This window comes from Oncorhynchus keta, chromosome 21, assembly GCF_023373465.1.
Source record: "Oncorhynchus keta strain PuntledgeMale-10-30-2019 chromosome 21, Oket_V2, whole genome shotgun sequence".
NCBI classification, from domain to species: Eukaryota; Metazoa; Chordata; class Actinopteri; order Salmoniformes; family Salmonidae; genus Oncorhynchus; species Oncorhynchus keta.
The window spans coordinates 16226375-16469955 of NC_068441.1; the positions used below are offsets into that span (position 1 = coordinate 16226375).

At 42.1% G+C, this 243581-nt stretch overlaps 6 protein-coding genes and 5 non-coding genes across 20 annotated transcripts; 3 read left to right on the forward strand and 8 right to left on the reverse strand.

The window, feature by feature from the left end:
* Nucleotides 1-24867: 24867 nt before the first annotated feature.
* camk1b (calcium/calmodulin-dependent protein kinase Ib) lies at nt 24868-112276 on the reverse strand. Its single transcript, XM_035796748.1, has 12 exons — nt 112139-112276; nt 83493-83606; nt 32726-32857; nt 29792-29866; nt 28954-29092; nt 28325-28451; nt 27907-27982; nt 27645-27757; nt 27096-27174; nt 26857-26944; nt 26517-26664; nt 24868-26137 (listed from the first exon to the last, which is right to left on the reverse strand). The coding sequence occupies exons 2-12, from the start codon at nt 83576-83578 to the stop codon at nt 26034-26036; spliced, it is 1167 nt and encodes a 388-aa protein (XP_035652641.1). The 5' UTR covers nt 83579-83606; nt 112139-112276; the 3' UTR covers nt 24868-26033.
* Nucleotides 112277-112747: 471 nt separating this feature from the next.
* On the forward strand, nt 112748-121735 carry nek4 (NIMA-related kinase 4). 3 transcript variants are annotated; one of them, XM_035796744.2, is made up of 16 exons: nt 112748-113358; nt 113701-113967; nt 114132-114329; nt 114474-114581; nt 115998-116152; nt 116288-116426; nt 117687-118253; nt 118379-118435; nt 118554-118694; nt 118783-118947; nt 119653-119719; nt 119874-119980; nt 120077-120168; nt 120312-120529; nt 120697-120830; nt 120917-121735. In XM_035796744.2, the coding sequence occupies exons 1-16, from the start codon at nt 113272-113274 to the stop codon at nt 121010-121012; spliced, it is 2598 nt and encodes an 865-aa protein (XP_035652637.1). In that variant the 5' UTR covers nt 112748-113271; the 3' UTR covers nt 121013-121735. The 3 variants fall into 3 exon arrangements, with proteins under 3 accessions (XP_035652637.1, XP_035652636.1, XP_035652640.1); XM_035796743.2 differs by having other exon boundaries at nt 112755-113358; nt 120914-121735; XM_035796747.2 differs by having other exon boundaries at nt 112761-113358; nt 117687-118091; nt 120914-121735.
* Nucleotides 121449-124532, reverse strand: spcs1 (signal peptidase complex subunit 1). The gene is made up of 4 exons (XM_035796749.2): nt 124385-124532; nt 123773-123832; nt 121981-122067; nt 121449-121734 (listed from the first exon to the last, which is right to left on the reverse strand). Exons 1-4 carry the CDS (start codon nt 124418-124420, stop codon nt 121609-121611), a joined length of 309 nt encoding a protein of 102 aa, XP_035652642.1. The 5' UTR covers nt 124421-124532; the 3' UTR covers nt 121449-121608.
* A 565-nt stretch (nt 124533-125097) lies between these two features.
* On the forward strand, nt 125098-151441 carry glt8d1 (glycosyltransferase 8 domain containing 1). Of its 5 annotated transcripts, none has more exons than XM_035796755.2 (10): nt 125098-126081; nt 133943-133989; nt 148082-148180; nt 148362-148578; nt 148687-148804; nt 149226-149310; nt 149405-149517; nt 149665-149831; nt 149972-150084; nt 150423-151441. In XM_035796755.2, the coding sequence occupies exons 2-10, from the start codon at nt 133974-133976 to the stop codon at nt 150605-150607; spliced, it is 1113 nt and encodes a 370-aa protein (XP_035652648.1). In that variant the 5' UTR covers nt 125098-126081; nt 133943-133973; the 3' UTR covers nt 150608-151441. The 5 variants fall into 5 exon arrangements, with proteins under 5 accessions (XP_035652648.1, XP_035652644.1, XP_035652646.1 ...); XM_035796751.1 differs by lacking the exon at nt 125098-126081 and adding an exon at nt 129332-129375; XM_035796753.2 differs by lacking the exon at nt 125098-126081 and adding an exon at nt 133633-133745.
* A 75-nt stretch (nt 151442-151516) lies between these two features.
* On the reverse strand, nt 151517-157138 carry gnl3 (guanine nucleotide binding protein-like 3 (nucleolar)). The gene is made up of 15 exons (XM_035796750.2): nt 156692-157138; nt 156420-156478; nt 155947-156087; nt 155708-155824; nt 155536-155628; nt 155232-155367; nt 155022-155125; nt 154685-154835; nt 154207-154294; nt 153749-153926; nt 153282-153424; nt 152950-153086; nt 152721-152860; nt 152405-152480; nt 151517-152124 (listed from the first exon to the last, which is right to left on the reverse strand). The coding sequence occupies exons 1-15, from the start codon at nt 156702-156704 to the stop codon at nt 152021-152023; spliced, it is 1680 nt and encodes a 559-aa protein (XP_035652643.1). The 5' UTR covers nt 156705-157138; the 3' UTR covers nt 151517-152020.
* Nucleotides 152261-152336, reverse strand: LOC118400650 (small nucleolar RNA SNORD19). Its single transcript, XR_004829065.1, has one exon. It is a non-coding gene; the product is annotated as a small nucleolar RNA SNORD19 (small nucleolar RNA).
* LOC118400651 (small nucleolar RNA SNORD19) lies at nt 152594-152667 on the reverse strand. The gene has a single exon (XR_004829066.1). It is a non-coding gene; the product is annotated as a small nucleolar RNA SNORD19 (small nucleolar RNA).
* Nucleotides 153155-153229, reverse strand: LOC118400649 (small nucleolar RNA SNORD19). Its single transcript, XR_004829064.1, has one exon. It is a non-coding gene; the product is annotated as a small nucleolar RNA SNORD19 (small nucleolar RNA).
* On the reverse strand, nt 154058-154133 carry LOC118400653 (small nucleolar RNA SNORD69). Its single transcript, XR_004829067.1, has one exon. It is a non-coding gene; the product is annotated as a small nucleolar RNA SNORD69 (small nucleolar RNA).
* Nucleotides 154512-154586, reverse strand: LOC118400648 (small nucleolar RNA SNORD19). Its single transcript, XR_004829063.1, has one exon. It is a non-coding gene; the product is annotated as a small nucleolar RNA SNORD19 (small nucleolar RNA).
* Nucleotides 157139-190314: 33176 nt separating the features above from the next.
* On the forward strand, nt 190315-235701 carry LOC118400181 (ankyrin repeat and SAM domain-containing protein 1A-like). 4 transcript variants are annotated; one of them, XM_035796756.2, is made up of 15 exons: nt 190315-190486; nt 193031-193496; nt 200026-200095; nt 214111-214226; nt 222727-222825; nt 223136-223282; nt 223590-223706; nt 225406-225579; nt 226259-226396; nt 226657-226728; nt 226827-226913; nt 227109-227246; nt 227720-227902; nt 231346-231444; nt 232363-235701. In XM_035796756.2, the coding sequence occupies exons 2-15, from the start codon at nt 193206-193208 to the stop codon at nt 232480-232482; spliced, it is 1851 nt and encodes a 616-aa protein (XP_035652649.1). In that variant the 5' UTR covers nt 190315-190486; nt 193031-193205; the 3' UTR covers nt 232483-235701. The 4 variants fall into 4 exon arrangements, with proteins under 4 accessions (XP_035652649.1, XP_052329334.1, XP_035652651.1 ...); XM_052473374.1 differs by lacking the exon at nt 190315-190486 and having other exon boundaries at nt 192629-193496; XM_035796758.2 differs by lacking the exons at nt 190315-190486; nt 231346-231444 and having other exon boundaries at nt 192644-193496; nt 235105-235701.
* Nucleotides 235702-243581: the final 7880 nt, after the last annotated feature.

Consider the following 243581-nt stretch of genomic DNA (forward strand, 5'->3'; position numbering starts at 1 on the left):
CACAAGAACTGTTCGTCGGGAGCTTCATGAAATGGGTTTCCATGCCCGAGCAGCCACACAAAACCCTAAGATCACCATGCGCAATGCCAAGTGTCGGCTGGACTGGTGTAATGCCTGCCCCAATGCATATTGCCAACTGTAAAGTTAGCCGTCTTTCATGGTTTGGGTTAGCATTTCGCTACACCCGCAATAACGTCTGCTAAAGATATGTATGTGACCCATAAAATGTTATTTGATTTTATGAGGGATGAAGCTTTTTTTTCTTCAAAGTAGCTACCCTTTGCATTAATGACAGCTTTGTACACTCTTGGCATTCTCTCAACCAGCTTCATGAGGAATGCTTTTCCAACAGTCTTGAAGGAGTTCCCACCTATGCTGAGCACTTGTTGGCTGCTTTCCTTCACTCTGCTGTCCAATTCATCCCAATGTCACACCCTGACCATAGAGAGCCTTTTTATTCTCTATTTTGGTTAGGTCGGGGTGTGACTAGAGGGGGTGTTCCTATCTAGGTTGTTTTGTTTCTATGTTGTCCTGGTATGGTTCCCAATCAGAGGCACCTCCTCTGCGCTGAGGCCCAGTCCGGGAATGGCGTTCTATCCAGCTCCATGGCCAGACCAGTGGTCTGGGTGGGGGCAAAGACCCGTACCGGAGCCGCCACTGACACTAGTCACCCCCCTAGTTGGTTTCTCCCTCCCCAGTTGGTTTCAGGTTTTGCGGCCGGAGTCCGCACCTTTGGGGGGGGTACTGCCACGCCCTGACCATAGAGAGCCTTTTTATTCTCTATTTTGGTTAGGTCTGGGTGTGACTAGAGGGGGTGTTCCTATCTAGGTTGTTTTGTTTCTATGTTGGCCTGGTATGGTTCCAATCAGATGCAGCTGTTTATCGTTGTCTCTGATTGGGGATCATATTTAGGCAGCCATTTCCCCACTGTGTTTTGTGGGATCTTGTTTATGTGTAGTTGCCTGTGAGCACTCCATAGCTTCACATATACTTTTCTTTATTGTTTTTTTTGTGCGGTTCACTTCTAATAAAATATGTCGAACGGATTTCACGCTGACCTTTGGTCCGAATGTTCTTACTACAAAACCATCTCAAATGGGTTGAGGTCGGGTGATTATGGAGGCCAGGTAATCTGACGCAGCACTCCATCACTCTCCTTCTTGGTCAAGTAGCCCATACACAGGCTGGAGGTATGTTTGGGGTCATTGTCCCGTGAATTTCTTTAATGATATTCCCACGAAGTGCAAACCAGATGGCTGCAGAATGCTGTGGTAGCCATGTTGCTTAATTGTGCCTTGAATTGTAAATAAATCACTGACAGTGTCACCGGCAAAGCACCACCATACCATCACACCTCCCCCTCCATCCTTCATGGTGAGAATCGCAGGTGCGGAGATCATCCATTCACCTAATCTGCGTCTCAAAAAGACACGGCGGTTGGAACCAAAAATCTCAAATTTGGACTCATCAGACTGAAGGACAGATTTCCACTGGTCTAAAGTCCATTGCTTGTGTTTCTTAGCCCAAACAAGTATTTCCTCCTTATTGTAGTGGTTTCTTTGCAGCAATTCGACCATGAGGGCCTGATTTACGCAGTCTCTTCTGAACAGTTGACGTTGAGAAGTGTCTGCAACTTAAACTCTGTGAAGCATTTAGTTGGGCTGCAATTTCTGAGGCTGGTAACTCTAATAAACTTATCCTCTGCAGCAGAGGTAACTCTAGGTCTTCCTTTCCTGTGGTGGTCCTCGTGAGAGACAGTTTCATCGTAGTACTTGATGGTTTTTGCGACTGCACTTGAAGAAACTTTCAAAGTTCTCTACATGTTCTAGATTGACTGACCTTGGTGTCTTGAAGTAATGATGGACTGTCGTTTCTCGTTGGTTATTTGAGATGTTTTTGCCATAATATGGACTTTGTCTTTTACCAAATAGGGCAATCTTCTGTATGAACCTCTATGGGATCGGTGTCCCTAACCTGGGACGCTTGTTGCTAAAGTGCGCTAATGTGACTAGAATGATGTTATAAGTAACAGCCAACTTTCCAGGACATGTAATTGTCTTATATGGGCAAAAAGCTTAAATCTAACGGCACTGTCCAATGTACAGTAGCTAGTACAGTAAAAAAATGCCATGCTATTGTTTGAGGAGAGTGCACAGCAACAAACGCTTTTATCACGCCAACGGGTTTGATACATTCACCTCTGAAGGTGTCATGTCCTGGCTATAGAGAGGATTTTTACTCTCTATTTTGGTTAGGTCAGAGTGTGACTAGGGTGGGCATTCTGGTTTCTTTATTTCTATGTTTTCTGTTTCTATGTTTTGGCCGGGTATGGCCAAAACATAGAAGACATTTGTTTTTTTCAATAATATGCTATTTATATCCATAAATCTCTGTTTACAATGACGCAATGTTCAAAAAATGCTACTCAAATGTCCGGAGAAATGATGATAGCTCTGGCAGATAACGTCAGATAACAAGCAATACACATCATAAACTTTGACTAAATATACATGTTCTACATATAGATAGAAAGATACACCTCTTCTTAATGCAACCGCTGTGTTACATTTATTTTTAACGTTACAGAATTCGTTCACTAGGCTATAATATGAGATGGCACTCACACATTAGCATTATGTCTCCTCTATGTTGGACTCCACAGAAACACAAAAAATAACCACATGAATATTCCCTTACCTTTGATGTTCTTCGATCATAAGCCGTGGAAGTAGTCATACTTACCAAAAACTGCGTTTGGTTTGGGCTATCAAACACAAAATTCTTGTGGATGCGAATCAAAACTTCAAAATTACATATTATATGTCGACGAAACTGGTCAAACTAAGTGCAGAATCAAACTTTAGCATGTTCTGAACACGCAAACCAATCCTTAGCTCGAACAGACAAACAGACATTGTTTGGTCAACCCTGGAAGAAAGAGAGCTCTGGACCCGACGTGCGCATCAAAGTGCATGTATTTTCGTGTGACCTGAAGGTTTCAGCCCGCCAAAAGGGGAGGGAGCGTGCGATTCTCACAATGACAGGCCCCACTGAAAGCAGACATCGCGCTGAATAGATAGAAACTGTTCCCAGATATGAAGCTGGTTGGGAAGGGTGGGACGATGACGTCAGGGCTGCCCTGAGAGTTCTGCTTTACATACAGACATAATTTGAACGGTTTTAGAAGCTTTAGAGTGTTTTCTATTCAATTATAATTATTATATGCATATACAGTACCTTGCGGAAGTATTCGGCCCCCTTGAACTTTGCGACCTTTTGCCACATTTCAGGCTTCAAACATAAGCATTTATACAGAGACTTGATTACACACAGGTGGATTGTATTTATCATCATTAGTCATTTAGGTCAACATTGGATCATTCAGAGATCCTCACTGAACTTCTGGAGAGAGTTTGCTGCACTGAAAGTAAAGGGGCTGAATAATTTTGCACGCCCAATTTTTCAGTTTTTGATTTGTTAAAAAAGTTTGAAATATCCAATAAATGTCGTTCCACTTCATGATTGTGTCCCACGTGTTGTTGATTCTTCACAAAAAAATACAGTTTTATATCTTTATGTTTGAAGCCTGAAATGTGGCAAAAGGTCGCAAAGTTCAAGGGGGCCGAATACTTTCGCAAGGAATCAGAACACAGACAGCGAGCCAGGCCTAATTATTATTATTTATTTTTTAACTAGGCAAGTCAGTTAACTTTTTAGGGATATGACTGCGTGCTCCTCGTTGTTTTTCTCCTGTATTATTCCGTCTTAAATTTGATCTATTATTTACATATTAGGGTACCTGAGGTTGGATTAGAAACGTTGTTTGGACAAAGTTTACAGGTTACTTTTGTCAGAGTCGTGTATATAGGTGGCAGGGAAGTCAGGTGCAGGAGAGTCAAACGGAGTGTAAAATGGAGTCTTTTAACTTCTTGGATATAGGGGGCGCTCTTTTAATTTATGGATAAAAAAAACGTTCCCGTTTTAAACAAGATATTTTGTCACGAAAAGATGCTCGACTATGCATATAATAGACAGCTTTGGAAAGAAAACACTCTGACGTTTCCAAATCTGCAAAGATAGTATCTGTGAGTGCCACAGAACTGATGCTACAGGCGAAACCAAGATGAAATTTCAAACAGGAAATTCCCCAGATTTTGAATGCTCTTTGTTCCAATGTCTCCTTATATGGCTGTGAATGCGCAAGGAATGAGCCTACACTTTCTGTCGTTTCCCCAAGGTGTCTGCAGCATTGTGACGTATTGTATTTGTAGGCATATCATTGGAAGATTGACCATAAAGAGACTACATTTACCAGGTGCTCCGGTTGGTGTCCTCCGTTGCAATTATTGCGTAATCTCCAGCTGCGTGTATTTTACCATTTGCTTCAGAGGAGAAACCAAACTGCTACGAATGACTTATCATCGAATAGATATGTGAAAAACACTTTGAGGATTGATTCTAAACAACGTTTGCCATGTTTCTGTCGATATTATGGAGTTAATTTGGAAAAAAGTTTGGCGTTGTAATGACTGAATTTTCGGGGGGTTTTCTTAGCCAACCGTGATGAACAAAACGGAACGATTTCTCCTACACAAATAATATTTTTGGAAAAACTGAACATTTGCTATCTAACTGAGAGTCTCCTCATTGAAAACATCCGAAGTTCTTCAAAGGTAAATTATTTTATTTGAATGCTTTTCTTGTTTTTGTGAAAATGTTGCCTGCTGAATGCTAGGCTTAATGTTATGCTAGCTATCAATACTCTTACACAAATGATTGTGTAGCTATGGTTGAAAAGCATATTTTGAAAATCTGAGATGACAGTGTTGTTAACAAAAGGCTGAGCTTGTGAGCCAATATATTTATTTAATTTCATTTGTGATTTTCATGAATAGTTAACGTTGCGTTATGGTAATGAGCTTGAGGCTATAATTACGCTCCCGGATACGGGATTGCTCGACGCAACAGGTTAATGAATGTCCACGTAACATGCTCCATAACACTAATAAGAACAGAATATAAACAAACATGGGTACGAGGACCCGTCACACACCTATACAATAAACACAACACTGACTATAAACAATCTCTGACAAAGACATGAGGGGAAACAGAGGGTTAAATACACAACAGGTAATGAATGGGATTGAAAACAGGTGTATGGGAAGACAAAACCAATGGAAAATGAAAAATGGATCAATGATGGCTAGAAGACCGGTGACGTTGACCGCCGAGCACCGCCCGAACAAGGAGAGGCAACGACTTCGGTAGAAGTCGTGACAACTTTTTACATTCCTTTGTAGGCATGTTGGGCGAGTTGGAACAGGTGTATTTCTGAATCAAACACACCAAATAAATATAAAGAAGGATTTTATCGAACAAAACTACCAATGCTTACTTACAGGCTCTAACCAATGATGTGGGGGGAAAAAGAAGGAAAAAAAGGTGTGTGTAAGTAAAGAAATAAAACAACAGTAAACAATACATTTAAAAGGGAGTAGCAAGGCTACATACAGACAGACACCTGTTAGTCAGACTTGTTGAGGTAGTATGTACATGTACAGTAGGTATCGTTAAAGTGACTATGCATATATGATGAACAGAGAGTAGCAGAAGCGTAAAAAGAGGGGTTGGGGGGTGGTGGGACACGGTTAGCCAATGTGCGGGACCGCTGGTTGGTCGGGCTAATTTAGGTAGTATGTACATGAATGTATAGTTAAAGTGACTATGCATATAAGATAAACAGAGAGTAGCAGCAGCGTAAAAGAGGGGTTGGGTTGGGGCACACGATGCAAATAGTCCGGGTAACCATTTGATTACCTGTTGAGGAGTCTTATGCCTTGGGGGTAAAAAAACTGTTGAGAAGCGTTTTTGTCCAAAACTTGGCACTCCGGTACCGCTTGCCATGCGGTAGTAGAGAGAACAGTCTATGACTGGGGTGGCTGGGGTCTTTGACAATTTTTAGGGCCTTCCTCTGACACCGCCTGGTGTAGAGGTTCTGGATGGCAGGCAGCTTTGCCCCAGTGATGTACTGGGCCGTACGCACTACCCTCTATAGTGCCTTGCGGTCGGAGGCCAAGCAATTGCCATACCAGGCAGTGATGCAACCGGTCAGGATGCTGTAGAACCTTTTTAGGATCTCAGGACCCACTTCCCGTCTGTCTTGGTGTGTTTGGACCAATCTAGTTTGTTGTTGATGTGGACACCAAGGAATTTGAAGCTCTCAACCTGCTCCACTACAGCCCCGTCGATGAGAATGGGGATGTGCTCCTTTTCCTGTAGTCCACAATCATCTCCTTAGTCTTGGTTACGTTGAGGGATAGGTTGTTAATCTGGCACCACCCGGCCAGGTCTCTGACCTCCTCCCTAAAGGCTGTCTCGGCGTTGTCGGTGATCAGGCCTACCACTGTTGTGTAGTCAGCAAACTTAATGATGGTGTTGGAGTCGTGCCTGGCCATGCAGTCGTGGGTGAACAGGGAGTACAGGAGGGGACTGAGCACGCATCCCTGGGGAGCTCCAGTGTTGAGGATCAGCATGGCAGATGTGTTGCTACCTACCCTCACCACCTGGGGGCACCCTGTCAGGAAGTAACAGGGACCCTTGTGATTGCAACCAGATGAAGATCTTCAAAGATAAGGGATTTATTTTAGCGCAATTTCTGACTTCCACGATGCATCTGCTTGGTTGGAAAATGTTTTTAATGCTTTTGTATGAGGGGGGCTGCTCTCAGATAATCGCATGGTGTGCTTTCGCCCTAAAGCCTTTTTGAAATCTGACAACGCGGCTGGATTAACAAGAAGTTAATATTTTAAATTATGTATGACACCTGTATTTTCATGAAAGTTTAATATTACGATTTCTGTCATTTGAATTTGGCACTCTGCAATTTCACCAGATGTTGTCAAGGTGGGTCGCTTGATGCACGCCTAGCCCAAATTAAGATAAAATTCTTATTTTCAATGGCAGCCTAGGAACAGTGTGTTAACTGCCTTGTTCAGGGGCAGAACGATATATTTTTACCTTGTCAGCTCAGGGATTCAATCTTGAAACCTTTCCGTTCCTTGTCCAACGCTCTAACCACTAGGCTACCTGCCGCCCCACAATTGCCCAACACCAGTGCCTGACCTCGCTAATGCTGTTGTGGCTGAATGGAAACATGTCCTCTCAGCAAAGTTTCAGCATCTAGTGGAAAGCCTTCCCAGAAGATTGGAGGCTGTTGTGGCAGCAAAGGGGGGCGGGACCAACTCAATATTATTTCCCATGATTTTGGAATGAGATGTTCGATAAGCAGGTGTCCACATACTTTTGGTCATGTAGTGTATGTGGTTGGAAGGAGAGACAAAACAAATATTGCTGAAAGATATAAACGCAACATGTCAAGTTTTGGTCTCATGTTTCATGGACTGAAATAAAAGATCCCAGAAATGTTCCATACACACAAAAAGCTTTTTCTCTCAAAATGTTTGCACAAAGTTGTTTACATCCATGTTAGTTAGCATTTCTCTTTTGTCAATATATTCCATCCACCTGACAGGTGTGGCATATCAAGAAGTTTATTAAAAAGCATGATCATTACACAGGTGCACCTTGTGCTGGGGACAATAAAAGATCACTCTAAATGTGCAGTTTTGTCACATATCACAATGCCACGGATGTGTCAAGTTTTTAGGGAGTATGCACTTGGCATGCTGACTGCAGAAAGTCCACCAGAGCTGTTGCTAGAGACTTGAATGTTAATTTCTCTACCATGGGATTTAGAATTCCAAGGGGTACCATATTGACACCAAAGGTTACTAAACGATTACATACATATTGTCATGGAATGTTTGGTGCCAACAAGGATAGTTTGCCAAACTCTTTTTATCTATGGATCTGGTATTTCAACATCGATGTATACAGCCAAATGTTAGAGCTACCACCTGGAGAACTTAGTTGCAAAGAGCGCATACAGAACTTTCCAGACAAGACTCAAATCAAAAACAGACAAGATTTTTCCTCTGTTCTGCTGTGTGACAGCTTGCGATAGATTCCTTCTGGCATTTATGGGGTCTTCAATGTGATACAAAGTGAATAAATCATGATATATTTTGCATGAATACAAATCAGGATTCTAAATAGTCAGCCCAGATAAGGACCTTTTCCTCTAAAGATCCTTTTGTACGGAGTTAGGTATAGCCACGGAGGAAGGATCATTTCCGATCTGGAATAATCTTGGCAGACCATTTTCTATAAAAACGTTCAACACAATTTCCAGGAGAGAACTGAACCCAATCTCTTCCATATGGGGCCGTTTCATAAAAGAGAGGGAACAGGGAAGTAAAACTCAGAAATGACAACATTGAAAACACATTTTGCAGTGTGTTAACCTCTTCCAGTGGTGAAAAGGGAGACATATCACAGATAATAAGATTGTGGGCGACTTTTACGAGCCCTTTCTCTCTGTTTGGGGCCTCTGGCGGGCCTCGGTTGACCTCTGAAGGGGAGACAGTTACAGAATATAACTCTCTCCATTTCTCCCCTCCACTCTCTCAAAGCACTACATCAGACAGTTTTGCCTGCAGGAATATGTCATAGCCCTGTGGAAGTGGGCCAAAGATGATACATGTACATACGCTGCCTTTTCAACATAAAACCCTTGCACCCCAGCAAGCTGCTGCAAAACAGATGTCAGACAATATGGCCACATTTGTGGAGGTCCTCCCTGGCGCATTCAGCCTAATTATAGACCTGGTTAATTTATCTTTTATTTATGTGGTTTGGGATTTTGTTGTTTTTACAGTGGGGCAATAAGTATTTAGTCAGCCACCAATTGTACAAGTTCTCCCACTTAAAAAGAAGAGAGAGGCCTGTAATTTTCATCATAGGTACACTTCAACTATGACAGACAAAATGAGAAGAAAAAAATCCAGAAAATCACATTGTAGGATTTTTTTAATGAATTTATTTGCAAATTATGGTGGACAATAAGTATTTGGTCACCTACAAACAAGCAAGATTTCTGGCTCTCACAGACCTGTAACTTCTTCTTTAAGAGGCTCCTCTGTCCTCCATTCGTTACCTGTATTAATGGCACCTGTTTGAACTTGTTATTAGTATAAAAGACACCTACCTGTCCACAACCTCAAACCGTCACACTCCAAACTCCACTATAGCCAAGACCAAAGAGCTGTCAAAGAACACCAGAAACAAAATTGTAGACCTGCATCATGCTGGGAAGACTGACTCTGCAATAGGTAAGCAGCTTGGTTTGAAGAAATCAACTGTGGGAGCAATTATTAGGAAATGGAAGACATACAAGACCACTGATAATCTCCCTCGATCTGGGGCTCCACGCAAGATCTCACCCCGTGGGGTCAAAATGATCACAAGAACGGTGAGAAAAAATCCCAGAACCACACGGAGGGACCTAGGAATGACCTTCAGAGAGCTGGGACCAAAGTAACAAAGCCTACCATCAGTAACACACTACGCCGCCAGGGACTCAAATCCTGCAGTTCCAGACGTGTCCCCCTGCTTAAGCCAGTACATGTCCAGGCCTGTCTGAAGTTTGCAAGAGAGCATTTGGATGATCCAGATGAAGATTGGGAGAATGTCATATGGTCAGAGGAAACCAAAATATAACTATTTGGTAACTCAACTCGTCGTGTTTGGAGGACAAAGAATACTGAGTTGCATCCAAAGAACACCATACCTACTGTGAAGCATGGGGATGTTTTTCTGCAAAGGGACCAGGACGACTGATCCATGTAAAGGAAAGAATGAATGGGGCCATGTATCGTGAGATTTTGAGTGAAAAACTCCTTCCATCAGCAAGGGCATTGAAGATGAAACGTGGCTGGGTCTTTCAGCATGACAATGATCCCAAACACACCGCCCAGGCAACGAAGGAGTGGCTTCATAAGAAGCATTTCAAGGTCCTGGAGTGGCCTAGGGCCAGTCTCCAGATCTCAACCCCATAGAAAATCTTTGGAGGGAGTTGAAAGTCCGTTTTGCCCAGCAACAGCCCCAAAACATCACTGCTCTAGAGGAGATCTGCATGGAGGAATGGGCCAAAATACCAGCAACAGTGTGTGAAAACCTTGTGAAGACTTACAGAAAACGTTTGACCTCTGTCATTGCCAACAAAGGGTATATAACAAAGTACTGAGCAACTTTTGTGATTGACCAAATACTTATTTTCTACCATAATTTGCAAATAAATTCATAAAAAATCCTACAATGTGATTGTCTGGATTTTTTTTCTTCTCATTTTGTCTGTCATAGTTGAAGTGATGAATTACAGGCCTCTCATCTTTTTATGTGGGAGAACTTGCACAATTGGTGGCTGACTAAATACTTTTTTGTCACACTGTATGTCTCTTCGTGAACTTTTTCATACAATTTAAATGTTGGAGTATTCTGATTACTGGTATAATACACGGTAAGGGGATTTCTGTCAGTCTTCTCTTGGAAATGTAGCATTAATTATCTATGTCAAATAGCTAGGTTGGGTTTCAATCCAATCTCAGGTTATTGGCATGAAGGTTTTTAAAGAAATGTTCCCATTCATGGTAAACGCGGTATATGTTGGCTCAATCGGAAATGATCTGCAATGCCTATGGCCCATGATCGGATGATCATGATCGGATTGAATCCTGGCATAATTTCATGCAATATACAATTCCATACACAGTTCGTGAGAATCTCATTAGGTTCTCAAACCATCTTTGTATCACTTCCATGTATATTTTTGTATTTCTCTCTCTCCTGTTTCCTCCTGTCATCTGTCTCAGGTCTCTTGTGTTATTAGACAGTTGAGAAAAACAAATGATTGAAGAAAATGAGATGGCACCCTGTTCCCTATAAAGTGCACCACTTTCGACCAAAGCACTACGGGTCCCCGTATGATACATGTTTCATTGTGTAATGGTTGAACTTGTGATATATCACCTCCTGAAGATATTATATGAATCGCTTTGGCAACAGTGCAGTTTGGCAGTGTCAGTTGTCACAGTATATACAGACATGCTAATGAAGCATCATTGGTTTGAATCTACTCAAATGTATATTATGGTAACCCTAACCCTGACAAGCTCAGCTCAGATTTGAAGTGCATTCATGCCTTTGTCTGTATCTTAGTGCTTTTCCAGCTGAGTGCCCCCCTCCCACCACAAGAGAAAATGCAGACAGTTACAGTTTAGAATCCTTTTCAAGTGGTTTAAAAGATGGTTGGTGTCATTGATAAAATTGACTGTCTAGTTAATAGGAGAAATTGTGACACTGAAGCACTGAAGGAAACACCAGGGTTGCATCCCAAATGGCACCCGTTTCTCTATGTAGTGCACTCATTTTGAAAAGGGACCATAAAGCTCTGGTCAAAAGTAGTGCACAACGTAGGTAATTGGGTGCCCTTTGGGACATAAACCAGCTCTTCACCTACACCATGAAGTTCAAAGTGCTTTACCCCATATTCAATTATCTTTGCTCCAACAGGCATCCATCCGTATCTTCAAAGATAAATCTTACTTACTGGTTATGTCATACAGAATGAAGTATATAACTCAATATAATAAATATTTTATTAATCCAACCTAAGAGACATCTACCATGTGAACATGAACAGTCTCTGGTCTAGATCACATCTGCTTCTTTTGGTAATAACTCAAATATGTACCATAGGAGCCAACACTTCCTTTTATGCACAGGAATTCCAGTTCCTTTAGGTTTTTAATCACTCACCCTACAATAAAACCCCAGTCTCTGGCACACCAGTGTGATTTTCCTACATTCCTTCAGGCGCACTGGCAAGCAGCTTGTACAGCTCCAAAGTCGTATGATACATGTTTCATTGTGTAATGGTTGAACCTGTGATACATCACCTCTTGAAGATATTTATCATTGCTTTGGCAACAGTGCAGTTTGACAGTGTCAGTTGTTACATACAGTCATGCTCCTGAAGAATCATTGGTTTGAATCTAAGCAAATGTATATTATGGTAACACTAACCCTGACAAGCTCAGCTCAAATTTGAAGTGCATGCATGCCTTTGTCTGTATCTTAATGCTTTTCCAGCTGAGTGAGGACTACTGTAGGTGATTTCCATCATTGCTTGTCTATGTCTGTTTCAATAAGGAGCAGGGAAGTATGTATTTTTCCTCTGAGGCTGCTGTCATTCCTATAGTTCTCTGTCAGACGATGATTACAATACCAGGCCTCCTAAAAGGAGAAGAAAAGAGCAATACCCATCAGGCTGAGACAAAAGCTGCTCTGACCTGAGCTGTATCTCTCTTTACAGAGTAGGATACTGGTGCTCTCTCCTGACTAAACGAATCAGACAGTGGAGACAGTTTCAGTGCCTTCGCATGAGGATATCACGCACACATAGAGAAACACACGCTCACATCTGGGACAGTCATTGAGAGCTCTAACAAAGTACACACCCTCAAAGTTTGCCGATGACACACACCAGTCTCACACACAGTCTCAGAACACATTGGTTTTGGTATGCCCAGCACACAGCAGTAAAATACACTGTGATGGTTATTGGCATGGAGGGAGGGAGGAGCAGAGGTCAGCTCAGTTCAGTCCTGCAGAGGAAAATGACACATGCCGGTTGTTTTCTCAGTGCTCATCCCTTCTCATTTTAAATAACACCTGCCAGATTACCACCGAAAAGGCCTACAGTATATACAGTCAGCATGGGGAATGTATACACTACAGATGTAGGATCTTAATTTTTGCAAGTTTGCTATAGCAGGAAAATCATTCTGCCACAGGAGGAAAATATTTATTATTATGCGGATTATAATTAAATGACATTTTTCGTAAGGGAAAATCAAGTCTGAATTCAATGTGGAAATTACAAACTTCAGAACCCTTGTTAAACCTCAAATACACAACAAATGTAAAATGTCCTGCATTGCAGGAAAGTTATCCTGCAACAGGATGATCAAATTAAAATCCTACATCTTTATTGATCAGATTCCACTTGGGATTGTATATTTGTCTTGTGTATGTTGTTTTGTGAAGGTTTACTGTATGTACAGCACATGTGAAATTCCCTTGCTTTCCTTTGATTTCCCTGCTTCCCTTGCTTTCAAAGGCTCTACATTTAGCCTTACTGTTAAGAGTAAATGTATGCTAAACTACAGAGGAGCGCCACAATGAAATTATTGCAAAGAAATGCAGGGGAAAATGAGCTGGAACCAGGTGGAGGAAGTTAATATAACCATTGAGGGAAATTTGCAATATTTTCGCTGGCTATGACATCAAGCTGTACAAACAGAAGGATCCTAGGCACTTTTACCAGACAAAGAGACATGTAGGTCAATAAGAAGTAGACTTCAGCATTTCCTTCAGTGGATGCTCTCCTGAGTAATGTAGCTAGTTGATCACAAACAGGATATAAGAATGTGTGAGGCTTTGCCCACCATATGTGCATGCATGTCTGTCTGTCTGTGTGTCAGTGTGTCTGTCTGTGTGTGTCAGTGTGTCTATGTGTTATTTGACTTTGACATAACTGTACACCTTCAGGCTGCCATCCTCTCTCCTGTAGATAATTAAAGCAGTGCACTGCCAAGAAAAGCTAAGCTGGCTGCATGTTAAATGGTGAGCTGCAGGCAGAGCTAAGCACAACACTCTCCTAATGAAGGGATGGTCCAGAGCCAGGTCACAACAGCCCTCTGTCAGGAAGAGGAGACCGAGAGAGTTATGCTTTTTATACAGATGACTGGTCTGTAATGTGAATGTGGTTGTTTTACATCTCAGTATATTATGGGATGTTGAAGATATTGAGCAGTATTGGCCTTGTACATTTATTTGTTTTTATTTGTTTGTAAATGTACTTGAAATTGAGTTTGTTTGGGGTATTGTTTGTTTGTTTCTTTAGTTAGCAGTGGTCACTTGCACAAAAGGATCCCTGACATTAACTTGAGCCAAAGAGATTTCTGTTGTGTTTCCATCTGAACTGAAGATGACACAGAAGATTTCCCAAGAGTTTCTCTGATCTGCAGCCACCATCTGTCACGGTTGTCCTCCTCTTCATCTGAAGAGGAGAGGCGAGAAGGATCGGAGGACCAAAATGCGGCGTGGTATGTGTTCATGACGAATATTTAATTAAAGAAAGTACTGAACACTGAATACAAAACAATAAACAAATAACGAAGCTATAAATGAGACCTGTGCTGACACAAGCAACTAACATAGACAATCACCCACAAACAAACAGTGCAACCCAGACTACCTAAGTATGATTCTCAATCAGAGACAACTAATGACACCTGCCTCTGATTGAGAACCATACTAGGCCGAAACATAGAAATCCCCAAATCATTAAAAAACAAACACAGACTGCCCACCCCAACTCACGCCCTGACCATACTAAATAATGACAAAAACAACAGAGATAAAGGTCAGAACGTGACACCATCTCTCACATTAAGGAGTGTTGTCTGTGGGGAGATCTAACAAAGCCACTGGCTGCTGTGGAGGAGTTTATGTACAATGATGGAAAGAACTTGATGGTGATGAGTTAAGGCTTTGATCGAGATAGTACTTACTTCTAGTTTATTGTCTGTATTGTAGCAATTACTTCAACGACATATAGTTTGGTTTCCACATGTACCCGTTAATGTGTGTCAGAGTTAGTTTACTGCAAGAGTGCAAGTTACCTCTTTTACGTCTCTGATTGCTACCATTTGGAAAATTATTAAACAGTCCCATCATGACATGATTAACTCAGCCTTCTCCTAACACTTCACTGACCGCCTTCCATCCACTCTCTTCTCTCCCTCTCTCTTCCCTCGCTTTTACTGCTCTCTGTTTTCTTTTCTTGTCTGGGCCACAGCATAAGCAGCACGTGACTTCATGTGTTTGCTGTTAGCAGTGCATAATTGTGTTTTAAATCTATTCGCTGACTAGGGACAAATTAGGTTAACGTTCCCATATTTTCCACCCCAGTTGTTTAAAGAGCTTGTGAGAGATTGTGTGGCTCGTGTTTTCATGGCATGGACCAGAAAGCCTTTCTTGATTGATGTTGGACAGTGTCGTTCCTGATTATTAATGTTCAGCTCGATGCCAGATCCTTCTTTTCCTCTGGGCCTTCCTCGACACCTCATCAACCACTAAAGCTGTGTATCTCAGGCCTGGTGTATTCAACTCATTGTTGCTGTTACAATATCTTATCAATCATTACACACTGTGTCCTCCTATGCATGATCAAGAACGCAATCAAACAAAACACAAGTTCAGGTCATACACCCTCTTATCCCTGAATAATGTTTAGGATTGCCTATGATTCTTCATGGCGAAAGAATAACAAACTGGAGAATTCCTAATGTTACCATGATTGTAGTTGGGGGTGTCCGTATGTTTTGAGTTGACTTAAGCCAATGTGTTACGTTGTCTTGCCAGGGCAATAGAGTAGTTGAATGCAGAAACGTCAGGTATCTATCTAGCAAGGTTACGATTGCTCATGGTCTACAATATAGGCTTCAGTCACAACCTTAGTTATTCCATCATGGCCATGAAATGAAAGATTAGAAGTAAGGATTAGTAATGAGTATCATTGCTCTGATGTCTCTACGCTACAAAATGACCGTCAATGAGGCAACCTTTAAAAAAACGGAGAAAACACTTGCTTTTCATACACCTGTGAACAAATCACATTTGGTTTTTAGACGTTTGTTTTTTTGCACCACTTCCAGCTACATCTGGTCTCCCATCCAAGGACCAATCAGGACCAATCCTGCTTAGCTTCAGAGACAAATCCACAGTGGGATGCAGGGTGATATGTTGCTGGAATGAATGTGCCAAAACTTGTAACTGTAAAAAAAGGTAGCAAAAGCAAAAATAGGGAACATTGCAGGAAAGAGGGAGGCATTTTATTTAATAACCTTATAATAAAATCACTAAGAACCCTTTTTGCATCCATGTACAATTAACTTGTTCTCGCATTTCAAAATTATTTCCTAGCAATATTTTGTCTTCCGCATCTGCGGTGGGAGGTGGTAGAACATTGAGGTCGGTACCACTGATGAGCCATCTTCTGTCTGTAGCGTCTGAACCATTTGGGCTACACACTAATATGACCCTTCTATGGAAAGACGAGACCACAGTTTCTAAACCCAACATCTCGAGAATTCCGGAAACATTTGCGAAACAGACCAAGCCGACCTGGCTGGGTTTAAAAAAAAGTTTTGGGGTTGTTAATTTTCTTGAAATCTAAAGGCACAACCTAGATTCGAGCCAATGTCTTAAGTAGTTGAACATGTCATTACTCCAACCCCGTGAAAGTGACAAACTGACACATTTTCATTTTCGTCAAAAACAACTTTATGTCGAAGTAGTGCCTTTGATCTGATGGCCCTACACATGTGCAGTTTGGCATGAGACGACCGTTAGACACGATGACGTGTTTCTGCGCATGCACTCAGCTAGCCAACGTCGCCATGACAAGTGTGATCTGGGATTTCTATTGGAGAACAGTTTCTGCCTATCTTCATACTGTACTGTTATTGATGAGACTCTCATGAACTCAATGGTGTTCTCTGTTTTGAGCTACAACCCCCAAGTGTCACGGGACTCGTCTGGAGGTAACCCGGGACCTAAAATGTATGGAAGTGAATGGGGCATTTCCACATCAAAGGTATATGGATAATTCCACGTTTTTTTCTATCCACTGCTTCGCAAATGTCCTGCAAAATGATTCCCTTGTCCACATTTGGGCTTTTAAGATGTGGTCACCCTAATTCCACCAGTGGAAACATTGGTACTGCAACATCTTAACACCATATTTCCACGTGCGGAAAATAACATTATTTCAACCCCACATGTGAACTTGCAATTACACATGTGAAAGCCATATTTTCACATGTGGAGTTTTCTTGCATGTGATCCCGCAAATTAGATTTTAACATGTGAAACTGCAATTCTCCTTACATGTGAAATGGTGGTGTTAACATGTTTCACTTGTGAAATGTAAGTTCAGCATGTAAAACAGCAAATTTAACATGTGTTTTTTGTAAGGGCACACTTCCTTGGAATCTAAGGGTGACGTTCAGAATGTGGCTATATATAGTTTATTTTCCCCAACTGCTGTTGGGACATGGCTGCTTAGGGGGAACCTGATCAGCCTATTTCAGGATGATATAATTCATACAGGGCTTCAAACACATCTGTGGGGAGGTGGGAGGAAGAAGGGTTCACATGCTGATCTCTGTTTCTCAGCCCAGTGTCAGCCAACTGTCATTCATCCTGGCCAGGCTGGTGAGGTAATGGCAATCAGATCTCCCTGTCTGCTGGACTGTGGACTGTGGACCCGGAGGCCAGAGCAGCTTCATCCAAAGAGTCAGAGAGGAGACATGGGACTCTGACCGGACACATTGAACTCCTGACCATGTGCTCATTCCCAACCCTCCCTCGGCCCCTTCCTCCTACTCTCTCCCTTCCTCCCTCCCTCTCTCCCTCCCAAACCAGGTCAGCAGGTTCAGATACATAGAGAGGAAGAGAAAGAGACAGAAAGAGACAGAAAAGAGAAAGCAAGAGAGAGCAACACAGCAAGCAAGGGAAAGAAGAGAAAGGGAGAGAAACATTGACAGAAAGAGAGTGTATGATGGATGGCAGGAATAGATGGCCAGCACATTTGACACACTACTCTCTGACCAGACCTTTGGGAGGAACAGACATTACCAGAACTTTGAATCCTTGTAACTGTCTCCTTGTAACAGACATGGAGAGAAAGCAATCCTTAAAAAGGTGTTGTTGTCTGCCATGAAGCATCAATGTGTACACACCAAACGTGTTATCCCGCTGTTGCTACTAGGATAAGCATGAGTCATTCTGGATGGGACCCTGGAAAAGGATTCAGGATTCTGGGCGGAGCACGCACGAGCTTGTATGTTGACATCAGCATCAGCACCTGATCTTGTAAAATGTGGTCAAGTCCAGTGTGAACTATAGTTACCTCTTCCGTCCTGTTCAGGGACATTATGCCATATTAATTATTTCCCTTTTGTATTGGTCCATCAATTAAATCTATTCATCTACAATGCCTATTCAACTTTATCTTCAGACTGTTACAGATTTGTAATTTGTGATAAATACCCGGCCAACTGGCACATTGAAACACAGGAAGCATATGGTAGAATGATTAAAACAACCACTTCAACACGGATCCATTTAGATCACAGAATTTAGAAAAGTCCTAGAGAAACACTGAGAAACCTTCTGCGTATTCTAAACACACACATACACTATTTGCTTGTTCATGCACCTCCTCCTCTGTAGCTCTCCCAAAATGTCTGTGTATTTATGAGACCTGAACGCCACATAAATTCTCCTTCACAGGACAGTTGGCAGCAGCAGCACTTTTCCCATCCCAGGCCAGAGCACCTCACAGACACACACTCTCGCTCACTCACTCACTCGCTCACTCACTCATGCACGTGCTCTCACACACACAAATGCACGCTCTCACAAACAGTGGGTCGTCTGTCTGGCCTGCCTTTGTGAACGCTGATCGGTTCGGTTCTGGGAAACTCTCCCTTTCCTCTCTCTACATCACCAGTAAAAGCTCCCCATGAAAAAAGGTCTGAATGGCCTGTAGACACAGAACAATGTGAAGACAAGGTAATGGAAGGATTCTGTGTGGGCCAGGGTTATTTAAACACAGATATCGTAAATTAAGATGGATGTGACTGTAAACGACAGAGAATGTTTGTTACTGTCTAACGTGTTTGTCACAGAGGAAACATCATGTCAAGATTAATGTATTATAACTAATTACATTTGGCATTTGCTGTTGATTTACACTATACTAAATGTGCACATTTTAAAAGGTATTTGCATGACAGCTAAATGTGTTTGTGTGTACATATTGTATGTATATGTGTGTATAACCCAGCTTGTCCAATCAATGAGAAGGTCTGAAATGCCATTCTCTCTCTGGTCCTTTCATCCATTGTTCCAATGGAAGCATTCTGAGAAGAATCGCATTCTAAAGACTACGGGTACGGAAAAAAACACTCATTCATAATTCTCTTTCTAACCCTCTCTTTCCATGCTCTCTTCATAACCTCAATTTTTCCCCTCTATTTCTGACACTCACTTGGGAACTCTGGGCTGTCTGTTTGCCTGTGTATGTGAGAGTTTTGTAATAATTCCAGTTTTCATAGAGTCGGGTTTCAAACCTGTCAGTAATACAAATAGCATGTGTCAAGTGTCTGGCAGGGTTTGATCTACTCTGATGGGACATGGACCCCTGAAAGTGGAAAAATAACCCATTCTCCTGCGCTCACTCTCTCTCTCATCCATCTGTTTTGACTGCAACAAGTAGTTTGATAGATGGTTTCTGTTAGATTTACCAGCAAACATCCGCCTGCAGACAGATAGACTAGAATGTAAGCAGGTTGAAAGATAAATGTGTAGACTGACAGACATACTCATCATAACAGACAGGCAGGCAGATAGACCGATAGAGAGACAGTTCACACATTTTTCCAACTCCCTATTCTCCTTTCAGAAACCTACTTGTAAAGGTTCTGGATTTGTTTTGGATCCAACATCGGACTACTGACAGTATCAAGGCCAATTTAATATTTTTGGTCTATAGAAAAATGAAGAGGCGCATTTATTAATGAGAAAGGTTTTTCGTTCACAAGCCAGCCTTTTTCGCTGTTGCTGTGGCACCTTGCGGAGCATAACGTTCCAGGTTTCGGACCAGGAACCCATCTCATCTGTATATACTGTTTTCTATACTATTCTACTGTATCTTAGTCCGTTCCGCCCTGACATCGCTCGTCCATATGTATATAGTCTTAATTCATTCCTACTTAGATTTGTGTGTATTGGGCATACAGTATGTTGTGATATTTGTTAGATATTACTTGTTAGATATTAATGCACTGTAGGAGCTAGAAGCACAAGCATTTCACTAGACACAATAACATCTGCTAAGCACGCGTATGTGACCAATACAATTTGATTTGACTTGATTTGAAAACATGACCTTGTCCTGTTCGACGGCCCTGTGAACACACACTGGACACACCCCGTGGTGACTTCATAGTACCCTCTGGGGAACTGAGGAGGCGTGACTGCGCTCTAACCAACCTCTATAAAATAAGCATAAGATATTTGATTGATGGGTCAGTGAAGTAACTACACATTTGCATATTTAGGATTACAGTTATGGTGGTAGAGATAGAAATATAGAACCAGTGCCCAGGCACTTTCAGTCCCCAAGTGTAGATGGACACAGGGGGCACATGTAACTCCCGGCACCGCTGGCAGACACGGACCCAATGTGGTGCTGACGACAGGCGTATGGGCAGTTAGAATGACATGGTGTGTGTGTGTGTGTGAGTGTGTGCACACCATGAAACATATCATATATTCCAATACACTCCAGGCTCAGGCCTTTGACATACTCTGAGCAAGATTGTCACGTTCTGACCATAGTTCTGTTATTTTATTCTTTGTTTTAGAATGGTCAGGGCGTGAGTTGGGGTGGCCAATCTATGTTTGTTTTTCTATGTTTGGTTTCTGTGTTCGGTATGGTTCTCAATCAGGGGCAGGTGTCGTTAGTTGTCTCTGATTGAGAATCATACTTAGGTAGCCTGGGTTTCACATTTGGTTTGTGGGTGTTTGTTTTCCGAGTCAGTGTTGGGTGCCACACGGAACTGTTTCGTTGATGCACGTTAGTTTGTTTTGTTCTAGTGTTCTGTTATTTTTCGTATTAAACATAATGGACACATACCACTCTGCGTTTTGGTCCGATCCTTACTCCTCCTCAGACGAAGAGGACGATACCCGTTGCAAAGACAACCTTGGATATTGAATAGTAACAGTTAAATATAGAAGCAATAAAGGCCTAGTGAGCTAATTTTGTGAGAGAAAAATAACATTATTTATCAGCAACACTACTTCCCATGGCTATGAATGAGTGGTGATTGGTCAGAGTTTATATGAGGTCCAAGGTCAAATTCTCAGGTCAAATCTTCAGTCCATCAGGTCAGCAGGTGAAACCAAACACATTTCCCATGGGCTTACACTATGGTGATAGAGTATTCCCTGTTAGAAAAGGTTTTAGGACTCTACTAACGAAAGAACAAGGGTGGGAGCTGAGGGCTTTCAAATAGATTGTGTCACTCCAAAACCCCAACCGTGAGATCCTGTCTGAACAGTAGAAGATTCAAGAGGAAGTCTTAACTGGATATATCCAAATGTTAAATGGGGAACTGGGAGGTGGGGCAGCCCTATTGTGGGGGTTAGGGTTAGGATGTGGACATGAAGCTAGGGTAAGAGTTAGGTTTATGGCTAGGGTTAATGCTGAGGGTACAATGTATTAAAGACCAATGCAGGGATCGGAGAGAGTCCTAGCAAGGGCTTAGGAGCTTTACTTTTATTGTCCCTATTGGTCAGGTTGGAACTAGGGCAGGTGAGGTGGCCTCTGTTTCTCTCTTCCTCTCAGTCTCTCTTGCTGTCGATCTCTCTCTCTCTCTCTCTCTCTCCCAGACAGGAGGAATGCTGGGTAAATGAGGCTGTGGTGAGATGAGGCAGGGGAAGACTACTGCAGATAGACAGAAGGAGTCTGGCAGTCTCAGAAGATAACTCACAGGGAAGGAATTATGGTGGTATTGCCAGGAAAATTTTACTGATTGAAAATATTTAACGAGGCAAGTGAGTTACGAACAAATTCTTATTTTCAATGACTGCCTAGGAACAGTGGGTTAACTGCCTTATTCAGGGGCAGAACGATGATGAAGGTGAGAGAGTGAAAAGATGCAGAGAGGTAATGATTGTTACGCAGAGATGTAGGGTTAGGGTGAGACCAAGGTTCTACCCAAGGTTCTCTCTTCCCTAGGGGGCCATTGAGCAGTTTGCATTATCTGAAATTAAATAGATTTGTTGAATTATCACTTGATTTTGCTGAGTCACCCCCCTAACTCTCCTTTCTTCTTCTCTCCTTACTCTCATCATCCCACTGTACTTCAGATTCAGCTTCCCAGCTGACATTAATCTAGGGTTTTAATCCACCAAGTCTCCCCATCCCTTTAAAGGGGGAGAGATATGTGTTTCAGAAGGCTGAGGTTAGTGTGGTATAAACCACTAACATCTGAGGGAAAGTTACATGGCTGGTAGTTATGCAGGAAACCTGAACATCCAAACAGCAAAGAAAGAATATATAATAACGGAGTGCGTACTGGCAGAGAAGTCAGGCGCAGGAGAGCGAAAACTGATTTATAACGGTGTCGTTCCATAAACATAAAAAACACCGTAAACAGAATAATCAATGAATGGGTCAAACAAAACCCAGTATCCACCAGCATAACGTACACAAGCACCACAAGAAACAATTCTGGACAAGGACCTGGGGGAAACAGAGGGTTAAATACACAACATGTAACTTGATGGAATTGAAACCAGGTGTGAGGGAAGACGAGACGAAACCAATGGAAAATTAAAGGTATATCGGCGATGGCTAGAAGGCCGGTGACGTCGACTGCCGAACGCCGCCCGAACCAGGAGAGGGACCGATTTCGGCGGAAGTCGTGACAGTGAGTGAAACTTGAATGAATTCACTATCCTGGTGCACTTTGTCTGCAACGACAGGATCATATCAGACTTTTAGGACACAGCCTGAGTATCAAGTTGGACTTCAAAGACCAATAAGCTGTAAAGCAGGACACAGTTAGACAGACAATGCATAGACAGAGTAGTTTTAATATACCATCAGTTTACAAATCAGTTCAAAGTACAGTACAAATAATTAGCTTTGATACTTAACAATACTCTGCAGTTAATATTCAATAGCTCACGATGCATTGCATCCATGCATTAGTATAGTAGCTTTTACAAAAAAATACTATATTATATACTTCACTATGCATACACATTTTAATTTATATAATTTACTTCCAATAAAAAACATAAAGAACAGAAAATATAACTAAATACACTTTTCTTATCAAAGGACTTGTTCAGATTGTTAATTTGGAGTAAGCAAATGTCAATGTGTAAACTCATCAAATAAACATCAGCTATCAAATAACCATCACCTATTTAGATACAGTGAAGCCCTTCATATACATTTTGAATACAGAACGTTCACCACTTGAGGTAAGGCTAGAATGCCTTCTTGTGATGTGCAAATGTGACAATATCATCCTCTCTAAAATACCTCTCTCTAGTCTTCATCTACTATTTGGCTACAAGAAACTACTAAACTATGCCTAACTCTATCCTCTAGAACTGTCTGTTTCTATTCCTTCACCTCTCTCTATCCCTCCTTCTCATCTCTCAGTCTCCCTCTCTCTGTATTTCTCTCTAATCAGAATTAATGGGTTAAAGCCCTGGGCAGTGGACATAGAGGGTTACCTGCCTCCTCCAATCTGCTCACCCTTGTTCGGACACTACCCTCACACACTCTAGGGACATTTTCACTCTACCACAAACAACTTCACTATCCAAACAAAGTAGTGGAGATCAAATAGAAGATAAAACCAATAATACATTTTAAAGAATTACTCACAATTGTTACTGTTAGTCACACTTGAAGATATGACAACTTGCACTGCCCTTGTCTGTGTCCACACAAATGGCACTCACTATTACCGTAGTTTAACAAAGGAAACAATCATGGAATCAAACGATACATTCAGGGGGAAAGCTAGGGTTGGAGAAGTTAGCCTCTCTTTTCATTTTCAGAACATCACTGAGCAGAAAGAGATCAGTCCCTGTCCTCCACTATATCTGGAAGACCTCAACATGTAGTCAGTCTCATTGGTTTCCAACATGTCAATCTCAGCTCATGAAAGCAAATGTGGGCACCTTTTTAGTGATTAGCCATTAACACTGTACTAATTTGACTTGAAAGTCATTCCTTAATGAAAATGGAACTACTCTTAGTTTAATGAATGTCTCTTAAAAAAAATAACTGGGCAGAGTAGACCATTGGGTACACAACATTGAGAGCAAGACTCAATCAAAAGGTCTATGTTGTGACAGCTCAATATCAACAAGCGGAACAGCACAGCCATTGATCAGAATTTAGAACCAACACACTACACAAAAGCCACTGAAACAGTAAACGTCAAGGCAAATTTGTGTCAATCATTTAGCTTTGAATGCAATGCAGGCTATGGCAAGTAGGTCTGTAGAGTCAATGCCTGTGTGTTGGACTAACTAGAGTGAGGACAAAGAGGATGTCCCTCTACCCTCTAGTCTCATGTCGCCACACATCCAAGTCCTGTCCACTTGGCTATTGAAATGAACGTGAAAAAGTCCTAAATCTTACTTACAGTAGGAGCTTACAACCCACTGGACTGGACATTTAAACACATTGTACCCTTCTCATCAGAGAATTCAATCAAGTCAGTATGTGTTTATTAAAAGTGCAAGCATTATATGGCAGCTAATTTGAGTACAGTAAATGTATGAAGAGGATGGATTGAATGTAAACTGAACTGTTGAAAAAAACAAAGGAACAATAACAAATGAGTAAAGTGAAATTCTTTGATATAAAATCCTGCATTCTCTTTTAGGTAACCAAAAGTATGTTCTAAATGACCTTATAAACTGGGTGGTTCAAGCCCTGAATGCTGATTGGCTGACAGCTATGGTATATCAGATCGTATATCATGTGTATGACAAAAAGTTTATTTTTACTACTCTAATTACCTTGGTAAGCAATAAGGCACCTCGGGGGTTTGTGGTATACTGTATGGCCAATATACCACTGCTAAGGGCTGTATCCAGGCACTCCACGTTGCATCGTGCTTAAGAACAGCCCATAGCCGTGGTATATTGGCCGTATACCACACCCACTTGTGCCTTCTTGCTTAATTATGATGAGTGAGAGAGAAGAAATTATGAGGTGAGACAATGAGATGTATATTTACATTCTTTAATTCAAGTTCTCTCTGTACAGATACAAAGGCTTGAAAAAATGAAGTATTAACTAGTACTAAGAGGAATGGCTGTGTATGTAAGTCTATCTCCAGGGTATTACACTTCTCAACTGGAAAAGCGATCTGGACAGATCTGGACCGAGGTGAAAGTCTGTATTTAACGATAGAATTGCCACATTGAAATATATACAAACATACAACGATAGAAATGAAATAGCCGCTAATGCTCCTTCAACTGTGCAGAGATATAGAGATGTATCTTCAGATTTCTAAAAGCCACCAGAAAATAAACATTTGATACTGTTCTAAAGGCAGCATTCTGTTACAAGCCTGTGGTGGGAGCACAACCACAAACTTACAGTTGTGAAACACAACCATGCTGAGAAAAAATAGAAGAAAGAACAGATCTAGCTAAATGCTGGGTCTACTGTATACTAGCCCAATGGATGGAGTATTCTCACATTGATTATCCAGATGTGGTATTAGGTGAATGCTTCTAGGGCTACATTTATATATAAAAATAATATTAAGATACAACAAAGCCATACAAATGTAATGCTGAAGGACTAAATTCATTAAGGTCATAAAGATGTGTATCTGCAGTACAGGAACTATAACATAATGATTACCACCATACACGATTTTGCAATAGACTCGTCACGCTATAAAACACCTGCCGCCAACATGCAAGGGGACCTGTCACCTCATCATGCAGAAATCATCCATGGATTCTGTCAAAGTGGAAAGACAATGAAGATAGAAAACACCATGCACATAAATGCAGAGATATAAAAAGCAGACGCACATTTTAAAAGGATGAGTAAAACCCTGTCCAAGCTCTGTCCCGCTTCCAAAATATATGAGCCAGGATTATTCTGGGCACCATACCTCTTTCTCAATGTTCTCTTCCTTTCCTTTCCTCTACCCTCTCATCTCATCCCCCGCTCTCACCCAATCCGTTCAAATGACCTCCTCTGTTGACATCGAGTCCCTCCTCCCCACCCTGGATTCATAACCTGCCTGCCCCTCCTGGTGGCGGGTTGCTGGAACAACTCTGTATTTCTGGCCAGACAAGGGAGTTCTCTGGTCTCCAGAGGTAAATGGGAAAGTCATTGGTTGGCCTCGCGTGGCTTGGGTGTGCAGGGATCAGACCCTGCTGGTTGGATGGCAGCGGTAGGTGCAGTTGGAGAGGTGGTCGCGCTCCGCCCCCCCATCAGCACTCTGGGAGCAGCCCCCCTCACACGGAGACTCTGGAACACAGAGAGAGAGAGCGAGGGAGAGGATCACCACACATAGATCTGAAAACTCTTCTCCACTATAAATCTGCCTCTTATTAGCCTTTTTCAGCCTGGACACTAGGCAAGGATTACATATCAAAGTGTTACTGACTGAGACAGTGTTTTGAGACGTGCGTAATCCTGAGCCTAATACACTGTGAAAGGGACTGGTTATTTTCTGGAAACATACTGTACCTAGCAACAAGACCCACTGGGGATGAATGAACAAAACAGAACAGCAAAATTAAGTATTTTTCACAATATCAAGTCGTGTCTCCACAGATTTGAATAAGTTTTGCTACACTTGAATAGTCCTAACTTGTGTGGTGTGGCGGTGCTTTGACCCACTGACCAGTGGTGTCCTCTGTTTCTGTGGCCTCAGACAGCAGCAGGTGGGCTCTGAGAGGGCTGGGCAGGGTGGTCTGACTGGCGGCCTCCTGACTGGTGCCCAGCTGCAGACGCCTCATATGACGCACCACCGCCGTGGCATTAAACGCTTGCTGCGGGCAGAACATTTAAATTAAGATCAGAATTTTGAAAAGTGATACATGATAAACGCCATAACAACTTTACTGACTTAATAATAGTCCGCTGAATACTGCAGGATCTTTAGTATTCTACTAATATACTAAACACAGCACACCAGCAAAAATGTATTTGCATTTTGACGAGGACCAAAAAAAGTAACTCACCCTCCACTTGCTCTTGGCAAAGTTCTTCCTGATCTGAGCACTGACAGACTCATGGATGTTCTTATCTAGAGCGGTGTCACCAGCGATCCTGAGGGACAGAGAAAGACATGAGGGGACAACTTCTGCTGGTTGTCACAAGAACAGGTGAACGCTTGGCAAAAGTAGACATTTAGTCGATTATTCTCGACATGATAAAGTCGCGTTGTGTGTATTGTGACGGAGAAGATGGTGTTCACTACCAGGGGTGCTGCAGAGCCTGGTCACATGTGTAGCGTATCCTGGGGTCCTTCTCCATCAAGTGGACTATGAAGTCTTTGGCTGAAAACACAGAATGAAAAGTCATATATTTAACTCAAATGCAATGTTTAAAAAAAAACATAGATTAGATCTAATGATGCTACTTACACAGAATAAAAAGGTAGCTGATGCAGAAAAGGACTCCTAGGCTACTACAGTAAAAGGAGCTTCACTGCAGCAGAAACTGTCCAGACTGACTTGACAGTAAAATACATAAACTGGCCATGTGCCTTTGGCCTGACTTCAGAAACTCCCCACAGGACTATGTACTGTACCATGACCCCCAGAGCTCTATGTAATGGTGATCTCACAGGGCCTCAGTGATTGTTCTATGGCCAGTGAGTGTATTATGGTTAATCCCATCACACACACACTGACAGCTTGGCAGGAACACTCAAACCATAACAAACCCCAGACCAAGGTAAGTCATTTACAATAATATGAAACTGCTGACAAACAGAACTAATAATGACAACATAGGTCTACTGGACCTGAGTCAGAGATATCATCCCAGTAAGGAGAGTCAAACTCATATTCAGCCTTCAGAATCTGCTCAAAAAGCTTGGCGTCGTTCTCGTCATAGAACGGAGGGTATCCACACAAACTGCGTCAGAATAAAGAGCACAAAGGCATCATGTGAGAGTTAGGGAATGAGTTGATTGTTGAAAATAATGAAGTGGATACTAGGGTAACACAGTAAGACTGGTAGGAGAAAGACTAAAGTGAAAGAGCCAGTCCAACCCCATGACTCACAGGATGTAGGCGATGACACCGATTGACCAACAGTCCACCGCCTTGCTGTAGGGTTTCTGGGCCAATACTTCAGGGGCTGCCAACGATAAGAGAGCAGTGTTTTCATCAGCATCATTACACATCTTGCCTGACATGATCACTGGGTGTGCGCTTGCTCTCAAAACAGAGGGCTCTTTTCAATCTGTATTGCTGAAGCGATTGTAGCGCTATAAATGTAAAGGTCATTTCCTATTGAACCATTTACAGTGAGTGCAGTCTCCGCTAAACGCGGGAACAATGCCTTTTAATTTAAACCATGCTAAAATGCTGGATTTTCGCAATACGGATAGAAAAGAGCCCTAAATCATAGAAATCATGCTCTTGAAACATAGACAGACACACGCAAAGGCATGTACTGATCAGTACCAGTCCTCCTTACCCACGTATCCTGGTGTTCCGCAGGCTGTGGACATGACACTTCCAGATCCCTCGATCTTCGACAGGCCAAAGTCACTGATCATGATCTTAGAGTCCTCTTCCATACTGTAGTACAGAAGGTTCTCCGGCTGGAAAAGAAGACAGAGCATTCAATCAACTTTATTGTTCACTAACATTTTATAAACAGACACACACAAACTGGGGAAATAATTTGTTATTCAAACTAATGATCAATCAGTTTACACGCTGCTGAACTGCCTGTAAACAAATGATCTCATTAGAGGAGTAAAGATAATTCATCTAGTTTAAAAGGCACTAAAAAATGATTGGGACAAAGGCATCATGTGCCTAGGCAACAAACATGTTCCATACTATAAGGTCACCCTTAAACCTCTAGTAATTAGTAATACACTAATCGCAAAATAGTCAAATGGTTGAAATTCAAAGTTGCAATTTTCATAGCACACCTGGTGTCTTCATCTTATAGAGTGGCTATCATACATCCAGTATTGTGACTATTCAGTCATTGGACAGAAAGAAGAAGGTAAATGACTCCAGTGTTAAACACTGAAATCTCCTCTTTCACTGTCATACACACCACCTGACCCTTGACCCCTAACCCAGGCTTACCTTCAGGTCGCGGTGTACGATGCCCATGTCATGGAGGTATTTGACAGCGTCCAGGATCTGCTGGATGAGCTTGCTGGCATCTTTTTCTGTGTAAAAGCCCTTCTCCACTATCCTGTCAAACAGCTCCCCACCAGACACCCTGGACAGAGAGGAGGAAAGCGTCTGATGTACACCTGCTATGTCCATTTAACTTCCTGCTATATGCCTACATCACCACTAGGTGGAGGCATTGCTTCTTCCTAGATGAACCCACCACTGCTCTCTGTGTATCAGCTCTAACAACAAGCTAAAGCCATGTCATGCTGCCTCCCAGAGAGAGAGAGAGAGAGAGAGGGGGACAGAGAAAAAGAGTGAGAGAGAGAGAGAGAGAGGGACAGAGAAAAAGAGTGAGAGAAAGAGGAGGGAAGGAAGGGGGGGAAGAAAGAGAGGGATAAAGGGGATTTTTGTTTGTGCGAACCCCCAACTGTTCTTTGGTTAAATCTGAATGCCCTTACGGCAGTGTTGCTAAAGTGAACACCCCCCTCACCATCCACTGTTTTCAACAGTAAAAGCAATCTCTATCTCTCTCACATACCATTCCTTCTCTTCTCTGTGTGTGTGTGTGAGTGTGTGTGTGGGGGGGGGGGCAGTCTGTGACTTGACTTCCGTTGGGATCAGGGAGTCTAATACACACACGCAAACACACATACATTGCAGAGGAATAATCTTGAAAGTTTTCAAACTGAAGGCTGCCTCTTCACAAGTCAGAGAGTGACTTGGTTGAGGGACAGAAAGGGGTAACATGGGTAGAAGGAGAACAGAGAGAGAGAAAAAGATAAGAGGCAGGATGATCACTCACAGCTGCATAACCAGGTAGAGGTGAGATTTACTCTCAAAGATGTCCTCCAGGGAGACAATGTTGGCATGTTTTAACCTAGAGATAGAGAGAGAGAAAGAGAGAAAAAGAGTCAAAGTCACAAACATTGTACATTACCATTAGAAATACAGAACTGTCTGACAACGTATGATGGTTAAACATAGCATTCTATGATTTTCTCTGAGATCATTCTCATTAATTCTGTATCTAAATAAACATCATAGAGAGCACTTCATATGAACAAGTATTATTTTATATTAAAAAGGTACTTTATATATAATCTCGGTTATATATAATCTTGGTTAACCCAGAGCTAAAGTCTCATGTAATTGGTCAGATGGTTGATTAAGTTCTGGGTCCATGTTAAGAGAAGGAAATAAGAGCTCCACCCTCTCTCTTTGCAAGTTATGACAAATCTGTAGGCCAAATGTCCCCTCACCTTCGGAAATTCGAAAGATGCTAACACCTGCGAAATCATTTGTCCAAAGCACCGGAACTAATGCTGCCCATTATCTCACATCTTCCATTATATCATGACAGCTCTACGGTACCATTTCTGGTTACACAGTCCGTCGACGAGAGATTACAATATGTATGATACTAATTATCACTAATATTAGTTTAAGCTGGAGCTAGAGTTGTGTTGCCAGTGTTGACTGTGTGGTGGCAGGCGTCTCTCTAATTGGTTGAGCAGTGTATTCTGACGCCCCCCTGAGAGTCATTGGCGTGGAGACAGAACAGAACACTGAGCAGGTGAGTCACGGCTCTGGAGGTGGCTTTCTTCCATCATCCCCATGCTGCCCACCTACAACACTTCACCTTACACTCAAAGACTGAGAAAGACTGTTTACATACACGCACACCCCAGACACGCACACACACATACACACTCACTACTCACTCACTCACTCACTCACTCACTCACTCACTCACTCACTCAGACACTCCTCACAATCTTCTTTACTGTCATTTTTCAACCTTTGGTTTGAGCTCAGCTTGAGTGTAGGAGCCATGAATTGGGGTAGAAAGCTAACAATGCTCCAACACAAGGCCAAATCCTCCTATGACTACAACAGAGTAGCTCCTCTATCAATAGGTGTCTCTCTCTTTACACCAAAGTATCATGGCACAGCGCAGGTAGAATACATTACTTTCCCCTTAAGCTACTGATAGTCCATCCCTCTGTGTCACTACATTTTGAGATGGCAGGCACCCCAGTGATGACAGACACTTGTCACACTGGCACGGCTCGGAGAGAGGCCAAAACAAAAATGGACTGCACCGCAGTATCAATTTTGTATCACGTGTGTTCCTATGCCCTGTCTGAAACATTGCTGCCTGGGGAACATCACAACAGATTATCATTGGCAGGGATCCAACTGAGACAAGAGGGAGATTATAAAAGCCTTTCAATTTCATTATGGTCTCTGTAAAGTGTTTCATTGAGTTGAGAGAGTGAGCAGAGGTAATGAATTGCTACATGCAGGGGCTGACTAATGGTTTTGTGCAGGACTCTGGGGGGATACATGCAGTACAGTACAGTAGGCTAAACTATAGTAGAGTAAGGGAAGCCCCTTCAACAGCTATAAAGGGTTATCCTTATTTCTCTCTCTCTCAGTAAGAAGTAAGAAACTGTCCCTCTTATTTGTATAAACTTGATTAACACTTTGCCATGTGATGTTACAGATCTATGCGGGACCATGAAGAGGTTTGTAGGGGCTTGGGGTTGATTACAGACTGTTAACAGATAACTATCCACAACCCTTCCCACTGATACCAACTACCCACTATATTCTACACTGTTTTTTACTTTGTGCTGTCTGATGCAACTCTGGGTGACTCAGCAGCTTTGTCTTGTTTCATTGCCTTACTAGCCAAAATCCTTGCTCCAGCCAAACGCTATGCCACGCCCACAGACTTTAGTGTCTTCTCCGCTATGAGTCTGGATCTGAGTACCTCCCCAACGATTTCTAGAACACGAACACATTCTAACCATTCTGATTGGTCCCAGAAACTGATGGATGGGCCAGAGCCAGAATACAAAGCGGCGTTTTGAAAATTCGTCAATGGCTTTGATACTCTGATTGGTTAGAGATGATCCGATCGCTGATGACTTTGTTTTGTATAACACCCTTAATTTTGACGTCACCACAAACGACTTCAACGATGGCAGCCTCGGACTGAAGTATGTAGCGAACATAGTGCAGAGGAAGAATTCATTTTGAGTTGTCAGACAAGTTGTTTCATGGGTGCTGTAGTGATGTCCTCTAACAGATGTTTTACACCGTCATTAAGAGGCAGCCATCTTGCCTTGAGTAATTGGGTAAACAGACAGACAGAGTTCAGAAACTCACTTCAGGTTTCTCTGACAGTTCATGACCTCATGGGAATACACTAATGGGAAGAGTAGGAGGCTGTGTCACTACGAGAAGAATGAGGTGATCTGCAATGAAAATGTTACAATTCTGGCTTAATTTGGCTTTTAGGAGTTTACATTTACATTTAAGTCATTTAGCAGACGCTCTTATCCAGAGCGACTTACAAGTCGAGTTTAAGAGTCTCTCTCTGTATCTCTCTCTCTCTCTTTCTGTCTATCTCTTTCCTTCTTTCTCTTTCTCTCTCCCTCACAATCTCTCTCTCATCCCCACATTCTCAGCTCTAGAAATATCCCTGTATATTCACTAGGCCTCTGTGTCTCATGTAACCCAGGTAACAAGAGCACTATAAATAGCTTAAGCCCCTCTAGTTTCATAGTTTCCGGCTTAGTCCGTAATTCCGCAGTTTTAAAGGGAGGTATTTTAACCAGACTGTCATTACTGCAACTGTAGTCACTATCTGTCTCAGAGTTAAATCACTTGCTCCCCTAACATCAATAAGCAACAAGGGCGTGTAAATGTGTGTGTGTTCATCACTCACTTGTGGAGGACAGCGATCTCATTTTCTATGCTGTTCTCTTTGCCTTCCAGGGCTTTCTTAGGGATGCATTTGATGGCCACCAGTTTCTGTGTCCTCTTCTCTTCCGCTAGGACCACCTCAGAGAAAGCCCCCCTGAAACACAAAGACAGGTCAGCCAAAGACATCACAGACCGCCAATCACATCTTATTCACATCATTTTTTCTCAGCAACCATTTTAATTAGTAATCCAGGCCATCCCTCCAATAGACAACAGAGGAAAAAAATCATTGTAAAAGGTTATGAACCAGAAAGAATCCAGCTCTACAGTTGGAGTCCATTGTCCATTCAAACCATTCTAAATGTTACTAAGAGGCCTAGATACAAGAAAAGATGTTCTTAATTTCTCCTCTAAATGAATACTGAGGAAACTAGACATTTGCCTGGGAGGATATTGGTTGGCATTACTATGTACAGGTATATTATCAGTGCTCCAGTACCCATTCTGAAGTCAGTGGAGCAAGATCTGGAAAACCTCGCAATCTTGTCTCAACAAGCAGGGGTTACAAAATCGTTTTTTGCAATTTTACCCAAATTAAACAATTTTCTAGTCTCACTAGATAAAATAGACTTTATTTCTGGCCAGATTCTAAAGCCACAGTTGGCCGTGACCCAGGAGGCTTTTGCCATGATGCTGATGCATCATCTGGGAAACACCATAGGTCAACTCATGAGAGAGATAGACATAATGAAGAATGACGGAGAGAGTGGGAGAGTGAAAGAGTGAAAGAGAAAGAGAGAAAGTGAGAGAGAGAGAGAGAGAGAAAGTGAGAGAGAGAGAAAGTGAGAGAGAGAGAAAATGAGAAAGAGAGAAAGTGAGAGAGAGAAAGTGAGAGAGAGAGAAAGTGAGTGAGAGAGTGAGGATGTTCCCCAATGATGGAAAAAGTTTGGGAACCACTGATCTAACTACTGTGGAAACGGAACCCAGCTGCAACCCAAGGGGACTGGCCACAGCCCACCACTTAGGAAGCACTGTTCTAAACAGATCATTATGATTCTGGGCCCAAATCTAGCCTTGCATCAGGGGGTGGGAGGATACCAGTTCAAATTCCTCTCTAGAATCTGGGGCAGTTGCCATTCTGAACTATGAAGCCACCAGGAGGGACCAGACTAGAAATGGCAGAGAGGGCAAAAAAAAGACCAGTGATAATGACGATGATGGATGATGATAATGATAATGATGATCTCATAAGCTTGCCAGACTGTTTCAGGATTAGCCAGCTCTATTGACAGTACCACACCCTCTCATGTGTCAATGTGTTCTGTTTACTCAGAAGATACGTAATTACAGACAGTAAACATGATCTAGTCTAAAAAGTACATTTAGATGTATGACTGATAACAATGCCTTAGAAAAAAAGATCTAGAAAGATTTAATCATCTATAAGTATTTCATAACCAAACAACATTGATCGCTCTGATTAAAGCAGAAAATCCTGAGGGATGTTAAGAAAACAAGTCTATGCAGTATGATGACTAATTCATAAGAACAGAGCAAGTGGTTTTGGTTCAGTGATGTGCTGTGGGCCTTGGCTGAGATGGAGCAGAGCAGAGTTGTGGGTGTGTTTACTGAGCTGATCCTAACAGGATGTTCTTATCATCACCAAGAGACACAAGTCCGGGAAGACGCCTGACCCTGATGCTATTCAACACTAAACTGTCTCAGCATACTACTAATACCAGCAGACAGAGCCTCCTCTGAGATACACTCACATAGACACTATCCAAACACACACCTATCACAACAGTTGACAGCTGTGCTCTTCTATACAGACTACGGTACTAGTCAAACAGTCAACTAAACTAACATTTAGTCAACAGTATTTCAGTCAGTCAACAGTTAAAACAGCCAAATGCTCACATAGTCAAGCATCCTAGAAGAAATGTATTTTAACAGCCAACTGTCCCTTCACAGTCAGTCTCTAAAATCAACATTTTGCTTCTGAGCTTCTAAAGACAGTCTGTCACTATGCTGACAGTCTAGTGTCCCAACGGAGCCTTAAGATCATCACTGTTTGAAACAAACACTTTTACATAAGAATAGCCAGGCAGGGTCCCTAGGGGAGGGAGTAAAAAGTACACTCAAAGCCAATTTTATTGAAGCTTTAGTCCCAGTGAAAAAGTATTGTCCTCTAACACTGTCACGCCCTGATCTGTTTCACATGTTCCTGTGATTGTCTCCACCCCCTCCAGGTGTCGCTTATTTTCCCCAGTGTATTTATCCCTGTGTTTCCTGTCTCTCTGTGCCAGTTAGTCTTGTATGTTAGTCAAGTCAACCAGCATGTTTTTCCCGTACTCCTTTTGCTATTCTCTTTTTGTTAGTCTTCCAAGTCTTGACTCCAGCCTGACTCTGGACTACTTTCCCGCCTGCCTGCACTGACCTTGATTCTGCCTGCCCTTTGGTACCTTCCGGACTCTTAATTGGTTTTTGTCCCTTTTGCTTGTCAACAATCATTCTCTTGCCTTTCCATATTGGATTAATAAATATTAATATATTGTAAGACTCCAACCATCTGCCTCCTGTGTCTGCATCTGGGTCTCGCCTTGTGTCGTGATAGTTAGTACGAACTGGCCATGACAGACCCAGCAGACTTGGACCAGCTCCCTGCAGGGAGCCACCATTGGGAGACATCAGGAGTTTCTACAGGGCCTTTTGGAAGGGCTCAGTTCCTTGACGGAATGCCACGACCATGGGTTAAAGGCTATTATGGAGAAAATCAGTGAGTTAGCTTAGAGACTGTCAACCACCTCTAGAAAAACCCAGTAATTTTTTCCCTATTTGTGGTGAGTTGGTACAGCCTATCCCGTCTCCCCGTGAACCCCGCTTACCTCCTCCAGAGCGATATTCAGGGAATCCTGGTACCTGCCAGGGTTTTATTTCTAAGTGCTCGCTTATTTTTGAGCCACATCCATCTTAGTTTTCTTCAGACCGATCAAAGATGAAGGGCGCTCTCCTGGGCTACGGCAGTTTGGGAACACCAATCTGCCATTTGCCATCATTTGGAGGAATTTATGGCAGAGGTGAGAAAGGTTTTTGAGTCTCCGGTATCTGGGAGAAAGGAGGCCAGCAAACTGCTTGTATTAGGTCAATGATGTGCTTCGATGATGTGCTTCGAGACATGCTAAACCGGTTTGTGTTCGTCTACCTGGACGGCATCCTGTTTTATTCCCCGATCTGCCCAAGAACATGTACTCCATGCCAGACAGGTCCTTCAGGGCCTCCAGGAGAACCAATTGTTTGTGAAAGCCGAGAAGTGAGTTCCACTGCTCTTCTACCACCTTTCTGGGATATGTCATTGCTGAGGGCAATATTCAGATGGAACCTGGAAAGGTGAAAGCAGTGGTGGATTGGCCTCAACGAATGTCCAGGGTGCAGCTGCAACAGTTTCTTGGTTTTGCAAACATCTACCGCCATTTAATTTGGGATTACAGCACCCTGGCGGCCCCCCAGAAGTTAGCCGGTGGTAACTTGTGGAATAGACACCGGCTGGAATGCGGTTTTAACCAATAAGCATTCGGGACTAGACCCACCCATTGTATAATGAGTCATAATTCACTTAAATGTTAAATTTTTTTCTTGTTTTGTCTTACCATGTTAAATGATCTAACATCATTGGCAGATAATTAGATAATTTTGCATATTGTAAACTAAAAAAGCCTTTATACATGCAATTTATCTTATTTCAAGATAGTTTTCAGGATATTGTATATTAATAAGATGATTAAGGTAAAATATGTTAAAATAATAAATTACTTAAGCCTATGCTAGGTTAAAATAAGCACACATACCTGCCAATGACATTAGAAAATGTAGCTTTGTAAGAAACACTGGAAAACACACACATTTTAAGGAAATTATCACTTAATATAAGATATTCAGGCATGCTTAGATTTCACTTTTTGCAGTGTAGAGCTAGCACCCCTTCCCTACTGTTGGTATGCAGAACATACACACCAGCTCTAATGCACACAGTATACTATATACAGCCATGGAACAGTGCGTGTATAAGTAAACACTTCACAGCCATTATGCAAACAACTGTATCTGTATTCATGTCCATGCCTATACGCTACATGCAAACTATAGCCTACTATTTGTAAAGGCTATAATCTATATGCAAACTACAGGTTCAGAACTAAGAGAGTTGCATAGTATCTTTCCAAGTCATCACACAGTCATCATGTCATACAATACCTTATTACCCACCAATAGAAAGATTATTATGTACCAATAAAACAGTCACTGAATAAAGCAAACCATACAAAGAAGCAAAATACACTAAAACAGGACGTACTGGACAGAATGTGCACAGAGCATTGTCTTTATCAAAACGGGGGAAGTTGAAACACTTCTCCTATCTGTTCTTATGACACATTAACACTGACAAGCAAAGGGTATTTGATTTACATGAAACAAAACTAACATTATAATAATTAAGCCATTTAATCTCTACGTGGTTGGCAGCAGAGTAGTGTTAGAGAACATTTTCTCTGTCTGCCAATAGAGCTTAAAATAAAGACTTGGTGTTGCTTAGCTTCCGTCGCTAACAGCAACCCCCCTGTGAGTGTGGTTTGGTCTCTCTCCCTTCTCTCCCTCTCTCTCTATGATTTTAATGACTTTGCTGTGCATCAAAGGAATTCAAAGCTTAACACACTCTCTTACACACACGCACATAGAAAAAGTGTACACAGATACAAACACACACACACAGGCAAACACCCATCCACACACACACTAACGAGTGTGGTCTTGAGGCAGAAATAAAGGTCAAATGAAGTAGTACCAGGCTAAGATAAGAGCAGTCTCTGCTCGTGTTTAAGATTCTGGGAAGCAGACACAGAGCTCCCCATTAGTAAGGGGAACTGCGATAGGAATTCACCATCTTGGGCATTTGCTCTTATTTCCTTCCTGCTGAACATGGTCCTGGTGTTGTCTGCACCATTCACCAACTGAGCCATCTGTACAACTAAGACTCTTGGCCAAGCAGGTTGGAAACAAGAATATATGAGCCAAATGAAGTAAGGCAAAGGAAAGGTCAGCCAGGCCCACAGAGAGCCATCTGGTTCAGAGGTACCACGCAGACTACTCAGGACCTCCATGTCCAAGACAACACCACCTGACCACACCCTCTCCACCATGCCATTCGTAGCAATCGTTTCTTACAACAACAAAAAATCACCACGTTATGTTTCATAATTCAGCAGCCGGGAGCTTGCGTCCTCAGCTCTACTTTGAGAAAATGAGATATGAAGAAATGACAGCCGTGACTACAAAAGATAGGATAAGAGAGCCTTGATAGAGCTGTGTTTATCAGTATGAGTGACAGCCTGTTACATATAGTGAGGATGACAGTTCTCTGTGTGCTACTAATCCCCCTCAGGGTTAGCTCTCAGCTAGCCTGGGGCGCCAGTCTGTTCCTGCATAAGCCAGTGACGACAGACCAGAAACCCACCGTCTGGCACCAATGCTATAGCCCTACTGAGGTGGACATGCCAAACCTCCCTCAGCACCTCTGATAACATGTACACCTTCCTGACAGAAACAATGGTCCTGGTTATCTAATTAAAGAGACCGCACTCATTCCCCTGCTTTCTCTCCTTCCTCCGCTCTTCTCCTCATCCCTCGATCCTATCCTCCACCCCTCCGCCAGACTGATCAAAGTGGCTTCTTCTTTTCCCCTGCTTCTGTCTCTGAAAGTAAACCTAGGCTGACCGAAATGCTTACATTTGTGCCAGCCCCAGAAAACTGGACTAAAACTAAAGATGTGTTATTAGAGAAAAGGTTGATCAAGTTAAGGCATGTGCCTTCTTCAGAAGAGGGATACTGACCGGGAGGTCCGTGGGGAGACGCACAATTGGCCTAGCGTCATCCGGGTTAGGGAGGGCTTGGCCGGTAAGGATGTCCTTGTCTCTCCTGTGGCGGGCCGGGCGCAGTGCGCGCTAACCAAGGTTGCCAGGTGCACGATGTTTCCTCCGACACATTGGTGCGGCTGGCTTCCGGGTTGGATGCGCGCTGTGATATTAAGAAGCAGTGCGGCTTAGTTGGGTTATGTATCGGAGGACGCATAACTTTCAACCTTCGTCTCTCCCGAGCCCGTACGGGAGTTGTAGCGATGAGACAAGATAGTAGCTACTAAAAACAAAACAATTGGATACCACGAAATTGGGGAGAAAAAAGGGGTAAAATTCTAAAAAGAAAAAAAAGAAAAAAAGAAGAAAAAAAAGAAGAGGGATACTGTCATACATTTAGTTATTACTGGAAATATCTTCTAATCCACACATGAAGGAGATAGGCACAGCTAGGAAGACTTGCTAGCTTAAGAATAGACCTCTCATAGATATAAGATACTCAAGAGACATGGACCACGCATGACAACAGGTAAGATTTCCGAACTCACAGTTCAATCTCTGTACTTATTGATTACAGTTGTAGGCGCACTCTAGCTCAGACAGAGCGGGAATATCTTGACCAGCCTGACAAGCCAACTTGAGTGTACACCATACAAAACTATACAAAGCGGATATTAAGCAATACATCCTTAAATAGTTTTGGCTAACAGGAAACAGTTACCAGTAATTACAGTTACGCAAACTGTATTAACCCTCGTTAGAATATGTTTTAGTTTCCGTTATGTATTACTTCTTACATTGTTACCCCAGGAAATCTTACGTTTTATTACATACAGCCAGGAGGAACTATTGGATATAGGAGCAATGTCAACTCACCAACATTACGACCAGGAATACGACTTTCCCGAAGCGGTTCCTCTGTTTGGTCCACCACCCAGGACAATGGATCAGATCCAAGCCGGCGACCCAAAACAACGGCACCGCAGAAGGGGCAGATGGAGCGGTCTTCTGGTCAGGCTCCGTAGACGGGCACATCGCGCACCGCTCCAGAGTACACTACTTGCCAATGTCCAGTCTCTTGACAACAAGGTAGACAAATCCGAGCAAGGATTTCCTTCCAGAGAGACATCAGAGATTGTAACGTTCTTTGTTTCACGGAAACATGGCTCACTTGGGATACGTTATCAGAGTCGGTAGAGCCACCTGGTTTCTTCACGAATTGCGCCGACAGAAACAAACATCTCTCTGGTAAGAAGAAGGGCAGGGGTGTATGCCTTATGACGTGGTGTGATCATAACAACATACAGGAACTCAAATCCTTTTGTTCCTTTACAATCCTTACAATCAAATGCTGACTGCATTATCTACCAAGAAAATTCTCTTCGATTATAATCACAGTCATGTATATCCCCCCAAGGAGACACATCGATGGCCCTGAAAGAACTTCATTGGACTCTATGTGAACTAGAAACCACATATCCTGAGGATGCATTTATTGTAACTGGGGATTTTAACAAGGCTCCCTAAATTTGATCAGTATATTGAATGCGCGACCCGGGCTGGATAACTGTTATTCTAACTTCCGCGACTCATACAAAGCCCTCCCCCGCCCTCCTTTCGAAAAATCTGACCACGACTCCATTTTGTTGCCCCCAGCCTATAGACAGGAACTAAAACAGGAAATGCCCGTGCTCAGGTCTGTTCAATGCTGGTCCGACCAATCGGATTCCACGCTGCAAGATTGCTTCGATCACGTGGACTGGGATATGTTCCGCATAGCGTCGGACAATAACATTGATGAATACGCTGATTCGGTGAGAGAGTTTATTAGCAAGTGCATCGGTGATGTTGCACCCACAGCGACTATAAAAACCTTCCCCAACCAGAAAAGGATTGATGACTGGATTCGCGCAAACTTCAAAAGCGTGAACCACAGCTTTTAATCAGGGTAAGGCGACCAGAAACATGACCGAATTCAAACAGTGTAGCTATTCCCTCCGCAAGGCAATCGAACAAGCTTAGCGTCAGTATAGAGACAAAGTAGAGCCGCAATTCAATGGCTCAGACACGAAGAGGTATGTGGCAGGGTCTACAGTCAATCACGGACTAGCCCCGTCGTGGACCACGATGACTTGCTCCCAGACAAACTAAACAACACGGCCCGTTACCAAAACCTGTGGGCTCTCCTTCACTCCAGCCAATGTGAGTAAAACATTTAAACGTGTTAACTCTCACAAGGCTGCCGGCCCAGACGGCATCCCCAGCCGCATCCTCCGAGCATGCGCAGACCAGCTGGCTGGTGTGTTTACAGACATATTCAATCAATACTTATCCCAGTCTGCTGTTCCCACATGCTTCAAGAAGGACACCATTGCTCCTGTTCCCAAGAAAGCTAAGGTAACTGAGCTAAACGACTCACTTCCGTCATCATGAATTGCTTTGAGAGACTAGTCAAGGACCATATCACCTCCACCCTACCTGACACTAGACCCACTCCAATTTGCTTACCGGCCCAATCACACTGCCCTTACCCATCTGGACAAGAGGAATGCCGATGTAAGAATGCTGTCATCGACCACAGCTCAGCATTTAACCCCATAGTACCCTCCAAACTCGTCATTAAGCTCGAGACCCTTGGTCTCAACCCCGCCCTGTGCAACTGGGTCCTGGACTTCCTGACGGGCAGCCCTCAGGTGGTGAGGGTAGGAAACAACATCTCCACCCCGCTGATCCTCAACATTGGGGACCCACAAGGGTGCGTTCTCACTGGTGCCCTCTCCTGTATTCCCTGTTCACCCATGACTGCCTATGCCATGCACGCCTCCAACTCAATCACCAAGTTTGCAGATGACACTACAGTGGTAGGCTTGATTTCCAACAACAACGAGGTGGCTTACAGGGAGGAGGTGAGGGCCCTCGGAGTGTGGTGTCAGGAAAATAACCTCATACTCAATGTCAACAAAACAAAGGAGATTATTGTGGACTTCAGGAAACAGCAGCCCCCTACCCACATGGATAGGGAGCAGCCCCCTATCCACATCGACGGGACAGTAGTGGAGAAGGTGGAACGTTTTAAGTTCCTCGGTGTACACATCATGGACAAACTGAAATGGTCCACCCACACAGACAGTGTGGTGAAGAAGGCGCAGCAAACTTTTACAGATGCACAATCAAGAGCATCCTGTCGGGTTGTATCACCGCCTGGTACGGCAACTGCTCCACCCACAACCGTAAGGCTCTCCAGAAGGTAGTGAGGTCTGCACAACGCATCACCGGGGGCACACTACCTGCCCTCCAGGACACCTACACAACCCGATGTCACAGCAAGGCCAAAAAGATCATCAAGGACAATAACTACCCGAACCACTGCTTGTTCACCCCTCTATCATCCAGAAGGTGAGGTCAGTACAGGTGAATCAAAGCTGGGACAGAGAGACTGAAAAACAGCTTCTATCTCAAGGTCATCAGAATGTTAAACAGCCATCACTAATATTGAGTACAGGACATACTGACTCATCTCTAGACACTTTATAACTAAAGATTGGATGTAATAAATGTATCACTAGTCACTTTAAACAATGCCACTTTATATAATGTTTACATACCCTGCTTACTCATCTCATATGTATATACTGTACTCTATACCATCTACTGCATCTTGCCTATGCCGTTCGGCCATCGCTCATCCATATATTTTTATGTACATATTCTTATTCATTCCTTTACACTTGTGTGTATAAGGTAGTTGTTGTGAAATTGTTAGATTACTTGTTAGATATTACTGCATGGTCGAAACTAGAAGCACAAGCATTTCACTACTCTCGTAGTACGCTAGGGGGCACTATTTTTATTTTTAGAAAAATAACATTCCCAAAGTTAACGGCCTATTTCTCAGGACCAGATGCTAGAATATGCATATAATTGACAGCTTAGGATAGAAAACACTCTAAAGTTTCCAAAACTGTAAAAATGTTGTCTGTGAGTATAACAGAACTGATATTGCAGGCGAAAGCCTGAGAAAAATCAAATCAGGAAGTGACTCTTATTTTGAAAGCTCTGTGTTCCTATGCATCCCTATTGACCATTGAAAGAGATATCAACCAGATTCCTTTTTCTATGGCTTCCGTAAGGTGTCTACAGCCTTTAGACATAGTTTTAGGCCTTTATTTTGATGAATGAGCGTGAACGACCACATTACGTAAGTGGTCAGGTGGGGGCTCTCAGAGTGATTTTTGCGCAAAAGAGAGAGTCGGCCATTGTTCCTCCCGGTCCTAGTGAAAAGCCTACTGTCCCGGTTGATATATTATCGAATAGATATTTGAAAATCACCTTGAGGATTGATTATAAAAAACGTTTGGCATGTTTCTGTCAACATTATAGATATCATTTGGAATTTTTGTCTGCGTTGTCGTGACCGCTATTTCCGGTGGATTCCTGGGCATAACGCACCAAACTAACGGAGGTTTTAGAAATAAAAATATATTTATGGAACAAAAGGAACATTTGCTATCTAACTGGGAGTCTCGTGAGTTAAACCATCCGAAGATCATCAAAGGTAAACGGTTAATTTGATTGCTTTTCTGATTTTCGTGACCAAGCTTCTTGATGCGTGTACATAATGCTATGCTAGGCTATCGATAAACTTACACAAACGCTTGTATTGCTTTCACTGTAAAGCATAATTTCCAAATCTGAGACGACAGGGTAATTAACAAAAGTCTAAGCTGTGTTTCACTATATTTCACTTGTGATTTCATGAAAATGAATATTTTCTAGTAATATTTTTTTGACTGTTGCGCTATGCTATTCAGCGTTGATGATGACAAATATACCGGATCCGGGATGGGTAGTTCTAAGAGGTTCATATGCTAACCATGTGTATGTGACAAATACAATTTGATTTGATTTGAAAAATGGATGAAAAATTTATAATTCTGTACACCAAAACTTTGTTAATGAATTTTGTACACATGAAATTATAGTTTTAAATCCTGAGTTAATGTGAGCTAATGTGAAGCGGCTAATTGTATAGCTAACAGGCTATTTGTTTGTAGATTGACTGAGGTGAATTAAGCTACAGCAACCAATGTGATAATAGCTGGGGTTATACATCACTGGGGCCAAGCTTCCTGCCATCCAGGACCTCTATATCAGGTGGTGTCAGAGAAAGGGCAACAACAACAAAAAGACTCCAGCCACCCTAGTCTTAGACTGTACTCTCTGCTACCGCATGGCAAGCGGTACTGGAGTGCCAAGTCTAGGTCCAAGAGGCACTTAACAGCTTCTACCCCCAAGCCATAAGAATACAGAACATCTCATTAAATGGCTACCCAGACTATTTCTATTGCCCAGCCCCGACACTCTCTTTTACGCTGCTGTTATTCTCTGTTATTATCTATGCATAAGTCACTTAAATAACTCTACCCACATGTACAGTTGAAGTCAGAAGTTTACATACACTTAGGTTGGAGATATTAAAACTAATTTTTCAACAAACAAACTAGAGTTTATGCAAGTCGGTTAGGACATCTACTTTGTGCATGACACAAGTCATTTTTCTAAAAATATTTTACAGACAGATTATTTCACTTATAATTCACTGTATCACAATTCCAGTGGGTCAGAAGTTTACATACACTCAGTGATCTGTGCCTTTAAACAGGTTGGAAAATTCCAGAAAATGATGGCATGGCTATAGAAGCTGAATTTGAGTCAATTGGAGGTGTAACTGTACCTGTGGATGTATTTCAAGGCCTACCTTCAAACTCAAAGTGCATCTTTGCTTGACATCATGGGAAAATCAAAAGAAATCAACCAAGACAACAGAAAAATTATTGTAGACCTCCACAAGTCTGGTTCATCCGTGGAAGCCATTTCCAAACACCTGAAGGTACCACAATCATCTGTACAACCAATAGTACGCAAGTATAAACACCATGGGACCATGCAGCCGCCATACCTCTCAGGAATGAGACACGTTCTGTCTCCTAGAGATTAACATACTTTGGTGCGAAAAGTGCTAATCAATCCCAGAACAACAGCAAAGGACCTTGTGAAGATGCTGGAGGAAACAGGTACAAAAGCATCTATATCCACAGTAAAACAAGTCCTATATCCACGTAACCTGAAAGGCAGCTCAGCCAGGAAGAAGCCACTGCCCCAAAACCGCCATAAAAAAGCCAGACTACGGTTTGCAACTGAACTTTGGGACAAAGATGGTACTTTTTGGAGAAATGTTCTCTGGTCTGATGAAACAAAAATAGAACTGTTTGGCCATAATGACCATCGTTATGTTTGGAGGGAAAAGGGGGAGGCTTGCAAGCTGAAGAACACCATCCCAACCGTGAAGCACGGGGGTGGCAGCATCATGTAGTGGGGGTCTGCAGGAGGGACTGGTGCACTTCACAAAATTGATGCAATCATGAGGCAGGAAAATTTGGTGGATATATTGAAGAAATATCTTAAGACATCAGTCAGGAAGTTAAAGCTTGGTCGCAAATGGGTCTTCTATATGGACAACATAGAAGCATACTTCCAAAGTTGTGGCAAAATGGCTTAAGGACAACAAAGTCAAGGTATTGGAGTGGCCATCACAAAGTCTTGACCTCAATCCTATAGAAAATTTGTAGGCAGAACTGAAAAAGCCTGCGCGAGCAAGGAGGCCTACAAAAATGACTCAGTTACACCAGTTCTGTCAGGACGAATGGGCCCAAATTCACCCAAATTATTGTGAGAAGCTTGTGGAAGGCTACCCTAAATGCTTGACCCAAGTTAAACCATTTAAAGGCAATGCTATCAAATACTAATTAAGTGTATGTAAACTTCTGACCCACTGGAATGTGATGAAAGAAAGAAAAACATAAATAAATCATTCTCTCTACTATTAATCTGACATTTCACATTCTTAAAATGAAGTGGTGATCCTAACTGGCCTAAAACAGGGAATTTTTACTAGGATTAAATGTCAGGAATTTTGAAACATTTCAAAAACTTCAACTGTATGTATTCTTTGCTATGAAACCCTAAATTGTGTCTGGTGTGAACAATTACCTTCAGAAGTCACATAATTTGTTAAATAAAGTCCACCTGTGTGCAATCTAAGTGTCACATGATCTGTCACATGATCTCAGTATATATACACCTGTTCTGAAAGGCCCCAGAATCCACAACACCACTAAGCAAGGGGCACCACCAAGCAAGCGGCACCATGAAGACCAAGGAGCTCTCCAAACAGGTCACGGACAAAGTTGTGGAGAAGTACAGATCAGGGTTGGGTTATAAAAAATATCCGAAACTTTGAACATCCCACAGAGCACCATTAAATCCATTATTAAAAAAACTGAAAGAATATGGCACCACAACAAACCTGCCAAGAGAGTGCCGCCCACCAAAACTCACAGACCAGGCAAGGAGGGCATTAATCAGAGAGGCAACAAAGAGATCAAAGACAACCCTGAAGGAGCTGCAAAGCTCCACAGCAGAGATTGGAGTATCTGTCCATACAACCCCTTTAAGCCGTCCATTCCACAGAGCTGGGCTTTACGGAAGAGTGGCCAGAAAAAAAGTAATTGCTTATTTTGTTCTTTAAACAAACACATTCGGTGTTTGCCAAAAGGGATGTGGGAGACTCCCCAAAATTATGAAAGAAGGTACTCTGGTCAGATGAGACTAAAATTGAGCTTTTCGACCACCAAGGAAAATGCTATGTCTGACGCAAACCCAACACCTCCCATCGCCCCGAGAGCACCATCCCCACAGTGAAGCATGGTGTTGGCAGCATCATGCTGTGGGGATGTTTTTCATCGGCAGGGACTGGGAAACTGGTAAGAATTGAAGGAATGGATGGCGCTAAATACAGGGAAATTCTTGAGGGAAACCTGTTTCAGTCTTCCAGAGATTTTAGACTGGGACGGAGGTCCACCTTCCAGCAGGACAATGACCCTAAGCATACTGCTAAAGCAACCCATGAGTGGTTTAAGGGGAAACATTTAGATGTCTTGGAAGGGCCAAGTCAAAGCCCAGACCTCAATCCAATTGAGAATCTGTGGCATGACTTAAAGATTGCTGTACACCAGTGGAACCCATCTAATTGAAGGAGCTGGAGCATTTTTGCCCTGAAGAATGGGCTAGATGTGCCAAACTTATAGAGACACACCCCAAGAGACTTGCAGCTGTAATTGCTGCAAAAGGTGTCTCTAAAAGGTATTGACTTTGGGGGGTGAACAGTTATGCACACTCAAGTTTTCAGTATTTTGGTCTTATTTCTGGTTTGTTTCACAATATAAAATCTTTTGCATCTTCAAAGTGGTCGGCATGTTGTGTAAATCAAATGATACAAACCCCCCAACCCTATTTTAATTCCAAGTTGTAAGGCAACAAAATAGGAAAAATTACAAGTGTGGTGAATACTTTCGAAAGCCACTCTACATCCTGGTACAGACTCTGGGGGAATTGTTAGCATGGAGTTTTGGGACCAGTCTCAGAGAAACAAGCTAAAAAGCTCAAAATAATTGAATTCCCCAGCTGTAGTATTTAAACAATACGTTAAAATGACATTAAAGCCTAATACTTAAAAATAAATGTGACAGAAGGACATTGAGCTAGCTGAGACAAAAATGTATATTTACATTCCTCCTTTCATATGGTGAGGCTCTGGTGAGGCTAAATTGGTACTGGTTGCCTCTCACAGGACAGATGACCTGACCTCTTGATTTAACCTAAACATGACCCGATGCTTGCATGCAATGCTGTCATTAGTGATTCTCTGAAGCCACAAGCCACAACAACAGGGCCCATACAGTCACTGCAGTGTGCATGTGCAGGTCTCTCCCAGTGTTAATTTCATCAACAAAAATACTGGCTAAAGCATTCGTCAAACACCTATTTTTCAGTGGAAAGACGAGACTTTAATTGATGAGACAATAGCTGACTAAATAGACTGTAACTAAACGAAAATTATTTTAATTTCAGTTGAATAAAACGAGACTACATTTTCTCTGTGGCTAAAATTAAGTGCTAGACAAGAGTTTTCAGAGAGATTGAGAGCTTTCAGCGATAAGTAAAATTTATATAAGCAGCAGAACAGTTCTGTTTCAGCAGTGGGATGGACGTGCCACACCCGCCACACAGCCTGCATCAGCTGGTGAGCTGTGGGGTAGCAAGAGATGAGTGTAGGCAGACATGCTCCGCTCTGGCTCCGCCTCAGATTATACACATCGCCAGAGAGCTTTCTTGCTTCCCCGTAGCTAACCAGTCACCATCAGCCTTCTAGCTAGCTACACTTTGCTTGGTTAAGAAACACAAGCTGCTTTACTAAATGTAAAACAATAGCAGCATTGAGTTTAATAGTAAAACAACAGTCTAGCTACGTTTTCTCTCAACAATGATTAGTCCCTATTCTACTTCTGGACATCAATGTGACTGCGCTGTCTGTGAAAACAATGGCGCGACTGAGTGACGGAGGTGCAACCCATACTTCTTTTCCAATAATTTGTGGCACCATCTGGTGATTGAGTGACTGTCTCTCGCTCTCTCTTGCTCTCTCTCTCTCTCTCTGCACACACAAGCACAGATCCCTTCCCCTTTCCCACATTTTGTTACAGGAAATTATTTGGAAAGGCACACACCTGTCTTCATAAGGTCCCACAATTTTTTTTTTTACCTTTATTTTACTAGGCAAGTCAGTTAAGAACAAATTCTTATTTTCAATGACGGCCTAGGAAAAGTGGGTTAACTGCCTGTTCAGGGGCAGAACGACAGATTTGTACCTTGTCAGCTCAGGGGTTTGAACTTGCAACCTTCCGGTTACTAGTCCAACGCTCTAACCACTAGGCTACATCGCCCCATGAGGTCGAGGGAATTGTCCGTAGAGCTCCAAGATGGGACTGTGACGAGGCACAGATACCAAAACATTTCTGCAGCATTGAAAGCCCACAGGAACACCGTGGCCTCTATCATTCTTAAATGGAAGATGTTTGGAACCACCAAGAGCTGGCCGCATAGCCAAACTGAGCAATCGAGGGAGAAGGGCAGTTCTTGGTCAGGGAGGTGACCAAGAACCTATGGTCACTCAGACAGACCTCCAGAGTTCCTCTGTGGAGATGGGAACATCTCTGCAGCACTCCACCAATCAGGTATTTATGGTAGAGTGGCCCAATGGAAAACACTCCTCACTAAAAGGCACATGACAGCCCGCTTGGAGTTTGCCAAAACACACCTAAAGGACTCTCAGACCATGAGAAACAAAATTCTCTGGTCTGATGAAATCACCCCACCCACCCCACCCCACACAAACACACACACCACCCCCTCTACAACCTTCCATCTCCAGGATCCAGTTACCACAGTGATAATGGACAGAAAGTGAGGCCGCCGAAACAGAGGTGGGCGGTCTGGTCATATGTTGCTGACCGCAACCAGCTGGAGACCTAGAATGGGACTGTTATCCCTGTGACTCAATCTGGGGAACAGCCAATTACACACAGAAAAAAAACAGCAGAGCCACCATACGGGACCCAGGTTATTTATTAAAGAAAAGCATAAAGAGTCACTTAGGGGGCAGTTAGTCAGAACACAAACAATTCCTCAAGACACTGTGTTCTCTTGACTGATCCTTCCCATGCTATTGCTGCTGGACATCAAAGTAAAGAGAGATCTATGGTGGTGGCGGTAGGCCCATTAGCAACTGATGAGCTCACAGAATGATTACATCCTGGTACAAACTCTGGAGGAGTTGCAGAATCAAGTTAATAGGCTCAAATGCACTGTGACTTGAATTCCTCAGCTGTAGTATTTAAACAGGCATGTTAAAATTACATTAAAGCCTAATACTTAAAAATAAATGAGACAGAATGGCATTGAGCAAGCTGAGACAAACGTTGATATTTCTATTCCTCCTTTTATATGGTGAGGCTAAATTGGTGCTAGTTTCCTCTCACTGGACAGATGACCGATTGACATTACCTTTTTATTTAACGTAAACTTAACCCGCTGCTTGCATGCAATGGTGTCATTACTGATTCTCTGAAGCCACAACAACAGGGCACATGCAGTCACTACAGTGTGCATGTGCAGGTCTATCCCTCAGAATTCTCCTGTTACCAAAACATGTTGCTAACAGGAGGAGCTGCCTAGGGCCAGAGTAAACAACCCAGGTATCTACACTCCTCCTTTCTCCTCTCTCTGATTCTGTGTGTTTATCTCATTGTCTCTCCCTCATCCAACTCTCTCCTACCTTTCAGCACATCCCTCTCTCACCTTCACAAGTGACTATTTTTATCACCCTTCTTAGTTTCCTTTCTTCCCTTCTGTCAAACTCCCTTTCTCTCTATATACAGTATATTGCATATTAGCCACAGTATATAACTTTAAGCGTCAGCTGGCAGAGCAACCAATTGCTGCAGCTGTACACAGCCCATCTGTAAATAGCCCATCCTACCAACTACCTACCTCATCCCCATATTTGTTTTTGTTTTTCTGCTCTTTTGCACACCAGTATTTCTACTTGAACATCCTCATCTGCACATACATCACTCCAGTGTAAATTTCTAAATTGTAATTACTTCACCACTATTGGCCACTATTGGCCTATTTATTGTCTTACTTCATCTGCACACACTGTATACAGATTTTTCTATTGTGTTATTGACTGTACGTTTGTTTATCCCATGTGTAACTCTGTGTGGTTTTTGTCGCAATGCTTTGCTTTATCTTGGCCAGGTCGCAGTTGTAAATGAGAACTTGTTCTAAACTGGCCTACCTGGTTAAATAAAGGTGAAATAAAAAAATGTAATTTAAAAAAATCTAATGTTAATCATCTGTAAATCAAATGTGACGCAGTCAACAACAATGAGAAAAAGTCAAAGCCGATATGTTTGTTGTTGTTTTGCATTTGTGCATTGTTTTCTTTAAAGGGATAGTTAGGGATTTTAGCAATAAACTCATGGACAATCTTCCCTGTAAACTGTGCCCGTGCTGCTGGGCAGAAGCAGGAGATTGAATTTAACAGGGAAAACTCCACAAAGTTGAGTGAACACTATCAACGTTTCCCTTTACTGTGGCAATTGTGATGGAATCAATGCAATAATAGCCACTTTTAATGAAACATACCGAAACAAAACCAACTATGCAAGAGATGTTGTAGGCAGAACGCAATGCATTCTATTGCATTGACACACACAACTCAGCCCATACTCTACACAAGCCAGTGCAGCATAACCAATCAGAGCTGCAGTAGGCCTATATGCAAATAGAACATCGCCATATATGGATCTGTGCCATTTACTTTGATCTGGACTGTGATTACAGCTGTGGTCATGAGTAGATGTGCTTGTTTTGAGATCAAAGCGAGAGCTGCATGTGGCCACATGTAAACATTTTGTTCATATACTTTGCTAGTTTGTGAGTTATTAGCCCAGTTATACTGTAGATAATTTGTAGTCAGCAATATGGGAGCGACTGCATCCTACAAGAGCACAAAATGTGTACATTTCTAGACATCTTTAAAAAGCCAGTCAGGTAAAAGTCTTAAAGGGGTAGTGTTGTATTTTGAGACAGGCTTGACTAAGCTACGCAGCCAATAGGCACAGGGTAGCATCATTTCTCTGATTCTCTATAACAATGGTATGGGAATAATGGTGCTTGTTATTTCATAAAGTGGTTTCTTGCATCAAACAAAACGATTTTCACTCACCTCCCTGTGGGTAGACAGGTGAGTGACTTTCCAAATCATATCCAATCAACTGAATTTACCACAGGAGGACTCCAATCAAGTTCTAGAAACATCTCAAGGATGATCAATGGAAACAGGATGCACCTGATCTCAATCGTGTGTCTCATAGCAAAGGGTCTGAATACTTATGTAAATAGTTTTTTATTTTTAATATATTTGCAGATGTTTCTAAAAACCTGTTTTCGCTTTGTCATTTTGGGGTATTGTGTGTAGCTTGATGAGGGAAAACATTGATTTAATCCACTTTAGAATAAGCCTGTAACTTAACAAAATGTGGAAAAAGTGAAGGGGTCTGAGCATTTTCTGAATTATACTGTATATAGAGGGAGGCTAACAGAGTATGGACTAGTCTATGTTGAGTTGCAAGAAAACGCTTAACATCCATTTTTCAGGTATACAGTAGCTTCCCCTGAAAAACGGAAGTGAAAACTCCGCTCAGGTGTATTTCTACACCTGCTACATTAGGTTAGTATGGAGGGGTTTGAGGGGAGCGAGGGGGAGGCTGAATAATTGATTGAGTGGGACATCTCCCTGTGTTTTCCATGCTGGTAGTGACATCTTCTCCCTTGCCTCTCCAGACTCGCCTAGACTACCTCCATGGAGATAGAGTACGACTACATATGAAACATCTATAGTAAATAGGATAGTTTTACGGTAAAAAATAATCTACACAGTACAATACAATAACTCTTTTCATTTCTCTCTTCTCTCTCTCTCTCTCTCTCTCTCTCTCTCTCTCTCTCTCTCTCTCTCTCTCTCTCTCTCTCTCTCTCTCTCTCTCTCTCTCTCTCTCTCTCTCTCTCTCTCTCTCTCTCTCTCTCTCTCTCTCTCTCTCTCTCTCTCTCTCTCTCTCTCTCTCTCTCTCTCTCTCTCTCTCTCTCTCTCTCTCTCTCTCTCTCTCTCTCTCTCTCTCTCTCTCTCTCTCTCTCTCTCTCTCTCTCTCTCTCTCTCTCTCTCTCTCTCTCTCTCTCTCTCTCTCTCTCTCTCTCTCTCTCTCTCTCTCTCTCTCTCTCTCTCTCAAAGCAGTCCACTCCAGTGAGCAGGCCTCTCATTATGGAGTACTGTAGAAGCAGGTAAAGCGCAAGATGCTTAACTATACTGCATATCATAGGACAACACCAGGTGGGCTCTTCACTCCCCCAAACTGGAGCCCCATTGAATAAGATTAACGTCTTTTGAAGAGTAAACATCATTGTTATCCTCCGGAGAAAATGAGACAGACATATCGGATCATGCGCTCTACATGGAAGAGTCTGACGTTCTATACAGAACCTGAGGGACACTATGCATTGAAACGTCCTCCAAACATCAAAGTTTACGAGAACCTTCAGTACAGCCATCACAAATCAACTGGAGTTGAGGCTAGGATACTTTACAAAGCTTCAACACACCTCATGTTCCAAAGATGAAGAGATAAGAACAATGTAGGACATCTCAGAAAGACAGGTGGTGGGGAACACAGAGTTTCCCTATTTCAAAGAGGTGGGCGATCCATCATTCTGAAGCCTCCCACCTCTGAAGCGGCCTGCTGAAGTGGTCCAGAGGGCCAGCTGCCCTGTGTCCAAGAGAACAGACATATCACTGGCTCTGACTAAGACCAAATGGATTCTGTCGAGGCAGCATTTTTCTCATTTTGAAATCAAAAATAGGTATGGACATAAACCTCAACCAACTGCAACAATGCAAAAAAAACATTTGTATTTTTTAAGATGCAGACTGCATTGTAAAGGTATTGCGGAGACAATGTCCCCATGTCTCTTCGTATCCATAACAGGCCCACTGCATGTGCTGACCTGGTGTTTTCAGGCTTTTCTCAGAGCCTATCTCACTCTCACACACACAGCTCACTCTCAAACAATCCCAGCTTTATTGATTTTAAACTATTCCAGTGCTTTCCCTACCTCCCCGTCTCCTCTTTGCTTCCCCCTCTCCTCCTCCCACGCTCCGTTTCCTGCTCCCCTTCTCTCCATTTTGCCAGGCATTCTGGTATTGTACAGAATAGCTGCATTGAAGTGCTGTGAAATATTTTCCCTTCATAAGCCCGGGTTTAGTGCCAGGGCCCAGACTGTCCTTTCTATGTTTTACTAGGCCATTTAGAAGTAAAAATGGCACTGGCAAAGGCAGTTGTACAGTATACAGTTTGTTGAGAAACCCCAGAGTCTACCCAGAGAGGTCACTGAGAGTGTGGGAACAGACACCCAGGATCCGCCTGTTCCCTGAACACAGCTGGGAACGTTTAAAAGAGAACCGCTACTACACAATACATTATGGGCGGAGAATGAGGCTGGTTATGGAGTGCTATGTAATTTGTGGGCCATGTCCAGTGTGAACAATATACTGATAAACAGTAAAGCAGCTGACAGGCTATAGGTCACTGTGTCATCAGAAAGTAACAACAATGAAAGATACACAGCTATTAAAATACCATATAATCAACCAAGACATTCTGCCAAAAAAAATAAATGGCAATCAATTAATCATATTTGCTCATGGATCATTCAAATATTCCTCTTTAGAAATTGCCTGAGGGGTCTAAACATTTTCAGTTATTTTTAGTGTGCATGTCTATTTCAGGATAACACTCACCCAACATAAAGTCAGTCTGTCAGCTATGGAAATGATCCATATGTGTTTTTATGTTTCACTGCTCCCATCAGCCTGTACAGTAGCCTACAGCACTGGAGCTCCTATTTCAGCTTCACAACACACTATAGGGCCCAGTGGCATATAAACCCCAGTGTGAAAACCGCTACTGATTATGAGGCAACTTGGGAGAAGAGAGACAAAATAAAGAGGAAGAGATGAACATAGTGCAGGGGAGAGGATTTTAGTTGATTGGAGTTAGGTAAGGGCTGGGCAACATAGCGAATTAATTAGAATTTTTGTTTTTGCACGATATTCCAAATGCCTGTATCACAAGAATCAAGGTTTGGTTATTTTTCATTTTTATGAGCGTTTATTTCCGCTTGTTCTCCTTTGCTATTTCTGTGCTATGTGCAACTTCCCATTTACACCAGATATTTGTATATAATGAAGAGATGCACGTCTCAGCCCTAACAATAGGAGGCGTTGTCCCAAAGGCAGGTAGGCAAGCGACAAGGTCCAAAATAAGCCCATAGAAACGCATAGTGCTTATTTTAGACAGATTTTAACGCTTTGCCTCTTCCTCTATGGTTTAAACACACTAAGCCTCTCTCCCTGCCTCTCACGCCAACATAGTTGAGGGATCGCATCTTGCTCTCTGACAAGCGGTTTCAACTGGCTATTTGCGTTTGTGGTTATGTCCAACACAATCGGTCGTATGGAACACCAAAACACATTGGGACCTTATTTTACTGTCATAGAGGAGAAGTTACTTTTTCAAACGATAAACTTTTTATGTCTCAGCTACTCAAATTGCGTGCAGAGCAGACACTACCAAAATGAGACTATCAATGAACATTGGTTCTGGAAAATTAATGCTCAGTTTGCCGCTCGTGTCATTGGGGTACCACTAGCAGCATTTTAGCCAAAGATTCTTATGCTAGCAGTCCAGGCTGTGTTTTATAAATGTGCAATAAGCATAAAACACCATTTATATAAGGAATTGGCAACTAAAAGTCTCATTCTGAGAAATAAGGTAAGCCACTTGATTTCAACATCTGAACACAGTGGACAGGCTAACAAGCTTTTCAAACAATTGGAGACAGACAGAAGGATGTGTTCATTACAATTCAACTGTTCAACCTAGTTAGTTAGCAAAAAGATACAAGTTGGCTAAACTTCAGATATAAAGATTAGCTGGCTAATTACTAGGACGTGGGCTTGAGAGATTGTTGATAAGACCTGTGTTCATTTTCTATAGCCTAATGCCTGCTACAAGAAGTTAGTCATTAGATGTCCAACCATGCAGAATTTAAAGTAAGAAAATTTTGGCAAAACAAATGTATCTAAAATAAAATAAACTACATTAAGAAATAAAGTAACGCTATAAAATAACAATAATGTGTCTATATTAGAGGTCGACCGATTAGGATTTTTCAACGCCGATACCGGTGCCGATACCGATTAATCGGCTGGTTTATTTTTTATTTTTTTATTTGTAAAAATGACAATTACAACAATACTGAATTAACACTTATTTTAACTTAATATAAAACATCAATAAAATCAATTTAGCCTCAAATAAATAAGTTTTGAAAGAAAGTAATATGTGCCATGTCAAAATGTGTGCCATGTAAAAAAGCTAACGTTTAAGTTCCTTGCTCAGGACATGAGAACATATGAAAGTTGGTGGCTCCTTTTAACATGAGACTTCAATATTTCAAGGTAAGAGGTTTTAGGTTGTAGTTAATATAGTATTTATAGGACTATTTCTCTCTATACCATTTGTATTTCATATACCTTTGACTATTGGATGTTCTTAAAGGCACTATAGTATTGCCAGTGTAACAGTATAGCTTCCGTCCCCCTCCTCGCCCCTACATGGGCTCGAACCAGGAACACATCGACAACAGCCACACTTGAAGCATCGTTGCCCATCGCTCCACAAAAGCCGCAGCCCTTGCAGCGCAGGGGGAATAATTACTTCAAATCTAAAAGCGAGTGACGTTTGAAACAGTATTAGCGCACACCCAGCTAACTAGCTAGCCATTTCACATTGGTTACACCAGCAATTAGGCTGATAGGCTTGAAGTCATAAACAGAGCTGTGCTTGCGAAGAGCTACTGGCAAAATGCACTAAAGTGCTGTTTGAATGAATGATTACGAGCCTGCTGCTGCTCATTCAGACTGCTCTATCAAATCAGACTTAATTATAACACAATAACACACAGAAATACGAGCCTTTGGTCATTAATATGATCGAATCCGGAAACTATATTTTCGAAAACAAAATGTTTATTATTTCAGTCAAATACGGAACCGTTCTGTATTTTATCTAACATGTGGCATCCCTCAGTCTAAATATTCTTGTTACATTGCACAACCTTCAATGTATGTCATAATTACATCAAATACTGGCAAATTAGTTCGCAATGAGCCAGGCAGCCCAAACTGTTGCATAAACCCTGACTCTGCGTGCAATGAACGCAGGAGAAATGACACAATTTCACCGAGTTAATATTGCCTGCTAAACTGGATTAGTAGTTATAACTAGTGATTATGATTGATTGTTTTTTATAAGATAAGTTTAATGCTAGCTAGCAATTTACCTTGGCTTCTACTACATTTGCGTAACAGGCAGGCTACTCGTGGAGTGCAATGGTTAGAGCATTGGACTAGTTAACTGTGCGGTTGCAAGATTGAAACCCCTGAGCTGACAAGGTGAAAACCCACAGTTCCTAGGCAGTAATTGAAAATAAGGATGTGTTCTTAACTGACTTGCCTAGTTAAATAAAAGGTATTAAAAATAATAATAATATGTATATATATTTTTTTAATAATTGGAAATCGGCGCCCAAAAATTGTTATGAAATTGGCCCTAATTAATCGGCCATTCCGATTAATCGGTCGACCTCTAGTCTATATACAGGGGGTACCAGTAACGAGTCAATGTGCGGGGGTACAGGTCAGTCGAGGTGAGGTAATATGTACATGTACAGTCGTTCCTCCTTTAAAAGTTGTGTCTGCAGCAGCATTATGTGGCACATCATTTAATAGTCTGCCATTTTTCTGTTACTGCTAGTTTGACAACAAGAGGGCATCTTTGAGAAGCATTTGATAGTATTCCAAATGGGCATTACCAGATAATTTAAAACATTTTTTGTAATAACATAGTATATGGGATTGAAACCCCACCTCTTTAAGGAATACCTAGGATAGGATAAAGTAATCCTTCTCACCCCCCCCCCCCCTTAAAAGATTTAGATGCACTATTGTAAAGTGGCTGTTCCACTGGATGTCATAAGGTGAATGCACCAATTTGTAAGTCGCTAAAGGCAGACATTTAGCGTCTGCTAAATGACTTAAATGTAAATGTATGTAAATGATTGATTTTAAGAAATGTGGCTTAATTAATTTGGATAATATTATGGTGTTTGTATTCAGAGGAAAACAAAACCCTCAGGGATGGAATGGAAAATATGGTGCTGTACAACGTGACGGTCGAGAGTAGGCTACATTATTGGAGGATTCTAAATTGTTTGCCTTCATTAGACATCTTTGTTCCAATATTTCTGTAAATCAGTGATATTTATTCCCATAGTAATTCATTATGGATCCATAACTAACTCAACATCTGCATTTTGAAAGAGTATTTTTTAATTATTTATTTTATTAACCTCTTGAGTGTAGGGGGCAGTATTTTGATGTTTGGATGAAAAGCATACCCAAATGAAACTGCCTGTTTCTCAGGCCCAGAATCTAGAATATGCATATAAGATTATGATAGAAAACACTCTAAAGTTTCCAAAACTGTCAAAATATTGTCTGTGAGTATAACAGAACTGATAGTGCAGATGAAAACCCGAGGAAAATCCAATCCGGAAGTGTTGTTTTTCCTGAAAGCTCTCTGTTCCATAGCCTGCCTTCACTCCATTTAAAGGGATATCAACCAGATTCATTTTCCTATGGCTTCCCCATGGTGTGAACAGTCTTTCGACATAGTTTCTGGCTTTTATTTTGAAAAATGAGCGAGAAAGATCACGTCGCGTCATTGTATGGCAGGGTGCCAGCAGCGTTTTGAATGAGATACAGTTTGGAGCGGACATTTCTCTCTCTCTCCTATTGAAGAAGGTATAGTATATTGTAAAAACAACCTGAGGATTGATTATAAAAATGTTTGACATGTTTCTACGAACATTACGGATACTATTTGGAATTTTCGTCTGCGATGTCGTGACCGCTCAAGCCTGTGGATTTCTGAACATAATGCGCCAACCAAATGGAGGAATTTTGAATATAAAAATAATCTTTATGGAACAAAAGGAACTTTATTGTGTAACTGGGAGTCTCGTGAGTGCAAACATCTGAAGATCATCAAAGGTAAGCGATTAATTACATTGCCTTTCTGACTTACGTGACCAATCTACTTGGCTGCTAGCTGTTTGTAATATTTTGTCAACTGAGAGAGATGTCCTTACATAAACGTTTGGTATGCTTTCCCCGAAAAGCTTTATTGAAATCTGACATACCAGGTGGATTAACAACAAGCTAAGCTGTGTTCTGCTATATTGCACTTGTAATTTCATGAAAATTAAATATTTTTAGTAATTTCATTTGATTTTGGCGCCCTGCAATTCAGGGCATTCAATTCGGATGCTGAGGAAAATGATCCCGCTAACGGGATGGGCGCATCAAGAAGTTAACGAAATGTGTATTTGTTTATTGGGCTATTGTGCAGTCTACAATACATACTGTAGAAAACATTGAGAGCAGGCCATGTCTGTACTACAGAAACACGGGAGACCGGTGTTATTTCATAGTTATGATGTCTTCACTGTTATTCTACAATGTAGAAAATAGTAAAAATAAAGAAAAATCCTGGAATGAGTAGGTGTGTCCAAACTTTTGTCTGGTACTTGCGTAAGTGGAACAGAAAATATGGAGCTGTACAATCAGTCGTATATTGCACAAATCTGGCCTTTATGGAAGAGTGGCAAGAAGAAAGCCATTTCTTAAAGATATCCATAAAAAGTGTTGTTTAAAGTTTGCCACAAGCCACCTGGGAGACACATCAAACATGTGGAAGAAGGTGCTCTGGTCAGATGAAACCAAAATTGAACTTTTTGGCAACAATGCAAAACGTTATGTTTGGCGTAAACGCAACACAGCGCATCACCCTGAACACACCATCCCCACTGTCAAACATGGTGGTGGCAGCATCATGGTTTGGGCCTGCTTTTCTTCAGCAGAGACAGGGAAGATGGTTAAAATTGATGGGAAGATGGATGGAGCCAAATACAGGACCATTCTGGAAGAAAATCTGATGGAGTCTGCAAAAGACCTGAGACTGGGACGGAGATTTGTCTTCCAACAAGACAATGATCCAAAACATAAAGCAAAATCTACAATGGAATGGTTCAAAAATAAACATATCCAGGTGTTAGAATGGCCAAGTCAAAGTCCAGACCTGAATCCAATCGAGAATCTGTGGAAAGAACTGAAAACTGCTGTTCACAAATGCTCTCCATCCAACCTCACTGAGCTCGAGCTGTTTTGCAAGGAGGAATGGGGGAAAAATTCAGTCTCTCGATGTGCAGAACTGATAGAGACATACCCCAAGTGACTTACAGCTGTAATCGCAGCAAAAGGTGGTGCTACAAAGTTTTACTTAAGGGGGCTGAATAATTTTGCACGCCCAATTTTTCAGTTTTTGATTTGTTAAAAAAGTTTGAACTATCCAATAAATGTCGTTCCACTTCATGATTGTGTCCCACTTGTTGTTGATTCTTCACAAAAAAATACAGTTTTATATCTTTATGTTTGAAGCCTGAAATGTGGCAAAAGGTCGCAAAGTTCATGGGGGCCGAATACTTTCGCAAGGCACTGTATACTATGTAGGTACATTTGTCTAATTGTCGAGAGCAAAACTTTTTAAAAAATAAATAAAAAATAATTGTTCTGAAAGCAACTTTTCTCCGACACAAAGGAAGTCATAGCGGACACCTACGAAGAAGTAGTGTGTGATGATGACATCTCAGGTAAGCAGCACTGGGCGTTCTTCCGTCCAACTTTTACATTGCTAGTAGTTAGCTCCTACGATTCAGTGTTGGTTCATAACATTCTACTACATTACATACATACATACTGTGGAATGATAAATCATGCAATTATTATTCTCAAGCTAACCAAAAGCATTCAGCTACGAACGCCTGTTCTCACCATTTTAAGTTAAATTAATCTAACTATCTTGCAGGCCGCGTCATATGGGGTCGAAAATGTATGTTCACAGATGTTCACTGTCCGAGGAACAGGCCATGGACACTCTATTGCTGGCAAAAGTGTCCATAACCAGAGGTAATTAAACTGTTCTGTGTTTTTCTCTCTTCCTCTCTGCCTGTTTTGTTGTACATGGAACCTGTCTCACATGTATTAATTAAAAAAACTTAAGATGTCAGCTGCTAATTTTCAGATTTACACCACATAAACACAGCCATTTTCACTGGGCTATCTGTTGCTGCCAAGTCATGATTTCCCTGGGGGTTAGCCTTGCAAAAACCAAGTGGTGAGACACATAGCCCTCTATATTTAAATGTTTCACGTACACTCTGATAGGTGTCTGCGTCACATACAGTATCTTCCATTGACATTATCTTCTATTGTTTGTCCTTGTGTCTGTTTTTCAGCATAAAGTACTCTGTAGCCACTTAGTGTGGACACCAGGTGAGACCACTCACGCACACAATAACCGTTTCTATCCTTCACTTCATCCCTCTCCCCCTTCTCCCTAAATCCTCTAGGTTATATCAGCTGTGTTGGTGAAGCCCTCCCGCATCTAAACTGGCAGAAACAGAGGGCACAGCATGATCTTAGGTGAAAGGTCACTTGGTCGGGTCAACAGGAAGTATTATTTAAGAGATGCTTTACATTGAAATACAGATAGAGATGTAGTAGTCACAGAGTTAAGGATCCAAGGTCAGTTTTGCATTTCACCTCCTGATGATTATGATGACTGACCGTATTAGAATAAAAAAAACAAGGCTGAACCTGTTGTGACTAGGGGGCAGTATTTTCATTTTTGGGAGAAAAAAAAACGTTCCCGTAGTAAACGGGGTATTTTGTCAGGACAAGATGCTAGAATATGCATATAATTGACAGCTTAGGATGGAAAACACTTTAAAGTTTCCAAAACTGTAAAAATATTGTCTGTGAGTATAACAGAACTGATGTTGCAGGTGACAGACTGAGATAAATCCAATCCGGAAGTGCCTCATGTTTTGAAAGCGCTGTGTTCCTATGCGTCCCTATTGAGCAGTGAATGGGATCAACCAGATTACTCTTTCTCCGTATTCCCGAAGGTGAATACAGCATTGTGATGTAGTTTTACACATTTATGTTGAAGAATACCCTTAAGCGGCTACATTGCGCAAGTGGTCACCTGATGCTCCCAGACAGATTCTCGCGTAAAATACAGAGGTAGCCATTACTCCAATCGGTCCTACTGAAAAACTAATTGGCCTGATGGATATATTATCGTATAGATATTTGAAAAACACCTTGAGGATTGATTATAAACAGCGTTTGCCATGTTTCTGTCGATATTATGGAGCTAATTTGGAATCTTTTTTGGCGTTTTAGTGACTGCAATTTCCGGGCGATTTCTCAGCCAAACGTGAAGAACAAACGGAGCTATTTCGCCTACAAAAATAATATTTTGAAAAAAGGAACATTGGCTATCTAACTGGGAGTCTCGTGAGTGAAAACATCCGAAGCTCATCAAAGGTAAACGATTTAATTTGATTGCTTTTCTGATTTCCGTGACCAAGTTACCTGCTGCTAGCTGGACAAAATGCTATGCTAGGCTATCGATAAACTTACACAAATGCTTGTCTAGCTTTGGCTGTAAAGCATATTTTGAAAATCTGAGATGACAGGGTGATTAACAAAATGCTAAGCTGCGTCTCAATATATTTCATTTGTGATTTTCATGAATAGGAATATTTTCTAGGAATATTTATGTCCGTTGCGTTATGCTAATTAGTGTCAGGCGATGATTACGCTCGCTCATGCGGGATGGGGAGTCATTAGAGGTTAATCATGCTCTCTCTCTATCCATCTGTCTCTCATCTGCAGGTATGTTTTAATGTGAGAGAGGAAGCCAGTCTCGTCATCACCACCTCACCCGCTTTTAAGAGTGTATGGGGCAGGATTTTCGTTTTTGGCAAAAAAAAACATCTCAGGCCCAGAAACTAGAATATGCATATAATTGTCAGATTAGGATAGAAAACACTCTAAAGTTTCCAAAACTGTCAAAATATTGTCTGTGAGTATAACAGAACTGATATTGCAGGCGAAAACCTGAGGAAAATCAAACCAGGAAGTGCTGTTTTTCCTGAAAGCTCTCTGTTCCATTGGATGCCTTGCCTCCATTTAAAGGGATATCAACCAGATTACTTTTCCTATGGCTTCCTCAAGGTGTCAACAGTCTTTAGACATAGTTTCAGGCTTTTATTTTGAAAAATGAGCGAGAAAGATAACATCGCGTCAGTGGATAGCTGGGTGTTCGCAGAGTTTTGCTTGTGCAACAGAGTGGGGCAGCCATTGTCTCTCCCTCTCCTACTGAAAAAGCGACAGTCCCGGTTGATATATTATCGATTTTATCTTTTTAAAACAACCTGAGGATTGATTATAAAAAACATTTGACATGTTTCTGTGGACATTACGGATACTATTTGGAATTTTCATCTGCGCTGTCGTGACCACTCGAGCCTGTGGATTTCTGAACATAACGCGCCAAACAAATGGAGGTATTTTGGATATAAAAATAATCTTTATGGAACAAAAGGCACATTTATTGTGTAACTGGGAGTCTCGTGGGTGCAAACAGCCGAAGATCATCAAAGGTAAACGATTGAATCTATTGCTCTTCTGACTTTCGTGACCAATCTACCATGGCTGCTAGTGTTTGTAATATATTGTCGACTGAGAGAGATGTTTTTACAACGCTTGTTATGCTTTCGCCGAAAAGCTGAATTGAAATCTGACACGCCAGTTGGATTAACAACAAGCTAAACTGTGTATTGCTTTATTGCACTTGTGATTTCATGAAAATGTAATATTTTTTGTCATTTAATTTGAATTTGGCGCAATGCAATTCAGCGGGTGTTGATGAAAATGATCCCGCGTAAGGGATGGGTGCATCAAGAAGTTAAGATAATCTTCGGGCCAACTGGGGGCCCAAGGCTGGTTAGGAGACACTGTAATTGTGATGAACTGAGAGAATATTAGGGTACCACTGTAATTCATTAATCATATGCTGTCTGCCTCTGTTCTTACCTCTTTCCATTTCTGTCTTCTACACCTTTCACCCCACCTCGTCTTTCTTCCTCGTTTTGTAATGAACACCATATGTGCATTGACGTACAGATTGAACTTGTATTCATAATATTACAATTATCATAATTATAATGCATGTATTTATAACACCTGGATAATGAACTTCTTTCAATAAAGCGTTTCACATTCTCCACTGGTTGAAATTAAGTATCTCATTGAAATACTATCCTGTGTCCTCAGATTAATGCAGATGAAGGGAGTTAGATATTTCTGTATATATGAATTACAAATCAGCCTTTACTTAAATCATGTTTCTAGTCTATTGCATAGTTACAATGTGTAATCATTGATGTCCCAGGAGCAGGAGTGGTAAATACTGTTGAAGTGTATAATTGTAATACATACATGCAGACACAGCATCCTTCAAAGAATGTTTGAGTTTGATACTCCTGGTTTTGGATATGACTGAAAAATAACGTCTCAGAGATTCATACCTGAACCCCACCTTTATTTGCCAAGGAAGAGTACATGATCAGTGAATATATTCAATGTACAGGCTACAATGTGGGGATCTCATGCGTGGTAATAACTACAGTACATGTATATAGGACTTGCATACATGGCAAAATAAAGTTATTATATTCTACTCTATCCATAGCGTTAATTAATTCCATTCAGACTTGAAGCTGATACAACAACTATGATAGCTGAGGTTCATAGATAGGTTCTGAACTAATATTCATACCAAACGTTTTTTTAATTTAATTAAATTTTTTATTTCACCTTTATTTAACCAGGTAGGCTAGTTGAGAACAAGTTCTCATTTGCAACTGCGACCTGGCCAAGATAAAGCATAGCAGTGTGAACAGACAACACAGAGTTACACATGGAGTAAACAATTAACAAGTCAATAACACAGCAGAAAAAAGGGGAGTCTATATACAATGTGTGAAAAAGGCATGAGGAGGTAGGCGAATAATTACAATATTGCAGATTAACACTGGAGTGATAAATGATCAGATGATCATGTACAGGTAGAGATATTGGTGTGCAAAAGAGCAGAAAAGTAAATAAATAAAAACTGCGGGGATGAGGTAGGTGAAAATGGGTGGGCTATTTACCAATAGATTATGTACAGCTGCAGCGATCGGTTAGCTGCTCAGATAGCTGATGTTTGAAGTTGGTGAGGGAGATAAAAGTCTCCAACTTCAGCGATTTTTGCAATTCCTTCCAGTCACAGGCAGCAGAGTACTGGAACGAAAGGCGGCCGAATGAGGTGTTGGCTTTAGGGATGATCAGTGAGATACACCTGCTGGAGCGCGTGCTACGGATGGGTGTTGCCATCGTGACCAGTGAACTGAGATAAGGCGGAGCTTTACCTAGCATGGCCTTGTAGATGACCTGGAGCCAGTGGGTCTGGCGACGAATATGTAGCGAGGGCCAGCCGACTAGAGCATACAAGTCGCAGTGGTGGGTAGTATAAGGCGCTTTAGTGACAAAACAGATGGCACTGTGATAAACTGCATCCAGTTTGCTGAGTAGAGTGTTGGAAGCGATTTTGTAGATGGCATCGCCGAAGTCGAGGATCGGTAGGATAGTCAGTTTTACTAGGGTAAGCTTGGCAGCGTGAGTGAAGGAGGCTTTGTTGCGGAATAGAAAGCCGACTCTTGATTTGATTTTCGATTGGAGATGTTTGATATGGGTCTGGAAGGAGAGTTTGCAGTCTAACCAGACACCTAGGTATTTATAGGTGTCCACATATTCAAGGAATCCTCAACTGACGGGATGAGGTCAATGTCCTTCCAGGATACCCGGGCCAGGTCGATTAGAAAGGCCTGCTCACAGAAGTGTTTTAGGGAGCGTTTGACAGTGATGAGGGGTGGTCGTTTGACTGCGGCACCGTAGCGGATACAGGCAATGAGGCAGTGGTCGCTGAGATCCTGGTTGAAGACAGCGGAGGTGTATTTGGAGGGCCAGTTGGTCAGGATGACGTCTATGAGGGTGCCCTTGCTTACAGGGTTAGGGTTGTACCTGGTGGGTTCCTTGATGATTTGTGTGAGATTGAGGGCATCTAGCTTACATTGTAGGACTGCCGGGGTGTTAAGCATATCCCAGTTTAGGTCACCTAACAGAACAAACTCTGAAGCTAGATGGGGGGCAATCAATTCACAAATGGTGTCCAGGGCAGAGCTGGGAGCTGAGGGGGGTCGGTAGCAGGCGGCAACAGTGAGAGACTTATTTCTGGAGAGAGTAATTTTCAGAATTAGTAGTTCGAACTGTTTGGGTATGGACCTGGAAAGTATGACATTACTTTGCAGGCTATCTCTGCAGTAGACTGCAACTCCTCCCCTTTGGCAGTTCTATCTTGACGGAAGATGTTATAGTTGGGTATGGAAATCTCTGAATTTTGGTGGCCTTCCTGAGCCAGGATTCAGACACGGCAAGGACATCAGGGTTAGCAGAGTGTGCTAAAGCAGTGAGTAAAACAAACTTAGGGAGGAGGCTTCTGATGTTGACATGCATGAAACCAAGGCTTTTTCGATCACAGAAGTCAACAAATGAGGGTGCCTGGGGACATGCAGGGCCTGGGTTTACCTCCACATCACCCGCGGAACAGAGAAGGAGTAGTATGAGGGTGCGGCTAAAGGCTATCAAAACTGGTCGCCTAGAGCATTGGGGACAGAGAATAAGAGGAGCAGGTTTCTGGGCATGGTAGAATATATTCAGGGCATAATGCGCAGACAGGGGTATGGTGGGGTGCGGGTACGGCGGAGGTAAGCCCAGGCACTGGGTGATGATGAGAGAGGTTTTATCTCAGGACATGCTGGTTGTAATGGGCGAGGTCACCGCATATGTGGGAGGTGGGACAAAGGAGGTATCAGGGGTATGAGGAGTGGGACTAGGGGCTCCATTGTGAACTAAAACAATGATAACTAACCTGAGCAACAGTATACAAGGCATATTGATATTTGAGAGAGACATACAGCGAGGCATACAGTAATCGCAGGTGTTGAATTGGGAAAGCTAGCTAAAACAGTGGGTGAGACAACAGCTAATCAGCTAGCATAACAACAGCAGGTAAAATGGCATTGACTAGGCAACGGGGCCGACAGATAAAACAAACAAGCAGAATGGAGTACCGTGATTAATGGACAGTCCAGCGTGCATCAGCTATGTAGCCAAGTGATCAGAGTCCAGGGGCAGCGGTGGATGGGGCAGGGGGGTGTTCTAAAAATTTAAAATAATAGCGATTCCGTATCACATTGGGTGAGGCAGGTTTCCGGAAGGTATAAACAAATTTTAAAAATCGGGAAGAGATAGAAAGTACATATGGGCCACTGCGATGCAGACGGTTAGCAGGCCTGTGCTAACAAGCTAACAGATTAGCAGGCCGGGGTAAACAAGGTAGTAGTTAGCGGACCTGGGCTAAACAAGCTAGCAGTTAGCATGCCGAATTAGCAAGCAAGGAGATAGGGAGGTCTAGAGAGTTAGCCTTTGGAGGACGTAGCGATGGGGTGAGTCTGTTTATTGCTCTTCATGCAGTAACATCAATAGACCGGTCGTGGGTCCGGGTATAGAAGCCCAGGAGTATGCTAGGAACACAGGAGCTCTGGCTGGGCTAGCTTCAAGCTACGTGGGTGGAAACGCTAGCCAGGAGTAATCAACCAGTGTTGCGGTTTAGCTCGATAGCTAGTTGTGAAGATCCAGGTGAAAAAAAAAAATGTTTCGTTTGCGGAGGGAATCCGGGGATAAAAAATAAATAGGTCCGTTATGCTCTGGTTAGCATTGCGTTGTTCGAACTGGCGAGAGCTTTCCGAGCTAAAGGTTAGCTGATGACCGGTTAACTGAAGACCACTAGCATAGCTGGTGGTTAGCTGGCTAGCTTCAGTTGAGGGGTTCCGGTTCCGAAGTAAATATAAATACTTTAGGAAAAGTAGCTACATTGGGTGAGGCGGATTGCAGGAGAGTATTTGGAAGCTTAGGTTTAGCAAAATGTTTTTAAAGATATGCGAAGAAAAATATCTAAAACAAAAAAGAGACGATATTTACAGATATTTACAGAGAGACGATGCGACAGGACGACTTACTGCTACGCCATCTTGGATGTGTTTAAGGGTCCATACACAGATCGGCTACATACTGTAGCCACACATCCATAGGCATACAGTTATTTTTATCATCCACTCCACTAAGCAAGTAAATAGTTAGCTAGTTATGTTACTTCAGCTGCATTGCAAGGCAAGCTCACATAATTGTACATTCAATTTGCAGTAAATGCTTTAGCTAGCTAGATTCTTCACATTCACTGTTTCACAAGACGACAGCTTGGTATGCTGGTTTCCTCAGGAGTCCCTAAAACATTAAACAACACGAATTACAAATTCATTCTCATGTCATAATACTAGCTAGCGAGCTGGCTTATGTTAGCTTGTCAGATAACTTGCGAAATAGATAAATAAATAGCGATTTTCGTAAATTAACTTTATGACCAAAATATGCACAAGCGTTTGTCTCTACATTAACTAACATATTCCTCTCAATTGTAAATGTTTTGCTTAACTCAGTGTAACTACTTACATTTAGTTTCGCCGTAATGTTTTGCCACCCAGGGATCATTGACTCGCGTCAAATTCGTCATTGGAACCACTCGATATGATTGGTCATATAAAAACCTTGGGACCCAAATGCATAATTAGTGCTCTAACTCCCCCTTGTGGTGGTCTGGAGCAATGAAGCCATGACGCTGGGTACCTCTAAGTCCCGCAATGTAAGCACGCAACCACTGTAGTTAGGGATAATGTGATTTGGGTAGCCATTTGATTAACTATTTAGCAGTCTTATGGCTTGGGGGTAGAAGCTGGTAAGGAGCCTTTTGGGCCTAGACTTGGTGTTCTGGTACCGCTTGCCGTGCTGTAGCAGAGAGAACAGTCTATGACTAGAGTGGCTGTCTTTGACATTTTTAGGGCCGTCCTATGACACCGCCTGGTATAGAGGTCCTGGATGGCAGGAAGCTTGGCCCCAGTGATGTACTGGGCCGTACGCACTACAGATCAGTGATTATTGCAACAAAAACAGTAGGTTAAACTATTTCGATATAAAAATGACATTATTAGTGGGTCTTATACTTTTATTTAGTCTAGGTATAACTTCACAAATCCTGAATTCATTAGATTTTATATATATATATATATATATATTGTTTAATCAGTATATATATATTGTGAATCGGCCATACATTTAAAAACAAATGGAGATATGATTTTTAGGCCATATCGTCCAGTCCTAGTTGTAGTGATGTTAACTGTGTGTGCATCATTTAGCCAGATCTGTTTTAATTACAGAAACACATGTGGCAGCAGCAGGACACTCACACATACACAGATTAACACACACACACACACACACACACACACACACACACACACACACACACACACACACACACACACACACACACACACACACACACACACACACACACACACACACACACACACACACACACACACACACAGTTTATCATTGAAAAGGCATTGTTCAAAGTCACCTTTACGAACTCTCCACATTAAGTCACATTCATTACCAGTACTGACAAATATTCACTTAATGGGACTCAATACATCCTTAGAGAGGCACATCAGTACCTGTTTCAATGTGGACCAAGACAGTGAGTAGCAAGGAAGCTGTTCTCCCCAGTAAGCCTCATCAGCCTCCCTCTGTGTGACAGAATACATCAGTGGGTAGGTGGTAGACAATGGCCTGAATTAGAATTTAAATTATTTAAATGTTTTGTCATTAGAGTGCTTCATTACTATGAATGAAAAAAATAACAGATACATCCATTCATTGAACTTGTTAAGGGCAGATTGATCAGTCAGCTATTGTGTTGTGGAGTGGGGCTGAATAAGATCAAAACACAGCCGAGGACACAAACTGAGGCCATGATCAGAGAATTTCTGCTACAAAGGGATGGCATGAGGGGGTGGAGGGTGGGAGGGGAGTCACACACACGCACGCACACACACACATCCCTTATAAGGCCTATTTGTGAAAGAACGTCAGAGGGAGTCTCCAGGAATTCAGCTTTGCTCCTAGCAGAGACATTCAACAGTGTATACAATGAGGAGACTTCACCGCCCCTCACAATGCTCACACAATCACACACCAGGATTATTAATAGCAAATACAAACTTTGTTTCCATAGTGATTGTTAGAGTCCATATGGAAAGTGTCTCCTCCTGTTGCTAAGACAACCAGCCAACAGGGAACACTTAGCTGACATCCTGGTGAGCTGGTGATCTTTCCATAAACAGGCGGACAACCCCATCGGCAGACCAGGGGATATGGAGGAAAGGAAACCTGAACATACTCATCACATAAAGGGGGTTTACCCAAAATGTTTGACCAACATCACGATGATAGGAATGAGACAAGCACTGTGGTAGAAATATCCCAATCAAATACTTATACCGGCACCAACATAGGAGCATCGGGAACACAAGGTATCATTGGGCTACATTAGGTAAACTGTGTTATGGATGATGTTTAAATCCTCACTAACAGGGATCCAAGTGTGTACTTAATGGAAACTTCAAATAATGTATATCTAATGTCAGTGCACCTTATGTAAACATCCTGTTTCATTGGAACAGTTCATCGCTCAGTGCTAATGTATCAATAAGGCTTTACCATTCCACTATGTTTGCACAGTCACCAGACATTTTTTTTTCTTGGGCCTCTATAACTATATCTTTTTTTTATATATATATAAATAAATAAATATATATATATATATATATTTATTTATTTATTTTGCGAATTGGATTGATCCCCACTACCACACGGAACCCCACTAATCCTACCGACGGAAACGCACGAGGTGGCTAAAAACAGACCTCCATTCTATGCTAGATTGCTACCAATGGTAGCTAGCTGTCTGAATCGCCGTGACCCCAACCAACCTCACTACTCACTGGACCCTTTTGATCACTCGACTAAGCATGCCTCTCCTTAATGTCAATATGCCTTGTCCATTGCTGTTCTGGTTAGTGTTTATTGGCTTATTTCACTGTAGAGCCTCTAGTCCTGCTCACTATACCTTATCCAACCTATTAGTTCCACCACCCACACATGCGATGACATCTCCTGGTTTCAATTATTTTTCTAGAGACAATATCTCTCTCATCATCACTCAATACCTAGGTTTAGCTCCACTGTATTCACATCCTACCATACCTTTGTCTGTACCTTGAAGCTATTTTATCACCCCCAGAAACCTCCTTTTACTCGCTGTTCCAGACGTTCTAGACGACCAATTCTCATTGCTTTTAGCCGTACCCTTATCCTACTCCTCCTATTTTCCTCTGGTGATGTAGAGTTGAATCTAGGCCCTGCAGTGCCTAGCTCCACTCCTATTCCCCAGGCGCTCTCTTTTGATGAATTCTGTAACCGTAATAATCTTGGTTTCATGCATGTTAACATTAGGCCTCCTGCCTAAGTTTGTTTAATTCACTGCTTTAGCACACTCTGCCAACCCGGATGTTCTAGCTGTGTCTTAATCCTGGCTTAGGAAGACCACCAAAAATTCTGAAATTTTCAACCCAAACTACAACATTTTCAGACAAGATAGAACTGCAAAGGGGGCAGTGTTGCAATCTACTGGAAAGATAGCCTGCAGAGTTCTGTCCTACTATCCAGGTCTGTACCCAAACAATTTGAATTTCTACTTTTAAAAATCCACCTCTCTAAAAACAAGTCTCTCACCGTTGCTGCCTGCTATAGACCACCCTCTGCCCCCAGCTGTGCTCTGGAAACAATATGTGAAATGATTGCCCCCCATCTATCTTCAGAGCTCGTGCTGCTAGGCGACCTAAACTGGAACATGCTTAACACCTCAGCCATCCTACAATCTAAGCTCGATGCCCTCAATCTCACACAAATTATCAATGAACCTACCAGGTACCTCCCCAAAGCCGTAAACACGGGCACCCTCATAGATATCATCCTATCCAACTTGCCCTCTAAATACACCTCTGCTGTCTTCAACCAAGACCTCAGCGATCACTGCCTCAATGCCTGCATCGGTAATGGGTCAGCGGTCAAACAACCTCCACTCATCACTGTCAAACGCTCCCTGAAACACTTCAGCGAGCAGGCCTTTCTAATCGACCTGGCCGGGGTAACCTGGAAGGATTTTGATCTCATCCCATCAGTAAAGGATGCCTGGTTATTTTTAAAAATGCCTTCCTAACCATCTTAAATTAGCATGCCCCATTCAAGAAATGTAAAACCAGGAACAGATATAGCCCTTGGTTCTCCCCAGACCTGACTGCCCTTAACCAACACAAAAACATCCTATGGCGTTCTGCATTAGCAATGAACAGCCCCCGTGATATGCAGCTTTTCAGGGAAGTTAGAAACCATTATACACAGGCAGTTAGAAAAGCCAAGGCTAGCTTTTTCAAGCAGAAATTTGCTTCCTGCAACACTAACTCAAAAAAGTTCTGGGACAGTGTAAAGTCCATATGGAGAATAGGAACACCTCCTCCCAGCTGCCCACTGCACCGAAGAGGGGAAAAACTGTCACCACTGATAAATCCACTATAATTGACCATTTCAAAAAAGCATTTTTCTACGGCTGGCCATGCTTTCCACCTGGCTAACCCTACCCCGGTCAACAGCACTGCACCCCCCACAGCAACTCGCCCAAGCCTTCCCCATTTCTACTTCTCCCAAATCCAGTCAGCTGATGTTCTGAAAGAGCTGCACAATCTGGACCCCTACAAATCAGCCGGGCTAGACAACCTGGACCCTTTCTTTCTAAAATTATCTGCAGAAATTGTTGCCAACCCTATTACTAGCCTGTTCAACCTCTCTTTCGTGTCGTCTGAGATTCCCAAAGATTGGAAAGCAGCTGCGGTCATCCCCCTCTTCAAAGGCGGGGGGACACTCTTGACCCAAACTGCTACAGACCTATAACTATCCTGCCCTGCCTTTCTAAGGTCTTCAAAAGCCAAGTCAACAAACAGATTACTGACCATTTCGAATCTCACCATACCTTCTCTGCTATGCAATCTGGTTTCAGAGCTGGTCATGGGTGCACCTCAGCCACGCTCAAGGTCCTAAACGATATCTTAACCGCCATCGATAACAAACATTACTGTGCAGCCGTATTCATTGATCTGGCCAAGCCTTTCGACTCTGTCAATCACCACATCCTCATCGGCAGACTCGACAGCCTTGGTTTCTCAAATGATTGCCTCGCCTGGTTCACCAACTACTTCTCTGATAGAGTTCAGTGTGTCAAATCGGAGGGTCTGCTGTCCGGACCTCTGGCAGTCTCTATGGGGGTGCCACAGGGTTCAATTCTTGGACCGACTCTCTTCTCTGTATACATCAATGACGCAGACGACACCATTCTGTATACTTCTGGCCCTTCTTTGGACACTGTGTCAACAACCCTCCAGGCAAGCTTCAATGCCATACAACTCTCCTTTTGTGGCCTCCAATTGCTCTTAAATACAAGTAAAACTAAATGCATGCTCTTCAACCGATTGCTGCCTGCACCTGCCCGCCTGTCCAACATCACTACTCTGGACGGCTCTGACTTAGAATACGTGGACAACTACAAATACTTAGGTGTCTGGTTAGACTGTAAACTCTCCTTCCAGACCCACATCAAACATCTCCAATCCAAAGTTAAATCTATAATTGGCTTCCTATTTCGCAACAAAGCATCCTTCAGTCATGCTGCCAAACATACCCTTATAAAACTGACCATCCTACTAATCCTCGACTTCGGCGATGTCATTTACAAAATAGCCTCCAATACCCTACTCAACAAATTGGATGCAGTCTATCACAGTGCCATCTGTTTCGTCACCAAAGCCCCATATACTACCCACCATTGCGACCTGTACGCTCTCGTTGGCTGGCCCTCGCTTCATACTCGTCGCCAAACCCACTGGCTCCATGTCATCTTCAAGACCCTGCTAGGTAAAGTCCCCCCTTATCTCAGCTCGCTGGTCACCATAGCATCACCCACCTGTAGCACGCGCTCCAGCAGGTATATCTCTCTGGTCAACCCCAAAACCAATTCTTTATTTGGCCGCCTCTCCTTCCAGTTCTCTGCTGCCAATGACTGGAACGAACTACAAAAATCTCTGTAACTGGAAACACTTATCTCCCTCACTAGCTCTAAGCACCAGCTGTCAGAGCAGCTCACAGATTACTGCACCTGTACATAGCCCACCTATAATTTAGCCCAAACAACTACCTCTTTCCCTACTGTATTTATTTTATTTTATTTATTTATTTTTCTCCTTTGCACCCCATTATTTTTATTTCTACTTTGCACATTCTTCCACTGCAAATCTACCATTCCAGTGTTTTACTTGCTATATTGTATTTACTTTGCCACCATGGCCTTTTTTTGCCTTTACCTCCCTTATCTCACCTCATTTGCTCAAATCGTTTATAGACTTGTTTCTACTGTATTATTGACTGTATGTTTGTTTTACTCCATGTGTCGTTGTATGTGTCGAACTGCTTTGCTTTATCTTGGCCAGGTCGCAATTGTAAATGAGAACTTGTTCTGAACTTGTTCTCAACTACTTGGTTAAATAAAGGTGAAATAAAACATTTTAAAAAACATACGAGGAAATACTCATATTGTTATCCTTTATTTGGCAAATATTTACCTGATATTTAGAATAGAAACTGCATGGCAAAGGACATTATTTAATAATAAAATATAGATAATAACCTCCTGGTTTCTTTGTGATTCACAAAAACATGACACTTCACACAAAATAGAGTAGGCTCAAGCTAGAACTGACAGAAGCTATGAATGTAAAGGATGCAAATAGAGTCAAATAAGAGACAAGCAGTGTAGAGATAACACCAGGAATGGTTCTGCCATTGTAAACAGATTAGAGAAAAAAAAATACAGTACCAGTCAAAAGTTTGGACACACCTACTCATTCAAGGGTTTTTATTTTTTTTACTATTTTCTACATTGTATAATAATAGTGAAGATATCAGAACTATGAAATAACACACATGGAATCATGTAGTAACCAAAAAAGTAATAAACAAATAAAATAATATTTCAGATTTTCAATTCTTCAAAGTAGCCACCCTTTACCTTGATGACAGCTTTACACACTCTTGGCATTCTCTCAACCAGCTTCACCTGGAATGGAGGAGTTCCCACATACTCTGAGCACTTGTCGGCTGCTTTTCCTTCACTCTGCGGTCCAACTCATCCCAAACCATCTCAATTGGGTTGAGGTCAGGTGATTGTGGAGGCCAGGTTATCTGATGCAGCACTCCATCACTCTCCTTCTTGGTCAAATAGCCCTTACACAGCCTGGAGGTGTGTTGGGTCATTGTCCTGTTGAAATACAAATTATAGTCCCACTAAGCGCAAAACAGATGGGGTGGTGTATCACTGCAGAATGCTGTGGTAGCCATGTTGGTTAAGTCTGCCTTGAATTGTAAATAAATCCCAGACAGTGTCACCAGCAAAGTGTTCCAACACCATCACACCTCCTCCTCCATGCTTCATGGTGGGAACCACACATGTGGAGATCATCAGACCAAAGGACAGATTCCCACAGGTCTAATGTCCTTTGCTCGTGATTCTTGGCCCAACCAAGTCTCTTCTTATTATTGGCGTCCTTTAGTAGTGGTTTCTTTGCAGCAATTTGACCATGAGGGCCTGATTCACACAGTCTCCTCTGAACAGTTAATGATGAGATGTGTCTGTTACTTGAACTCAGTGAAGCATTTATTTGGGATACAATTTCTGAGGCTGGTAACTCTAATGAACTTATCCTCTGCAGCAGAGGTAACTCTGGGTCTTCCTTTCCTGTGTTGGTCATCGTGAGAGCCAATTTCGTCATAAAGCTTGACTGTTTTTGCGAATGCACGTGAAGAAACTTTCAAAGTTCTTGACATTTTCAGGATTGACTGACTGTAATTTCTCTTTGCTTACTGGAGCTTTTCTTGCCATAATATGGACTTGGTCTTTTACCAAATAGGGCTATCTTCTGTATACCACCCCTACCTTGTCACAGTACAACTGCTTGGCTCAAAAACATTAAGAAGGAAATCAATTCCACAAATTAACTTTTAACAAGGCACACCTGTTAATTGAAATGCATTCCAGGTGACTTCCTCATGAAGCTGGTTTAGAGAATGCCAAGAGTGTGCAAAGCTGTTACAAGGCAAAGGGTGGCTACTTTGAATTTCCAATATCAAAAGTATTTTGATTTGGTTAACCATGTTTTGGCTACTACATGATTCCATATGTGCTATTTCATAGTTTTGATTATTCTACAATGTATAAAATAGTAAAAATGAAGAAAAACCCTTGAATGAGTAGGTGTGTCCAAACTTTTGATTGGTACTCTAAAGATTATATATATACACACTACCATGAAAACATTTTTGGGTCACTTAGAAAGGTCCTCGTTTTTTAAAGAAAAGCAACAAAAAAATCCCATTAAAATAACATCACTGTTTAGACATGGTTAATATTGTAAATGACTATTGTAGCTGGAAACGGCAGATTTTTAAGGAATATCTACATTGTGTTCCAATGGCACGTTGTGTTAGCTAATCCAAGTTTATCATTTTAAAAGGCTAATTGATCATCAGAAAACCCTTTTTGCAATTATGTTAGCACAGCTGAAAACTGTTGTTCTGATTAAAGAAGCAATAAAACTGGCCTTCTTTAGACTATTTCAGTATCTAGAGCATCAGCAATTGTGGGTTCGATTACAGGCTCAAAATGGCCAGAAAAAAATAATTTCTTCTGAAACTCATCAGTCTATTCTTGTTCTGAGAAATGAAGGCTATTCCATGCAAGAAATTGCCAAGAAACTGAAAATCTCAAACAACACTGTGTACTACTCCGTTCACAGAACAACGCAAACTGCCTCTAACCAGAATAGAAAGAGGAGTGAGAAGCCCCGGTGCGCAACTGAGCAAGAGGACAAGTACATTAAAGTGTCTAGTTTGAGAAACAGACACCTCACAAGTCCTCAACTGGCAGCTTCATTAAATAGTACCCGCAAAACACCAGTCTCAAAATCAACAGTGAAGAGGCAACTCCGGGATGCTGGCCTTTTGAAAATTCCCAAAACAATGAATATAGCAGTATTCATTTAGTTATTATATTTGAGAAAAAGAACACAGCATTATCCATAGCAAAATGTATAGAATTGCCGGAAACTAGCTTTAAATCTGAAACATTTTCTTTCAGGTCCATGGCAGAATATGTATTGTAGATTTGGGGGAATTTTGCTTTAAAATTGCAACATTTTCTCTTAGCTAATCCCCTTTTTGATCCAGATTTTTTTTTTAACACATTCCCAAGTGACATTGCTTCAAATGCCATGTTGAAACGTGCAGGACTGTACACCAAAGCCTTTTAAACAGCTCAACTGGATAATAGCTTTAGACTGATTCCATTATCCAGGCACCAAGAAGAGATCAGAACACAGATTATTCAGCAGTCTGAAGACAGGCTTTATTGGTCACATGCACGTGTTTAGCAGATATTATTGCGGGTGTAGCAAAATGCTTGTGTTTCTAGCTCCGACAGTGCAGTGATATCTAACAAGTAATATCTAACAGTTTCACAACAAACACCCAAAATAAACATATATCTAAGTAAGGAATCTTCCACACCTGTATTGCTTGCTGTTTGGGGTTTTAGGCTGGGTTTCTGTACAGCACTTTGAGATATCAGCTGATGTACGAAGGGCTATATAAATACAATTTGATTGATTGATTGATAAAGAATATATATACATATATGCCAGAGCAGTATTGGACTAAGATACAGTGGCATAGTGTAGAATACAGTATACACATATGAGATTGGCGATGCAAAATGTACACACAATTAAAGTGACTAAGATACCGTAGAATAGTATAGAGTACAGTTTATACATATGAGATGAGTAATGCAAGATACGGAGACATTATTAAAGTGGCTAGTGATTCCTAATCTATGTCTATAGGCAGCAGCCTCTGATGTGCTGGAGATGGCTGTTTAACAAGTCAGTGGTGTAGTATAGAATACAATACAGTATATACATATAAAATGGGGGATGCAATATGTAAACACAATTTAAAAGCGACTAAAATATCATAGAATAGTGTGGAGTACAGTTTATACATATGAGATGAGTAATGCTAGATACTTAAAGATTATTAAAGTGGCTAGTGATCCATTTCTAAAAGTGGCCAGTGATTTCTAATCTATGTCTATAGGCAGCTGCCTCTGATGTGCTAGTGATGGCTGTTTAGCGGTCTGATGGCCTTGATGCACCTTCTGGATGATAGCGGGGTGAACAGGCAGTGGCTCGGGTGGTTGATGTCGTTGATGATCTGTTTGGCCTTCCTATGGCATCGGGTGCTGTAGGCGTCCAGGAGGGCTTGAAGTTTGCCCCCTGTGATGCGTTGGGCAGACCGCACCACCCTCTGGAGAGTTTTGCGGCGCAGTTGCCATACCAGGCGGTGATACCCGACAGGATGCTCTCAAATGTGCATCTGTAAAAGTTTCTGAGGGTTTTAGGTTTTAAGCCAAATTTCTTTATCCTCCTGAGGTTGAAGAGGCGCTGTTGCGCCTTTTTCACCACACCATCCATGTGGGTGGAGCATTTCAGTTTGTCAGTGATGTGTACGCAGAGGAACTTGAAGCGTTCTCCTTTTCCACTGCAGTCCCATCAATGTGGATAGGGAGGTGCTTCCTCTGCTGTTTCCTGAAGTCCACGATCATCTCCTTAGTTTTGTTGACGTTGAGTGAGAGGTTATTTTCCTGGCACCACACTCCCAGAGCCCTCACCTCCTCCCTGTAGGCTGTCTCATCGTTGTAGGTAATCAAGCCAACTATTGTCGTGTCATCAGATCCCTAATTCAGACTACCACAGATACAGTTGAAGTCGGAGGTTTACATACACTTAGGTTGGAGTCATTAAAACTCGTTTTTCAACCACTCCACGAATTCCTTGTTAACATACTATAGTTGTGGCAAGTCGGTTTGGACATCTACTATGTGCATGACACAAGCAATTTTTCCAACGCTTGTTTACAGACAAATGATTTAACTTCTTGCGTCGAGCCATCCCGGATCCGGGATCGTGACTACAGCCTCAAGCCCATTACCATAACGCAACGTTAACTATTCATGAAAATCGCAAATGAAATGAAATCAATATGCTAGCTCTCAGATTTTCAAAATATGCTTCTCAACCATAGCAAAACAAGCATTTGTGTAACAGTATTGATAGCTAGCGTAGCATTTAGCATAGCATTTAGCGTTAGCATTCAGCAGGTAACATTTTCACAAAAAACAGAAAAGCATTCAAATAAAATAATTTACCTTTGAAGAACTTCAGATGTTTTCAATGAGGAGACTCTCAGTTAGATAGCAAATGTTCAGTTTTTCCTGAAAGATTATTTCTTTAGGACAAATCGCTCCATTTTCTGCGTCACGTTTAGCTACGAAAAAAACCTGTATCCAGGATTGTGTAAATCTATCCGCAAGCTCATTAGCATAACACAACGTTAACTATTCATGAAAATCGCAAATGAAATTAAATAAATCTATTTGCTCTCAAGCTTAGCCTTTTGTTAACAACACTGTCATCTCAGATTTTCAAAATATGCTTCTCAACCAAAGCAAAACAAGCATTTGTGTAACAGTATTGATAGCCTAGCATAGGATTATGCCTGGCATTCAGCATGCAACATTTTCACAAAAACCAGAAAAGCATTCAAATAAAATCATTTATCTTCGAAGAACTTCAGATGTTTTCAATGAGGAGACTCATCAGTTCAGTTTTTACAAAAAGATTATTTGTGCTGATAAATCGCTCCGTTTTCTTCATCACGTTTGGGTAAGAAAAAAAACGAAAATTAAGTCATTAAAAGGCAAACTTTTTTCCAAATTAACTTCATAATATCGACAGAAACATGGCAAACGATGTTTAAAAATCAATCCTCAAGGTGTTTTTCACATATCTATCGATGATAAATCCTTCGTGGCAGTTGACTTTCTCTTCTGAAGAAATGGAATGCGCATGGACCTTGAGATTACGCAATAATTTCGACACAGGACACCGGGTGGACACCTGGTAAATGTAGTCTCTTATGGTCAATCTTCCAATGATATGCCTACAAATACGTCACAATGCTGCAGACACCTTGGAGAAACGACAGAAAGGGCAGGCTCATTCCTGGCGCATTCACAGCCATATAAGGAGACATTGGAACACAGCGCCTTCAGAATCTGGGGCATTTCCTGTATGAAACTTCATCTTGGTTTCGCCTGTAGCATTAGTTCTGGGGCACTCACAGATAATATCTTTGCAGTTTTGGAAACATCAGTTTTTTCTTTCCAAAGATGTCAATTACATGCATAGTCGAGCATCTTTTCATGACAAAATATCTTGTTTAAAACAGGAACGTTTTTTATCCAAAAATTAAAAGAGCGCCCCCTATCTTGAAAAAGTTCACTTAGAATTCACTGTATCACATTTCCAGTGGGTTAAAAGTTTACATTAATTGGAGGTGTACCTGTGGATGTATTTCAAATTCTACCTTCAAACTCAGTGCCTCTTTGCTTGATCATGGGAAAATCAAAAGAAATCAGCCAATACTTCAGAAAAAGAAATTGCAGACCTCCACAAGACTGGTTCATCCTTGGGAGCAATTTCCAAACGCCTGAAAGTACCACATTCATCTGTACAAACAATAGTATGCAAGTATAAACACCATGGGACCACACAGCCGTCATACCGCTCAGGAAGGATACGCGCTCTGTCTCCTCGAGATGAACGTACTTTGGTGTGAAAAGTGCAAATCAATCCCAGAACAACAGCAAAGGACCTTGTGAAGATGCTGGAGGAAACAGGTACAAAATAATCTAGATCCACAGTAAAAATGAGTCCTATATCAACATAACCTGAAAGGCAGCTCAGCAGGGAAGAAGCCACGGCTCCAAAACCGCCATAAAAGAGACAGACTATGGTTTGCAACTGCACATGGGGACAAAGATCATACTTTTTGGAGAAGTGTCCTCTGGTCTGATGAGACAAAAATATAACTGTTTGGCCATAATGACCATCGTTATGTTTGGAGGTGTCACCACTTCTGCCGAAGTCATTGCATCTCCTCGTACGGGCGGTGCTCGGCGGTCGACGTCACCGGCCTTCTAGCCATCATTGATCCATTTTTAATTTTCCATTTGTTTTGTCTTGTCTTCCCACACACCTGTTTTCAATCCCATGCATTACCTGTTGTGTATTTAACCCTCTGTTTCCCCTCATGTCTTTGTCAGAGATTGTTTTATGTCAAGTGTTGTTTTATGTTGTATAGGTGCGCGACGGGTCCTTGTACCCATGTTCGTTTATGTATGTAGGTATTTAGTGTTTGGAGCATGTTAAGTGGACTTATATTAAAAGACTCCATTTACACTCCGTTTGACTCTCCTGCGCCTGACTTCCCTGCCACCTATACACACGACTCTGACAGAGGGAGGCTTGCAAGCCGAAGAACACCATCCCAACTGTGAAGCACGGGGGTGGCAGCATCATGTTGTGGGGGTGCTTTGCTGCAGGAAGGACTGGTGCACTTCACAAAATAGATGGCATCATGAGGCAGGACAATTTGGTGGATATATTGAAGCAACATCTCAAGACATCAGTCAGGAAGTTAAAGCTTGGTCGCAAATGGGTCTTCCAAATGCACAATGACCCCAAGCATACTTCCAAAGTTGTGGCAAAATGGCTTAACGACCACAAAGTCAAGGTATTGGAGTGGCCATCACAAAGCCCTGACCTCAATCCTACAGAAAATGTGTGGGCAGAACTGAAAAAGTGTGTGCGAGCAATGGGGCCTACAAACATGACTCAGTTACACCAGCTCTGTCAGGACGAATGGGCCAAAATTCACCCAACTTATTGTGGGAAGCTTGTGGAAGGCTGCCCGAAATATTTGACCCAAGTTAAACAATTTAAAAGCAATGCTACCAAATACTAATTGAGTGTATGTAAACTCCTGACCCACTGGGCATGCGATGAAAGAAATAAAATATTAAATCAATCATTCTCTCTACTATTATTCTGACATTTCAAATTTTTTAAATAAATTGGTGATCTTACCTGACCTAAAACGGGGAATTTATACTAGGATTAAACGTCAGGAATTGTGATAAACTGAGTTTAAATGTATTTGGCTAAGGTGTATGTAAACTTTCGACTTCAATTGTATACAGTACAAAATCCATGTGTTCGTGTGTGTATAGTGCATATATTATCGTGTGTGTGTATGCATATGTCTGTGCCTATGTTGCTTCACAATCCCGCTGTTCCATAAGGTGTTTTTTGTATCGGTTTTTTAAATCAAATTTTACTGCTTGCACGAGTTACTTGATGTGGAATAGAGTTCCATGTAGTACTGTGCGCCTTACATAGTCTGTTTTGGACTTGATGAAGTCAATCTCTCCTCCACTTTGAGCCAGGAGAGATTGACATGCATATTATTAATATTAGCTCTCTGTGTACATCCCAAAGGCTTGTTAACCAGTCTTTTACATCAATTAGATTTAGAATCAGAAAAAAACATTGCAGGTATTAAACCCTCTTTAGATCAGATACACGCAGACAGACCCACAAACACTCAGGGAACAATATTCTCATCATCACTGTTGATGGGAGAAACAGAGCCACCCATCCACCATTCGGGGCTAAATGAAAGGCCCTGTCCACTGGATTAGTCAACACTTTAGTGTAGAAGACCGACCCCCTCGAACCTAAACACAGAGCTGTTGAAAGGACAGACTTCACACTACAACTGGCACTGACCAAGCACGGGATGTCTCTCTGAACACCGGATTGTATGGAGCTACAGCTGGCCCCCTGACTGCATGTTTCCTGTCTTTTCTCTGTCTGCTCCTCGTATATGTTAGGCATTCAGTCTTGCTCAACCTCTCATTCCTCTTTAGCAAAGGCCTGAGCTAAGCAAGATATTGATAAAATCTTTATTTCCCTTGTAAGGCCTTTTTATGTATGAATGTATGGTTCCTCACTATAAGTGGTCCCAGCATGAATATAGTTTGTCTCTCCTGTAGTTTTTGGTTCCTCTCTCTCTCCAAGTCAGGGAAAGGGCACCAACGTCCCTCTGCTAACTGCTTCCTGGGTCAAGGGTCAGCTTACACGTCACACACACACACACACACACACACACACACACACACACACACACACACACACACACACACACACACACACACACACACACACACACACACACACACACACACACACACACACACACTGAGCAGGGAAACAACATCACTGAAGAATGTTCTCACCCATCAGGGAACATGTCAAAATAGCACAGCTGATGTCAGCTCTATAAAAATGTAACATCTCTGACAATGTACAGTATTTTAGCTTGCACTTTCATACTTGATGTGGCCCAGAATACCTAGAACGCCAGTGATGTCCTTTCCACTCAAATCACATACAGACATGAAACACAACACACTCTGGAAAATACAACAACAACAAAAAGCTAAATATGAAAAGCAAAAGTGCAAAATCCCCCCGGGCCATTTATAATTCAGTAAAAATACATGTAACACATCAAAGTACTGCTCAGAGCAAAAGGCAGGTTCTGATGTTAGAATACATTATCAACTGGACCAGACCGACTCGTACTAAGGACACGAGAGCCTAGACACACACAACAGTGTAATCTAAAACCATGGGGGAATTTTCTTCAATAGGCTAGTAGACCTCAGCATTAATAGTAACCAATCATGAGCATGTCGTCAAGGTAGAGTCCTGATCTGAGCTCACTGAAGAGAATATCCCCCAATCACTCAAACTTTAATAGACTCTATTAGCAACTTTCTACCCACACGCCTGCATTAAACATGACCAATATACCTAAAGAGGTCAGTCAGTGTTAAACATGCAAAAAGGTAGAGGTACAGAAAACGCATGCAAATGTCCCTCTGTATTAATAATGTTGTAGCCTGAATCTGAATAACACTGCTAAACGTTCCGTGTGAACTCTTTATGGTGTTTTAATGAGCAGAGAGATAGCAAAAGGCCCAGACCCATGCATGCTAGTTATACTGTATATTAACTATTAAACTATATCCTCAACAACAGAATGGTCCTTTAATGAGATATGATTTCAACACTTACGTCCCCAGGATCTCCTTGAAGTCGAAATTCTCCTTAACATCTGAGGTTTTCTTCTTCCAAGAATGTCCATCGTCACCCAAAGGCATCTTTCTTTTCTGGTGGTTGGACACAATACTGGAGAAGAGGAGGGAAACTTAAATCACTCACTGTTCAACATGGGGGACAAACACTCTTTCGGGATAGTTGTGTACCCAAAATTTTGTCTCGGTATTAATTGTAATTGAAAGAATAAGGGTTCTTGTTTTTGATGATAACAGAATAGCTTTGTCATTCCACACTATTGGCACCTTTTGATTGACACACAAATGGTTTAGACTTACCTGGAAACTAAGTCTGATAAAGTGAGCTGTCAGACACTTAAAACCATTAGAATGTCACCAAGAATGTAAAAACTTCTACAAATTGCTTCAGGTGACGAGGGTTTGCGGTCAGTCCTACTCTTCCTTTACCTCATAATCCTGAATGAACATAATTTAAGCTTCCCTTCAACATCTCTTATTGCTATTCTTACCAGTCTGTGCACCAAAAATTAGTAACTTTTGTAACTATAGTTGACATACTCACTCGCACTCTCAGTTGCAAGTAGCTTTTGTTAACTAGGAGTGTTAAAGTGTTATGGTGTAACGCTTATTATCCGACAGAATAGTTTTGCAGGTCCATAACAATGCAGACTTTTAAACGGCAATAGATGTGGTTATGAATCAATCAATAAAACAACCAGGTCAAACATTATACAATGTGTTTTACTTACAATTAGATCTCACAGACAGAATCCCTCCCCTAGCTGCCAGTGGGCTATTGTTATCACATTCCAAATCCCACCAGACCATTTTGACAAAAATGTTATATCAGAGCTTACTCCACTATTCTCAGATTAACTTCTCTGCTATCACCAAAACACAGACTGCCTGAAGCCTGTTCTGTTGGCACTGTCTAAGAACATTTTCACAATGTATTTTCGAGAGGTATCGATTCTCGAGACAGTACTGTTGGGTAAACTTGCAAAACGATCACGTACCGAGCGCTACCTCTGGGGATCGCGCACAATACTCGCCCGACAGTTGCCCCCCTCCGAGCAGGGCAGTGTAAACAGAATTGTGTCATTGAGCTCAACACTCATACAGTATTAACAGTAAATGCACAGCAAAGTTTTTGAAACAGCTGAAATGTATAGAGATTTTCCTTATACAGTGCCTTCAGAAAGTATTCACAACCCTTGACTAAAATGTTGTATCACTGGCCTACACACAATACCCCATAATGTGAACAAATAAATTACAAATGAAAATCTGAAATGTTTTGAGTCAATAATTATTCAACCCCTTTGTAATGGCATGCCTAAATAAGTTCAGGAGTAAAAATGTGCTTAAGTCACATAACAAGTTGCATGGAGTAACTCTGTGTTTAACATTATTTGTTTAAGACTACATCATCTCTGTACCCCACACATACAACTTTCTGTAAGGTCCCTCAGTCGAGCATTGAATTTCAAACACAGATTCAACCAAAAAGACCAGGGAGGTTTTCCAAAGCCTCGCGAAAAAGTGCACCTGGTAGATGGGTTAAATAAAATGCAGACATTGAAAATCCCTTTGAGCATGGTGAAGTTATTTATTACACTTTGGATGGTGTATTAATACACCCAGTTACTATAAAGATACAGGCATCCTTCCTACCTCAGTTGCAGGAGAGGAAGGAAGGAAACCGCTCAAGGATTTCACCATTAGGCCAATGGTGACTTTCAAAAAACAGTTAGAGTTTAATGGTTGTGAAAGGAGAAACTGATGATTGATCAACAACATTGTAGTTACTCCACAATACTAACCTTAACAACAGAGTGACAACAAGGAAGCCTGTACAGAATACAAATGCATCCTGTTTGCAATAACGCACTAAAGTAAAACTGCAAAAAAATGTGGCAAAGAAATTCAGTTTACGTCCTGAATACAAAGTTATGTTTGGGACAAATCCAACACAACACATCACTGAGTACCACTCTTCATATTTTCAAGCATGGTGATGGCTGCATGATGTTATGGGTATGCTTGTCACCGACAAGGTCTAGGGAGTTTTTTAAGATAAAAAGAAACTGAGCACAGGCAAAATCCTAGAGGAAAACCTAGTTCAGTCTGCTTTCCAACAGACACTGGGAGAAAAATTCACCCTTCAGCGGGACAATAACCTAAAACACAAGGCCAAATATACACTGGAGTTGCTTACCAAGACAACATTGGATGTGCCTGAGTGCCTAGTTACAATTTTAACTTGAAAACCTATGGCAAGACTTGAAAATATCTGTCTGGCAATGATCAACAACCAATTTTAAAGAGCTTGAAGAATTTAAAAAAGAATAATGTGTTAATGTTTTACAATCCAGGTGTGCAAAGCTCTTAGAAACGTACCCCAAAAGACTCACAGCTGTAATCACTGCCAGAGGTGATTCTAACATGGATTGACTGAGAGGTGTGAATACTTGTGTAAAACAGATATCTGTATTTAATTTGCAATACATTTGAAAAATTAAATAAAAACAGGTTTTCACTTTGTCATTATGTGGTATTGTGTGTAGATGGGTGAGAAAAAAATATATTGAATACATTTTGAATTAAGGCTGGAACAATAAAATGTGGAATAAGTCAAGGGGTATGAATACTTTCTGAAGGCACTGTATTTGATACTTGTTTTATTGAGTTTTTATCTGAAATTGCAGTAACAGCTTCTTACATCATGAAATTGTCGCAGTAGCTGCCGGCTTCACTGAGCCACGTAAAACAATGGAAGGCCATTTCCGATACTATCTCAAAATGTAGAGATATGTAATTCAACATTTTAGATACGCAAGTCAGACTAGATAATACATAGAATGTTTTTTAAATTTGTAACATTGTGTGATTTCAGACATAGCACCAATGACTATATATGAATGAACAAATCCATTGATCATGCAACACCATTCATTCCAATGTGAAGACTCAATAGTGCATTGGCCAAATGAAGTCGGTTAAGACAGCATCTCATGGAAACATAACATGCACAGTTTTTGCTACTCCAGGAAGTGAAGTTGCAGGCTAGCCCAGTGCTGCCCCGTCTCATTGAGTAACTCAAATTTAAGGTTGACCGGGGTACTGCAGGCTGCCATTTGTATTTATTATGGATCCCCATACTCTTCCTGGGGTCCAGCAAAATTAAGGTAGTTATACAATTTTAAAAACATTACAATATATTCACAACAGATTGCACAACACAGATTTCACAACACATTAAGTGTGTGCCTTCAGGGCCCTACTCTACTACCACATATCTACAACACAAAATCCATGTGTATGTGTGTGTGTATAGTGCGTATTGTGTGTTTGTATGCATGTGTCTGTTGCTGGCATGTCATGCCTACAATTGCTAGTCTTGCCAATGAAAAAATCATTAAAGCAGTTGGCAATATTTTTCGTGAGTAAGGAGCCATCTGATTCAATGAATGATGGAGCGGAGTGTGCCTTCTTGCACAAAATGTCATTTAAGGTGCTCCAAAGTTTTTACTATCATTCTTTATTTCATTTATCTTTGTTTCATAGTGTAGTTTCTTCTTCTTTTTATTCAGTTTAGTCACATGATTTTTCAATTTGCGGTACATTTGCCAATCGTTTGTGCAGTCAGACTTATTTGCCATTTATTTTGCCTCATCCCTCTCAACCATACCATTTTTCAATTCCTCATCAATCCAGGGGATTAAACCATTTTTACAGTCAATTTCTTAATGGGTACATGGTTATCAGTAACTGGGATGAGAAATTTCATAAATATGTCAAGTGCAGCATCTGGTTTCTTCTCATTACACACCACAGACCAACAAATATTACTTACATCAATAACATAGGAATCACTACAAAACGTATTGTATGACCTCTTATATAGTATATTAGGCCCAGCCTTTGGAACTTCGGTTTTCCTAGATATGGCAACTATATTGTGACCACTACATCCGATGGATTTGGATACTGCTTTCAAGCTAATTTCTGCAGCATTAGTAAAGATGTGATCAATACATATTGATGATTTCATTCATGTGCCTCACCTAAAGCCAGAATAGGTTTTAGGTGATGCAGATGAACCTGTAGCCATATTGATTCAAGAATATTTAACATGAGATTCTTGTCACGTTCGATATAAGGATCGGACCAAGGCGCAGCATGGTATGCGTACATTCTTATTTATTTAAAGAATGAAACACTGAACAAAATAACAAAACATGACACTATACAAACGATTGCTGACATGCAACTACACATAGACAAGATCCCACAAACACCAAAGGGAAATGGCTACCTAAATATGATCCCCAATCAGAGACAACGATAAACAGCTGCCTCTGATTGGGAACCATATCAGGCCACCATAAAGATACAAATCACCTAGATCTATAAAACCCTAGACATACAAAAACCCTAGACAATACAAAACCCCTAGTCTATACAAAAACTAGCGTACCCACCCTAGTCACACCCTGACCTAACCAAAATATAAAGAAAACAGAGATATCTTCCGTCAGGGCGTGACAATAGTCTCTAAGCTTTACAGAAATGTGGTTCTGAATATAGAAGGCCACACCTCCACCGTTGGCATTTCTGTATTTTCTGTAGATCTTATAACCATGTATTGCTACCACTGTATTCTCTGGGCTCCTGAGTGGCGCAGCGGTCTAAGCCACTGCATCTCAGTAATAAAGGCGTCACTACAGACACCCTGGTTTGAATCCAGGCTGTATCACAACCGGCCGTGATTGAGAGTCCCATAGGACAGTGCACAATTGGCCCAGCGTCGTCTGGCTATTTTAGCACTTTTCTGGGATGCTTGATTGTTTTTATTGCTTTACTGGGAAACTTAGCAGAGGTAGACATGCTCAGGTTATTTACAGTGAATATATATTTACAGTCTACACACAATACCCAATAATGACAAAGCAACATTTTATTTTTTTATTTCAGCAAATGTATTTAAAAGAAAATAGAAATATTGCATTTACATAAATATTCAGACAGTTTACTCAGTACTTAGTAGAAGCACCTTTGTCACCGATTACAGCCTGGAGTCTTCTTGGGTATGATGCTACAAGCTTGGCACACCTGTATTTGGGGAGTTTCTCCCATTCTTCTCTGCAGATCCTCTCAAGCTCCGTCAGGTTGGATGGGGAGCGTCGCTGCACAGCTATTTTCAGGTCTCTCCAGAGATGTTCGATAGGGTTAAAGTCCAGGATCTGGCTGGGCCACTCAAGGACATTCAGAGACTTGTCCCGAAGCCACTCCTGCATTGTCTTGGCTGTGTGCTTTGGTCGTTGTCCTGTTGAAAGGTGAACCTTCGCCCCAGTCTGAGGTCCTGAGAGCTCTGGAGCAGGTTTTCATCAAGAATATCTCTGTACTTTGTTCCGTTCATCTTTCCCTCGATTCTGATTAGTCTCCCAATCCCTGCCGCTGAAAAACATCCCAACAGCATGATGCTGCCACCACCATGCTTCACCGTAGGGATGGTGCCAGGTTTCCTCCAGACGTGATGCGTTGTCATTCAAGCAAAAGAGTTCAATCTTGGTATCATCAGACCAGAGAATCTTGTTCCTCATGGTCTGAGACTCTTTAGGTGCCTTTTGGCAAACTCTAAGCGGGCATTCATGTGCCCTTTACTAAGGAGTGTGGAAAAAGTCAAGGGCTCTCAACACTGTCCGAATGCACTGTATGTTAGTGCAGGGTGAGCTGCAAACAGTGGACTTCCTGCTAGGGCACACCTCCTCAGTTCTAACAGTGGTTCATAGGCACATGAGTACTGCATACAATAGCTGTAAGATCAGCAGAGGAATTCAGGGCAGTAAAAGGGATATCAATTAGGTTACTTGCACTGTCTTTTCCAGCGCCCCTGGGATAATGTACATTTGCTGAAGCATTATGACATCTCAGCAACACAATGGTTGGGATGAAATATATTGGGCTTGAGTCATTGATAGGTCATTGTCTCAATGCAGCCTTATAAAGCATGCTGTGAAAGAATCCAGGAACCCAAATGACTTGGGTGGATCCCATCCTCCTTATAATAGCTTTGTTTCCAGAAGGTATCAAAACTGTCAATAAATGTTACACCCACAGAGCTGCAATAGTGTCATAGCCAGTTATGGAGGGCTAAAAGTCTGCTGAACTTCTCAATGCCACGATTTTGGGAGGGCAGAGGGCCAGATATTATTATTGTTGGTGTCAAGTAGAGACCCAACCAGTTCTTTAAAATCTGTCTTCAGCTGTTCTGAGCTGTCCTTCTTAATGTCATTGAATCAAATCAAATGTTATTTGTCACATGCGCCGAATACAACAGTAAAAATGCATTCTTACAAGCCGTTAACCAACAATGCAGTTTTAAGAAAAAAAAGGTGTTAAGAAAGTATTTACTAAAATAAACGGAAGTAAAAAAATAAATAAAATACAAATAATAATTAAGGTGCAACAATAAAATAACAATAGCGAGGCTATGTACCGTGGGTACCGGAACAGAGTCAATGAGCGGGGGCACAGGTTAATCAGGGTAAGTGAGGTAATATGTACATGTACAGTAGGTAGAGATAAAGTGACTATGCCTGGATAATTAAACAGAGTAGCAGTAGCGTAAAAATGAGGGTAGGGGGAATATTCAAATAGTCCGGGCAGCCATTTGATTAGCTGATTAGGAGTCTTATGGCTTGGGGGTAGAAGCTGTTAAGAAGCCTTTTGGATTGAGACTTGGCGTTCCGGTACAGCTTGTCGTGTGGCTGGAGTCTTTGACAACTTTTAGGGCATTCCTCTGACCACGCCTGGTATAGAGTTCCTGGATGGCAGGCAGCTTGGCCCCAGTGATGTACTGGGCATACGCACTACCCTCTGTAGGCCAAGCAATTTTTTGAGGACCTGAGGACCCAAGGCAAATATTTTCATGAACTATGATTTTATTTTATTGTTTTATATATTTTATATTTTATATATATAACAAGGCAAGTCAGATACACTCAATTTCCTGATGTTGGTTTAAAATGTTTGGGAGCAGCTTATTGATGTCATGTACTCGTGCTCCTGGATAGCAGTGTTTTTGCTCCAGGTACTGAGACATTTCTCACCATTAAACTGACCAATACAACGTCTGGAGAAGCAAATTGAGAAATCTGCCAATTCCCACCCCTTACACAATTTGTTGAGCGTTTCACGGGCCCACAAGCAGGATAGCGTACGCCCGCTGCTCCCGGCGATAGGTCCAGACCTTCCACCACAGGCAGTGCCCCGTCAGATCGAGAGAAAGCGAAAGTAGCCAAAGACCACGCTGCTGCTGGATAACTTAATTATCCTTAGAACTTCTTGTGTGTATTTTCTTTTAAATAGTCAGGTAAAGGAAATATATCTGGTGTATTAGAAACAATGACATTTCTTCAACAATTTTTTTTTTTATTTACACGAAGATTGGCCAGGAAGATCGCCATTTTTCCATTCACTATAATGGGGATCCTGTTTTCTGCTAACAATGCCTGCAGTACCACGGTCTGCCTGGATTCTCCCCAGGGTGGCATTACAGGACCCAGAGTGGTGGGTTTCCTGGGGCCAATTTTTTCCTGGTCTGGTAGGCTAACCTAACCAGGTTAAACTCGGGGTATGACATAGTAAAGAATCTGCTGTAATTCTTTTTTGATATGGGCTATCATGGGACCATAAAAAAATATTCTGAAGAAACTCCTGGGCCTAGGTAGGATGAAAACAACAATAAAGTCCTGTCATGAAAATTATGAAACAAATCATTCTAAACAACAGTACTTATCCCTCTTGAACATTTTTCTGTCAATATTTTTTAGAAGCGCTGGTACAAATGTCAGCTCGCCACATGTTTGCTGGCGGCCCTGCTGTGCTGATCGCTGCAATGTGGATAGACGGAAATCGCCACACAATGCTATAAATTACGAAACATAACCTATATGTATGATCTACTGTCTATGTATTTTATTTTTGGAATTGGCTTCCATATAGAACAGCTCAACATATCAATTCCTCGTGAATTTAATCAATTTTGAACTCAGGCTGTAGCAACAAAAAGTGGAATAAATCAAGGGGTATGAATACTCTGAAGGCACTATTTAACCGATTATGTAAAATGTCATCCTAATAACTCTATTCAGTGAGAATAAGCCCTGTCAGTCTGAGCATGCCATGCAGGATGATATAATACATTGTTTTGGATTTTATCTGCCAATTCAGTAGCCTGGTATGATTACATATCAGGCTCCTGACTATGGTGGTTAACTATTTGTCTAGTGACTTTTTCCCCTCATCATAGTGGTCTCTGACTTGTGGTCAGACTCGCTGACGTGGAAAAAAACAAACTTAAACTTGTGCCTTTTTTCAATGCTGAATTCAATGTCATTGAGAAAATGTATTTTTTCTGCTAAATTCATTTCTGAATTTAACAGTAATTCAAGTACTAACTGTCATCATCTAGTTTTTCAAAAATATCTATAATCTGATTACAATATATTTGCTAGTAACGTAACCGATTGCAGTCAGTTTCTTGTAATCCGATTACATGTAACTGATTATATGTAATCAGTTACTCCCCAACCCTGTTGCTCGTATTAACAGGGAGTCTCACGACATATGCTAAACCCACGTAGATGTAATGGGGTACAGAAGGTGACTGCTGCATGGCGTTATCAGTGCCACCTCATGAAACCCTTAGGAAACGTAATGTCTGCCTCTTTCTTATCATGACCAGCCCCCACCAGCAGCTGATGACACTGCTGCTAGGTGCACATACGCACGCACACGCACACACACACAGACAGACAGACAGACAGACAGACAGACAGAGAGAGAGAGGTTCGTTCGGAGGTGCCTTTCCTTCCTCGTCTGAAGTTGGCTTCTTGCATGTCTCCATGGAAACCCCAGAGAGGTATGCTGGTATCTGCAGAACCAAATTGCACCAGGTCTAATGGCTAATGTCAGCTGAAGTAGTGTTTATTTTAGTCACATTGGTGTCTGTGCATGGTGAACGCACACACAGAGGTGGGCACATCAACAGACACCTCAGGGCCATGCCTTGGCCTTTAGTCACAACTCTGGCCAATGTCACAGCCAGGAAAGTCCCAGTAAAAAAATAGGAGTTATCTAAACCAGAGTTATCTGTTCTAAATTCCAACTCATGTTGGTAATGTAATTGGTCCCAACTCTATTGGTAAGACCATGAGCAGTGATGGAATTACAGAGGATCTGTGTGTAATTCTGCAAGTGAGGATGTGAGAGTGAGGAAGAAATCACATCCTCACTGAAAATACTTGAATATTCCCTTTAACATGACAGGATGCAATTTATAAAAGAGGAACATTGAAGAGGTTTGAATAAGGTTTATCACCCTTTTTAAATGGTTAATCAACAGATATTTCTGTATACAGTACCAGTAAAACGGTTGGACACACCTACTCATCCAGGGTTTTCCCCAATTTTTACTATTTCCTAAATTGTACATTAATAGTGAAGACATACAAACTATGAAATGACACATATGGAATCATGTAGTCACCAAAAAAGTGGGAAACAAATCAAAAAATATTTTATATTTGAGATTCTTCAAAGTAGCCACCCTTTGCCTTGGTGACAGCTTTGCACACTCTTGGCATTCTCTCAACCAGCTTCATGAGGTAGTCACCTGGAATCCATTTCAATGAACAGATGTGACTTCCAATCAATTGTGTTGTAACAAGGTAGGGGTGGTATACAGAAGATAGCCCTATTTGGTAAAATACCAAGTCCATTTTATGGCAAGAACAACTCAAACAAACAAAGAGAAATGACAGTCCAACCGCTGTGTCTTTGTGAGATGCAGAGTCGTTGAACGGATTATCTCCGCATGTGTGGTTCTCATCGTGAAGCATAGAGGAGGTGTGATTGTATGGGGGTGCTTTGCTGGTGACACTGTCAGTGATTTGTTTATAATTCAAGGCACACTTAACCAGCATGGCTACCACAGAATTCTGCAGCGATAAGTCATCCCATCTGGTTTGCACTTAGTGGGACTATCATTTGTTTTTCAACAGGACAATGACCCAACACAATTCCAGGCTGTGTAAGGGCTATTTGACCAAGAAGGAGAGTGATGGAGTGCTGCATCGGATGACTTGCCTCAACAATCACTCGACCTCAACCCAATTGAGAAGGTTTAGGATGAGTTGGACAAGCAGTGAAGGAAAAGCAGCTAACAAGTGCTCAGCATAGGTGGGAACTCCTTCAAGAATGTTGGAAAAATATTCCAGGTGAAGCTGGTTGATAGAATGCCAAGAGTGTGCAAAGCTGTCATCAAGGCAAAGGGTGGTTATTTTGAAGAATCTAAAATATAACACATATTTTGATTTGTTTAATAACATTTGTGTTATTTCATAGTTTGTCTTCACTATAATTCTACAATGTAAAAAACCTTTAAATGTGTAGGTGTGTCCAAACTTTTGACTGGCACTGTATTTGCTTTCAATAATTTTGCCCGCCAGTGAAGGCTATATAAATGAAAGGAACAGAAATAAGAAGTAGGCATCATAGACCAGCATGCAAAGCAATCTGCTTGGGGAAGCAGTAAGAGGAAGTCTAGTCAAATGTGTGACAGAGAGAGAGCCCTGTCAGTTATTCATGTTAGTAACACAGGATGTCTTCTGGGCCTTTCTGGTCTGGTAGCATGTCCTGCATCTTAATAGTCTTGTGCAGGGATGGGCAACTAATTTCCCCCCCAAAACATTTTTAGACACATTTTAGGAACTCAGTCAGGGTCTCAACTTACTGTTGCGAGTTAGAATAGCAGAATACACGCGGTGCAATTTCAAAATGTTGTTGTGCATCAGCAGTCTTTATGTCAGTCCAAATGTGTAGAATTGCAGGAAATGAGCTGTAAGAGAACTCATTTTTCCGCTCCGTCCCATGGCAAAATGAGTAGAATTGCATGAAATTAGTTATAAAATTGCAAAATCTTCTCTCTGCCCCCTGGCAAAATGTGTAGAATTGTACAAAATGAACTATAAAACTGACATTTCTATCCGCTGTCAATAGGGACAACTAAAATGTTTTGCTGGGGGGGGGCCCTCATGATGACTTACAATTTTTTGTGGCCCCTATCCCATTCAAAGTTGCCCATCCTAGGTCTAGTGGCTTCTACGCTCTCCACTTCTCCTGTTCAGTTATTATAGATCAGAGCAGATGAAGGAAAGTAGCCATATACAGTATGATCTCTGAGTGCCAGTGTTATGTGCCCTTAATTGACACAGGTGCAGAGGTAGGGCTAGACAATGTGGCCTAAAAATCATACCTACATTTTTTAAAAATGTTTTCTCTAAATAAGCTTTTCTGTAGAATTCAAGGTAAAATAGACTGCATTTCAAACAGTCAGCAATAATCAAATTAATTCAGGGCTCGTGTGTCACGGCCGTCGAACGAAGTAGACCAAAGCGCAGCGTGGTGAGTGTACATATTCCTTTTATTAGGATGACGCCGACAAAAACAATAAACAATAAAAACACAACCGCAAAGTTTAAGGGCTATGTGTCACAGACAAAGTTAACTACCCACAAAGACAGGTGGGAAAAAGGGCTGCCTAAGTATTTGTTTCCAATCAGAGACAACGATAGACAGCTGTCCCTGATTAAGAACCATACCCGGCCAAAAAAAGAAATACAAAACATAGAAAATAGAACATAGAATGCCCACCCCACATCACACCCTGACCTAACCAAATAGAGAAATAAAATGGCTCTCTTAGGTCAGGGCGTGACATCGTGAACATCAGAAAAATATAAGTAGGTTTGCACATTTTGGGGAATATTTAGTTGGAAACTTTCTGTGGGAATTAACGGAAATATATGGGAATTAACAGGAATATATTGGAAATAACGGAAATATATTCAAATTAATACCATTTAAATGTAGATTTAAATGTAGATGTTTTTTGCATTGGAAATATTTACCATATCATATGGAGACGGAAACAAACATTTTACCTCGTCATAAGTAGACATAATTGCAAATGATTAAATTCTTCCAATAGAATTTTTTTTCAACTATTTAGTTACGAATTGGACTTTAATTAAATGAGTTGACAAGGGAATGATTTCACTGAACAACAAAAGAAAGGGAATATTGAATGACCCCCAAGCTTTGGATGTCTTCCCCTCGGGCTTCCATGTCTTCTGGACTTCCTCAATGTCCACATCTTCAACATCAGACTCTGAGGCCTCATCTTCACTGTAACTTTCCAACCTTGTTAAGGATGGCTCGTTGTCAGGCTCAAAAAGCCACAAATTTGCCCGGATGGCCACCAATTTTTCAACACTTTTATTGGCCAGCCTGTTGCGTGCTTTGGTGTGTGTGTTCCCAAACAAGGACCAGTTGCGCTCTGAGGTGGCTGATGTTGGTGGGATTTGGAGGATGATGGAGGCAACAGGGGAAAGAGACTCAAATCCAAAAAGTCCCTTCCACCAGGTGGCTGATGAGATATGTTGGCACAACTGCCATACTTGCTTGAAAGTGTACTTCGCTAGACTGCCAAAAACCTTGCCCTCATCCAGGCCAAGGTGGCGAGACACGATAGTAGTGACACCACATGCCATGTTGATCTTTGCACCAAACAGGATGCTCTTGCCAGCATACTTAGGGTCCAACAACATGTACGCTGTGGCGTGTATGGGCTTCAGGCAGAAGTCTTCACGCCTTTTGATGTATTTCAGAACTACAATTTCCTCTGCTTGGAGCAACAGTGAAGTGGGCAGGACAGTACGGATTTCTTCTCTAACATCTGCAAGCAGAGTCTGAACATAAGACAGGATGGCATTGTCTCCCTCAATCCGTATAATGGCTACTGCTATAGGGTTCAGGAGTTTCAGTCTGCTTACCACTCTCTCCCAAAATACATCATCTAGGAGGATCCTCTTGATGGGGCTGTCCATATCGGCAGACTGTGATATGGCCATTTCTTGGAGAGACTCCTTCTCCAGCAGGAGACTGTCAAACATGATGATAACAACACCCCAACGGGTGTTGCTGGGCAGCTTCAATGTGGTGCTCTTATTCTTCTCACATTGCTTGGTGCGGTAGATTGCTGATATAACTTGATGACACTTCACATACCTAACCATTTCCTTGGCTATCTTGTAGAGTGTATCCATTGTTTTCAGTGCCATGATGTCCTTGAGGATCAGATTCAATGCATGAGCAGCATAGCCAATGGGTGTGATTTGAGGGTAAGACTCCTCCACTTTAGACCAAGCAGCCTTCATGTTCGCAGCATGGTCTGTCACCAGTGCAAATACCTTCTGTGGTCCAAGGTCATTGATGACTGCCTTCAGCTCATCTGCAATGTAGAAACCAGTGTGTCTTTTGTCCCTTGTGTCTGTGCTCTTGTAGAATACTGGTTATGGGGTGGAGATGATATAATTCATTATTCCTTGCCCATGACCACCCATCAGAGATGATTGCAATACAGTCTGCTTTCTCTATGATTTGCTTGACCTTCACTTGAACTCTGATGAAATCTGCATCCAGCAAATTAGTAGATAAAGCATGTCTGGTTGGAAGAGCGTATGCTGGGCGAAGAACATTGAAAAATCTCTTCCAATACACATTGCCTGTCTGCATCAGAGGTGAACCAGTTGCATCCACACCTCAAGCAAGACATTCATCAGCATTTTTCTGACTACGTTCTTCCATTGAGTCAAAAAAACTTCTGATTGCAGGAGGACCACGAGCTGTTGCTATCGATAAGGTGTCTGATTCATAATTTTCACCCCGAATAGAAGTTGCGGGACTTTGGTCAGAGGTTGCTTGTTGTGAGCTCTGAGGGAACATTATGCACATGGCCAGATGATTCTGCATCTTTGTTGCATTCTTCACATATGATTTGGCACAGTATTTGCACATATACACAGCTTTTCCTTCCACATTAGCTGCAGTGAAATATCTCCACACATCAGATAGTGACCGTGGCATTTTCCTGTCAAAAAAATCATTAAGCAAGTCAGCCAAATCAGGTATGTTTTTTTTTATGCAGTAAATGAGGATGAACTAACTGTTTCGCTGCCAGACAAGGCTCCGCTGATAGCCAGGATGAGAGGAGGTAAGGATCCACTCCATGCTGCTGAAAAGAAAGCTCTGCTGTTGGGACAGTTTTCTGTACTGCAACCTCGGCCAGAATGTTCGAAAAAGTAGAGGGTCGACTTAACAGGTTAAACAAATGTGTTTTTTACCGACAATTAATTAGACAAGCGGCCATGAATGACGGATCGCCACTGCATTGGACCCACTAATAATTTAATTATTTTATCAAAATAGTTTAAGCTGCTTCTTTGCAATAATCACCGATCAGGTCAGTCTATGAAAAGGCCCTTTTTGTTACATAATTTAACCAGAACCATGCATAATGCACATTCACTAATAATGACTAACTTCTTGTTGCATGCGTTATAGAAAATGAACACCGGTCTCATGAAACAATTTCTCAAGCGCAAGCCTACGTGCTAGTGAGTAACCAGCTAATCTTTATACTTCAAGTTTAGCCAACTTGGATCTATTTGCTAGCTAACAAGGCAGAACAGTTGAATTTGTCATGAACGCACCCTTCTGTCCATCTCCAACTGTTTGAACAGCATGCTAGCCTGTCCTCTTTGTCCAGATGTTGAAATCAAGTGGCCTACCTTATTTTTCAGAATGAGAACAAGTTGCCAACTCCTTCTACAAATGCATATTTCTATGCTTATTGCACATTTATAAAACACAGGCTAGACAGCTAGTATAACAGTCTTTGGCTAAAACACTGCTAGCAGTACATGGTACTGCAATGACGCACACCACAAACTGAGTATTCATTTTCCAGAACCAATGATCATTGACACTCCAGTTTTAGTAGTTATGGGTTAACTTCTCCTGTTACAGTAATGTCTCAATGTGTTTCGGTGTCCATATGACCAGTTATGTTGAAACAAACCTCAAATGCAAATAGTGAGTTGAAACCACTTGTCAGAGAGGAAGAAGTGATCAGAAGGAGGGGATTGGTGTGTGTGGAAGGAAAGGGGAAGAGGCGAAGCAAGAGGTTTCACTCTCACCAAAATCAGTCAGAATTTATCCAAATGCATTTCTATGGGCATATTTTGGAACTAAGCTTGTCGCCTGTCTTCCCGCCTTTGGGACAATGACTCCCATTGTTAGGGCAGAGACATGAGCATCTCGTCATTATATGCAGATCTCTGGTGTGGAATATGATAGTTGCACACAGCACAGAAGGAGTGAAAGAGACAATATCCAAAATACAACATGAGAAAAACAAAAAATAACAAAACCTTGAATCTTGTGATAAGACATTTGGAATATCGTGCAAAAACATGAATTTGAATTAATCAAATTAATTCAATATATCACCCAGCCCAAGAGAGAGGTATGAGCCATGAGCAATGTGGTTCAGAAAGATCAAAGATACTATAGCTGGCAATGACAGCTAGCTGGTTTAGAAAGTACGGTAGGGGATTATACTTTCATGACTTCAATTACGGTATACTTGCCTGACCGAAATTGAGGTTGATGCATTTTGCATGTTTCTATGTCAATATCATGTAATAAGCCCATGATAAAAATGCTCTGTGTAGAAGGATGTCCCTTGGGGGTATCCGTACTAGAGGTCGACCGATTAATCGGAATGGGCGATTAATTAGGGCCGATTTCAAGTTTTCATAACAATCGGAAATCAGTATTTTTGGGCGCCGATTTGCAGATTAAAAATACAAAATTATCATTTATATATATAGATTTTTATACCTTTATTTAACTAGGCAAGTCAGTTAAGAACACATTCTTATTTTCAATGACGGCCTAGGAACGGTGGGTTAACTGCCTTGTTCAGGGGCAGAACGACAGAGTTTCACCTTGTCAGCTCGGGGAACCAATCTTGCAACCTTACAGTCCAACGAAATAACGACCTGCCTCTTTCTCGTCGCACTCCACAAGGAGACTGCCTGTTACGCGAATGCAGTAAGCCAAGGTAAGTTGCTAGATAGCAGTAAACTTATCTTATAAAAAACAATCAATCATAATCACTAGTTAACTACACATTGTTGATGATATTACTAGACATTATCTAGTGTGTCCTGCGTTGCAAATAATCTGACTGAGCATACAAGTATCTAAGTATCTGACTGAGCGGTGGTAGGCAGAAGCAGGCGCGTAAACATTCATTCAAACAGCACTTTCGTGCGTTTTGCCAGCAGCTCTTCGTTGTGCGTCAAGCACTGCGCTGTTTATGACTTCAAGCCTATCAACTCCCGAGATGAGGCTGATGTAACCGAAGTGAAAAGGCTCATTCAAATCAAATCAAATCAAATGTATTTGTCACATACACATGGTTAGCAGATGTTAATGCGAGTGTAGTGAAATGCTTGTGCTTCTAGTTCCGACAATGCAGTAATAACCAACGAGTAATCTAACCTAACAATTCCAAAACTACTACCTTATACACACAAGGGTAAAGGGACAAAGAATATGTACATACAGATATATGAATGAGTGATGGTACAGAATGACATAGGCAAGATGCATTAGATGGTATCGAGTACAGTATATACATATGAGATGAGTAATGTAGGGTATGTATACAAAGTGGCATAGTTTAAAGTGGCTAGTGATACATGTATTACATAAAGATGCAGTAGATGATATAGAGTATAGTATATACATATGAGATGAGTAATGGTAGGGTATGTAAACATTATATTAAGTAGCATTGTTTAAAGTGGCTAGTGATATATTTTACATCAATTTCCATCAATTCCCATTATTAAGGTGGCTGGAGTTGAGTCAGTGTGTTGGCAGCAGCCACTCAATGTTAGTGGTAGCTGTTTAACAGTCTGATGGCCTTGAGATAGAAGCTGTTTTTCAGTCTCTCGGTCCCTGCTTTGATGCACCTCTACTGACCTCGCCTTCTGGATGATAGCGGGGTGAACAGGCAGTGGCTCGGGTGGTTATTGTCCTTGATGATCTTTATGGCCTTCCTGTGACATCGGGTGGTGTAGGTGTCCTGGAGGGCAGGTAGGTTGCCCCCGGTGATGCGTTGTGCAGACCTCACTACCCTCTGGAGAGCCTTACGGTTGTGGGCGGAGCAGTTGCCGTACCAGGCGGTGATACAGCCCGACAGGATGCTCTCGATTGTGCATCTGTAGAAGCTTGTGAGTGCTTTTGGTGACTAGGCGAATTTCTTCAGCCTCCTGAGGTTGAAGAGGCGCTGCTGTGCCTTCTTCACAACGCTGTATGTGTGGGTGGACCAATTCAGTTTGTCCGTGATGTGTACGCCAAGGAAGTTAAAACGTACTACCCTCTCCACTACTGTGCCATCGATGTGGATAGGGGGTGCTCCCTCTGCTGTTTCCTGAAGTCCACAATCATCTCCTTCGTTTTGTTGACGTTGAGAGTGAGGTTATTGTCCTGACACCACATTCCGAGAGCCCTCACCTCCTCCCTGTAGGCCGTCTCGTCGTTGTTGGTAATCAAGCCTACCACTGTATTGTCGTCCACAAACTTGATGATTGAGTTGGAGGCGTGCGTGGCCACGCAGTCGTGGGTGAACAGGGAGTACAGGGGAGGGCTCAGAACGCACCCTTGTGGGGTCCCAGTGTTGAGGATCAGCAGGTTGGAGATGTTGTTACCTACCCTCACCACCTGGGGGCGGCCCTTCAGGAAGTCCAGTACCCAGTTGCACAGGGCGGGGTCAAGACCTAGGGTCTCGAGCTTAATGACGAGTTTGGAGGGTACTATGGTGTTAAATGCTGAGCTGTAGTCGATGAACAGCATTCTCACATATCTATTCCTCTTGTCCAGATGGGTTAGGGCAGTGTGCAGTGTGGTTGAGATTGCATCGTCTGTGGACCTATTTGGGCGGTAAGCAAATTGGAGTGGGTCTAGGGTGTCAGGTAGGGTGGAGGTGATATGGTCCTTGACTAGTCTCTCAAAGCACTTCATGATGACGGAAGTGAGTGCTACGGGTAGTCGTTTAGCTCAGTTACCTACGTTTCTTTCTTGGGAACATGGACAATGGTGGCCCTCTTGAAGCATGTGTGAACAGCAGACTGGGATAAGGATTGATTGAATATGTCCGTAAACACACCAGCCAGCTGGTCTGCGCATGCTCTGGGGACGCGGCAGGGGATGTCGTCTGGGCCTGCAGCCTTGCGAGGGTTAACACGTTTAAATGTTTTACTCACGTCGGCTGCAGCGAAGGAGAGTCTGCAGGTTTTGGTTGCGGGCCGTGTCAGTGGCACTGTATTGTCCTCAAAGCGGGCAAAAAGTCATTTAGTCTGCCTGGGAGCAAGACATCCTGGTCCGAGACATGGCTGGTTTTCTTTTTGTAATCTGTGATTGATTGTAGACCCTGCCACATTTCTCTTGTGTCTGAGCCGTTGAATTGTGACTCTACTTTGTCTCTATACTGACACTTAGCTTGTTTGATTGCCTTGCGGAGGGAATAGCTACACTGTTTGTATTCGGGCATGTTTCTGGTCACCTTTCCCTGGATAAAAGCAGTGGTTCGCGCTTTCAGTTTCACGCGAATGCTGCCATCAATCCACGGTTTCTGGTTTGGGAATGTTTTAATCGTTGCTATGGGAATGACATTGTCAATGCACTTTCTAATGAACTCGCTCACCGAATCAGAGTATTCATCAATGTTATTGTTGGAGGCAATGCGGAACATATCCCAATCCACGTGATCGAAGCAGTCTTGAAGAGTGGAATCAGATTGGTCGGACCAGCGTTGAACAGACCTGAGCGCGGGAGCTGCTTGTTTTAGTTTCTGTCTGTAGGTAGGGAGCAACAAAATGGAGTTGTGTTCAGCTTTTCCGAAAGGAGGGCGGGGGAGGGCCTTATATGCATCGCGGAAGTTAGAATAGCAATGATCCAATGTTTTACCAGCCCTGGTTGCGCAATCGATATGCTGATAGCGCGCGATAATAGCGTTTCAAACATCACTCGCTCTGAGCCTTCTAGTAGTTGTTCCCCTTGCCCTGCATGGGTAACGCTGCTTTGATGGTGGCTGTTGTCGTTCTGTTGCTGGTTCGAGCCCAGGGAGGAGCGAGGAGAGGGATGGAAGCTATACGGTTGCACTGGCAATACTAAAGTGCCTATAAGAACATCCAATAGTCAAAAGTTAATAAAATACAAATGGTATAGAGAGAAATAGTCCTATAATTCCTATAATAACTACAACCTAAAACTTCTTACCTGGGAATATTGAAGACTCATATTAACCTCTTGCTCCTACCTGGCACGCAGGCGTCCCATCTAGAGCTCTGGAAATGCAAATGCGCTACGCTAAATGCTAATAGTATTAGTTAAAACTCAAACGTTCATTAAAATACACATGCAGGGTATTGAATTAAAGCGACACTCGTTGTGAATCCAGGCAACAAGTCAGATTTTTAAAATGCTTTTCGGCGAAAGCATGAGAAGCTATTATCTGACAGCATGTAACACCCCAAAAGACCCGCAGGGGACGTAAACAAAATAATTAGCATAGTCATCGCTACACAAACCGCACAAAAATCGGTCCATATATAGCCTAGATATCGATCTATGAAGACTGTGTGATAAACGGAAAAAAATAGCGTTTCATAACGTAACGTCATTTTTTAAAATTCAAAAAGTCGATGATAAACTTTCACAAAACACTTCGAAATACTTTTGTAATGCAACTTTAGGTATTAGTACACGTTAATAAGCAATAGAATTCATCATGAGGCGATGTCAATTCTATAGGTGTCTATCTCGAAAAAATGTATTGGAGAGAGCTCGACCAAAACATCCGGTCGGAGACCGGAGGGAATCGATTCCCTTGATTCGGTTAGACCAAGAATCAAAGCTGAATCAAATGACAAGACTCTAGACAACGTGTGGAAGCTGTAAGCACTGCAACCTCGGCCTCATTTAATTCGGTTCACTTTGAACAATTCCTTGAAGTCGCGCATGGATATTTATTTCCATTTTCAGTGATCAGATTTTCCTGCACTTTTCGATGAAACGCACGTTCTGTTATAGTCACAGCCGTGATTTAACCAGTTTTATAAACGTCTGAGTGTTTTCTATCCACACATACTAATCATATGCATATACTATATTCCTGGCCTGAGTAGCAGGGCACTGAAATGTTGCGCGATTTTTAACAGAATGTTCGAAAAAGTAGAGGGTCGACTTAACAGGTTAAAAGGAACCACCAGCTTTCATATGTTCTCATGTTCTGAGCAAGGAACTGAAACATTAGCTTTCTTACATAGCACATATTGCACTTTTATTTTCTTCTCCAACACTTTGTTTTTGCATTATTTAAACCAAATTGAACATGTTTCATTATTTACTTGAGGCTAAATTGATTTTATTGATGTATTATATTAAGTTAAAATAAGTGTTAATTCAGTATTGTTGTAATTGTCATTATTACAAATAAAAAATACATTAATCGGCAATTAATCGGTATCGGTATCGGCGTTGAAAAATCATAATCGGTCGACCTCTAATCTGTACCTATGTATGACATGCGAGGGTTAGGTTAATAAACAGGCTGGAGCTGGAACCTCGTTGTCACGCGTCTTTATTTTAGATCATACTACACTCTGAATAAAAGCATCGACTAAATGACCAAAATGTAAATGTAAAATGAATACTTGCATGCTGGGCGTTATTCTAATGAGCTCATCCCCCAAACAAGACAAACTCTTTGACCAAACAAAATATGGTCAGTTACTTTCTATATGAATGAATCTAGTGTACATATAGTTCCGCCGAGTTAAGTAAATTCTACAACGGACAATTACATTCCGCCATATAACATGAATGGTTTGTGTAAAGTTAACTAATTATGATAAAGCAAAATTTAAGGGAAGCCTAAATAATTTTTTATCGGTGTTAGCAGTTGATGTTATTCTTTAATAACACAGACCTCAAAGCAAATCAGGGGGACAAAAATATATTTATTCAAAGAAAACAAATCATAGTTGTTATGATGGAAAGTAGATGGTTGAGATTTTCTCTCCCCTGTCCTTAGTGTTTTCTCCACTGAACGAAGAGACAGGATGTAGTTTATACCCAAGCCTAGCCTGTGGTTGACCATTTAGAAGTCCTTGCAGTAAAATTGGGCCAATGACCAAATACCAAGTATCCCGTTTCAGGCTCAATGTATAGACCATTTGGACCAATGAGAACTTGCCACATGTAGCTATGAGCCCCGGACTGAAATTCCTACACAAATCCGAAACAGATGTTGAGCTGAAAAACATTGGGGCATAGTTCCATTGCTCTTTAGCACTCTTGACCTCAAGTCTTCTGCATTGTGTTTTTATTACATGACCAAACGTCCAAAATCATGGGCATAAATATGATCCCCACTTTTCTGTGAAGTCTTTCCATTAGATGTTGGAACATTGCTGCGGGACTTGCTTCCATTCATCCACAAGAGCATTAGTGAAGTCGGGCACTGGCTTTGCAGTCAACGTTCCAATTCAAAGGTGTTCGATGGGGTTGATGTCAGGGCTCAGTCAACTTCTTCCACAACGATCTCAACAAACGTTTTCTGTATGGACCTCGGTTTGTGCACAGCAGCATTGTCATGCTGAAACAGGATTTTCAGGAAAATCTTATTTACAATGACGGTCTAGGAACAGTGGGTTAACTGCCTTGTTCAGGGGCAGAATGACAGATATTTACCTTGTCAGCTCTGGGATTCGATCTAGCAACCTTTCGGTTACTGGCCCAACACTCTAACCACTAGGCTACCTGCCGCCCCAAAGGGCCATCCCCAAACTGTTGGAAGCACAGAATCGTCTAGAATGGCATTATATTATTATTCTCTTCACTGGGACTAAGGGGCCTAGCACAAACCATAAAAACAGTCCCAGGTCATTAGTCCTCCTCAACCAAACTTTACAGTTATGCATTCGTGCAGGTAGCTTTCTCCTGGAATCTGCCAAACCCAGATTTGTCCGTCGGACTGCCAGATGGTGAAGCATGATTCAGAATGCGTTTCCACTGGCTGCGAGCTTTACACCAATCCAGCCGACGCTTGCCATTGTGCATGGTGATCTTAGACTTGTGTGCAGCTGCTCGGCTATGGAAGCCCATTTCATGAAGCTCTCAATGAACAGTTATTGTGCTGACATTGCTTCCAGAGACAGTTTGACACTTGGTAGTGAATGTAGCAACCGAGGACAGACGATCTTTATGCGCTACGCGCTTCAGCACTCGATGGTCCCATTCCGTGAGCTTGTGTAGACGTTTCCACTTCACCATAACAGCACTTACAGTTGACTGGGGCAGCTCAAGCAGGGCAGAAATTTGACAAACTAGCTCTTCAGTAAGGCTATTGTCCTGACAATATTTGTCTATGGAGATTACAGGGCTGGGTGCTCAATTTTATAGACTTGTCAGCAACGGGTGTGGCTGAAATAGCTGAATCCACTCATTTGAAGGGGTGTCGACATACTTTTGTATATATAGTGTATCTTAAAACAAGCAAGAATTCTTTCATATCAAAAAAGTAGGGCTTGAGACTTGCATAGGAGGCGACAGGAGCAGATAGGAGCCCAGTAATAGAGGGAAGTTGAGGTTCAGAGAGGAACAAGCTTTTCTGTTTGATTAGATCGTTTGCGTTTATCAGGAAATTTCAAGAGTCCCAACGACATATCTGGGAGGTCACAGGATCGAGCAGGCTTTATGGATATAAAGATATAACCATAACCTCATTCCTAAGAGCTAGTTGACATGCAGCATTCAACGTTGTTAAGCTTATTGAGAGAAACGCTGTACTCACTGGTTTCCCAATGCCGCGCAGTGGACAGAATAAACACACACATACAGAGAAGTGCTGTCGTGTATGAGGAGGATTGACAAACTGGGACTATCTGAAACCTGTGACCTCACAGGCTTGCAGCAAAAGAGATAAGGAGTGCCATTTTAGATGTACTCAAACTAGACACACACACACACACACACACACACACTAGAGGTTGACCGATTAATCGGAATGGCCGATTAATTAGGGCCGATTTCAAGTTTTCATAACAATCGGAAATCGGTAATTTTGGATTTATTTATTTTTCACACCTTTATTTAATCTTAATTTAACTAGGCAAGTCAGTTAATAACACATTCTTATTTTCAATGACGGCCTAGGAACGGTGAGTTAACTGCCTTGTTCAAGGGCAGAACGACAGATTTTTACCTTGTCAGCTCAGGGATTCAATCTTGCAACCTTACGGTTAACTAGTCCAACGCTCTAACCACCTGCCTCACGAAGAGCCCGCCTGTTACGTGAATGCAGTAAGAAGTCAAGGTAAGTTGCTAGCTAGCATTAAACTTAATCAATCATAATCACTAGTTATAACTACACATGGTTGATGATATTACTAGTTTATCTAGCGTGTCCTGCGTTGCATATAATCGATGCAGTGCGCATTCGCGAAAAAGGACGGTCGTTGCTCCAACGTGTACCTAACCAATGCCTTTCTTAAAATCAATACACAGAAGTATATATTTTTAAACCTGCATATTTAGCTAAAAGAAATCCAGATTAGCAGGCAATATTAACCAGGTGAAATTGTGTCCCTTCTCTTACGTTCATTGCACGCAGAGTCAGAGTATATGCAACAGTTTGGGCAGCCTGGCTCATTGCGAACTAATTTGCCAGAATTTTACATAATTATGACATAACATTGAAGGTTGTGCAATGTAACAGGAATATTTAGACTAATGGATGCCACTCATTAGATAAAATACGGAACGTTCCGTATTTCACTGAAAGAATAAACGTCTTGTTTTCGAGACGATAGTCTCCGGATTCGACCATATTAATGACCTAAGGCTCGCATTTCTGTGTGTTATTATGTTATAATTAAGTCTATGATTTTATAGAGCAGTCTGACTGAGCGATGGTAGGCACCAGCAGACTCATAAGCATTCATTCAAACAGCACATTTGTGCGTTTTGCCAGCAGCTCTGCTGTTTATGACTTTAAGCCTATCAACTCACGAGATTAGGCTGGTATGACGATGTGATGTGAAATGGCTAGCTAGTTAGCGGGGTGCGGGCTAATAGCGTTTCAGACGTCACTCGCTCTGAGACTTGGAGTAGTTGTTCCCCTTGCTCTGCATGGGTAACGCTGCTTCGAGGGTGGCTGTTGTTGTTGTGTTCCTGGTTCGAGCCCAGGTAGGGGCGAGGAGAGGGACGGAAGCTATACTGTTACACTGGCAATACTAAAGTGCCTATAAGAACATCCAATAGTCAAAGGTATATGAAATACAAATGGTATAGAGAGAAATAGTCCTATAATTCCTATAATAACTACAACCTAACACTTCTTACCTGGGAATATTGAAGACTCGTGTTAAAAGGAACCACCAGCTTTCACATGTTCTCATGTTCTGAGCAAGGAACTGAAACGTTAGCTTTCTTACATGGCACAAATTGCACTTTTACTTTCTTCTCCAATACTTTGTTTTTGCATTATTTAAACCAAATTGAACATGTTTCATTATTTATTTGAAGCTAAATTTATTTTATTGATGTATTATAGTAAGTTAAAGTAAGTGTTCATTCAGTAATGTTGTAATTGTCATTATCGGTATCGGCTTTTTTGGACCTCCAATAATCGGTATCGGTATCGGCGTTGAAAAATCATAATCGGTCAACCTCTAACACACACACACACACAAAGTAGAAAGGCCCATTGGCTCATCACATCATCAGTAACATGCAATGCAAACTAATTTATCTGAACCTCATCACTGAGTACAATCTGTGTTTAAAGATTTTCCAGCTTATTGCTCTTTATTGTATAAAGTCATCACTCCACTACTGATCCTATCCTGATTACACACTTTCCATAAATGATGTGTGTTTAGTTGTCATCTCAATAAAGGCTCACTGGTGGGTCAGAATGCCAAAGGACATTAGGCACAGACCAGCTCCACCACCCAGCTCTGTGTGTGTGTGTGTGTGTGTGTGTGTGTGTGTGTGTGTGTGTGTGTGTGTGTGTGTGTGTGTGTGTGTGTGTGTGTGTGTGTGTGTGTGTGTGTGTGTGTGTGTGTGTGTGTGTGTGTGTGTGTGTGTGTGTGTGTTTGTGTGTGTGTGTGCTTTTATCCACTTTAATGAAAACCACCTTCATATGTTTGGTCTATTGATATAACTTTACACCCAGTGGGGGCTCCTCAGAGGAGGAAGGGGGGACCATCCTCCTCAATGAGTTTCATTAAAAATAAAAAATAGTTTATCCTGTTTAGATAAAACCATAATAAATATATTCATGTCACCAAATAATGGATTAAAACACACTGTTTTGTAATGAAGTACTACAGTAGCCTCAACAGCACACTCTGGGGTCGCACCATGGTATAGCCAGAGGAAGACAGAAACTAGCTGTCCTATGGCTAAACAATGGTGCTACCCCAGAGTGTGCTGTTGAGGCTACAAAACCTAGGAGGCTAATGGTTCTCTCTCTAATGGTTCTCACCCCCTTCCATAGACTGACAAAGTATTTTTGACGACTTCCGGAGGATGTCCAGAGGGTAGTGAGGACTGCACAACGCATCACCGGGGGCAAACTACCTGCCCTCCAGGACACCTACACCACCCGTTGTTACAGGAAGGCCATAAAGATCATCAAGGACATCAACCACCCGAACCACTGCATGTTCACCCCGCTATCATCCAGAAGGCGAGGTCAGTACAGGTGCATCAAAGCTGGGACCGAGAGACTGAAAAACAGCTTCTATCTCAAGGCCATCAGACTGTTAAACAGCCACCACTAACAGTGAGTGGCTGCTGCCAACACACTGTCATTGACACTGACCCAACTCCAGCCATTTTAATAATGGGAATTGATGGGAATTATGTAAATATATCACTAGCCACTTTAAACAATGCTACCTTATATAATGTTACTTACCCTACATTATTCATCTCATATGCATATGTATATACTGTACTCTACATCATCGACTGCATCCTTATGTAACACATGTATCACTAGCCACTTTAACTATGCCACTTTGTTTACTTTGTCTACAAACTCATCTCATATGTATATACTGTACTCGATACCATCTACTGTATGCTGCTCTGTACCATCACTCATTCATATATCCTTATGTACATATTCCTTATCCCCTTACACTGTGTATAAGACAGTAGTTTTGGAATTGTTAGTTAGATTACTTGTTGGTTATCACTGCATTGTCGGAACTAGAAGCACAAGCATTTCGCTACACTCGCATTTTTAACATCTGCTAACCATGTGTATGTGACAAATAAAATTTGATTTGATTTGATTTTGATTTGATTTGATGTCCTCCAATCTTTCAGAGCTCTTGCGGCATTTTTTTTTTTTACCATAAACATGACATAAACTGACATATTGTCCACCCAATCAAATGATCAGAGAATCACTAAAATAATAACCTACAGCTAGCTAGCATTGCATAAAATGTGGAGAGTAGTTGACTCAAAGAGAGAGAAAGACAATAGTTGAACAGTTTTTAACAAATTATTTATTCAAAAATGAACGAGAAGCAAGAGAGAGATAGAGAGCTAATTATATTTAGTTGTAGTTTTTTTCACTTTCACTTACTTAGCTTGCGAATGCAGCTAGCTAGTTAATCCTCCCCAAACACCCGGCTCAAACATAGAGGGATTGATAGCTAGCTGGAACTCTTCCAAGTCAAGGTAAGATTTAGTTGTATGAATTTATTGCCACCAGGGAATTCCAGTGTAACTACTAAACTGCTTGCTGTACACTGTACTGAATAATTGTAGCAGATTTACTAACGCATTTAGATCTAGTAGCTATGTTGACTATGATATTAGCTAATATGGTGACAATGGTGTAGGCAGTGAGTACCGGTTAGAAGTTATGGTATGAAGGTTTTGCTTAGAATGTTTTTTAGCCTGGTCACAGACAGCTGTTATTTTTTTATTTAACTTATATTTAACTAGGCAAGTCGGTTAACAACAAATGTGTATTTACAATGACGGCCTACCCCGGCCAAACCCTAACCCAGACAACAATGGGCCTAGTTGTATGCCGCCCTATGGGACTCCCAATCACATCCGGTTGCACTGAAGTCCACAAGCGAAGGGAAAATGTGAGAGGAGGAGAGCGTGTAGATGTGAGAAGGAATTATACAACAAACAAAGTAATCATGATGTTTGTATGTGGCTGCTATGAAAGTGAACTGTGTGTGTGGTGATCAGGGGTGTATTCATTCTGACCTATTCTGTTGAAAAACTTTTCTTACATGGAAGCAAACAAAACGGGGATAAGCATACCTTAATTTGTCCAAAATAAACTCTTGTTTGCAACTGTTTGGACTAATGATTACACCCTAAATCAGATAGATGAAGGCAAGAGAGTGCAAGGCGGTATTGAATGTGTCACTGGCTTTTACCTTGATTAATAAAATGCTTATTTTATTTTAGGCTAGGTTGTAGCAACCTCATGATGGGTATAGGTAAAATGTTAGTATCATGTAGTAGCCTAAACCTATCAATTTCACATTGAGCTGGGTGAATGGAATCTGAATGACAGTCATCCAATATCCTGTAATACAAAAAAGGCCATGCTCCCCCCAAAACAAACTGTTTACACCCTATGACAAAAGGTCAAGAGCATGTAGGCTAGCCTAACTGATACCTCCACATTGAGAGCTGCAACATCACAGTGTCTCTGTGTTACAGTAACATCTCACTGTCCACTCACAAATATCACATTCTCCTTGTCATGATAACATCTTGATCTGAACTACAAGCTCATCAGGGACACCGGAGTCTATGACACTAAGCAAATACATTACAAAATGAGCTTTTTAATTGATAAGCCGCGTTCTCCTTCCGAGCTGGCTCATGGAACGTGAGTGAGGATGTATGTGTGTCGTGTGTGTAATAGACTGTATAAAAAATTATGAGTGCTCGAAGGAGAGAGAGAGAATGCAAGCAGAAGACAAAAATACCTCAAGCATTCTATATTAGTAAGACACTAAAATGGGAAAATGGTTACAATAAGTTATAACACCTTTATGAGGACCTACACTCTAAAATGTCAATGATAACTTAATTGGAAAATTAAACACTACTATCAGTTTATACTCTTTCTATTGGTTTGCACACACTCCATCAGTGGCCTCTAATCTCTACTGAAGAATATGCTTAGTACCATAAACCAATATGCCCGCAACTCTTTAGTATCTGGACTATGTAAATACTAATGTTAAGCACTAGCATGAATATTAATATGAATGAACGTTCCACATGATGGGGCAATGTCTGTCTCGTAGCTTGTTTCAGTCTGAGAGGTCAACCAGCTGCGAAACAATTACTTTCAATGCATTATTCATTTAAACTAGTACGAAACTATAGTTATAAAAGCAATAAACTATTTAGGCTATGGTTTAATATTTCAACTAGGTTTTTTATTGTCAATCAGGCAGACCAGAAACGTAAACTATTCTCGCATTCAGGGCATTTTTCCATATAGCGACTACATCTGAATTATACATTTGAATTATGCCAGTCATTATAATAATGTCCACACAATGTTCTAATCAACATAACAGAGATTCTTACCTGTGATTTGTACGATTTCAAAGGTTGTTCCTTTCTTACTGTTTCACCAATGTTGGACTCGCGTCGCTCGCGGAAAAACTGGATTCGACACCTCCAACAGCACTCTCATGACGTCAGGGCAATGGGCGGAGGGAGTGGCAAACACAAGGGGCTCCAACATCAATGGTACGCATGCTGCTTCATTATTGTTTTGTTTTTTAACATTCTGCTTAAGGTAGGTGTCTTCTCTATCCAAGGCCTACGGACAGGGTAAATTGTCCCAGCCTAATCGTTTGGTCAAGTGTTAGTAATAGGCTATCGAGATAAACAATAAAAACATAAATGAAAGTAAAGCCTACTAAAAACATCCAACAAATAATTGTGTTACAATGACAAGTCATACACAAGTAGGCTACTTCATTCCCTCTGGAATTGTATTCAATATGCTCTCTCATTATTGCCACTATATACGAACACACTGTCAAGGACAGTGTGAGAGGAATAGGCAACATGAATTAGAATTCAATCAAACAAACTCCTTGCACTACCAACTTTGTTAGTATCATCTGCCCTCTAGTGGAGTTACCTTGGCCATCAATTACTCAATATTTTTCATCCCTCTGTCAAATCCCCATTCATTCATGCATGCATCCGTCAATTACATTATAGGGACTAAATGTAGGCTATTGAATACAGGTTGGGATGATTATAAACAACACTGTTTGAAATGAAACATTTTCTGGAAATCGATGTAATCCGTGATGTGTGAAAGGCGGACAGACAATACAAAAATATTCATGCAATGTCCGGGGAACACCATACAACAACTGCAACATTTATAACAAACAGCTCATGCTCTTTTTCTACCCTAGATGGGGCTATGGGATAAATGGGGGCGTTTGTTTATGGGTTCGTACACCCCTCTAACCAACGTCAACTTTCATGTGCCAGTTGCCTAGTGACGATAAAGCCAGTGATGATTTCCTGTGTTTTAAAAAGCGTCTTGTAGGTATATTACCCTGCGCTAAATAAGTTAGAAATCTGAATTTATAGTGTGCAGAAAATGGGAGATATTCACAGCCGTGTCTTCAATTAGTTAACTAGATTCTACCCTTTGAATTTGGGGTAACAGTTAGACTGTACGATTTGAAGTCATGAATAATTACATGTTTATCAGAGTTGTTGGAAAGGGGAGCTATGGAGAGGTGAATCTGGTGAAACACAAAACCGACCGTAAGCAGGTAAGAATACAACAATCCACTTCAAAACATGGTTTGAAAAACGTTATAATAGGTTTGTTTGACTCGGACACATGTAAGTTATTCCCTTCCCTGAATCCTCGATTTCACAACAAGTTAGCAACTAGCTAGCTAATCAACGTTCATATTACTGCCTATGGGATCTACAAATAAGGCAGTTTACAATTTAGAAATAAAGAACTGCGGCAAATGTTGTGAACATTCTGTCTAGACGCATTTGTGACAACGGTCGAGACAGAACGTTGGCCACATGCGTATAGACAGAACGTTTGCAGAGTGAAATATGTTACGCGAAGTCGAACTCGTTTCTCCTGTTTTCCTTAGTATGTCATAAAGAAGTTGAACTTGACCACGTCCTCGAAACGTGAGCGGCGAGCCGCGGAACAAGAGGCTCAGCTTCTCTCGCAACTACGACACCCAAACATCGTGACATACAGGGAGTCGTGGGAAGGAGAAGACTGCCAGCTCTACATCGCCATGGGCTTCTGCGAGGGAGGCGACCTCTACCATAGACTCAAGCAACAGAAGGGGGAACTCCTACCTGAAAGGCAGGTGGTGGAGTGGTTCGTCCAGATAGCTATGGCCCTTCAGGTACATTGAAGTGCATCAAATCGTAGCTGAGATTGTATAACAATTGATTGATATGCTGCAACATCTACTCTGCCTCTTTCCATTCGTTTTGGCAGAGGCTGAGGCTTATGTATGTACAGGAGAGTTAGTGACAACATCTGACATTTTTCTCTGTTGAATTGTAGTATCTACATGAGAAGTGTATTTTGCACCGGGACCTGAAGACCCAGAATATCTTTCTGACCAAGACTAACATCATCAAAGTGGGGGACCTTGGCATCGCCCGTGTTCTGGAGAATCAGAATGACATGGCCAGCACCCTCATAGGAACACCATACTATATGAGCCCGGAGCTATTCTCCAACAAACCCTACAACCACAAGGTACGGTATACTTAGTAGATCAATACTTGAGATCATCACTGTTTAGAGCAGCAGTTCTATTGAGCCAGACACAATCTGAGGAGATTGCTATTGTGTGCACTAGGCCTTTTTATTTGCCAACTTCAAGCCTCCTTTTCTCCCCAGTCTGACGTGTGGGCACTGGGCTGCTGTGTGTATGAGATGTCCACCCTTAAACATGCCTTCAATGCCAAGGACATGAACTCACTGGTGTACCGCATTGTAGAGGGAAAGGTCAGTCCCTTACGTCTTTTCCCAAATGAGTAGTCATGATCAGTGTTCCCTCTAAGTTGTGCGCTCCCCAGGAATGCCATGCTAAAGAAATATCAGCCTGCGCAGAGAAGCACAAGATTGAACTTTCTAGTTTCCCCCTTTGGTTAACACTATCAACACTTCCCTCTACTGTGGGAATTGTGATCTAATCAACGCAATATTAGCCACGTCCAATGTAACATACCGAAACAAAATTATCTATGCAAGACTTCGTATGCAAAACTAACTATGCAAGAGACTTTCTTGTTGGCAGAACGCATTGGAGTAGGATTCTATTACATTGACAGGCAGGACTCAGGCCCATACTCTACACAGACCAATGCAGCATAACCAGTCAGAGCTGCAGTATACCTATATGCAAATAGATCATTTTCATATATGGATCGGTGCCATTCACTTTGAACTGGATTGTGTTTACAGCATGAGTGGTCGCGAGTAGTTGCGCTTGTTTTGAGATCAGTGAGAGCTGCATGTAGCCACGTGTGCACATCTGTTCATATGCTTTGCTAGTAAGTGAGTTATTATCCCAGATATAGCACATTTCTAGTCCTCAATGGGGGAGTGGTTGCTTTCTACAAGAGCACAAAATGTGTACATTTCTAGCCATCTTTGAAAAGTGACTCAGGTAAATAGCCTTTTTTTGTGTTAAATGGGTAATGTTGTATTTTGAGACAGTCTTGAATAAGCTAAGTAGCCAATAGGCAGAGGTAGCATAATTTGTCTGATTCTCTGTAATACAGGTATGGGAATAATGTTTTTTTTCTTTTGTAAAGTGGTTTCTTGCATCAAACAACACATTTTCAGTCACCTCCTTGTCTGGAGGACAAGTGGATAAACCGGTTAATATCTTGTTCAATGTAGGCCTACATTCCACACCACACTGGCTGCTACTGTAGCTCAGTTGGTAGAGCATGGCGCTTGTAACGCCAAGGTAGTGGGTTCAATTCCCGGGACCACCCATACGTAGAATGTATGCACACATGACTGTAAGTCGCTTTGGATAAAAGCGTCTGCTAAATGGCATATATTATTATTATTATTATTATTATTATTACTGTAGGCTGAATGATAGAACAGCTATGTTAAAATGTTATGTAATGCATTTTCTCCATAGTTATTTTTATGGTGGGCCACTCTGATAGGCGTACATTATGATCAATTAGCCACAGTATCCTACGTGGCCACTGTTATAACTGTAACTTAAAGCTGATACAGACTCAGTGTTCACAGTAAAAGTGCAACAGAAGTTGCACACAATTTTCAAAATGTTAAAAGTTTGCGCTCAGCAGACCTGAAAAAAATTAGAGGGAACATTGGTCATGATGACAGATTATTTGTTTTCTACTTGATTCATTGATCTATTTTCCTGTCATCCAGTTGCCTCAGATGCCGAGTAAGTACGATCCTCAGCTGGGAGAGCTGATAAAGAGCATGCTGTGTAAGAGACCAGAGGACAGACCTGATGTCAAACATATCCTACGTCAGCCCTACATCAAACGACAAATCGCAATGTTTTTAGAGGCCACCAAAGAGTAGGTGGCTTCATTTGTTGTAGTACCTGGCTAACGCTTTCTTTCTCTCTCGCTTCTTTGTATGTTGAACAAATATTTAGTAAATGTGTAGGATTGATGTCATCTTGGATGTCTTGTTTGTTCAAATCACTCTAGGAAAACTGCCAAGTCCATAAAGAAAGCTGTTGGTGGTAGTAGCAGCAGACCCACTGCAGCGTCTGTGGTTTCGTCTAAGCCCAGGCCTGAGCCCCCCCCTCAATGTCCCCAGCCAGACCTAAACACCAAAGGGAAAAGGGTGAGAGTGAACAGCTAACAGAACAGCACTAAAATACTCTGGGGGGATATATATATATATATATATATTACAGTGGGGAGAACAAGTATTTAATACACTGCCGATTTTGCAGGTTTTCCTACTTACAAAGCATGTAGAGGTCTGTAATGTTTATCATAGGTACACTTCAACTGTGAGAGACGAAATCTAAAACAAACATCCAGAAAATCCCATTATATAATTTTTAAGTAATTAATTTGCATTTTATTGCATGCAATAAGTATTTGATCACCTACCAACCAGTAAGAATTCTGGCTCTCACAGACCTGTTAGTTTTTCTTTAAGAAGCCCTCCTGTTCTCCACTCATTACCTGTATTAACTGCACCTGTTTAAACTCGTTACCTGTATAAAAGACACCTGTCCACACACTCAATCAAACAGACTCCAACCTCTCCACAATGGCCAAGACCAGACGGCTAGAAATTACAGGCCTCTCATCTTTTTAAGTGGGAGAACTTGCAGTTGGTGGCTGACTAAATACTTTTTTGTCCCACTGTATATATATATATATGCACAGTGAGGTATATCAAGAAGTTGATTAGACAGTTATCATTACACAGGTGCACCTTGTGCTGTGGACAAAAAGCCACTCTAAAATGTGCCGTTTTGTCACACAACACAATGCCACAGATGTCTCAAGTTTTGAGGGAGCGTGCAATTGTCATGCTGACTGCAGGAATGTCCACCAGAGCTGTTGCCAGAGAATTGAATGTTCATTTCTCTACCAATGTTGTTTTAGAGAATTTTGTAGTATGTCCAACCGGCCTCACAACCACAGACCACTGCAGCCCAGGACCTCCACATCCAGCTTCTTCACCTGCAGGATTGACTGAGACTAGCAACACAGACAGCTGATGAAACTGAGGAATATTTCTGTCTGTAATAAAGCCATTTTGTGGGGAAATACTCTTTCTGATTGGCTGGGCCTGGCTCCCCAGTGGATGGGCCTATGCCCTTGAAGGCCCACCCATGGATGCACCCATGCCCAGTCATGTGAAATCCATAGATTAGGGCCTAATGAATTTATTTCAATTGACTGATTTCCTTATATGAACTGTAACTCATTAAAATTGTTGTATGTTGTGGTTATATTTTTGTTTGAGAGAGAGAGACGGTGAGAGATACAGGCCATAAAGTAAAAAATATGCTCATCAAGTTGCACAAGTGTCTTAATTGTTTTCATTGTGGTGTGTTTGTTCTATTTCTGTTCTCATTCATAGGAGATGAACTCACAAAGGCGTAATGGATACAATGGAATCATTAAAGACGCCCCACCCAAGACATATCTAACACCCAAATTCCCTGCATCAGACATTCTCAACACCACTGGTGCATCCTTAGCAACCATCAGTAACATTGACATTGATATCCAGCCACAGGAAGAGGAGAGAAGGGCCCAGAGAGGGGATCCCTCCCACCCTCGGCCTCCCCCTAGCAGGGTGCTATCAGGTGTCAGTAGCAGGGTAGAGGAGAGGAGGACCGCCAATGGACCTCTAATGCAGTGTGCTTTGAATCACAGAGACGGAGTCAGAACCTCTGTAGAGAAAACTGTGAACATGGACGATAAGGATGACACAACGGAGCTACTCAAAGATGTCATTGAGAGCCCTGCGCCTGAACAGACCGTAAGTCTGAATGTTTCCACCAGCTTGCCTGAATCAAGTTCTACAGGGGAATTCAAAGTGGAATCCACTGGACAGACTTTTGAAGTAAATATTGATAACAAAGATGACACCATGAATCTTCTGAAGGAGGATCCCACACAAAAACATCCTGCAGATGTCAGAGTTAGTACCTGGCTTGTGGATAGGGAATGATACTCATGTACTACACACAGTGCACATACATTAGTAAATTCTGTGAATGAGAGTTGTAGTAGTTGTAAGCCTGTGTTATTGTCTTGTCTTTAAAGGAGAGCTTGGAATCCACAGAAAAGCTCCTAGAGACCCTTCCTCCTGTTATAACACTGGTAAGAACCAGTTTGTTCTCATATTGTGGGAATTTGTTTATTCTGTAGGCTACCACACTCCATATAGCACATCCTTTAGAGGTCATTGATGCTAGTTATGTTTTATCTGTGTATGTAGGAACCCTGTCACATGGAGCACATCTCTCCAGTCCCAGAGCAGGACACGCTCCCTATGTGTACGCCTTCCTCCTCTGAGCCATTTGTCTCCAGGCAACGCAGGCAGAAGGACAGGAGGTGGATACAGAGTGATCCGGACAGGGTGAGGACAGTGACTGGGGGACTTTATCATGGCTTTGAGCTGTCAAAGGAACCTAAAGGCTCTTCAACCTTTGCTTGTTCTTTCCCAGTGTAAAGTGACAGGTCCTAGACCTCTACCGCCTCCTCCTGTTGATGCAATGGTAGTGGAGGAGAAGAAGAGGAGCAGGGCAAACACAGAGAAGAAGAGGGCTACCACAACAAACTCTTCCACAACCATTAACTCCTCCAAGGACAGCAACATTCCACTGACACAAGTGAGGTCAATGCACTAAACAGCTACTGCTCAAACATAGGGTTGAGGTCTTGGAATATACACTGAGTGTACAGAACATTAAGGACACCTCTTTCCATCACATAAACTGACCAGGTGAAAGCTATGATCCTGTTAAATCCACTTCAATCAGTTTAGGTGAAGGGGAGGAAACAGGTTAAAGAATGATTTTTTTAAAGCCTTGAGACCGTTGAGGCATGGATTGTGCATGTGTGCCATTGAGGGTGAATGGGCAAGACAAAATATTTAAGTGCCTTTGAATGGGGTATGGTAGTAGGTTCCAGGCGCACCTGTTTGTGTCAAGAACTGCAAAAAAAAAAAAAAAACATTTTCACCGTGTATCAAGAATGGTCCACCACCCAGAAGACATCTAGCCAACTTGATACAACTGTGGGAGGCATTGGAGTCATGGGCCAGCATCACTATGGAACGCTTTTAACACCTTGTAGAGTTCATGCTCCCGACTAATTGAGGCTGTTCTGAGGGTAAACGGGAGGGGTGCAACTCAATATTATGAAGGTGTTCCTAATGTTTGGTATACTCAGTGTATACTGCTAATTGTATATTGTCAATTATATTTCCTTTTTGTTGAAATAAAGATGTTCCAAATTTACAATAAGTTTAATGCCCATGTATTTAGATGGTAATTACATAGGCAGGTAAAGTTTAATATCTCTACTGCTTCCAGGAGCGTCCTCTTTCAGCCAGGGAGAGGAGAAGACTGAGGCAGTCCCAGGAGAACCCAAGCCAACCAGGTTAACTCCTCTGCTCTGTGTTGTCAATATATCATATGACCATAGGACCAGACAGAATTGGCAAGGGCCATTTTGTCATATTAAACAATAAAGTGGTAGCTATGCTTTGTATTGCTCACTGTAGTATTCTTCTTTCCTGCGATTGTCAATACAGTAAGAAGGGCGTCGAATGAGGTTGCCTCGTTACATAATAAGCAGCCAGAGTTCCAGAACCCCACTGTCACTCTCTCTGTATCTGACATGGGCAAGGAAACAAACAAGGTAACTATAGGTTGATCTCCATTGTCTTAATGTTACAGTAAGTTAAATCAGTGTATAATTGGCTTCAGTCTATGACAGTGGTGTATTCTTCTCTAGCAAGACAAGTTGCTGGGGCGACCATCTGACGACGATGAATACAGCTCCTCCACCAGCTCAACTGATCACTCTGAGAGGGACTGCAAAGAGGGGTAAAAACAACTTGTTCTGGCTCTTTGGGAGTAGTGCCCCCTCCACCCATAGAAACACCCACCCATAGAAGCACAAATCCCTTTAAGTGTTGCTGGTGATATGCGCATTTAAATCTGACACGTTTTTTTTTGTTTTTTTGCAGAAAGAGTGAATCCAGTGATTTGCAGGACCTGGTTCAGAGGATGGCCCATACATTGCGAATGGATGGCAGAGATGCTGTTAGTGAGCTGGGTGGTGGTGGTAGATCTGGCTCTACTCCACTGGCTGAGTTTAAGTTGAACAGGAAGTACAGGGACACACTGGTGCTGCATGGGAAAGCTAGGGAGGAGCAGGAGTTCCACTTCAGTGAATTACCCAACGGTCAGTCTCAGCCAAAACAGTCTCCTTGAGCATCCTTAGCAGATTCAATGCGTGTTTCAATGCAATATTGCCCTGGTGACTGGTTTATCACTGAGAAATCAATTTATTTCCACATAAGAAATAAGTGGATTCAAAACAAAAATTGTATTCAACTCTCCTCTTAAAAGGCACCACATCTGGACCGGCGAAGGTCCGCAGAGCCATTGAGCACCTAAGAACAGATGTGGTGAAGGGACTGGGGGTGAAGCTGTTGGACAGAGTCCTGGAAATAATGGAGGATGATGACGAGGACAAACGAGAGGTTAAGATTCAAAATGACATCCATGATCGTGCTTCCAGCTAGACATGGCTGTAATCTCAGTTTTATTCTTTCTCCACACACAGCAGTGTCTTCGGGAGCAGATGGGAGAGGACAAGTACCAGTCATATGCTCTGATGGTGCGGCAGCTAAAGTTCTTTGAGGATGTTTCGTTCAAGGGTTAGGTTCAGCTAATGAACAATGCAATACTTTTGTATAGACAATCGCATCTCCATATCCTATGTATAAGTTCATGTAGACTATTTTTAAACCTCACTTTAAATATAAATACATAATCTAATTTTCCATAAAGGTTACAATATGCAATGAGTCTTCTGTTACAGTTTTTCTACCTGTTAGGTAGATTGATTATTGTAATGAAATATTTAATGCAAACTAGTGCAATAATAAATGTACCTATAAACACATAGTAAATTCTTAATTTCCTGATTGTATATAAGTTGCAGGACGTAGAAGTACTGTATTGTAGATATTTCCATCCCCTTTGTTTGACTTTATAAATAATTTAAAGTTATTTATTTATCCTTACATTACATAAATTCTTATATCCACATTATTAAACAGTTGGGATGATAACATGAGTGCAGTCTACAAAGTATCCACAGTAGCAAATCTGTTTATTGTACATTGACATTCCACCACTGTTTGGCATAATACCCTGTAACAAAGGGTTCCTTTAAACAAGGATTTATTGTACAGACATACGGTTATTTTCAGTCACAAAACGTGTCTTGGGCAAACTGGTACAAACGGTCATGATCTACTTGTGCTTCTTCTTCTTCAGATTCTCCTGAGGCTTTTGCAGGGTTTCTCCTGTAGTCTCTGGTAGGGCTGGCTGCCAGGAGAGGGGGTTCTGTCTGTACATGGGCCAGGGGGGCAGGGTCAGCTGAGAAAGAGAGAAGGGGAGAGGCGAGGAGCCATGGGATAAGGGCGAGATGTTGAGGAGAAGAGGGTTAGTTAGTCCCGTAAAATGTTTTACATTGCAGATGAGTGTGACTACAGAGTATACATTTTGAATAAACCTGAGTCAAGGTTGGTCTGTGGGTGCACTCTTTGCACAGGTGCAACATTTTCTGCTTGGCACAACATCAAATACACATATTCAGGGACAATGGAATAAAACTTAACTCACCAAACAAGACACAGCAAAACCTCCTAACACTATGTACACTGTCCACCCAAACTGTTCAATGATGAGGCCATAAGCGAATCCGATCACCTGGAGGGTAATGCAAGGGGTTAGCCTAATAATGGACTAAAGGAGCCTAATGTTACTCCTTCCATTCCAAGATATTACACGTTCTGTTTAAAGACTAACTGGCTTTGGAAGCCAAAACAGCCAAATACATATAAATGTGAAACGATTATCAATTAGGTTCTAGAAACATAAATCCCTCTACTTTCAAATAATTTCAAAATGGAGGATACACACTTAACTCTCCACTGTTTTAACACAGCTGCAGCTGACAGTATTTTTTTGTGAAGTTCATCTTCCATTACAAACAGGTGTTCAGAGACAGATGGCTAATTAGTACAGGTAGTTCACTCTGTTTTAGATAAACTAGAATGGAAATGCAACCTGGTCTCAGAGCATTTCGTATTATTCTGTATGTAAATCTGAGAATCCAATTTAGAATTATATGTTACATTTCGTATGGTGTGTATTAATTTATGGATCTCCATCACCCATTCCGTATGATATTTTATGAATTACAATTCATATGATGTTAAGAATTTGTAAAAACTTGTTACAAATTCTAGCTAGGTGTTGGTTTTAAGGTTAAGTTTATGAGTAGGTGTTTGGTTTTAAGGTTAAGTTTATGAGTTAGGTTAAAGGGATAGTGTTAGCTAACATGCTAAGTAGTTGGAAATTCGCTAAAAAGTAGTAAGAAAACTGAACAAAAATATTAACGCAACATGTAAAGTGCCGGTGTCATGAGCTGAAATAAAAGATCCCAGAAATGTTCCATACGCACAAAAAGCATATCTCAAATGTTTTTGTTTACATCCCTGTTAGTGAGCATTTAATCATTTGCCAAGATAATCCATCCACCTTACAGGTGTAGCATATCAAGAAGCTGATTAAACAGCATGATCATTACACAGGTGCACCTTGTACTGGGGGCAATAAAAGGCCATCCTAAAATGTGCAGTTTTGTCACACAACGCCACTGATGTCTCAAGTTGAGGAAGCATGCAATTGGCATGCTGACGGCAGGAATGTCCACCCAACCTGTTGCCATAGAATTTAATGTTAATTTCTCTACCATTATGTTTTAGAGACGTCCAATCGGCCTCACAACCACAGACCTTGTGTAACCATGCCAAGCTAGGACCTCCACATCCGGCTTCTTTACCTACGGGATCGTCTGAGACCAGCTACCCGGACAGCTGATGAAAATGACAACTATTTCTGTCTGCAATAGCCCTTTCGTGGGGAAAAACTCATTCTGATTGGCTGGGCCTGGTTCTTAAGTGGGTGGGCCTACATGTCATATGAAATCTATAGATTAGCGCCTTATTAATTTATTTAAATTGACTGATTTCCTTAAGAAATGTAACTCAGTAAAATTGTTAACTGTTGTGTTTATTTTTCTTCAGTATAGTTGAAAAGTAGCTAATTAGCTAAAATACTAAAGTTGTCTGAGATTCAACCTTTGGGTTGCTAGATGTTCACGTTATTTTTCCATAAGTAACCATCTGTCTTGTGTAACCATACCAAACGTAACATATACTAATGAGTGTATCGGATTTACGTTTACTATGTTACGTCTAGTCTATGAGACCATGCTGGGAAATATGGCCATGTGGGAACCCTAACCAAATGGAACTGGGAGTGATGATCAACGGCTAGGGTTAAACCTAGTGTAAAAACAACACACTGAAAAGTACATTTTAATAGGCATGTTTGTCAGGCCACTCACCGCTGAGGCAAGTATGATTCCTTGGAAGATCTGCTCCGCCAGCTTCTGTCCTTTATAATCCTAAAACATCACCAAGCCATTTGAAAAGTTTATCATTTTTGAGGAAAGACTGGTGGATTGTTACATCACAACTGGAAAACTAATATCTGACGTGTCAATCAATAATCAAGACAGATCAAGAAGGTTAATCAAAAGTGGTGCCTTGAAGAGTAGTATTATTATAGGCTTTGTGATTGGGGATGCATTTATACATTTGGTTCGAACTCTAGGGCATGCACAATAACACATGGGATCTATCTTGCGGTTCAATTATGTGCCATATGGGCATCTAGCTGGCTAGCATCCAAACATTGATCAATGTTTGATTCCAACAATATGACATGGATTTATGGTTGGATGAATAGTTAGCTAATTATTATACTCTTAACGATGTTCAATATTATTTTTGCATCGAATTTCGGTTCGAACTAGTTTATACGTGATTGCTCCCTAGCTAGCTTACTGCAACTGCTTGTAGCAAACGTTAGCTAGCCTTTGATTAATCTACTCATTATTTTTTATTTGTAGCTATTTGCAACAGTCTTTGAATTCAGTAATAGTTCAAATTCTTACCATGTGTGTTGGAATGGAGTTAAATATTGACAACATCTTTCTACGTCAGATAGCTAATCAGCTTAAAGTAAAACTGCATACAATTTGTCTGGTTAGACTTCCGGTTTCAAAAAGCATACGTAGTATTTCGAAGGACCTTAGAGAGCATCAACATGACCGCAGGCGACTGCCGATTGACTGATCTAAAAATCAACTTGCATGATAAATAATTACTAATTGTTATTTGTAGATCAGTCAGTCAGTCACAATTTAACCATGATACATTGATGTTTTGAGCCATAGACTGTAAAAGGAAAGGGGGAAGTATTCGATCAAGCGACACCATTCAAATCTAAATCCAATTGTATTTGTCACATGCGCTGAGTACAACTGGTGAATACTTTACATTAACATGCTTGCTTACTACCCCTTCCCAACAATGCAGTTTTAAAATAAAATACTAAGATAAGGAATCAAATACACAAGAATAGAGCTACAGTGCATTCAGAAAGTATTCAGGCCCCTTTACTTTTTTCCACATTTTAATTCTTTACAGCCTTATTGTAAAATTGATTAAATTGTTGTTGTTTTCTCATCAATCTACACACACAATACCCAATAATGACGAACCAAAACCAGGATTTTAGAAATGTTTATATTTATTAAAAATACAAAAACAGAAATATCACATTTACATAAGTATTCAGACCCTTTACTCAGTACTTTGTTAAAACATCTTTGGCAGCGATTACAGCCTCGAGTCTTCTTGGGTATGATGCTACAAGCTTGGATCACCTGTATTTGGGGAGTTTCTTCCATTCTTCGCTCCAGATCATCTCAAGCTCTGTCAGGTTGGATGGAGAGCGTTGCTGCACAGCTATTGTCAGGTCTTGTCTTGTTTTGCACGCTTTGTACAATTGAATACATGCTCTCAGGGTAAGTAACCATTTATACTGGATTCAGGGATTCAGGAACAAGGATTCAGCATACTGTTACTTTTAGAACAAAGGTTTCTCAGAAACTCAACTTTCACTTTAGCAATGACATCTTAACATTTCAAACAAATACAATACCAAAGCACTTCAAGTCAACTTTTCAATAACACGTTTACAGTCTGGAACTCTTTTAGGGCAGTGATCTGCCTACACCCTTTGACATTTCACAGGTCTAGGACAGCTCTGGGCTTGACCTCTCTTCCTGACCTTGTGTGATATGATGCTGAGCATGCTTCTGTGTCAGTCAACAGTTCTTGTGGTGTTGCAGGTAAGTATGGTGTATGTTGTGCTGTGTGTGTGTTTTAGTCCATCACATTCTCTTTCAGGGGAACAGTTAATCTCGTCAGTGTATTGTTCTTTTGTGTTCAGTAGGTGACGACGATTGCGGCGGTACACTGCTCCTTCTGCAGTGCGGACGCGATATGAACATTCAGTGTCAGCTGGCTGTATGATGACTGCTGGCTTTCAGTGGCCATGCTCCTGGATTGTAACTGAATCTCCGTCGTTCAGTGGTGGCAGTGGTCTCGCTGACCTGTTGTAGTATCGCTTTTGTTGTTGATGTCTCTGTGCACGTTTTTCATGCATTTCCTTGTAGCTGACGACCTCAGGTTGCAGCTGCCGGTTGGTGCTGGGAAGGTGTGAGCGAAGACTGCGGCTCATCAACAGCTGGGCTGGTGATTTGAAGTTGTCAACTGGAGTGTTGTGGTATTCAAGGAGACTGAGGTAGGGGTCTCTCTTGTCTGCTTTTGCTTTGTCCATGAGTGATTTGGCAATCTGCACAGATTTTTCTCCCTACATTCAGGGTAATGTGGGCTTGTGGTGACGTGTGAACTCTCATGCTTTTGTGAAGGATTCAAACTAATTTGATTTGTAAGAGGGGCCATTGTCAGATATTAAAGTCTCTACAATGCCATTCCTGGCAAAGATTGCTTTCAGCTTGTGTATCACAGCTGCACATGTGAAGCTTGTCGAGTTTGAATTATCTGCTGTAGTAGTCCACTGTTACGTTGTAGTCCTCGTTGTTCTGGGTGAACAGATCGGTTGCCATGACCTGCCAGGGATCTGTCTGGGTTAAAGTAAGGTAACATTAGCTCTTTGGTGTTTGAGGGGCGTCGTTCAAGACAGGCGAGATTTTACCAGCAATGTCCTTTGTTTGCACATTCTAGGCCAAAATAAAACATCCAGTGCTCTCTGTTTGCACTTTTCCATGCCCATGTGTCCAGCATGGATCTTTGTCAAAATCTCTTCTCTGAAACTGGCAGAATTTATGATTTTCTCTCCTTTGAAAATTATTCAGTTGATATGTGATAGTTCATCACGATGGTTCCAGAACTCTGAGATACTCAAAGGGGATTTTCTCCTCTCCTCAGTCCATCCATCCTGTATGACTTTCCTCAGCTGTGTGAGTTGTGAGTCTTTTTCTGTTTCTGCTCGGCTCTCCTTCAGTTTTGTGTCACTAACTGGTAAGTTGTTGTACACAGTGTGCACTTGAATGTCTGAGGCTGCTGTCCTTGTAGGTAAGAAACTTCCTGGAGAGTGTGTCTGCGACAGGGATGTCTTTGCCTGGACGTTGAGTGATTGTGAAGTCGTATTTTTGTAGTTGAAGGATCTGTAGCCTTGGAGAGGCTGCGGCTAGTGGTTTCCTCATGATTGACTCGCAGGGCTTGTGGTCAGATTCCACAATGACTTGTCGTCTATATGTAATATAATAATAATAATATATGCCATTTAGCAGACGCTTTTATCCAAAGCGACTTACAGTCATGTGTGCATACATTCTACGTATGGGTGGTCCCGGGGATCGAACCCACTACCCTGGCGTTACAAGCGCCATGCTCTACCAACTGAGCTACAGAAGGACCACAAGATAGAAACGCTTACATCCAAACAGAATGGCGTACAGCTCCTTTTCGATTTGAGCGTTGTTGATTTCACAGTCTGTGAAAGATTTGGAAGCGTAGCCGATGGGCTTTCCTTCTTGCAGTAGCACTGCACCTAGTCCATACTTCGACGCATCCACTTGGAGTCTGAGCTCTTTGTTGGGGTCATAGTAGGCAAGGACTGGTCCTGGTTCTCTCGTGATCAAGTCTTTCAGTCTCTGGAAAGCAATGTTGTGTTGCTTGTCCCAGAGGAACTCACTGGACTGCTTTAGCAGCTGACGCAGAGGTGCATTAGCATTGGAGAGGTTGCGAACTTGGCTAAGTAGTTAACCATGTTATTAAGTACTGTTTCCAGCTCTGCAGGGTTATTTGGTGGATCCATTTCTTTTATGGCTGAGATCTTCTGTAGATCTGGCTTGATTCCATTCGCTGTGAGATGTCCGAAGTAGCTGACCTCTGTAGCGCCGACAGTGCTCTTCTCGGGGTTGAGCCAAATTCCTCTCTCGCGGGACCTTTGCAGCATCGCACAGAGGTTTCTGTCGTGTTCCTCTTTGGTTCGACCATACACTAGGATGTCATCCACAATTGACACAACTCTGTCGAGGCCTTCGTACACTTCGTCGATCTTTCACTGAAACTCGTCTTGGACTGTGGCAATCCCAAAAGGCAGGCAACAAAACCTGTAGCGTCAAAACGGTGTGTTAAATTCTGTGAGCTTGATAGCCCAGTAGCCTGCCCTGGCTTTCATGACACTTAAGTAGCGTGCTCCTGATAGCTTATGTGTGATGCCATTTAGCTTTGTTAAAGGGTAAACGGGGGGTTTGATAGCCTTGTTCAAGTCTCTTGGGTCAAGACATACTCTAAGCTTGCCTGTGCGTGGTTTCTCCACCAGCACTAACACGTTTACCCAATCTGTCGGTTCTGTAACCTTGGTGACTATGTCAGATTGCTCCATGCTCTCCAACTCTTTCTTCAGACAGGCACAGAGAGCAAGGGGAATCTTTCTCAGTGGGTAGACCACAGGGGTTGCGTCTGGGACAAGGAAAATGGTACATTCTCCTGGGAATAATCCTATTCCTGTAAAAACATCAGCAAACTCCTCCATTATATATTCTGTCTCTACTGGTGCTGTCACTGATAAAACTAGCTTGATGAGGTCCATGTCTAAACATGCTTTAAGACCTAGCACTGCAGGTGCTCGAGTGTCAACAGTGTAAAAGTCCAACATCATGTCACTTCCCTTATATTTGCATTTGAAAGTGCATGTGTCTTTTACTGGGAGCTGTTTACCATCATAACCAGTCAGTCTGCACGTGGTGGGCTGTAGCTCGCACTCAGATGTCAAGCTGCAGTACTTATTCAGAGGAATAATGTTTACTTGCACACCAGTGTCTAGTTTTAACTTTAGCTCTGTGCCTTGTTTTCCTATCTCAATGTCAGCAAAGGGTCTGTCGCTGATATTTGATTTTTCTGTCACTGAATCAATAAACAGTTCATCAGCATTTGATTCTTTGATTGACATTTCATCTTCACTCACTGAGTGTACTGTTTTTTCACGGTAAGCTCTGCACACTTTTACAAAGTGATTCCATTTCCACATTTAGTACACTGTTTGCCTTTAGCTGGGCAATTTCCCTGTTCATGGACTTTGTATCCTCAATATCCACATGTTTTGCGTCAATGTTGCTCTGTTATGGAGTTCTGTCTCTCTTCGTTCTGAATCACGCTCTCTGGGCACTAGAGGTGTGCTTTGATGTCTACCTGACTGTGTGGACTGCTTGTTCACGTGATGTGCTTCCGCCCGAAATGGTTTTCATCTAAACCTGTGCTAGCTCGTGAGATCTGGCTATGTCGATAGCTTTGTCCAGCGTTAGCTCAGACCCAACATTCAAAAGTTTCTCTCTCACTCGCAGTGAGTGTATTCCAAATACAATATGGTCCCTGACCATCTCATCCTTGTTTGCATAATCAGTCTTTCACAAGCAGATGCAGCTCAGTCACAAACTGTTCAAACGATTCGCTAGCTCCCTGTACTTTCTCATGGAATTTGTACCTAGTGAAATTCCTATTGGTCTTCGGCACAACATATGCTTCAAAATGATCGTAGTATGTTTTCAGTACCTTTGATTCAGCCTCGGTAAGTGTCGATGTGTTGTAAATATCTCTCCCTTTTTCACCGATCCAGAGGAGAAGGTAGTTGCACTTTTCCTCTTCTCCTGTTTCCTTCAGAGGATCCGTGAACATTAGCTCCACATGCTGTTTGAACTTGCACCATGCATCGGGTAGGTTTGTAGACTCTCAGTCCATTCGAGGTGAAGGAACTCCAGCAAAATCAATATTTTAGTCCTTTTACTCTGACACCATGTCTTGATTTGCACGCTTTGTACAAAATAATAAAATGCAGTACACCAGGGTATTTCTAAATGTAGCTCTTTATTAGCTAGCTATAACTGGCATGTACACGTGTCTCATACCATGATCAACTGAAGATAACCTCACCACCTGGGTGCTATTAACCAATCATAGCACAATATGATATGAAGGTAAAATGCATCCAATTACAATTCAGTAGGTTTACACATATGAATATTACAGGTCTCTCCAGAGATATCAGATCGGGTTCAAGTCCAGGCTCTGGCTGGGCCATGCAAGGACATTTCGAGACTTGTCCCGAAGCCACTGCTGCGTTGTCTTGGCTGTGTGCTTAGGGTCGTGGTCCTGTTGGAAGGTGAACCTTTGCCCCAGTCTGAGGTCCTGAGCACTCTGGAGCAGGTTTTCATCAAGGATCTCTCTGTACTTTACTCCTTTCATCTTTCCCTTGATCTTGACTAGTCTCGCAGTCCCTGCCACTGAAAAACATCCCCACATGATGCTGCCACCACCATGCTTCCCGTAGGGATGGTGCCAAGTTTCCTGCAGGCGTGACGCTTGTCATTCAGGGAAAGGAGTTCAATATTGGTTTCATCAGACCAGAAAATCTTGTTTCTCATGGTCCGAGAGTCTATCGGTGCCTTTTGGCAAACTCCAAGCAGGATGTCATGTGTCTTTTACTGAGGAGTGGCTTCCATCTGGCCACTCTAGCATAAAGGCCTGATTAGTGGAGTGCTGCAGAGATGGTTGTCCTTCTGGAAGGTTCTCCCATCTCTACAGAGGAACTCTGGAGCTGTGTCAGAATGACCATTGGGTTCTTGGTCACCTCCCTGACCAAGGCACTTCTCCCCCGATTGTTCATTTTGGCCGAGGCCAGCTCTAGGAAGAGTCTTAGTGGTTCCAAACATCTTCTATTTAAGAATGACGCCATGAGGCCACTGTGTTCTTGGGGACCTTCAATGCTGCAGAAATGTTTTGGTACCCTTTTGGTACCCTTCCCCAGATCTGTGCCTCGACCCAATCCTATATCAAAACTCTACGGACAATTATTTCGGCCTCATGGCTTTTTTTCCCCCTGGCATGCACTGTCAACTGTCAGACCTTGGTGTGTGCCTTTCCAAATCATGTCCAATCAATTGATTTTACCACATGTGGACTCTCAAGGATGATCAATGGAAACATGATGCACCTGAGCTCAATTTTGAGTCTCATAGCAAAGGGTCTGAATACTTATTTAAATAAGGTATTTCTGTTTTACCGTGAGGTAGCAGAGAGAACAGTCTATGACTTGGGTGTTTGGAGACTTTGACCATTTTTAGGGACTTCCTCTGACACCGCCTGAATGTCAGGAAGCTCAGCCCCAGTGATATACTGGGCCGTAAGCACTAACCTCTGAAGCGCCTTGCGGTCGAATGTAAAGCAGGTGCCATACCAAGCATTGATGCAGCCAGTCAAAAGGCTCTCAATGGTGCACCTGTCAATATGTTTTAAGGTATGTGGGCCCATGCCAAATCTTTTCAGCATCCTGAGGGGGATGAGAATTGAGGTGTGCTCAGCCCTTTGTTGATTGTAGTCCACGATCAGCTCCTTGTCTTGCTGACATTGAGGGAGAGGTTGTTGTCCTTCCACCATACTGTTTAGTCAACAGACTTAATGATGGTATTGGAGTCGTCCATGGCCACGATGTCATGGGTGAACAGGGATTACAGGAGAGGACTAATCACACACCCCTGAGGCAGCCCATGTTGAGGGTCAGCGTGGTGGATTGGGTCAGCATGGTGGATACAGACTGGGTCAGGGAGAGGTTGAAAATGCCAGTGAAGGCAGCTGGTCAGCGCATGCTCTGAGTATGCGTTCTGGTATCCATCTGGCCCTGTGAATTTTAACCTGTTTAAATTCTTACTCATATCGGCTACGGACAGCATGATTACACAGTCAACCGGAACAGCTGGTGCTCTCATGCATTGTTCGGTGTTGCTTGCCTCGAAGTGAGCACTGAAGGCATTTAGCTCATTTGGTAGGCTCCTGTGAGTTTTCAAGTCCTGCCACATCCGACGATCGTCAGAGCCAGCGTGTTAGGATTCGAACTTCGTCCTCTATTGATGCTTTGCCTGTTTGATGGCCCGTCGGAGGTCATAGCAGGAGTTCTGTATAAGCATCCGGATTAGTGTCCCGCTCCTTAAAAGCGGCAGCTCTAGCCTTTAGCTCAGTGCGGATGTTGCCTGTAATCCATGGCTTCTGGTTGGGATATGTACGGTCTCTGTGGGGACAACATCATTGATGCACTTATTAATGAAGACGGTGACTGATGTGGTAAACTCCTCAATGCCATCGGATGAATCGCGAAACATATTCCAGTCTGTGCTAGCAAATCAGTCCTGTGGCTTAGCAACCATTTCATCGGCCCACTTCCTTATTTAGCAAGTCACTGGTACTACAGTACTTCCTTTTTGAGTTTTTACTTGTAAGCAGGAATCAGGATAGAATTGGGACGGCAGGGTAGCCCAATAGAGCGGTGGACTAGCAACCAAAAGGTTGCAAGTTCAAATCCCCAAGCTGACAAGGTACAAATCTGTCATTCTGCCCCTGAACAGGCAGTTAACCCACTGTTCCTAGGCCGTCATTGAAAATAAGAATTTGTTCTTAACTGACTTGCCTAGTTAAATAAAGGTCTAAAAAAAAAAAGAGGTCAGATTTGCCAAATGGAGGGTGAGGCATTCCTGTGTGTGGATTTAGTTTTGTCTCCTTGTTGCACATGTGACATGCTGGTAGAAATTAGTTAAAACGATTTCTGTTTCCTTGCATTAGATAAGAAAAATAAGATGACTTACATTTACATTACATTTAAGTCATTTAGCAGACGCTCTTATCCAGAGCGACTTACAAATTGGTGCATTCACCTTATGACATCCAGTGGAACAGCCACTTTACAATAGTGCATCTAAATCTTTTAAGGGGGGTGGGGGGGTGAGAAGGATTACTTTATCCTATCCTAGGTATTCCTTAAAGAAAAGACTTGTGGAGCTACACTACTCTTGCTAGTATCACTGCTCTTAATTAAGCATTATATATATATTTACTTATTTGCTAGTATAACTGCTCTTTATTAAGCTTGACGCATCGGCCTCAAGGCTTTCATCAGAGCTTTTGTCAGTTATTTTTTAAATTAGCACGCATATGTAGACATAGCTCCACCCACATCCGTTCAATGCATTGAACGGGGTTAGAGTCCCTGCATTAAAATCACCGGTCACTAGGAGCATTTTCTTATTTGCTTATGGCCCTTTAACAGCTTGTTGAGTGTGGTCTTAGTGCCAGCAATGGTTTGTCGTGGTAAATAGACACGAAAAATATATTAAACTCTAAAGAGGTATTTTAACTCAAGCGAGCAGAACGTGTGGATTTTAAAATGATCGGTTCAAAGACATACATCTGGTTTATTAGAAGCAATTATTGGTACCATGATTGTTTAAAATGAAAATATTTACACAAAGATTGACCACGAAGATCGACATTTGTCCATTCACTATAACCGGGATGATATTTTCTGCGAACAATGCCTTTAGTATCCTGCAGTAATGCGGTTGCCTTGAATGGGGGGAGGCAGTCGTTCTCCCCTGATTGAAGCGCGATGCTTGTGAAGCTTCACACTGTGCTTCTCGTCCGTTAATCAAGCAATCCCACTTCATATACGACATCAAATATCTTAACAACTGATCAAATTCAACGTTAAACTGATGTTGTGACATTGAACTCCTTTGGAATGTATCATTATTCTACGTTAGACTTCGCGATTTAATTACAGGCAAATACGTAGGCAACTATCTTTACCGGCCATTCAATGGAACGGGGTTTTCCACTAGATATCACATATACAAAGTCAAATTGCCTACAAAAATTAATAAAACTAAAATGAGCTTTTTGGTCTTAATTTGTGGTTATGGTTAGGCATACGGTTAGCAGTGTGGTTTAGGTTTGGGTTAGATTTAAAATATTTTAAGAGAGAGAAATTGTAGAAATGGGCGGGGTTTATGACTTTGTGGCTGTATTAACTAGCGACAACAATTCGCGGGCGACAGACTTGTTGATGTTGAGTTGGCACTTTGGCTTTTGATGTGAATTTTTTTTTTTAAGTCTGTGAGTAGGAGGCATGTGTTTATATATTATTTTAAAACGAATTTGACTTGGTTTATTCATAGCAGATCCATCCCATTTGTGCATGTGCTTATTTGTGAGACGGTGGTAAATTATCTGTTATAAATCAAAGTACTTCGTTTTCTGTATGGATCATTATTACATATTCCGCTTCATTACTTCGTTTACTTTCTGTGCAGGCTAACAAGGAGAGCAGCAGATGACGACGCGATGTCATTACGGAGAGGTCAGTGTTGTTACATTACATACATTTGCAACAATGTGGGGTAACTAGCCCCCCCACACAGTCCATTTACTGAAGAAGAAAAAAAGCCATGTTTGGTCAAATTTGGTGTGTATGATGGTCATGCTTAGACAAACAAACTATGAAGGGAAATAAGTGGCTGCAGTTTACACTATTTTAGTTATTTATTTAAATGTCACTTTTAGAAAAGGGACGTTTTTCCCAAGTAAATAAATCAAATATTGAAACAAAATGGCATTGCACATCTTACTATTAATATCATCACAGTAACAAGGTTTCCTTCCAATTGGTGACACATTTTCATGTGAATATTTTTTTTTTAAACGCAAAAAGGGAATTTTACCACCATGGTGTTTCCACCGAACTGACTTGTTGCAGATTAAATCAGTGTGGGATGATGCAGTGCACATGTTTTTTTTTGCTTACGTTTTCATGTACCGAGGGCCTCTCGAGTAGCACAGCAGTTTAAGGCACTGCGTGCAGTGCTGGCTGTGTTACTACAGATCCTGGTTTGATACCGGGCTGTGTCGCGACTGGGAGACCCGTGAGGAGACACAAAATTGGCCCAGCGTCTTCCGGGTTAGGGGAGGGTTTTGCCGGCAGGGATGTCCTTGTCCCATCGTGCTCTAGCGACTCTTGTGTTGCGGGCCGGGCGCATGTACGCTGACATGGTCGCCAGGTGTATGGTGTTTCCTCCGACACATTGGTGCGGCTGGCTTCCGGGTTAAGTGTGCATTGTACGGGTTGGCAGGTTTTTTTTCGGAGGACTCACAGCTCTGGACTTTTGCCTCTCCTGAGTCCGTAAGGGAGTTGCAGCGATGAAACAAGACTGTAACTACCACTTGGATATGGCAAAAAAGGGGAGTAAAAAAATACATAAAATACTTGTCATCACATTTTCAACTTACATTTACATTACATTTAAGTCATTTAGCAGACGCTCTTATCCAGAGCGACTTACAAATTGGTGCATTCACCTTATGACATCCAGTGGAACAGCCACTTTACAATAGTGCATCTAAATCTTTTAAGGGGGGGGGGGGGGGGGGTGAGAAGGATTACATTATCCTATCTTAGGTATTCCTTAAAGAGGTGGGGTTTCAGGTGTCTCCGGAAGGTGGTGATTGACTCCGCTGTCCTGGCGTCGTGAGGGAGTTTGTTCCACCATTGGGGAGCCAGAGCAGCGAACAGTTTTGACTGGGCTGAGCGGGAACTGTACTTCCTCAGTGGTAGGGAGGCGAGCAGGCCAGAGGTGGATGAACGCAGTGCCCTTGTTTGGGTGTAGGGCCTGATCAGAGCCTGGAGGTACTGAGGTGCCGTTCCCCTCACAGCTCCGTAGGCAAGCACCATGGTCTTGTAGCGGATGTGAGCTTCAACTGGAAGCCAGTGGAGAGAGCGGAGGAGCGGGGTGACGTGAGAGAACTTGGGAAGGTTGAACACCAGACGGGCTGCGGCGTTCTGGATGAGTTGTAGGGGTTTAATGGCACAGGCAGGGAGCCCAGCCAACAGCGAGTTGCAGTAATCCAGACGGGAGATGACAAGTGCCTGGATTAGGACCTGCACCGCTTCCTGTGTGAGGCAGGGTCGTACTCTGCGGATGTTGTAGAGCATGAACCTACAGGAACGGGCCACCGCCTTGATGTTAGTTGAGAACGACAGGGTGTTGTCCAGGATCACGCCAAGGTTCTTAGCGCTCTGGGAGGAGGACACAATGGAGTTGTCAACCGTGATGGCGAGATCATGGAACGGGCAGTCCTTCCCCGGGAGGAAGAGCAGCTCCGTCTTGCTGAGGTTCAGCTTGAGGTGGTGATCCGTCATCCACACTGATATGTCTGCCAGACATGCAGAGGTGCAATTCGCCACCTGGTCATCAGAAGGGGGAAAGGAGAAGATTAATTGTGTGTCGTCTGCATAGCAATGATAGGAGAGACCATGTGAGGTTATGACAGAGCCAAGTGACTTGGTGTATAGCGAGAATAGGAGAGTGCCTAGAACAGAGCCCTGGGGGACACCAGTGGTGAGATCGCATGGTGAGGAGACAGATTCTCGCCACGCCACCTGGTAGGAGCGACCTGTCAGGTAGGACGCAATCCAAGCGTGGGCCGCGCCGGAGATGCCCAACTCGGAGAGGGTGGATAGGAGGATCTGATGGTTCACAGTATCGAAGGCAGTCGATAGGTCTAGATGGATGAGAGCAGAGGAGAGAGAGTTAGCTTTAGCAGTGCGGAGCGCCTCCGTGATACAGAGAAGAGCAGTCTCAGTTGAATGACTAGTCTTGAAACCTGACTGATTTGGATCAAGAAGGTCATTCTGAGAGAGATAGCGGGAGAGCTGGCCAAGGACGGCACGTTCAAGAGTTTTGGAGAGAAAAGAAAGAAGGGATACTGGTCTGTAGTTGTTGACATCGGAGGGATCGAGTGTAGGTTTTTTCAGAAGGGTGCAACTCTCGCTCTCTTGAAGACGGAAGGGACGTAGCCAGCGGTCAGGGATGAGTTGATGAGCGAGGTGAGGTAAGGGAGAAGGTCTCCGGAAATGGTCTGGAGAAGAGAGGAGGGGATAGGGTCGAGCGGGCAGGTTGTTGGGCGGCCGGCCGTCACAAGACGCGAGATTTCATCTGGAGAGAGAGGGGAGAAAGAGGTCAGAGCACAGGGTAGGGCAGTGTAAGCAGAACCAGCGGTGTCGTTTGACTTAGCAAACGAGGATCGGATGTCGTCGACCTTCTTTTCAAAATGGTTGACGAAGTCATCTGCAGAGAGGGAGGAAGGGGGGGAGGGGGAGGAGGATTCAGGAGGGAGGAGAAGGTGGCAAAGAGCTTCCTAGGGTTAGAGGCAGATGCTTGGAATTTAGAGTGGTAGAAAGTGGCTTTAGCAGCAGAGACAGAGGAGGAAAATGTAGAGAGGAGGGAGTGAAAGGATGTCAGGTCCGCAGGGAGGCGAGTTTTCCTCCATTTCCGCTCGGCTGCCCGGAGCCCTGTTCTGTGAGCTCGCAATGAGTCGTCGAGCTACGGAGCGGGAGGGGAGGACCGAGCCGGCCTGGAAGATAGGGGACATAGAGAGTCAAAGGATGCAGAAAGGGAGGAGAGGAGGGTTGAGGAGGCAGAATCAGGAGATAGGTTGGAGAAGGTTTGAGCAGAGGGAAGAGATGATAGGATGGAAGAGGAGAGAGTAGCGGGGGAGAGAGAGCGAAGGTTGGGACGGCGCGATACCATCCGAGTAGGGGCAGTGTGGGAAGTGTTGGATGAGAGCGAGAGGGAAAAGGATACAAGGTAGTGGTCGGAGACTTGGAGGGGAGTTGCAATGAGGTTAGTGGAAGAACAGCATCTAGTAAAGATGAGGTCGAGCGTATTGCCTGCCTTGTGAGTAGGGGGGAAGGTGAGAGGGTGAGGTCAAAAGAGGAGAGGAGTGGAAAGAAGGAGGCAGAGAGGAATGAGTCAAAGGTAGACGTGGGGAGGTTAAAGTCGCCCAGAACTGTGAGAGGTGAGCCGTCCTCAGGAAAGGAGCTTATCAAGGCATCAAGCTCATTGATGAACTCTCCGAGGGGACCTGGAGGGCGATAAATGATAAGGATGTTAAGCTTGAAAGGGCTGGTAACTGTGACAGCATGAAATTCAAAGGAGGCGATAGACAGATGGGTAAGGGGAGAAAGAGAGAATGACCACTTGGGAGAGATGAGGATCCCGGTGCCACCACCCCGCTGACCAGAAGCTCTCGGGGTGTGCGAGAACACGTGGGCAGACGAAGAGAGAGCAGTAGGAGTAGCAGTGTTATCTGTGGTGATCCATGTTTCCGTCAGTGCCAAGAAGTCGAGGGACTGGAGGGAGGCATAGGCTGAGATGAACTCTACCTTGTTGGCCGCAGATCGGCAGTTCCAGAGGCTACTGGAGACCTGGAACTCCACGTGGGTCGTGCGCGCTGGGACCACCAGATTAGGGTGGCCGCGGCCACGCGGTGTGGAGCGTTTGTATGGTCTGTGCAGAGAGGAGAGAACAGGGATAGACAGACACATAGTTGACAGGCTACAGAAGAGGCTACGCTAATGCAAGGAGATTGGAATGACAAGTGGACTACACGTCTCGAATGTTCAGAAAGTTAAGCTTACGTAGCAAGAATCTTATTGACTAAAATGATTAAAATGATACAGTACTGCTGAAGTAGGCTAGCTGGCAGTGGCTGCGTTGTTGACTTTGTAGGCTAGCTGGCAGTGGCTGCGTTGTTGACACTACACTAATCAAGTCGTTCCGTTGAGTGTAATAGTTTCTACAGTGCTGCTATTCGGGGCTAGCTGGCTAGCTAGCAGTGTTGATTACGTTACGTTGCGTTAAAAGAACGACAATAGCTGGCTAGCTAACCTAGAAAATCGCTCTAGACTACACAATTATCTTTGATACACAGACGGCTATGTAGCTAGCTATGTAGCTAGCTACGATCAAACAAATCAAACCGTTGTGCTGTAATGAAATGAAATGAAAATGTGATACTACCTGTGGAGCGAAGCGGAATGCGTCCGGGTTGTTGAGTGCGGAAGTTCTATTCAGTAGACGTTGGCTAGCTGTTGGCTAGCTAGCAGTGTCTCCTACGTTAAGGACGACAAATAGCTGGCTAGCTAACCTCGGTAAATTAAGATAATCACTCTAAGACTACACGCTCTAAACTACACAATTATCTTGGATACGAAGACAGCAAAGACAACTATGTAGCTAGCTAACACTACACTAATCAAGTCGTTCAGTTGAGTGTAATAGTTTCTACAGTGCTGCTATTCGGTAGACGGTGGACGTTTGCTAGCTGGCTAGCTGCTGGGCAGATAGCAGTGTAGACTACGTTAGGACGACGAAATACGAAGTTGCAATAGAAGTGCTGACTGTTTCACTTTTGTTGACCTCTTTCTTTTCCTTTTTCTTCTGTCACAAACTGTTGCATTAAATAGTAATTGTGCCTACTTTGGTCTTGGTACATAAAATACTTGTCATCACATTTTCAACTTGTCACAAACTGTTGCATTAAATAGTAATTCTGCCTACTTTGGTCTTGGTACATGCGCTCTAGCCAACAGCTCTCAGATACAGTGCAGGTATGCTGTGCGGCTAAACTAGTATACATGATGAGATTATTATGGATAAGAGCAAGAATTTTTTATTTGTCAAACGGCAGTCAACGTCTAATTTATTTATTTATTTTTAACTTTATTTAACCAGGAAGGCTAGTTGAGAACAAGTTCTCATTTACAACTGAGACCTGGCAAAGATAAAGCAAAGCAGGTCGACACATACAACAACACAGTTACACATGGAATAAACAAACATACAGTCAATAATACAGTAGAAAAAGTATATATATATACAGTGTGCAAATGAGGTAGGATAAGGGAGGTAAGGCAATAAATAGGCCATGGTGGCGAAGTAATTACAATATAGCAATAAACACTGGAATGGTAGATGTGCAGAAGATGAATGTGCAAGTAGAGATACTGTGGTGCAAAGGAGCTAAATAAATAAATACAGTATGGGGATGAGGTAGTTGGCTGGGCTATTTACAGGTGCAGTGATCTGTGAGCTGCTCTGACAGCTGGTGCTTAAAGCTAGTGAGGGAGATATGAGTCTCCAGCTTCAGTGATTTTTGCAGTTTGTTCCAGTCATTGGCAGCAGAGAACTGGAAGGAAAGGCGGCCAAAGGAAGAATTGGCTTTGGGGCTGACCAGTGAGATATACCTGCTGGAGCGCGTGCTACGGGTGGGTGCGGCTATGGTGACCAGTGAGCAGAGATAAGGCAGGGCTTTACCTAGAAGAGACTTGTAGATGACCTGGAGCCATTGGGTTTGGTGACGAGTATGACGCGAGGGCCAGCCAATGAGAGCATACAGGTCATAGTGGTGGGTAGTATATGGGGCTTTGGTGACAAAAACGGATGGCACTGTGATAGACTGCATCCAATTTGTTGAGTAGAGTCTTGGAGGCTATTTTGTAAATGACATCACCGAAGTCGAGGATCGGTAGGAGGGTCAGTTTTACGAGGGTATGTTTGGCAGCATGAGTGAAGGATGCTTTGTTGCGAAATATGAAGTCAATTCTAGATTTAATTTTGGACTGAAGATGCTTAATGTGAGTCTGGAAGGAGAGTTTACAGTCTAACCAGACACCTAGGTATTTGTAGTTGTCCACATATTCTAAGTCAGAACCGTCCAGAGTAGTGATGTTGGACGGGCGGGCAGGAGCATGCAGCAATCGGTTGAAGAGCATGCATTTAGTTTTACTTGCATTTAAGAGCAGTTGGAGGCCACGGAAGGAGAGTTGTATGGCATTGAAGCTCGTCTGAAGGTTAGTTAACACAGTGTCCAAAGAAGGGCCAGAGGTATACAGAATGGTGTCGTCTGCGTAGAGGTGGATCAGAGAATCACCAGCAGCAAGCGCAACGTCATTGATGTATACAGAAGAGAGTCGGCCCGAGAATTTAACCCTGTGGCACCCCCACAGAGACCCCCCGCAGAGGTCCGGACAACAGACCCTCCGATTTGACACACTGAACTCTATCAGAGAAGTAGTTGGTGAACCAGGCGAGGCAATCATTTGAGAAACCAAGGCTGTTGAGTCTGCCAATAAGAATGTGCTGATTGACAGAGTCAAAGGCCTTGGCCAGGTCGATGAATATGGCTGCACAGTAATGTCCCTTATCAATGGTGGTTATGATATTGTTTAGGACCTTGAGCGTGGCTGAGGTGCACCCATGACCAGCTCTGAAACCAGATTGTATAGCAGAGAAGGTACGGTGGGATTCGAGATGGTCAGTGATCTGTTTATCTTGGCTTTCGAAGACCTTACAATGACAGGGAAGGATATATATAGGTCTGTAGCAGTTTGGGTCTAGAGTGTCTCCCCCTTTGAAGAGGGGGATGACCGCGGCAGCTTTCCAATATTTGGCAATGTCAGACGATACGAAAGAGGTTGAACAGTCTAGTAATGGGGGTTGCAACAATTTCGGAAGATAATTTTAGAAAGAGAGGGTCCAGATTGTCTAGCCCGTCTGATTTGTGGGGGTCCCGATTTTGCATTTCTTTCAGAACATCAGTTATCTGGATTCGGGTGAAGGAGAAATGGGGAGGCGTGGGTGAGTTTCTGTGGAGGGTGCAGGGCAGTTGACCGGGGTAGGGGTAGCTAGGTGGAAAGCATGGCCAGCCGTAGAAAAATGGTTATTGAAATTCTCAATTATAGTGGATTTATTGGTGGTGACAGTGTTTCCTAGCCTCAGTGCAGTGGGCAGCTGGGAGGAGGTGCTCTTATTCTCCATGGACTTTACAGTGTCCGAGAACATTTTGGAGTTTGTGCTCCAGGATGCAAATTTCTACTTGAAAAAGCTAGCCTTAGCTTTCCTAACTGCCTGTGGGTATTGGTTCCTATCTTCCCTGAAAGTTGCATATCATGGGGGCTATTCGATGCTAATGCAGAACGCCACAGTTTGTTTTTGTGCTGGTCAAAGGCAGTCAGGTCTGGAGAGAACTAAGGGCTATATCTGTTCCTGGTTCTAAATGTTTTGATTGGGGAATGCTTATTTAAGATGGTGAGGAAGGCACTTTTTAAAGAATAGCCAGGCATCCTCTACTGACAGGATGAGGTCAATATCCTTCCAGGATACCCGGGCCAGGTCTATTAGAAAGGCCTGCTCGCTGAAGTGGTCCTTCTGTAGCTCAGTTGGTAGAGCATGGCGCTTGTAACGCCAGGGTAGTGGGTTCGATTCCCGGGACCACCCATACGTAGAATGTATGCACACATGACTGTAAGTCGCTTTGGATAAAAGCATCTGCTAAATGGCATTTATTATTATTATTATTATTATTATAAGTGTTTTTAGGGAGCGTTTGACAGTGATGAGTGTTGGTCGTTTGACCGCAGACCCATTACGGATGCAGGCAATGAGACAGTGATCGCTGAGATCTTGGTTGAAAACAGCAGAGGTGTGTTTGGAGGGCAAGTTGGTTAGGAATATCTATGAATTTGGGGTTGTACCTGGTGGGTTCATTTTGTGAGATTGAGGGCATCAAGCTTAGATTGTAGGATGGCTGGGGTGTTAAGCATGTCCCAGTTTAGGTCACCTAGCAGCACAAGCTCTGAAGATCGATGTGGGGCATTCAATTCACATTTGGTGTCCAAGGCACAGCTGGGGGCAGAGGGTGGTCTATAGCAAGCGGCAACGGTGAGAAACTTGTTTCTGGAAAGGTGGATTTTTAAAAGTAGAAGCTCAAATTGTTTGGGTACAGACCTGGATAGTAAGACAGATCTCTGCAGGCTATCTGCAGTATTTTGCAACACCAGCCCCTTTGGCAGTTCTATCTTGTTGGAAAATGTTATAGTTAGGGATGGAACTGTCAGGGTTTCTGGTGGTCTTCCTAAGCCAGGATTCAGACACGTCTAGGACATCCGGGTTGGCAGAGTGTGCTAAAGCAGTGGATAAAACAAACTTAGGGAGTAAGCTTCTAATGTTAACCTGTTAAGTCGACCCTCTACTTTTTCGAACATTCTGTTAAAAATCGCGCAACATTTCAGCGCCCTGCTACTCAGGCCAGGAATATAGTATATGCATATGATTAGTATGTGTGGATAGAAAACACTCAGACGTTTATAAAACTGGTTAAATCACGGCTGTGACTATAACAGAACGTGCGTTTCATCGAAAAGTGCAGGAAAATCTGATCACTGAAAATGGAAATAAATATCCATGCGCGACTTCAAGGAATTGTTCAAAGTGAACCGAATTAAATGAGGCCGAGGTTGCAGTGCCTACAGCATTTTTTCGAGACAGACACCTATAGAATTGACATCGCCTCCTGATGAATTTTATCGCTTATTAACGTGTACTAATACCTAAAGTTGCATTACAAAAGTATTTCGAAGTGTTTTGTGAAAGTTTATCGTCGACTTTTTGAATTTTAAAAAATGACGTTACGTTATGAAACGCTATTTTTTTCCGTTTATCACACAGTCTTCATAGATCGATATCTAGGCTATATATGGACCGATTTAATCGAAAAAAAGACCCAATAGTGATTCTGGGACATCTAGGAGTGCCAACAAAGAAGATGGTCAAAGGTAATGAATGTTTTATATTTTATTTGTGCGGTTTGTGTAGCGACGACTATGCTAATTATTTTGTTTACGTCCCCTGCGGGTCTTTTGGGGTGTTACATGCTATCAGATAATAGCTTCTCATGCTTTCGCCGAAAAGCATTTTAAAAATCTGACTTGTTGCCTGGATTCACAACGAGTGTAGCTTTAATTCAATACCCTGCATGTGTATTTTAATGAACGTTTGAGTTTTAACTAATACTATTAGCATTTAGCGTAGCGCATTTGCATTTCCAGAGCTCAGGTAGGAGCAAGAGGTTAACATGCATGAAACCAAGGCTTTTACGGTTACAGAAGTCAACAAATGAGATCACCTGGGGAGTACGAGTGGAGCTAGGCACTGCAGGGCCTGGATTAATCTCTACATCACCAGAAGAAAAGAGGAGGAGTAGTATAAGGGTACTGCTAAAGGCTATCAGAACTGGTGATCTAGGATGTTCGGAACAGAGAGTAAAAGGAGCATGTTTCTGGCCACGATAGACTTGATTCAAGGCAAAATGTACAGTCGTGGCCAAAAGTTGAGAATGACACATTTATTTTCACAAAGTCTGAAGAGTTATCAGATGAATTGCAATTAATTACAAAGTCCCTCTTTGTCATGCAAATTAACTGAATCCCCCCCAAAACATTCCCACTGCATTTCAGCCCTGCCACAAAAGGACTAGTGGTTCTCTTGTTAACACAGGTGTGAGTTTTGACGAGGACAAGGTTGGAGGTCACTCTGTCATGCTTATTGAGTTCGAATAACAGACTGGAAGCTTCAAAAAGAGGGTGATGCTTGGAATCATTGTTCTCCTCTGTCAACCATGGCTACCTGCAAGGAAACACATGCCGTCATCATTGCTTTGCACAAAAAGGGCTTCACAAGCAAGGATATTGCAGCCAGTAAGAATGCACCTAAATCAACCATTTATCGGATCATCAAGAACTTCATGGAGAGGGGTTCAATTGTTGTGAAGAAGTGCTTCAGGGCGCCCAAGAAGGTCCTGGCGCTTGCTGGACTGTCTCCTAAAGTTGATTCAGCTGCAGGATCGGTACAGAGCTTGCTCTGAAATGGCAGCAGGCAGGTGTGAATGCATCTGCATGCACAATGAGGCAAAGACTTTTGGAGGATGGCCTGGTGTCAAGAAGGGCAGCAAAGAAGCCACTTCTCTCCAGGAAAAACATCAGGGACAGACTGATATTCTGCAAAAGGTACAGGGATTGGACTGCTGAGGACTGGGGTAAAGTCATTTTCTCTGATGAATCCCCTTTCCTATTGTTTGGGGCATCCGGAAAAAAGCTTGTCCGGAGATAAGGTGAGCGCTACCATCAGTCCTGTGTCATGCCAACAGTAAAGCATCCTGAGACCATTCATGTGTGGGGTTGCTTCTCAGCCAAGGGAGTGGGCTCACGCACAATTTTGCCTAAGAACACAGCCATGAATAAAGAATGGTACCAACACATCCTCCGAGAGCAACTTCTCCCAACCATCCAGGAACAGTTTGGTGACGAACAATGCCTTTGGTGACGAACAATGCCTTTGGTGACGAACAATGCCTTTGGTGACGAAGAATGCCTTTGGTGACGAACAATGCCTTTGGTGACGAACAATGCCTTTGGTGACGAACAATGCCTTTGTTCCAGCATGATGGAGCACCTTTCCATAAGGGGAACAAAACATCGATATTTTGGGTCCATGGTCAAGAAACCCCCCAGACCTTAATCCCGTTGGGAACTTGTGGTCAATCCTCAAGAGGCGGGTGGACAAACAAAAACCCACTAATTCTGACTAACTCCAAGCATTGATTATGCAAGAATGGGCTGCCATCAGTCAGGATGTGGCCCAGAAGTTAATTGACAGCATGCCAGGGTGGATTGCAGAGGTCTTGAAAAAGAAGGGGCAACACTGCAAATATTGACTCTTTGCTTCAACTTCATGTAATTGTCAATAAAAGCCTTTGACATTTATGAAATGATTGTAATTATACTTCAGTATTCCATAGTTAGTATTCCATAGTTACATCTGACAAAAATATCTAAAGACACTGAAGCCGCAAACTTTGGAAATTAATATTTGTGTCATTCTCAACTTTTGGCCATGACTGTACAGACATGTATGTTAGGATGTGAGTACATTGGAGGTAAACCTAGGTGATGAGCAAGATATTGTCTCTAGAGATGTTTAAACCAGGTGATGTCACCGCATATGTGGGAGGTGGAACTAAATGGTAGGTTAAGGCATATTGAGTAGGGCTAGTGGCTCTACAGTGAAATAAGACAATCACTAACCAGGACAGTGATGGACAAGGCATATTGATATTAGGGAGAGGCATGTGTAGCCGAGTGATCATAGGGGTCCAGTGAGTGGTTGGGCTGGCTGGAGACACGGCGACTTATACAGCTAGCAGGCCGGGGCTAGCAGAAGGGCCTTAGAGGGACGTCGCGATGGAGGAAAGTCTCTTTTAGCCTCCGCGTGCGGTGACGTCGATAGACCAGTCATGATGGATTAGTAGGGTTCCGAGTAGCAGAGGGGTCCAAGTCCAATTGGGAGAATAGGTATAGTGGCCCAAGAAAGTGACCGATGGATCTATTCAGCTAACAGCCCAATATGCTCTGGACAGCTAGCAGATGACATTCAGGGGACATCGTGATGGGGGGGGGGACTCTGGCAGATTACATCTGTAGTCCAGTTGTGATGGATAAGCAGGGCTTCGTTGAGTAAAATGGGCCCAGACCAATTGGAAAAAAAGGTATAGAAGAAGAAATTGGCCAATGGGCCTGTTAGCTAACAGCCCGATATGCTCTAGACAGCTAGCAGGCTAGCATTCAGGGGACGTTGCGACGTAAGGGCCAGCTGAGTACCCCCTCGAGCATATTATGTCGGTTGTCCAGTCGTGAAGGATCGGCGGTGTTCGGTGCCCCGTACTGGTAGAAGAAGGGGTCCGGGTATTGTAGCCCAGGAGTGGCTGATGGGCCTAGCATGGGCTAGCTCCAGGCTAATTGTGCTTGCTCCGGGACACATGTTAGCCAGGAGTAGTCACTTGGATTGCAGCTAGCTAGCTGCGATGATCCAGGTGAAAAGGTTCAGAGCTTGTGGTAGGAATCCAGGGATATGGAGAGAAAATAGGTCCGGTATGAATCGCATTGTACAAACTGACGAGAGGTTTCTGAGCTAAAGGTTAGCTGATGGTTAGCTGGCTAGTAGCTAGTGAGCTGGCTAGCTTCTGTTGGGGAATTCCGGTTCCGAGGTAAATAAAAATACTTTAGAAAAAACAGATCCACACCACATTGGGTGAGGCGGGTTGCAGGAGAGTATTTAAGTTGAGGTTTAGAAAATATATGCAAAGAAAAATATATAAAATGATATATACATGGGACAAGACGAAGGACAGACGTTTGACTGCTACGCCATCTTGGATTCAAGATAATCACGTCACCCAGTGGTGTAAAACTACTTTAAAGTTAAAATCGTTTTTTGTGGGATTATCTGTACTTTACTATTTATATTTTTGTCAACGTTGACTTTTACCTCACTACATTCCTAAAGAAAATAATGTATTTCTTTACTCCATACTTTTACCCTGACACACAAAGGTGTGTTATATTTTGAAAGGAAAATGATCCAATTCACTCACTTATCAAGAGAACACCTCTTGTCATCCTTACTGTCTCTGATCTGGCGGACTCGCTAAACACAAATACTTCATTTAAAATGTTTTTTTTTTTTTTAAATGTACCTTTTCATTTAACTAGGCAAGTTGGTTAAGAAAAAAAATCTTATTTACAATGACAGCCTACCAGGGAACAGTGGGTTAACTGCCTTGTTCAGTGGCAGAACTAATTATTTTTACCTTGTCAGCTCTGGGATTCGATCCGGCAACCTTTCAGTTACTGGCCCTGCCACCCCAATTCAATAAAAAATAATAGGAAAATTGTGCCGTCTGGTTTGCTTAATATAAGGAATTTGTAATGGTTTATACTTTTACATTTGATACTTAAGTACATTTTAGCAATTCCATTTACTTGTGACACTTAAGTATATTTAAAACCAAATACTTTTAGACTTTTACTCAAGTAGCATTTTACTAGGTGACTCTTTTTTTTTACTGGGAGTCATTTTCTATTAAGATATCTTTACTTTTAAGTTTGAGTACTTTTTCCCACCAATGATGTCACCAGGATATGACTCTCAATATTTATTGAAAAGGAGCATCAAGATCACCGTGCACTTTCACCACCATGTGAAGTTCATCATAATTTTTTAATCTGTAGCCTAATAAACTGCATGGTTTCCCGAGTCATAGTGGGAGGATTATACACCATGTCATTGCATCACTCCAAGTTTACTTCGATATGATGGTTGTTACAGTATATTAATATTTGCACATAAAGGTGTTTCCACTGCCATTTCTCGCATAATTAATTTTACAAACACAAAAAGATCCCACTGTCAAACGAACAAATGATCTGTTGGCATTTTTTAAATTGTAAAGAAAATGACTATTTCCATCACAGCTGTTGTGATTTTTTTTATATGGTATGATTTTACTCTCTTAACCTGTGGATAGAAATGTGATTTTATTTTAGGACCCTCTTTTCATTTTCACGCCAAATCATGTCCAAGTCATCCTACAGCAGTCAGGGAAAGTGTCGGGATCATTTTTTGTGACATAAAGTAGCTTCTGTGAGAATTCAAGGAGCTTAAAATATATTTTTGTTTTTATTTCTATAGTGCTATAATTAGTGTTCAATGTTATCAGGAAGGGGATCCGGGACTGAACTGTATGGAACACTTTTCTTCAGTAGGATGAGAACATCTAAAGAGTAAGTCCAAAGGCCAGCATATGGCGATATTGAGTCGTTTCATCTTACTGTCCAAAAGCAATGCAAGATGAAACGACTCAATATCGCCATCCTCTGGCCTTAGGGCTGTCTCTTAAAATGTTCTCATCCTTTCTTCTCCCTGCTCTGTATTTTTCAGTAAATGTGGCCATCCTTGTGCTGCTGGCAGTAGCATTTCTGATCATCGTGCAACGGAATCTCCTGAATCTCAATGACTTCCTTAGAAGTGAGAATCCAGGTAAATGTTTCCATATCTGGTAGTGGGTGCAATTTTTAAACACTCTGTTTTCTCATACAACATTTAGGGTGCTGATGGATATGTGTAGTGTTCTGCATTGTGTGGTCTTTATACCACTGACTGCATTACAGATCACCCTGATCTAAACTGAAGTGAATTGAACTGAATGTTTTTCTTGCAGATGCAGTGCCAGGTATGATTCTGCCATTTGAGTCTGAGTTTTCTCCTGAGCTCAGACCAGACCTTGTGAGAACTGGGGAGAAGATCCCAGTGGTCATTACTGCTGCAGAGGAGAGACTGGGAGCTGTGGTAGCTGCCATGAACAGTGTCTACCAGAACAGCAAAGCCAACATTGTGTTCAACATTGTGACCATGAATGACACTGTGGATCACCTCAAGTGAGTGATTAACACGTTACCTCTGCCATGCTGTTAATAAAAAGCACAACAGAGACTTGTTTGAGGCTGAATGATGTTAGTGTTTTTAATGCCCATTTCAATCCCCAGAGTGTGGATGACTAAGACTCAGCTTAACAATGTCAAGCACAAGATCATCATATTTGAGCCCCAACTTCTCAATGGGAAGATTACCAAAAATCCTCAGAAGCTTGACTCTGTGAAACCGGTGAGGCAGACCACATGTATTATAGATGTTGATATTCATAGATAATACAGTGAGCTCCTAAAGTATTGGGACAGTGACAATTTATTTTGGCTCTGTAGTCTAGCATTTTGAATTTGAAATGATACAGTGACTATGAGGTTAAGTGCAGACTGTCATCTTTAATTATTATTATTTTTAACTTTAGTTTATTTGGTAAATATTTTCGGAACTCTTTCTTGAACCTTATTTATTGTTGGTTAAGGGCTTGTAAGTAAGCATTTCATGGTATGTGACACAGTTTTATTTACATTTGAGGGTATTTTTATCCATATTGGGAGAACTGTTTATTCTATTCTTATTTACAATAAAAGTTACTCCAAAATGACACAATATACATACTGCTGTTAATATTAATACTACTCGTTTGCTTTATTGGTTTTAGTTGACCTTTGCCAGATTTTACATGCCGGTATTCATACCAGATGCAGAAAAGGCCATTTATTTGGATGATGACATCATTGTACAAGGTAGCGCTTAACTGAACATGATAATGTTTTGCACAGTAAGATTATTTCTTAACTGAAAGAGAATAAAGAATGAGAAGTAAACATATGTTTGCAGGGGACATCCAAGAGCTTTTTGACACAAGCCTAAAGTCAGGTCACGCAGCTGCGTTCTCAGACGACTGTGATTCTGCATCCACAAAGGGCATCGTTCGAGGGGCCGGGACCCAGGTACACAACACCAGCTGTAGACAAAGAAAATAGTGATTAAAGCCACTGTATAAAAACTAATGATGTGAAAGCATATTTATTTTGTACTTTGTGTCATATATCAAATATTGGCAATGATTTGATCTTCTCAAGTATGTATTCCTTTAGAACAATTACATTGGCTTCCTGGACTTTAAAAAAGAGGCCATCAAGAAGCTGGGCATGAGGGCTAACACATGTTCCTTTAATCCCGGAGTGATCGTGGCCAACCTGACGGAGTGGAAGCGTCAGAACATCACCAACCAACTGGAACACTGGATGGAGCTCAACGCACAGTAAGTCACCTGGAGGGCCACACAGCCAGTGTCAGAATTCCCACAGCCCTTCAGAGATGAAAAAAAATCTCCCATAGATTGTAAACTATTGTAAAGCACTCAGTTTGAGTTTATTTGCTTTAATTTGATTCCATTGTCAGAGAGGACCTCTACAGTAAGAACCTGGCAGAGAGTATTACCACACCTCCCCTGCTCATTGTTTTCTACAAACACCACTCCAGCATCGACCCCATGTGGCACGTCAGACACCTAGGTAAGAACTGTTACACATTTCTCGACAGACCGTAGTATTTGATTAGATAGCCTTCATATAATGTAGCAAGTTTCCCCACTGAGCCAACAGCTGTTTTCCCACCAATGTTTTTGCACTTGCAGTGGAGAGAGGGCACATGTGTGGGGGTAAGAGAAGTTGAGGAGGAACTGTTCAGGGGGGGATCTTTGCTGTCTGTCTCCATGTTTCCCTAACAATGAGCTGCAGACAGCCCTGGCACACTTAGTGATGCAATGTTGTATCAGCATTGCCCTTTCTGACTGGCAGCCTAATTTATTGGCCTTTGTTTGCATAGAAACTCAGTATTGCTCTATTTTCAGGGGCTACTGGTGCTGGAAACCGCTACTCTCCCCAGTTTGTGAAAGCTGCCAAACTCCTCCATTGGAACGGACATTACAAACCATGGTCCAGGACCTCTTCATTCACCGAAGTCTGGGACAAGTGGTATATTCAGGACCCCATGCGTAAATTCCATCCAGTTCGGAAACATGCAGGGGACAAGTAGACTAAAGCAGGGATGTGACCAGACGACAGCTCGTCTGCCTCTACCTGTCTGTCCTCCCAAAGTGACTTCTCAGGAACCCAACGTGATGCAAGCCCATTCCAGTGATATGTCTACTGTTTACCATGCAGTGATGTAGATCTCAGGCAGAGACAGCGGCATGTTACAGATAGAAATGTCATACGATACATCTCAATAGTCTAGTAGTGGTCTTATTTCACATCAGTTGAGATGCGCCAATGGTTCTATGCTTAGCTTCATGAGACAAGATAATAATGTGCCTGTGTTCAGGAACGAGCCCTCTAACCATTTGCCAAGATTGCCTCTTTCGTTAGACTTTTACTTTGATTCATTCTGTCAGAACAAGGATCAATCTTTGTTACTGCTGGTTGTCTCGCACTTTAACTCTTTTGTATATCAGTACCACAACACTAAACTTTAAACAACAAATAGTTATAAACAAGCTTGAAGCCTACTATCCTTTCTCTTGATTGCATTTTGCAAAGGATGGATATAATGGTATACACAAACCACTATGGTATCAATACATGTGCAATAGCATGTGTCGAATAGCTTATTTACATCGACACTTATCTAGAGTGCATACATTCTCATACTGGTTGCCCGTGGGAATCAAAACCACACGGGACCAACTCCTATGGGTTTTATTTTAAAGTATTCTCAACCGCTACACGCCTCCTGATAATGTGGTGATTGCTTACAGCTGTTACAAGTCAGTCAGGGCTTATTTTTGTACAAAGGATTATTCTAGCAGATAAACATTCAAATTGTGTCATCCTTTTGTAAAAGAAGCTTAATAAAAGCAAGTCAACTACCTGGAGTCTTGGTTGTTATCAACACCATGTCAAAGCAAATTAAACACAATTTTAACAATTACTGGAATGAAAGCACTTGAAATTATGGATCAATTTATTTGTTTTGAGGCTATATACAAAATTCACATGGTCCTGTACTCAAAAGGCAAAACATTTACCAACTCATTATACAGGTTACATGCACAGAGGCCTTAAACAGTCACTTGATTCTAATAGCCTGTCATGGAAATTCTACACAGGGACAAATAAGTCAATCTTCACTGTTATTAATAAAGTGGAGAGGTTCTAGCATACTTGATGCATCATCGTACACGTCTGTCAGGAACTCAGGGCAGTCCTGTTAAGAGCTCATACTGGTTACCGACACGTTGCCGGAACCAACCCAATGAACATATTCTGGGTGTTCTGCCAGATGGTCCGTAGGAGAGTGTAATGTCACCTCCCCCTCATATCTTTACCAAGAACCAAGGATTATTTAAGCCACTAAAATAAGATTTTCCATCACACAGGTCTACAGAACAGATGGTGCCAGTACAGTTTAGACGTGACAAAAGACTTGAGAAACAAAAAGGACAGATGTTCATTTAAAATCTGTGTTGAAGTCATAGGTGTCATCTGTGTGGACTGAGGAGAGGTCAATGTTGACTGGGACAGGAATCTGTAACCTCACCTTGGCTTGTTTGTCTGCAAAAGATAAATAATTTCTTCAGTGACATTGACAACACTTGTTTGGGAATGTGACAGGAATTAAGCGTTGCCCTGAAATACAAAAAAAATAAAATCTAATTTCATAATAGATTCCAGGCAAGGTACTCCGTCTGTCTCAGCAGTGGATCAGAGTTGGATTAGAAGTCTTCACTTGAAATTCAGACTTGCGTTATTGTCCTCATTTCCACACAGACTAACTCTACATTAACTAGGCATGGAACAGGAATGAAGCTGGTTCTCTTTTTTATTGATTTACTTGTGACTGGTGTCTTTATTTGTGGTTCATCTGTTTCCGCAGTCACTTCCTCAGACACCTCTTTAACCCCACCAGCCTGAAATTAAGAGGAAGATATTGCAGTAGTAACTCATCTTTGCCCTGAAAAGATATTTGGTTTAGGTGTTTACCAAAAAATGCATTTGATTATTGATTACAGGCGAGGTACTCGCTCAGCAGGGGATCAGAGTTGGATTAGAAGTCTTCACTTTAAAATCAGACTTGCGTTTTTGTCCTCATTTCCATGATAGCACAGACTACTTTTATCTGATTTATCAGGTTAAAAATGTTCAGCTACCTCTTTATTTTCACAGCTACCCTCCATATCTTCCTCAGTGGGCTCTGGAGGTTTGTCCTCAACAGCGTCACTCAGCACTCCGGCGGTAGGGCCTTTAGACAGGAGGACAATGCTGCTGGCCTGGTTTGGGAACTTTACACCTGGGAGGAGAGTGGGTCAGTCATCACACAACACACTAATTTCTGTAAAATGAAACTACTTTGTTAATTCTATTAGAGAAAATACTTACTTCTTAGAGTCTCCTCGTTGCCTTTCCGCAACTTGTCCAAGTCCCACCCCTTCTGCATCTCTCTTACAATGTCTTCAGAGAGGTATGAGGGAAGGCGTGGCTTCTCAGGGGCTTTGCAGTGGTAACTCAGCTTTGCACTGAAAATATATAATTTATTGGTATATAAAATAAATATTCTAGTTTCCAGGCAAGGTACACCGCCTGGCTCAACAGTGGGATCAGAGTTGGATTAGAAGTCTTCACTTAAATTCAAGAATTGCGTTAATTATCCTCATTTCCCATGCTAGCCTGAATATAAATGTGTAAGAAATAGTTACGATGACAACACTAACCCTGTCCAATCATCGAGGAAGGTAGAGGCAGCCAGTTCTGTGTTGGGGACTCCACCCTTCTGTAAAAATCCACGCTTCTTGGCAAAAAAGGATAAAAACTCCAGGGAGTTTCTAAAGTCTGGAACATTGTACTGAAGCATTACCTGAAAGACAAGTCCATGATTACCTATCAGTATGCTCAGAAGAGCTAGGCCTTGATCTTAAACTTGGCAGTAAAATGTCCTTACACCAGTTTTATTTAACTAGGCAAGTCCGCTAAGAACAAATTCTTATTTTCAATGATGGTCTACCCCAGGCCAAACCCTAACGATGCTGGGACAATTGTGCACCGCCCTATGGGACTCCCATATCACAGCCGGTTGGGATACAGCCTGGGATTGAACCAGGGTCAGTAGTGACACCTCTAGCACTGAGATGCTGCGCCACTCGGGAGCCCAAGTGAGTAGCAGGGATCTCCGCTGTCTCACCTGTTGCTTGTTGCACTGTTTGAGCAGGGTCCTGACGGCCTCTAGAACAGTCTCCTGCTTATCCTCCACCTGGAGACTCCTCAGCGCCATGGCAGCTTTTGGGTTAGACTGGGCTGCCACTATCCCTGGGCTGTCAATCATTTTGACATTCTTAGATATGTGGACGTCTTGGAAGCACCTGCAAGGGTCAGACATCAGGTGTGTTAGGTGGGAAGCTTCAAATGACAGTCATGAATTGAGCAAATAGAAGAAAACAGATATAGCCAAGTGTTTGACTGTTTTGCCCTAATTGGCAAGACCCGGATGAAGTATATGAAGCTCAGTGTTGTATTGAATATAGACTCCACGGTTTTGTCAGATCTTCAACTTCATCACGCTTCATACAACTCCTCACCATCTGCGAATAAAACAGACCCCATTACTATCATGAATTATTAAAATGGTTCTGCTTCACACACCTGGTGATCCCTCTCTGGACTCCTGCATTACAGGCCCTCATCCCCTTCAGGCTGTTGATCAGACTGCTCTTACCCACATTTGGGAACCCTGAGGGGACAGAGGAGGGCATCAGAGGTGGAAGTCATAGACAACGGGTATTTATACTGTGCAGGATAAACCATTAAAGATGAATCATATTGTCAAGGGGTCCTGATATAGCAGACATAACGTGCTAATTTGCGCTTGCAGTCATGATATAATTGATCAAATAAACTGAAAGAACACAAGAGATCAGACATAGGGTACCCAACAGGGCACTGTGATAGCTATGTATGAGATCAGAGTTGGATTATTAGTCTTCACAGACATCAGTAGTTCACATAAATCCTCATCATTTCTCATCCACAACCCTTTAATAACACCACTTGAGAGCCATACTAATCAAGGGAAAAGATGCTGTTCATGTTTGAGTAATGGTTAAGGGAGTAATTTACTTACCGACTAAGCCCACTTTTAGTGAGCCCCCTCTCCCTGTTGCATTTGCATAGTCCCCCAGGAGCTGGAGAAGAATGCTGCTGCCATAACAGGCCACTCCTTTGGTCTGGTCTACTACTCCGTTAAGAGTTGCAAACCTGGCCTTCTTCTCTTGCTGTTTAAAAAAAATATAACAATAAACATGTAAATGCATTAATTATCAATATTCTAATAGTCTACACAGTAATTACCCACATTCTACATTCTGCGCAGGTGACTGAAGCTGGTCATCAATATGGAACCCCCCCAAGTAGTCAGTGAAATTAATCCCATTCAAATATTTGGTACTGCATTTACATACCACTGTTTTGTCCTGTTGTTGTGTGGATGCCTTGAACGCCACAGCAGGGAACTCAAGCTGAAGACACTGTAGCCACTTCTCCACATTCTCTTTAGGGACAAGATCTGAAGGATGGAAAATGTAATTTACGGTATTAAAGTTTAACTACATTTTAAAGTTAAACTTAAAATATAATAGACATGAAAGAATGTTCTCCCATAAGGTTATTACCTATTTTGTTCAACAGGAATAGTAGTTTCTTGTTTCCTTCCCCCTTCAGCACAGCTTCCTCTAGCTGTGGGCATCTGCAGCCAAGAGGATCTCTTGCATCTAGGATTTCAACAATGATGTCAGAGGCATCGATCACCTGGAGTGAATATGAGAGTAGCCTAATGAATATTGATTCACTGGGACACTCAGGTAGGGCATGTTTTCATAATACCTTCTGTCTTGCAGAGCAACTCAGCCAGACAAGGGCTATCCTTTTCATAACTGGGACTTAATGCCAACAGACATGTGGATGTAATAATCTCACCTTGTTTAATTCTGAACAAAGGTGCTTCTTCGAATTCCTTGGGTCACTTTGTTTCACCATCTGTTTCACAAGGACCTCCTGTGACGGTAACTCCTGTGGAGTTAAAAAGTGGAGTTAAAATAGTGTCAAGTGACACGGAGGGCATGATCTTTGACACACCCATTTTCTTTACCTTTCTAGCTTTCTTTGCTTTAGGGTCTGCATCCCTGCTGGCAGAGTTTTCCTTCTTCCTCTTCTGAGCCCGTTCTTGTTGCTTGGCAAGCTTCTTTTTCTCCTTTTCTTCTTCAAGCTGGGTTGGAGAGAAGGTAAAAACAAATGAATCAGACCTAATTATTTTGCCCCCTAAAATATGAAATTGATGAGCCCACACATGTACCTGGATGTTATCCCAAAAACAGTTAATGGCCTCACCTTTGACCTCCTCTGTTCTGCTTCCCTCAGAATATCCTCTTTGAATGGTGCTTTGTTGGGAACTCCAATATCCTTTTTCACTTTTTTGCCAACTCCTTTCTTTTTTGCATCTTTTCTTAGTTTTTTGTTGTGTTCTCGGACCTAAAAACAAACAAATTAGATTAGAAATCATGGCAAGACAAAAATCGCTTTCATATATACATTATATACGCACATCTCTCATACGACAAGATGGCGCCGACATAGAGGCAAAGCTGCCATGTATGTCCTAAGCAACTTACAAGCTTTTGCTACACCCGCAATAACATCTGCTAAATATTTGTATGCGACCAATGCAATCTGATTTTGACACTATCTCCAACAGAGTTAACGTTGGCTACCTATCGTTAACTATTTTTTTTTTTACGTTAGCAATGTATGACATCAACTAGGAAAGAGTGGTGACAGAAATGAGTGCAATTCACAATGTTTACCTTTTTCTGTATTTTGTAACGTTTGGAGCAAGACACGCGTTTACTTGCTTTCTTTAACCCTGAAAAACATTAACGAAATTCTAGCCAGGGTTGGCTTCCTAACAACCTAATGCTAGCTAGAGAGCTAACGTTATGACTGTATAGCCAGCATTGGCAGTCTAACTGGCAATGAAAATGTATTCAACTGAACCACAACAAATACTACATTAATTGTAATTAATACAGAAAAAACAAATGCTCAAGCCAAATGTAAAGACTTTAGCTACACTTACCTGGACGCTTCATTGCAGTGCTATAGGTCTGACAATGCGATTACAAAATTCTGCTGCACGTGGAACCAGGAGCTAGCTGTCTGAGTCTCGTCAGCAGCACAAAAAAAAGTAGTTCCGGGTCACGGCATTTCCTAAATAAAAGTACCCCACGTAAAACACTATAGGCATATCAATTACATATAGGCTTATAAACTATTCTTGGTGCCAAAATAAAAGTGGGGTTGGTATTATTCACTAATGGGGCGGCAGGGTAGCCTCGTGGTTAGAGCATTGGACAAGTAACCGAAAGGTTACAAGTTCAAATCCCCGAGCTGACAAGGTACAAAATCTGTCGTTCTGCCCCTGAACAGGCAGTTAACCCACTGTTCCTAGGCCGTCATTGAAAATAAGAACTTGTTCTTAACCGACTTGCCTAGTAAAATAAAATAAAAAACTATCCCACTGGGTACACACTGGCTGAATCAAAGTTGTTTCCACGTCCTTTCAATGAAATTACATTGAACCAATGTGAAAGAGACATTGAATTGATATCTGTGCCCGGTGGGTAGGGTCTGTAGAATCTCTTTGTATGGTGTTATTTCATGAGGGACTGAGGTCTTTATACCCAACACGTCCTACTCATAACAGTAAACGTGCAATGCTAGAATGTGCAATTTGGTATCACCTTGATTGTGTTGTAAAAAGGATGTAGACTCCACTACCATTCTATGCAACTCAGAATCATGTAGAGAGTCACCTTTCAAATCGATTATGTCTTAAAAGGGACTGTGACACATGTATACATTGAAATGAAATTAAACAAAAGGGTACAAACAGAGAATGTCCTTCTGTAGCTCAGTTGGTAGAGCATGGCGCTTGTAACGCCAGGGTAGTGGGTTCGATTCCCGGGACCACCCATACGTAGAATGTATGCACACATGACTGTAAGTCGCTTTGGATAAAAGCGTCTGCTAAATGGCATATATTATTATTATAGAATGTAAATGAGGCTCAGGTACAAGCAGTGTTGCCAGCTAATTTTCAGGGTAAATGGCTAGTGGCAGGTTGATATGTTGCTAAAAGTTGCTAAATTACGTTGTGATGTCATTGCGTGAAAACGTAAAACTGCGTCATTACGTAGAATACACAATAACGTTACTCAAATTGACTGGCCATCTCTGCAAAAAATACGATTTGACATTTGTTCAGGTACAGACTCCCACTCTGTTCTGTACTTCTGTCTCTACAATTTTGATTGAAACTTGTTGATTTGATGTGGTAAGTTCTGTTCAAGATCAAACATTCGTTACCAACTATATTCATTGGGTTTCGCTCGTCGAACCCGTGCTACTGCTGCTGCAGTCAGCCAACAATGATTTGCAATTTGCTGAAATTGCTACTGCCTGTGCACGAGTTGAGCGCCTGCTGCTGACGTCACTCGCAATGCACTTTTGCAGCCAGGCGGGTGTGTTGTGACTGACAGAAAAAAATATGTTTTTGTGTCATTTTGAGGGAAAATGCGTGCATTTTAGCGTTTGAGTCACCTTTCAAAAGTTGCTAAAAGTTCCAAATACATTTTTAAAAGTAGCTATACATTTGTTGCTAGGTGCTGTTTGAAAAAAAAGTTGACAAGGGTAGTCTGAAAAGTTGCTAAATCTAGTAACAAAATTGCTAAATTGGTATCACTGGGTACAAAACCTGTTGATTGAGGAGAGTTTAACCTTCAGTCGAGAGTTACCTTCAGACGAGTCCCGTGACACTTTTTGGTGTTGTAGAGCAAAACTGAGATTATCTCCCATTTCCACAGTGGAAAATCCCAAATGGTTCCGACGCTATTAACAGAAATTGGCACTTCAGCGTTATTGTTTCAGATGAGTCCAGTGACACTTGTGGGGGTCGTAGAGCAAATAGACGTTTTTGTGAGAAGACCGATTTTCGGGATGTCTTATGGTGTGACAAAATAGACGTTTTTGTGAGAAGACCGATTTTCGGGATGTCTTATGGTGTGACAAACACCGCTGTAGCTCAGCCGCCTTCCACCGCAGATGCGGTAGACCACCATAGCTGGATGCGACCTGATATATCGAGTTTAAATTGACAGACTTTTATGGGAATTTTTGTGTTATGTTACTTAGATTGACACACCGGTGTGTCAATTGTCCAACTTTTACATCGGCACATGGAATACTTTTTTCTATATAAGCCAATATGAAATGTATACGTCTACAGTGTATTGCATTGGGACCAATATTATGTGTTGCTGGGTATTTATATCTCAGTCCTCCATGAAATAACACCTTATATAGATTCTGCACACCCTACTGAGTAATCCCAACCCCACTTTTACTTCGGCACCTATAATAGTTTGTTCTCTATAAACCAGTATGTAATTTATAGGCCTATAGTGTATTGCATTGAATGGAGTGGGTGGAGTAGAAAGTGCTTCTGTGTATTTAGACTATCGTGCTAGATCAGTACGGTCTGTAGAATATTATGATCTTTACATTCATTTACTTAAGCTTCTCAATGTGCTCCACCTTATACTAGTATTTATTTATTTTATTTATTTATTTCACATTTATTTAACCAGGTAGGCCAGTTGAGAACAAGTTCTCATTTACAACTGTGACCTGGCCAAGCAAGATAAAGCAACAAAAACAATACAGAGTTACACAAACAAACAGTCCATAACACAAAATAAAATACAAATTGAAAGATCTATGTACAGTGTGTGCAAATGTAGGGAGGTAGGCAATAAATAGGCCATAGAGGCGGAAATAATTACAATTTAGCATTAATACTGGAGTGATATATGTGCAGATGATGATGTATAAGTAGAGATACTGGGGTGAAAAAGAGCAAGAGGGTAAGTAATAATATGGGGATGAGGTAGTCGGGTGTGCTGTTTACAGATTGGCTGTGTACAGGTACAGTGATTGGTAAACTGCTCCGACAACTGATGTTTTAAGTTAGAGAAGGAGATATAAGACTCCTGCTTCCAGATATTTTTGCAATTCGTTCAAGTCATTGGAAGCAGAGAACTGGAAGGAAAGGCGGCCAAAGGAAGTGTTGGGTTTGGGGATGACCAGTGCAATATACCTGCTGGAGCGCATGCTACGTGTGGGTGTTGCTATGGTGACCAGTGAGCTGAGATAAGGCGGGGCTTTACCTAGCATAGACTTATAGATGTCCTGGAGCCAGTTGGTTTGGCGACTGATATGTAGTGAGGGCCAGCCATAGAGGACGAGAGCATAGAGGTTACAGTGCTGGGTAGTATATGGGGCTTTGGTGACAAAATGGATGGCACTGTGATAGACTACATCCAGTTTGCTAAGTAGAATGTTGGGGGCTATTTTGTAAATGACATCGCGAAAGTCAAGGACCGGTAGGATAGTCAGTTGTACGAGGGTATGTTTGGCGACATGAGTGAAGGAGGCTTTGTTGCGAAATAGGAAGCAGATTCTAGATTTAATTTTGGATTGGAGATGCTTAATGTGAGTCTGGAAGGAGAGTTCAGCAGTCTAGCCAGACACCTAGGTATTTGTAGTTGTCCACATATTCTAAGTCAGGACCGTCCAGAGTAGTGATGCTTGTTGGGCGGGAGTGTGCGGCAGCAATCGGTTGAAGAGCATGCACTTAGTTGTACTAGCATTTAAGAGCAGTTGGAGTGTTTGTATGGTGTTGAAGCACGTTGTTAGCACAGTGTCCAAAGAGGAGCCAGATGTATACAGAATGGTGTCGTCTGCGTAGAGGTGGATCAGAGAATCACCAGCAGCAAGAGCGACATCATTGATATCATCATTGATATATACAGATAAAATAATTGAGCCCTGTGACACCCCATAGAGACTGCCAGAGGTCCGGACAACATGCCCTCCGATTTGACACACTGAACTCTATCTGAGAAATCTGAGAAGTAGTTGGTGAACCAGGCGAGGCAGTCATTTGAGAAGCCAAGGCTATTGAGTCTGCCGATAAGAATGCGGTCGAAAGCCTTAGCCAGGTCGATGAAGACGGCTGCACAGTACTGTCCTTTATCAATGGCGGTTATGATATCGTTTAGGAACTTGAGTGTGGCTGAGGTGCACCCATGACCAGCTCGGAAACCATATTGCATAGTGGAGAAGGTACGGTGGGATTCGAAATGGTCGGTGATCTGTTTATTATCTTGGCTTTCAAAGATTTTAGAAAGGCAGGGCAGGATGGAAATAGGTCTATATCAGTTTGGGTCTAAGGTGTCTCCCCATTTGACCGTAGCAGCTTCCCAATCTTTGGGGATCTCAGATGATACGAAAGAGAGTTTGAACAGGCTAGTAATAGGGTTTGCAACAATTTCGGAGGATAATTTTATTAATAGAAGGTCCAGATTGTCTACCCCAGGCAGATTTGTAGGGATCCAGATTTTGCAGCTCTTTCAGAACATCAGCTGTTCGGATTTGGGTGAAGGAGAAGCAAGGGGGGGGGGGGTGCTGAGGTGTTGGCTGTGGTAGGGGTAGGGGTAGCCAGGTGGAAAGCATGGCCAGCTGTGGAAAAAATGCTTATTGTAATTATGTATTATCATAGATTTATCGGTGATGACAGTGTTTCCTATCCTCAGTGCAGTTGGCAGCTGGGAGGAGGTGCTCTTATTCTTCACTTTACAGTGTCCCAAACCTTTTTGGAATTAGTGCTACAGGAAGCAAATTTCTGTTTGATAAAGCTAGCCTTAGCTTTCCGAACTGAGTATATTGGTTCCAGACTTCCCTGGAGAGTTGCATATCGCGGGGGCTATTCAATGCTAATGCAGAACGCCACAGGATGTTCTTGTGCTGGTCAAGGGAAGTCAAGTCTGGGGTGAACCAAGGGCTAATTCAGCCGGCCGCGACCGGGAGGCCCATAGGGCGGTGCACAATTGGCCTAGCATCGTCCGGGTTAGTGAATGTTTGGCCGGCAGGGATATCCTTGTCTCATCGCGCACTAGTGACTCCTGTAGCGGGCTGGGCGCATTGCACGCTGACCAGGTTGCGAGGTGTATGGTGTTTCCTCTGACACATTGGTGCGGCTGGCTTCCGGGTTGGCTGTGTTAAAAAGCAGTGCAGCTTGGTTGGGTTGTGTTTCGGAGTACGCATGGCTCTCGACCTTCGCCTCTCCCGAGTCCGTACGGGAGTTGCAGCGATGAGACAAGACGGTAACTATTAACAATTGAATACCATGAAATTGGGGAGAAAAAGGGGGTAAAAAAAATCGCTGAAGTGATTTAGGGAGAGTTTGACAGTGATGAGGGTCGTGGTCGTTTGCCCGCGGACCCTTTACGCACGCAGGCAATGAGGCAGTAATCGCAGAGATCCTGGTTGAAGACAGCAGAGGTGTATTTAGAGGGCAAGTTGGTCAGGATGATATCTAAGAGGGTGCCCATGGTTACGGATTTTGGGTTGTACGGATTTTATAATTTGTGTGAGATTGAGGGCATCAAGCTTAGATTGTTGGTCGGCCGGGGTGTTACTCCTACCCCCTACTTTTTCGAACATTCTGTTAAAAATCGCGCAACATTTCAGTGCCCTGCTACTCATGCCAGGAATATAGTATATGCATATGATTAGTATGTGTGGATAGAAAACACTCAGACGTTTATAAAACTGGTTAAATCACGGCTGTGACTATAACAGAACGTGCGTTTCATCGAAAAGTGCAGGAAAATCTGATCACTGAAAATGCGAAAATATATCCATGCGCCACTAGAACCCATTGTTGAATGTGAACCACATTAAATGGGGCCGAGGTTGCAATACCTACAGCTTCCACACGATGTCAACAGTCATGTCATTTGCCTACAATTTGTTTCTTGGTCAAACGGACACAATGACAGACCTCTGTAGGCTATCTCTTGTGGCAAAGAAGGGGGTCGAGTGATAAGTGGCAGATATGTGAGAGCAGAGCTAATAAACGGGCTCTGCCCGATCACTAAAATGGCCACCCCTGTCAGAACTACAGATCACAAAATGGCCGACCGCCAAAACTACAAGTATCCAGAAGCAAGGGGAACCCTCAGAAGGTGGAGCCGACTCACAGATAAAGGGTCAAGAAAAACCAGGAAGAGGGAGAGAGAGTGGTGGAAGGAGCTATGAACAATAGAGAAAGAGACTATAGAGATTGGCTGGATTTACCGTGTATGAGCTGGATTGTTTGGACTTACCTGTTGGCGTTTGGACCTGGACCTACCGAGAACCCGATTCGTGTACCGAACCCTGCTATCCTTGACCTCGCCTACGGCCTGGGTGGACCAGGACGGAGAAACAAACACACAGGTACTGTCCTGTTCGAAAGAACTCTCATTCTTGGGTGATTTGATGACAGTTTACCACTTAGTTTGTGACAAACGCTCCTAACCTTGAAGAGGTTTGCCACACGTGGTGGAGGATGCAGGCATGGACTAACATACCACTGGTTAGGTAGAAGGGGTGGAACACCCCATCCTGTTTTTAAGCAGGAAGCTGGAACCACGGGAAACCAACTACTCAGTCGTTGAGAAAGAGGCGCTGGCAGTAAAGTGGGCTCTAGAAAGCCTGAAGTACTACCTGCTGGGGCGCCACTTCACCCTCATCAGTGACCATGCCCCACTCACCTGGATGCATAGGGCTAAAGAGAAGAACGCTCGGGTGATGCGGTGGTTTTTGAGTCTCCAACCGTTTCATTTTGACTTGAAACACAGAGCAGGGAAGGAAATGGGAAACGCGGATGGGTTATCCCGCATGCATGCATATTTTGCTGCGGTAGCCCGACCTAGGGGTCGGATCTAGGGGGAGAGATATGTGGCAAAGAAGGGGTCGAGTGATAAGTGGCAGATATGTGAGAGCAGAGCTAATAAACGGGCTCTGCCCGATCACTAAAATGGCCACCCCTGTCAGAACTACAGATCACAAAATGGCCGACAGCCAAAACTACAAGTCCCAGAAGCAAGGGGAACCCTCAGAAGGTGGAGCCGACTCACAGATAAAGGGTCAAGAAAAACCAGGAAGAGGGAGAGAGAGTGGTGGAAGGAGCTATGAACAATAGAGAAAGAGACTATAGAGATTGGCTGGATTTACCGTGTATGAGCTGGATTGTTTGGACTTACCTGTTGGCGTTTGGACCTGGACCTACCGAGAACCCGATTCGTGTACCGAACCCTGCTATCCTTGACCTCGCCTACGGCCTGGGTGGACCAGGACGGAGAAACAAACACACAGGTACTGTCCTGTTCGAAAGAACTCTCATTCTTGGGTGATTTGATGACAGTTTACCACTTAGTTTGTGACAAACGCTCCTAACCTTGAAGAGGTTTGCCACACTCTGCAGTAGATTGCACCAGCACCCCCTTTGGCAGTTATATCTTGTCAGAAAATGTTATAGTTAGGGTTGGAAATTTCAGGATTTTTGTTGTCCTTCCTAAGCCAGGATTCAGACACGGCTAGGAAAGCCAGATTGGTGGAGTGTGCTAAAGCAGTGAATAAAACAAACTCAGAGAGGAGGCTTCTAATGTTAACATGCATGAAACCAATGCTTTTACGGTTACACTAGTCAACAAATCAATCAAATTGCAAGCAAATGTATTTATAAAGCCCTTCTTACATCAGCTGATGTCACAAAGTGCTGTACAGAATCCCAGCCTAAAACCCCAAGCAGCAAGCAATGCAGGTGTAGAAACACGGTGGCTAGGAAAAACTCCCTAGAAAGGCCAGAACCTAGGAAGAAACCTAGAGAGGAGCCAGGCTATGAGGGGTGGCCAGTCCTCTTCTGGCTGTGCCGGGTGGAGATTATAACAGAACACGGCCAAGATGTTCAAATGTTCATAGATTACCAGCAGGGTCAAATAATAACACAGTGGTTGTCGAGGGAGCAACAGGTCAGCACCTCAGGAGTAAATGTCAGTTGTCTTTTCATAGCTGATCATTCAGAGTATCTCTTCCTCTCCTGCTGTCGCTAGAGAGTTGAAAACAGCAGGTCTGGGACAGGTAGCACGTCCGGTTAACAGGTCAGGCTTCCATAGCCGTAGGCAGAACAGTTAAAACTGGAGCAGCAGCACGGCCAGGTGGACTAGGGACAGCAAGGAGTTATCAGGCCAGGTGGTCCTAGGGCTCAGGTCCTCCGAAAGAAAGAAAGAGAGAATTAGAGAGAGAATACTTAAATTCACACAGGACACCGGATAAGACAGGAGAAGTACTCCAGATATAACTGACTGACCCTAGCCCCCGACACGTAAACTACTGCAGCATAAATACTGGAGGCTGAGACAGGAGGGGTCGGGAGACACTGTGGCCCTGTCTGGCCCTGATATCCCCGGACAGGGCCAAACAGGCAGGATATAACCCCACCCACTTTACCAAAGTAAAGATATAACCCCACACCACTAGAGGGATTTCTTCAAATACCAACAAGGCCCACAAAGATCTCCGCCACGGCACATCCCAAGGGGGGTTGCCAACCCGGACAGGAAGATCACGTCAGTGACTCAACCCACTCTCCCCTCCTAGGGATGGCATGGAAGAGCACCAGTAAGCCAGTGACTCAGCCCCTGTAAGAGGAATAGAGGCAGAGAATCCCAGTGGAGAGAGGGGAACCGGCCAGGCAGAGACCGCAAGTGCAGTTCGTTGCTCCTGTGCCTTTACGTTCACCTACACATTCCTGGGCCAGACTACACTCAATCGTAGGACATTCTGAAGAGATGCATCTTCAATAAAGACTTAAAGGTTGAGACTGAGTCTGCGTCTCTCACATGGGTAGACAGACCATTCCATAAATATGGATCTCTGTAGGAGAAAGCCTGTCTCCAGCTATTTGCTTAGAAATTCTAGGGAGAGTAAGGAGGTGTGAGTTATGTGACCGTAGCATACGTGCAGGTATGTACGGCAGGACCAAATCGGAAAGATAGGTAGGAGCAAGCCCATGTTATGTGTAGTAAACCCTTGAAATCAGCCCTTGCTTAACAGGAAGCTAGTGTAGAGAGGCTAGCACTGGAGTAATATGATCAAATATTTAGGTTCTAGTCAAGATTCTAGCAGCCTTGTTTAGCACTAACTGTAGTTTATTTTGTTCTTTATCCTGGTAGCCGGAAAGTAGAGCATTGCAGTAGTCTAACCTAGAAGTGACAAAAGCATGGATACATTTTTCTGCATAATTTTTGGACAGAAAGTTTCAAATTTTTGCAATGTTACTTAGATGGAAAAAAGCTGTCCTTGAAACAGTCTTGATATGTTCGTCAAAAGAGAGATCAGGGTCCAGAGTAACGCCAAGGTCCTTCACAGTTTTATTTGAGACAACTGTACAACCATCAAGATTCATTGTCAGATTCAACAGCAGATCTCTTTGTTTCTTGGGACTTAGAACAAGCATCTCTGTTTTGTCCAATTTTAAAAGTAGAACATTTGCTGCCTCCACTTCCTTATGCCTAAAACACAGGCTTCCAGGGAGGGCAATTTTGGGGCTTCACCATGTTTCATTGAAATGTACAGCTGTGTGTCATCCACGTAGCAGTGAAAATTAACGTTATGTTTCCGAATGACATCACCAAGAGGTAAAATATATAGTGAAACAATAGTGGTCCTAAAACGGAGCTTTGAGGAACACCGACATTTACAGTTGATTTTTCAGAGGACAAACCATCCACAGAGACTGATTTATTTCCGACAGATAAGATCTAAACCATGCCAGAACTGGTCTGACGCCATTAAAAGGTCATTACCACCTTCACAAGTGCAGTCTCAGTGCTATGATGGTGTCTAAAACCAGACTGAAGCGTTTCGCATACATACAACAGCTTTTTCTAAACACTTTGAGAGGAATGGGAGATTCAATATAGGCCGATAAGTTTAAAAAAATATTTTTTGGGGTCAAGGTTTGGCTTTTTCAAGAGAGGCTATATTAATTCCACTTTTAGTGAGTTTGGTACACATCTGGTGGATAAAGAGCCATTTATTATGTTCAACATAGGAGGGCCAAGCACAGGAAGCAGCTCTTTCAGTAGTTTATTTGGAATAGGGTCCAGTATGCAGCTTGAAGGTTTAGAGGCCATGACTGTATAATATATGAACTATGTATATGAATGTTTACATATATATATAACAGTTAACTGCCTGTTCAGGGGCAGAACGACAGATTTGTACCTTGTCAGCTCGGGGGTTTGAACTCGCAACCTTCCGGTTACTAGTCACACACTCTAACCACTAGGCTACCCTGCCGCCCCTGGACCTTTACATTGACTACCATCAGAGCCGATGTTTCTAGGCGCATCCATGACGCGCTGCTTGTCGGTGAAGTTGTGGAACTTTATAACCACTGGCCGTGGGCGCTGGTTGGAACCGGGTATCGGTGCTTGAGAGCGATGGGCTCTGTCCAGCTTCACACGACCAGCCTTAGTGTCCATTTGTAGGTAGCCAGGGATCCATTCCTCAACATTTTTACTGAACGTGTCCCTTCAGAATTTTCCGGGAGTCCCACAACACTAATACTGAATCTGCGTCCTCGATTATCCAAGTCGTCAATGTGCTCCGCCATTTCGCGCACCTGTTTCTCAAGTGCTTTTATCTTAGTGTCCATAGATGTAGTCCACTGTAGCAATTCTTCCTTCTGCCTCATCAACACGTTTGACAACCCTCTGTAGTTCAGCTGAATGGCCTGCTATTGCTTCCAAGACCGTTCTTATCTTAACATCGATCACTTTAGTAATGTTATCAGTCATCTTTTGAATCACCAGGTCCATTGTGCCTAGATCCGCAATGGTGTTAGCTTCACTAAGATTAGCTAGCTCCTCCTGTACAGCTACAGGGATGGTGGTTTTGGTTCGAGTTCTTAGTAGTTCTGTTGGCATGTTGTCTGAGATTTTTGAGAAATAGCCGTCAAGACTCATTGTAGGATAACTTATTTAGCCAATTCTACCACTTTTTCAAGCTAGGAGATTAATGTAAATATATACATTTACGAATGCCATGAGAGCTCGCTGAAACACAGTATTCTCTCTATTGCGCCATTTTGTCCCCAATTTATTTATTTATTGATATATTAGGAAATTAGTCTAGCCACCTATTTTAAACTTGTAGTAATCATGGCCAAATTATCAACTGGGCAAGTGCCCAGGGGCCCTAACCTCTAGAGGGCCCCCATTGATTTTGTTAGCCACTCTCACTCAGTTAACATATTAACATGGCATAAGTCATGGCAAAATCTGTAGAATTAATGTGTGTAGCGGCTAACTGTATAGCTAATAGGCTATGCATTTGTAGATCGGCTGAGGTGAATTTAAGATACAGCAACCAATGTGATAATGGCTGGGGTTATTTTAGCTTGTTTTTCTTGTTCTACTAATATAATTTTAGAGTTTTTAAAATGTATAGAAACCCAGTAAATGAGCTTCCATTTCTTAACATTTCTTGGATGACTGATCTGTCTACAAAACTGGCAAAATTAGCTTAGACTACCGATTGTGTGCAAATATATATTTGATGGATTTAGCATGGCAGTATTGCCCTAAAAATGTATACTATTTTCTTGAATCAACGGAAGTAATAAAACCACGTCACTTTTCCTTATAGTTCTCATGGAGTGAGTACTTCACTGTCAATCTAAGGACCCATGATGCACTCTCTTCCTCAAAGGGATTTGAACCTCACTCACTGAAATGTACAGCATTTTAATGTACATTTACATACAGTGGGGATCCAGAATTATTGGATACCTTGATAAAAACGAGCAAAAAAAGCCTGTATAAAATAAATACATACTGAGCTATATTGTATGCAAAAGAAAAATGTTGGAAAAGTATATTTTATACTCATACAATTGCTTAGAGAAATAGATTTTGTTTAACAAGTAATACATAGAAAATCTCAAAAAGGCTCCCGAGTGGTGCAGCGGTCTAAGGCTGTGCATCACAGTGCTTGAAGCATCACTACAGACCCGGGTTCGATCCCGGGCAGTGTCCCAGGCTGCGCTGTTAGGGGAGGATTTGGACGGCTGGGATGTCCTTATCCCATTGCACTCTAGCAAATACTTGTGGCGGCCTGGGCACTTGCAGTCTGACTTCGGTTGCCAGTTGTACAGTGTTTCCTCTGACAAATTGGTGCGGCTGGCTTCCGGGTTAAGCAAGCAGTGTGTCAAGAAGCACTGCGGCTTAGCAGGGTTATGTTTCAGAGGACGCATGGCTCTCGACCTTCACCTCTCCCGAGTCCATACAGGAGTTGCAGCGATGGGACAAGACTAACTACCAATTGGGGAGAAAAGGGGGTAAAAAGTAACAAACAAAATTCTCAAAATTATTGGATCCCCTCCCCTGTTTTCAATACTCCAGCACACTCCATTTGCAAGAATAATGACACTGAGCATATTTCAAAAATGTTTTGGAGAACACATTGGGAGGGATCTTAATCATAATCTTTATTTTTTTGTGGTCAATTAACCATTTCTTTGTGGATATTGATATGTGCTTGGGGTTATTGTCTTGCTGGAAGATCTACTTGCAGCCAAGTTTCAGCCTTCTGGCAGAGGCAACCAGGTTTTTGGCTGAAATGTCCTGGTACTTTGTAAAAGTTCATGATACTTTTGACCTGACAAGGGCCCCAGGACCATTGGAAGAAAAATTGCCCCATTACATGAAAGATCCAACATCATATTTTACAGTAGAGATGAGGTAATTTCTGCATACAGTAAGCATTGTTCTTTCGAAGGCCAAACCCACCGTTGGTGTGCATGGCCAAAGAGCTCTATTTTTGTGTCATATGACCATCGTTGTGCCTGGGAAACCATCCATAAAAGATTTAAGGGGCCAAACCATAAGGCTATGGGCCCAAAAGTATGACAGAGCTACCCTTGAGCACTCCACTCTTTGATATTCCTGTCATGGCATTGGACACATTAATATGCAGAATATTAAATCTTAGAACATGCAGGGAAAGTATTCTGTTAGATATCCTCTCTAGACTCAGACCCTTCTCCTTCTCTTCTCTTCAAGCCATGAACAAAAAGGGTGTGAGACAAAGGGGTGAAGACCCTGGAGTACTACATGCACAGATGACTGCTCATACAAGAAGACTAGTGACTGTAGGCTAGTTAATGACTTCTCCCACCCAGCTTTACCCACTAACGTTGGCACAGTGTTAGTCAAGTCTCCCCTAATGTGTCTGTGATGTATCTTCTCCCTCCAATATGTAATCGATACCTTCATCACACTTTCACACTCAGTCTCAATCAAATGTTATAGAGACTGAGCGTGTTCAAGGGACTTTTTTCATGCAGGAGAAAGTTGGAGGGAACGATTGATTATAGTATTGATTACAGGGAGAAGAGGGAGTGAGCTGTCTACCATTGCCAGACATGGGCAGCCAAAGCCTTGGCAGAGACCCCTCCAATCTCCCCACACCCCCCTTCCTCCCCATCTCTCTCCCCCTCCCTCCCTCCTTCTCCATCCCTTCCTCTCCATCCTTGCTACTACCAGCACTACTCTGTAATTTAATCCATTTTGTCATGGCTCGGGATCAATATCCATTTTCCTGGGCCTTGGGGAGGGCCTCTTGATTTGCTGTTCTTTCACAGTGGCAGGATTAGCAGCCAATGAGCCTGCAGCATCCGTCTCCCCTGGGCCACCAGGGCTACACAGAGCATGAGAGAAGAACACGTAGCTTACATTTGACGCCCACACACACTGCGTTGTGTGACCTCTCGTGTGTGTTACTGCATTACACAAACATGGATGTGAAGTTGTCTGAACTCTGAAGCCAGTTTATAATGTGTATATAATCACATTTGAATGCCACATACTGGTATTCTTCATATAATAATGTAATTCAGTGAGTTGGTATTTGTATTTACTATGGATTCCCATTAGCTGCTGCCAAGGCCGCAGCTAGTCTTCCTGGGGACCAGAAAAATGAAGGCAGTTATACAATTTTAAAAACATTAATTACAGAATTCCCAACACACTAAGTGTGTGACCTCAGGCCCATACTCCGCTACCACATATCTACAATGCAATATCATGTGTACGTGTGTGTATAGCGGGTATGGTATCGTGTTGGTATGCATGTGGGGGCGGCAGCGTAGCCTAGAGGTTAGAGCGTTGGACTAGTAACCGGAAGGTTGCAAGTACAAACCCCCAGCTAACAAGGTACAAATCTGTCGTTCTGCCCCTGAACAGGCAGTTAACCTACTGTTCCTAGGCCGTCATTGAAAATAAGAATTTGTTCTTAACTGACTTGCCTAGTTAAATAAAGGTAAAAATAAAAACTAAAATAAAAATGTGTCTGTACCTATGTTTGTGTTATTTCACAGTCCCAGCTGTTCTACAAGGTGTATTTTTCCTTGCAAACAGTAGAATCAGATTTAAAAAGCAACAGTTACCTGTAGTCATGGCTCTGTGTAGTACTGTGCGCCTCCCATAGTCTGCTCTGGGCTTGGGGACTGTGAAGAGACCTCTGGTGGAATGTCTTGTGGGTATGCATGCGTGTCTGAGCTGTGTGCTATTATTTTAAAACAGACAGCTCGGAACCTACAGCCTGTCAGCACCTCTTACAAAAACAAGTAACGAGGAAGTCAATTCCTTCCACTTAGAGCCATGAGAGATTGACATGCATGTCATTAAGGTTAGCTATCCGTGTACTTTTAAGGGCCAGCTTTGCTGCCCTGTTCTGAGCCAACTGTAATTTTCCCAAGTCCCTCTTTGTGGCACCTGACCACACGAATGAACAGTAGTCCAGGTGCGACAAAACCAGGACCTGTAGAACCTGCCTTGTTGATTGTGTTGTTAAGAAGAGCAGCGCTTTATTATGGACAGACTTCTCACCATGTTAGCTACTGTTGTATCAATGTGTTTTGACCATAACAGTTTACAATCCAGGGTAACTCAAGCAGTTTAGTCACCTCAACTTACTCAATTTCCACATTATTCATTACGAGATGTAGTTAAGGTTTATATATTAAGGTTTTTATATTTAGGACTAACTTATTCCTTGCTACCCTTTCCGAAACTAACTGCAGCTCTTCAGTGTTTCAGTCATTTCAGTTGCAGTAATAGCTGTGTAACATCTGCTTCCAAATCACACTCTCAAACACATCGATCCCCTGAACGCAGCTCACTTTCCAGCCCACACTCTCAAACAGCCCACACTCTCCAGATCCCAATCACCTGAATTCTGATCACATGTATGTCATTTACACACACTATTTAGTTCAGTTCTTTTCACCCCATCATTGTGAGGTATTGTTTGTTTTGATACACTTTCTATTCGGAGCTCTGTTTATTTACATATTAGTCCTCCCGTGTATCGTAGTTTTTTGGCCATCCTCAATAACAACGCTTTTTTGGCTATTCCCTGTCTGTACTCAGATTTCCTGTCAACCTCTTGCCCGATGTCCCAGACTACGTTATTATCCATTTCCCAGCCTGTACTGTTACCCTTTTGGAGTCCCTGTGTATGACCTTCTGCCTGCCCCTGGACCCAGCTACGTGCCTCCTCCTGCGGTCCTTTACTAAGAAACACCTGCTGCACCCTGCGCTTGAAACCAGCACTCTGTCTCCCATCGTATTACAAGCTGACGTGTATAGTGTTGAGTCATCTGCATAAATAGACACACTGGTCTTACTCAAAGCCAGTGGCATGTCGTTAGTAAAGATTGAAAAAAGCAAGGGGTCTAACCAGCTACCCTGGGGAATTCCTGCTTCTACCTGGATTATGTTTGAGAGGCTTCCATTAAAGAACACCTGTGTTCTGTTAGACAAGTAACGTTTTATCCACATTATAGCAGGGAATGTAAAGCCATAACACATACATTTTTCCAGCAGTAGACTATGATTGATAATGTCAAACGCTGCACTGAAGTCTAACAAGACAGCCCCACAATCATTTTATCATCAATTTCTCTCAGCCATTCAGTCATTTATGTAAGTGCTTGTGAAGTGTCTGTCCCGTTATGTGTGTTGAAAGTCTGTTGTCAATTTGTTTACTGTGAAATAGCATTGTATCTGGTCAAACACAATTTTGTCCAGAAGTTTACATAGGGCTGGGCATTCGATTACAGCAGGATCTCTTTCACGTAGCTGTTCAATGCCTATAGGCCTTTCCACTTGTATTGTAGCGGCAGATTTCCTCCTCTTCGTCTGAAGAGGAGTAAGGATCGGACCAAGATGCCGCGTGGTAAGTGTTCATGACGATTTTAATAAGAAAAGCACTGAACACTATGAAATACAAAACAATTTATTTTAACTTTATTTAACTACACAAGTCAATTAAGAACAAATTCTTATTTTCAATGACGGCCTAGGAACAGTGGGTTAACTGCCTGTTCAGGGGCAGAACGACCGATTTGTACCTTGTCAGCTCAGGGATTTGAACTTGCAACCTTCCAGTTACTAGTCCAACGCTCTAACCACTAGCCTACCCTGCCGCCCCGATAAATGAGAACGTGAAATAAACCAAACCGAAACAGTACCGTGTGGTGAAAACACAGTGAAACCCAGGCTACCTAAATATGGTTCTCAATCAGGGACAACGATAAACAGCTGCCTCTGATTGAGAACCATATCAGGCCAACCACAGAAATAGAAAAAACATAGACTGCCCACTCCAACTCACGCCCTGACCATACTAAATAAAGACAAAACAAAGGAAATAGAGGTCAGATATTGTATCCATTTAGCATTTCAAGGTCGATTTGATTAAGGCAGATCAAATTAGTAGTGAGCCATTAAAAACAGATTTTTCTCATCTTCCACTCTCATTGATTCAAAATCAGAATGCTTAAACAGTATCTGATCACCAAAGGGAGAACAATCAATGTCACCCAGTAAAGTGATGACATCACTTTGCTAGCTCTCCTCTCTCGGAGTTGATGGAATAGACGTGTGCACCGACAGTGCCACATTATGGGGAAAGTGATTCTCTCACACCTGCTCGTCTGCCTTGTGCATCTCCATGTATTATAGATGGGCTTATTAAACATACTGTGTCAAAATGTAATGAAACTGATGTTCTACCTCAGCCCTGTTTTTAGAAAAGTCAAAGGGATAGGTTAACAGTTTGCTTTTATAGCACAAATATTTAACAACTGTAACTACCCAAAGAGGTAGATAAAATCGGTTGTGCCTGATATGGTTGGGTTTACTTTAGTTTATTAGGATCCATATGACTCTTTCCTGGTGTCCAAATAAAACGTATAAATACAAGACAAAGTACAGAACAGTTATAGACAAGGACAAATTCCCCCACAAAACAAGTTAACATAAAAAATAAGAGTTATATTGGAAAGACACAGAGACAACTAAAATTGTATTTACACAATATTCATATATATATATACACACACACAGTGGGGCAAAACAAGTATTTAGTCAGCGACCAATTGTGCAAGTTCTCCCACGTAAAAAGATGAGAGAGGCCTGTAATTTTCATCATAGGTACACTTCAACTATGACAGACAAAATGAGGGGGAAAAGTCCAGAAAATCACATTGTAGGATTTTTAATGAATTTATTTGCAAATTATTGTGGAAAATAAGTACAATAAATAAATACAATCCACCTGTGTGTAATCAAGTCTCTGTATAAATGCACCTGCACTGTGATAGTCTCAGAGGTCCGTTACAAGCGCAGAGAACATCATGAAGAACAAGGAACACACCAGGCAGGTCCGAGATACTGTTATGAATAAGTTTAAAGCCGGATTTGGATACAAAAAGATTTCCCAAGCTTTAAACATCCCAAGGAGCACTGTGCAAGCGATAATATTGAAATGGAAGGAGTATCAGACCACTGCAAATCTACCTGCAAAGACCTGGCCGTCCCTCTAAACTTTCAGCTCATACAAGGAGAAGACTGATCAGAGATGCAGCCAAGAGGCCACTGATCACTCTGGATGAACTGCAGAGATCTACAGCTGAGGTGGGAGACTCTGTCCATTGGACAACAATCAGTCGTATATTGCACAAATCTGGCCTTTATGGAAGAGTGGCAAGAAGAAAGCCATTTCTTAAAGATATCCATAATAAGTGTCGTTTAAAGTTTACCACAAGCCACCTGGGAGACACATCAAACATGTGGAAGAAGGTGCTCTGGTCAGATGAAACCAAAATTGAACTTTTTAGCAACAATGCAAAACGTTATGTTTGGCGTAAAAGCAACACAGCTCATCACCCTGAACACCCCATCCCCACTGTCAAACATGGTGGTGGCAGCATCATGGTTTGGGCCTTCTTTTCTTCAGCAGGGACAGGGAAGATGGTTAAAATTGATGGGAAGATGGATGGAGCCAAATACAGGACCATTCTGGAAGAACCTGGTGGAGTCTGCAAAAGACCTGAGACTGGGATGGAGATTTGTCTTCCAACAAGACAATGATCCAAAACATAAAGCAAAATCTACAATGGAATGGTTCAAAAATAAACATATCCAGGTGTTAGAATGGCCAAGTCAAAGTCCAAACCTGATTCCAATCGAGAATCTGTGGAAAGAACTGAAAACTGCTGTTCACAAATGCTCTCCATCCAACCTCACTGAGCTCGAGCTGTTTTGCAAGGAGGAATGGGAAAAGATTTCAGTCTCTCGATGTGCAAAACTGATAGAGACATACCCCAAGCGACTTACAGCTGTAATCGCAGCAAAAGGTGGCGCTACAAAGTATTAACTTAAGGGGGCTGAATAATTTTGCACACCCAATTTTTCAGTTTTTGATTTGTTAAAAAAGTTTGAAATATCCAATAAATGTCGTTCCACTTCATGATTGTGTCCCACTTTTTGTTGATTCTTCACAAAAAAATACAGTTTTATATCTTTATGTTTGAAGCCTGAAATGTGGCAAAAGGTCGCAAAGTTCAAGGGGGCCGAATACTTTCGCAAGGCACTGTAGATGGCTACGAATAATATAGAAAATAACTCTTGGTAGATAGTGTGGTCTACAGCTTATCATAAGGTACTCTACCTCAGGTGAGCAATAACTTGAGACTTCTTTAAAAACCTCTTGAGACTAGGGGGCAGTATTTTGATATTTGGATGAAAAACGTGCCCAAAGTAAACTGCCTATTACTCAGGCCCAGAAGCTAGAATATGCATATAATTGGCAGATTAGGATAGAAAACACTCTAAAGTTTCCAAAACTGTCAAAAATATTGTCTGTGAGTATAACCAGGAAGTGCTGTTTTTCTGAAACCTCTATTCCATTGCGAACTTTACGGATACTATTTGGAATTTTCGTCTGCCCGTCGTGACCGCACAAGCCTGTGGATTACTAAACAAAATGTGCCAACCAAATGGAGGTTTTTGGATATAAAAATAATCTTAATCGAACAAAACTAACATTTATTGTGTAACTGGGAGTCTCGTGAGTGCAAATATACGAAGATCATCAAAGGTAAGTGATTCATTTTATTGCTTTTCTGACTTTCGTGACCAATCTACTTTGCTGCTAGCTGTTTGTAATGTTTTGTCTGCTGAGAGCTGTCCTCATGTAATCGCATGGTTTGCTTTCACCGTAAAGTTTTTTTGAAATCTGACACGCCAGGTGGATTAACAACAAACTAAGCTGTGTTTTGGTATATTGCACTTGTAATTTAATGAATAATAAATATTTTTTGTAATTTAATTTGAATTTGGCACTCTGCAATTCACAGGATGTTGACGAAAATGATCCCGCTAAAGGGATCGGTGCGCCAAGAGGTTTTTAATAATAGACATTGTGCACCAGCTGTTATCGACAAATACACACACACCCCCGCACCTCATTTTACCAGACGTAGCTTCTCTGTCCTGCCGGTGCATGGAAAATCCCGCCAGCGCTATATTATCCATGTCGTCGTTCAGCCACGACTCTGAAATATAAGATATTACAGTTGTTAATGTCCCATTGGTAGTATAATCTTAATCGTAGGTCATCCATTTTATTTTCCAATGATTGCACATTGGCCAATAGAAGGGATGGCAGTGGGAGTTCTCACTCGCCTACGAATTCTCAGAATTCGCCTACGAATTCTTCACCCAAATGACCAGGATTTGGACACATTCCCGAGGGTAATCGCTGTTCTGATGTCCAGAAGATCTTTTTGGTCATAAAAGACGGTAGCAGCAACATTGTGTACAAAATACGTTAACATTGGTTAGGAGCACGTAAAACGTCAGCCATCCCCTCCTGCGCCGTTCTACATATATGGAATCATGGAGTAACCAAAAAAGTGTTAAATCAAAATATATTTTATATCTGAGTTTCTTCAAAGTAGCCACCCTTTGCCTTTATGACACATTTGCACACTCTTGGCATTCTCTTAAACCAGCTTCATGAGGTAGTCACCTGGAATGCATTTCAAGAAATCTAAATATATTTTATATTTTTAATTGAAATGCATTCCAGGTGACAACCTCATGAAGCTGGTTAAGAGAATACCAAGAGTGCACAAAGCTTCCCATATTGGCTGTGTACTTTAGCACCCTTACAAAGACTTTTGGTGGATGTGGTCTTCCATGTGTCTAGGGTAGATGTCTTTGCGGTGTGCCAAAAATACATTACGCCTTAGTGCACATTTTCTTTAGAGCTCTGCATTGTTTTCGGAAATAATATTGAATGGTACATTGCATTGCAGCGCGGGTAATGTGATGAAATTATCATTCTTCCAAGTGGCGCAGCGATCTAAGGTATTGCATCTCAGTGCTAGAGGCATCACTACAGACCCTGGTTTGATTCCACCCTGTATCTATAATGGCTTTCTTCCTGCGAAGAAGAGGCGGACCAAAATTCAGCGTGGTTATAGTTCATGTTTTTTAATAGGTAAACTCAACATGAACATAATACAAAACAATAAATGTGGCAAAACCAAAACAGCCCTATCTTGTGCAACAAACACAAAGACAGGAAACAACCACCCACAAAACCCCACACAAAACAGGCTACCTAAATATGGTTCCCAATCAGAGACAAATGACTAACACCTGCCTCTGATTGAGAACCATATCAGGCCCAAACACAGAAACAGACAAACTAGACATCCAACATAGAATGCCCACTCAGATCACACCCTGACCAAACAAAACATAGAAACATACACAGCAAACTCTGGTCAGGGTGTGACAGTATCACAACCGGCCGTGATTGGGAGTCCCATAGGGAGGTGCATAATTGTTCTTAACGGACTTGCCTAGTTAAATAAAAAATAAATAAAATAAAATACATCTCTGTAGCCATAATGGCTACTTCTGCCAAGGCTGGGGCCACACATTATCTCGTGTTCTTAGGTCGTTCGTTCCAGTGTGTATTATTATTGTCTTTGCTCCTATTAGTGTCATTTGAAAGTACTTTGATGTCGCTCTAAGTCATGGGGGACCATATTTTTCTCACCTCCATGCCAGGTAGTAGTTCTCTTTCCCGTACATGTTTGCCATTGGAGTCACAGAGAATGACTCCAATCCCAGGTTGTTCTTGGAGCTGAGCTGAGGTTAGGTGGGAGTATTGGTTGAGCTAGCAGAGGTGGTAGGGAGGTTGTTATTTGGTGGAGTGGGATTTTCTGGAGGGTTGGAGAGGGATCTTCTGGAGGAGACTGGTTTGTGTTGGTTGGAGAGGAATTGGGTGGGGTGGGATCTCCTGGAGAGCTAGTGGGGGTGAGTGGGTGGAAAACAGGCAGAAGTGGGCTGGGATTAGTGACCCTGGGTAGCTGCTCCTTCAGGGCTTGTGTGGTTTCCTCTTCCCTCTCTGTTCTTCGGGGCCAGTATGGTGTCCTCTCTGTTTTCCAGGGCCTGTATGGTTTCCTCTCTGTTCTTCAGGGCCTGTATGGTGTCCTCTTTAATCTTCTCTGAACACCTCTGACTTCTGATGCCAGGTTTGTTTTCTATCTATCTATCTATCTATCTATCTATCTATCTATCTATCTATCTATCTATCTATCTATCTATCTATCTATCTATCTATCTATCTATCTATCTATCTATCTATCTATCTATCTATCTATCTATCTATCTATCTATCTATCTATCTATCTATCTATCTATCTATCTATCTATCTATCTATCTATCTATCTATCTATCGCTTTAAAGGCCCAGTGCAGTGGATGTGGTGATATATTATGTTGGTATGAACACAGTAAAGAATAATGATGATGATTTATAATTGTGATACTTCTCATTGAATCTGTACGTCTAGAATAGTGTGTAATGTGTCTCCTGACCCCTCCTGTCTCAGCCTCCAGTATTTATGCTGCAGCAGTTTATGTGTTGGGGGGCTAGGGTCAGTTTGTTATATAATATCTGGAGTACTTCTCCTGTCCTATTCGGTGTCCTGTGTGAATCTAAGTGTGCGTTCTCTAATTCTCTCCTTCTCTCTTTCTTTCTCTCTCTCGGAGGACCTGAGCCCTAGGACCATGCCCCAGGACTACCTGACATGATGACTCCTTGCTGTCCCCAGTCCACCTGGCCGTGCTGCTGCTCCAGTTTCAACTGTTTACATTTACATTTAAGTCATTTAGCAGACGCTCTTATCCAGAGCGACTTACAAACTGTTCTGCCTTATTATAATTCGACCATGCTGGTCATTTATGAACATCTTGGCCATGTTCTGTTACAATCTCCACCCGGCACAGCGAGAAGAGGACGGGCCACCCCACATATGCTCTCTCTAATTCTCTCTTTCTTTCTCTCTCTCTCTCTCGGAGGACCTGAGAGCCCTAGGACCGTGCCCCAGGACTACCTGACATGATGACTCCTTGCTGTCCCCAGTCCACCTGACCGTGCTGCTGCTCCAGTTTCAACTGTTCTGCCTTATTATTATTCGACCATGCTGGTCATTTATGAACATTTGAACATCTTGGCCATGTTCTGTTATAATCTCCACCCGGCACAGCCAGAAGAGGACTGGCCACCCCACATAGCCTGGTTCCTCTCTAGGTTTCTTCCTAGGTTTTGGCCTTTCTAGGGAGTTTTTCCTAGCCACCGTGCTTCTACACCTGCATTGCTTGCTGTTTGGGGTTTTAGGCTGGGTTTCTGTACAGCATTTTGAGATATCAGCTGATGCACGAAGGGCTATATAAATAAATTTGATTTGATTTAATAATGATCTGTGATTGCTATAAACAGCCAGTGGGCATCCAAAAGGCAAATGTATTGTCGGGTAATTGACTTCTCTTTAGGATGGGCGGTATCCAGATTTTCATACCTTCACACAGTTCCTGTACCATACCGGGGTACTGTATACTGTATTACCGTCAGTGCACCCAAGGGGCACTATTTATTTAGAAATATAAGAAATTAAATTCATGTAGGCAGCAGGGATCTTGATCACTGTAACCAAGAAGCTTGATCTTGACATCTAACCACTCAGCGAGCAAACCAAATGCATAGCTGAAGACCTGAGCTGGAGATTTGCCACATCTTAGATGGTTAGCTTATAGTTATACGCAGTGGTGTAGCAAGCACCCCCTAGCTTTATTGCGCCCCAAACCATAATCTTTTTTTGTTACAAAATTGATGGTATTGAAAATCATACCTTCGGTATACGAAAATATCCCGGTATACGGTATGTATGGTATACCTCCCAAGCCTGCTTCTCATACAATTGTAAGTGCTTTGTAAGTGTTTTGCTGTCCTCAATTCAAAAGTGTCACTGTTATTTTGAACAACTTAACTGAATAAAATGTTAATGTGAACTCACATCATATGGAAGGACCCGGATTTTTTTATCGAGGTCCTTATCACATCGTGCCATATGTTTTTTTTTGTCCTCTCTGTATACAAGTAGCTATGACGAGTTTCTTCCTGTGAGTGAATTCCTGCCTTGCGAAATGGCCAGCCTGAGCCATCACACAGATACTTCCTATTCACTCTTATCACATTCTTACCAGCAAATCCAGGAAATGGCTGTTTTTAAGTTTTCAACCTGATCCTTCCTCTCCTGTGCTCTCTTCCCCATCTATTCTGAAGCATTCTTTCCTTTTGAACTTGGCCTGTATTTGAAGAGTTTTCATGACTTCACATTTGGGTTTTCCTCAGCGGAAATGCATTGAATTGGTCACAATGACAAGCACACAATCCAATTGTGTGTGATCATAGTCACGCACACATATACTCCTTTTTTTTTTAGCCTAGCCCACAGTGCCTGGGACTGTGGGGGTTAGAGTGTGAGTGCAGTGGGATTTGGGCCTCTTCCCTCTGACCCAGTTCACATGCTCTCAATGTCTCCTAGCTCCTCTCTTCATAAGCACTAGAGAGGATCTGGTTAGCCTTACCCTTATCACTCATCAACAGGGATACTGTACCTTCACATCATCTCTTGACGGTACAGTCTTCTTTATGATGGTTGTTACTGAAATTCCAAACCCTCTGTCATATTAGCATCGTTAACACCATTTTTGCCGGAGATTTTGCCTGAGTGTCCCTGTTAAATGACTGACACTTATTCTCAGTTAAGCGACATTTATTCTCTGTTCTACAGAGCATGTACATTTCTACTTCTCTGTCAATCAATACCCGTTTGGAGTGAAATTGAAAATAAAGGCACTTCGCTCATAGAAATGTGTGAAACTACTTTTCTAGAGCTGTGCAAGGGAGAGGATCTCTGCAGCAATATGTAACAGCCACCTTAGTGACAGTGATGCAAGGTGGCCAATATCATTATCACCATTTTAATATCTCCTCCAGGCACTTGATCAATGACATGTTGTCAAGGGCGTCTATCACTGTAAAGTGACCTCGCCGTCAACCGTCAGCAATATGTATGGATTAATTACTGTGCTTTATCACTCATACCTTCAAGCGCTTCATTTTGTCTCTTCACTGGTTTTGCTCCATCTCTCTTTACTTCTATCTAGATTTAGATCTGTCCTCTCTATCTCAAATATATCACCAATGAAACTACCACTAAACTAAATTGGGATTGTGCGGTGCAGTTTGTTCAATATAGATTTCAGCAGAATGTGTTGAGGGTGGACCTGGCATTGTTCTGAAAAAAAAAGCTCAGAGGAAGAGCATTTGACAGGACAACAAAGGGAATGGTTAATCCGATTTGTTTCTCTTTTTCTTTTTTGTCATTTTTCACTGTTTTGGATTTCTTTCATTTTTGTGGTGTTGTTCCTCAAATCCTGTGCCAAATGCAATATAAAAGGGAATGTGTTAATCCAGGGATCTCCAACCCTGTTCCTGGAAAGCTACCGTTCTGTAGGTTTTCGCTCCAACCCCAGTTGTTACTAACCCGATTCAGCTAATTTTTAGAATCAGGTGTGCTAGATTAGGGTTAGAGCAAAAACCTACAGAATGGTAGCTTTCCAGGAACAGAGTTGTAGAGCCCTGGAATCTGTCACTAGCCATTGTCATCACTGGCTCCTAATGGGAAATCCACAAACAAGAAACTGTGCCTAGTATTGTTTTCATAGGGCACAGAATCAAGCATTAATTTACACTGGAAACTCTTTGCTGGCCCTTTCACACATAAACACAAACATACAGTCACAGTCATACATTCACATAGTATACACTGAGAATACAAAACATTAAGAACACCTGCTCTTTCTATGTCATAGACTAACCAGGTGAATCCAGATCAAAGCTATGATCCCTTATTGATGTCACATGTTAAATCAATTTCACTCAGTGTAGATGAAGGGGAGGAGACAGGTTAAAGAAGGATTTTTAAGCCTTGAGACAATTGAGACATGGATTGTGTATGTGTGCCATTCAGAGGGTGAATGGGCAAGACAAAAGATTTAAGTGCCTTTGAATGGGGTATGGAGTAGGTGCCAGGCGCACCGGTTTGTGTCAAGAACTGCAACGCTGCTGGGTTTTTCACGCTCAACAGATTCTCGCGTGTATCAAGAATGGTCCACAACCCAACGGACATCCAACCAACTTGACACGACTGTATAAAGCATTGGAGTCAACATGGGCCAGCATCCCTGTGGAATACTTTCAACACCTTGTAGAGTTCATGCCCCTCAATATTAGGAAGTTCGGAAGTTCCTTATGTTTACTATACCTAATCAATCAAATGTATTTATAAAGCCCTCTTTACATCAGCCGAAGTCACAAAGTGCTATACAGAAACCCAGCCTAAATCCCCAAACAGCAAGCAATGCAGATGTAGAAGTGCGGTAGGAAAAACTCCCTAGAAAGGCAGGAGCCTAGGAAGAAACCTAGAGAGGAAACCAGGCACTGAGGGGTGACAAGCCCTCTTCTGGCTATGCCGGGTGGAGATTATAACAGTGGCCAAGATGTTCAAACATTCATAGATGACCAGCAGGGTCAAATAATAATAATCACAGTGGTTGTAGAAGGTGCAACAGGTCAGCACCTCAGTAGTAAATGTCAGTTGGATTTTCATAGCCAATCATTCAGAGTTAGAGACAACAGGTGTGGTAGAGAGAGTTGAAAACAGCAGGTCCGGGACAAGGTAGCACGTGCAATGAACATGTCAAGGCTCCATAACCGCAGGCAGGGCAGTTGAAACTGGAGCAGCAGCACGACCAGGTGGACTGCGGACAGCAAGGAGTCATCAGGCCAGGTAGTCCTGAGGCATGGTCCTAGGGCTCAGGTCCTCCGAGAGAAGAGAGAAAGAAAAAGAGAAAGAGAGAGAATTAGAGAGAGAGGAAGCAAACTTAAATTCACACAGGACACTGGATAAGTCAGGAGAAATACTCCAGATATAACAGGCTGACCCTAGCCCCCCGACACATAAACTACTGCAGCATAAATACTGGTGGCTGAGACAGGAGGTGTTGGGATGATTTCCCCGGACAGGGCGAACCAGGCAGGATATAACCTCACCCACTTTGCCAAAGCGCAGCCCCCACACCACTAGAAGGATATTTTCAACCACCAATTTACTACCCTGAGACAAGGCCGAGTATAGCCCACGAAGATCTCCCCCTCGGCAGTGTATTTATCCCTCTTATTCCCTTTCTGCATGATGGTATGGTGCCATGCTGTGCTTTGAATTCCATTTTGCTGTAGGAACTGCATGCTAACTCTACAAACTGGACAGTTTTGTCTCAATCTCTTCATTCAAAGACTCAATCATGGACACTCTTACTGACAGTTGTGGCTGCTTTGCATGATGCATTTTTGTCTCTCCCTGCTTGACCTTTGTGCTGTTGTCTGTGCCCAATAATGTTTGTACCATGTTTTGTGCTGCTACCATGTTGTGTTGCTACCATGTTGTTGTCATGTTGTGTTGCTACCATGCTGTATTGTCATGTGTTGCTGCCTTGCTATGTTGTTGTCTTAGGTCTCTCTTTATGTATTGTTGTGTTGTCTCTCTTGTCGTGATGTGTGTTTGGTCCTATATTTATATATTTAAAAATGTAAAATGTTTAATCCCATCCCCCGTCCCCGCAGGAGGCCGTTTGCCTTTTGGTAGGCCGTTATTGTAAATAAGAATTTGTCCTTTACTGACTTGCCTAAATTGAAATAAAATAAAGATCGGTATTTGGCCAGAAGCAATAACAGCAGTGCATGAATCCAAGTCGATTAAAATTAAAGTAGCTAGTGTGACTAATATAGTGGCTATGAATCTCATTGTCTGAGACTGATACAGTATTTGGTGTAGTTTCCAGGCATGCCAGTCTGATGGGCCATCTGGCTTTACTGTACAATTTGAATGAAAGCGATTGCTTCCAATACCTGTCCATTTAAGCCCTTAAACAGGATCCCTATCAGGTTCTGATGACTGGAAGGAGGAATAAACCAAAGGTTTACAAACCCTTGTGAAGATCAGTGTGTGTCCACCTTTATATCAGATATCATTTTCTCTAGTACTGTATGTCTCTTCCACAGTTCCACAGTTTACTTCTCTTTGTTTATGAACATATTCACAAGTTTTTCAGAGGTGACCAGACCCTTTTTTTAGAGGAAAGACATTTGTGGCATGGTATACAGTCTCGGTCTGTTGGGTTGTCGTCTCTCATCTCTACGCTGGGATGAAAGGACACTGATAGATGTCCTGTGCTGGGTCTTCAGTCAGCCATGCGTGCTCTCCTTCACATTCCTCTGCTGGGAGGTCAGCTCCATTTGTGACGGTTATGAGCCTTTCAGGACTGCCTGTCCATCTTGAATGAGCTCTCTGAGCTGGTAGATGTCTTTTGTTGAGTATCTGAGCCGACCTCCGACTTCATAGTCTTAGTGTCAGTTACCATTATCTTTTTTGTTTTGTGTGTGTCTGAGTTGCTGTAGATTAGAGTAATTTGATATTGTTTCCCGATTGATAATAGGCCTACTATTTTCCTTACAATGTTGAATCATTTAACATGATTTGAAAAATGTGTTTCAGTTCAAACAGTAATTATATGCCTACAGAACTCTTACAGATTATAATTGAATTACTGCTTCACATTTGAACATGTCTTTTCAACCGCACCACATGCAGGGCTATAAATGAAAGTGCTGAGAAACAGTACATGTGACAGGTTGACTTTGTAAGAGCTTCTAAGTTCTAAGAGGCTGAAAGTCAGTGTCATGGCCCAGGCAAATTCTCCAAATCCCTAGTGAGGCTTGATGTGAGTTCATGGAATTCTCTAATTATTCTAAAAGATGGACTTCTCATCCTTAGCATACAGGCATAATAACCCTCTAATAAACTGCAATGAAATGTGTGGTTTCATTTTATACAAGGCGTCTCTGAGAGGTAGGCACCAGGCAGTGTTTTACCTGTTTCCCCCCTTTTTTCACTAGTATGAATTAGCTTGGTTCTAAGATTTTTATTCAAGCCAAACAGCTTGATTCACAGAAGGCAACAACATCTCTGTTTGAATATCTTTATAACACAATGGCGCCCTTTCACTTCTTAGAATGAATGCAGGTCATCTGGGGCCTGTCCAGATGATGTAAAGCACGAGGTTTGCAGAGAGAAGTAATGATTTCAAGCACGAGGGAAGTAATGGAATTTCTGCGTGTTATGAAAATGTAAATTGAGGGCCTGGGGATACAAAGGTGCAAAGTACCTTCGAGACGAAATGCCTAGGAACCCCAAAATCTAAAATGCAGTTGTGAGTCAGAGCATACACAACAAACTGAAACACGGAGAGGTCCTTGCGTTGTTTACGTGTTTACTACAAGGTGCTGCTGTGTTTGCTGGCAGTGCTTTGCTTGGTTGGAGGACCGTGTTCATGAGTCATCATCTCTGCCCTGGGGCTCTGCAGCCAGATGATGGAGCAGATGTATTTCTGCTTATTGTAGTTCCTCTAATATACCGGTAAGGCATCATTACATCTCTGTAAACATTTATTATACATTCAGAAACTTTCCAAATTGATATAATGGTTATGAATTATTTCTTTTTTACACCTCAGATTTTCCGTCATTATTCTGAAGTTGTCAGACCCCAGTGTGTGTTATGCTATACTGTAGAGGGTGGTTGTGTTCAGTGCTGAGCATTGTGCTCTCTCTCTCTCTGGCAAGAATGTTATCCTTTGTGTCATGTACAGTTGAAGTCGGAAGTTTACATACATTTAGGTTGGAGTCATTAAAACTCGTTTTTCAACCACTCCACAAATATCTTGTTAACAAACTATAGTTTTGGCAAGTCGGTTAGGACATCTACTTTGTGCATGACACAAGTAATTTTTCCAACAATTGTTTACAGAGAGATTATTTCACTTATAATTCACTGTATCACAATTCCAGCGGGTCAGAGGTTGACTACACTAAGTTGACTGTGGCTTTAAACGGCCTGGAAAATTCCAGAAAATTATGTCATGGCTTTTGAAGCTTCTAGGCTATTTGACATCATTTGAGTCAACTGGAGGTGTACCCGTGGATGTATTTCAAGGCCTACCTTCAAACTCAGTGCCTCTTTGCTTGGCATCATGGGAAAAATGTAAATAAATCAGCCAAGACCTCAGAAAAACATTGGAGACGTCCACAAGTCTGGTTCATCCTTGGGATCAATTTCCAAAAGCCTGAAGGTACCACTTTCATCTGTACAAACAAAAGTACACAACAATAAACACCATGGGACCACGCAGCCATTATACCGCTCAGGAAGGAGATGCATTCTGTCTCCTAGAGATGAACATACTTTGGTGCGAAAAGTGCAAATCAATCCCAGAACAGCAGCGAAGGACCTTCTGAATATGCTGGAGGAAACAGCTACAAAAGTATCAATATCCACAGGAAAATTAGTCCTATATCGACATAACCCAAAAGGCCACTCAGCAAGGACAAAGCCACTGCTCCAAAACCGCCACAAAAAAGCCAGACTACAGTTTGCAACTGTACATGGGGACAGAGATCATACTTTTTGGAGAAATGTCCTCTGGTCTGATGAAACAAAAATAGAACTGTTTGACCATAATGACCATCGTTATGTTTGGAGGAAAAAGGGGGAGGCTTGCAAGCAGAAGAACACATCCCAACCGTGAAGCACGGGGGTGGCAGCATCATGTTGTGGGGGTGCTTTACTGCAGGAGGGACTGGTGCACTTCACAAAATAGATGGCATCATGAGACAGGAACATTATGTGGATATATTGAAGCAACATCTCAAGACATCAGTCAGGAAGTTAAAGCTGTCAGGAAGTTAAATGGACAATGTCCCCAAGCATACTTCCACTGTTGTGGCAAAATGGCTTAAGGACACAAAGTCAAGGTATTGGAGTGGCCATCACAAAGCCCTGACCTCAATCTTATAGAACACTTGTGGGAAGAACTGAAAAAGCGTGTGCGAGCAAGGAGGCCTACAAACCTGACTCAGTTACACCAGCTCTGTCAGGAGGAATGGGCTAAAATTCACCCAACTTATTGTGGAAAGGTTGTGGAATGCTACTCGAAACATTTGACCCAAGTTAAACAATTTAAAGGCAATGCTACCAAATACTAATTGAGTGTATGCAAACCTCTGACCCACTGGGAATGTGATGAAAGAAATAAAAGCTGAAATAAATAATTCTCTCTTCTATTATTCTGGCATTTCACATTCTTAAAATAAAGTGGTGATCCTAACTGACTTATGCCAGGGACTTTTTACTAGGATTAAATGTCAGGAATTGTGAAAAACTGTATGTGGCTAAGGTGTATGTAAACTTCCATCTTCAACTCTACAGTCTAGGCCAAAAGTTTTGAGAATGAACCAAATATGAATTTTCACAGAGTCTGCTGCCTCAGTTTGTATGATGGCAATTTGCATTTACTCCAGAATGTTATGAAGAGTGATCAGGTGAATTGCAATTTATTGCAAAGACCCTCTTTGCCATGCAAATGAACTGAATCCCCAGAAAACATTTCCACTGCATTTCAGCCCTGCCACAAAAGGATCAGCTGACATCATGTCAGTGATTCTCTTATTAACACAGGTGTGAGCGTTGACGAGGACAAGGCTGGAGATCACTCTGTCATGCTGACTGAGTTCAAATGACAGACTGGAAGCTTCAAAAGGAGGGTGGTGCTTGGAAACATTGTTCTTCCTCTATCAACCATGCTTACCTGCAAGGAAACACATGCCATCATCATTGCTTTGCACAAAAAGGGCTTCACAGGCAAGGATACTGCTACTAGTAAGATTGCACCTAAATAAACCATTTATCGGATCACCAAGAACTTCAAGGAGAGCGGTTCAATTGTTGTGAAGGCTGCAGGGCACGCAAGAAAGTCCAGCAAGCGCCAGGATCATCTCCTAAAGTTGATTCAGCTGCGGGTTTGGGGCACCACCAGTACAGAGCTTGCTCGGGAATGGCAGCAGGCAGGTGTGAGTGCATCTGCACGCACCGTGAGGTGAAGACTTTTGGAGGATGGCCTGGTGTCAAGAAGGGCAGCAAAGAAGCCACTTCTCTCCAGGAAAAACATCAGGGACAGACTGATATACTGCAAAAGGTACAGGGATTGGACAGCTGAGGACTGGGGTAAAGTCATTTTCTCTGATGAATCCCCTTTCTGATTGTTTGGGGCATCCAGAACAAAGCTTGTCCGGAGAAGACAGTGAGCGCTACCATCAGTCCTGTGTCATGTCAACAGTAAAGCATCCTGAGACCATGTGTGGAGTTGCTTCTCAGCCAAGGGAGTGGGCTCACTCACAATTTTGCCTAAGAACACAGCCATGAATAAAGAATGGTACAAACACATCCTCCGAGAGCAACTTCTCCCAACCATCCGGGAACAGTTTGCTGACGAACAATGCCTTTTCCAGCATGATGGAGCACCTTGCCATAAGGAAAAAGTGATAACTAAGTGTCTCGGGGAACAAAACATCTATATTTTGGGTCCATGGCCAGGAAACTCCCCAGACCTTAATCCTATTGAGAACTTGTGGTCAATCCTCAAGAGGCAGGTGGAGAAACAAAACCACCAATTCTGACAATCTCCAAGCATTGATTATGCAAGAATGGGCTGCAATCTGTCAGGATGTGGCCCAGAAGATAATTGACAGCATGCCAGGCGGATTGCAAAGGTCTTGAAAAAGAAGGGTCAACACTGCAAATATTGTCTCTTTGTATCATGTCACATTCTGACCTTTATTTCCTTTGTTTTGTCTTTATTTAGTATGGTCAGGGCGTGAGTTGGGGTGGGCAGTCTGTTTGTTTTTCTATGTTTGGTTTCTGTTTCGGCCTAGTATGGTTCTCAATCAGAGGCAGGTGTCGTTAGTTGTCTCTGATTGAGAATCATACTTAGGTAGCCTGGGTTTCACTTTTGAGTTGTGGGTGTTTGTTTTCCGTGTGTGTGTTTGTTGCTACACGGTACTGTTTCGGTTTCGTTCGTTTCACGTTTATTGTTTTTTAGTGTTCCGTTTGTGTTGATAAATAAAACGTTATGGACACTTACCACGCTGTAATGTTTTCCTCCTCTTTGTCTGAAGAGGAGAGGCGAGAAGGATTGGAGGACCAATATGCGGCATGGTGAGTGTTCATCTTATTTAATAATAAATCCAAACTGAACACTTCAATTTACAAAAACAACAAATGTGAAAACCGAAAACAGTACCGTGTAGTGTAAAACACAGACACGGAAACAATCACCCACAAACAAACAGTGAAACACAGGCTACCTAAGTATGATTCCCAATCAGAGACAACCAACGACACCTGCCTCTGATTGAGAACCATACTAGGCCGAACACAGAAAAACACCCTAAACACACAAAACATAGAATGCCCACCCAGCTCACGTCCTGACCAACACTAAAACAAGGAAAACACAAAAGAACTATGGTCAGAACGTGACACACGCTGCGCATTGGTCCTCCGATCCTTCTCGCTTCTCCTCCTCAGAGGAGGAGGAATGCCGTTACACATCAACTTCATGTAATTGTAACATCTGACAAAAATATCGAAAGACAGTGAAGCAGCAAACTTTGTGGAAATTAATATTTGTGTCATTCTCAACACTTTTGGCCACGACTTTACATACCAGCCCTACCCAAAGGGAAGAGGTGGGCAGGCCAGGGATTTTGCTGGCTGAGAGCACTACAGGGCAGGAGTACACAGTGCAGAGCAGCGGGCACTGTTGAATGCTAAGCACGCCTTAAAAGAGAGTCCTTTGTCAGAATCCACCCTTGATGAATAAACTGCTCAGCATTTGAGAGTGTGTGGGATCTGTACAGCATTCTTCTCAAGTCATCAAGTCTGTTTGTCCATTTTAACCATTGCAATGCCTAATGGAGCAAATATCATGACTAGATAATATACTCTACTAATTCATGCAGGGGCTTATCCAAGACCCAGTGGTACAGCACACATTGTGGTGGAGGAATCATCCCAGACAACCCTCCCTCTGAACAGGCAGGCACCCCAGCTGTCAGTCTGAATTAGGCCAGGCCTTAGATCCCCACCACGAATCAGGGCAGGACAGACTAAGTCCTCCGATAGGGAGTCAGAGTACAGGCGAAGAACGGGACGGCAGCTCCTCTCAGGATACAGTCCAGACATAGTTTGCAGGTATGGGAAAGCTTATGAATGGAGATTTCACATGGTCTTTTGAAAGCTATTATAGTTCCTGTAAGCAGCTGTTTTTTTAATTGAGTACTAATTGTCAAATTACTTACTAACTGTCGCTATGTTTGATGAGTTTTAGAATAACAAGCACAGTGAGAGCATCCTTCTAGAACAGTAAAAAGCAGCTCGATTCTTGAAAAATGTGGAATCTGATTCTATTCTAGTGCCTTATTGGGATCTCTCTCTCTGTCTCTCTCTCTGTCTCTCTGTGTCTCTCTGTCTCTCTCTGTCTCTCTGTGTCTCTCTGTCTCTCTCTGTCTCTCTGTCTCTCTCTCTGTCTCTGTGTCTCTCTCTCTGTCTCTGTGTCTGTCTCTCTGTCTCTCTGTCTCTCTGTCTCTCTGGTCTAACTTTACTATCATTTTGGGTTCCAAAAGTCCTCACAAGTACAGTAAAACAAGGAAGATTATGACAAGGCTATTTTAGGGGTTAGGGTTCGAATTAGGGTTAGGAGTTAGCTTTAGTTTAAGGGTTATGGTTAGAGGTTAGGGAAAATAATATTTTGAATGGGAATAAATGTTTTTTGAGCACTTGGATAGTAAAACCAATGTGTGTGTGTTTATCACACACGTTTTGTGATTTTCCTCGTGTTTTTTCACTCTAGTGTCTACTTTCAGCCATACACTGAGAATGCAAACCATTAAGAACCATGACATAGACTGACCAGGTGGATATAGGTGAAAGTTATGATCCCTTATTGATGTCACTTGAAGAAGTTAACTTCTTAAGGATGACGCAGAACACAGTTCCCATGCAGGAACATCACTCAGCGGAATTTCAGAGCGCCACCTATAGTTTTTGATAAAACTCAAACTTTCATTAAACTTTCATTAAAATACACATTCAAGGTAGTGAATTAAAGCTACACTCGTTGTGAATCTATCCACCAAGTCAGATTTGTAAAATGCTTTTCGGCGAATGCATGAAGCTATTATCTGATAGCATGTACCCCCAAAATACTGCAACGTCACCTAACACGACAGATTTTCCGTTAGCCGGCGCTACCCAAAACGCAGAAATAAAATATAAAACATTCATTACCTTTGACGAGCTTCTTTCTTGGCACTCCTAGATGTCCCATAAACATTTATTTGGGTCTTTTTTTCGATTAAATCAGTCCATATATAGCCTAGATATCGATCTATGAAGAATGTGTAATCAAGGAAAAAACTGAGTTTGATAACGTAGCGTCATTTTTAAAAATTAAAAAAGTCGACGATAAACTTTCACAAAACACTTCGAAATACTTTTGTAATGCAACTTTAGGTATTAGTAAACGTTAATAATTCTTTAGCTCCACGTCTTGAAATCATGTCCGGATATTTCTCAACCAAAACATCCTGTCGGAGACCGGAAGAAATCGGCTCCCTTGTTTCGGTTTGACCAAGAAACAAATCCGAGACAAATGACAAGACTGTTGACATCGTGTGGAAGCTGTAGGTATTGCAACCTCAGCCCCATTTAATGTGGGTCACTTTTAACAATTGGTTGAAGTGGCGCATGGATATATTTTCCCATTTTCAGTGATCAGATTTTCCTGCACTTTTCGATGAAACGCACGTTCTGTTATAGTCACAGCCGTGATTTAACCAGTTTTAGAAACGTCTGAGTGTTTTCTATCCACACTTACTAATCATATGCATATACTATATTCCTGGCATGAATAGCAGGGCGCTGAAATGTTGCGCGATTTTTAACAAAAAGCTGCAAAAATTCGCAGCCTCCCTACCACTTTAATCAGTGTAGACAAAGGGGAGGAGACAGGTTAAATAAGGATTTTTAAGCCTTGACACAACTGAGTCATGGATTGTGTACAGTATGTGTGTCATTCAGAGGGTGACAAAGAGACTGCAACGCTGCTGGGTTTTTCTCACTCAACAGTTTCCTGTGTGTATCACGAATGGTCCACCACCCAAAGGACATCCAGCCACCTTGACACATTTGGGAAGCATTGGAGTCAACATGGGCCAACATCCCTGTGGATTGCTTTCAACACGTTGTAGAGTCTATGCTCTGACGAATTGAGGCTGTTCTGAGAGCAAAAGGGGGTGCAACTCAATATTAGGAAAGTGTTCCTAATGTTTTGTAAACTCTGTGTATGTCCTGTCGGGAATAGTCTGTCTAGCCATGTTTGTTTGAAATCCATTTGAACAATACTATGTTGGTTAAGAATAAGAAAGGAGGAAGAGAGAGAGCGAAAGACATTCAGGGAGGGGAAGGAAAACGTTTAAAAAAGTCTCTTTGAGGCAGCAGTCACTAAGGGGAGGGCAGCAGGATACCACTAGTGGGTGGCGCCTGATGATTGTATCTGAGCCATGGACACACATAGCAGCAAGCCTCTCTTTTACATACTCCCTTCCCCTAAACAGGAATAGATGTCATGTTTTAAACAGGAATAGATTTGATATATTTTAAACAGGAATGGATGTAGTAGGCGGTTTTCTGTCACACAGTTTCTTACATCATCTCTTCTGTCTGGATTTTTCTCAGAATTCACCCAGAAAACAACAATTCGGCACAGACTGAGACTCCTGGATCCTACAGTGTTTTACAGCACTATCTACTCTTACCAGTGGCTGCTGAAATAGGAGGAGAAACTGCTGCCTGAGGCCTGAGAACAGGGAGGCTAAGATTCTAAGACTGCCACACAGGCAGCTCAACAGTCATGTCAGCCTCCCTCCTGGACGCTGATCCCATCTATGCCACGGTTGTCCACACTACCAAGGCCAAGGCATGGGAGTCACCAGGTGCCGTGTCTGTACCTCCAGTCAGGCTGAGGGCTCCGGTGGACCTGAAGCTGACCCGCAGCCTCTCCAAGTCAGACTCAGACCTGTTTGTGTCTTCCCTGAGTGAAGAGGATGGGGGTCTGAACGGCCACTGTGATTCTGTGACCAACTGCAGCTCTGGGAAAAAACGGATGGAGAGATCGCCCTCCTTCGCCTCAGAGTGGGATGAGGTAATACACTGGGCTCTCTGGGTGGGAGAAGAGGCAGGGATTGGCACTGGGAGAGTTAATGCATAGACAGGCTACCAATTGAGCTTTTTAACTCCTATAGGAGCTCGGGGGAAAGGAGGGGAAGTATTGTAATGAGGGATAAAGAGAGGAAGGAAGAAGAGTGAGAGGCAGGAGGGGAAGGGGCAGCAGTGGCGCTGACTTTACCTATACAGTCACTGCAGAATGCCTGCAGGCAAGTGCTGAACGCATGAGTGGCCTGATCACTCCCACCATTACCCCATAGCAGCACTGGCACAAATGGCTAATTGGGCTTGGAATGTCACTCCAGATACAGCCAGACTGCTTCCCAGAGGTCAGCCCATGCATGGTTCAATGTCTCCCCTGTTCCCACTGTTTCTCCTGCTCTCTGGAAGGCTAATACAGGACAGAGCCCCAGCCTCAGCGCTTACTGTATGTATACAGATTCCATCCTGGTCTAAAGATGTATTGTGCTGAACTCTAGTCTAGATAGAGGTTATTGCCTCTTTTGGCTCAGCAGTGTCTCCCCCCGTGGCCATTCCCCCTGTTATTCCCTAGTTCCCCGGCCCTCTCTCTGCTCTCCCCTCTATTCTCTGCTCCCTGACAATACTGTTTACTCAGGCCCTGCTGGGTGGGGTGTCCTGTTCTCAAGGGCATCCTGTTTTGCAGCTGCCCCCGTGTGTCTGTTTCTCGTGTAGATTTTAGGGATTCATTTGGAGCAGGATGGGGGAGAGGACGCAGGGACAAATACTTACTCAGACATACTCATAAGGAGCTTAACAACGGCCCGTCCCCCTCAGACAGTCCAGAGCCCGGGTCTATTACGCACACACACACACACACACACACACACACACACTGTTCATAATTGTTTGAAGTCATTTACCGGTATATTTGTAATTTCTTGTCATTAGCCTGCCCTATGCTTGTCCCAATTATTTGATTTGATGTAAGGGTTATATTGAGGGCATTTAAGCACAAGAGTGGTCCTCCATGCGGGAAAGCACTCAAGCAAGCAAGGGATAATAATAATAATAATATATGCCATTTAGCTGGATCATCACACGGTATGCTAATGACAGGTTTGATGACATCAATCATCAACAGCTTTACATCTTGAGCACATTTGTTAAATTCTTTAAAGGAACAAGTGTCCGAACCAGACATGTTAAAGATTGCATATCTCCATACCTCCACTCATTAGTAATGCTTTGAACATCTCCATTCATTAGTGATACTTTGAATATCTTCATTCATTAGTGAGAGTACTTCAAATTAGCTTTTTATATCAGAGAGATGATTGTGGTTGTATTGTGTGTTTGCTTGTGCGTGCGTATAAGTGTGTTGTGGCATGCTCTCGTCCATTTGCCTCATTGTGTTAACATTGCTCTAGTCTATTGGGGCGCTGGCTGAAAATAATTTCAGCTTGGAAAGACTAACATGTTCAGCACATATGCTGGTTTAAGTCCTTCCATAATTCATGTGGCTAGCTGGGGCAGAGATCTATTTATAATATCTAGTTTGACAAACTCACCTGACAGATCGTGTCTGCATTGGCTCACCCAGAGAAACACATCCACCTGATGTCCCCATCCCACTGTGCCAGACTGACAGAGCAGGCTGTGTCGGGCATGTGAGCAAATATGCTTGATTGAACATCTGATTAAAAGTCTCTCCTCTCGTCATCTAGGCATGGAGCCAATGGACAGTTCAGCTGTGAACATAGTCCATAGGTGAAACAGGCATGGCAATGAGATCCATAAAAAAACTCCCGTCTTGAGGTGCCCTCTTGGTTCCACCATCAGTCTATTAGTCTGTACTGTGGCCTGTCCTGCATTAGTGATCCTGTTACATACCAATCTGGCTTAACCCCCTGCCTCATATTACCTCCTGATGGCTAAACTTCACCGTTCATTTGTAATACACACTACACTTAAAAAGTTTGGGGTCACTTAGAAATGTCCTTATTTTTTAAAGAAAAGCACATTTTTGGTCCATTTAAAATAACATCAACTTGATCAATTTGATTTAATGGACAAAAAATGATTTTCTTTCAAAAACAAGGACATTTCAAAGTGACCTCAAATTTTGAACTGTAGTGTACCTGCAGTGAAAAGGCAATACTTATGGACCACACATTCTTATTGTGCCTAGATACTGAGAAAGGCAGGAGAAAAGGTCCATAAAGAGCTGCTGCTATTCAAACTGGCAAAGGGATTTACAGTACAGGCTCCTAATTGCTAATTGGTAAAGTAGTTTAATGGCTATCCAGCTCAAAGCTTATAGCTGACAGTGATTCGTCATGATCTACACAGATGGGTATATAATTAACCAATTAACTTTTGTTCATATGGGGACTTAGCTAAATTAATAGCTGTGTCTTGACTGTCTTAAATGAGTTGAATTCCCATTAAAAATAATGTGGATACTATACATTACTATACAGATTTAATCCTGAGCGATAGACCCATGAGGCCCTGGTTAGGGTAAGCTTCCCAACAGGTCTTCTCCCTGGGTCCTTGATGTGGGTAACAGAACAGTGTGACAGCAGCAGAGATTGAAGTGCCCACTAAGAGGATTAGCATATAGATCCCACCTGAATACAGTCTGATCACTTTTAAGAGGCGCACAATTGATTTAACAGAGTCCATCAACAGGCCCTTGACTTCATAACTGTGCTATAATATTTATAATGTAATATATTTATTTGTGGTCACCATTAGAGGTCGACCGATTATGATTCTTCAACGCCGATACCGGTACCGATAATTGTAGGATCAAAAAAAGCCGATAGCGAAATAGTCTTATTTTTTATTTGTAATAATGACAATTACAACAATACTGAATGAACACTTATTTTAACTTAATATAATACACCAATAAAAATCTATTTAGCCTCAAATAAATAATTAAACATGTTCAATTTGGTTGAAATAAAGCAAAAACAAAGTGTTGGAGAAGTAAAAGTGCAATATGTGCCATGTAAAAAAGCTAACGTTTGAGTTCCTTGCTCAGAACATGAGAACATATGAAAGTTGGTGGTTCCTTTTAACGTGAGACTTCAATATTCCAAGGTAAGATGTTTTAGGATGTAGTTAATATAGTATTTATATGACTATTTCTCTCTATACCATTTTGTATTTCATATACAGTGCCTTGCGAAAGTATTCGGCCCCCTTGAACTTTGCGACCTTTTGCCACATTTCAGGCTTCAAACATAAAGATATACAACTGTATTTTTTTGTGAACAATCAACAACAAGTGGGACATAATCATGAAGTGGAACGACATTTATTGGATATTTCAAACTTAAAAGCCGAGGTCCTTGCAGAGCAAGGGGAATAACTACTCCAAGTCTCAGAGCGAGTGATGTTTGAAACGCTATTAGTGCGCACCCTGCTAACTAGCTAGCCATTTCACATCGGTTACACCAGCCATTAGGCTGATAGGCTTGAAGTCATAAACAGAGCTGTGCTTGCGAAGAGCTGCTGGAAATACACACGAAAGTGCTGTTTGAATGAATGCTTACGAGCCTTCTGCTGCCTAACATCGCTCAGTCAGACTGCTCTATCAAATCATAGACTTAATTATAACATAACATAGAAATACGAGCCTTTGGTCATTTATATGGTCGAATCCCGGAAACTATAATTTCGAAAACAAAACGTTTATTCTTTCAGTGAAATCTGGAACCGTTCCGTATTTTATCTTAACGGGTGGAATCCATGAGTCTAAATATTCTTGTTACATTGCACAACCTTCAATGTTATGTCATAATTACGTAAAATTCTGGCAAATTAGTTCGCAATGAGCCAGGCTGCCCAAACTGTTGCATATACCCTGACTCTGCGTGCAATGAACGCAAGAGAAATGGCACAATTTCACCTGGTTAATATTGCCTGCTAACCTGGATTTCTTTTAGCTAAATACGCAGGTTTAAAAATATATACTTATGTGTATTGATTTTAAGAAAGGCATTGGTGTTTATGGTTCGGTACAGTCGTCCAACGATTGTGCTTTTTTCGCAAATGTGCTTTTGTAAAATCATCCCCCAGCGTTGCATCGATTATATGCAACGCAGGACACACTAGATAAACTAGTAATATCATCAACCATGTGTAGTTAACTAGTGATTATGATTTTTTTTAAATTTTTTGTTGAATATGACCCATTTTTCTCCCCAATTTCGTGGTATCCAATTGTTTTAGTAGCTACTATCTTGTCTCATCACTACAACTCTGCATTCAAGTAACAGGCAGGCTCCTCGTGGAGTGCAATGAGAGGCAGGTGGTTAGAACGTTGGACTAGTTAACTGTAAGGTTGCAAGACTGGATCCTCCGAGCTGACAATGGGAAAATCTGTCGTTCTGCCCCTGAACAAGGCAGTTAACCCACTGTTCCTAGGCCGTCATTGAAAATAAGAACGTGTTCTTAACTGACTTGCCTAGTTAAATAAAGGTGTAAAAAAAAAAAAAAGAATCGGCAAAATCGGCGCCCAAAAATACGAATTTCCGATTGTTATGAAAACTTGAAATCAGCCCTATTTAATCGGCCATTCCGATTAATTGGTCGACCTCTAGTCACCATACTTGATTATTCCCACTCATTGTCACACTAATCAAAGGCTTGCCACTCAAGAGCTTACTGGAAAATAGTGCATATGTGCATTCTACTGTAAGACATTTCACAATTCAGTTTGAAAAATAATCTATTATGTTATGTGTTATGACAGCTACATTGAATAGTTTTTTGTACACATTTTCCACCGATCTGTTCTCAACTGATGTCCTGCACATCTGGAAAGAGTGATGATGTGGGACAGTTATGTAGCCTTAATTCCATTACTCTCGGGCTGAAATAATCTACCTCTTTAATTGTAATGAGATGGAATTCCTTAAAAAGCTGCTTTTGGGCCGAGATAAGGTGCACTATGGGCAATGTGGTGCTGGTATGTGTGTGATATAGAATGTAACTGGGTTAATTCAAAGTGGAATATGTAAGGTTTGTATCGCTGTAGGGAGCTTCCGTGTCTGACTAAATGAATCAAGGCTTTTCCTGAGTGTTTATGCCACTAGCAAAGTGCATAGGACTTCTCAAATACTAAATATTGCATCAAATAGCCCTTTATTTGTCTCCAGTGTAATTAGTGAAAGCAAATTCAGATTTTCATCCTCTTATAGTTGTATACAATACAGATGTAATCACAGGATAGCACTGTATTATGGTATTATCTACCACTTGAACAGTTAGTGTACAGTTAGCTCCCTCCATGGCTCTGAGAAGCTCTATTCCCATAATCCCAGTCTGTCTAGAGCAAAGGGTGCTGGAGAATGTCACACCAGTTCTCACACAAAAATACAAGGCTAAACTGTGCAATATTACTGCAATATTCTTCTTGACTTTGCTTTTAAGATACATTATGATCCTTTCTTTTCCAAGAGAGAAGAGGTTTTAGGTCCATAATCTGCCGTATTGTTCTGTGTTAACCCCCAGGCAGACTTGTTGTTTCTCTCTGTATACTGCATGTTTTCCCTTTCTGTTCAGAGAAGGGGCAGAGAGCCTTATTTAATCTCATAAAGGTCATTTTGCAGAGATCTATTTGCCCTGCCACTTTCCCCTGTGCTTCGTGCACACAAGGTTCAAACGCTTTAAATTGTGAGTGACCCTATTACCCCGCTGTGTTTTTGCTGAGTGGTGGAGGGAGTGTGAATGACCATTAAAACACTACCAATATTTTTGTGTAAATGCTGACCAGACCGCTTGTGCACATGCGTCTGCGCGCGCATGATGATTTTGTCCACCCACACCAGACAAGATCAGGGCACGCAGGTTGGAATATCACAATGAACTCTGAACCAACTATATAAATTTGGTGGCAGGTTGAAAAGCATTAAACATTTATGGCAATTTAGCTAGCTAGCTAGCTTGCTGTTTCTAGCTAATTTGTCCTGGGATATAAACTGGGATATAAACATTGGGTTGTTATTTCACCTGAACTGCACATGGCCCCCTCTCCTCCTCCGGCAGCGTAGCCTAGTGGTTAGAGCGTTGACAAGGTACAAATCTGTCGTTCTGCCCCTGAACAGGCAGTTAACCCACTGTTCCTAGGCCGTCATTGAAAATAAGAATTTATTCTTAACTGACTTGCCTAGTTAAATAAAGGTTAAAAAAAATAAAAAAATACATTTAAAAAATGCTCGCACACGCGACACAAGCGGTGTGGTCAGCATGTTACTCTTAAACAACCCTCCTCCATCTTCAGCCCTCCTCCTCAGTCAGCCTCCATGTTCAATCAACATTACACTGTCTGTAAACATACAGACAGGAGAGGTATGAGCAAATGTTGAAGCCTATTAATCAAGGATTTGGCCTGTCTTAAGAAATGTTAGCAGTAAAGGATAAGGTTACAGACTGAAGATATACTATATTACATTTATTTGTGTTATGGAAATGATGAATATGTTTAATAATGCTTAGGGTAACCATATCTGGTTTGTTCTGCCCCTCCTCAGATTGACAAGATAATGAACCTGATTGGAGCAGGCATCGAATCGTCCAATGACAAGCAGTGCATATCCCCAGGTAAATGTTATTTTTTTGTATTGTCTTGAATACCTTCATGTAGGTAAATGCTGCAGTAAGCTGTATGTCAGCCTTGTGATAGTGTTCTGGTAAAGGGTTAACCTTCATTACAGGTAGAATGTGTCTTCGATGTGTCTTCGACTAACAGCCAACAACCCTATTATCTAAGACATAAATGATAGCCGGTGGGAATTGTGGTAGAGTACCCCACCAAGGTAGTGGCAGTGCTGGGAACACTGGCTGTAACCCTTTGAGGGATGGTCACAATCTGACAATTAGGGAGGGGGCAGAATACTGTGGCCTTGGCAGCACAGCATCATAATGGTCTGACTGCACAGGGGGTGCCGGGGAAAAAGGGTCTCCACAGGGGACCAGCGTGAGTGTGTGTTTTGGGGAAGGGGGGTATCCAATCTCCATCAGCCAGGAATATACATTGGCTTATCAAATCTTCCCATCCCTGCTCAATTTTGGTACGACTCTCAAACAACTACAATGGTATATGCATTCACATAGCAAGTCTACTCTTGAGCTAGGCTCTGGGGATGAAACAACAGTTTGTGTATGTGTGTGCATGAGGGCCTGTGTGAGTGTGTAGGTGGGGGTATTGGTGGAAGGGGAGAGGTGTAGATGTGTATGTGTGGATGGGGCGTGTGCTTGTATGCATCAAACAGACGTTTCTATAGAGTAATGATGTTAGGGACCATACAGGATGCAATCACAAGCTGTAATATAAAATAAATAATTTCTGCACACCTAAATGTTGATTTTCTACTGCTTGTCCTTGATAAAGATAACAATCATTTGTAGGAATTGCCTACATTATTATTTTTCAATTGTGGGAAGGAATTAATGTATGCGTATAAAAATTAAATAATTACATATAGTATAACCAAGGCGAAAAGGTTAGACATGCTTATGGCTACTAAGCTGGTTTTGTTCTGTAAGTGGCACTTTGTACTCTTTTCAAGTGTCCCAACCTCTTAAGGACCCTAGGATCTATGTGTACGGGGGTGGTCTGTCAGTCACAGGGACGACATCTCTACTTGGGAAGGTTTTTGCGGGAGGGAAATTGTAGGATAACTAGAGGTCTACTTAGAGCCAGTTGGGGCTACAGTATGTTTAGCAGGGCATCTATCATGGTACAGCTACATGGATAACATACAGGTGTATTGATTCTGGTGGCACTGGTAGGTATGGATAAGTATCTCAAAATGGTGACTAGGATAGTGGTAAGTTTGTCAAATAGAGTCCAACATGGTAATTGGTGAATTGAGTATAGCAAGCTATAATTCCAATGGTTTGGCGATAATAGGGAAAGAATAGCAGTTTTTATATGGTTAAAGGAAAAGGATTACGTTATTTATTGTTTACAGGAAATGTATCATTCGGTACATTCTGATGAAGTGGCTTGGGAAAAAAGTGGGATGGTCAAATCTATTTCTGTCACGGTGCTAAGGAATTCAAAAGGTGACATAATTCTTATTAAAAAAAATCTAGATCTTGAGGTGCAATCTGTTAAACTAGATCCAAAAGGAAGATTGATTGCTTTGATTGTACTACTTGAAGATACAAGGTTATGGCTAATAAATCTATATGGACCGAATAATGACGATTCAAAATATTTATAATAATCAAATTAGTCTCCAATATACAAATAACTCTATTGTAATGATAGGGGACTACAACACATTTTTAAGTACGTAAATAGACCATAAAGGCTATCATACTACCAACTATCACCCTCTAGCGCTCAAAGAGATTATGATAATTATGGATACGTTGGAATTGACGGCTATTTGGAGGCTCAAAAATTTGGATCTCATAAGATATACTTGGAGGAGACTTAATCAAGCTAGTCGGATTCATAATTTTCTGGTATCCTTTTCTATGGTGCCAAAAGTGAAAAAGGTATTGATTAAGAATTTAATGCGATCAGATCATCAACATATCCCTCCATATACAGTTGAAGTCGGAAGTTTACATACACTTAGGTTGGAGTCATTAAAACTCGTTTTTCAAACCCTCCACAAATTCGTGTTAACAAACAATAGTTTTGGCAAGTCGGTTAGGACATCTACTTTGGGCATGACACAAGTAATTTTTCCAACAATTGTTTACATACAGATTATTTCACTTATAATTCACTGTATCACAATTCCAGTGGGTCTAAAGTTTACATACACTAAGTTGACTGTGCCTTGAAACAGCTTGGACAATTCCTGAAAATTATGGCATGGCTTTAGAAGCTTCTAGGCTAATTGACATCATTTGAGTCAATTGGAGGTGTACCTGTGAATGTATTTCAAGTCAAGACCTCAGACAAAACATTGTAGACCACCACAAGTCTGGTTCATCCTTGGCAACAATTTTCAAATGTCTGAAGGTACCACATTCATCTGTATAAAAAATGGTACGCAAGTATAAACACCATGGGAACACACAGCCATCATACCGCTCAGGTAGGAGACGCATTCTGTCTCCTAGAGATGAATGTATTTTGGTGCAAAAAGTGCAAATCAATCCCAGAACAACAGCAAAGGACCATATGAAGATTCTGGAGGAAATGGGTACAAAAGTATCTATATCCACAGTAAAACCAGTCCTATGTCGACATAACTTGAAAGGCCGATCAGCAAGGAAGAAGCCACTGCTCCAAAACAGCCACAAAAAAGCCAGACTATGGTTTGCAACTGCACATGGGGACAAAAGATCGTACTTTTTTGGAGAAATGTCCTCTGGTCTGATGAAACAAAAATAGAACTGTTTGGTGATAATGACCATGGTTATGTTTGGTGGAAAAAGGGGGAGGCTTGCAAGCCAAAGAACACCATCCCAACCGTGAAGAACAGGGGTAGCAGCATCATGTTGTGGGGGTGCTTTGCTGCAGGAGGGACTGGTGCACTTCACAAAATTGATGACATCACGAGGCAGGAAAATTATCTGGATATATTGAAGCAACATCTCAAGACATCATATTAAAGCTTGGTCGAAAATGGGTCTTCCATTTGGACAATGACCCCAAGCATATTTCCAAGTTCTGGCAAAATGGCTTAAGGACAACAAAGTCACGGTATTGGAGTGGCCATCACAAAGCCCTGACCTCAATCCTATAGAAAATGTGTGGGCAGAACTGAAAAAGATTATGCAAGCAAGGAGGCCTACAATCCTGACTCAGTTACACCAGCTCTGTCAGGAGGAATGGGCCAAGATTCACCCAACTTATTGTGGGAAGCTTGTTGAAGGCTACCCAAAATGTGTGACCCAACTATTTAAAGGCAATGCTACCAAATACAAATTGAGTGTATGTAAACTTTTGACCCACGGGAATGTGATGAAAGAAATAAAAGCTGAAATAAATCATTCTCTCTACTATTATTCTGACAATTCACATTCTTAAAATTAAAGTGGTGATCCTAACTGACCTAAAACAGGGAATTGTTACTCGGATTAAATGTGAAAAACTGAGTTTAAATGTATTTGGTTAAGGTGTATGTAAATTTAACTTCAACTGTAACAATGACAAACTTTCCGCGAGGACAGGGATATTGGAAATTTAACCAGGGATTATTGACTGACACTACTTTCTTACCAACAACGAAGGAATACATAACATACTTTTTGTTGAACAATACAGGTTCAGGAGACCCACTTATCATATGGGATGCCTTTAAGTGTGCCTTTAGAGGCCATTCAATTCAACTTTCATCCCAAAAACAAAAATGTTATCGGTCAATGGACAAAAGACTTACAACAGAAATTGAAAATCTAACATTACACATCAATGGTGTAGATAAATGTAATACATAAGCACTAAATAATCTAGATGCGAAACAAAACGAGTTTGAGGAACTTATTCGGGAAAGAAAGGTTTCATCTTTATAAAAAAACTGAGCAAATTGGATGGAGAACTGCAAAAAATATTTTTCTAAACCTTCAATATAGAAACACAACCAAAAAGATCCTACAAATCTTTTTTTGCAAATGATTGAGAAATCTTTATCTCACCAACAGAGATTTAATGAGGAAGTAAATAGATTAAACTATCTGCAACAGAAAAAAAGTATTGTTGTGAAGTATTAATTGCACATGACGAGCTATGGTTGGCAATTGATTTCTATCAGACGGGGAAAACCCCTGGTCTTGATTGCATTCCAATAGAGATATGTACAACTTTATGAACTACTGACATCCATGACTATCATGTTTTAATTACTCATATATAAATGGCAGACTGTCGGACACACAGAGGGACTGATTTTTTTCTCCTACTGAAGCAGGAGCCAGGGGGGCAATACAAAGACCCCGTCTCATAAAAAAATTGGAGGCCCCCTCAATGTTGCGAAGCAAAACTATTGGCAAAACGTATTGCTCATAGAATAAAAAAGGTCCTACCAGTTATGTACAACAATTCATCATGATCAGACGGGATTCTTAAAAGGAAGATATATTGGAGACAACATTAGACAACTACTAGAAATAATGGAAGACAATGAGAGTGCAGGGAAACCAGGTACAGTATAATCTTTATGGCAGATTTTGAGAAAGCCTTTGATACAGTATGTCTAGAATCTGTTTACAAGTGCCTGGATTTTTCAACTTTGGAGAATCTTTAATAAAATGTGTTAAAGTAATGTACAACAACCCTATATGTAAATAAATAATGGTTACTTCTTTGATAACTTTGAATTGTCAAGAAGTATAATACAAGGTTGCCCTCTGTCGCCATACCTATTTATTATGGCCATTGAACTGTTAGCTAATGATAACATTAAAGGGCTAAACATGTTTGGATTACAGACACAAGTATCAATGTACTCCGATGATTCAAGTTTTCTCTTGAGTCCTCAATCTTCAACCTTGAAGGGCCTCATTAAGGAACTGGATCATATCTCTAGTTTCTCTGGACTAAAGATGAACTATGATAAGTGTACTATATTAAGGATTTGGTCTCTAAAAGACACAAACTTTAAATTGCCATATGGTCTCCCGATTAAATGGGTGGATGGTAAAGTCGGTATGCTTGGTGTACATATCCTGGAAAGTTGAGCGAAGTTGCAACAATACATTTTGATAGAAAACTTTACAAAATAGATAGAATATTGAATATGTGGTGAGGGAAACACCTATCCATTTACATGAAGATTACCCTGATTAATTGTCTAGTGATATCACAGTTGACATATTTCTTCATGGCTCTAATGACTCCGGGAGAGTCCTTTTCAAACCATGCGAGAACAAAAATATCTCACTGATTTGGAATGGCAAACCAGATGAAGTTAAACGAGCATATTTACATAATGAAAAGGAGTTTTGATAGTAAGGCTCTCTCTCTCATAAAGCCTCCATTGTACCAAAATTGTATCTAAATCCAAACTGGTTTTCGACTAAGAGAGGCCCATCCATTGTTTAAGATTGGTCTCTTTGCCTTTTTGCAGATGAAAACTTTACATTTTAGGTGGATTGACAATGGATCCCTGTTTAAAGTATCGTCCTTTTAAAAAGAAGTCATACAGAGTTGGGTACAATTTCAATTTCATCCTCCAGAAAAGGCATATCTAATATTACAGCTAATAATATGGCTAAACTCCAATGTACTGATAGAAAAAAATATATACCCTACCGTTCAAAGGTTTGGGGTCACTTAGAGATGTCCTTGTTATTTTTAAAGAAAAGCACATTTTTTGTCAATTAAAATAACATAAAATTCATCAGAAATACAGTGTAGACATTGTTAATGTTGTAAATGACTATTGTAGCTGGAAACTGCAGATGTTTTATGGACTATCTACATAGGCGTACAGAGACCCATTATCAGCAACCATCACTCCTGTGTTCCAATGGCACGTTGTGGTAGCTAATCCAAGTTTATTATTTTAAAAGGCTAATTGATCATTAGAAAACCCGTTTGCAATTAAATTCTAACCAACTCATCGCAGCCATTCCACAAAATTGGAAGAGACAATTACTTAAAGAATAAATTAAAGAATGAGTCTTTCTGCCACCCATTAAAAGTCATAAAATGATTAGTATAAATTGAAAATGTATCAGTTTTACTTAAAGTCAAAATGTTTTACACCAATGTCGTATAAAATTCAAGTTGGCATCGGGTCTATGAACTGATATATAAAACAACAATTGATTCATAAATCTATTCGTTTCAATTTGAGCTATTATATAAAATACTTGCTCCAAAAAGAATGCTCAATATATGGGGCATTGAACAGTCAGCATTGTGCAGACTCTGCCATGTGGAAGCAGAGCATATTTTCTGATACTGTCCATCGGTAGCTTGCTTTTGGAGTCAGGTCCAGGAATGGTTGTTATGCCATAATATCAGGGTCCAGACGGACCTGCAAACTGTATTCCTTATGGGATCTGAAAAAACACGATCAGTCAAAGGGAAATATCATTATACTCTTGGTTAAAGTATTTATTTTCAGGGCAATATCAGTAAAAAAAAAATACAAATAGGGAGGTTCAGGACCATCGTAAGACAGCACAGTGAAATGGAGGGATGTATTGCAAAAGGAAATAGCAAAATTGCATTAAACTGGGAGAGATGGGTTCATCTGTGGACATCGGAGGGTTGGAGTTAAGATCACAATGAATGGTGGATTGGCCGCAGTGTGTGAAAATCCAGAACTTGAAAAAAAGGAAATTAAGATTATGTACCTTAAATGTGAGCGAAAATAGCTGTAAGTAGAAGTATTGTTGTACATTCGTTTTCTCCAATCAGGGTAGAGGTTGGTAGGGTTGGGGGGAAAAATAAATAAATGTATTAATTATAATAATTTAATAATTTAAAAAAAATATATATTGGGATTAGAAATGATATAAACAATTAAATTGATAGTACCCACAATCTATCTGAAATATTAAAGCTGCTCTACCCCCCCCAAAAAAGTACTATAAAATAAAATCAATTATATGAAGATTTGTTTCCCCCATAAATCGAAACAATCCAATGTGTCATTAGATGTGTGTGCAACTTATGTCATCTGTATGGGTTTTTTTGTGGGGTGAAGTGTATTTCCACTTTAAAATAAATCTAATTTAAAACTCACTTGACTGTCATTTTTCCTGTGCTGTGTCTCAATAGGGGCTGAATTGATGCTCTGCTTCATCGAGTCTGTCCTTCAGGCTGTGCTCAGGGGGAAGCCAACTGGCAATGGCTGAATTTGTTTAGATTACATTCCCAACTTGATATATGGTATCTCCATTGCACAACAGCCTCCCTTAGATCCCTCTATAAGACTATGTACCTCAGTGAATTATGGGTCATTTTGCTTTGAGGATTTTTTGTCAAACTCATATTGATAATGACACTCTTTAGGCTTAATGTTGTAACATGTATTGTAGGTGGGCCTAATGTACAGTATCTTATGAATTAATTTGCAGAAATAGCTAGCTACCCACTGCAGGCTGACTGTGCTGTGGTCTTTTTCATGACATCATACAGCACAGCTGCCTCCCTCTGACGATGTGTGCCCATTACACCGAACAGGCCTCAGTCATAACGTCCATAAATTATCCTTGACACATCATTTATTATCATTAGTCATAAAACTCACCAATTTAGTTTTTCCTCTCCTTCACTTAAAAATATGTATTGTATCCCAATTACTCGATACCACTTGATATTATTTTAACTTCCTTTTCTTTTCAAACCTGAGGTTATTGTACTCTACGTAATGTGGCTGGAAAATGCGGTAATTGATGTGTTTGTTGATGTAGATGGTGCTACTAGACTAGTTCTGTATTTACATTTGTCACACAGAGGACTTAGCAGGAGCCTGTCACAGATTTAGCTGTGTCATAGCTTGCTGATTTTATCTCCTGATTGTACTCAGGCTTATTACACTGTCATTGGAATTGGACCCAGGGAGAGAGGGGGAGAGAATGAGTGAGGGAGGGAGAAGCCAAATTGTCACTCTTCTACCCTCCCTCATCCCACAATTGTAAAATAGCTCAATTTTCCCACATTCCTTCCATCCCTCTCTCCCATTCCTCCCTTCCCCGTCTCTCCATAGATCATTTCCCAGGGATGGCCTGGGGCCAAGTTGTGCTAATTAATTCTAAACTATACGATTTTCTAATATGAGACTGCTGTGCCAAGTTGCCTCTAGAAACATCCCTGCAATTCCATGAGGCATTTTGAATGCTTAAGCATTGTGATGTTTGCATTTGTGGTTTGAAGGTGCTTCAATTGTCTGTTACATGAGTATTGAGTAAATGAGCTTAAAAGGAAGCAGGGAAAGAGAGAGAGAGCTTTCCTAACAACACACAGGAGACATCCTGCAGCTCAGTTTGTGTATGCCATTCTTCTGACGTTCAAAGGAATAGAGTCCGTCTTCCGTTCCCGTGAATTAATTCAACTCTGCGGCTCATTTTGGTAGAGTTGTTGATGTGTTGACAGGGAGCAAACATTCCTCTCACGCCGATAAAATAGACAGTTCTTCATCTAGGCAGTAGAGCGTTTACCTCTCCCTAAATAGGTCTGTCTGGTTTCCCTCTGAGCCAAGTCTAGACCTAGGTAGCTTTCTCTTTCCATATGCAAAAGCACACTAGCCCAAACTGGATGTCAAGACCCATTTACCAGGTTGAGCTGGTGACCCAGTTCCCCCTAACAGTTACAGGAGCGATGGAGTGACCCTCTGTCAGTCAGTAATTAGGCCCGCTGGTCCCTGGGAGGGGTTGTCGTCCCAAATGAATGGCTGTAATTGGGTGGTGAGGGCTGGTATTTTATACAGGCATTGTTTGAGTGATATACTAAAGGAGCTGACATGGGTGAAGCTTGGGGGGAAGGGAGAAAGGAGAGGGGTCTGACTGAAACATAATGAGTGTTCTCCAATCTTTCCTATTTTTCATTACCATATTATCTCCCCCACATGCACATTTCATCACCTTCACTATTCATCTTCTTCTGTGTGTCTCTTTTCTGTCTTCTGCTTTTCTCTCCCCCTCCCTTTCTCTCTATCTCAGAGTGTGTCTAATAGAAGGGCTGTCTGTTCTTGATTATGAATTATAAGCGTTAGCTTTTGCTCGCTTGGATGTGTGGCCACAAAGACAGGGCCAAGATTCACAAAACACTTCTTAGGCAAAAACATATGAGGCTTCTTAAGAAAAAAAATAGGCAGTTCATAAGATAGTTTGTAAGTGCAATTCTTCCACAATATTTTAAGATTTCACGATTTTCTTACGAACCTCTCAAATATCTTCTTACAAACTTCTTAAATATCTTCTTAAGATGATTCTCGCTAGGCAACCAATTTAGCTAGCTTTTTAGCTAGCAATGGCAATCATGTTAGCATATTTCGTTCTGAGATTACAATTCTAAAACATGCTGGTGGTCCTTCTGTGGCTCAGTTGGTAGAGCATGGCGCTTGTAACGCCAGGGTAGTGGGTTCGATTCCCGGGACCACCCATACGTAGAATGTATGCACACATGACTGTAAGTCGCTTTGGATAAAAGCGTCAGCTAAATGGCATATATTATTATTATATTATGCTCTTGAGTTTCAAATATTAATACTGAAACTTTGAGATGAAGTTTGTGAGTGAATTAAACAATTGCTTTCATTAGCTTATTTTCTCACTGCCCTGAGTTTATGACAAGGGTTTAGCTATCTTGGAATTAAAAACATTTCCAAGAGCAAATCCAAGAGCTTTCTTTTCAATAATCTAATTTCTTCCGAACATTTTGCTTAAGGAGAAACCTAAGAAATAATTCAAGAACATTTCCAATAACCTTTTTGAGGAATAGAAACTTTGCTCAACTTTCTAAGTCTATAGTTAAGGAAAATATTGCAGTGAAGAAGGTTTTGTGAATATGGGCCCTGACCTTTACCTGATCGTTAAGGCACAGCAATTGGGTCACAGCTGGGCAATTACTGCAGGAGCTCAATCGATTGCTCCTCACTTTGCTTCTGTAACCATCACTTCTCCTCCTCTGGCCAGCTGGCTGGGGACGTGATGTGTGAGGTGTTCACAGGCAGACTGAAAGCCTGAATAATTACTCTATGCCTGCAGCTGCATCCAGATAACACCAGTGATGGAAGCAGTAAGCAGCCCTGCGTAGGTGGGTGCTAATGCATATTTGGACTTATGTCAATAGATGTCTGTGTGCCCATTTGTATCATCCTGTTGCATTTCACTGTATGATTCCAGCAGTAATCTGACCTGTAAACGTCATGCATCAACTGTTTTATTTGTGATATGTGCTAACATGAAAACAGAAGTTAAGTTATGTCTCTCCTGTCATCTTGTAGAATGGGGGGTATCGAAAGACAAGGACTTGAGAGTCACTATGTTTGACAGTATGAGAGTCACTCTGTTAAAGCACTGTGTGTATGCGTGTGTGCATCCGTGCGAGTGTGTGCGCAGGTGTTTGTGTGCATGTGTGAGTGAGCGCTGCACTGACTTGAATATGTGTTGCCCCCAAGTCCTATCATCAAAGAGAAATGTAAATGAGTTAAAGCCAGCTGCTAATAAGCTAGCGCTTGAAAATGGTCTTTGTTTTAATATCCCTTGTTAAGCACTGGGAAGCCAAGCTTCAAAATCACTGTCCATGTAAACTCAGCAAAAAAAGAAACGTCCCCTTTTTTAGGACCCTATCTTTCAAAGATAATTCGTAAAAATCCAAATAACTTCACAGATCTTCATTGTAAAGGGTTTAAACACTGTTTCCCATGCTTGTTCAATGAACCATAAACAATTAATGAACATGCACCTGTGGAACGGTCGTTAAGACACTAACAGCTTACAGACGGTAGGGAATTAAGGTCACAGTTGTGAAAACTTAGGACACTAAAGAGGCCTTCCTACGGACTCTAGGCATCTTTTGGTGTTTTTCAGAGTCGCTGCTCATCTGCGTGAATGTGCCTTAGGCATGCTGCAAGGAGGCATGAGGACTGCAGATGTGGCTAGGGCAATAAATTGCTATGTCTGTACTGTGAGACTCAGTGTTACAGGGAGACAGGACGGACAGCTGATCATCCTCACAGTGGCAGACCACGTGTAACAACACCTGCACAGGATTGGTACATCTGAACATCACACCTGCAGGACAGGTACAACAACAACTGCCCGAGGTACACCAGGAACGCACAATCCCTCCATCAGTGCTCAAACTGTCCGCAATAGCTGAGAGAGGCTGGACTGAGGGGTGTAGGCCTGTTGAAAGGCAGGTCCTCACTAGACATCACAGGCAACAACGTTGCTTATGGACACAAACCCACCGTCGCTGGAACAGATAGGACTGGCAAAAAGTGCTCTTCACTGACCAGTCACGGTTTTGTCTCACCAGGGATGATGGTCGGATTCGCGTTTATCGTCGAAGGAATGAGAGTTACACCGAGGCCTGTACTCTGGAGCGGGATCGATTTGGAGCTGGAGGGTCCGTCATGGTCTGGGGCGGTGTGTCACAGCATCATCGGACTGAGATTGTTGTCATTGCAGGTAACCTCAATGCTGTGCGTTACAGGGAAGACATCCTCCTCCCTCATGTGGTACCCTTCCTGCAGGCTCATCCTAACATGACCATCCAGCATGACAATGACACCAGCCATACTGCTCGTTCTGTGCGTGATTTGCTGCAAGACAGGAATGTCACTGTTCTGCCATGGCCAGCGAAGAGCCCGGATCTCAATCCCATTGAGCACGTCTGGGACCTGATGGATCGGAGGGTGAGGGCTAGGGCCATTCCCCCCCAAGAAATGTCCGGGAACTTGCAGGTGCCTTGGTGGAAGAGTGGGGTAACATCTCACACCAAGATCTGGCAAATCTGGTGCAGTCCATGAGAAGGAGATGCACTGCCGTACTTAATGCAGCTGGTGGCCACACCAGATACCGACTGTTACCCCCCCTTTGTTCAGGGACACATTATTCCATTTCTGTTAGTCACATATCTGTGGAACTTGTTCCGTTTATGTCTCAGTTGTTGAAACTTATGTTCATACAAATATTCACACATGTTAAGTTTGCTGAAATTAAACGCAGTTGACAGTGAGAGGATGTTTCTTTTTCTGCTGAGTTTAGAATGGGAGAAGGGGAAAAACCTACATACCATATTTATTCCGTACAGAGGTCTGTGATCTGGGGCTCCCAGATCTGTTCCCTGCCTATGATGGTGGTGTCCTTTCTGCACTAGCAAGATCAGAGGGCCTCTGTGCAATTCTAATCAGTGCAGAGGATGGGTAGAGAGAAAGACTGTATGGTAGAGGTAAAGTAGAGAGACATAGACTGTGGTAGAGGGAGAAGGAGGGTAAGAGTGGCTGTGAGCAAGAGGAGAGAGGCTATGAGGAGAGGGAGAGGGAGGGTGAGAGAGAGCGAGAGACTGTGAGGTAGAGAGAGAGGGAGGGGATTGATATAGTGAGAGTGAGCCAGAGAGAGGTAGAGGAAGGAACAGAGAGAGAGCTGATACGTGGAGCTGTACCCTGCTCTATTAGGCAACATACGGCAGCCCTGCAGTGCACTGAGACTATGTGAATGAGGGAATGTGATAGAGAGCAAGAAAGAGAGCAGAAGAGAGAGAGCAAGAAGGACAGGGTAAGAGAAATCTTGAGGAATTTGGGAAAGGGGATGAGCATCACGACTGCCTGTTGTGCATGCAGGAAGGGCACGGTTGAGGCTGCTTTCTGGGCTCGTGAGTATCCAGCATCAGGACGTTATGCCCTGTGAGGGAAGCAGTTTGGAGAGCGTGTGAGCCGAGAGCAGCTTCTTTGTGACAGTACGTGCATCAGACAGGGGATGCAGCAAACCTCTGCCCAGAGCACAGGGGCTTCTGGAGCTAGCTGTACCCACAGCGGGGGAGAGCCAGGTGGGTGGAGGGGGGTTATCGGATGGGGAGGGGGCAAACTGAACCAAGGTGGTCCTGTGGAAATCTCAGCCAAGAGTCAAGAGGCTCACCTGCGCTCTGTTGGAGCTGAGCTTGGATTTACTGGTGTGAGATATAAGAATATTCTCTGAATGAGCCAGCCTCCAGAGGAGTGTCTATATGTTGGGAAGCACCAGGTTTACCACCAGGATCTCTGGGAACACCAAGGACATAGAGCCTCTTTTCACAGGCAAGCAGGTGGGCAGGCGGCTGGAGTTTTATCAATGGGCTGGTAATTGAATTCTGATTTGATTCCATCAGTTTTTCATCAACAGTCGGGAGCCACAAGGGAGACCTGAATTTTGGTGTATGAGATCGGAATCTCATTCCGTTTGTGGAGTAAGAAAAAAATCCTATAGAGAATATCATGATACAGATTACATTAATAGATTACTTTATCATGGTTCTACCTTTATTCAATGAGCCACATCAGAGCTCTCAGACAGGTTGTCCACTAAAGCCATGGGACTGACACAGAGGTGACCAAGTGCTACAAAGTGTACTATGGGAGCTGTAATTTACTGTGGTTAATCATACCTTAGTGGAATATAATCTGTTTTAAGGATTATGATGATGGTTTAACCAGGACAGAGGACACAATGTGGAGTGTAATATCCAGTAATACTCTATCATTTTTGTGTGGCATTGAAAGTTATTTTGTTTAGTGCTTCGTGTACTGGAAATATTGACACATTTTTAGGCATAGGCAAAGTCACAAACACTTTTTTTGTAGTCAAGGATGTACCTACCAATTTTCATGTCAGTAATTAGCTAAATATTTTTATGGAAGATGCCAGATTGGCTCAATCAATTGGTGATCAATATTCAAAGGGTCTACATATCCAACTCTACCTCTACCCTTGCCTGACATTGACACTCACAGTAACGACAGTGGGTGTACAGTATATCACGGCGGGCTGGTTCCACCACTATATCTCCAGTGTAAAGGTAGCCGGGCCCCTCCTGCTCTGTGGGAGCTGCCCTTCCCCAGCCTGGACCCTGTCTCCTCTGCCCTGTTGGTGCTCCTGCACTCGGCTGTGCTGGCCGAGGATGATGTGGCAATGTCATGTCTCGTCCTCGGAATGCCGCTGCTACCGGCTGAAGGGATTTTCCCTGCTGAAGCGCTTCCCTCTCTCGGCAGATGGGGCCTGCAGCAAAGCCCTGGACCAGCCTGTGGGAGAGTGGCTGGAGCATGTGGGGCTGCCACAGTACGAGAGCAAGCTGCTGCTTAATGGCTTCGACGACCTACGCTACATGGTGAGTCAACATGTCTAAGATATTTTCTACTTTCCATCTCCTTTTCTCCCTTTTCACTTTCTCTATCCATCTTATTCTCTCTCTCCCAGTTTCAATCTCCCTTCTATGGCACAACAAAACTTATTAACATGCCATCTCATTTACAGTAAAATCCCAGTCACGACCATTCCACCTATCTTGGTAGGCTGATTTATGTTCTGTAACCTCAACCCCCATGCTGGCCCAGCCAGATAACATACAGAGTATAGCTCACCCAATCATCAGCAGATACGACAAGTGGCTCTGTTGAGGCCACAGTATGGATATTACTTCAATTTCTGCTAACGTCAACTGCAATTCTATGAGATATATTGTGGCAAAGTTAAGATTCCTTTTTTTCAGAGGCATGAATCATTTTTGATGTAGAGACTTCATGCTGTAGTGACTGTCTATTGGGATGTCATGGTCAAATTGTATACTGATTCTAAAAAATGACATTTTTGTAGTCCTGAAAAATCTTTAACTGATGCCACTTCAGCCAGAAAAACAGTTTTCAACCAGAAAGTTACATAATTATGACATCCCTTGTGCTTCTTACAGATGCAGGATCTTAATTTGATCACTCTTTTGTTGCTGAGTATGTTCCTACTCAGCAGGAAATGCAAACATGTAGTGTATTTGAGGTTTAAAAAGCCATCTAAAGTTTGTAATTTACACAATTTACACAGATTTGATACACACATTTTGTTTCAATCCCTACAAAAATGTCCATTCATTATAATCCACATAATAATTCACATTTCCTGTTGCTGCAGGATTTTTAATTTTTTAATTTTTAATTTCACCTTTATTTAACAAGGTAAGCTAGTTGAGAACAAGTTGGCCAAGCAAAGCAGTTTGACACATACAACAACACAGAGTTACACATGGAATGAACAAAACATACAGTCAATAATAAATCATTTAAAAAGGAAAACAAAGTCTATATACTGTGAGTGCAAATAAGGGAGCTAAGGCAATAAATAGGCCATAGTTGCGAAGTAATTACAATATGGCAATTAAAACACTGGAATGGTAGATGTGCAAGTAGAGATGCTGTGGTGCAAAAGGGGCAAAATAAATAAATACAGTATGGGAATGAGGTAGATAGATGGGCTGTATACAGATGGGCTATGAACAGGTGCAGTGATCTGTGAGCTGCTCTGACAGCTGGTTCTTAAAGCTAGTGAGGGAGATGGGAATCTCCAGCTTCAGTGATTTTTGCAGTTCATTCCAGTCAGTGGCAGCAGAGAACTGGAAGGAAAGGCGACCAAAGGAGGAATTGGCTTTGGGGGTGACCAGTGAGATATACCTGCTGGAGCGTGTGCTACGAGTGGGTGCTGCTATGGTGACCAGGGAGCTGAGATAGGGTGGGGCTTTACCTAGCAGAGACCTGTAGATAACCTGTAGCCAGTGGGTTTGGCAACGAGTATGAAGCGAGGGCCAGCCAACGAGAGCGTACAGGTCGCAGTGGTGGGTAGTATATGGTGCTTTGGTGACAAAACGGATGGCACTGTGATAGACTACATCCAGTTTGCTGAGTAGAGTGTTGGAGGCTATTTTATAGATGACATCGCCGAAGTCAAGGATTGGTAGGCTGGTCAGTTTTACGAGGGTATGATTGGCAGCATGAGTGAAGGAAGCTTTGTTGCGAAATAGGAAGCCGGTTCTAGATTTAATTTTTGATTGGAGATGCTTAATGTGAGTCTGGAAGGAGAGTGTACAGTCTAGCCAGACACCTAGGTATTTGTAGTTGTTCACATATTCTAAGTCGGGACCGTCCAGAGTAGTGATGCTGGACAGGTGGGCAGGTGCGGGAAGCGATCAGTTGAAGAGCATGCATTTAGTTTTACTTGCATTTAATTGCAGTTGGAGGCCACGGAAGGAGAGTTGTATGGCATTGAAGCTTGCCGAGAGGTTAGTTAAAACAGTGTCCAAAGAAGGGCCAAAGGTATACAGAATGGTGTAGTCTGCGTAGAGGTGGATCAGAGAATCACCAGCAGCAAGAGTGACAGCATTGATGTATACAGAGAAAAGAGTCGGCCTGAGAATTGAACCCTGTGGCACCACCATAGAGACGACCAGAGGTTCGGACAACGGGCCCTCCGATTTCACACACTGAACTCTTTCTGAGAAGTAATTGATGAATCAGGCAAAGCAGTCATTTGAGAAACCAAGGCTGTGGAGTCTGCCAATAAGAAATATTGTGATTAACAGAGTCGAAAGCCTTGGCCAGGTCAATGCCCAGGTCGATAAATACAGCTGCACCGTATTTTCTCTCATTGATGGCGGCTATGATATCATTTAGGACCTTGAGCGTGGCTGAGGTGCACCCATGACTAGCTCGGAAAACAGATTGCATAGTGGAGAAGGTATGGTGGGATTCGAAATGGTCGGTGATCTGTTTGTTAACTTGGCATTCGAAGACCTTAGAAAGGCAGTGTAGGATAGATATAGGTCTGTAGCAGTTTGGGTCTAGAGTGTCTCCCCATTTGAAGAGGGGGATGATCCTGGCAGCTTTCCAAACTTTGGGGATGTCAGACGATACAAAAGAGAGGTTGAACAGGCTAGTAATAGGGGTTGCAACAATTTCGGAAGATACTTTTTTAGAAAGAAAGGGTCCAGATTGTCTAGCCCGGCTGATTTATAGGGGTCCAGATTTTGCAACTCTTTCAGAACATCAGCTATCTGGATTTGGGTGAAGGAGAAATGGGGAGGCTTGGGCAAGTTACTGTGGGGGGTGTATGGCTGTTGACCGGGGTAGGGGTAGCCAGGTGGAAAGCATGGCCAGCTATAGAAAAATGCTTATTGAAATTCTCAATTATCGTGGATTTATCGGTGGTGACAGTGTTTCCTTGCCTCAGTTCAGTGGGATGAGGTGCTCTTATTCTCCATGGACTTTAGTGTCCCAGATCTTTTTTGAGTTTGTGCTACAGGATGCACATTTCTGTTTGAAAAAGCTAGCATTTGCTTTCGTAACTGCCTGTGTATATCGGTTCCTAACTTCCCTGAAGAGTTGCATATCGCGGGGGCTATTCGATGCTAATGCAGTATGCCACAGTATGTTTTTGTGCTGGTCAAGGGCAGTCATGTCTGGGGTGAACCAAGGGATATATCTGTTCCTGGTTCTACGATTTTTGATTGGGGCATGCTTATTTAGGATGGTGAGGAAATTACTTTTAAAGAACAACCAGGCATCCTTTACTGACGAAAAGAGGTCAATATCCTTCCAGGATACCCGGGCCAGGTCGATTAGAAAGGCCTGCTCTCTGAAGCGTTCTAGGGAGCGTTTGACAGTGATGAGGGGTGGTCGTTTGACCGCAGACCCATTACGGACACAGGCAATGAGGCAGTGATCGCTGAGAACCAAGTTGAAGGCAGCAGAGGTGAATTTGGAGGGCAGGTTGGTTAGAATGATATCTATGAGGGTGCCCGTGTTTACGAATTTGGGGTTGTACCTGGTAGGTTCCTTGATAATTTGTGTGAGACTGAGGTAATCAAGCTTAGATTGTAGGATGACCGGGGTGTTAAGCATGTCTCAGTTTACGTCACCTAACAGCACGAGCTCTGAAGATAGATGGGGGGAAATCAATTCACATATGGTGTCCAGGGCACAGTTGGGGGCAGAAGGTGGTCTATATCAAGCGGCAACGGTGAGAGACTTGTTTCTGGAAATCTGGATTTTTAAAAGTAGAAGCTCAAATTGTTTGGGAACAGACCTGGATAGTATGACAGAACTTTGCAGGTTATCTATGCAGTAGATTGCAACTCTGCCCCCTTTGACAGTTCTATCTTTTCGGAAAATGTTATAGTAAGGGATGGAAATTTCTGGGATTTTGGTGGCCTTCCTAAGCCAGGATTCAGACACGGCTAGGACATCCGTGTTTGCAGAGTGTACTAAAGCAGTGAATAAAACAAACTTAGGGAGGAAGCTTCTAATGTTAACATGCATGAAACCAAGGCTTTTACGGTTACAGAAGTCAACAAATGAGAGCACCTGGGGAATGGGAGTTGAGCTAGGCACTGCAAGGCCTGGATTAACCTCTACATCACCAGAGGAACAGAGGAGGATTAGGATAAGTGTACGGCTAACGGCTATAAGAACTGGTCGTCTAGTACGTTCGGAACAGAAAGTAAAAGAGAGTAAAATTTTTGGGGACCGTAAGGCCTACTCTAAGAACTACTGGCTAAAATCCATACAAAAGAACCGGAGAATCTCTTTAATAAGGTAATAATAGGATGAGGATAATGGGTCATTAGCATTGTGATGTTAATGTTAATCTCTTGACTAATGTGTCTGAGATGTAGAAGCACCAAGCAGATAATTGATGAGCTCCCTGCAGGACATATTACCCGCAGATACTTACAAGGACTTGTACGTTGTGTCTGAAAAGGTCAGAGCAGTCAGAGAGATGTTGTAAAGGTTCAATGGTGTCCTATTGAACTGTCTGTCTGCCAAATTCTTTGTATCACTGCAGAGCTGATGTGTTAATTATTTTATTTACTTGGTGGGCTGATTCTGGATCAGGAAAGGTGTTGTGCTGGGTTTTGCCCTGAATCGTTTTTGTGAATAGTTGACATACTCTGTGAGATATTGTTCAACCCTATCATCAAATGAATTTATAAATCACATAGAAATACAATATCATGAAGCCATGAGGAGCAAATGTAATGGTGACTGTGCCAGAGATGCACATTAGTTGGTGAACAACTGACATGAAAGATGCAAATATAAAGATGTCATCTTCATTAATAAAATAGGAGAGAAATCAAATCTTCTCTCTCTTTTATACTAAAGCTCAGTGGGGAAAATCTGAATGCCCCATTTTCCTGCTGACCCCAAAGGCAAGGGTGTCATAGAACAAATTCTTCATTACTGAGAAATCATAGTTAGACGACCCTTCAGACCTATCAATGTAGATACAGTATGACTACCATCAGAGAACACAGGCTCACATACACTCTGTAGGGATTTGTCTCAGCATGGGATGATTGCTCCAAGTGCAGCTTTTGAGGGATCATAAATAATAAACCGCTGTGTCCCCATTTTCCTAATTTTTACAAGTTGATAATATTTTTTTGTTGCTTTCATCAACCATAAATGGGTCTCTCATACCTCTCGTAAGGCCTATCATTTTTCCCTTATGGGGCTTTTGGTGCTTTTTACATCGCAAATCATAAAATACATACATTTTTAGAGCCTCCTCATTTCATGACACCTTCCTCCTTTGTGACGAAGTAGACTGTAGACTGTATGTATCGCAGTTATGTAATAAGCAGTTATAGATATGGATAAAAATAGATATTCATTACTTAATCATATTTTCCTGATGAAGTATAAATGACAAGCTCCCATGGGACCTCCTGGAACATCCAACAATCACTTTAGTTGAAATATCTATTTCAGGCTATTCCTGAAGTCAGTCACTGCATTAGTTTGATCCTTGTTCTAGTGATAATCAGTGTGTAATTTCCTACTGTCATACCTTGTGACTGTAACTGCTGCATTGTGCTCCAGAAACGAGCAGTCATGCCATATTTAGAAAAGACTAGCTCCTTTAACATTCTTGGCCAGGAAGAATCAATCTGCGGCAGTCCACTGGGGAAAATGCTGAGCTACACATTTTTAAGGGTCTCCTTGTATCTTTGTTCCCCCCTATAAACCTGAATTAGATGACGAAGCTTGTGCCTCTTATGGAGAACTATGTAAAACAAATGGTGCACATTTATTGTTGTCAATCATTACTGTAAAGGAAAATGGGAAATGTTAAGTTGACTTTATTGTATTCACAATTATATGCAGTGAAATCCTCATTCCTTGTCTCCAACACCACAGCTGTTTGCACACACACACACACACACACACACACACACACACACACACACACACACACACACACACACACACACACACACACACACACACACACACACACACACATAGATGCGTAGTCCTAAACATTTCCCTCATAGCAGATGTAATGTTACATTGCAGCTCAGATGTAAAAGCTGCTGCAGTTTTGATTGCTTTTCCCTTGGTGGTTTTTCATTAAAATAGATTGATTACCTTTGGCATGCACAATTTATTTGACTCCAATGTCCTCCAATTCTTGTTTGTCTGAGGACATAAATAAGTGTGTGTGTGCTTTTACTTGTGTGTTCATTTGTGTGTGTGTGTTCATTTGTGTGTGTGTGTGTGTGTGTGTGTGTGTGTGTGTGTGTGTGTGTGTGTGTGTGTGTGTGTGTGTGTGTGTGTGTGTGTGTGTGTGTGTGTGTGTGTGTGTGTGTGTGTGTGTGTGTATTATTGATTGCATATAGGGACCTATAGAGTGTAGGAGGTGTTGTAATGTCTATGTTACAGTTTTTTTCGATTGCTAAACGACAGTGGACACAACTGTAGTCACATGTGCAAAACTCTAACTACAGTCTGCACAGCAGCAGTTCATGTGGACCAAACTCTAGTTCATTTTTCATTGCTTGAACACAGTTTTCAAAACTCTACACACTTATCCCATGACTTTAACCACAACCTGCACAACACTGTGGATTTACAGCACTTTGTTCAAATACTAACACACTGCTGTCAAAACTGTGAACCACACATTCAAAACGGAATAGATTTCAGCCTTGTGCCTTTCAAACACTGCTGATTGCAATTTCAGCTGAAAGGCTAAGCAGGTATCTTGTTTTAGACTTGTTAGTGAACACACACACATTACAGTATATGTAATGTTTGTGGAGGGAGAAGGGTGGCAGGGAGAGGGCGGATGCGTGGAGGAAGACAAAGAAGACATTTTTACAACAGGACCCAAAGGCTGCCCCCACCAGGGGGAAGAGGAAAAATATTTTCAGATGCGCAGGAAAATGCTATTGTTGACATGGTGGTTGTCAACAATGCAATAAATATGTGGGAGATTCAAGATGGAGTGCTGGCTGATAATGATATATTTGAAAATGTTAATTCTGTCAGCACAACAACTATTGCTCGAGTCCTAAAGAAACACCAAGTTACAATGAAACAGTCATACACTGTACCGTTCGAGAGAAACAGTGAACGGGTAAAAGAGCAAAGATACCAATATGTCCAGGTAAGACGTCTGAGGTTACATACACAGCTATACAAAATATTTACAGTAAAAAAACACTAGCATTTCTACAGTAAAACTGTGCACTTACTGTTTTTCAGAGAGTAATGGAGGTGGAAGCACTGGAAAGACCACATTCATTTGTATTTATCGATGAAGCTGGATTTAACCTTGCCAAAACATGGCGCAGAGGAAGGAATGTTATAGGTCAAAGGGCCACTGTGGAGGTTCCAGGCCAAAGGGGGGGAAATATCACCATGTGTGCTGCAATGGCCAATGATGGTTTGCTTCTCAACACACCACTCATTGGCCCATACAACACAGGAAGGCTTATAGCTTTCCTAGAACAGCTCTATGCTCAGCTCGTGCCAGCAGAACAGGGGGAGCCAGTAAGAAACCCCCAAGTTTTTGTCATAGTTTGCAATAACGTTGCTTTTCACCACTCTGCAGCTGTCACAGATTGGTTTGCAGCACATCACAGATTTATGGTTTTGTACCTGCCTGCATATTCACCCTTCCTCAACCCAATAGAGGAGTTTTTCTCTGCCTGGAGGTGGAAAGTGTTTGGTCACCACCCACATGACCAAATGTCTCTTTTGGAAGCCATGCGTGCCGGATGTGAGGACACAAGTCCAGAGGACTGCCAGGGATGGATAAGCCACTCCAGAAGGTTCTTCCCCAGGTGCATGGCAAAAGAAAAAACATTAGATGTGATGTTGAAAACCTGTGGCCTGATGCTAGAGAGAGGCAGGATTAGCCCCTCAATTATTTGTTCGAATTACAGTATGTACTTCTAGTTTCTACCTTTTTTTTCTCATTACTGTAATTCCGTAAATTACTACAGACTATTGAAGCAAACTGCTAATTTTCATTTACCTTAAAGAATTGTTATGTTCTAAAAAATGTAATAAATCATGTGAAAGAATGTCACTCTTTTCTTTGAAGAAAATATTACTTTGTTTGAAGTCACTGAAATTGTTCAAACTGTAAAGATGAAAAGTTTGTATTTTCTGTATTGGTGTTTGATGCTAGTGTTTTTACTCTCAGTGTGTTCTGAGTGACAGTGTGTGTTATCTCAGTGAGGGTTGTGCATAGTGTTTGGCTGCACTGAGCGTGTTTTGAGCCATGTGTTAAGAGTCGTGTTGCTTGGAATGAGTTTTGCAGGTGATGTGAACGGTTTAGCTCAGGTGACTGTTGGTAGTGCAGACTGTAGTTAGTTTTGCACATGTGACTCCAGTTGTGCCCACTGTCGTTTAGCAATCGAAAAAAACTGTAATAGTTATCTTAAGGGATTTATACGTGTTTCAGTATACTGTGGACTTTGGGAAGTGTCTGCAGTTTGTGGTACTTGTGTAATTAACTTATGCGTGTGCATGCGTGCGTTGATGCTTTTGTAGGGCAGTAACGTGATGGAGGACACGGATCTTAGAGATATGGGAATCACTGACCCTGGCCACAGAAAGAAGATCATCCGTGCAGCACGCAGCTTGCCCAAGGTACAGTAGTTATCATCAGTCCAGGTCACTGCCTGCAACCTTGTGCCGGGCTGACCATTCATCCCTGTCTAAGAAGCCACCGTACATCAAGGTGTCAAGGAGTGTGCATTATCTATGTTTGTGCACAGTATTTTCAATCATGATAATGTATTGTAAAGTAGCTTTGATCTAGTCTGCAGCTATGTTTGGCAATAGCAATCATGTGAACAAGCCTTTTGACATTGTGTGCGGTTTTAAAATCTTGAAAGAAATTGTGAAATCCTGCTTTTATTTGAATGTAATTTGATCTCCTTTCTGTCCCTCTTTGTAGGTGAAAGCCCTGGGCTGTGATGGCAGCACCTCTCTGTCCACCTGGTTGGATGTGCTAGGCCTCCAGGAGTACCTGCCTAACTTCCTGTCCAGTGGCTACCGTACCTTGGACTGTGTGAAGAATCTATGGGAGCTGGAGATTGTCAATGTGAGGCCAATGTTTTGTTAGTGAATTATGTAGTGCCTCAGGGAAGAGACAGCACTGTGCTGAGCTTAAGGCAAAACAGATTTGAGCTGAATAATTGAGGAGAGTCCATTCTGTCTGCTTGTCGAGTGCCAGCATAGGTGTCAGACTCACTATATACAGTCAGTGTGAGTGTATAATGTGTATTTCCATTCATATTTGTTGGTTTGTACTTGTTTGTCAATATTAGTGTCTGTGTTGTTCATATGAACGTAGTCCTATGTACGGTCTAGTAGTTACCATTGTGTCTTATCTGTGCACGTCTCTGCAGGTGTTGAAAATCAGCCCTCTGGGCCACAGGAAGAGAATCATAGCATCTCTGGCAGAGCGGCCCTATGAGGAGGCCCCGACCAAATCACAGATCTCTCACCGTCTCTCACAGATCAGGGTTAGTAAGAGTAATCAGTGTCTTACATTTGAACAATAATCCCAGCTAGCACATTTGGTTCCTTGGAAGTTGTGGGAACATATGTTTTTGGTTTCCCACTGGATCTGGAAACGAAGCCATAAGTTTCCTGACCGGTAAAACGGAAGGGAACATTTATTTTTAGGTTGCAGGGAGGTTCAGAGAACGTTTTAACCTGGTTCCTTGAAAGTTTTTCTGGGAAGTTTTATTAAAGCTCTGAGAACTAAAATGATTATTTTGAAGTTTTTTTAATAACTTCCTTAAAACTACTACTGAATGTTTCAATAAGACTTTTAATAACACTGCTAGCTTTTTTGTATTAACTTAAAAAATCCAAGTACAGATAGAAATGAATTTCCTTAGGCATTAATCATGCAAACGTATTTCTTTTGAATTGTGACACAGCGTCAGTGAGCTTCAAACCTATAATCTTCTGCTCTCTATGCATGGAATTAGTCCACTGCACCACCAGGATGGAGCTACCATGCCATGTTTTATTACACATACAAATCTGCTCCTTTTAGTATATTAAAACAGATCACTTTTCAAAGGAAACAAGCACTCATTAAGATGAGGTGTGATCAATTAGTTGTCGAGGCCGTACACCTGAACACAGTTAACAAGATAGAGTTTAGTTGATGCTGAGAACAGAATCGGTGGAGGCTGCTGAATTGAGGACGACTCATAATAATAATTGTTTGCGTTCTGAGAATTAAATGTATGTTTTTAATAACATTCTTAGAATGTTCTCTGAATGTTATGAAGGTTTATTGTGTTTTTTATGGAAAGTTTTTATAACATTCTCAAAACAGTTTGAGAACATGACTTTAAATAGAACCATGTGGAAACCTGTAAAAAAAACGTTATGCTGAAGTACTGAAATTCCCACAGAAGAATGTTGTTTCTTAATGTTCTCTGGACTATATTTAAACATTCCCAATGTCAAACCAGTTGGAGAACATTCCTAGAACATTACCAACATTTAAATTGAAGCTACAATATGTAACTTTTTGGGCTACCCGACAATATCCATATCGAAATGTGAGTTATAGATCTGTCATTCTCATCGAAAGCAAGTTTAAAAATGAGTAGATATGTTCTATCTCTACGCCTCCTGTTTTTTAGTTTCCTTTTGTGTCTGCTACTTTAGGTTTTGTACACCAGCTTCAAACAGCTGAAAGTACAATGTTTTTGGTTATGGATATATCACAGCACTTTAGATAGTACAATGATTTTCTCACTATACTATTTTCTCACTATGTTTGTCACATAAACTGAAATTAGGCAAATTATTAGAATTTTAGCAACCATAAAATGTCGGAGCGAATAAATCTAACCATGTTTGAACTTTTAGGAAACGTTCTGTTAATGAAATACCAAGAAAATATATATTTTTTGTCAAGTTCCTTAAATGTGCTAAGAATGTTTTAAAGCCAAGCCACTATCCTGCACCATTCTCAGAATGTTGTGGGAAGGTAGTATGCAAAATAACCATAGAACAATCAAGCTCTAAGAAACACATGGTTCTCAGAACATTATGTGCTAGCTGGGATCTCATTTGTACTGTATGCCATTACATAATGCTCTAATATCTTATTGAAATCTGTATTGTGGCACTATGTTTTCTTATCTTTCACATCCAATCAGTCATAAATATGATCAATCAATCTGTACGTGGCAGTTTCAGGACCTGTTGTCCCAGACAGGGACCTCTCCTCTGAGTCAGATGGACCCTTCCACCAGTCGCTCCATGGACATGCTCCTGCCCTTGGGAGAGGGAGGCAGGAGGAGGAGAGCCATGGACCAGGACTGTAGCGTGTCCCTGCGCTCCTACAGCGAGAGACCCCGCTCCCACGTTAGTCCTCCTGCCAAAACGCTGTCTTTACCTGTACCTCATGAAGTAACAGAAATACAGTATGTGTCTCTGTGGTGTGCTTGGGATAATCATGTTATAAAGAGAGCTATCTGCTGCTGGGGTGATCTGAAACAGAAGCTGTTATGTGTTTAACAGATTATTGAAGTCATTCCATGCTTGTATTAAATATGCACTGAGTAACACATTAAGAATACCTGCTATTTCCATGACATACACTGACCAGGTGAATCCAGGTGAAAGCTATGATCCCTTATTGATGTCACTTGTTAAATCCACTTAAATCAGTGTAGATAAAGGGGAGGAGACAGGATAAAGAAGGATTTTTAAGCCTTGAGACATTTGAGACATGGATAGTGCATGTGTGCCATTCAGAGGGTGAATGGACAAGACAAAACATGTGAGTGCCTTTGAACGGGGTATGGTAGTAGGTACCATGTGCACCAGTTTGTGTTAAGAACTGCAAAGCTGCTGGGTTTTTCACATTCAACAGTTTCCTTTGTGTATCAAGAATGGTCCACCATCCAAAGGACATCCAGACAACTTTTGAACAGTCAGCATCTTTTTAGTTTTAGAATCCTGTAATATTTTGTGACTAAATGTTCTGCCATAAAATCTTTGTACAGTACAGGATCAATCCATGTCTTATCTGTCTTTCTAGGACAGGCGGAGTGACCGACAAAGGGAACCCCGTTTGACCCTCCGGCCGCCGAGCCAGTCTGCCACGTACACCACGGTCTCTGCTTGGCATCACCATCCTGAGAAACTTATCTTAGAGTCTTGTGGGTATGAGGCCAGTGTAAGTCATGTCAATGGTCAATCTCCTGTCTTGTTGTGTCAATGGAAATCCCCTTGAATCTCGGCCACTAGAAAAGTCCTCAATCCGTGTTTGATAATCGCTTGATGTTTCAAGAATTGATAGTTCCCACTGTGCACAAACTGGTTGAATCAACGTTGTTTCCACGTCATTTCTTTGAACCAACTTGGAATATACATTGAATTGACGTCTGTACCCACTGAGTTCAGAGATAATAGCCTGTTTTGTTGCTTATTTTCCAGTATATGGGATCAATGATTATCAGGGATCTAAGGGGGATTGAGTCCACTCAAGAAGCCTGTGCTAAAATTAGGGTAAGTCTGACTGTCATACTACAGATCAATACTCAATCACTCTATTCTAGCACTCTGTATTAATATGGATCCCCTCACCATTTTCTTTCTACTTGTAGAAGTCAAAGGACCATTCAAAAAAGGGTCCTGTTGTCATCCTCTCCATCACTTATAAAGGGGTCAAGTTCATTGATGCCGCCACTAAGGTAATGGGAGCCTGTTGGCAATGAGAAATGCATGATGAGCTCAACTGCATTATTTTTCTCTTTCGCGTTCTCATATTATTTCCCCTACAACAAAGATATCACTGTTGGTTCGGATTAAGTCAGTGGTTGTTACTGGTCGATGGTTTTGTTCCTGTTGCTCCTCAGTTCCAACCTGTTCTTTTGTCCTCTCACCAGACAATAGTAGCCGAGCATGAGATCAGGAACATCTCCTGTGCGGCCCAGGATCCTGATGACCTCTGCACCTTCGCCTACATCACCAAGGACAGTAAGAGTGGCCACCACTTCTGCCATGTCTTCAGCACTGTGGAAGTGGTGAGGAACACAATGATGACACCAGCCCAAACCCCTCAATCAATCATTCTATAAGGCTATGCCAAAATACTATCACCCATTTCCCACCTTCTAAATTACTCTGATTTGTATTCATTTGTTTCTAAATGCCATATCATATCATTAAAAAATCTTGAAAGGAAAAACTTGATTGACAAAACTGCATGCAGCTTCTTGATGAATTAAATTGCCTTAATGTCTTGATTAAGGTAATGCACCTGCTGTCATGGAAGTAACATAATATCTTGATTAGTCTCTTTTATAAGCCACGTGCAAAACATTCCTGGCACATGACACAGCTACATCTTGATTATCTAATTAAACACTCAATTAACTTAGTTCCACTGCTATGATTGACAACGCAATGATAAAAATGCAGAATGTGCCTCATTCAAAGTAGCTGTCAGTCACTACTGAAACTGTCTCTTCATTCTTTACTCTCTCCCTCGGTACAGACTCAGACTTATGAGATCATCCTGACACTGGGACAGGCATTTGAGGTGGCCTATCAGCTGGCTCTCCAGACCAAGGCCAGGCAGTATGTCCCAGTCCCCCCACCGTCTCTGGGGTCAGAGGTCATTGAGACCAAATCCAGCCGGCCCACGTCACAACAATGGAGCAGCATGAGGAGATCAACAGTGAGTACCACACACTGAGCATAAACAAAAAAATGACATGTAGCTGTGTGTGTGTTTCTAAATGATATGCATACTGTGTTTGGGTATACAGTATGTACAGGTAACTGTCGAAATAAAGGAAACACCAACATAAAATGTCTTAATAGGGTGTTGGGCCACTGAACTGCTTTAATGCTCCTTGGCAAAGATTCTACAAGTGTCTGGAACTGTATTGGAGGGATACAACACCATTCTTCCACAAGAAATTCCATAATTTGGTGTTTTGTTGATGGTGGTGGAAAACACTGTCTCAGGCACCGCTCCAGAATCTCCCATAAGTGTTCAATTGGATTGAGATCTGGTGACTGAGACACACACACACACACACACACACACACACACACACACACACACACACACACACACACACACACACACACACACACACACACACACACACACACACACACACACACACTTTAACCCCCTTATGCTCTTTTAAGACCTCTTTCAAAGTCACTGTGATCTCTTCTTCCAGCCATGGTAGCCAAAATAATGGGCAACTGGGCATTTTTATACATGACACTAAGCATGATGGGATGTTAATTGCCTAAATATCTCCGGAACCACACCTGTGTGGAAGCATCTGCTTTCAATACCCTTTGTATCCCTCATTTACTCAAGTGTTTTCTTTATTTTTTTCAGTTACGTATGTATGTGTACATGCGTAGGCATGCATGCATAAATATGCACAATCAGATAACACACAGTCATCGTGAGCAAATGTTCCTCCGGATTTTAAACCACTGATCACACTATTAAAAAAAGGAAGATTTGTAGTGCGATGAAAGTGATGACTCATTACTTTGCTACCAATCTCACCTCCCCAACTCTGAGTCACTCAGATCGGAGTAGATTTTCCTGCAGCAATACAGTATGCGAAACTTGATGAGTGAATAGTCTTATTTTTTGCTAACAGGCAGGATATAATCTAATCTGTAAATAGAGAGAGAGAGGGAGAACTGTACGTCTCTCTGCTTGTCACCCGGCCCCTCTGATTCCCAGGATATTGATTGAGAATGTTACATAAATGTTTACGTATGCCCTGGGCCATGTATGGATGTATTGGCCTTTCAGGACCCTGAATAATGAACACTCAGTGATCACAGTCACCTGAGAAAGCTGGACCGTCTGGACCGTGCATGCACACTGCTCAACATGTTTATGTGTCCACGCAAATCACTATGCTTTATTATCTGCTATAAAACATAATATATTATGAGGTAATCAGTTCGCTGCATAATGTACAGGGTTGGCAGTATTTATTATCTACTTTTAGGCAGTGGAATTCTAGGAACATCTAGAACAAGACAACTCCATTTGAAGCTTTTAATGTAGATTAATTTCACAATTGTGAGATGACCTGTAATTTTTTTCGATGTACTTTCATTCTTGCCAGGTATGCACTATTTTGGTCCGATGTACACTACCATTCAAAAGTTTGGGGTAACTTAGAAATGTCCTTGTTTTTGAAAGAAAAGCAATTTTTTTGTCCATTAAAACAACATCGACTTGATCAGAAATACAGTGTAGACATTCTTAATGTTCTAAATTACTATTGTAGCTGTAAACTGCAGATTTTTTATGGAATATCTACATAGGCGTACAGAGGCCCATTATCAGCAACCATCACTCTTGTGTTCCAATGGCACGTTGTGTTAGCTAATCCAAGTTTATCATTTTAAAAGGGTAATTGATCATTAAGAAACCCTTTTGCAATTATGTTAGCACAGGTGAAAACTGTTGTTCTGATTAAAGAAGCAATAAAACTGGCCTTCTTTAGACTAGTTGAGTATGTGGATCATCAGCATTTGTGGGTTCGATTACAGGCTCAAAATGGCAGAAATAAAGAACTTTCTTCTGAAACCCGTCAGTCTATTATTGTTCTGAGAAATGAAGGCTATTCCATGCGAGAAATTGCCAAGAAACTAAAGATCTTGCAAAACGCTGTGTACTACTCCCTTCACAGAACAGCGCAAACTGGCTCTAACCAGAATAAAAAGAGGAGTGGGAGGCCCAGGTGCACAACTGAGCAAGAGGACATGTACATTAGTGTCTAGTTTAAGAAACCGACGCCTCACAAGTTATCAATTGCCAGCTTTATTAAATAGTTTCTGCAAAACACCAGTCTCAACGCCAACAGTGAAGAGGCGACTCTGGCCTTCTAGGCGGAGTTACAAAGAAGAAAACATATCTCAGACTGGCCAATCAAAATAAAAAATTAAGATGGAAAAAATAACACACACTGGACAGAGGAACTCTGCATAGAAGGCCAGCTAACGGAGTCGCCTCTTCACTGTTGACGTTGTTAGCAGTTGATGTTATTCTTCAATAACACAAACTACAAAGCAAATCAAGGGGAGAAAAACATGTTTATTTGATAAGGACAAATCATAGATGTTATGCTGGGAGGTAGATGTTCAGTCTCCCCTGTCCTCAGCTTTTCTCCACATAACAAAGGAACAGGATGCCATTTACAACCCCCCCACCCTAGCCTGGGGTTGACCAATTAGAAGTCCTTGCAGTACAACTGGGCCAATGGCCAAATAACCAGTATCCTGCTCCAGACTCAATGTACAGAACGTAGCACACATAGCTCTGAGTTCAGGAGTGACATTCCACAGATTCTAAACAGCTGTTGAATTGAAACCCAACTCCTACTTACAATTCTCTATTGAGCATTAATACTCTAGTTTTTAGTCCTCTCGTCCTCTGCATTGTGTATTTATCTTCAAAAAATTATTATAAAGTTGAGACTGGTGTTTTGCGGGTACTATTTAATGAAGCTGCCAGTTGAGGACTTGTGAGGCATCTCTTGCTCAGTTGTGCACCAGGGCCCCCCATTCTCTCTATTCTGGTTAGAGACCATTTGCTCTGTTCTGTGAAGGGAGTAGTACACAGCGTTGGACGAGATCTTCAATTTCTTGGCAATTTCCCGCATGGAATAGCCTTCAATTCTCAGAACAATAATAGACTGACGAGTTTGAGAAGAAAGTTATTTGTTTCTGGCCATTTTGAGCCTGTAATCGAACCCACAAATGCTGATCCAGATTCTGAACTAGTCTAAACAAGTCATAAATCACTGTGCTGTTGATCACTTTGTACTGTGCTGTACTGGCTGTGTCTAGATATTGGAGGAGCCTTGCTAGTACAGTCCAGTCTAGTTGACAGATGTGATAAAGCCCTGCTATGCCAGCTGCTGTCAAGTATACATTTTTGTCTGTGATAAATCTTTATAACATTATTTGTCTACACCTAATAGGTTGTGATAAATTACCTAGAATTTTCACTTTTTATATCTTCCACCACTATGGTCAGTTCAGTGCCACTATCTATGCTCTGCCTTTCTATTTCCCAGTTTAACATTTCTTTGTTCTTGTCTTCTTGGTCCTCCTGTTTCCCAGGGTGCCCCTCTGCTAGAATGCCGCTGCTGTTACTGTCACACGTGTACTACCCACCGCCCCTCCTTCCTCCCGTTGCACTCTGTTAGCCCTGGAGTCCAGGTCCTGCTCTCTCCTCCTTTCCGCTATCCTTGATCATCCATCTGCTAACCTACCTGACGTGCCTCTAACTATCTCATCATTCAATGTCCACTTTTTGATTTGCTTCCAGGCACTTCATCTAGCCACACAATATTTGCCCTTTTGATATGGCATAGCCTACACTGAATTTCTGCCACATTCTCATAGTCATTCCATTTGAGCTGATAAGAAGCTCTTTCTCATTATTCTTGCCTGAGGATAAGTAGGCTATACCTTAGCTTAGACTTAACCATCTATGGAAGATTCATGGCTTTGCAGTTCTGCTGCTAATGGTCTAGTGCTTTAATTGCATAGCTGTGTGATCAGTATAAATAGCAACATGCTTGAGGTGGCCTATTGAGTGTTAATCCTCCTATATCACTAAGCTTTTGCATTCTGATGAGTCTTATATTGGACAACTTGAATTGAATGATGGCCTTGTACACCCAAGTCTTTCATTGCCACAATGTTTGTAATTTGGGGTGTATCAGTGGTGTTTCATGTAATTAGATATACAGGACTACTAATTGAAATTAATTTATTCACATGGAACAGCTATAACATGTGTGTATGGCTGCTCATGTGTTAACAGAGACTTTTGTTTGGGTGAGAGCATGTTATGAGCGCATGTTTGGATCCTTATGGTGTTTTCACGTTTTCACTTCATTTAAAACCCAGATTAAGAGACAGATGGGACTGTGTGTGGTCTGTTAGGTCTCCAGCAGCCTGTTTTGCTATCAGACATCTCTATGTTGTGGATTGAGCCCTGGTGTCTGTGATTCTAATATCACTGGACTGTGCCTTTAATCCACTTGCACGTGGGCTGAGGACTTAAGTGTGCAATGGCCTCCACCACTCCTGCAGTCTTACGCCCGTCTCTCGTCCCCCCTCCCCCGGCAGATTGACCCTCTGGAGATGGACGCAGACATGCACTCCCTGGGCAGCGCCACCTGGCTCTTCAACCAGAGAGACTCCAACAAGCGCCCTGTCAGCACCAAGTACGAGACCACCATATTCTGAGGCTGGATCCCCTGCACCGACCTCACCCTATCCTAGCACCCAGTTTGCCCCCTGACCTCCACCGCCCACTCTCTCTGTCTCATGAGCCCTGTGCCTTCTCACTGTGATGGTAGCATCCCTCTGGGCTGCCCCTTCTCCTCTGCCCTGCTCTGACCTACACAAACCTTGCACTGCTCTGACATCACACATCCCTGCAGCCCTCTCTCCTGTCCTGTTCTCACCCCGAGGCAGCCCATTACCCTACTCCTCCTGACACTGCTGCAGCCGCTGATGGGGAACCCTTGACTTGTGGATGGACCTGGTGTGAAACTACAATGGCCCTGTTCTCTCAACCAAACTGCCTCCTCCTCCTCCTCCCCCCAACTACTCATCTGCATCCACCCCTATTACGTTTATCATCATTGAGGAGATTGTGGCTTTTTTGTCCTCTTCCTGTCATGCTATTCTTTTTCCAAGTGACTCCCTTCAGTCGCAACAATCCTGACGTTTTTTCTGTTGAGCTACCTGTTGCATTTTTACCTGACAGTAACATGATTTGCATTGGCTGTACTGCCAATGTGAACAAGAAAATTGCAAACCTTCATAAGTTCCTCTTTTTATCTAATACCAAAGGAGTACTGCTCTTGGGCTATTATCCACAGAGTTTTGGTCCCATGCATAGTGGAATAAAGAACATTATCATGTCCCAAACTCAGCCTATCCTTCCCAAACAACCTCCTCAGTCATAAACAATATTTTATCCCCTTCCCAAAGGGATTAACCATTTTTCTCATCTTTTTAATGTATTTATTTTTGTATTTCACTTTTTCCCACTCAGACAAGTTTAATATTTTTCTTTCCCTATCTGTAGCTTGTCCTGTCTTACCAGGCATCTACCACTGTGAGGCACTGTGAGGAGACATATCTAGCCTGGGATGCATGAAGGACAGAAAATCTATAAGACAAAAAACAATCAACAAACCTTTTTCTATGCATTTTTAATCGTACAATGATGGATCGTCAAGGAATCTTCCCTTTCCATGTATAATGGATCAAAAACTGAACCTCAATTTCCCGTGTGATTCTGTACACAAATGGACAGGACAACTCTTCCATCACTCTGCCAAGAACAGTAGTAGCCTTACTTCAATCTGGCAATCTATCAGTTTAAATCTAAACGTAATCAATTGAGCATCCTTGCCACCATCACACATTCTCCACACTTGCTGACGGCTGCACGCATCTTTCGTGGTTTAAAATACTTACAACACTTTTGAGTTGACACATGAACACTTTGGCTGAGCTGCAGTGAAGGTGTTGTAATGGTACAGGTTTGTCTAGATAATAATGTAAATGATGCTCTGTAGCTCCACAGTGTGCATGGTGCCTCACCAGTCATTTTATTACCAAGAGAGACTGTTCGGCTCATCAGAGAACACTGTGTTAAAACATGGCACTATCCCCTTTAAAACCTTTTTGTTTGTTTCAAAAATTATACGGTATGTATTTTGTTTAACAATTATTAATAAGGAATGCTTTTAAAAATAACTGGGATTCCTGAAATGTATTTACTGAGAGAAACCAAGGGAAATCGTAGCAACACCACAATGTATTGCCATAGTAAAATAATGCAAATACAAATTCATGACAAGTTGCCAAAACACCTCAGGAAGGTACATTTGATGGCAATAATTTAATTTGCCAATTCATTGTGAAAGGTATAAGATATTCCCAATAACATTGCTTAAATCTTTTTATGAGGCAAGGCAGGTTGTGTTGCCGGACTCCTGATGCCACTGATTCAGCATGAGGTAAAATGTGTCACTAGAAAATGAACAATAGTGCCAAGGATTCAGGTTTACTCATAGTTTGAACTTTAAATTTGAGGGATCTAAATGTAATTAGATATGGTTTTATTATGCAAATTTACTTTGGGTTGAAAATATATTTGAAACTGCATTCTTGTTTTTCCTTTCACTGTGTCTAATACTGCAGGTCTACAGGAGCTATCTGTTGGTATTATCTACTTGTGTTTTGCTCAACCTATTTTGTGTGCTGTGTTGCCTTGTGTTGTGTCCTCCTGTGAGGATGGCCTGTTCTGTCTCTGTCCGCTGTCCTCATTCTGTGTCCCCTGCTGCAGGATATGTTATGCTTAGCCTCTCTCCAAATGGCACAGGATGGCTGACTGGAGAATGAGTGTTAAGACTTGACAGTCTCTGTGTGGTACTGTAGCTGTGTCTCATCGTTGTTCTGTTCTGATTGATACTGTAGCTGGCACTGATGCATGTGGCAGTATTTGTGTTTCGTCCTCTGATGCACTTGGCCCATTGAGGTGTACATATGTAGCAGTGTCTGTTTAGTGTTTTCATATCATTTGCCTTTTGTTTAACTTTATCCATTATTATAACACAAATACAGCACCTCATCTCATTTACATTCTCCAGCATTGTCATTTCTCATGCACTAAGTATGTTCCCCCTGTTATGTGTTGAAATCATGAAGACACATTCAACCTGCTCTGGTTTGGGTGCATATAAATGCCTTACATTTTAGAAGAAGCTATTTTAAGCAGACACAATGTGGTGGCATGATTTGGCTGTGCATGTTTCTATCTTTTTTAACACCAGTGTTTTCCTTGTGTAGCTCACTCCAGCGTTCAAGTTTCCGGACACCAAGCTGTGAGTTGAAGTGGAGCAGCCAATGTGAGTGTCTGCGTGTGTGTAGACTAGAGACAGAGAGACGAACAGAGACACAAGCAGCGGGTCTAGGAGTGACTGTTTGATAAGGTCTGCTGCCTTCTACAACCTCACCTGAATACAAAGTAACAGATAAAGGATAACCTTCCACTAGCTGTCTGTCTCAACTGGGCATGGCAGGGCCTGTCTCTCACTCCTATCTCGAGAAAGTTCAGTCTGAAATCTCCTCCCTGGCCTCACACTGACTGTCTTTACCTCCACTCCTTACTTCAAGTAGGTACTGTAATCTGCAGAGTATAGACAATTAATGTTGGGCCAGCAATGACAATTTTTATTGATTTAGGTCTATTTGAGATAATCATGTTGTTCCTGTAATGATCTAGGAGAGTCAACGTGAGAGTACATTCATCAAATGTAGCACTACTGTACCAGCATAATAATGCTATGCCCATGTATTTGTGGACAGAGTATAGTTTGTCAATGATTATGTGATGTTTATTTATTCCAATTAAAAGCTAAATATACCTGAAATTAAATAGTACAATGGAAAATGTTATTCTTAAGGTATTTGATTTTGTCTTGAGGCATATTCCTTGCATGAGAGTTTGACGGAGCTGGCAGACAATATATTCTATGAGTTAATTGCATCTCTAGCCCAGGGACTGGCAGAGGAGTGTACAAAGTCATATTCCCTGACTAGCAGACATTTAGAACAGAAAATATGATGGAAATAAACTGATGCATTTTTTTAATGCATTATTTTCATATGGCTAACTAAGGTAGGCTAAAATACATTATTCAATGGAGAAACAAATGTTTCAAATTAGGGAGAAAATGCAACTTACAAACTCTGTACCCTTGAGAAAACCTGGAAGCTTCTACACATGTAAATTCAGCAAAAAAAGAAATGCCCTCTCACTGTCAACTGTGTTTAATTTCAGCAAACTTAACATGTGTAAATATTTGTATGAACATGACAAGATTCAACAACTGAAATAGAAACTGAACAGGTTCCACAGACATGTGACTAACAGAAATGGAATAATGAGTCCCTGAACAAAGGGAGGGGGGGTCAAAATCAAAAGTAACAGTCAGTATCTAGTGTCAGTACCAGCTGCATTAAGTACTGCAGTGCATCTCCTCATGGACTGCACCAGATTTGCCAGTTCTTGGTGTGAGATGTTACCCCATTCTTCCACCAAGGCACCTGCAAGTTCCTGGACATTTCTGGGGGGAATGGCCCTAGCCCTCACCCTCCGATCCAACAGGTCCCAGATGTGCTCAATGGAATTGAGATCCGGGCTCTTCGCTGGCCATGGCAGAACAGTGACATTCCTGTTTTGCAGGAAATCACACACAGAATGAGCAGTATGACTGGTGGCATTGTCATGCTGGAGGGTCATGTCAGGATGAGCCTGCAGGAAGGGTACCACATGAGGGAGGAGGATGTCTTCCTTGTAATGCACAGCGTTTAGATTGCCTGCATTGACAACAAGCTCAGTCCGATGATGCTGTGACACACTGCCCGAGACCATGACAGACTCTCCACCTCCAATCGATCCCGCTTCAGAGTACAGGCCTTGGTGTAACTCTAATTCCTTCGACGATAAACGTGAATCCAACCATCACTCCTGGTGAGACAAAACCGCGACTCGTCAGTGAAGAGCACTTTTTGCCAGTCATGTCTGGTCCAGCGACAGTGGGTTTGTGCCCATAGGCTACGTTGTTGCCGGTGATGTCTGGTGAGGACCTGGTGAGGACCTTGTAGGCCTTTCAACAGGCCTACAAGCCCTCAGTCCAGCCTCTCTCAGCCTATTGCGGACAGTCTGAGCACTGATCTGCAGTCTTCATGCCTCCTTGCAGCATGCCTAAGGCACGTTCACGCAGATGAGCAGGGACCCTGGGCATCTTTCTTTTGGTGTTTTTCAGAGTCAGTAGAAAGGCCTCTTTAGTGTCCTAAGTTTTCATAACTGTGACCTTAATTGCCTACCATATGTAAGCTGTTAGTGTCTTAACAACCGTTCCACGGGTGCATGTTCATTAATTGTTTATGGTTCATTGAACAAGCATGGGAAACCGTGTTTAAACCTTTTACAATGAAGATCTGTGAAGTTATGTGGATTTTTACGAATTATCTTTGAAAGACAGGGTCCTGAAAAAGGGAAGTTTATTTTTTTGCTGAGTTTAGCTTCTACAGGCTGTAGTGTCAGTTAATTTAGTTAAACATGTGAGATCTTAGCATGGTAATGTGGTCTAAATCACGTACTGGTAAGTAAAGGGTGTACATCAGCAGATTCTGGGATTTTCAAAGACGGCCATACTACAATATGTATGTAGTGCATTTCAGAAGGGTTGTTGCGCTAGGCTAAGGCATCTGATAATAAAGTTGGCTATATGATGATAATGTTTACCTCTGTAATAAGATGTCAATTGCATGCTGTATCCAATCAGGCTGGGAGGCATCCTTTATTATTTGTTATGAGAATTGATGGCATAATATACTGAACAAAAATATAAACGCAACATGTAAAGTGTTAGTCCCATGTTTCATGAGCTGATCCCAAAAAGAAGATCCCAGAAACGGTCCATTCACACAAAAAGCTTATTTATCTCAATTATATTAATGTAAAACGTTTTTTTTTTACCCCCTTTTTCTCCCCAATTTTGATCTTGTCTCATCGCTGCAAGGATGGACGCGGGAGAGGTCGAAGGTCCTCCAAAACATGACCCGCCAAACCACGCTTCTTAACACCCACTCGCTTAACCCGGAAGCCAGCTGCACCAATTTGTCGGCGGAAACACCGTACAACTGACAACCGAAGTCAGCCTGCAGGCCTGCTACAAGGAGTCGCTAGAGCCTGATGAGCCAAGTAAAGCCCCCCCCGGCCAAACCCGGAAGACACTTGGCAAATTGTGCGCCGCCCTATGGGAGCCCTGGTCGGTTGTGACACAGCTGGGATCGAACCCCAGGCTGTCGTGACAACGCAACACTGTGATACAGTACCTTAGACCGCTGCGCCACTCGGGAGGCTTCACATTTTTTTACACAAATGTGTTAACATCCCTGTTAGTTAGCATTTCTCCTTTGCCAAGATAATCCATCCACCTGACAGGTGTGGCATATCAAGAAGCTGATTAAACAGCATGATCATTACACAGGTGCACCATGTGCTGGGGACAATAAAAGGCTACTCTCACTCCTGAGTTCCAAACTACCTCTGAAACCAACGACAGCAATAGAACTGTTCATTGGGAGCTTCATGAAATGGGTTTCCACAGCTGAGCAGCCGCACACAAGCCTAAGATCACCATGCAAATGCAAGCGTCGGCTGGAGTGGTGTCAAGCTTGCCGTCATTGGACTCTGGAGCAGTGGAAACGCATTCTCTGGATTGACGCTTCACCATCTGGTCGTCCGACGGACAAATCTGGGTATGGCGGATGCCAGGAGAGCTCTACCTGTCCCAATGCATAGTGCCAACTGTAAAGTGTGGTGGAGGAGGAATAATGGCCTGTGGCTGTTTTTCATGGTTCAGGCCAGGCCTCTTAGTTCCAGTGAAGGGAAATCTTAATGCTACAGCATAAAATGACATTCTAGACGATTCTGTGCTTTCGACTATGTGACAACTGTTTTGGAAAGGCCCTTTCCAGATTCAACATGACAATGCTCCGTGCCCAAACCGAGGTCCATACAGAAATGGTTCGTCGAGATCAGTGTGAAAGAACTTGACTGGCCTGCACAGAGCCCTGAACTCAACCATTTCTAAGGACTTTGGGATGAATTGGAACGATTGAAACACCGACTGCGAGCCAGGCCTAATTGGCCAACGTCAGTGACCGAACTCACTAATGCCCTTTTGGCAGAATGCAAAGAAAGTCCCTGCAGCAATGTTCCAAACATCTAGTGGAAAGCCTTCCAAGAACAGTGGAGGCTGTTATAGCAGCAAAAAGGAAACCAACTCCATATTAATGCCAATGATTTTGTAATGACATGTTCAAGAAGCAGGTGTCCACATACCTTTGGTCATGTAGTGTATGTAAGTGTGTGTATAACTTAGGTTGGAGTCATTAAAACTAGTTTTTCAACCAATACACACATTTCTTGTTAATTAACAAACTATAGTTTTGGCAAGTCTGTTAGGACATCTACTATGTGCATGACACAAGTAATTTTTCCAACAATTGTTTACAGACAGATTCTTTCACTTATAAATCATTGTATCACAATTCTAGTGGGTCAGAAGTTTACATACACTAATTTGACTGTGCCTCTAAACAGCTTGGAAAATTCCAGAAAATTATGTCATGACTTTAGAAGCTTCTGATAGGCTAATTGGAGTCTGGTTAGACTGTGAACTCTCCTTCAGACTCACATGAAACATCTCCAATCCACATTTTAAATCTAGAATTGGTTTCCTATTTTGCAACAAAGCATCCTTCACTCATGCTGCCAAACATACCCTCGTAAAACTGACCATCCTACCGATCCACGAGTTCTGCGATGTCACGGGGTGGCAGAATCATGTTGTGGGGGCGCATTGCTGCAGGAGGGACTGGTGCACTTCACAAAATTGATGGCTTCATGAGGAGGGAAAATGATGTGGATATATTGAAGCAACATCTCAAGACATCAGTGTTAAAGCTTGGTTGCAAATGGGTCTTCCAAATGAAAATGACTCCAAGCATACTTCCAAAGTTGTGGCAAAATGGCTTAAGGACAACAAAGTCAAGGAATTGAAGTGGCCATAACAAGGCCCTGATCTCAATCCTATAGAAAATGTGTGGGCAGAACTGAAAAAGTGTGTGTGAGCAAGGAGGCCTACAAACCTGACTCTGTTACACCAGCTCTGTCAAGAGGAATGGGCCAAAATTCACCCAACTTATTGTGGGAAGCTTGTGGAAGGCTACCCAAAACGTTTGATCGAAGTTAAACAATTTAAATGGAATGCTTCCAAATACTAATTGAGTGTATGTAAACTTCTGACCCACTGGGACTGCGATTAAAGAAATAAAAGATTAAATAAATGATTATTCTGACACTTCACATTCTTAAAATAAAGTGGTGATCCTAACTGACCTAAGACCGGAATTTTTACTCGGATTAAATGTCAGGAATTGTGAAAATGTATGAGTTTAAATGTATTTGGCTAAGGTGTATGTAAACTTCCAACATCAACTGTACAGTCGTGGCCAAAAGTTTTGAGAATGACACAAATATTAATTTCCACAAAGTTTGATGCTTCACTGTCTTTAGATATTTTTTTTGAAGTATTTTGAAGTCTTTTGAAGTATAATTACAAGCATTTCATATGTGTCAAAGGCTTTTATTGACATTTACATGAAGTTGATGCAAAGAGTCAATATTTGACCCTTCTTTTTCAAAACCTCCGAAATCCACCCTGGCATGCTGTAAATTAACTTCTGGGCCACATCCTGAATGATGGCAGCCCATTCTTGCATAATCAATGCTTGGAGTTTGTCACAATTTGTGGGTTTTTGTTTGGTATTATGGTCTGGGGAGTTCCCTGGCCATGGATCCAAAATATCGATGTTTTGTTCCTCGAGCCACTTAGTTTGCCTTATGACAAGGTGCTCCATCATGCTGGAAAAGGCATTTTTCATCACCAAACTGTTTCTGGATGGTTGGGAGAGGTTGCTCTCTGAGGATGTTTTGGTACCATTCTTTATTCATGGCTGTGTTCTTAGGCAAAATTGTGAGAGAGCCCACTCCCCTGGCTGAGAAGCAACTTCACACATGAATGGTCTCAGGATGCTTTACTGTTGGCATGACACAGGACTGATGGTATCGCTCACCTTGTCTTCTCCGGACAAGCTTTTTTCTGGATGCCCCAAACAATCGGAAAGGGGATTCATCAGAGAAAATGACTTTACCCCAGTCCTCAGAAGTCCAATCCCTGTACCTTTTGCAGAATATCAGTCTGTCCCTCATGTTTTTCTTTGCTGCCCTTCTTGACACCAGGCCATCCTCCAAAAGTCTTCGCCTCACTGTGCGTGAAAGCTCTGTACTGGTGGTGCCCCGATCCCGCAGCTGAATTAACTTTAGGAGACGGTCCTGGCGATTCAGTTAATTTGAATTGCAAAGAGGGACTTTGCAATTAATTGCAATTCATCTGATCACTCTTCATAACATTCTGGAGTATATGCAAATTGCCATCATACAAACTGAGGCAGCAGACTTTGTGAAAATGTATGTGTCATTCTCAAAACTTTTGGCCACAACTGTATATACACTACCATTCTAATATCCAAATCAAATTGTATTTGTCACATACACATGGTTAGCAGATGTTAATGCGAGTGTAGCGAAATGCTTGTGCTTCTAGTTCCGACAATCCAGTAATAACCAACGAGTAACCTAACTAACAATTCCAAAACTACTACCTTATACACACAAGTGTAAAGGGATAAAGAATATGTACATAAAGATATATGAATGAGTGATGGTACAGAGCGGCATAGGCAAGATGCAGTAGATGGCATCGAGTACAGTATATACATATGAGATGAGTATGTAAACAAAGTGGCATAGTTTAAAGTGGCTAGTGATACATGTATTATATAAAGATGCAGTAGATGATATAGAGTACAGTATATACCCTACATTATTTATATCATATGTATACGTATGTAAACATTAAGTAGCATTGTTTAAAGTGGCTAGTAATATATTTTACATCAATTCCCATCAATTCCCATTATTAAAGTGGCTGGAGTTGAGTCAGTGTGTTGGCAGCAGCCACTCAATGTTAGTGGTGGCTGTTTAACAGTCTGATGGCCTTGAGATAGAAGCTGTTTTTCAGTCTCTCGGTCCCAGCTTTGATGTACCTGTACTGACCTTGCCTTCTGGATGATAGCGGGGTGAACAGGCAGTGGTTCGGGTGGTTGTTGTCCTTGATGATCTTTATGGCCTTCCTGTGACATCGGGTGGTGTAGGTGTCCTGGAGGGCAGGTAGTTTGCCCCCGGTGATGCGTTGTGCAGACCTCACTACCCTCTGGAGAGCCTTACGGTTGTGGGCAGAGCAGTTGCCGTACCAGGCGGTGATACAGCCCGACAGGATGCTCTCGATTGTGCATCTGTAGAAGTTTGTGAGTGCTTTTGGTGACAAGCCGAATTTCTTCAGCCTGAGGTTGAAGAGGCGCTGCTGTGCCTTCTTCACGATGCTGTCTGTGTGGGTGGACCAATTCAGTTTGTCTGTGATGTGTACGCCGAGGAACTTAAAACTTACTACCCTCTCCACTACTGTTCCATCGATGTGGATAGGGGGGTGTTCCCTCTGCTGTTTCCTGAAGTCCACAATCATCTTCTTAGTTTTGTTGACGTTGAGTGTGAGGTTATTTTCCTGACACCACACTCAGAGAGCCCTCACCTCCTCCCTGTAGGCCGTCTCGTCGTTGTTGGTAATCAAGCCTACCACTGTTGTGTCGTCCGCAAACTTGATGATTGAATTGGAGGCGTGCGTGGCCACGCAGTCGTGGGTGAACAGGGAGTACAGGAGAGGGCTCAGAACGCACTCTTGTGGGGCCCCAGTGTTGAGGATCAGCGGGGTGGAGATGTTGTTACCTACCCTCACCACCTGGGGGCGGACCGTCAGGAAGTCCAGTACCCAGTTGCACAGGGCGGGGTCGAGACCCGGGGTCTCGAGCTTGATGATGACTTTGGAGGGTACTATGGTGTTAAATGCTGAGCTGTAGTCGATGAACAGCATTCTCACATAGGTATTCCTCTTGTCCAGATGGGTTAGGGCAGTGTGCAGTGTGGTTGAGATTGCATCGTCTGTGGACCTATTTGGGCGGTAAGCAAATTGGAGTGGGTCTAGGGTCAGGTAGGGTGGAGGTGATATGGTCCTTGACTAGTGAGTGCTACGGGGCGGTAGTCATTTAGCTCAGTTACCTTAGCTTTTTTGGGAACAGGAACAATGGTGGCCCTCTTGAAACATGTGGGAACAGCAGACTGGGATAGGGATTGATTGAATATGTCCGTAAACACACCAGCCAGCTGGTCTGCGCATGCTCTGAGGGCGCAGCTGGAAATGCCGTCTGGGCCTGCAGCCTTGCGAGGGTTAACACGTTTAAATGTTTTACTCACCTCGGCTGCAGTGAAGGAGAGTCCGAATGTTTTGGTTGCGGGCCGTGTCAGTGGCACTGTATTGTCCTCAAAGCGGGCAAAAAAGTTATTTAGTCTGCCTGGGAGCAAGACATCCTGGTCCCTATCCCTATCCATGTTTTTATCCATGTTTTTGAAAGAAAAGCACATTTTTTGTCCATTTAAAATAATACAGAATTGATCAGAAATACAGTGTAGACATTGTTAATGTTGTAAATGACTATTGTAGCTGGAAACAGCTGATTTTTAATGGACTATCTACATAGGCGTACAGAGGCCCATTATCAGCAGCCATCACTCG

What these genes read in the sequence shown, in the direction of transcription:
- camk1b (XM_035796748.1), bottom strand. Translation starts at nt 83,578, where the DNA reads ATGCCTTTGGGTGACGATGGACATTCTTGGAAGAAGAAAACCTCAGAT. An exon ending in CTCTACCTGGTTATGCAGCT is followed by an intron (nt 29,093 to 29,791) that starts GTGAGTGATCAT and finishes CTCTCTGTCCAG; the next exon opens with GGTGTCTGGTGGGGAGCTGT. An exon ending in CGGAACACCAGGATACGTGG is followed by an intron (nt 27,983 to 28,324) that starts GTAAGGAGGACT and finishes TATCGTTGGCAG; the next exon opens with CCCCTGAAGTATTGGCCCAG.
- nek4 (XM_035796743.2), top strand. Translation starts at nt 113,272, where the DNA reads ATGAATAATTACATGTTTATCAGAGTTGTTGGAAAGGGGAGCTATGGA. An exon ending in ACCGCATTGTAGAGGGAAAG is followed by an intron (nt 114,582 to 115,997) that starts GTCAGTCCCTTA and finishes CCTGTCATCCAG; the next exon opens with TTGCCTCAGATGCCGAGTAA. An exon ending in TAAACACCAAAGGGAAAAGG is followed by an intron (nt 116,427 to 117,686) that starts GTGAGAGTGAAC and finishes TCTCATTCATAG; the next exon opens with GAGATGAACTCACAAAGGCG.
- spcs1 (XM_035796749.2), bottom strand. Translation starts at nt 124,420, where the DNA reads ATGTTGTCAATATTTAACTCCATTCCAACACACATG. An exon ending in GAATCATACTTGCCTCAGCG is followed by an intron (nt 122,068 to 123,772) that starts GTGAGTGGCCTG and finishes ATTACCCTCCAG; the next exon opens with GTGATCGGATTCGCTTATGG. An exon ending in GTTTTGCTGTGTCTTGTTTG is followed by an intron (nt 121,735 to 121,980) that starts GTGAGTTAAGTT and finishes TCTCTTTCTCAG; the next exon opens with CTGACCCTGCCCCCCTGGCC.
- glt8d1 (XM_035796751.1), top strand. Translation starts at nt 129,347, where the DNA reads ATGTTTTCAGTACCTTTGATTCAGCCTCG. An exon ending in AGCTTGACTCTGTGAAACCG is followed by an intron (nt 148,805 to 149,225) that starts GTGAGGCAGACC and finishes TATTGGTTTTAG; the next exon opens with TTGACCTTTGCCAGATTTTA. An exon ending in GTGGCACGTCAGACACCTAG is followed by an intron (nt 150,085 to 150,422) that starts GTAAGAACTGTT and finishes CTCTATTTTCAG; the next exon opens with GGGCTACTGGTGCTGGAAAC.
- gnl3 (XM_035796750.2), bottom strand. An exon ending in GTTACAAAATACAGAAAAAG is followed by an intron (nt 156,088 to 156,419) that starts GTAAACATTGTG and finishes GTTTGTTTTTAG; the next exon opens with GTCCGAGAACACAACAAAAA. An exon ending in GTAGCTGTGAAAATAAAGAG is followed by an intron (nt 152,481 to 152,720) that starts GTAGCTGAACAT and finishes TCTTAATTTCAG; the next exon opens with GCTGGTGGGGTTAAAGAGGT.
- LOC118400181 (XM_035796756.2), top strand. Translation starts at nt 193,206, where the DNA reads ATGTCAGCCTCCCTCCTGGACGCTGATCCCATCTATGCCACGGTTGTC. An exon ending in CAGCACGCAGCTTGCCCAAG is followed by an intron (nt 222,826 to 223,135) that starts GTACAGTAGTTA and finishes CCCTCTTTGTAG; the next exon opens with GTGAAAGCCCTGGGCTGTGA. An exon ending in TCTTCAGCACTGTGGAAGTG is followed by an intron (nt 227,247 to 227,719) that starts GTGAGGAACACA and finishes CCCTCGGTACAG; the next exon opens with ACTCAGACTTATGAGATCAT.